Source organism: Tasmannia lanceolata, unplaced genomic scaffold (assembly GCF_043159265.1).
Source record: "Tasmannia lanceolata isolate RefF3 unplaced genomic scaffold, GAP_Taslan_0.1 ptg000016l, whole genome shotgun sequence".
Lineage (NCBI taxonomy): Eukaryota > Viridiplantae > Streptophyta > Magnoliopsida > Canellales > Winteraceae > Tasmannia > Tasmannia lanceolata.
Window position 1 is genome coordinate 573,235 of NW_027518693.1, and position 288,358 is coordinate 861,592.

General features: G+C 37.7%; 12 protein-coding genes, 2 long non-coding RNA genes, 2 other non-coding genes and 4 pseudogenes across 23 annotated transcripts in view; 12 read left to right on the forward strand and 8 right to left on the reverse strand.

Annotated features, from left to right (window-relative positions):
• Positions 1-512: 512 nt before the first annotated feature.
• Positions 513-995, forward strand: LOC143848134 (uncharacterized). The gene is made up of 3 exons (XM_077356968.1): positions 513-555; positions 640-734; positions 833-995. The coding sequence occupies exons 1-3, from the start codon at positions 517-519 to the stop codon at positions 981-983; spliced, it is 285 nt and encodes a 94-aa protein (XP_077213083.1). The 5' UTR covers positions 513-516; the 3' UTR covers positions 984-995.
• Positions 996-3,515: 2,520 nt separating this feature from the next.
• On the forward strand, positions 3,516-29,023 carry CHR24 (chromatin remodeling 24). 2 transcript variants are annotated; one of them, XM_077357359.1, is made up of 22 exons: positions 3,516-3,674; positions 3,906-4,759; positions 7,336-7,466; positions 7,571-7,625; positions 7,838-7,966; positions 9,622-9,729; positions 9,869-9,924; positions 10,003-10,093; positions 10,309-10,446; positions 10,554-10,631; positions 14,260-14,469; positions 14,561-14,632; positions 15,681-15,761; positions 15,845-15,963; positions 20,910-21,021; positions 21,367-21,435; positions 21,593-21,687; positions 23,950-24,078; positions 27,506-27,571; positions 27,861-27,993; positions 28,101-28,287; positions 28,801-29,023. In XM_077357359.1, the coding sequence occupies exons 1-21, from the start codon at positions 3,563-3,565 to the stop codon at positions 28,251-28,253; spliced, it is 2,991 nt and encodes a 996-aa protein (XP_077213474.1). In that variant the 5' UTR covers positions 3,516-3,562; the 3' UTR covers positions 28,254-28,287; positions 28,801-29,023. The 2 variants fall into 2 exon arrangements, with proteins under 2 accessions (XP_077213474.1, XP_077213472.1); XM_077357357.1 differs by having other exon boundaries at positions 28,101-28,264.
• On the reverse strand, positions 11,301-28,181 carry LOC143848415 (uncharacterized). The gene is made up of 5 exons (XR_013235388.1): positions 27,775-28,181; positions 26,355-26,494; positions 12,172-12,461; positions 11,937-12,045; positions 11,301-11,809 (listed from the first exon to the last, which is right to left on the reverse strand). It is a non-coding gene; the product is annotated as an uncharacterized LOC143848415 (long non-coding RNA).
• A 3,704-nt stretch (positions 29,024-32,727) lies between the features above and the next one.
• Positions 32,728-66,400, forward strand: LOC143848178 (bifunctional aspartokinase/homoserine dehydrogenase 1, chloroplastic-like). 2 transcript variants are annotated; one of them, XM_077357052.1, is made up of 20 exons: positions 32,728-32,877; positions 32,979-33,098; positions 33,955-34,022; positions 34,211-34,585; positions 39,354-39,442; positions 39,614-39,917; positions 40,472-40,524; positions 40,612-40,814; positions 40,907-40,994; positions 41,360-41,473; positions 45,766-45,864; positions 46,995-47,189; positions 53,186-53,268; positions 55,360-55,585; positions 64,110-64,255; positions 64,542-64,677; positions 64,950-65,033; positions 65,122-65,214; positions 65,932-66,186; positions 66,268-66,400. In XM_077357052.1, the coding sequence occupies exons 1-19, from the start codon at positions 32,819-32,821 to the stop codon at positions 66,175-66,177; spliced, it is 2,781 nt and encodes a 926-aa protein (XP_077213167.1). In that variant the 5' UTR covers positions 32,728-32,818; the 3' UTR covers positions 66,178-66,186; positions 66,268-66,400. The 2 variants fall into 2 exon arrangements, with proteins under 2 accessions (XP_077213167.1, XP_077213166.1); XM_077357051.1 differs by having other exon boundaries at positions 65,932-66,176.
• LOC143849212 (U6 spliceosomal RNA) lies at positions 53,590-53,694 on the forward strand. The gene has a single exon (XR_013235591.1). It is a non-coding gene; the product is annotated as a U6 spliceosomal RNA (small nuclear RNA).
• Positions 66,401-67,531: 1,131 nt separating the features above from the next.
• On the reverse strand, positions 67,532-79,493 carry LOC143849088 (uncharacterized). The gene is made up of 4 exons (XM_077358142.1): positions 76,897-79,493; positions 76,091-76,308; positions 72,200-72,423; positions 67,532-68,910 (listed from the first exon to the last, which is right to left on the reverse strand). The coding sequence occupies exons 1-4, from the start codon at positions 78,365-78,367 to the stop codon at positions 68,139-68,141; spliced, it is 2,685 nt and encodes an 894-aa protein (XP_077214257.1). The 5' UTR covers positions 78,368-79,493; the 3' UTR covers positions 67,532-68,138.
• Positions 74,863-74,954, forward strand: LOC143849224 (small nucleolar RNA Z157/R69/R10). The gene has a single exon (XR_013235597.1). It is a non-coding gene; the product is annotated as a small nucleolar RNA Z157/R69/R10 (small nucleolar RNA).
• Positions 79,494-83,680: 4,187 nt separating the features above from the next.
• On the forward strand, positions 83,681-83,804 carry LOC143849211 (U5 spliceosomal RNA; annotated as a pseudogene).
• A 102-nt stretch (positions 83,805-83,906) lies between these two features.
• TAPX (thylakoidal ascorbate peroxidase) lies at positions 83,907-93,933 on the reverse strand. Of its 2 annotated transcripts, none has more exons than XM_077357213.1 (11): positions 93,483-93,933; positions 88,774-88,894; positions 88,445-88,545; positions 88,256-88,343; positions 86,333-86,400; positions 86,158-86,244; positions 85,209-85,283; positions 85,058-85,135; positions 84,855-84,959; positions 84,395-84,472; positions 83,907-84,125 (listed from the first exon to the last, which is right to left on the reverse strand). In XM_077357213.1, the coding sequence occupies exons 1-11, from the start codon at positions 93,801-93,803 to the stop codon at positions 83,973-83,975; spliced, it is 1,275 nt and encodes a 424-aa protein (XP_077213328.1). In that variant the 5' UTR covers positions 93,804-93,933; the 3' UTR covers positions 83,907-83,972. The 2 variants fall into 2 exon arrangements, with proteins under 2 accessions (XP_077213328.1, XP_077213330.1); XM_077357215.1 differs by lacking the exon at positions 83,907-84,125 and adding an exon at positions 84,128-84,282 and having other exon boundaries at positions 93,483-93,931.
• A 1,192-nt stretch (positions 93,934-95,125) lies between these two features.
• LOC143848576 (PHD finger protein EHD3-like) lies at positions 95,126-115,103 on the forward strand. Its single transcript, XM_077357541.1, has 6 exons — positions 95,126-95,834; positions 109,983-110,222; positions 110,608-110,961; positions 113,427-113,516; positions 113,666-113,710; positions 113,887-115,103. The coding sequence occupies exons 1-6, from the start codon at positions 95,661-95,663 to the stop codon at positions 114,919-114,921; spliced, it is 1,938 nt and encodes a 645-aa protein (XP_077213656.1). The 5' UTR covers positions 95,126-95,660; the 3' UTR covers positions 114,922-115,103.
• A 4,797-nt stretch (positions 115,104-119,900) lies between these two features.
• LOC143848577 (ran-binding protein M homolog) lies at positions 119,901-127,746 on the reverse strand (annotated as a pseudogene). The gene is made up of 5 exons (XR_013235420.1): positions 127,239-127,746; positions 123,569-123,704; positions 123,190-123,276; positions 122,681-122,729; positions 119,901-120,499 (listed from the first exon to the last, which is right to left on the reverse strand). The product of XR_013235420.1 is annotated as a ran-binding protein M homolog (transcript).
• Positions 127,747-128,121: 375 nt separating this feature from the next.
• Positions 128,122-137,194, forward strand: LOC143848579 (BTB/POZ domain-containing protein). Its single transcript, XM_077357543.1, has 2 exons — positions 128,122-128,499; positions 136,522-137,194. The coding sequence occupies exons 1-2, from the start codon at positions 128,200-128,202 to the stop codon at positions 136,969-136,971; spliced, it is 750 nt and encodes a 249-aa protein (XP_077213658.1). The 5' UTR covers positions 128,122-128,199; the 3' UTR covers positions 136,972-137,194.
• Positions 137,195-139,701: 2,507 nt separating this feature from the next.
• RGLG3 (Copine (Calcium-dependent phospholipid-binding protein) family) lies at positions 139,702-158,808 on the forward strand. Of its 3 annotated transcripts, none has more exons than XM_077356650.1 (12): positions 139,702-139,879; positions 148,031-148,192; positions 151,306-151,390; positions 151,517-151,657; positions 151,744-151,857; positions 153,246-153,343; positions 153,430-153,509; positions 153,587-153,692; positions 156,132-156,259; positions 156,346-156,481; positions 156,561-156,617; positions 158,560-158,808. In XM_077356650.1, exons 2-12 carry the CDS (start codon positions 148,046-148,048, stop codon positions 158,644-158,646), a joined length of 1,179 nt encoding a protein of 392 aa, XP_077212765.1. In that variant the 5' UTR covers positions 139,702-139,879; positions 148,031-148,045; the 3' UTR covers positions 158,647-158,808. The 3 variants fall into 3 exon arrangements, with proteins under 3 accessions (XP_077212765.1, XP_077212764.1, XP_077212762.1); XM_077356649.1 differs by having other exon boundaries at positions 139,706-139,879; positions 148,011-148,192; XM_077356647.1 differs by having other exon boundaries at positions 139,707-139,879; positions 148,002-148,192.
• Positions 158,809-161,282: 2,474 nt separating this feature from the next.
• Positions 161,283-171,306, forward strand: LOC143848840 (DNA polymerase delta catalytic subunit-like; annotated as a pseudogene).
• Positions 171,307-181,348: 10,042 nt separating this feature from the next.
• On the reverse strand, positions 181,349-181,873 carry LOC143848770 (uncharacterized). The gene is made up of 2 exons (XR_013235468.1): positions 181,791-181,873; positions 181,349-181,699 (listed from the first exon to the last, which is right to left on the reverse strand). It is a non-coding gene; the product is annotated as an uncharacterized LOC143848770 (long non-coding RNA).
• Positions 181,874-181,967: 94 nt separating this feature from the next.
• Positions 181,968-186,492, reverse strand: LOC143848842 (scarecrow-like protein 1). Its single transcript, XM_077357903.1, is given in 5 exon segments — positions 181,968-182,170; positions 185,242-185,855; positions 185,858-185,941; positions 185,944-186,048; positions 186,294-186,492. Coding segments are annotated over 4 exon segments (990 nt in total). The 3' UTR covers positions 181,968-182,170; positions 185,242-185,253.
• Positions 186,493-190,643: 4,151 nt separating this feature from the next.
• On the forward strand, positions 190,644-218,317 carry LOC143848440 (DNA polymerase delta catalytic subunit-like). The gene is made up of 31 exons (XM_077357384.1): positions 190,644-190,984; positions 191,068-191,178; positions 192,089-192,195; positions 192,273-192,432; positions 193,607-193,802; positions 193,919-194,054; positions 194,166-194,303; positions 195,808-195,885; positions 196,082-196,173; positions 201,956-202,022; positions 202,142-202,213; positions 205,320-205,406; positions 205,676-205,795; positions 206,007-206,105; positions 207,901-208,008; positions 208,459-208,554; positions 208,707-208,772; positions 209,228-209,284; positions 209,423-209,510; positions 209,633-209,712; positions 212,304-212,417; positions 213,216-213,330; positions 213,418-213,590; positions 213,853-213,924; positions 214,665-214,739; positions 214,834-214,923; positions 215,031-215,191; positions 215,952-216,025; positions 216,566-216,653; positions 216,778-216,887; positions 217,631-218,317. Exons 1-30 carry the CDS (start codon positions 190,714-190,716, stop codon positions 216,863-216,865), a joined length of 3,279 nt encoding a protein of 1,092 aa, XP_077213499.1. The 5' UTR covers positions 190,644-190,713; the 3' UTR covers positions 216,866-216,887; positions 217,631-218,317.
• Positions 218,318-220,638: 2,321 nt separating this feature from the next.
• LOC143848769 (pescadillo homolog) lies at positions 220,639-230,920 on the reverse strand (annotated as a pseudogene). The gene is made up of 9 exons (XR_013235467.1): positions 230,788-230,920; positions 230,588-230,673; positions 226,730-226,857; positions 224,678-224,795; positions 224,453-224,578; positions 222,268-222,352; positions 222,053-222,163; positions 221,177-221,270; positions 220,639-220,972 (listed from the first exon to the last, which is right to left on the reverse strand). The product of XR_013235467.1 is annotated as a pescadillo homolog (transcript).
• A 6,789-nt stretch (positions 230,921-237,709) lies between these two features.
• On the reverse strand, positions 237,710-261,520 carry LOC143848756 (Polynucleotidyl transferase, ribonuclease H-like superfamily protein). Its single transcript, XM_077357795.1, has 14 exons — positions 261,277-261,520; positions 258,536-258,592; positions 258,386-258,451; positions 255,772-255,905; positions 254,865-254,977; positions 249,665-249,775; positions 249,498-249,568; positions 246,289-246,348; positions 243,794-243,849; positions 241,785-241,845; positions 241,396-241,663; positions 239,486-239,667; positions 239,105-239,397; positions 237,710-238,124 (listed from the first exon to the last, which is right to left on the reverse strand). The coding sequence occupies exons 1-14, from the start codon at positions 261,469-261,471 to the stop codon at positions 238,001-238,003; spliced, it is 1,791 nt and encodes a 596-aa protein (XP_077213910.1). The 5' UTR covers positions 261,472-261,520; the 3' UTR covers positions 237,710-238,000.
• Positions 261,521-267,368: 5,848 nt separating this feature from the next.
• LOC143848697 (putative gamma-secretase subunit PEN-2) overlaps positions 267,369-288,358 on the forward strand; it is a 24,692-nt gene continuing 3,702 nt past the window's right edge. The window contains exon 1 of the mRNA XM_077357692.1: positions 267,369-267,784. Coding sequence (XP_077213807.1) covers positions 267,523-267,784 — 262 coding nt within the window. The 5' untranslated portion in view covers positions 267,369-267,522. The remainder of the gene's footprint in view (positions 267,785-288,358) is intronic.

Genomic DNA, 288,358 nt, shown 5'->3' on the forward strand with positions numbered 1-288,358 from the left:
GGGTAAAAGTCTTGGCCGAGGATCTCGAAACGTTGTGGAACCTTAAAGGAGTCCTCAGTGGCCAAGTAAGTGTCATTTTTTAAATTAAGTGTTGTCTTCAGTACCCATTGTTGAGGTAATTAAGAAATTTTTTTGAGTTGTAGGTGTTGGATGTATATGGGAAGTATTTGTGCGCCTCCAGCAATGCCTTGACTGGACGGATTGTATATATTCCTTCGTCAGTACATGTAAGAGGCTTTTTTGTAGCTATACATGTTACTTTACAACTTATCCATGATTTAGTGTTCCCACAAAATTCATTTCATTGTACAGGGATATAAGACTTCAGGGCGTGATTTAATGGATGACAAACATAAGTTGGAGTCCGATCGGTTGGCGAACGAGCTATTGCATCGTACAGTTGACCATATCCCGTCAGAAGATATTGGGATGATTTTAATCCCGTGCTGTCAAGACTTTCATTGGGCTCTTGTGCTTGTTGATATGGTGAATAAAAAGATGGTCAAGTTCAACTCAATGGAAGGGGACTCATTTCAGGAGCGAGCATCTCCCACTGTAAGTAAATTAACATCTTCCGTAACATTTAAAGTTACTTCCATATGTATGACACTCAATATTCCTTCGTTGTCTTAAATTCAGGTAGCATTAATGAAGGAATATTTGAAGGGCCGGGGTTGCAACATCGATGACTTTCCATATTCACAGATGGATGGCTTCCGAAAGCAGAACAATGGGTGGGTTCAAACTTAAAACTTTTGAATTTTTGTTAGTATTCCTATCTCATTCGTAGTTAGCTTAAAAGTAACTCTATTCAATGCATGCTTTTATACAGGGTTGATTGCGGCGCTTTTGTCCTAAAAGCGATTGAGCATCTCTACCATGGTCAACCACTGAACTTTGGGCCGACAGACATTCCTGAATTTCGGCTACAACTCTGTGAGAGATTTTTACGAGGAGAGTTTGGGGACTGCACACTTATATAGGAACACCTTCTAATGTTGATGGATATTTATTTTTTCTGATGATCAAACTTTATTTTTTAATGGAGATTGGCAGGGGATTTGTTAAATGGCAAGGGAAGTTGGCAGGGGGTCTGTGTTTTTCTTTGTGAATGAGTGGAGAGGTTGTAAATTGAAATAGGTTTAATGGAAGTGTGTTTGTGTTTGTGAATAGGTGGAGAACTTGGTTGGTGAAACAGGGAATTGTGAACTTGTTTATGAATGTGGATAAGTTGTAAATGTAAGCAGGTTTTATGGAAGTGTATTTGTGTTTGTGTTTCAATTTCAATGTTGGAACTTGTAAATTTAAACAGGTTTTAGACATGTGTGTTTCTGTTTCTGAATGAGTAGGGAAGTTATAAATTAAAACATAATATGATGTGTGTTTGTGTTTGTGAACAGAATATTAAGTGTGTTTGTGTTTGTGTTTATACAGGTTTTAGACATTTTCAATTCCAACAGCTTTACTCGGCTGGAAAAATGGTTGCTGACCCATTTTCTGGGTTGGTAACCCACATTCCAAGGTTAATAACCCAAATTTTTCTGGGTTGGTAACCTTAAGTTCCAAGTCCAGCAGCTTCACTCGGCTGGAAAAAGGTTAATAACCCACATTCCAAGGTTGATAACCCACATTCCAAGGTTGATAACCCAAAAAAGAGAGGTTGGTAACCTTAAGTTCCAAGTCCAGCAGCTTTACTCGGCTGGAAAAATGGTTGGTGACCCTCTTTCTGGGTTGATAACCCACATTCGAAGGTTGATAACCCAGAAAAGGGAGGTTGGTAACCCTAAGTTCCAAGTCCAGCAGCTTGACTCGGCTGGAATAAGGTTGGTGACCCATTTTCTGGGTTGATAACCCACATTCGAAGGTTGATAACCCAAAAAAAGGGAGGTTGGTAACCTTCAGTTCCAAGTCCAGCAGCTTCAGTCTGCTGGAAAAAAGGTTGGTCACCCTCTTTCTGGGTTGATAACCCACATTCGAAGGTTGATAACCCAAAAATAGGGAGGTTGGTAACCTTCAGTTCCAAGTCCAGCAGCTTCAGTCTGCTGGAAAAAAGGTTGGTCACCCTCTTTCTGGGTTGATAACCCACATTCGAAGGGTTGATAACCCAAAAAAAGGGAGGTTGGTAACCTTAAGTTCCAAGTCCAGCAGCTTCACTCGGCTGGAAAAAGGTTAATAACCCACATTCCAAGGTTGATAACCCAAAAAAGAGAGGTTGGTAACCTTAAGTTCCAAGTCCAGCAGCTTTACTCGGCTGAAAAAATGGTTGGTGACCCTCTTTCTGGGTTGATAACCCACATTCGAAGGTTGATAACCCAAAAAAAGGGAGGTTGGTAACCCTAAGTTCCAAGTCCAGCAGCTTCACTCGGCTGGAAAAATGGTTGGTGACCCTTTTTCTGGGTTGGTAACCCACATTCGGGTTATCAACCTTCGAATGTGGGTTATCAACCCAGAAAAAGGGTCACCAACCTTATTCCAGCCGAGTCAAGCTGCTGGACTTGGAACTTAGGGTTACCAACCTCCCTTTTCTGGGTTATCAACCTTCGAATGTGGGTTATCAACCCAGAAAGAGGGTCACCAACCATTTTTCCAGCCGAGTAAAGCTGCTGGACTTGGAACTTAAGGTTACCAACCTCTCTTTTTTGGGTTATCAACCTTGGAATGTGGGTTATCAACCTTGGAATGTGGGTTATTAACCTTTTTCCAGCCGAGTGAAGCTGCTGGACTTGGAACTTAAGGTTACCAACCTTCGAATGTGGGTTATCAACCCAGAAAGAGGGTCGCCAACCCAGAAAAATGAAGCCCTCGTCGGAATACACTTGATAACGGAGGAAAGAGGTTCGGAATAATGCAGGAAACCGACCAACTCCAGAGAAAAATGAGAGATCTTCACGCCGGTCACACCTCACGCCGGAGAAGATGGGTTTTAGGTGGTTCAAATGAAAATGGAGTAAAAGTAAAAAAAAAAAACCCTCTGTACAGTTAAAAACGAAGCGAAAAAAAGCCTCTCTACAGTTAAAAAAAAAAGCCTCTGTACATTTTCGTTCTCAAGGGTATTTACGTAAAAGGCCATGTCTAAGCTACTAACCTTCACTTACACTTCGTGGGTTTCAGGCGTTAATGGAGAAATTTGCAAGAGGTAGGCGGTAAACTTTGGTAGGTGAAAAGTAACAGAGAGAAAAATCTAGTATAACGTGTTCTTTTTGCCATGAGGGGTATTTGGGTAAAAGGCGATGTCAGAAAAAGGTGTTTCGACCTCCGTTCACCAACTTTCAAAAGGGTGTCACCCATTCACTATTTTCCTATTTTTCTGTCACCAGTTGACAATTTTTCCAAAAGAAATTACCCGGACATTGATGGATGGTCCATTTCAAATGATCCGAAGAAAATTCAATCGGATCCAACCATAAGAATCCGAAATGGATCGGGACCCACAAATGAATCCGAAGTTTCGAAACAGTCGAGGCGGGAAAATAAACCCCATTTCTCATAAATAAATACACAAACTCACCTCACTTTCCTCATTTCTTCTTTTCTCTCTAGCTTCTCTCTGCTCCTTTACGCCATGAAACCCTCAAAACCTCTGAGTCTCAATGAGCGAAACGATCGTCTAATCGAAGACTTATCGTCCCTTACTAGCTGCCCTAAATCCCCTCCTCCTCTTCCACAACAATCAGGTACCTAATAATCGATTGTTCTAATCACTTATTTTATGCCTAAAAAACCAAAAAACAGTAACCTAGGGTTTTCATAATCCCAAACGAAAAGGGCATTAGGGTTTTGCTTCTTAATTTGTCTTTAATTGACAATTGGTTTTTCGTCATAGATTTTAGGGTTTGGGATTTTTGCTTTCTCAAATCTTTTGTTATTGTTTATATAAAAACCTTTTTATATTTTGATCTTCTCAGAAGAAAAGCTTGTCAAGGTTAAACTCCAAGGTAGACGCCGCCTCTGCAAATTGTCTTCTCAACCGTCTGACGATGTTGTGGATGACGATGATGTTCCCCAAATTAGAGACATTCTCAACAATTTAACCTCTAAATTGGACTCTCTCTCAGTTGAAAAGAAAAAACCCACAAAACCCTCTCATTTGTCCTCATTCTCTCTACTCTCCGATTCGGAGTCCTCCGATTCTTCTCCCCTAAATTTAAATCCCACCCTCAGTGTTGGGTCTGGATTGGAATCATCTAAATGGAATTCCATGTCTATTGGGTATGAATTGGAATCATCTATAGGGAAACCCATTTCTATTGGGTCTAAGTTCGAATCATGTAAAGGGACATCCATGTCTACTGGGTCCGAATTGGAATCATGTAAAGGGAAACCCATTTCTATTGGGTCTGAGTTGGAATCATGTAAAGGGACATCCATGTCTATTGGGTCCGAACTGGAATCAACTAAAGGGAAACCCATGTCTATTGGGTCTGAATTGGAATCATGGAAAGGGACATCCATGTATATTTCTGAGGATGAAGATTGTGTAATTTTAAGCAGTGGAGAGCGATTGCCATGCCCTAGAAAGAAAGACAGTAAGACCACTATCTCGGTTGATTTTGGGGAAGATTCTATTGGCGATTTGGCTAATGAGGATGAGGGTTCTATCACACTTAGTGGGTCAGCATTGACATACACGCTAACGGGTAAAATTGCAAAGATATTGTATCCGCACCAGTGTGATGGTCTGAGATGGTTGTGGAATCTTCACTGTAGGCATGCGGGAGGAATTCTCGGTGACGACATGGGTTTGGGGAAGACAATGCAGGTAGTGTATTAACCATTTCATTATCATTGATGTTAATTTAAGATGTTTCGGTTTTGTTTTAATCATGCTACTTGTTAAGTCTTTTGTTTAATTTGTATTTAAAAGATCATAGCTTATCCCGTTTCTTATCGTAGAGATATGACTATTAATCTTGTAGCTTGTTATTGCAAGTGTAATTTAGGATGCTCGATTCACCTCTGATACACATGTTTGGAGTTCTCATTTGTCCTGTTGGATTCACACAGCTGTATCTGATGCTTCCTTCAGTTATTTTTTCTGGTAATTCTTTAATGGCCTAGTTGGATTGCAGGAAAAAAAAATTCTGACTGAAATTTTTTCCCTCGGATTTTTTTCTTATTTTCCACGATTTAGAAGGAAATGATAGGGATATCATCATAAATTGAAGGTCACTCTAAATCAGAGTTTCAAAATGCGGATGCGGGTCAAAACTTGGTCAAGGAAGTTCCTAGTCGACTCGGCACGATGCGTTCGAGTACTCGGTTGACGTGAGAGTCAAAGGAGTTTTTATTGACTATGCAAGGAAAAACCTGGAATGTGGCAGCAAAATGCGGAATGCGGCCAAGGGAAAAGGGAATCGACTCAGGAGAGTCCACGATGGCGTGGGGGAGTTTTAAACAAGGAAGCGGGATTCTTCCCTGGGAGCCTTCGATTCCCGCTCTGGCAACCTTGAGCAGGATTCTTCCCTGGGAGTCTTCGATTCCCGCTCTGGCAACCTTGGTTTTAAAACTATGCCCCAAGTAAAGCATGAGCATCAATGATTCAAGTTGTTTTCTTTCACGTGTAATCAAACAATAAAAAATCGGGAAATTTTGGGAATGATTTTCTTTTCAAAGATTTCCTAACGATTTTTGCAATCCAAACAGTTCCTAGAGAAAGACAGAATTATTCTTCACATCCCTATGGGCACAGCCTTAGCTCCGAGATTCCCTTAAGTTTGTAGGTGTGCAGAAATTTAGTATGCACCGCGCTAGCTTGGAAAAACGGACTAGACCAAGTCCTTCGACACGGTGAATGGGATCATCTCTTAGACAATCCCTCTCTCAAGGATGCAAAAGCGATCTTTTCAGAAGCCTTAACTGCCCCATGTAAAGATAACACAAGCCAAGTACCGATGGTAGCTTTTCAACTAAAAGTTCATGGGGTGTAATTTGAAAAATGCACCAACCAGTCCCTTAGGCCAAAACAATTTGGTATGCAGGTCATATACCCAAGCATGCGCTAGTTACATGGCGGGCAGTCAAAGGTAAATTGAGCACATGCGATTGAATGATATTCATGAGAGACAAGATAGATGACACATGCCCTCTATGCAAAGCTGAAAGGGAGGGGGTTGACCACCTATTTTTTTATTGTGCATACTCGTCATGGATTTGGCGATTGGTTATGTGGAGGTTTTCCCATCGCCGAAAACCATATAATGAGACCTTCCATCGCTGAAAACCGTATAAAGAGCTCAAGGAGGAAGGCTGGATTAGGCACACCTTGACCAGAAAGGGTCTGTCAACGGTAGTCATATAGCTATCCTTTGCAGCAACAATCTATCGCATTTGTTGAGAAAGAAACTTAAGAACCATTGAGAAAAAAGAAAGGCACAAATGCGTTGTCCTGCAACAAATCCTCGTGGATGTTAGAGAGAGACTGCGATACTTAAAATTGACGGGCAGAAACAATGAAAAAAGTAAAAACCAAAAGAATAGCAGCCAATCTTGGCTGCCCTTTCACCCCAAAGCAGTTAGATCAAAAGGAGTGCAGTTGGATAAAAGCATAAGTGGGGGAATTGAAGCTAAACACAAATCGTCGCTGGAAAAGTAATCTGGATGGACTAGGGGAAAAGTATTCTCGATTGTAATTCACTTTCTTTTAATAAACCGGTAGGGGTTCTGCCAAACCCCAACTTGCCTACCAAAAAAAAGAATGATTTTCTAATAGTGCGTCAAATCTTTCCACATACCTTGTAACACATAACACTTCAGCCAAAGACTTTCCCCTCTGTTAAAGATTTTTCACGTCCCAGTGTAAGTCCTGGTTTAGTTTATAAACCCTACCATGGTGCTTCCTCTACGGATAAGTTCAAGCTTCAGTATTCCAAAGTTCCTTGGAACTCTTTAGAAGCAAAAACCGTCTGCTAAAATTTTGCTTCATCGACTAAAACAACCACTGCATCACTAGTAAAATCCTCGAATTGTCAGCTATCATAACTGGGATTTAAACTTCTTGATTTCTTAAAATTATCTAGTTTATGAATTGTGCATCTCGACTATGGTGGATCTATTTGTCTCTTCTAATGATTGCATGTTTATCACCCATGTGCATTGATAGGTGTTAGCAATTGGTGGTCTATAAGATAATTCTTGATGTTGAGAAGATATACACCCGAGTTCTGTTTATTTATAGAATCATATCTGACCTATGCACAGTTTACGAGAACTGGTTTTTGTTTGATATCAGATGACTAGATTTTGTATTATTGTATATGCATTGTCTTTTTGTTGGTTTCTTGTATACGAAAAATGGGAATTTTTTCCGTCTGATAATTAGTTAGAACTTCTTTTCAGGTAGCTGCCTTTTTGGCAGGGCTTTTTGATTCTTGTTTAATTAAAAGGGTGCTGATTGTAGCCCCAAAAACACTACTTGCTCATTGGATCAAAGAGTTGTCAGTTGTGGGGCTTTCTGAGAAGACTAGAGAGTGAGGGTTTCTAATTTTCTCATTGTTTAGTCATGACTTTTCTGAATGTCTTGGCATTTGAATTATGATCTATAAGTAGTAACTACTTGTTTCTTTGTATTCAGGTACTTTGGAGCTTGCATAAAAACACGTCAATATGAGCTTCAGTATATACTTCAGGTTTTACTGTTTTCTTTGCCTATTACACGCAAAAGCTTTTAAAAGTAATTTCGAAAATGATTATTCTCAGTCACGCAGTATTTTTTTGTTCGACGGGTACCCCCCCCAGGAATTGTTATATGTGGGCATGTAAGCCTATGAATCCCTTTCTCCATCCTTGTTTAGGACGACATTGTGATCTTCTATTTATATATTCTCTGTCTTTTCTATAGGACAAAGGTCTTCTTCTCACCACATATGATATCGTACGGAACAATTCAAAATCGTTGAAAGGTGAATGTTACTTTAATGAAGATACCGGTGAAGAAAGCATCACATGGGATTACGTCATACTTGATGAGGTTGGTTTGTCTATATTAGTTTTGGTGCTAATTCACATGCATCAAATTACCTTATTGGAACTTTTGCACAAGTTAGCAATTCGTTGCTCTATCTAATAAACTCAAATTACATTTCTTTTTTTTCTATTTAATTTTTCCTGTGGATGCTTTACTTGAGTGACTTTTGTTTCTTTGTGCATGGAAGATCTAGGAATATCCTATTGTGTCTTTGTTTTCTTTTGTTCATGCTTCATTGCTTTTAGTTAGTTCTATCCATTAGTGTCTCCCAGTTCGTACATTGCCGTCATTTCTCTTTCACTTGATGAGAGAAAATAAAATAACGGTAACCTTATTTATTATTCTTATTATGCATTGCCATGTTTTACATTCTGTGTTATAGGGGTTACTTTTGGTAATGTTTATATAATATGCTGTATCTCTACATTATAGGCGCAAGACAATTTAATCCGTATTCCCTTGCGGCTGTACTTAACCCAACTTTTTACACTCAATGAATCATTCAAAATTTCAAACCCAATTCGTTACGCTCACTGCTGTATTCAACATCATAGATATACTTACTTTAATCAATACTCCTTTACCATTCAAAAAAAAAAAAAAACCAATACTCCTTTGCGATTGTACTTAACCCGATTGGTTAACTCAATGTGTCACCCATATCCACACCCTTTTCTTGTGTATTTTCGTGGTGTGAAAGACAAATGCTTTGATGTTGTGAAGTTATTGTTTTGTGCATCTTCAAGAGGCTGGTTCAACCTTAATCCAACCATTTACAGGTGTTCCCTAGGTCACTTGCAGCCAACTCATTGAAAACTAAACTTGTGCTGTACCTCTCTGTGTTCCCACTCGTAGTCCCTAATCTTAGCCCCTTCTTTGGTTTCCAACGATTCAACTTCGATGGAGGTTCAAGAATTGGATCTTTTTCTTCGGTCATCACCCAGCCCATTTGTTTACGTTCTTGGGTTGGTATGTGGGATTGTGTGTTCTCTGTCATTTTGAGCATGTAGATGTTGTCAGATCTGTTTGAGTTAAACTGTTTCTGAATGTTTCTGAATTGCAGAGATTTCGGGTGGTCTTTTTCCTAAATTTTGAAATTTTCATGGACGTATTTTGAGATATCCATGTCTGTTCTTCATTTCTCTTACATTGATATGCTGCTCGGAACCTACTTTCCCTTCTGTCCCTAATTAAGGGTGTCAATCACGGTTGTTCTTGAGAATATTTTCTTATAGTAACAATTCTGACAAGACTCACCATGCATCTCGTACTAAGTAGGGATACTAACACATTTGAGGGTGTTGATAGGTTCACAACATTGTATCATTTTTAGGTGTCATGACAATGCTGTACTTTGAAATTGGAAGTGATTTCTGTTGGGCAATTTCATAGTAGTAACCTTTTTTGTAGGATTTTGGTATCATATACTTTGGAGGAAGAAAGGGGAAAAACTGGTTATATTTGGACATGAAGTGATTTTCAACATCGTGAATATCATATCAATTCGTCAAGCACAAACTTTTAAAAGATTTGTACTTTCTTTTTATCAACTATCAGTTCGGCCTGTGTATGTTACTTTATCGTTGACATAATTGAGTTATGGTTATTATTTTTCTTGAGAATGGGGTGTTTTTTTAATGATTTCTTTATTATTTCAGGGGCATATCATAAAGAATCCCAATACACAAAGAGCCAAAAGTTTGCTTGAGATACCAAGTTCTCATCGAATTATAATAAGTGGGACACCAATTCAAAATAATTTAAAGGTGATCGGTTGCGATTTTGTTTATTGTGTTCTTACTGGTTCATTGTCTTTCAACTTATGTTTTACTTCAGAATGGCAATCACTACACTTGTACAAGCAGTTTTGCAAGGTTATTGATGAATTCTATTTCCTTCTATTAGGAACTATGGGCCTTGTTCAACTTCTGTTGCCCTGAAATTTTGGGTGATAAGAAAGAGTAATGATCCTTTATCATGCATGAGAGTCTTTCTGTGGAGAATGTAGCTTTCTTGGCATAACTTTGAAAACGTTTCAGGTTTAAGGAAAGATATGAAAATCCAATTCTTCGTGGAAATGACAAAAATGCTTCTGATAGGGAAAAGCGTATTGGTTCTATGGTTGCAAAGGTATCAATATGTTTGTATAGTGACTTATTTTTTGTTGGACTTGCCATTTTGATTCTGCTTTTAGTTTGAAATATGTCTTACATTATTTCGATTCTGGACTGACACATCTGTATTGTTTTAATTTGTTTAGGTCTTTAATCTTTATTAATGTAAGTTAATAATCTACAGTTCCAAACCAGTATGATGTATACTAATTGATTTTCTTTTTTTTGTAGGAGCTAAGAGAACGCATTAAACCATTTTTTCTGCGCCGCTTAAAAAGTGAAGTATTCCTTAACGGTGGAGAAACAGATGGTGCCAAGCTTTCTAAAAAGCATGAGCTTATTGTATGGCTAAGATTGACACATTGCCAGGTATGGCATAATATTTATGTACATAAGAACTAACATATTCACATAACCTTTTTTTCTTGAGTACATCAGAATTACTATTATCAAATTAGATATTTTTTCTGTTGTAGAGGCAATTGTACGAAGCGTTTTTGAAGAGTGAGCTGGTTCATTCATCATTCAATGGATCCCCATTGGCTGCATTGACGGTAGTGATTCTCTTCAACCATTTGTACTTTTTAGGATGGCAATTGGTCTGCTGATTAGCCTGCAATTGTTATTTTGAAGTTTGAACTGCAATGAATTGCTTTATTGAACTGTGATTTGATGTTTCTCACACAACTGATTACTTCGATATTTTGTGCTAAAAACTTTGTTTGATAAAATGGATGTAATCCTCCGAGAATACTTTTATGGCAGTTCTGGTTACCGAATATGTGACTACTTTTTTCGGAATTTAGAACATAAAGATTTCATTAACGTGTAATGGAAACCTTAGGGATACTGTTCAGGAACCATTTATTTTTCATGGAAGCCTGTGTTTTTTTCATGTTCGTAGTCGCTGTGTATCTTTGATCGGGGATTGGTCGTAGGTTGTAAACCCATCACAAAAGAGATGAAAAGGTCGAATGCATCAATGTCGGATTTGGGACACTCAACCTTGATTCCTTTGGGCTCTGTTCACTTGTTTTCCCGGGAAAGGAAAGGAAAAGAAAGGAAAGGAATCTGACATGGCAAAATGGAAAGGAAAGGAAAAGAAACTGTGATTTTCTCTTGCTTTCTCGCTGTTCAGTTGCCCAGAAAGCGAGGGAAAATATGCAGGAAAGTTATTTTCTCGTTGTTCACTTGCCCAGAAAGCGAGGGAAAATATGCAGGAAAGTTTTTTTGCATTAAATGCTACCACATAAACAACATGTACATAGTATGATCCACCAACAGAAATTAAACATAAGTTATAACATTTCTACAAAAAATAAAATTTTTGTACCTCTTCCACCAGGGCCAAGAAAAACTGACCATATAAATGACTCATTACAAGAAAAAAATGCATCGATTAAAAACAGCTCAAACAATCAAGGCCCTTGAAAGTACAAAACCATAAGATTTTGATAACACCCATTTGATATATGTGTGTGTGACTGGAAGTATCAACTAACTACACAAGGAAAAACAAGTAGATGAGAATTAGGAGGTAAACAGAAGCCAGTTGTATAGATGCAACTAACTTATATAAATTGGTCCAAGAAAATTAAATAAATTGGTTCAAGAAAATAACCGCGAAAACCATAAATGTGCAGGTGAAGGGAGTAAAGGAGACAGATAGCTGGAAAGTACCCATTCCAAGAGCAGAAAGCTCCACTTCATTATATTGCTGCATATACCTCCGCTAGAAAAGCATATTTAATCAAAATAATTAAAAAGGGATCAAATATTCAGTAAATTAATAGGTATGTGTCACAAATAAGTAGCTGATACATAAAAATGGGGTTGTTGAAGGCAAAGAATATTATTACCTAGAAATGTTCTGTGCTGATTTTCATTGGTGGCGACTAAGCTAGACAACTCAGGTTCTGAAGGCATTCTAACCTGCAGCTCCTCTCCATCAGTGCCCGATGCTTCAAGCTTCAAGGTAAGCCAGAGTTTAGAAACAGAAAGGCATAAAAAGGAGAACCTCCTAATTCAGAGCAATTTATTAGCTTAAACAGGCTAACATTTCCACATTTATTGGACTTTACTGAAAAGATATACCTTGGCACCTCCACCCAGTAATAAATGTACATGGAGACCACGTTTTGGCCTCTTCCATGATCCTTCAGTTTTGAGAACTTTTACTGTAACAACTGATGATTGAAGCTCAGCCACATAATAGGTTAAGAGGTAACCCCCATGAATGAATTCATAGCCATCACCATCATCCTCAAAGAGAACACCTTCTACTTTACCTGTAGAAGAGCTGAAGTTACACTTGGGAAAGGAAAAGCCAATGTATGTTTCATAGCCATCACCATCATCCTCAAAGAGAACACCTTCTACTTTACCTGTAGAAGAGCTGAAGTTACACTTGGGAAAGGAAAAGCCAATGTATGTGCCGCAAGAAAACCAAATAATCTTTCAAATTTATTTTATAAAGACCATGAAACAATGTTATCAGATAATAATGATCTGGAGTCTGGAATGCTAAAACAGAGGATGAATAATGATGAAGAGTTCATTCAGTGGCAAGTGTTCCTCAGTTGAAAATCAGTTAGCTAGTTTTAGTTAAACATCCCTGAAAGTGTGAAGAAATGAGAAACTAAGGACCCAGTAAAATGATCATCTAGACAATGTGCTGACAGAGTGGAGATTGCCTCAACATATCAATGTCAAAAAATTTTGAGTAAATGTTATCAAAAAGTGTGAAATACTTCTTTGTAAGCAATACAATCCCAATAATTACCATGTTCATCCAAAGCCATAATGAGCAACAACTCATCTGTCAGGCTTGTTTCACCAACATGTTGAAGAGGAGGGCCCACAGGAATTACTGACCCACCTTGCAGATATAGTGCTGGTAAGTCCTGATTTATTGATAGATGAACAAACCCTACTCGAAATTATTCACAGATGAACAAACCATACTCGCTATGCATCACAGATGAACAAACCCTACTCAAATATACTAACAGATGAACAACCCTTACATGAAAATATTTAAAACATCTATTGTCTGCAAAAAATTGTCAAACCCTATTTGCACAAAATTAATAGACCATCAAAATATGAGCAGATGAATAGAACACACAAACCTGAAGAAACCCTACTCGAAAAAATTAGAAGATGAACATCTATACAAGATAAGCTAAAACAAGAAACCCTAAATTAGAACCCACAAAAAATAAGAACACAAAAAAAATCAGAACCCAAATAACCCAAAAAAGAACCCAAAATAGTGAGAGATAGAAGGGTTTGCAGATTTTCAGGGAAAAGAACCCAAATCAGAACCCTAATAACCCAAAAAAGCTCCAAAAAATGAGGGGTCGAAGAAACAACGGCAAAAAGAGGTTGTAGATCGGTGAAAAGGGTTTGTATAAAACCAGATTTCAGGTGGAAAAAATGGCAAAAAGAGGTTGATTGGTGAGAGAAGGTTGTAGAGAAAAAAAAAGAAAAGAGCAACACACTTACCGAGAGTTAACGGAGCCTTGGATGTGCTTCGCAGGAATTTTGAAGGTGCCTTGGATCTCGCCCGTGTGAAACACGTCGTAGAGGAAGGTGCGGCTAGGGTTCTTGTCGAAGAAGGAGACACGCGATATATTTTCCAGCGAGAAAAGGAAAATCGTTTTCCTATCTAATATGTGGGAAAATAAGTCGAGATTTGGCGAGAAAATATGGATTTCCACGTATTTGTTTTTTTTACACGTCTGTTAAACAATTTTCCCAAGAAAAACAAGCGAACAACGAGAAATGTTGTTTCCCGAGAAAATAAACTGTGTTTTCCTTTCTCGCGATTTCTCAGGAACGCAAGTGAACAAAGCCTTGGTGAACCTTTGCAACCAAATTGTTTTTGTTTCTAGTTTTTTTACCCACTGGTGAATAACTTATAGAGAAAATAGCACTACTTTCATGTAAGTCAATTCACATAGCACTACTTTCATGTAAGTCAATTCACATAGCACTACTTTCATGTAAATCAATTCACTCTGCGTTAATAAACTATATTCCTTCGTATTGTTGTAGTTATTTACTTGTTTTTTACCATGTGCACTTTTTATAGTAAGATGTTGCTTTGAGAGAGTTCGGTGAGTGATTTGTATTTTTTACATTACATGAACCTCATGAATCATAGCTACTCTGCAACAGGTTTTAAAAAAGATATGTGACCATCCATTTCTTTTAACAAAAAAAGCTGCTGAAGGTGTACTAGAGGGTATGGACTCAATGCTAGACCGCACAGAGCTTGGTATGGTGGAAGAAATGGCCCTGAAATTGGCAAATATGACCTATCCAGAAGATTCTCAGCAAGAACATGCCAATGTGTCCTGCAAGATAACTTTTATAATTTCTTTATTGGTTAGGAATGCTACACTTAATCTGGCACATAACATCCTTTGAATGTTTCCTGGAATGTTTTTTTAATAATGTGACTGATAATATGTGATAGGAAAACTTGGTATCGAAGGGGCACAATGTATTGATCTTTTCTCAAACTCGCAAAATGTTAAATCTTATTCAGGTTCGTACTAAATCTCTGCCTGCCTTTTTCAACTATTTAAATTATAGTACATACTGTCGAATTATTACAAATATAATCGTGACTAGCACATGATTGGCCTTAGACTTTGCCTAATGGTCTTACAAATGGTGACAGACAGACAATTTTAATTTTTAAGGGGGTTTCTTGGCCCATATTCATGACATCTAGTGATGGCATGATGTCAACTGTGGGGCCATCCCACATTTTCGATAAAAAAAAAAAACTCATCAAGAGAGTCTGTTCTATCCTTGTATCATTTACTGTGATTTTTGTTGGTTTCTTAATGGTTGACTGGGTGAGTATTTTTAGAACTCTTTTTTTTTTTTGAAAAAGGCGTACAAATATACAATCCTTTTTTCAGGATGTCTTTCTTTTTCCATTTGTAGTTTGATTTGGATATTGATTTGATCGTAGCAAATGGGTCTACATCAATGGTGGCAATCAACTGCTGAATTTTTTCTTCAATTGGATGAAAGCAATAAGAACATTAAAATAAGAAGAAAAAACACAAGATAGAAGTTGGTTCAACTTGCCCCGGCCCCCACCCACCACCACCACACACACACCACCCACCACCACCCAAAAAAATGCATAAAAATAGAAAAAATGGTGCCATTTAAAAAATGGAAAAAATGGCAATAAAAAGTAAAGACATAGGAGCAGATTAATTCATCCCCATGCTATGGAGGTGCAGCTCTCCGATGATAAGCACATCCATTTTATACTCTTGCCAATTTATTAACCATATCATTAAATTTTTTTGGTTTGTGTTTGAAAAATAAGAAATCTTCCTCGGCCCATATGAAACACTTTTAGAATACAATTCCATGGTTTCTGTAGCTGCTGATGGATATATGAAGACTAGATGAGACAAACTTCCTATTTTTTTTAACTAAGTTGATATTGATGTTTCAAATTCCTGAGTTGATAAGGTGGTTTATATGTCGGGACATTGCCAAATTACTGCTTTTTGTTTGCTTCTAACTTGTTACATTATATGATTTTATTCTTTTATTTTTATATTCAGGAAGCAATTATATCAAAGGGTTACACGTTCTTACGCATCGACGGTACCACAAAAGCTTCTGAGAGAGAGAAGATTGTGAATGTTAGTTCCTTCATTATGTGACACTATAATTTATTTCTTCTTCTATTAATTTTTTAATGCAAGCATCATGTTTTCATTTTCAGGATTTCCAAGAGGGCAAAGGTGCTCCTATTTTTCTTTTGACATCTCAAGTCGGTGGTCTTGGTCTTACACTTACAAAAGCAGATCGTGTGATTGTGGTTGATCCAGCATGGAACCCAAGGTGATTTCTATATCACAATCTAGTAACTTGTATGAAGATCAATGTTTAAAAAGTGGAATTTAGGTTGACATTTTAGGAACTGAAGACGGAGTATTAACGTAGGAATTGTTAGCTTGAGGACTTTATGGAAATAATTCCACAAAAACGAAAGAGTAACGACCATGTACAGTCATATTGATCTTTGAGAGTCTGGCAAGAGCCTTTTGTGAATATGAATGGAAAAACATGTTGAGCTTTGCAGGAATGATTTCTGATGTATTAGCCATGCATTGAATTTCCCAAGCTTCCAATTTTTCAACTTAAGAATTTTTGTTCACTATGTTTGGCGACCATGGAAAAAAATCATGGAATATTGGTTTGACAAGGCATGACATAGGGGCAGAGAGGGCGGGGGACAGATTTCAGAGGGTGGGAGTGAGGTGTTGGGGCTGGAAAATAGTGAAAAAAACCTGGTTTTTGTCATTTCTTTTTCTTGATTTCTAGCCCCCTCTTACCCTCTTCTCACTCTTGAGGTCTTGCCCTCTGAAATCTCTCTCTTCTCTCCCTAATGCTTGGCAAACCCAAAATTCCATGAATTTTTTTCATGGTGGCCAAAGATGCCCTGAGAGTTCATTCCTTGCGGTAAAATGTTCATATGAAAGACAAGAAAACTAAAAATCAGTAGTATTACTGCCTTTCGTATGTTCTCTTAGAATTTTTTATTTCCAAACCTCTAAGTCCTCGATTTATCTTCTTAATCTTAATCAATTTATCTCCAACTGACCACATCGATCTGCTTGACTCTAATGGGCTGAATGAAACTTTTTGGAAAATTATTCTCTTTGGTGAGTTGCTTGCCGTGATGAATCCTCCATCAAAGTACAACACATCTTTTGTATAGTTGTCATAGTTTTGATAGAGCCTATTGTTGTTAGCAATGAGATTAGGGTTAGAAGAGAGGAAGAAGAAGAGAAGTGAAGGATAGAGAGTCTCCACTAGGGAGCTCCTCATGAATATGATGTAAATATAGGCCCAAACTAGGGCAACAACATACAATGACTACAATACCCCTAACTAATACAAGTAATGTCTAAACTAACCTAATACATTATTCAACACTCCCCCTCAAGCTGGAGTGTATATACTATGAAGCTCCAGCTTGCTACAAAGAACTACGTCAACAACTAAAAAAGTACAAGAAGCTCATGCACATCCAGCTTGGTGTAGCACTCATCCTCAAGCTGGTGTGGTACATGCATAATGAAAAACATGAACAAAAACACAAAGGCCACCATGACCAGCATCGAGATCAATGTCCATCAAAAGATTAGCTCTCTTGAAGTAGCACAACAACGAGAGCGATCAAATAACGCCTCCGCCTTAATGAGAGCATGGCGAACATATCCGCATATTGAGGGCAATGGAGGCCCCATGGCAAGAACAACTACAATCCAGCAAGCAAAAGGGGCACACCAAAGGTGCGCACAACGCCAAGTGAAGAGGATAGCTACTGATGGGGAAACCATCGAAGACAAGGTCGACGGAGAAACTGTTGCGTGGAGAGAAGCGATAGAGAGAAAGAGGATAACCAACCAACGATAGGGAAACCATCATTTGGTGACTAGGTCGACGGCATGAACATCGTCACATGAAAAGAGAAGAAGATAGGAAGAGGATAACCAACCAGCGATAGGGAAACCATTGTCTGGTGACAACGTCGACGACATGAACATCGTCACCTGAAGATAAAAAGAGGAAGATAACCAACCAACGATGGGGACATCATCACCTGGAGACAAGGTCGACGGCATGAATATCGTTGCCTGAAAAGAGCCAACCAACGATGGGGAAACCATCGCCCGGAAATGAGAGGTCGACGGGAAAAGACATTCGCCTGTAAGAGAGCCGACCAACGATGGATATGGAAACCATCGCCCGGAAAAAGAGGAAGAAGATAACATGAAGGGATAAGGCATAAAGCCGAACAACACGAAGAGACATGAAAAACAAGACATGAAAACAAGACAACACTCCCTCAAGAAGACAAAGACAACACTAACAACACTCCCCCTCAAGAAAAGACAACAAAGTGGACAACACTCCTAAGAAAAGACACAAAGAACTACATGAAAACACTCCCCCTCAAGTTGCAACGAAAAGAATACAAACAAGGCATTACACCGCTTTCAGACATTTGATCAAACACTTGGTGTGCGTCGTAGAGAAGAAGACAAAGGAAAGATGAAAAACAAGGCACCACACCTCTCTTAGACATTTTATCAAATACTTGGTGCGCGCCTTGAAGAACTACATAAAAGGCATAGAAGGTAATAGAAAGAAAGAGATGATAAGAAGATGACAACAAGACAAGCACAAGAGAACAACAAGAAACAATACAAGACAACACTCCCCTTGAAGTTGAGGCCAAAGGCCTTCAACTTGAAACAAAAAGAACACTTTCAAGGCACAAAACCCCTTTGAGACATTTCATCAAACACTTGGGGTGCACCTTGAAGATAAGATGAGAATGACAAAAGCCATAGGCCAAAAAAGCTATAGAGAAGAGAAAATAAAGAGAGCTTTGGAGTGGAGGAGAACCCAAAATGGGTTTATACAAGTAATGCAAACTTGATTTTTGTTTTGTTTTGAGATATACGATAGAGGGACAATGGGTTAAAAACGAAATGTGTTTGACGAAATGAAAGAGAGTGAGATTTCTAGGGTATAGAATTGATTTTTTATTTTATTTTTGGGTATTGTAGCGGGCTACTGTAGCGATTTACTGTAGCGGGTTACTGTAGCAGAGAATGGAGGGGTTAGGGGGAAGGGAAGAGAGGCAGTGGGAGGAGGAGGAGAAAGGAAGGACACGAGCGAGGAGAAGAAGTGACTTTTTTTTTTTTTTTTGGAGATTTTGTGGTCTTGGCAAAAAGGACACAAGCAAGAGAGATTTTCTTCAAAAAAAAAAGGATTTTAAAGACAAGGAAAGAAAGACACTACGAGAGAGATATTTGAGGGATTTGAGATTTGAGGGAGAAACTATAGAGAGATAAAGAGAGGAAAACGAGATACGAGAGAGATACTCTTCTTCTTTCCTTCTTGAAGGATCAGCCCATTGGCTTTGATACCATGTTAGAAATGAGATTAGGGTTAGAAGAGAGGAAGAACAGGAGGAGTGAAGGATGGAGAGTCTCCACTAGGGAGCTCCTCATGGATATGATGTATATATAGGCCCAAACTAGGGCAACAACATACAATGATTACAATACCCTAATTAATACAATTAATGTCTAAACTAACCTAATACATTATTCAACAGTTCTCAACTCAACTCAACTATGCCTTTGTCCCAAACTAATTAGAGTCGGCTAATGAATCCTTTAGAAAATTCTCATGAAGAAGGTGAAAATCTACCCGGCTCAAATTGACTAAGTCTAATCCCGACACTAGTTGGGTTCATCTACATGGATCATTTTCTTCCATTCTCTCCTATCCAAGGTCATGTTCTTTGTTATGTTCCCAGCCATCAAGTCTTTCCTCATTGTTTCTACCCAAGTTGTTTTCGTTCTACCCCTACCTCTTTTTACTCCATCAACTTGGCACGAGTCACTTCTTCTCACTAGAGCATCCAAAGGCCTACGTTGGATGTGCCCAAACCATCTTAAGCGGTGCTCTCTCATCTTCTCCTCAATTGGTGCCACCCCCACCTTTTTACGGATGTCTTCATTTTTAATTCTATCTAACCTTGTGTGGCCACACATCCATCGAAGCATTCGCATCTTCGCTACAATCATTTTATGCACATGCTGCTTCTTGGTGGCCCAACCTTTTGAGTTGTACAGCATGGCTGGCCTCACAGCTGTCTTATAAAACTTTCCCTTCAACTTGGTAGGCATTTTACGGTCGCACATGATAGAGCCTATTGTTCTTTCTTCTAAATCTTAGATTAGCTCCCACAGCATTGTCTTCCCATGGATGATTTTCATGAAGATTCTGCTTTAACATATCATCAGCAAAACTATCTTCTAATTAGGTTTCAACATTTTCATAATAAAGGAATTTCTTGTTGATTTTTTCTTGGCAATTTGTGTACTTTTTACTATGATGTATAGCCTACTCTAAGCAGTAAACACAGTCCATGAAGATTTTCCATCGTCCGATTTGCTTCACACATTTGCCCTTGTATAACCTCATCAACTTCACCTGATTGACTCTGCCATCTTTTCCATGATCTTCTCATCGACATGCTAATCGATTCTTTGAATTCTATCTTCAGACGAACTTGTTTCAATCACAACTTGAGAAGATCTCAATAAGTTGCAAAGATTGAAGCAATTCCCTGGGAGAAAGATATCAAGGAAAGAGAATTATGAACGACTAAAATTTGCTAATCAAAACAGACATTGAAATAAGAAAGTCTTGTATGCTTCATTATGTAGAATTCGTATGTTCGGGGGAGACACCTATTTATTATCTAAATTCCATTTTGTCATTGGCTATTGCAGTCCTGAAAGTATCAACGACCATTTAAAGAAGTTAAAAACAAAGAGGAGAGTAGCGCTATCATTATAATGAGTGTGGATGTCATCCCCATATATATTGCACGCACACACATGCGCACGTGCACACATATATCAGAAATTCCTAAAGTACAATCCTTGATAAATAGGTGGTACGATAAAAGTACAACCCTTGATATTTGATCCAACAGCAGACTCTTAAAATGTGGTCTGCTGTTGGATCAAATATCAAGGGTAGTACCGCCCACACTTGACTTCACGGCCAGGCACCATATAAAATCTTGTATATATTTATGCATATAGACTGGTAAAATCGAGAGAGATAGAGGAAAGCCTTGAATAGTAGTTATGTCAAAATTCCTTTTGTCCTATTAGTGTTTTAGTTTGTCTTTAATGTGAGTGTTTTATGTGAGAAACAACATTCTGATATGTTGTTAGCATTATATGCAGTACGGACAACCAGAGTGTAGATCGTGCATACCGCATTGGGCAAAACAAAGATGTCATAGTCTACCGTTTAATGACATGTGGCACCATTGAAGAAAAGATATACAAAATGCAGGTCAAAATTTTGAATAAAGCACTGTTTCAGTTGGTCTAGTAATATTTTTTTTTTAGCATTAGTCTAGTAATAATTTTTTGTTGCTTAATATGATCTTTTATTTAACTATTCAAAAAAATATGATCTTTTATTTAAGTTTCCATATTTATGCTGATGATTGCTTGTTTTCTGTGTTTGTACATGTCTTGTCCCATATTATTGGAAGTGCTAATGTGCATTTCCTAGGCTATGACTGCTGTTCGAACAAAGCCTAATTTTCCTCCCTAAAATGATGGGAACTTTTGCCTTTTTTTTCTGAAGTTAATATGTAAGGCATGATGCCAACTAATTGTGGCTTGCTTCCAGATTTTCAAAGGGGCCTTGTTTAAATCTGCAACTGAACACAGAGAACAGACCCGGTACTTCAGCCAGAAAGTATGTTTACTGGAACAATATTTTCTGTGATTTCTAGTGTGGGGTGAAGGTTTCTCCCATTCTCGGTCATCTTTTTTTCTTGGTCAATTTTGACCTTTGATAATTACTTTCCAAGCTATGAGTGTCCTCTTCTTACTTAATATAGTCCATTTTCCAGGATCTTCAGGAGTTATTCACTCTCCCAGTACAGGGATTTGATGTTTCGCTTACTCAACAGCAGTTGCATGAAGAGCATGACTACCAACACAAGATGTATTGACATTTACCAACTGCTAGACTTATTTTTGCATTAATGATTCTTTTATGTATTTAGTTCTCTTCATTTGCCCAGTACTTTTAATGCAGCATTAGAGTGTGCAAACCATGCACTTCACTTGTTTATATCTTCTGTAAATTTTCAACCAAACTTTATTCAGGAGACCTTAAATAAGCTTAGTCTTCTATTAACATCTTGTGTGTAAGCCATGGTTTTAAATTTCGGTCGAAATATCAAAATTTTGACCTACTTTTCGGATTTGGTCCGGGACCAAAATTTAAAACTGAAACCGAAATTCAAAAAATTTAGGCCGAAATTAAAAGATTTTCACCGAAATTTCCACGGAAGAATTTGTCAGTTGATAGTTGATACGATGATGAAACATAAGACAGGGTGATTAGTCCGCCGGATAAATATTGACAAATGAAATGACTGTCCACCTTAATGTGTTTGGTCTGCTCATGGCAAAGTGAATTTGTAGCAATTTTTAGGCATAGAGAGTTGTGGGGTCAATAAGATGTACACCCAGATTTGCAAGAAGGATGCATAGCCATATAATTTCATTTGATGTAGAAAATATTGACAGATACTAGGATTCTATAGACGATTTTGACACTCTATCCTGTTTCACAAATTTTCATGAGATCAAAGAACCACCCAAATGCATAAATCACCCAACGGTTAAGCAATGAGTATCTGGGCAGCCATCAATCCATATCGGCATAAGCTGTCAGGTCTAAATCAAAAGAGTATGGGAAGAAAATATCACAATCCAAAATTTCTTGTACCATATGATGCAATGGACCGGAGTAAGGCGAGATGTTTGAGGATTTGCAACAAACTGCCTCACCATATGAACAACATATGACATGGTTGGACCAGTTGTTGTCAAATAGATGAGGCTCCCAACATGCCTGTGATACAACATAGGATTTAAAAGAGTGGAAGAATCAACCTGACAATGCTTAACATTAAGCTCAAGGAGAGGGGATTGTTCAGCACATAAAGGGACTTCTTAAGGCTACATACCATAAGAATGGAAGAAGATATCTCAGTACCTAGAGGAGGACTAATTTAGACTGTCTTTAGGAGGTCCCCATGTAAGAAGGCATTCCTGAATCCATTTGATCTATAGGCCAATGATGAGTAGATCCGATTGCAATTAGAGTTCACATCGTAGTGACCTTCCCCACATGAGTAAATGACCCTCAAACATATCGCATAATCCTTTGTGTTGCCTGTAAGTGCTCCTCTCTGGGACTGTGGAGACAATGACAAACCCAATTTACTGTGTACGTGATGTTAGGTCTAGTGAAGGTAAATTACCGATGAGCTTCCACTGTACTTCAGTGCATAAGAGGATCCTTATCCCTCTTTCTCTATCCTTTCCACTCATCTTTTTGAGTCACCATCACTCTTTTCGTTGTCCGTTCAATTTCAACACCAATGAAGTAGTGTGATTCCCTTATGTCTTTCATATTGAAATCTTTCTTCATAATGCCGTTCATATTTTTATTTCTTATACATCACTTCCATTAATTAAAGTGCCATCTACATGTACTATACCTGAGTGGGTGTGTCTTACAAACAAGTCTATGAAGCTTCCTACACTAGCCTGTAAAATTGGCACAAGTCCATCTGTTCTGTTCTCTTTAACTACACTTCGACTGTCTGTTGTTCTTCCACTTTTTCCCCTAAAAATAGTGATATTTGATGGTTACCTTAGGAGCTGCTTATTTATAGGCAGAGTTTTCTCTCTAGAGTTATTGTGTCATAGAAAATCATAATATGCTTATTTATGTTGGGTATATTATTTTATTTCTTAAGAAAAATCCTTTTCTCTTAGAACTGAAGAAGGGTGAAAGAAAACCAATGCATCCCTCCTTTATACAATGTCTTGTGATTGATTAAAAAGTTTAGGCCAATATAAATTAATAAGTAATTAATTCAATTTGAAAAACTAAATGTAAGCACACGCAATTGTTAAAATTAGAATGGGTTTCTCAACTAACATGCTTAGCCTAGCCAAGCATAGTCACTTACTGGTCAATGTATTGAGCCATATGATGCAAATTTATGCTAATTTGTGCTTATGTGTCGTTTTAAATCTTTTCTATTTCCCTCTTTTACTTCACACTTAAATTGCACAATTGAGATGGTCATTCTAATCAAAGGATTTCTTTAAAAAAAAATTCTAATCAAAGGATTTTATTTCATAACGTCTCTGAAACTCCTGACTTATCATTCTTTTCTTATAGGGATGACTTTTTGAAAGACCATATAAATTTTCTTGAGAGTCAAGGTATAGCTGGAGTTAGCCACCACAGTTTACTCTTCTCTAAGACTTTACCTGTACCACTGGTGCAAGAAGCTCCAAAAGTGTTCAGGTGAGACAGTTCTCAGGTTTACTTGCACTTATACGCAAATATTCATAAGCATTATTGTATGTTTTTAATGGAGATATTCGTGATATTTTTCTGCACCAGAAGATATGCAATGTGCGTCTCTCCTCTCTTCTTCCCTTCGGTATAGGGTCCCTAACATGTCTTGTGACATTCCTATTTTTGTCGTTACTAATTGTGTATCTTCTTTTTTTTTCTTTTATGATTTCTTATGTTTCGTTTAATTCTAATCACAGCTGTTGCTCTTTTATTTAATGAGGCCTCAACTATTCATCCATATCCTTTCTGTTGGCTTTAATGAAACCAACACTTCCATCATGATCACGGGCATGTGCACTTTCATGCCATGATGTAACCATGATTGTGTAATAGGTACTCATACAATGTTGGACACTTTAATTTTCCGTGTTATTAGTTTTTTATTTCATAGAAGGATATTTCTTAGTTCAAGCAGGAATCTTTATGCCACTTAATATTAACTTGTATCATGGATTTTGGCTCAACTGAGAGAAATTGTTGTAGATCTCAACATGCCAACCACTTCGATAAGTGCCAAAAAAATGTCAAGCCTCCACTCCGTTCAATGCGAAACTCGTCAAGTGGACTAATACAACACTAATGATCCTTCTTTTATGTGGCTATAGTGGCTCTTATAAGGCACTCCTCACTCCATTTGCACAAAGCTCAAGAAGAAACAAACCCCATGTACATGCATTCCTATGCTTGCAAAGCCCTTATGAATCTAAAGCATTTTTGAAACCAGTCGGACCTAAATTCCCCACATAAATGACCTGGAAGTTCTTTGCCCTTTCTCAATAATTTTTCTAGATCCTTCGCTCCTTGTGGGCCTCAATTGGGATCCACATCCCTCATTAAGCATAAGCTTTTAATTAGGGGTGCAACTCTGGTTGATATCTGGGAATTTTGGTTAAGCTTTTACCATAAAATTTAGTCAGATTGATTTCAATTCATTTTTTAGCAAAAGTTCACCCCGATCCCCACCCAAAATTTACCGCTAGTGGCCCTTATGAAGTGCTCCTCACTCCATTTGCACAAAGCCCGAGAAGAAACAAACCCATGTACTTACATTCCTATGCTCGCAAAGCCCCTATGAATCTAAAGCTTTTTTGAAACCAGCCGGACCTAAATTTTCCACATAGAAGACCTAGAAGTTCTTTGCCCGTTCTCAATAATTTTTCTAGATCCTTCACTCCTTGTGGGCCTCAATTGAGCTCAACCCAACCCGACCCAAATTTCACTCCTACTTATAACGTGGATGTAGAGTAGGTTCAGTACAACTGACAATTTTGTGGTGTTTGTGTGATAGGAGATCCGATCGGCTTATTCTTTTGTGTTGCTGAAATCGGATGGTGAAAAACATGCTTCTTATGTCTTAGAAGCAAGATTCGTCTGCTTGAACTGATCCATACTTGTTCCTCAACACTGTTGAATATCTATATTTAAGATTCTTATAATAAATCTGGTCATCTATATTGAATTATTCATGAATTCTTGCATAAACATATCAATATTAAATACATATTATGATAGACCGTCTGCCTTTCCAGTCCCTGGTTCTTTTGGATGCTTTGACTTTATAATGAATGGAAGATCATTTAGGGTGATGGTGAATTAATGCTAAAGTTACAAGAACTGTGTTAATTGTTACTTGTCCAAAGTTCCATTCAACTGTATGAAACATCATATACATTTTCCGAAAGCCTGTAACATGTATTTAACTTAGCCAATTCGTAGACTTTCATTTAAAAAAAACTCTCTTTGATGTCCTAAAACATGCTAAACAAGGACTTTATAAACATTTCAAATGAATCATTCTAATTCCAATCTTAAAACTTCTCTTTCATGTAAGAAGAAACCCCATATCACAAACTTCCAACTTGATGCAAAAGGCACCTATTTGAATTTTGTAGTAACTCCTAATCACAATGGAAAGTGATATATCTGCCCCTTTTGATTACTTGGGACACCCAGCAGCAGTGTACGTGGCAATCAGCCCCATTGAATCCTTCTTATGTGAAGTACATCAACCCCTCTGCAGTTATTGATACACTGCTTCTGGGTGTCCCAAGTAATCAAAAGGGGCGGATATATCACTTCCCTTAAATTCTCAGATAAAAAATAGTGAGAATTCCTGAAACCCATGCATGGTGATCTCAAACATGGAGTTCTCAAAACCCAACTAAAATAATTCTAAAGATAAAATTAAAAGAACCAAATTGCTAATAATTAAAAACAATCACCTTTTCTTCCTCTTGCAAAAAAACGATGACGTCTAGGCCCTCACTTCTGATTACACATGATGCTGTGATGAAGTCACCAATACAATCCCCTTTGGGCCCCTTCTTCAGCCTGTTCAACTGGTTCTGGGGCTTTTGCAAAACTAATTTTCAAAAAGGCTATTGTCAAATAGTTAATAGTCTATGTCAAAGACAGATTTCGCAACATTGGAATATCAGCTTCTCAAATAGTGAAACCAAAGTTTACACTTGCCCACGAGATTCACATCCGAAATAGAATAACAATCACGAAAAAGATGTTCTTCAATATGTATGATAGAAGAACAAGGCTGCAGGTACAACCATAGAAAAAGAAACCTTTAAAACATAGAGAAAATTGGGCAAGTTGGCTCTTTGCTTCAAATCGCAAGCTTGCATACAATGGAGCTACAACGGAGGTCTCTCTAGCTGAAAATCTCAACAAAAATCCCAGCAAGAATTAGTAAATGAAAATTTGGTTGGTCAATGGAAGGTGGAGAATTAATGGCTTAGGTAAGTGGTGGTGGGTATGTAAAAATAGACATAATGGCTTAGGGAAGTGGTAGTGAGTTTAGAGTTCCAAGGAAGGGTTTGAATTTGAAATAGGAGAGAAGTAGGAATATTGGGAAAATGATGGGGCAAACATGTGTGACTCACATGTGCACACTAGGCTAACATGACCAAAATGCCCTTAGACACAAAATTACATTTTTGTCCTCACTACGTCTCGCAAAAATTAAAAGTAAACTAAACAAAATGAGTTCCAAAAATACACTTCAAATTTGACTGTCTATCATATATATTGAATAAAATGGATATATAAAAGATGCCATCAATTATCCTGTGTATTAAAATAAAAGGTAGGGTTGCCGTACCTTTTAGTACCGCAATTTGTGAGGTAATTAAATTTAAAAGCAACAAGGAAGGAAAAGAAAATTTAAATGAAGGAAATTATCTAAAAAGAAACTGGTGGTAGTACACTATTGCACATGAGATGGTCTCCTTGTGTTGCATTTACGATGGTTAGTGAGCATGTGGTGAATGAATGCTATGAATATCCTTTAAAGTCCATCTTTGTTATCATTTTGATTGTTTTTCTAAGGGATAACTTATTCATGCCGTGCTTGAGACTGCAGTGAGAGAAGAACCGTGCCCATGGGCAGCTCATCGTCAAGGTCTTCACTCGAACGCGATGTTGATGGGTATGACTTTGGAATCCTACATCTTTTCTTTAAGGGAATACAAAGTCCCACTTCTTTACTTTCTCTTTTCTCTTTATTTGAGAGGAAAGTCGAGTTGTGCAAAATAGCTTGCATTTGGAAAATTTATGGTCAACAGGGACTGCCATGCGAATAGTAAATGTCAGCCAAACAAAGCTAGAAAATGTAAAATTTGTCCTACTTACCAGTCTTTGATGCATCAAAATGGATCCTAAATGATTTTTTGCAAAAAGAAGCGTGCAGGATGGATAACTGATTTCTTTGTTTACAGGGCTGTGTTTGCGTTCGATCCAAAAGATGAGAAACATTGGAGAAATAATACAGTTGTGGGTGCTACGAATGAATCGAAAGAGTCGGACATTAAGAAGAGAATTGAAAGGCTGTGTCAAACGTTGGAGGACAAGGTATTATTATGCATAGCAAACATATGATCCCCTGATCTTCTGGCAATCTCTAGTTCTTTCGTGTACTGCCATTGACACTTTTTTTAAAACAAAAAATTATGATTCAGGTTATGATCTCAAAGCTACCTGACAAGGGAGAGAAAATAGAAAGGCAGATTCATGAATTGAATTTAGAGCTTAGAAAGATCGGCCAGTTGGAGAATCGGGAGAAAGAGATCATTGACTTGGATGATCTCACTTTGAAGCTTCAAAGACTGTGATCTGATTGGAGGTCAGTGTGTGGTCGTTACTAAGGTACATGCTAGGACCACCAGTATTCTAGGCCCTTGCTCTGCATGAGTGTACAATAATGGGCCCCATCCCATCAAAACATGAGATTTAAAATGGTGCGCCCCACCATATGCGTGGTTTTGGGTGGAGATCTTGGAACCCACCCCATCAAAACATGAGGTAAAGTGGAGTTGGTGGGCTCACCCTATAAAAACATGGTGTAAAATGTTGTGTCCCACGCCACCCTTTGCATAGATTTGGGTGGAGATTGTGCACGCCCACTCATGGGTGTAAAATGGTGGGCCCTCATCACATGCATGGGTTTGGACAGAGACGATGGGTCCTACCATATCAAAACATGAGTAAAATGGTGGGCCCCACACATGCATAGCATGCGTGTGAAATGATGGGCCCATGTTATGCACCTGGTGGAAAAAAATCCAACACAGAAAATCCAGTAAAAATTTTCCATGCAAAGCAAATAGACATTTTTGTTCACCACATGCCTCTGATCTGTCCTTCCTGTTCTTTTCGCAGGAAATTATATTTTTTACAATGACTGCAATGGATAGAGGAAGGCCTTACTCTGGTTTAAGGTGAAGAGTATATACTGCGTGCTGCTGGTTTTGCTTGGGGCATTGTAAGTATGAAGTCAATTTTATGTAAAAATTTTGAAGAAGTTCGGCATGGTTTTTCAAACATTGACTCTTGTTCAAAGGCAATTTGTTCATTTAAGTTTTCTCTCAGCTTCCTTTCTTCTTTCCTTCTCCACACCCCTAATTGCAACTTGGACCGGGTTGGGTTGGGGCCGGGCCCACCCTAGCCCAACCTAAGATAGCATTCCCTTAACCTTAACGACCTAACCTGAGCCTCGGGTCGAGGATGATCAACCCTAACCCAACTCGCCTCAAAATCTCTCAACCCTAACCCAATATGTCTAACCCATTTTTTCCAAATTGGTTGACCCAGGTTGGGTTTGGGTTAGCTTAGGGCAAAAAATAACAGTAAAAATAGGGAAGTGAGATATCCGCCCCTTTGGATTACTTTGGACACCTAGTGTATCAATGACTGCAGAGTTGCTGATGTACTTTACACAAGAAGGATTCAATGGGGCTGCTTGCCATATACACTGCTGCTGGGTGTCCCAAGTAATCAAAAGGGGCGGATATTTCACTTCCCAAAAAATAATAACCCAAAGATTTTGAAAGTTGGCTTTTCCTAACTCGAGGCGAAATTGGGTTGAACACATTGGGTTCGAGTTGAGCCCGACCCAAGTTGGTCTGAAAGTGAGAGTAGCACCTATCTGGAATCCTAGAAATTCTGATGTTTGGTACACCAAAAAAATGGAATGGGAATACAGAGTGAGTTTTTGTTACTGGTACAAGGTGTATGTTGCAAGAGTTGCGAACAAAATCTATGCAAAAGGATCGAAGGATTTTGTCCCTTCCTAAAGGCATAAGAGATTTGATTGACATGAGGAGCTGGTGGGACACCATATTCTCCTTCTGTCCCTTTAATTAGATTCCCTTTTGATTTTGAAAAGTCCCATCGACGAGCAATTGAGCTTGAGCGAGGATGGGCTCAGACTGTGAATCCACCACTGATGAATCAACTATCATTCTCATTCTTCCTCTGAAGAGGGGACAGAAGAGGTGGAAACTGGCGAATGAGAATTGCCTGAATCAAATTTGCATGGCTTTAAAAAATGCACAAAAACTTAATTCTCTGGCACTTTGTTTCTTGTATATTTTATTTGGAGGGGATCTAGAGAAAAAAGAGGAAATAGGTCTGCTTGCCAAAAGGTGATCTTTCTGATTTTTCATCATTTTTAATTCTCTGCATGGCAAACATGAGAGAAGCCCTGTGGAGAATGGTTGCCGAAGTGCAGAAATACCCTTTAAATGACATAAATTTAGTGCCTTAGAATTTTCCATGGGAGATTATTTTGGTGAAATGTTCCCTTCATAGCAAGGCTAATTAGAGTATTGGTTTGGACAGTTAAAAACGAGTCGCCCTTTATATTTGCACTAGTACTTTCCCACATTTGCTCATATTCTTTCAAGGATAAGAATGTGCATGCACCTTATAAAAACTCAAAGACGATGCGTGGCCATATTTTCCCTTGCAAAATTATGAGTAGGGAAGTAAAAGCGGTGGCCACTTATTCAAGATCCATACAATTTTCTATGCTAGACTTCACTCTAGATAAAATATGTGCCTATGCTTCCATTTCCTCAACTATAGCCTCTTTCCACTCAGGTTGAAGCAAAGCATCTACAGCCGTAGTGGGAATTAGAATAGAAGAAGTAAAACATGAAGCAAAGTAGCAGTTGATTGATAAGAAAAAATTGCTAATTAGTTGACGAGCACAAGAGTTCCCCCCCCCCCCGCAAAGCATTGGGTCGGATGATGCCTGATGGAACTTGAGAAGAAGCCCCTGTGGAATCCTATGATGGAGGATAGTCAGTGACTTAGGTTGCCTCATGGGCTGAGGAGCTCTTACGGACTAAACCTATAGTGGCTTCTCAGTAGGTTCAAATATATCCAAGTAGCCCGAGAATAATAATCTATAAATGAAATGAAATACTAAAACCCGAGAGCAAAAGTAATAAGGGCCAGGCCCCCACACGTCGAAATGAACTAAGGCCACGTTTGGATACCAACAAGAATTAGATTTGGATTTAGTTGATATTTTGAACTGGATCGTATCCTTAGATTTTCGAATCAGCTACAACAATGCAAAAAATTCCGATTTTCAAATCTGTTCTGCGAGACATTATTTAGAAATCAATATTTGTGGCAACTTCCTTCACCATCGCTGCTCCTCGACGTTGCTTTGGCAACAACAAGACCTCCCTCCGTCCCTCTCTCTCTTAAAACATGATCATGAAGATGATTGATGTGTTTTGTATCCAAAACTCAAATCCAAATCAAAATACAAATGTATGAGGTATCCAAGCGGGATCTAATTGAAAAGATGAGCTTTCATTTAAATTGCGAGAATAAGTGGTTCTACAATGTTAGCAATATGACAAGTCTCACAACTAAACTTGGACTCTTTAATTTATTAGAACAAAATAAGTGAAGAGGCATTAACGGTAGGTGCCCAAGATGATAATGCCATAGGTACACTTTATTAGAACTATCCATAGATTCATCAAGAACAGATAAAAGAGCAACACGGATATCTAGTAAGAGAAATTATATGATGCCCGACCGTGAGAATTAAAGGGCGGGTAGAGACAAAACCTGCAGCCTTGGTTTTTTAACCAAAGAAAAGTAAAAAAAAGGGCTTTCTCTTGGATTAAAAATCAAGGGAGAGATGGTTTTCTCTCTCCGCCCTTTATAATCTCACGGTCGAGCATCATATAAGTTCTCATCTAGTAAATACAACCCATTATTCTCAAGATCACCACCAATCATTTTCTTGGTTTTTAGGTCGCAAAAGATAAAATAAGAATGATATTATACTCAATTTAGTTGTTTTATGAGAATACTAATATACAATAAATTAGAGGGAAATGAAGGAGCTTGAATGATAGATAGTAAGAAATTTGACAAATATCCTTTCTAGAGTATTAGAAACTGATCCATCTACACATTTTACCCCGCCATAAGTATGAACAATTGATAAAAACTCCTCTTGCTTACCACTCATAGTCTTAAGCTGCCAAATCAAAAAATCCAACTAGTGAGAAGTGTGATGAGCATAATAAGCATATGCTGTTGTGCTTGCAATCTCATCCTTGGATTGAACGCTAATGGAAGCCTGAGGGCAACGGCATGTTGATTTAGTTCTTGAATTAATAATTGTGACGAGCTTGAGAATTGACTAAAAATCAGGAAAAAGTATATTTGATTTTGAGTAGAGTTTTTTGTTTCCTGATTTTTAGCCACTTCAGCTCTCCACCACGAGACACTAATTTATCATGAAAAAAAAAATTCCCAAATGTGCCCAAACACTGTTTGTTGCTCTGTGCAACTTGGGTTGAGCTCAACCCAACCCGAGTCGGGTTAGGGTTGAGGTGTGGAGCAACCCGACCCAAACCTAACAGATTCCATTATTATTATTTTGGATTTGCTAGCGTCCATCCCAGAAGGCATGCAGCAGATGGGCTGTTGCCTATAAAATCCCTAATTTTTTGAACAATGATAAATTCATCACCCTTTTTTCAAGGGGTGCGAACTATCCTAGAATGGGTGCGAATTTAACATCACCCTTTTTAAAAGTTTTTAGAAGGAGACAGAGGCCGACTGAAAAGAGGACAAGTGGGTTTTTGCAACAACATCAGTATTCAGTAACGTAAGCTAAAAGCCAACTGGAATGACAAAATCTGAAAAAGTAAATTTTTTTGCTGCTCCTCTTATTTCCAATAGCGTTAAAGTCTGCTACAATTCACGTTATAAGTGGTGCGAATTATTCTACCAGGGGGTGCGAGTTTATCATCTCCCTAAGTTTATTACATGTTTCTTTTAAGTTGAAAAACCCTAAGCCCCTTCTAACATCAGGCCTCTCTCTCTCTCTCTCTCTCTCTCTCTCCTTCCCAAACAAATAATGCTTCAGAAAGCTTACTATTCAGACTCCAGAATGATTGTATCACCCTGCAACAGCGCGTACGATTCTTCATCTTCATACTTCTTTTTAAAAACTTCTACCCTTTAATAACCGCGCGTACAACAATTCATCTTCTAATCATCTTTCCCTCTTTTTTTAGGCAACAAGGCAACAATGTTCTGTTCGTGTACGAGATCAGAAACCCTAGAGATTTTCACAGCCCCAGTTCTGCGTACCTCTGTTTAAAATCCATCAATGCCCGTGTCCCAATAACCAACAGGTAAGAAACCCACAATTATTTCCTACATTTTTTTTTTCAATCTATCTACTATGGAAAACTTGAAATTATTGAAAATTCAAACATTCAATAATTTTTGGAAAGTTCAATTTTTCTACCTTCTCTAATGAATAGAGCTTATTTATTATTCCCCAAAACCCAAATCAGCAATTACTAAATCCTGCAAATTAGGTAAAAACAATTTCAAAAGCAATTTCCTACAAAATAGCAAATACTAGAGATAGGGGGAGTGTTAAAGTATACAAGATTAAATAATTCCATTCTCCATATGGTTAGGATAATCCTATGGAGAAGATTTTATGGGAACGCCCTAGGGCCCAACATATGAATGGTTTGGATCACCCAAACAATGTGGGCCCACTCTATTTCTGGTCGACAGACCAGATAAGTTATATGGTCGGTTTATCATAATTCTCATAATTGATCCCAATCCTGTTTATTGTTTATGCTTATGATTCTTTTGAGACTTAAGTCATATGCTATGACCATGGTTTGAAATTTCTGTTTCGGCATAAATTTCGGACTTAGCCAAAATCCCGAAATTTCGGTCGAAATTCGGTAAAGACACTCGAAATGTCGATTTTTTGGGCTGAAATTTCGGTAATTTCGGCCAAAGTTTGGGAAAGGAATAAAAAAATAATTATTTTTTCCAAATTTCGCCGAAATTGATGAAATTTCCGAAATTCCGACCTAAATTTGGTACGTTTTGCCAATTTCGGTTTTGGTCTTGACCGAAATCCGAAATTGACGAAATTTAAAACCATGGCTATGACTCTTTGGTAGAGTTTGTTTGTTTTAAAGCGTCTAGAGATCTCTGTGATACTATCTTCTGTTTCAGAATAAGTTGTGTTTCCAAGAAGGGACGGAGGCAGACATTCTCCACCAACATCTTTGCTTCTATTGCAGGTACTTACTTATTCTTTTTATTGTTAATACAATCTCTTTCAACTGGTTTTTATGATCTTATGAAGTAGGAAGCTTTGCATTTAGTTTTGTAGTGTCAATATCTTGGTATTCCTTAAAATAATATCTGGGTATTCCTTTCAAAATGGTGATTTCACTTAGACTTTTGTTGAACTCCCAATTATTGGCAGATGTTTCCATAGGCAAATCCATCGAAAAAGCGCATCTTCCCAAAGGCGACATGTGGTCTGTTCATAAATTTGGTGGGACATGTGTTGGCACTTCCAAAAGAATTCAGAATGTCGCAGATATAATTCTGAATGATCCTTCGGAAAGGAAGTTGGTAGTTGTTTCCGCAATGTCACAGGTGACAGATATGTTGTATGACCTCATTCAAAAGGCACAATCACGGGACGATTCTTATGTATCTGCATTGGATAATATTTATGAAAAGCACAGACTAACGGCAAATGAGCTACTTGATGGAGACAATCTTTCTAGATTCTTATTTCATTTGCATCATGACATCAGCGACCTCAAAGCAATGCTTCATGCAATATCCATAGGTTTAAAAAACAATCTCTGTTTTTGTGTCTTTTTTGTTTCTATTTTCTTTCTTCAAATTCTATAATATAAAAGTGATATTCCTTAGCTATAATGTATTGTATATGTTCTTTGTTCTTTTTAATGTTAGTCGCGGTCATGGTTTTAAATTTCAGCCGAAATCCGAAATTTCGGGTTTCCCAAATTTTGGAATTTCGGAAATTTCGGCCGAAATTGACAAATTAAATTTTTTTTTTCAAAAATATATTATTTTCCTAAATTTACGAAATAATAAATCAATACTTTTTTTTACCGGATTTCGGCTGAAATTTCGGTTTCGGCCAAGGCCAAAACCGAAACCAAAACCGTAATTCAAATCCTTGGTCGTGGTGAGGGGTACTAAGTCTCCCATTTTGAAGACTACTGATTAATCAGTTTGTTATCTGCCATGTTAATGTCTATGTTTTCACCATCACTATAACTGCAATGTTTTTCTTGTATTTTCTTGCACGCGCGCATATATATACATATACATATATATATATATATATATATATATATATATATATATATATATATATATATATATGTTGTTTGACTTATTTTATGCTCTTGCTCTCAATCTTTGTCAAATCTCATTGTCCCTCCCGGCATGATTGTTTCCAAAAAATTGGCTACTTGTAGCTGCATAGTATTTTTTTTCTTGTAGTTTAGTGTCATATTATTGATTGCATTTTTGCAGGATGCAGCTTCCGGTTTGATGAATATGAATAGTTCTTCCTTATTGAGCTGAATGCAATCTCTTTTTCTCTCAAGGCTCTGTTTGGATGCAGATAGTTACCTTGTAGAGAGTAATGGGAGGGGGTGTCATTACCAATATATATATATATATAAGAGAGAGAGAGAGAGAGAGAGAGAGAGAGAGAGAGAGAGAGAGAGAGAGAGAGAGAGAGAGAGAGAGAGAGAGAGAGAGAGAGCAAAATTCTACTTGCCAAATTCCTCTTTTTTGGAGAAATTTGGCATGGAAGCTTGGAAGGTATAAGTAAGGAACATAGGTGCCACGTCACCAGGCAAGCAATAAGTACCTTCGAATCATGTCTAGTAGTCTCTAGGGATTGTTATGCTAAATTGGCAACCAAACACCATAAAGTTACCAAAAAAGCATTTTTTCTTGCTTGAGACATCCTTGAGGATGCCAAGCATGTGGCAACCAAACTGTCCCTTAGATATTCTATAGTCAATAGGAGGCTCCTCCCTCTGCCGGTTTGTTTAATATGTTCTTATTATCCCAAATTGCTTCCTGCAACTAATAATTCATCCAACTGTGGGGTATATATGTTGGATGGGTACACAGGAAGTGGTTTTTTTAATTGTAAGGTGTGTTGCTTGTATGCTATTTTTATTATCATTTATATTCTGCATGTAGCACGGAAATGTTCATCTGTCATGATGTGTAGACTGGGGGAATTCTTTGTCATCAAACACATATTCATCAGTGAGCCATGGGTGGGTTTATTTGTCTTCATCAGTTTGTTTATCTTCATCGGTTTAGGAATGGTGGGTTTCGTGCTTCCATCCTGCATGTAAATTTCTACTTTGTTTGTCTTCATCGGTCTCAATCATTTCCATGCAAAGACATTAGTTGCAGCTTTATTTCTTATTTTCTGAATGGATGAATCTATGGAATTTGCCATGTTGATCCTCCCATAGTTTATTCTTTCAGGTATTTGAGTTATCTCAAACACCTCATACGTCTTGGTGATATGTCTGAGACACCTCCAAAATGCTTAAAAAGCAATCCAAAAAGTCATAAAAGTTAATATAAAACATTATAGATCAGTTCAAAAAAGATTTATGACATACACCTAGTAAAGTGTTAATTGGCTGATTCATACGTGACTACTAGTTGAACGCCATAAATTATCATCTTTTTGAAAAAAATACTATATTTTTTTTTCACTTTTTTTAATAGCTTGAAACATTTCAAGATTTGCACCTATGAGTTCAGACAGTTCTATGATATTATGATGTAAGAATTAGATTGATTAGAACTTGAAGTTCTGTAAAAAGTTCATGTAGCGCAAATACCAATATAAAATGATATTGGTAAAAACTAGAAGTTTTGTTAAAACTTATTTACTTATTAGTTCATGTAAAAATATTGTTAAACTTGAAGTTTTGTAAAAACTTATTAGTTCATGTAGCACAATTACCACTATAAAATTTCTAATAAGTTTCTCTGTAAAATGTTTCTCAAGAAGTGTATATCTTGGGGAATTTTATTTTTTTTTGGGTTAATTTTTGAGTTTATGTCAAGAAAAAACTACAAAAAATGAAATATTTATAATTTTATAATTGAAGGAAAAATATAAAATATCATAAAGTTATCACGAGAAGTTAAATAAAAATGAAAATATCGCGACATTTTTAATTTTTAATTTTTATGAAATGGAAAGGGAAACGCTTCTGTAGACAACATTTTTTAAATTCTCAGGCTTATCTCGGTATTTTATAATTTTATCAAAATATTGTGATAAAATAACTCATGAATTTTTTTCTAATGGATTCATTTAGCCGACCCCAACCTATGAAGCACGGGTGCTTCAAAATGGCCCGCGTACCCGTATCGGGTGCGTATCCGACACGGGTGCGCTCGGGTGCGTCCCGGGTGCGTGTCGGGTGCGCACCCGATTCAAAAACCCTTTTTTAAAAAAATTTGACGGTCGGGTGCGCTTGGGGTGCGCACCCCGACGCACCCGACACGTTTTTAAGTGTTTTAAAACAAAAAACAAAAAAAAAGAGGAGGGCTGGCAATAACATTTTATTTTTTTTGGGGCGGGGGGGGGGGGGGGTGTTTAAATTATAAAAGCCCTTTTTCCATTTTGGTGAATGGTGATGTTATGGTTATTCGATTGCTTTCCTATTTTTAAAATTTTTTTTTAATAAAAAATATTATTATATTCAACGCACCCGCACCCAAGTTTTTTGGAAAATCACGTACCCACGTACCCGTGTCGTGTCGCACCCGCACCCCGCACCCGCACCAGTGCTTCATAGACCCCAACTTGTTTGGGACAGAGGCTTTGTTGAGTTGAGTATTGTGATAAAATAACAATATTTTGAAGAAGCCAAAGATATTCGTGACTATACTTAAAAGGACCAATTTACCTAAGTCTGATAATCAGATAAGGGATGTGCTTGGGATAAGGCTAGTCACATACTTTTCCTTTTAACAATCTTTTCCTCTCCCATCTTTACCCGAGACTTGAACTCAAGATATGTACTCCTAGACCTACTATTTGACTATTTGTGCTTTGCAGTGAACTAGCTGTTCTACAATCTGGCTTATGAATTTAACTACACACATTGATAATATTATGTTTTGGGGAGTATTTTAACATGACTTTAAATTAAAATCAATCCTTGTTGCATTTCCATATCCATATCCTTATAATTTGGGATTTAGAGTATCACGTGTATCAGACCTTGACATACTTGATATTCATATAATCATACCTGTACATGTGTAAAATAAGGCCATTATACAACTCTGAGGAAGAATAGACATTATAGCTTTCTATTGTCTTGATTGGTCCCACAACCAAGATTTATGTGTTCTCATGGAGAAGTCTGGTTTCTTGGAGCCGCAAGAAGTCCTTGTGTTTTTTGCAAAGTCTAGCATAGAACCCAGGTATCACAGAAGGCCATCTGGTGAAATGTATAGTTTGTTTAAAAGGGCTTGCAGTAGTCACCAATGGATATGGTACCCCTAGTTTCTTAATGTTTTACCTCAAATCTATTGTGGCATGCCAGTAAAAAGTATATTAAGACAACTGCCATTTTACTATAAAAATGGTTCAAGCTCTGGAGGTACAAGCATGACATATGGACATGATAAATCAAGTGGCTGATGTTTTCACTAAAGTACTAGCAAATAATAAGTTCTATGATATTCAAAACAAACATCTGTTGCAATGAACTTATAGCACAAGTTGAAGTGGTAAAATAGCTTTTTTTTTTCAAGTGCTTTATATTTGTTTCCATTATTTATTTAGAAATAGGAGTATATTTTTTTTCCTCTTTATAAAACCCTTAATCCCTTATAAGTTTCTATATAATTCGTATAAGTGATAGTCAATACAACTATTCTAGTCTCCCAACTCTCTCTCTCTCTCTCTCTCTCTCTCTCTCTCTCTCTGATTGGAAGTATTGCTTTTATTTTGGGCGATGATATCCCCGCGGTACGCATTCGCCTCCCTTACAGTGTGAACAGTGGGCAACTTTAATGCTTTTTGACGTGAAATCACGTCAAAAGGGGGGCGAACGCATACTGCAGTGGGGGTGAAAATATCATCGCCCTTTATTTTTAATCCATCTTCGAAAATTTCCAATTCTTTTTTTCTCACTTAAGCGTCCATAAATTCTGCATTTATAAAGCAGTTCAAAAATAAATAAATTCTGCATTTATAAATTAGGAATGTTCTGCAAGGATTTTTATTTTCTTATGTGCTTGATTCTGTTTGCGTGACTCATCCTACGACGTGATTCTTCCTGTTAAAATTTGGTTAGATTTGTGTGACTTTTTGCAACTTATTGAAGACCCAGTTGTGGCAGTAGCTCACACAGTAATTATTGTCATTTTATATAAACTACTAATTTCATTATCGTTTTTCATTCTAGGTTTGAAGTGTTTCATATTAACTTTTGTCCTTACCATTTGGCTTTTCTTTGCTACTAAACTGCCAGATTTTATTCCCTATATAACTGTCTGACATGCTTAATTTATTGCAGCTGGTCATGCCAACGAATCTTTTTCGGACTTCGTTGTAGGTCATGGAGAGTTATGGTCTGCCCAGTTGTTGTCAGCTGTTGTGAAAAAGGTTCAGTTATGGTCTCCTCTTGTAATTATTATTTTCTTATTAATAAAATTTAAGGTGCTGCCCCTGGTTCCCGGGTTTAAAAAAGGTTCAGTGGTTGCACGATGGTTCTTGAAAACTTGTAATGGCCGTTAAAATTTATAATTTTACTGAGATTTTCTTTTTCTTTTGCAGTATGGAATGGATTGCAATTGGATGGATACAAGGGATGTTCTCATTGTAAATCCTACTAGCTCCAACCAAGTGGATCCTGACTTTTTGGAATCTGAGAAGAGACTTGAAAAATGGTTCTCTGAGCATCCTTCTGAGACGATCATTGCTACTGGTTTCATTGCCAGCACACCCCAAAATATTCCCACAACCTTGAAGAGGGATGGCAGCGACTTCTCTGCAGCTATAATGGGTGCTCTCTTTAGGGCTCGCCAAGTCACAATTTGGACTGATGTGGATGGTGTTTACAGCGCAGACCCTAGAAAAGGTTTGAATGGGCCCTCATTTGTGTTGTTCATCAACCCTAATTAGAATAACTGAATAATTTCGCCCTATGTCAAAAATATCTCCGATATTTTCAAAATATTGCGTTTTTATCATGACATTTTGATAAAACGACATAATCCCTCAATAATCCCGAGATATTAAAAATATAGCGATATTTTCATTTATATTATAAAATATCGTGATCCTGATATTTTTATTTTATATTTTTCTTAAATTTTATATGTTTATATATATTTTAAATAATTTTATTTTTATTGTTTTTTCCCCGCCATAAACCCCAAAAATAAAAAAAATTAATGTATCCCAAGATTTTCCCTTGCCGAGAAATTCCCGATAACGATATTTGTGACATAGATTTCACCATTAAGTAGTACTGTGCTTGGTTCGCTACGATTTTCTGTTTGGCGATTAATTTTAGTACCATGTAAATGAGGAATGTACATCTTTTCATGTGTTGTTTGAAAGAACAATTTGATAAACTGCGACATGATTTTAGTTGCTTATGAAACAAAATTAACCATTTCTAATCTGCAGTTGGAGAGGCTGTGATACTGAAGACATTGTCTTATCAGGAGGCCTGGGAAATGGTAAATTTTATTACTTTTCATATGTTCCAAATTTATCAGCACTTGTTAAATTGGAAATATGTTTAAGCGTTTAATTTGTCTTCACAGTCGTATTTTGGTGCAAACGTTTTGCATCCCCGTACCATCATTCCAGTGATGAAGTATAACATTCCTATTGTAATAAGAAATATCTTCAACCTCTCTGCTCCGGGCACAAAGATATGTCAGCTGACTGCGGATGAAAATGCAGATGTGTCTGTTGTCAAAGGATTTGCAACAATAGACAATTTGGCTCTTGTAAATGTTGAAGGGTGAGCGACATTCCATAAATGTTGGATTTTCGCTTTTGTGCATTTTTCATGAATATTTCTATTAATTTACACTACAACTTATTATCATGCAGAACTGGAATGGCTGGTGTTCCTGGTACCGCTAGTGCCATTTTTGATGCAGTGAAGGATGTCGGAGCTAATGTTATCATGATATCCCAGGCACTTACATCCTATAAGCTTGCATTTTAGGTTGTTATAAACTATGTCACAAATATCTCCGATATTTTCAAAATATCACGTATTTATCACGACATTTTGATAAAATGGCAAAATCCTGAAAATTTGAAAATATAGCAATATTTTCATTTTTATCCTAAAATATCGCGATAAAATCACGATATTTCCCCAATATTTTTAAAATATTTTTATCTTAATCGTTTTTCCCGATAAAAACCCCCCAAAAAATAATTTTTTTTAATATATCCCGAGATTTTCCCTTGCCGAGAGATTCCCGAGAACGATATTGTGACATAGGTTATAAACTATTACTCCTGTCCATACTGATTCCTTTGGGTTTGATGTAGGCTAGTAGTGAGCACTCTGTATGTTTTGCTGTGCCTGAAAAGGAGGTAAATCTGGTTGCTGTGGCTTTGCAGTCTAAGTTTCGTCAAGCTTTGGATGCTGGGCGTCTTTCTCGGGTACATCTTATTTCAATTGCTTTAATGGCTTTTGGTTATTTGGCAACTTCACATAAGATTTGATATCTATCGAATGCAACTTTTATTGTGCTTTTCTGTTCCTAGTACGGTCTGTTCATGGTTTTCTTTCCCCTTTACCCAGGTATATTAACAACACTAGATTATCCTTACGACATTCACATATATTATGTGGAAGTGCTTTATAGTACATAAATATTAGGAATTCTTTGATCATGAACATCTCTAGTATAGACAAATTAATTGTTAAAAGATCTAATGACACACACTGTCGCCAAACTATAAGCAATTGCAATTATGTAGATTACAGGGTATGTAATTGACACAATCTTCCAAGAACTACCTTAAAAATAATCTTTTTTAAGGACATACACTGGAAAATAAATTGCCAACTGTGGTATTCCCTGTCAACATTCTCCAAATGAGTATGCGATAACCAACGACAACAGGCATCACATGCTGCCGTACATAAGTTCAAATGCTTTTCAACAACACGCTTCTCATCAAGAAGTAATTTGAAGTGCGTAAGGGCTATATAAAAATTGTGTCAATTATATATATATATATATATATATATATATATATATATATATATAGAGAGAGAGAGAGAGAGAGAGAGAGAGAGAGAGAGAGAGAGAGAGAGAGGAAACTGTTTCTAGTCGGCCGACTAGAGATCATTCTCTAGTCCGCCGACCAAAAACACATGGGTCCCACATTTTTTGTGGTGATCTAAAGCATTCATTTGATAGGCCTCATCATAGATAGGGTGCCCACAAAAAATCAGCTTCATAGGATCATCATAACCCTTCTATTTGTGGAGTTAAAAAATGGACAGATTTGTGCCGGTTTATAGCCGTCCATTTTAAGCTCCGCAAATCATAAGGTTGGGATGATCCTATGGTTCTAATTTCTTGTGGACACCGTCTCTATGTCAGGGTCCATCAAATGAATGCTTTGCATCACCCAAATAAGGTGGGACCCATGTGTTTTTGGTCAACGGACTAGAGAATGATCTCTAGTCTCTCCCCTAGATAAGCTCATCTACTCCTCCCTTTAAAAAAACACAGTGGGCCCACGCTGTTTGGATGATCCAAAGCATTCATTTGATAGGTCCTAACATAGATAGGGTGTGCCCAAAAAATCACCACCAAAGGGTCATCCTAGAACTTCGTTTTGTGGGGCCTTGTGGTACCCAGAATGGACACATATAAAACGTCCACGTTTATATGCGTCCATTTTGGACACGGTGTGCCCCACAAAACGAAGTTCTAGGATGACCCTTTGGTGCTGATTTTTTGGGCACACCCTATCTATGTTAGGACCTATCAAATGAATGCTTTGGATCATCCAAACAGCGTGGGCCCACTGTGTTTTTTTAAAGGGAGGAGTAGATAAGCTTATCTAGGGGAGAGACTAGAGACACTTTCCTCTCTCTCTCTCTCTCTCTCTCTCTCTCTATATATATATATATATATATATATATATATATATATATATGCTAAAGCATGTTTCTTTCCGTTGTCATTCGCTTTTTTTCAGGGAAATTTTTTTATTGAAAAATATTTTCTTTATACCTCATGTTTTGTTTTGATAGGGTGGGGTCCAACATTTTATACCCAAGCATAGCATGGGTGGGGGCTATCATTTACGCTTGATCAGTTGAGCGCACCATCTCTATTCAAACCCATGCATATGGCGGGGCCCACTATTTTTCACCCCATGCCATGATTGGGTGGGGCCCAACATTTTATAACCATGACTAGCATGCAGGGGTAGCGTCCACCATTTCACACCTCATGCTTTGATGTGGTGGGCCCATCATCTCCACCCAAACTCATGCATAGCCGCATAGGGTGGCGTCCACCATTTTACACCTCATATTTTGATGTGTTGGGCTCTACCTAAACTCATGCATGGGGTGGGACCCACCATTTTACACATCATGTTTTTGAAGTGCCCCACCCCCCGGGGCCCCCAACAAACACACCCACCCACCCTTCTACCCAAACCTATGCATAGGATGGGACCCACCATTTTACACCCATGCATAGCATGGGTCCGGAACACACACACACACACACACACACACACACAGTTGTTATATGGTGCCCGACTGTCAAGTCCCGTGACAGCCCCGTGTGGGCTGTACCACCCTTGATATTTGATCCAACAGCATCCCACCTTTTAAAAGGCCGCTGTTGGATCAAATATCAAGGGTGGTACTTTTGACGTACGGCCCACATGGGACTTGACGGTCGGGCACCATATAATTTCCCATATAATTTCTCTCTTCTGTTTTTGTTGTGATAACATGTGTTTACTACGGTGACTGCATCATTTAATCCTTATCAGTTATCCATTTCCGAGCCACCTCTATTCGACCCATACCACTTCGCTTGGTCCCCCTATCATCTATGACCTCTCAGTGTGGTTGAGTTACCTGGCATCCCCTACCCTCTCTCCTGATTTCATCAGTTGCCTCTTCTACACAATGATTGCACGGCTCAAAGGCAGTCCCCTTTCATTTTAATTGAAGATTTTCCAGAATGATCTGTGCTGTTTATTACCTCCTGTCACGGTAGGTACCAAAGTTCTCTCGCTCTTGGCCTAACAGAGGCATGGAGAAATCTCCAACCATTAGTAAATGTTAAAAGTATAATAGAATAAATAACGCCTTCTCCAACGGCTTAAGCTTTTGGAGTAACTGGTTATTTCACATGGTATCAGAGCAAAGGTCCTGAGTTCAAACCTCATTGATGTCAAAAATCCACATGCAATGGTTAACCCAAAAGTGGGGCCTTATGTGCCACGTGTAGGCCAGCCCAAAGAAAAAGGGGCCACACGTGAGGGGGATTGTTAGAATTATAAAAGAATAAATAATGCCTTCTCCAACTGCTTAAGCTTTTGGATTAACTGGTTCTTTCACAGTAAATAAAGCAGCTTTGACATACTTCCACGACGAAGTCGTGTCAAGTTCGAAGTGGTAGTTCGTAAATGTGGATCACGGATCCAACTCCACACTTTATGAACCTAACCACTTTCCACATAGGTAGCAAGTAAAGCTTTTATCCCAATGATGTGTACCTAGCGGCTCAAATTTTATAAGAGGCCCTTTTCGGATTTATATTCTTCCCTCTTAAGCTCAACATGAACAGTGTTTCCTTCTCATTGAGCTCTTAAACACAAACAGGGAATCCTAGATCCCACATTCTAGTTGCACATTTCTGAAGTTCAGAGGGAGTAAAGGAGAGACTTGGTAGCTTGTGTTTGGGAAGAAGACGATTCAGAGTGAGGGAGAGGGAACCGGAACGAGCCAAAAAAATGGGAGAGTAGGTTAGAACAGCGAATTTTCTAGCCGATGTAGGAGATCAGATTAGAATCGATTGACCCATAGTGTTATGGAGATTTTTCTATAGCCTATGATTGTTGATGAGCTCTAAGTTAAAGATGAGAGAATAGGCTTGAATAGGAAATTTTCTAATCAACCTGTAGAAGATAGGATTGATAGTGTTCTGGAGATTTTCCATTCTCCTAATGTCCAGTTCAGCGCAACTAGGCAGATTATTTAATTATTTTCCATTTATAGATCAATCTTTTATTTAATTGTTAATGGAAGTTTCGCCCTTTTATGCGTAAGTTGCTGAGAGACTCTTACAATGAAAATTCCCTTCTAGGGCGCTTTCTTCCTAGTAACGAATTGGTGTCGAACCAATGCTTCGGTTCAAGTGACTTTCCCCGCACTTCCCTTTTCATAATCGCATAGGTGGTAAACTACTTTGTAAAGAAAGAGAGAACTTCATTCTTTTCAGCAAGGGAAGAAAACATTTTTTGACATGGGAAGGTGTTTTAATTGGAAATGAAGGAGCTCTGGATGCCCCAAGAGCTACCACATTCATTCACTTAACTGAACTACTTTTAGCTTGAAAGAGCTTGACTGACTGCATTGAAGAAGGAGTTTCAGTTTGACGATTCGCTTTGTTCAAGCCCTACTTACTCAAAGTCAAAGATACTTTTGTTAATTGGTTCGTAAATGTTTCACTGTTTAAGCTATGTTTAACTCTGGTTTTGAATGCATCACCTCTTCATATCAGCTTTTCTGAAGCCTTTGGCTTGTTTAGAGGACCCAATGGTCCTTCTATTTCTTTAGAGATTCCTCATTTGCTTCTATGTTTGAAGGACATCAATATTATGTGGAGTCCTAATATTTTATTTAATAATTATTGGCGTTTGGATTCTTCTGTTAATCCCCTATTTATTAACTTAGTTCTCTCCAGGTCGAGGTTATTCCAAATTGCTGCATTTTGGCTACAGTTGGCCAGAAAATGGCAAGTACTCCTGGAGTTAGTGCCACCCTTTTCAATGCACTGGCAAAGGTATGCATTCTTCATTTATAATTGATGTGGAGTGGGGACTGAGCCTCTAGCTCAATGGTCTTTGTTCTTTGACCTAGAGGTCGGGGGTTCAATCCCAACTTACCTACCAAAAAAAATTGATGTGGAGTGGATCGGCGCGAAAGTTCGCTTGCGAAAGAAAAGACCCAAATCAATCCAGGCACCTCATTTATGGCTTATGTTAAAGCATAAAAGATTAGATAACACCATCTCCAACAGCTTAAGCTTTTGGAGTAACTCTTACGCTCCAAGGAGTACGATCTTGTCCGCTCATATCCATAGAAAAGAGAGAGAGGGGGGGAGGGAGGAACTCTTACGCTCCAAAGGAGCTAAACACGACTAGCTTTTATTCCATCTACCAAAATGAACTCAAAATGGCAGCCTCTCCTTTATTTATAGAGGAAAGGAGGCCTTCAAGAACCCTCCCTTTTGCTGCCAATTGTGCTTGCTTGTTGGCTGATGTAGCTCGTCTCATGGCAGCATGGGAAGCAGCATGGGAGGTGCCCATGGATGTGGTCCCCCTTTGACTCAAATGATCCCATGCCAGGTGTCAAAGATATAAGGTTGGTAGTTGTAAAAAGTGGTCCCAAGCTCCCATTTGCTGCCACATGTCCTCTTGATAGTAGTTGATGTGGTCCCCAAATCTCGTCCTTGCATACTTGTTTGCCACTTGGGATGAGTGGTCTCCAACCGAATCTCCACAAGCAGTCGCATTCCACCATTTCAATCGATCCACCCCTCCTTTGCATTATATCCTCACTACCTTGTCCCCCTAGCCTCATCTCTCTTATTACAATACTAACCTCTCACTCTAATCACACTATTACCCTATAAAAACCCTTACTAATGAAAAGAAATGACAACTAACTAAACTATGGGTGGTGCCCGAACTCCAAGGCCATTTTAGTCCATATCAATAATCCACTTATAGCATTCTTGGTTATTGAGTTCTCTGTTTGGACATCCTTTGTGTTTGGAAATTTCATCCCATGCCCTGGATGTTGAAGACAGATTTTTTAGTAGTTATAATGTTATATATTTAAAGAGAGTTTCTTTGTTATGTGAACAGTCTAATTTTATTTTGAATACATGAACATGATAATCATTTTCAGGCAAACATAAATATACGAGCAATAGCTCAAGGTTGCTCAGAGTACAATATTACTGTGGTGCTGAAGCGAGAAGATTGCATTAGAGCTTTAAGAGCTGCCCACTCAAGGTTTTATCTCTCAAAAACCACACTAGCTGTGGGCATTATTGGGCCTGGATTGATTGGTGGTACATTACTCGACCAGCTTAGGGATCAGGTACCTTATTGAATGGATAATGTCTTTTCTTTGTTTCTTTTCTTTCTTCCATAATCTTGTTTTACATTTAGTTCGTGAATATCTTCTGCTAAACCAAAACTTGGCTTATCTATTAGTAGTTTCACTAATTTGCAAGCTCATAAAGATTTCTCGAGTGGGACTACGTTGCAAGTACTGTTATTCATAGTTGGATCTTTAAAATCAAAATCTTCTCTGGAACTTGTAGGGGAGGAGCTCTTTTAGGAAGGTGAAGATCATGACTATCAGGGACGTTTTTAGAAGTCGCGGGAATATTCCTCCGGGAGTTCCTGAGTTTAAGAAATCAATGGAATTTTTCTGTGTGTGTGGGCTTAACCTTGAGCGGCTATTAGAGCCTTTTCTTTCATGTCTTGATGGTGGTTATTATGTTATGGAAGTGTTTGAATCTCTTGGGGTGTTTAACCCATGCTGCCGAAGATTCTTGTTGTCGCTCGGGCAAGAACCTAATTTGGCGAGGCCCCAATGGCCCCCACCTAGATCGCATGCGGGTTCTTTGGGAAGTATGGAAGACTGGGATGCCAGAGGGAGGAGGTTGGATTTTGGGGCTAGGAAGGCACCTGACCGCAGAGCAGTGGAGTCTAATCGCAGACCATTCCCGAGTGGTAGCTACTGCTTGTGCTTAAAATGTAACTACAAAAACTTTGGCTCGCGCACCATATGCAGAAAGTGCTCGGAATCTAAAAACAGAGTGAATCCCAACTTTGTGTGGAGGCCCAAAAATGTCCAAGTCGCCACCCACGATGAGGTTCAATGTTTGGACATTCCAGCTTCCGTGGTTGAGGAAAGAAAAAGGAATCTTAAGAGCTGTCTCATTAGGAGTTTGAAATCTGGCTCCTGGCTCTTAGAAGATATTTGGGATTGGGCCAAAAGGTTTCGGGGTCTCCCAGATTTGCAAAAACTTTTCTCTATTAGCACATCGGACATCCTATTTCGCTTTGACTCTGAGGCCCAGGCCACCTCTATTCTCCGACGGGGAGGTGAGGCTTTTGGGTGATATCTCTCTTCCCTTCAGTCCTGGTTCCCGACATATAATACGGGGCTAGAACTGTTCGGTTGCGATTCTATGATATTCCTCTTCATGCATGGTCTTCTGCCACGGTGGAGATCCTGGGCCTCCATTTGGGTCAGGTCCTTGAGACCCAGCTTTTTGGGAATCACACTCATTGTTTGGCTTTTGCCTCTGTCGTGGTCATTTCCCCCTTCTGGAAATCAATCCCTCCATCCATTAAATTCCACCATTTATTTAGTGGGAGTTAAGGTGGTGTCCGAGGATAGTATAAATTCCCTGGCATTGTCGGTGGTGGAAGAATCCAGTAGTAAAGACAATTTGGCACTTTTTGAGGAATCCGGTCAGATTTCCTCTGGTAAAGACCCACTGGCGGCGGTCTTTTCACCGGAAAAGGTCACAGTGGCCTCTGAGCGAGGAAAGGAGCCGATAGTGGACCCCGCTTTAAATTTTGAATTACCCACCGACCCGCCTGTCCCCTCTGAGATCCCCCCTGGCTCGTCAGAAAGTAGGGAGGGTATGCCGAGGGGAGCTGAGAGTCAGCTCAAGGCATGGATTGCACCAAAGACATTAATTTTCGTCCCACGTTGCACAAAAGGAAAAGCTGGCAGAAAAGATATTGTGGATTCTTTTAGGTTAAAGTCGGTGAAGGAGTTAAGGGCTTTAAAATTAAAAAATAGGTTCCTCAAGGCAAGCAAGAGTTTCGATGAAAAGCGCACACGTTCGGGTAAAGGTAAATTCAGTAGAGGTCTTGGGCAGGACGCTTGTATCTTGGCTACCCGTGGTGCCTATCTGTACTTAACAGAAGGATTAAGTGCTAATGAGTGTAGCGAGCTAGGTAACCAGACTGGGAAAAGGGGGCATGGTAGTTAAATGGTTGGGAAGTTCTTCCAGTTAAGAGTTTTGTCATGGGAGCTTTTTCTTTTCTTTTCTTTTTCTCTGCATTTTTGCATATTTGTTTCATTTCTAACCACCTCTATCACCTGCACTGTATTGCTTGTTTTCATAAATAAATTACTATTACCATCCCAAACAAATGGCAAGCCTATCATCCTAAGAATATGCATCTTCGTTAATATGAGATCTTCTCTGAACCTCAAGAAGATGGGAGGAACTCTGTTTCTCTAAATTTGGAGATAGGTCTTGAAGGTTGATAAAAACAGTTGTAGACTGACAAACTAAGGGAAGCGGGGCCCCTTCAATCCATATCTTAGAGGAAAACTGTCTGAAAGGAACAATAATACCAACACTTAAACAACGGTATGTGAGGCGTCATAAAAGAAATCTCTGATGCTGTGGTTTGAGTTGGCATTCAATGAGTTTTGATTTCACAATAGGCTGCCTAAACCCCGTCACAGCCACAGTTACAAGGCCAAGTTAGCCTTTAAATTAATTAGGTAGTCGGATTGCAGGCACAAAATACAGCTTTTCAATTTTCTATTATTTTATACCCAAGAGACCAATGCCACCAATTGAAATTAGGAGCAAAGTGTCCAGATGGTTCTAAGGCTTAATAATACTTGTCCCGTTGTCGTTGTGTGACAAATGACAAATTACAATTGTAAATTTTTAACTGTTACAACATTGTGGACCATTGTATGAGCCCTTATGGTTCGAGTTTTCCTCTCAGCTATGGGATGCCTATTGCACGATAATTATATTATACACTTGGATTGGACTGTCCGCTGGCTATTATTGGCAACATCATTTGTTGGTCATGTAGTCGTCATGTTATTTTTTTGAGATTTTTGTCTCTTTTTTTATTGACCTCCTCCTTAATCTGCAGGAGGTCAAATTCAGGTTGCAGTTCAAGTTAGTAAAGTTATTTTATTGTGATTCGACATTACAAACTTTAGACTTTTCTTGGAGAAGGCAGATTATAGTTCCATGGTCTAGCTACCATATTTAGACCCTAGTATCATTTTGACATCTGTCCTAAGGCTATAGGCTAATTTATGGGCTTTGTTTGGATTTTAGAAGCTTGATGTGACTCAAATGAACCATTCAAAAATAAAAAATAAAAAAATGTGACTCAATGAATCCATGGCAGTGTCGTTCCACTGGGCAGCAAAAGATTTGTCTTTGATTTGCTAGTTGCAGAAAGTGATTTTTTTTTAGTAAATACTAGATGCAGAAATTTATTAGAAATGTAAGTGATACAAGATAAAAGGGAGAGAGAGAGAGAGAGGAGCAGATTGGTGAAAAACTTGTAAAATCATGGAAACTTATGGGAAAATACGCAAATGTTAAAATTTTAAGTTCAAACTTCAGAAAAATGGTAGACGACACACAAATAAACACTTAGGAACCATCACATAAGCAAGTCAACCATCCATAATAGTTTAGCATCATCGAACACCTAGTGACATGCATTGTGTGCATGTTTGATAATTCATTACATACCATATTTCACATGTAATTTATATAAATATTTATATATAATACATACACCACATTTCACATGCAATTAATATAAATATAATTTTGTAATACATTGATATAATTTACCTCTAATACACTTATGGTTTTCATTTTAGTATGCATTTCAGTTTCGGTATGCGTTTCAGTGAGGATGTAAACAGAAACATTTCAGTTATTTTGTGTCAGTTTCGGTGGAAATTTAAAACTATGGTAAGAAGATTCCACACTTCTGTCGTTAGGATCCTTTATATTAAGGTACAGTGTAAACCTTAGATAGATATATATATATATATATATATATATATATATATATATATATATTTTTTTTTTTTTTTTTTTGGTTGAATGGTTGCAGATTTCATTAAACAAAAACAGGGCGCATGAGGTAGTGCACCCCAAAATACAAAGCTCAAAAAATACATAGAAAGACAAATACAAGAGAGAATTACAAAGAAAAATACAAAGCCCAGATCCAATTATAGAGGAAGTCAAACAACTCCAAACTTTGTTTGTCTACTCCTTCCCTAGCTAATCTATCTGCTATTCCATTAGCAAACCTTAGATGATATCCCCTAACGTCATTTGATACTTTGATTTCCTCCAATACTACCCACGTGCCCTAGATTACCACGAGGAACTTCTATAAAACAATTTAGCTTGATGGAATTAAGAGGAGGATTCCACGTAGCCACAATCCTACACGAATGATTATGAGTCATATAAACCGTCTTCCAATCATAAAACAGGTCTCCAACCTAAAACCCCAAAACTCTTTTTATGCATAGCATGTCAAGCTGCTACCACACTTGCCTCTTGCTTTGGTTCATTGATTTCCGTCACTCAATTAAACTTCTTGTTGGCTTAGCCAATCCTGGCAAGGATTCCCTTTTCCAGATTAAAGTTTCCTGACAAGTTCTTTAGGGCAATTAGAAGGCATGTCACCTGAGCTAAAATTTAGTTTTTAGTCAGTCATCTCTAATTCATCTGAGGAGTGCTTACTTTTTACCTGGTTACTTTATAGAGGATTAGATAGGGAATGGATGTACTTGAGCTATCAAGTCCAAAGACCATATCTTGTAGAATACTTGAAGTACGCGTTGAACCATGAGCCATAGAAAGTAGAAACAAACAAGCAATTTGATGTGGTCTTGTAGTGGTTAATGGCATATTTTACTTGTCACATAATATATGAATTAGTAAATTGTATGTTGTGTCTTATTCTATGTTGCACTGATTCTTCTCCTTACAGTGCCGAATCGCGTGTCGACACATCTCGACGCGGATTCGGACTCGGATACGCGTTGGATTCGGCAAGATGCGTGTCGAAACGTCTCTCCACGGTCAACTTTGAATTTAATGCGAATCCGACATGTCTGCCAGCTTTTATGAATACGAATCTTGCTAGCTTTTATAAAAGACTAGTCTGCCAGCTTTTATAAAGACTAATCTGCCAGCTTTTATGAATACGAATCTTTTATAAAAATGGATGGATATCGTCTATCTTTCTTTAAGATAAAAAATCCACTTTTCAATTTGAAGAGTCTTTCCCTGTTTTGTCATAATAGCTAGAGGAGAAATTTAAGAGTTGTAACACCTTTTAAACGATAAAGTTCAACATGGTGGGGGCGGCTTTACCAAAAAAGGGGGGACAGGTGTAAATATCAACATAATACTATTTATCTTGATAGACACATCTGTCAGCTTTTATAAAACACTAGTCTTAAATTCACGAGAGGGGGCTGTCCGAAGTAAAAAAACTGGGACAAATACAATTTATATGGTGTGTGGCTGTAAAGTCCAGTATTTATCAAAAAGTATTGGGGCCCACTTCATAAGATGATCCAAACGGTTCATTTGTTGGGTCACTACATAAAGAGGTTGTAGCCTGGAAATCATTTTCATGTGATGATCCTATCCCTCCGGTCTGTAGATGATCCTATAAATTGTGGAAACCTCAATAGATCGAAGTTATGTTCTGGCCCAACAAAGGAGCAGTTTGGATCATCCTATTCAGTGGGCCCACTGTACTTCTTGACAGACATGGGCTTTACGGCCACAAATTCTACAGAATATTCTCATTTACTAGTTGGTAGGATTTTGGTAATTCCACGATGAGAGAGGTAGTTTTTCATATTCTTCATATTCTGGTGGAATTACCAAAATCTGGTACTTTTTTCATATGTTTCATTTCTGAATATTTATTTTTATTTTTTAATCAATTTAATAAAAATGCCAAATCCGAATCCTTGATTTTCAGGTTAGCCGAATCCGACAACTCGAATCCGTGTCGGATTCCGACACCCGAATCCGAATCCATGCAACATAGGTCTTATTGAATCCTTTCTTTTGCTTCATTTTTCAATTGGTTTATGTGCATTCTTATTGAACATTTGTCATATCTTACTATCCATCAATTGCTATTAGTTTCAATAAGTTGATGAAACTGAAAATTTTAACTCCTGATCTAATTTCCCAAGTATGAAGCAACCATTCACTTGAAAGTAATTCTATATAAAAATCCTTCTCGCAGGCAGCTGTTCTTAAGGAAGAATTTAACATTGATTTACGCATTATGGGAATCATCAGCTCAAGGACAATGACGTTGAGTAACTTGTAAGTTAGTAAGATTTCAATTAAATGGTTTGACATTCCACTGCTTTCTGTTGTCAAAATGGGGTGTACGTGCTAGAAGTTTATTGCTTAAACTTTGGTTTTTGTTGTAATTTTATGGGCTAAGAGTTTCTGATATTTTTACATCCTATGATACTCTGATACTTGCGGATGCCCAACATCTCATGTCCGAGACAATACTCTGATACTTGTCCGATATACTTCATGTATACTTATATTGGTAAAAATGATTATCATGTTTCAAACATTGAATTACCTATCATGTGTTTTGCTTGCTCGTATCATGTATTTCCAATTATGGATGTCTCTCTTCGGTGACATCCGATAAAATTGGAACGATACAGAGAAGATAAGCATGGCTCATGTGCAAGGATGACACATACAAATTGATAAATGGTTTTGAGTATGAACCTTATACTCTCTTCTAAGTTTAATCTAGTTAACTTCTCATGGCATGGTATACATATTGTATCCATGTCTTTCATTTTGGGAAGACACCGAGTCTTTATCTTGGCCCCCATGTCCGTATTGATATCCATAATAATATCAGTATCTAGGCATCGTATTCTCGAGCCTCTTTGGATACCTCAAAATATTATTGGCGTATAATCTTATGTGCAAATGGTTTTGAAATTAAATAGGATTATTTGCATATAATGATTATAATAGTTTTAGAAGTGATATAGTTAATGGCTTCCAAAGAGACAAATAATCATATTTAACTTCAAAACCATTTGCATATAAGATTACACCCAAATATAATGATTATAATAGTTTAAGAAATAGTTAATGGCTTCCAAAGTAGCCTTAATGCCCCATTTGCAAATAAGACTAAATTAAAATGATCTTATTTGTAAACAAGAGTCTAGAACAAATTTTGTTGGCATCCGAAGAGGCCCTATATCTCCTTTAAATAAGGGTGAAAAAAAATTTTCAGTTGAAAGTTCGGGAAATCCTATATATTTTTCAGATTCTATGTACTTTCCGAAACTGAAACATTTCGGCCGAAATTTCGGATTTCGACTGAGATTTAAAACTATGGTCCTTGTGAAACAACCAATTACTCCGAAAGCTTAAGCTATTGGAGAAGGTGTTATTTAATCTTTTATACTTTAACACTCCCCCTCACGTGTGGCCCCTTTTTGTATGGTTGGCCTACACGTGGCACATGTGGCCCCTCTTTTGGGTTTGGCCATTGCATGTGGATATTTGCTATCATGGAGGTTTGAACTCAAGACCTTTGGCTCTGATACCATGTGAAACAACCAATTACTCCAAAAGCTTAAGCTATTGGAGAAGGTGTTATTTAATCTTTTATACTTTAACAGTCCTAATACGCAGCCACTATAAAAATGAGGGTGTATTTGTAAGTCAAAATGTGAAATACGGTTTATGGCCTGTTACTTTTGTGGAAATGCTTTTTCTATTGTTTCCAAGAAGTCTATTTCCTTACAAACAGCTTCCGTACTTATATCTGATTGTTATTTTAGGGAAGCAAGTATTAAACCTGAAAAAGAATTTATGGGTGACTATAATCATTATCATCACATAATGTATTTCTTGATCGTCAATCAGAACAATGCTATACAGCTAAGTATTAGATTATCAGTTACGAGATTTTTAACACGGGAAATGATAAACATGCCCCTTTTCATCACTTGGGACACCCAGCTGCATTGTACGTGGCAATCAGGTGCGTTCACTTCTTCAAACGTACATCAGCCCCTTTGCATAGATACACTGTCGCTGGGGTGTCCCAAGTAGTGAAAAGGGGCACATTTATCATTTCCCTTTTAACACTGCTTATGCTTTCAGAAACCCTTTGAAATAATCAAATAACCATAGATTGTATTGTTCTTTTTTCTGATGTTATTTAAGAGCTGCAACGTCCTTGTTTATCTATCTTTTTTATGAGATGGAAAATTCTGCCCTGCTGTGTTTTCTGTCAGATAGCCACATGTTTCATTTGAGGCCTTAATATTATCACATAAACAGGATGTATCTGAAATTACTCAAAGGCCATTGAATTTTTCCTATCTCTTTCGTATAAATATTTTTAATGGTTTCTTCCAGGGGAATTGACTTGTCTAGATGGAGAGAACTCCTGAAAGAGAAGGCAGAAGTTGCAGACTTGGAGAAATTTGTTCACCACATGCATGGAAACCATTTCATTCCAAATTTTGTGTTGGTAGATTGTACGGCGGATTCAAATGTTGCAAACCATTACCACAACTGGTTGTGTAAAGGAATTCATGTAATCACCCCAAACAAAAAGGCGAATTCAGGACCGCTTGACCGGGTAAACTTATAATTTGATATAACTCAACCATCTGTTATACTATTGGTGGTATATATTATTCTGTAAAATAAATCTTTAGAGCCTCTGCTTATTTGTTTTTACATCAATATCTTTGTAATCAGTGATTTATTTCATTTTCCTCGTGAATCAGTCCCTCTCCTTTTTTTCACTTTGATAAAACAGTTGCATAAACCATTAGGTTAAAATGCTTCATAGATAACATAAGACTATGAAAGAAATTCATCAAAATGGAACCCCCAAACAGATTGAAATTCACCTTTTCTAACAGTAACATTCATTAACTGTTTCTCTGTTTTTTGCGTTTTCATGTGAGACCTCCTCAGCCTTGCTGTATTTTTTTGTTTAATGATATTTCATTATATAAAAACAACAATTACAGTCATAATAGGACAAAAGCGTGAACCATATTATATTTACCACATCAGCCTTTTTAATTTTCAATGGATCTGTGAGTTTATTGGAATTAACTGCAAACATAATCATTGAGAGCTTTACCTAGTCTCACTCGTACGGCAACCTTAAAGCTCTTTAAAATGCATTATATATTTACACACACACACACACAAACACTAGTAAAAAACCCCGTGTGATGCACGGGCCGACAAAGAACTGTACAAACCACATCATAGGTTGATCCAAACCGTCCATGTGATGGAACACAACATCAATAGGTTGTGCCCGTAAAATCATTTCCATAGGCTAATCCTAGCCCTCCAATATATAGAGGTTTCCATAATATGTTTTTCCTCTTAAGGTGCCAGGAATTCGTAAATATTTTTAAAGTGAGCGGAATTCGCAATATCCTCAAAAAAGTAATAAGGAAAAGTACTTTTTTTGTAATTGTCATATTTCAATACCTCTTCTTTGTAGTTTTGTCCGTAATTGTCATATACAGGTACCCATTGTCCGTAATTTCCCTCCAAAACTTTAGTAAGTAATGATTATTATTGTTAGCTTCTTTCTATACTTATTATTGCTAGCCACCTTTCAAGAAATAGTATTTCCGTGCAGTTTTTCACCACGTCTAATAAGACAAATCTCTGAACACATACCATTGCAAAGGATGGGTGAGGCGTAGCCTTTGGAGAAGGTGGCTAGCAAATCATGAAACCTTTTCTCTTCTTTACAGGGGTAGGACTGAAATTAAATAGTTTACAGTGGTGTATTTTGTGAGAAAAGCAAAGAAAGCTAATGTGTTAAATCCACAGATTTTTCAGGAAATTGGAAAAAAATCTTCATTTTCTCTTCTGCTATATATATAGAGAGAAAAGTGTTTCTAGTCCGGCCGACTAGAGATCATTCTCTAGTCCGCCACCAAAAAACACATGGGTCCCACATATTTGGGTGATGCAAAGCATTCATTTGATGGGCCCTGACATAGAGACGGTGTCCACAAGAAATACACCACTGTAAAGAAGCTAATTTCTTGTGGACACCGTCTCTATGTCAGGGCCCATCAAATGAATGCTTTGCATCACCCAAATATGTGGGACCCATGTGTTTTTTGGTGTCGGACTAGAGAATGATCTCTAGTCGGCCGGACTAGAAACACTTTCCTCATATATATATATATATATATATATATATATATATATATATATATATATAATTCTTATTTCTTTGGGTATCCTCATTGAGCGTATTCAATTATTTTTGTGCTTGTATACAGGCTCTTGGGCTTTTGTGCGAAACTGTGAAGAATTCTAACCCGGTTCAGAAGAAGCACAAGGAGAGAAGAAAATTGAATGATAACTCACCCATTCTAGGATTTCATATGGGTGAAAATGATTGGGAATCATCAGTTTTGGATTTTGGTGATTTTAAAATGGAGAATGAGCGGATTCAGTAGTTTTAGTAGGATTGGCAATGCCTACTTTGTCGCTACCATAACTTTGGCTGGAGGATTAGCTGTAGAAGATGCCCGCAAGCTAGATTGAATCCTTCTCCCTCGCCCCGCACACCTTGGGGAGGGGGGGAGGGGAGGAGAGACTTTTAGGGAGATCTAAGCTTGATCGAGATAATAGATCTGGAGTATGGTTCTACCCTCCCTGCCAATACCTTAACTTTAAATGGCGGGATGATTGTCGATGGTGTTATAGGACCAGAACTCACTCAAAATGGGTTCCTTGCGTCAGCTCACCATCTAGGGCTGATCTTAAGGGTGGCGAAGATGTTTTTTGGCCTGATTCGAGTAAAATTTACCGCCACCAGAATTCGGAGGGTCCGCTTTTATCTATCTCGGGCAGAGAAGTGAATGTGCGACTGGGTTCCCTAAGAGGTTGCTTGATAGGGAAAAAGAAAAACCATAATGAAACCCTGCATGAGCTCTGGAAATAGGCACAAATCTCCTGGGAAATCCCATCTTTAACCTGTCCTTTGTTGACGAAAAATGAAATTCTTTTTATGTTTGATTCAGAATTACAGCAGTACAAACCTTTGCTAAGGGACTTGCGGCCTTGGATAACCATTGACTTTTCCTCTCACCATGGAAAAAGGAATTTATTCAAGGAAAGGAAGCTCTCTGGGTTCATTTTTATGGTATTCCATTGCATGCTTAAGCTGTTTCAACGGTGGAAGCGCTAGGGGGTCTCTTTGGCAAGGTGGTAGAAACCAAGATGGAGGGCAACCACTAAAATTGTATGAGTTATGTCTCGGCCAAAATTTTAGCCCCCCGTTGGCTCTTCCCTAATTCTTGTGTTTTCAAAATTCTAGACGAGACCTATACCATTGGGGTCAATCTTTCGAAGGAAAATGTTAATTCCGTCATCCCTGGACCGGGTCCTCCTTTGCCGGCAATTCGGCCCCCGGCGTGTATAAGGCCTTTGCCTGAGGAGCCAGTGAGTCCCGTAGGGAATTCAAATTCAAATCCTCATATTGGGATGCCTTTGAAGGTGCCATTGGCTTGTCTTGAGAATGATGTGATGGGACTTGAAGAGAAGCTTTCATACCACTCTGATCTGGTGGTGAGTCTCGAGAAATCTAAGCCCAAATTCCTTGCCATTAGGCGGAAATTTTCTTCGCTGACTTCACCTTTCACCAAGTCCATCACGTTTTGTCCTCGCACTAGAGCCAAGAAGGGCTTTGGTTATCGTGCCCCTGGCAGCTCTTACAATGGCTTGAATCCTATTGCCAGAGGGGGGGTCAACATCACAAGAAAGTTTCCTTTTGAATATTCTTTGGAATATCTTGGCTCCTAAACCAAGATCAAGGAAGACATTCAGCAGATTGTTGAAGCTCTTAAAACCTTATTCGAAGATTGGTAGGATATAGGATAGGTCCCGTCTATAGGTAACCCTGTAGTCATGGGTCCTGGTTTTATTCCAGAGCGCCTAATTGGTTCCCGTTAGGGGTGAGATATAAAATTGTAGCCTTTTCTGAGTAGGTCCTGGTTTTGGTATGGTTTGCCCCATTTACTCTTGAGGTGGGCCACATTAACCGTACTGCGAAAATGAATAATTATTTTCGTTTACGAGGAAAGGAAAGCTGTAAGGTCACAGATTTGTTGTTTGGCACTATAAGTTTTGCATCTTGAAGAATAGTGAGTAGCTTAAGGAGTCTCTTTGGATTTATTAGGTTTTCTGGGTGCTTCCAGCTTTGTTCGACCAAGATATCATTTAGAAATGGAGAATCAAGGTAACTCTAATAATCCTTCCGCTTTCTCCGACGGAAGGAGGCGTTTATTCACGGAGACCCTGATTTTAGAAAATATCCTCAGGAGGATAAATTCGATGGAGTATGATGAAGAAAGGGCCCTGATCATGGATCTAACACCCAAAGAGGTTGTTGAAGACCTCCTTCGCAAGCAGTGGAAAATCTTTAAATTAGATGCTCAGGATTGCCCTTTTACCTTTTACAGCCTCACTGGGTCAGGCGAGGTTAAAGACACCCACTCGTCACTTTTTAAACACCCTTTCTTCAAATTTCTGCTTGCCAAAGAAAGGGCTGGGAGGAGGCTTAATTGGGAAGCTAATAAGGTGGTAGGCATCCGTCAAGTGGAAGAAAGGATTGCCGAGAGAAGACTCCCTAGTCGTTTGGAACGGGTTCCGGAGGAATTACTCATCGAAATGCCGGACTTCCTCATCCAGCACATCCTGGAGGAACTGGAGAAGGGTGCGGCATAGTCTGGTTGTCGGAAGGTGGTGCTAAAGCTTTGGTTTGGGTGGCCTGGTGGTCCTGTGAAGATTTCTAGTTTTTTATGTGGTTTGGGTGGCTTGGTTTCTGTGACGATGGTACAGATGATAGATGCAAATGCTGGTAAGAAAGATCTAACGGATGCAATCCACATAATAGAGAATAGGAGTGTTTACAATCCATGGTAAATGTTTTTGTTTATCTCTGAATTGGATCGGGGAATGCCCGCCCCAATTCACTGTAATATTTTGTATGGCAGGCTGGGACTACTGGTCCCGAATGCTATCTCAGTATTAATGAAATATGTCATCTTTCAATATATATATTAGGAAATGTATAGAGAGAGAGAGAGAGAGAGAGAGAGTTTGTTTACACAGATTATAACATGTTTTATTGAAATTTAAAAAACAGTAACAGCAGCAAAAGACAATGGGACTACATGTTAATGGTTAGAAAATGTATGTGGTTACACTCCTTTTACTAACCAGTCATCTTCTGATTTTTTCCCCCAAAGATAGTCATCCTCTGATTTTGCTTCACTTGCATATTATGATGGATCAATAGGAAGAACCATGTTGTGAGGGTGACTAAGTCAGCCTTGTTTGAATCCGTCGCCATGATGAGCGAGCCCTGAGAAAGCCTATATGACCACTCTGAGAATCTCCCCGTTTGTGTTTGTCCTAGATTCCTTAAGTTGGAGCCTCAAAAATTAAGCCTAAAGAATCCAAGAGGGATGACAACCCTCCTAGAGGAAGGCGTTCTAGTTATCACATTCATGCGAATCACATCCCAATAGAAGCGGAGAGACAACTCAACGACATGGTTGGACGCACACCAGCCTCACACCTAGTGGTGTAATAGAAAATCATCTGTTGAACTGAGAGCGCTTTTTTCGACGTTCCCTTGAAGATGCTATGGTTCCTCTCCTTCCAGTCCGTCTAAAAAATTGTTATGAAATTTAGATTCCAAAGATTCTTACATCTAATCACCCATGGAGCAAAAGCTTATGTCTCAAATGAATCAACAATATGATCTAACACCACTTACCTATGCCCAAATATGCCAAAAATGATGCTACATATTACCTTTACAAAGCTACAATGGATACATAGTTGTTTGATTGTCTCCTCTGTAGCACCACACGTAAGGCATCTACTGATAACAACTAGATTCTGACTGTTTAGATGGTCCACCATAAGGATTTTTTCTAGACCGGGTGTTCATAAAAAACCAATCATTTGAAGTGAAAATCAAGTTCTTCCACATCCTCTTAGAGGGTATACAAGAACGACCAATCAGAACTCCATATAAACACACACTTAGCCATGCCCCCACCTCCAAATGAACACAATGTCTAGCCTCTGTGAAAAGGAAGCAAAGAATCAACATCAGGTTCCAAAAAAAAAAATCATGCAAAATTAATTATCCTACACTACCTTTTCATCTAGACCATAAAAAAGACTCTTCGATGGTTGCCTTGAAAAAGCAAGCCACTCTGACTAGGTTAGGGAAAGGCTTCTTCAGGATGACCTTTGCACACAAGTCAAGCCAAAGACGGACACGCTCACCAAATCAAACTCTGTATTTGACCTCTCCTGGAACGCTTCTGTGGATCTCATGATTTCTCTCCATGCAATTAGCCCTGAGAAGTAAAAGTTGTCTATGGAGAACCACCCACACAACTCAAGCCCGAATGTCTCTGCCTTCTCGGCTCGCTAAAGTTGTGACCCTTGCTAAAATTCCAGATCCATTTGTAGGGCTCAATCCATCTCCCTTAAGCCTATATTCGTAAGGCCCCCCTCAGCCTTTGGTCTATAGCATTGGTCCCAATTAACCGTATGGTACTTCCTTTGCTATTCCCAAGGTTCGCAATTTTGGTTTTGGCAATTTTGGTGGAAATTTCGGTTTCGGTGGAAATTTCGGCCGAAATTTAAAACCATGGCTAATCCTTATCGTTTGAATGGAAATTATCCTCGAGGTCGTCTGACTTCTCAATGATGCTAGTCGGGAAAACAGACATGTTGGCGGGCGAAGACATGATAGGTGTGATCTTTCCCTCAAAGAAGGCTTAGCCTAACTATAAGCTCAACATACCCTATGTGGGCATGGTATACAACTACGTGAATATGCTGGGCTTCTGCATTGTGATGAAGGCTTGAAAAGGTCCCTCTTGCCGAAATGCATGAACAGGTTGCCTGCCTACCCCAAAGAGGTTGGGATCAGGTCCGCGTAGTTTGAGGCTTTTAAAGTGGACTTTTGTTTAGGTGAGACATTTTGGGCTCGAGTTCTCAGAAAATTCAGCAGAACAACCTAGTTTCTTTACTCGAGAGAGAGAAAGTAGAGAAATACTCAGGGAGCTCACACTGGGCATCGGCATTCTGCCAAATTTCTGAGGACTCGTGTGCGTGCATGCGCGCTATATATTTTTTATCCCCAAATATGAATGGGATAGAAGCTTATGTACATCCCCAAATCCAAACAGTGTTGTCCACCTCCCTACTATTAAATCTTACCCTTGATCGATGACTTGGAGAAATTGATCCTCTGACTTGAAACTTCATAACATCTTAGCATCATCTTGAGATTTCTCACTCTCTCCTTAAAAGAACTACTAAAGAGACTAATGTCATCTGCATGTTGCAAATGAGTAATATACATGAACTATACACTCAACCCAAAGCCCCTGATAAGGCTGATTCTTGAGCTTTATCAATCATGCGACTCAAAGCCTTAGCAATAATAGTAAATAAAAAGGAGAGGAAATCTCCACGCCAAAGCCCCTTTTAGCTTTTGAAAAAACCTTTGGGAATTCCGTCAACCAAAAACAAAGTATGTTAGGAGCAAAGCCTGTTGATACTCCCATGGATCTTACTATCAGCTTTTTATAGGAACATTTAGATATTGCATTTGTTGTAAATGTACAATTCACGCATGCTGATACTATTAATCAATGGGCTGTAGTTTGTCATATTCTAAGATATCTAAAGCTAGGCAAAAGAATTGTCTTTAGGACGAACAATCACTTCCGAGTAGACAGTTTCTCTTATTCAGATTGGGCAGAATCTCCTTCTAGCAAAAATTCGGCTACTGGATATTGTGCGTTTTTTCGGAGGGTATCCAATTTCTGGGGTTGCACGTTCTAGTGAAGAGGAAGTGTATCTATGGCTCACTGCATGTGAGTTGATGTGGTTGGAGACTCTTATGGGAGAAAAGAGTTGTATGGTTTACGAGCTAATGAATATGTTCTACAATAACCATGCAAACTATTTACATAGCTAGTAATCAGTATTCCATGACAGAATGAAGTGCATAGATTATCATTTTGTGCGCAAAAATATAAATAGCAAATTGATATATATTCCATGTGTGAGATTTAAAATTTTAAATATCAGCTGACAGCCTGACAGATATTTTTGCGAAGGATCTTGGTCGCAATCAATTTGGTATTATTTGCTCCAAGCTGGGCATAGATGATATCTTAAAAGTTGGATAAAATAATTAGTTTATTTATGTTAGCAATATGTAATGATATGGGATATGATAGGCCCATTTTTTGTAATGACAGGTTAGACTTCCACCCCAACGACTTCTCCTTTTCTATACTTTTAACACACACACACACACACACACACACACACACACACACACACACACACACACACAGTTGGAACTTATCTCTTCCATTAGGTTTGGTCAACACATCTGCTCCTACGTGAATGTATTAGGAAATTACTCTTGGTAAAATGATCATAGCAAAGTGATTTCCGTTCCTACTTTGGCAAGGGTATCATATCTTTGACCTCTTGACATATGGCTGAAGGAGATTTCCATGTAATTTGGGTAAAAACCAAAAGGCGAAAGGGGGTATTTTCTGTGAGCTGATGACGAATATCTTTTACATCTTTCTCGACATACCTATGGAATTAAGGGTTCTAAAACTATATAGGCGATATAATTTATATAATTTATAACAGTGCTACATTTTGAGGGAATAATAGATTCATGTTAACTACAGTGACAGTTGCATGAAAAAAATTGTGCATTAAATAATGAAAAATGGCAATGACGCTCCTTTGAATACAAATGCTTGGTTTCTCAGAAGCTGCCTTTGCTTTGAAATTGCTAAAAATTTCCTCTGTTGAGTCATTTTTAGGCTTTAATGATAAGTTTGTCATTTTTCTTTTTATTCATAAATGATGTTGCTTTCCAATTCATTGAATATTTCAATTTTCATCAAGCTAGAAAAAAGGAGGTTTCTCGCATTTTTGGTAGTATGTATTTTACGCTTTAAAAAATGCAATTTGCTTTTTCCTTGAATTTACTTTAATTGGGATGCCTTGTGGCTCATTTGATGGATGTTCACCAATTTCAGTATTTAAAGTTGAGAGCGCTCCAGCGTCGATCCTATACCCACTACTTCTACGAAGCAACTGTTGGAGCTGGTCTCCCTATTATCAGCACTCTGCGTGGTCTCCTTGAAACCGGTGACAAGATTTTGCGTATTGAAGGCATTTTCAGGTTTGTTGTCTAGCAAAATATGCTTGTGTAAATGTATATCAGTTGATCTTTCGATATAGTAAATAAAAGGTTGTTTAACATGAAGAGTTATGCTTTGACAAACATCCATTAGATGAAGAGAAAATCTGAATACAACAAATAACAGGGTTTTAATCTAGCCGATGAAATGACAGTAATTAATGGAGGATATGATTGCCCATTATTTTTATGCATTAAGTTCATGTATCTCTCAAAGTATACTACTTTTTTCTGATGAATCTTTCACTTGGTGTTATTGCTATCACAGTGGGACTTTGAGCTACATTTTCAACAATTTTATAGGAAATCGAGCTTTCAGTGAAGTGGTAGCAGAAGCAAAACAAGCTGGGTATACCGAGCCCGATCCAAGAGATGATCTATCAGGAACTGATGTTGCCAGAAAGGTGAATATATGCTTAGTTTCTCATAAGGAACATTGTATTTGTTCATTGTAATGTAATGGATGATTATGAGAGGGATATTGCTTCTCCCAATGCCCTCAATTGGATACACTCAAGCGCCTATTCGTTTGGAATGCATGGGTCCCTCTCAGGACCCTAAACATTTGATGCAGACAGGTGCCCACATGTTTCTATGTGGGTTACGATCTGCCGATGCAAATTTGTACTGGCAAATCCTTTTTTTAGTCAAAAGCTGATAGCCATTTGAATTGCAGGTTATAATCCTTGCGAGGGAGTCCGGTTTAAGGCTTGAGCTTTCCGATATCCCAGTCCAAAGCCTTGTGCCTGAACCACTAAGAGTAAGAAACGATCTGAAAGTATCACGTACTATCGAGTCTTGAAACTCAAGACCATTGTGGATGTGACTGGGTTCTAATGAATTTGTAGGTCTGTGCATCGGCTGAGGAATTCATGCAACAAATTCCAAACTTTGATGACGACATGACAAAGAAACGACAGGATGCAGAGGCTTCTGGTGAAGTGAGTGTTTCTTTTTCCCCCATCTATTTCATTTTGGGTGCGTTTGGATTACGGGAATCCGTATTGAAATCAAATTCCATTCCTATTCCAATTCCCCTGGTGAAGGGTATATCAATTCCAATTCTATTTTTAGAGAGAGAGAGGGGGGGGGGGGGGGGGGGGTGGGGGTGGGGATCGTAATTGGAAATACCTCTTCGGGCGGTATCAAAATCCGCCTGATATTTACTCAAATATTCCACGCCATATTTCATTTTTTGCTATGATTTGGCCGACACATTGAATTTATTGCTGACACCTGTGCCCACCACACTCTTTTAGACACTTTTAAGTGTACTGCTAGAAGTGACAATATTTATGTATGTGTGTGTTTGAGTGTGACACTATTTTTAGATTTTTAGGGGTTGCCATGTTAGATACCTCATATCCTTGTCGAAACTTGGCACACGAATCCGTGCCCACAAATCATGATTATATGTACTTTCTATTTTAGGCGTGTCCCCGTTTCTAAATTTTGGGAGTTCACCGTGTCCGTGTCCGTGTCCACAAATCATAGATTTTTTGCCTTCCATACATATCCAAACGCTGGAATTTGGGGCTATGGAATCAAACGCCGATTCACATTCCCTATTCTGGTAATCCAAACACACCCTTTATGCTGTGGAGTTGAGGTTGGCCATGATAGGATTTATGAGCTTATGAATTGTTGTGTTTCTAAAGGTGTTGAGATATGTTGGAGTGGTGGATGCTGTTAAGGCAGAGGGGCTTGTGGAGTTGAGAAGATACAAGAAGGATCATCCTTTTGCACAGCTATCTGGATCTGATAACATAATCGCTTTCACGACGACTAGATACAAGGAACAGCCACTCATCGTTCGTGGACCAGGGGCTGGGGCACAAGTTACCGCTGGTGGAATATTCAGTGACATATTGCGGCTAGCCTCTTATCTCGGCGCTCCATCCTAGTAAGACCGGGTGAATAGTCTTTTGATTTATTTTTTTCTTCTTTTTTTCTCTGGGTCTTGACTAATCCAATTCCTTTTTGTACCTTTTCAGATGTCTTGCAAAATGCCTTGCAATTGTACACTCCTGTTATTGAGCCTCAAGTTTATGTTATTCTTTAGTTAATGTTATGAATCTCCATTGAAACGTGTATAAGTATTTAATAGCTCAATGGAAGTTTACATTTTCTCATTATCTATAAAAATATATACTGAGCATGTTTCTTTTCATGAGAAATTATATGGTGGCTGCCCTTTACATATATAAAGGGCGGAGAGAGAAAATATCAACCCCCTTGATTTTTTATCAAGGGGAAAGTCAAAACAATCTATACCATATTGACAATTGAGAATGTTTCATTTTATTTTTTTTTAACTAAAGATACATTTTATACTTCGATAATTCAATCCATTGTTTCCCTTTAGAAAATGATTATAATATTTTCTTCTCTTTTGGTAATTATATTTTTCTCTTATTTCTTAAGCATCAGTGGTTCTCCAATTATACGTTTTACCATTTAAATATGAAAGTTGTTGAAATTACCAATCAGGTTTCCTCTTCATTTTTTCTACAAATTATTGATGGGGATGCTTGTTGCACTATAAAATTGACACTAATACCCCTCTATTGAAGCATGACCACCTCCATTGTAATGTCCAACATTTTTAGAAACTAGTAGAGGGGTATTGATGTCTTTTTTCCTGTAGTCTATAATTTGAAGAGCTAACCTGACCGATAATTTCAGCAACCTTTCGAATTTAAGGGGTAAAAATTTCTCTCAATTACTAAGTAGAATTTTAGAAATCATCGAGTTCGACTCCTTGGGGTAAAAAATGTCAGTGAATCTGAATCAAGTTTGTTAAATGCTATGAGTGATTCATCGCCTGACTGCCAGAGAATTCTACTTTCAAGGAAAAAAAATTCAGCACAGCCAAACATGCCTTGTAAAATTAGGAAAAATAGCTTGAAAATTGCTGGTTTCCAAATGCAATCCAACTGTAAAGTTAGCATGATGCACAGATGGCTTACATTTACTAATCATCTTACATCAATAGTACCCATAAAATACAAGAATCTACCAAGAAAACAAAATCATAGTTTATCGACAAAAGCCCACTAATCATATTGTTAGTTTAGTTGATTCTCGGTGTGTTGCGGCTATACATTTCCTGTTTTATCTGTCAGTTAAGAAATAGTTGCAGCTTTTTCACCATTGAAGCATGATCTGTTAAATTATGATCTAACACTGAAAAAGAAAAAAGAATGAATTCAACCCCATCAAAACTACTCTTTAATCCTAATTATTAGCCAAACAGTAAGAGGTTAGCTTCTTCATGCATTTCCAAAATTAAGAAACAAATAAATAATGGAATTCGAAGTAAAATCCGGACGAGAAAAGGAAAAGAGGATCAGCGTATCATCTCTGTAAGTCTGTACCTGATGGTACAATACTAGTTTAAGCATTCTCTCTCTGTTCAAAATTTGTATGAATAGATGAGCTCTGTCAAAATTTGATGTATTCCTACTTTTCTTAATCCCTGCCTCACCACTCTTGCCACGCCTGCTGCCAGAATGACTAACCAATAGACCCACTGATCAAATAACCCAACCATCCAGCCAACCAACCAATCAATCAATGAATAATTCTGTACATATTCTGTCATGTAATTTTCAACTATATTTTTTCTTCTTCTAAGTTGTAGATTTTGCTCGACTCCCGGAGATTGGTACCAATCTCCTATTTTTCTTGTTAAATGTTCTCTCAGCTCTTGTTCACTTGTGTAGCATTGCGTCCGACAACACGGACTAATTGCGATCTTTATCTTCACAGGTGGTTTGTGTGAACTCTATGATAATGTATCTTTTCACACCAACCACCTAGTCAAACCACATAAAGTTCAGCTGAATCAGTGAGTTATTATCCTTTAAGTTCCTTCAACACTTTGGATTCTAACTTCCTCATAAGCTTTCAATGTCTGGGACGTAAAATTCTCCATGGCTTCAAATATTGGAATCAAACCCATTTCTAAACTGCCAGAAACTGCCTCATGCACTTGTTTTATGGTTTCCTTGTGCTTCGCTCTCTCTTCATCTAGCCTGTTCTTCATGGAATCGAAAGCCGCTCTTTGTTCATCATCCGGGGAGAGTGACACTGCTGACTTATCTGATCCATCTAGATTCCCTCGTATCTTTCTACCCTCCTCTCGCAAAGATTTAAGCCTTTTCTCAAGATCTTTTGATAAATACTCTGCCTTAAGTTTCTGGCGTTGCTCTTCATCTTGCCTTTCCCATAGTTTGTGCACACTTTTGGCAAAATTATGCATTGCATTTGTCACTTCCAATTCTGAAATCCTCTCCATTGCATTGTACCAATCATTGCATATGATAAAAACAGGGGGAGCTCCAATTCTGCTTGGGGAGAAAGGTACAATTCCATCCGGCGTTTCTTCGGGTTCATTAAGTAGGCACTTAAGAAGCCATCCATTAAGGGCTTCGACGTAAGCTTTCTGGGAACTGATCCACTTGTTAAAACAGTTACTCCAACTCAGCAGCTCCATTTCTAATTCCATTGTAGCCCTCATGCTTGAATCTCTCCGGATCCCAGTTTTTCCTATGACATTGCGAAGTTTTCCTTCTACTATAGCCTGGAACTGCTTTTGATGACACTTCACCAGGTTCCTCCACATTCTAATCAATCTGCACATAATCCAACATTCCCAATTACTGACTGTATACTTGTGATATATAACATCTAATAAGAAGGAAAATGTTCACAAAGCAGAATGTGATTCAAATTTACTCTTAAGGGTGGAGTAAACAAGTTGAAAATTGCACAACCAGGGACAACAATGTAGAGACATGTTGGATGCATAATTAGCAGGGACAAGTATGGAAAATGATTGAATAAGTAAAATGCATAACCAGGATTTGCTCTAACTAAGCTTGATCTAAGAGAACCACATTTCCTACCTGCAAAAGCTAATATAGATAAAAAGACAAGAATTATTTGTTTAATATTTCTGGAGGATTTTTGTTCATCATAGATGTTCTTTTTTCCTTCTAATAAGTTTGCCTTTAAAGAGCATTATGAGAAGATAATCAAATACCACATGTCATAGATGTCTGGTAAAGGGCATTATGAGAAGACCATCAAATACCACATTTCATAATTTCATAGATGTCCTTTAAAGGGCATGATGAGAAGACCATCAAATACCAGAAAGAGGTTGAGTATGTTGTTCCATGGTACAAGAAAGTGTTCTCTTGGAACAACAGTACTTTGATTCCTGCTCCATCATATTAAACCCACTGCAGTTAGAAAATTATGCAGAACTTGCCACTTTAACATAAAGGGTGACCTAATTTTGAATGGGGAGCTCTACCTAGCAGTCAAATACAGCCATTTTAAAATTCAGAGATGTGCACCTTGTCATCTGATCATGCTATTGTCACATGCTGTTTTTACTAAAGTCCAAACCGAAGGGCAACAAAATTGTCACATTATCTTTCTTTTTTTTGAATAATGAATAGTATTAATATAACCGTTCAAAGACCGAGGAAGTCTGAACATATGATACAAGAAGAACCACAAGAAAAACAAAAACGAAAAAATCAAGGTGGAAGATAATCAAACTGCTCCAGACTTTCCTTGAATACCCCATCTTTAGCTAGCTTATCCGCCACGCCATTTGCAGACCGTTTCACATGATAAGCATTTAAATGTCCCCCTTCTACTATACCATGGATTTCATCAAAGAAAGCCGCAAATCTCCAAGGTATTGTGTGTGTCCCATTAAGCCAACTTATCACATTCTTTGAATCTCCTTCTATCTCAACCTTTTCCAACCCAAAATTGGTTAGGAGCTTAATAACATGGTGGATGGCCCGCACTTCTGCCTCATTTGCATCAGAAACTCCTATAGGACCCGAGTAGGCCCAAATGACATTCCTAAGATTTTTATGGGAGGATCTGACGATCAAAGTGGTTATTGATTCTTTAAATGATTACGTGTATGAGCCATATCTTATTACTTTGCGCTTTTTATTACCTGAGTAGGCCCAAATGACATTTCTTATTACCCGAGTAGGCCCAAATGACATTTCATATTACTTTGCACTTTCTTTGTAATATTAGGAATCGAGTGGTTATTGATTCTTTAAATGATTACGTGTCTGAGCCATATCAAAGCACAACAACAAATCAAATAAGGGTTCTCTTTTGAGCCACAGAGAGTTGTCACTGTTGAGCCAAACTAGAGAAAGCACCCCTAACGAAGTCACATAAAATACGGCATGGTGAAGCAATTTTCATATATTAGAAAGTTCCATGCTAGCACCCACCCCCCCCCCCCCCCCCCCCCACCCAAAAGGCCTCTCTCCCGCCCCTCCCTCTGTCCCCAGCCCCTTCCCCTCTCACCCGCGGCCCCTACCAGACCCCCCCTTCCCTTCCCTTCCCTCCTCGCAACCCCACCAAAGACCCTCCCCCCCCCCCCCCTCCCTCTCGCCCCTTCTCTCCCCCCACGCCCCATCCCAGCCAGCCCCTTGCCCCTTATCCTTCCTTGATCCCGAGAATCTCCCACCCCCATCACCATTTAAAAACCTTAAAAAAAAACCCTAATCTCCTTTTGTTTATCCCTTGGTTCTCTCTCTCTCATCACACCTTAAGCATTAATGTTTTAAATCCCCTCCTGCCCTTTCTTTTTCTTGTTCGCGGTTCCAATTTCTTATCCTATGTCTCTCTCCTTTGCCTCTCTCGATCTCAGAGCCGCAATATGATGGTTGGCGCCATCTAGTTGTCCCCCTTCTCGTATTGCTTCTTTGCCGACATTCGTGGTTGTTGTCTTCTCTCTATCTTTGTCTTCATGGAGCCTCCCATCATTGAGGATCCCTCCATCGGCACGACCAATGGGGTCCGTGCAACACAACCACATTCGGCTCTTCCATTTTCTAGTTACTCTTCTCCTGTGGAGGGTTCATTCCCACGCATTTCTTCCATATATGCCTATATTGACTTTGTTTATGGCCTTTAAGGCAAGAAAAACATCTCTCACTTAGCACTTGAGAGAGAGAGAGAGAGAGAGAGAGAGAGAGAGAGAGAGAGAGATTTTTTAGTTGAGGACCAATTTAGTGTTTCACACATAGTTGCTGAGTAGGAAGAGAGTGTGATAAGTCAAGTTGGAAGCATAAGTGGGAAGCGGTGGGTTTAGTAACGAGAAAATGCAGGAAACAAAAAACCTCTAAAGAAATGAAGAAGAAATGCCTGGGAAAGCTTCATTGAAAGTCAACATGAAACATGTATTTGGAAGCGAACAAGAAGAGTATAGAAAGATTATGGTTATAGTAGGTTAGGGAGGAAGGGTTAAAGTAGGTAGGGATTCCTAGAAAAGAATACTTTGCAAATGATTAGAATTTCAAGTTTTAAAACTGAACAAGATTGCCTCTATTGAGTAAATGACCTTGGATTTTAACACAGGGAAAAGAACACTCATAGACGCCCTTTACTAAATGGATGAAACAACCATGTACATACTCTATATTCTGGCTCCATCCTTTTAACTTTTGGAACCAACGGGATACCCTTTGGTTTCCCCAAAAGTAACCAATAAGCACTTAATCTTCTCCCAAAAAAAGAAAGATTGAGCAGAATATGTTGAATCTCTGAAAGGCAATCTTTGAAAGAAACAGGAATAAGAATAATTTTTGGAACAATGGCAATAACCTTACTAAAAACAAAATGATAAATTATCACTTTTGGTTGCAATTTTATGTGTATAGGGCAAAAGCCACTTTCATCATATTTAATGAGGTAAAATAAATTTCTAAGTAATTGAAAATTCAAACACAAATAAATATTAAAATAAGCTGAAATCTACAGATGAGGAAAGTGTGTACTGGAAAAACCCAACAAAGACATTAGGATTTCTCCTCAAAAGCACTCAATTAAGTTGTGAAGATCCGATTAATAAAGTGGAACAAAGTTTCATACCCTTGAATTAATTCAGTTAGTTGGGGTTGCAACTCTTCATCTCTTAACTTGTGTATCCTGCTTGATATGGCAGCAACAGCTTTAATAGTTATGCTCATTTTTGTGAGCAACTTTCTTATTGACGCCTCAGTAGCATCGATCTTAGTAGTTTCCGCTCCTCTGTCATCCAAATTTTTGAGTCGCTTGCACTGCTTTTCATAGATAATACGCAGTTTTTCTTCATCCTAAAATGAACACCAGCATCTAAATGAATTAGACAAGAAACAAGAATTGAGCAAATTTTGTAGTGTTAACACATCCAAGTAACCTTTAATTCAGTGTTTCAAAGTGCGGATGTGGGTCAAAATGCGGCCGAATAAAATCCTATTTGACTCGGCACAACGCCGTCGAGTACTCGGTTGAGAGGCAGAATGCTCGGTCGACACGGTCATAACTCGGGGGAATGCGTCCAAGGGAAAAGAGTGTCGACTCCGGGGAGTCCACGATGAGGCGGGCGAGTTTTAAAACTATGCTTTAATATGTTAACATCAGGGTTGAGAACAAGGCTAAGCCAATTCCCTAACTTTTGTAGAAAAGACATGGCCTGATTTGTAATACAATGGTTCTACTAGAATTTGCGTCTAAGTTCATATTAACAATATAAGTTATACAACTAAAAGGGATATAAAATCTGTACTCCCTTGTTTTGACATTGGAACTCCTCTTTCCGTTTTAGAATTCTGTGGTTGGCTGCAGGTAGCTTTTCGTGAATAGAAACAGCCAGTGAAATGTGTAAACTAGAGGAGTTCAAAAACAAGGGAGTGTTGATATCATCTACCAACTAAAATCAAACAATGGTGAAATTCTAATATTCCTCTCTAAAAGGAAAAAAAACTAATATCATGTAACAGACATTATAAAACAAAATGTAACCCATTATGTAATATATAAGCAATCATGTTCATAAAAACAACAAACATATTGCATCAAGATAATAAATATGAATGGAACCAAAATTCAACAAAAACAATGCCAATTGCCAATAGATTAAAAGGAATAGAATGTCCAGTAGTCATAGCGGTTTTAGAGACAGTTTCCCCCACAAAGTCAGCATCCACGTTTATTTCACAAAGAATGTGGAGGTAATCCAGTTGAGAAAACCTGCATATCTCTACGCCACTTGCAGGACCAACCTAGTAACACATGTTGCTGCCAAAATAAACTCATTGCTTCGCACAACTCATTGGTAATTGTAATGGTAAATGGAAGAGTTTGGAATAGCGGGGTAAAAAAGGGCGGCCCAGTGCAAGAGGCTCCCGCCATTGCGGGTTCTGAGGAGGGCTAGGTGTACGCAGCCTTACCCCTGCTTTGCAGAGAGGCTGTTTGTGACTCGAACCCGTGACCACCAGGTCACAATGGAGCAACCTTACCATTGTGCCAAGGCTCGCCCTCTTGGAATAGCGGGGTAAAGATTAAAAAAAACAAGGGAGTTGAAATATGAGCTACCTATAATCCATCATGTGTTGCCTAAGGGTGTGTTTGTAGTATGAACCTTACAAGTAATAAGACTCTTCTAAATAATTGTCAAGATCGTCAACACTGACTCACAAGTCGAACTAAGTGGGTCTCTCTAACAGGCTCGAGTGTGCGGTCCAAACCTTGATTACAAGGGACAAAGTAAATATACACGAATACAGCTTTGTATTAACAAAGATAAATCACCAAGTGGAAGACAGAATAAAGAGAGAATGATTCTGCACAAAATATATTGAATAAATAGCAGATAAGTAGATGGTACGATATGTTTGATGAGCAGTAGATGGTTCCAAATATAACAGAAACCTTTGTTGCAGCAAGTTCTTTTTACTAGAATTGGCAAATTGGAATTCAATCAAACAAAGATAATCAGATATTATTCTAATGATATAAAAGCCTAGAGAAATGGAAAAAATACCAAAAAAAAAAACATTTAACAAACCATACAAATAGACAAATAACCTAAATATTAACCTATGAATCCGCAACGAAAATTCGGACCAATTTAAATAAAACAACAAGATCACATCATCTAGATATTGTAGGCCTTTTTACTTTCTTTGAATTTTAAAAAATATATGTTCAGAAAATAAGCAGCAAGATCAAAATCCGGTATCAGCGTATGTTAGAGGAAGTATGTTACTGCACAGAAAATCGAAAATTAGAAGCAAAGTCTATTGATACTGTCGTGGATCCTAATATCAAAACGTTAAAGGATTAGGGAGATGTATTGGATGACCCTGGTAGATACCTTATCTATTTAACTATTATAAATCTCGATATTGCATTTACCTTGCATGTACTGAGCAAGTTTATGCATTGTCATATTCTTGATCATTGTGTAGTAACGTATCATTTTCTGAGATATCTAAAGGGTTCACTAAGGAAAGAAACTATCATTAAGAAGAATAAACCCTTGAGAGTGGTAAGCTAATTTTAAGCATATTGGGAGGATCACCTTCTGATAGACATTCGACTAGTATATATTGTACCTTGTTTCTACTGCTTGTCTTCCCACACGCATCTCCTCCTCGCTCCTACTTTCCCCAGGTTGCTTGTATTTTCTAAGGTTTGATTTCTACTATTTTCTTTACCTTCACCCTATAGTATCTTTTTTCTTTTCTAATACTATTTTCTTTGTTGACATATTTGTGCCATGATAAATCTGTTGTGGACTAGAGTTTCCGATCTGGTCTCAACCAGTAGTTGAAGACAAACCATTGGTTGTCTGAGACTCCGAGCACTTTATAATCAACCAAAAATAAAAGCAAGGAAAACCCATCCTCTTTATTCTTTGTAACTAAGTTTTCTTTATCATTACGCTAGGGTGAAATTATTTCACCTTGTTATTTGTAATTTTTGGGTTTTCATTTCTTAATCAGAGATGACCCACTTCTAATTGTTTGGTTTGTTGTTTTCCTTTGTCCATTGGTGCATATTTTGCATTGTGAAAACCCATCCTCTTTATTGGTGCATATTTAGCATCTTTTGCATTATTAATCACATTGAACACCTAGTGACATGTGTTTGCGCACGTGTCTAAGAAAAGTAATGAAGTATTAAAAAGTACGATGATCAGTCTCCCCTCGCAGGACCCCCCAACTCTAAATCAATACCACAGAGTTATTGGGTACTATTGGTCACATGCCGATCTGGCATCCCGTGCATAAGTACGATTACTTTGTACTGCAATTCAATGATGTTGCCTACCAAATATCATTCTCTACATTAATGCTCTAGTTTATGTTGATTGAAACTCAGTCATTCAATTTTTGGTGGGGCAAATTCAAACTCCTGTCAATGAGAAGACATTACCCTTGAAATGAAAATAACTAGTTCTTGTGGGGTTTTAATATAATCACTAGAAAAGAGAAGTAAGCATGTGTTGCATTGGTATTATATGTCATCCTCAAAAGGGATGTATGACAGCCCAAGCAAATGCAATAGTGGTGGATTATGATAAAATTTGCCAGCATGCTCTCCGTAGTAAGTGTACTAGTCACTAATTCTACAACACATAATTTCACATGATATTTTATTTCATGACTGCTAACCACGCTCCAAGTTACCATCTATCTTATCATTTTTTTTATCGTTAACCATCAATGTTATCATCAAAATTCAAGATGAATAGTTCACGGTTTTATTCATCATATGTAAATGGTATACAGCCAAATGTACATGGTGTTTCTTTCTTTCTTTCTTTTTTTTCTTTTTTGAAATGTTATGTACATGGTGTTTCTTTGCATAAGAAGCATTCAAAACTGATAGCTCAGGGCAAAAAAAAAAATCATCATTTCAGACAACCCACACACATTTCAGATGTGTTATGTGAAATTATTTGAGCCAACCAATCATGTGTATTACACACTATACCTTAACTTCCTTATAAAGTTTCTTCTCCCATGCATACAGCTTTTCCAAAGTTGATGAAAGGTTGCCAGACTTCATACCCATGCTTTTTTCGAAATGTCCATGGCCGGCCCCACCCATTTTCCGAGCATTTGATGATGTACGCTGTGGCCGCTTAGATAAAGACCGTGTAGATATCAAAGTGGAAGGAGATACAGCATCCAGCATCCTACAAGAGATTGCTGTAGCAAGGTGTGTAAGGTTCAAAATCCAGCAACCAAAAGGCTTCAATAAAGAGATAATTTGTCCATCCAATTAGCCATTGAGGAACTAGCAGGAATCTCAAAGGTAGCAGCTTTAACATCTATGCATCATGAGGGGAAAAAATGCAGGTAAGGGCATGTTTGGCTACCATGAATTTATTTTCATGATAAACTAGCTTCTCCAAGTGGTGAGGGAGAGTGGGAGACGGATAGATACAAGAGGCACTGAGGGGAGGGAAAGAAAAGCCTGGAAAACCAGGAAACGGAAATCTCACCCCAAAATATGATTTACTTTTTCCTTGTTTTTTAGCGACTTCTCACTCTCAACTCAGTAGTGCCCTCTCAAGTCTCTCTTTCTCCCACCCACACTTCCCCTCTCTCACCACTTGGAGAAGCTAATTTATCATGGATAAAAAAAAATAGTCAAGGCTGCCAGACATGCCCTAAGTGTAAAGAAAATATTGATAAGCATTCCAAATGGATGAAAAACTTCAGCTGCAACATAAATATAGAAAGGGAGATCATATATGGCAAAAAGACTCGAAGAATAATAATGACACATCCTACCTTTAAGTATGGGATTCCTTGGCTGATAACGGAGTTTGTTCGACTCAAGCATCACTGACATCTCATTTCCTAATTCAGATGCAATCTCAAATTGATCCCTGATTTCATTCACAACTTCCCGAATGTTCCGCGAGCGATGCGTAGATAATGTAGCATGGCTACTTGGCTGAGAGGATTCTATGCTGTCTCCCAAAGCTGTTCCTGCCCCAAAACTCACCCCTTTTTTCCTTGCAGAATCCTCCTCCTCCTCCTCTTCTTGAACATCTACTACAGTGTGTTTTGATCCGCTGTCCTGCGAACTACTATCACTTTTCTTCCCCTGTGGCAACTGTGTCCCATTGCCCTGCGAACTACTATCACTTTTCTTCTCCCGTGGCAACCGAGTGCCATCACCATCACCACTCTGTGTTGGTGCCGCCCTAGAAGTGCCTTCGCCATCTAAATCTTCCTCCAACTTCTTATCCTTCTTATTCAAATGTGACTCTTTCAGAGGCTCTTGCTCGGTTTCGTCTTCCAAATCAGGAATCCCTTCTCTCTCCCTCACCTGGTCTGAATCAGGACTACTCGCATTTGAACCAACCCCATAAATTCCATTTCCATATCCATAGCTTGGATACACACTTTCAAATGAATTGAAAGGATTCAAAAAATCCCAAGCTGATACCTCAGGCGGGGGCGGAGGAGGAACCGCAGCCGGAGGGGGAGTCCTCCCCGGAATATCATAATAAGGATCGTGATTCGGACCCCCGAAATAACCACCCCCAATCCCAAATTGTGGATAATTCTGAGGAGATTGTGGGTGTTCCTCATAAAGAATGTTGGGTATTCCAGTCGATGATCTCATATAGGCCGAGTAATTGGAGACATGGGGAGGAGTAGAATGCAATGAAGAAGGCGAGGGCAAGTTTGTGACATAAGGATCGCGATTCGGAACCCCGAAATAACCCTCCCTAGTACCAAATTGTGGGTGTTCTTCATGAACAATGTTGGGGATTCCTGTTGATGATCTCATATAGGACGAGTAATGGGATGCGGTGGGAGGACTAGAAGGACCAGAATGCAATGAAAATGGAGAGGGCAAATTCATGGCCTCGTCGGATTCTTCATCAGATTCGTCTGAGGGGAAATGCAAGTGAGATGAATTGTGATCTTGTGGAGGGGAATTAGAAGAATTGTGATCTTGGGGAGGGGAATTAGCAGAGAGGGAATGAGAGAGAGATGTAGAAGATGTAGAAGAATTATTGGTTTTTTTTGAATTTGGTAAAGAGAGAATAGGAGAAGGATTAAAAGAGAGTTCTTCCTCTACAAAATGATGAAGAGAGTGACCAATTTGTTTAAGAGATTTGAAATATAAAACATGAGAAGAAGCAAAAGAATACCTCTGATTAATAGCCTCTCTAATCAACTCTTTTCTCTCTCTGCATAAACTGACCAAAGGCAAATCGTCTACTTTGGATCCACCACAGCCCATAAGTCTCTCAAAAATCCTCCAAAACAAAAAACCCAGAACTCAAATCCTTTTTCTTCTTAAACCCACCAAACAAAACCCAAAAAAAGGGAAAAAAAATCCAACAACATTCACCCACCTTAGGGCCCAACTACTCCATTTCTAATAATAATCCCTCTTTTCCTTTATCTTTTTCTTTCTCTGTATAATAATACATACCATTTTTCAAAAAATAAAAATAAAAACATTCCTTTCTAACATCTGGGTTCCTTTCAAAATCCAATTTTCTTGCCGGGTTTCGAACTTTATATCAGGAAAGTAGATTTTTCTTTCTAGTATGAAATTTAGGGACAAACCCTAAAAACCCTAAAATTAGAAAATCAGAGAAGCAGAAGAAGTAATGACTGGGATTCGCTTTTTATTATTTTTGGTAAACTGATTCTGATTTGTATATATTTTTCTGGGTTTGAGGGGGTGTTGGAATGCGTGTGTGTCGTTATTAAAATAGGGGAGGTTTGATTTTGGTGTTCTTCTTCTGGAAATTTGGACAGTGTCAGAATGGCCGGAATAATCAACGGCCAGAACGACGTGGGTTTTTTTCCGTTCCATTCTCTCTCTCTCTCTATTTGTTTCGTTGAGCCGCGTGAAAGGCCACATGCACGCATATTTGACACGCATAAAACGCAAGAAATTTCAAGGGGGAATGATATATTCCCCCCTTTTTTACTTGGGACAGCCCTCTCTACCGTTAAAGAGTAATCCTAAGATTCATAAATACACTAGTGGGGCTGTCCCAAGTGAAAGAGGGGCGGATATATTATCCCAATTTCAAACGAAGGACTGCAGGGCGCAACGCGGTTCGCCTAATATAGACAGGCTTACATGTCAGCATGACTAATTACGAGCCCCCAACTTTAATACCTTTTACACTGGAGAGGGTGGGCCAATGAAGAAAAATTGCAGATATGTCATGGCTACTGGATATTAGCTCTACCATGTTTTGATAATTGCACGAACTCAGCTTGTCTATTCTTTTATAATTGGTTTCTGAGAGCTTTTTGGATATATAATAAAGGACAAAATGAGTTAGTGCAATCATCAAAATGTGGTAGTGCTAATATATCAGTAGCCAATATCATTTCCTTTTTCTTTTTTTTTACTTCGGACAGCTCCACTAGTGTAAAAGAGTAGGGGTGTCGAGGGATCTCCTTCGAATCAGATCCACTTTAGTCACATTCCATTCAATCTCTTATCAGTGTGATCGGATTCAGAGTGCTCTTCGGATCATACTTCCTGTGTCTTAGTCATGATCCATATCAGATTAATTTCAAATCTGACCATCCATTGGAGTGTCCTAGTAGGTCATCCTTACATTTTACATAGTTAGAAATTTTCTCAGAACACGACTGGCAAAAGGCTAGGGACTTATGCTCTGTTTGGATGCTGGTAGATGTTGGGGGATTTAGAGAAGAAGAAGTCAAAGGGAAATCAAAAAGAAATCAGTCAACGGAGAGATTGTGAGCAAATCTCTCCGACGTTGTTTGATTGGGGGTAGGAGATGTGCAGGAGTTTTTTTACCATATTTTTTAAGATTTTTTTGGAGAATGTTATCAGCACTACTGTTTTTTGATGAGGGCACTCCTCACTATATAAAAAGTACGGTATGGCCCGCACCATAGGATTATCCAAACAGTCCATTAGATGGGCCATAGTCTAAATAGGTTATGCTCCAAAATTATTTCCATTGGTTGATTCTAACCCTCCGATCTATAGAGGGTTAGGATCAACCCTCTAACATTCAGATTGGAGGGTTAGGATCATCCTATGGAAATGATTTTTGGAGCATAACCTATTTAGGCTATGGCCCATCTAATGGACGGTTTGGATCATCCTATGGTGTGGGCCATACCGTACTTTTAATAAAGTGAGAGTGCCATCATAAGAAAACAGTAGTGTTGATAACATTTCCTTCTCTTTTTTTTTATAGGAATTTGCTAGCAAACTTCTCCTATGCCACTTCTCGGCATGTGGCCATCCTTGGTGCAAAGATGCACACATGGGCAAGGGTAGCAAAAATAAGTAAAAAAATTAATCATTACAAAAAAAAAAGTAACAAAATGTAGTAACATATGACAATTACGGAAAAAACTACAAGCAAAAGTATAAAGTTATGACAATTACGGCAAAAAAGAATTTCCCTCATAAATTCTCCCATTTTTCCTTCGATTTGGATAAATTCATCCGGCGAATTTCTAGGGTTCCACGTCACCCGACAAGCGCCCGACATAACTGGCGGTCAAAATTCCAATTTTCACTAAATCCCTACCAAACACCCCTCGGATAATTAGGAGAATTACATTCCCTGCGTAACCAAACAGAGCATTAGGGTCAATGGTAAGAATGAAAGAAAGCAAAATAAAGGAAGCTGAAAATAAAACTTCAACTGTGGTGGTTCAAGTCACTTTTTTCATACATAATCAAACAATGGAAAAAACATGAAATATTGGACAATTTTATTTTTATTCAAACTACTCTAGAAAATTCTTGCAATCCAAACAGGGCTTAAAGGGACCTTCAATTTATAATGATATCACTATAAATAAAGCAAAAACCACATCATTTCAGTCTAAATCGTGGAGACAAAAAAAATTCCTAGGAAAAAGTTTTCTGCAAAAGATGTTTTTCTTGCAATCCAAACGGGGCCACAAGGAAAATCTCTGAGCCAACTCAAAGAGATGATGTGGACCATTTAACTCAAAAGTGCTTGGCCTTTATATCTTTCTCTTTTAAAAGCAATCTTTTCATGACTTCCGGTTGTTAGGGAACATAATAAAATCACCCAAACAACACCTTTTCTCTTGTCTCTCAGTACAAACAAAACTACCCTTTTTAACACATTAACATACAAAACAGAAAGAGAGTGACATTAGGAAGCTTGTTGAGAAAGAAATATTTTATGAGAAGAGCTAGGCAGGTAAAAGCCACTTTTTGGGTTGATAGGGAGATATGTGTGTGAAATCATGACCGTTGATAATGTCGAACATCGTTAGGGGGGCTCTCACGGTCTTGGTCCCATCCCGAACAAAAATCTCATGCGTAAGATAAAGGACTGCAAAAAATCAACGGCTTAGATTTTTGTCGATGGAGCTCTAGGCAAGGCTTCATGGATCAAGGGCTTAGGATCATCGGATCAATGTGTTCTCAATGGCATTTGGGTGGACTTATGATTGTAGTTTGGATCCACGGATCTGATCATGTAAATGAGACAAAAGTAAGGCTTAAGACAATAAATACGTGTCTTTTAGGAATGAATGTAAAAGTGACTTGGGATTGAGCCTCTAGTGCAATGGTCAAGGCTTTGTTTCCTTTTTTGAACTGGTCAAGGCTTCGTTCTTTAAACCTGGAGGTTGTTCTTTAAACCTGGAGGTTGGAGGTTGGATGTTCAATCCCAGCTTACCTACCAAAAAAAGAATGTAAAAGTGACTTTCTTTTTCACATTTTCTGTTATAGATTGTCTTCAAATGCGACAAAAATGGATAATACGAACTGTGACTGACGTATAAATGTTACATATTGAATTATGGGGAATGATATTTCCCCCCTTTGACGGATAAAATTCCACCCTTTAACGTTTTCTTTTAACTTTCAAGGGTAAGGAAAAACGTTGAAGGGGGTGAATTTATCCTCAAGTAGTGAACCCATCTCACGGAAAAGGGTTTGGCGCGGGGGGGGGGGGGGGGGAGAAGGGGGAGGAGAGAGGGGGAATATCATTTCCCTAAATTTTGGGTCCAATGTTTATATGTAGAGTTTTTATATGAAGTCAGCATATAAATGCCATTGCTAGTTTCAGGGCCACTGCCCTTGATATTTGATCCAAGGATCAAGAGGATTCTAGCCTTTTATTCTCTTGTTTCTTGGATCAAATATTAAGGGTGGCTGCCCATGATATGGGCGTGTACGCCCGGGACCCCATATACTTTTCTCGCATGTATGTATCTACGAGAAATGATATGAATGATCAGTAACTTCAATATGGTAAATAACTAGAAGAGATGCATGGTTATTGTGTTAGGTACCTAACTAATACGCCAAAAGCTCTACAACTGATGGAATGCGTTAGGTTAGGCCTTTTAAACCTGTCCTATACCAGGCTGGGTCCCACCCAATCTAAGGACAGTAACATTCTACCACGCTTCCACATCCTCCGATCTCGGCAGCCAACTATGTGATGGTTTTCGTTTGCTCTTTTTTCTCTAGGTAGCCTTTCCCATAGGTCGCCCCTTTCGCAAAAACCCACTCTATGATAAATTCACTTTGGTATTTTACTAGGTAGCCCTTTGTCGTCTCCGCAGGTCGCCCCTTGTGTGAGTCGTGTGACTCAAACACAGGACATGGTGGCTGCTCTGGTACCAAGTGTTACGTACCTAACCAATATATCAAAAGCCCAAGAGCTGATGGAACACATTAGGCTAGACCCTTTAAACCAGTCCCTTACCTAGGCAAGCCCCCACTCAGGACTATAACATATTGGATGTTTCGCTGGCTGGCGAATAGCCATGCAATGACAACCATAGGATTTAATTACAAGAAATCTTAGCCTTAGTTAAAGTCTTGTGCATGCTGCTAGTTTTGAAGTAAAACGTCCCAACTAGCGGGTCACGCAAGCAGCCTGGAGAGGATAATGAAACCTCGGCGAGGTGCCGAGATTTCGTTATCCCTTCGCTTCACCGACAATTGCACTAAATTTGAGTCCAATAATCAGTTAGGGGGATTCCACAATACGTTGTCATAAATTCATAATCTAAAACAAACAGGCCGTACCTCTGGCCTAGCCTGAAAAGTCGGGGATAGAGGTAGATTGCCTCTAAATGGCTTTTGTTTCCCACCAAACAACTTGAAAAAAGGTGTTTTTTCCTCTCTTTTTGAATGATGAAAAATAAAAGTTTTGGGATCTCTCTCTCTCTCTCTCTCTCTCTCTCTCTCTCTCTCTCTCGTAATGACACCCCCTGTCCCTTTATTTTGGTTACGGCACTCCGCACCAGAAATTTACTTTAGTTGACAATCAAACACTGCTTACCACTACGTTAAGAGGAGACTACTTCACTATTATTACACTTTGTTCAGTACTTAAGATCTAATTCAGCACTACTCTACAAGGCATCTAGGTGCAACCAAACAGAGCCGAGATTTGATTGGTAATAGAATGAATGCTTCATTAGTAATCAAAGCACATTCAAGCCACTCAATGGAAAGAGTGCATCAGCACTCTTTTTTTTATTTTTATAATGGCACTCCGTTCTTTATTTTACACTAAGTAGCTACTACAACCTGTTACAATTTCCTCGTGGTGAGCACAGAGCGAACTATTCTTTCGTCTTTTACTAAAGAATACCGTGTGCTCGCCATGTCAATATTAAAAAAAAAAAAAAAACTGTTGCAATTTCCTGAATCAATAGCTAATCAGTAAGTGTTTAATGAAGTGAGATGTGCCATTATCAAACAAAGGAGTGTCAATATCATTTACTTTCCTAAAACCCAAAAGGCCTAAGAAAATTTGCCAAAATGAAACCAATTGAAAGAGTATTTCATTGGTAATCAAAGTACATTCAAACCACTCAAAACTCAGACTTCAGTTTCCAAGAAGAGATGTCAAAAATGCCAAAACACCAATCAAAATCATAATATTGAGGAAGTAATTTGACTTGAGAGGTTTATCTGGGCTGCCCCCAATCGCTTCGTACTCCGCCCTGATCTTTTCCTTCATAGCCGCTGACAGCTCTTTCTGCATTCAAATATAACATTGATTTACATTTTCCTATTCCATTGTCCGTGGAGTTTGACTTGCAAGTTTTACATGTTCAGGGTGTTCTAACGGCTTCATCTTTTGTTATTAAAAGAAATGGCAGAACAAAATATGATTTCGGGTTTTGTTAAGCAGCCTGCAAATCATGAAAGTAAAATACAATTCATTAAGTGCGCGTAAATCTCTTTCACGAGATTAAATTTACTGTGTAAAGAAGAGGAGGATGAAAAGGGTGTGAGGCTTAGTACCTTGGATTCTCCAGATGAGTACTTTGATGCCACAAATTTCTCTGGTGTGACATTTGGGTTGTCGTCTATGGCAAAACCCTGATAAAAAAAGTTCCACAAAATGGATATAATTTGAAGTAACTGAACTGTTGAAGTAAAAATGATTCAATAACACCAACTCTAATAGCTTAATCCTTTGGAGTAACTGGTTGTTTCACATGGTATCAGAGCTATTGCCTCGCGGCAGGTCCTGGGTTCAAAACCCAATGACTCACTCCTATGGCCATCCCAAAAAAGAGGCTACATGTGCCACGTGTACGGCCAACCCAAAAAAAAAGGGGTCACACGTGAGGAGTGTTGGAAGTATAAATGATTCCATAACACCAACTCTAAGTCTATAACAGCTTAAGCTTTTGGATTTATTGGTTGTTTCATGAACAAAGAACAATCCCTACATAAGTAACTTGGCTAACCAACCAACCTCAGGTGGGTCAAATTTAGCACCCAGATTACTGAGTCTGGCATGAGCTTCAGCATAGTCTGCGAAAAATGCATCCTGATCTTCTGCATATTTCTCAGCATACACCTGCAAGATTTTATATCATGAAAGAAAAAGATATCACATTTGACTTGGGTTTTTTTTTTCATGTGCTGGAAAATATGGGCCTCCCCATTTTCTTTTACCTTGAAAGATGGATCCTCGAATAGAACAGCGTCCGTTGGCAGAACCAATAGGTCTTCATCCTTCCTCTCTTTGATGTCCTGATCATATCAGAAAATTAGAAACACCATACATTTCACATTTCACTGAAGGGGAATGACAGGGGTTTCTTACTTTGAAATAGGAGTTATCAAACTTCAACCATTGAACGGTCCATGACTGTCCTCCTGGTGCTCCAGGTCCATCTTTCTGTTTAGCAGCAGATAGTACACTTTAGTACCATCTATAATATATTAAATATCCATACATTAGTTGTGGACCTCTAATCAAATCTGTTTCATAAGACAAAAGGGAATGCCAACCCCTTGAGCTGCAACTGTTTCTGAAATAGCTATAACTATACGATAATAATAGATTCTAGAATATTCACACCCAGTAAGGCCCTGTTTGTTTTGGATTCTGAGAACCGATTGTGAGTCCAAAACTGATTATTGGGCCCAAAATATACAAAAATCATAAATAACTTGGCTATCACACAATAATTACTTAAAATTTTCAAGAAATTTATTTAATTGTAATTATATCTATCAGTTAGATTTAAAATTTTCAAGAAATTTATTTAATTGTAATTGTAATTTAAACTCTCAGCTAACAGTTGACACTGATTCTATGCATCATATCGCAGCACACGAAACATGTCTAGGTTGTTCAATTAGTCAACCAAATTCCAGATGAAGCTCAAACTCGAACTCCTCTCTGCTCATAAGACTTAACTAACCGGTCCTCATAAATCATTCCTTTAACTAATTGTTATCATTCTGTCCATGATTGTTTCTATTCAACCATCAACAGATATGGTGGATGACTGCTCTGGAGTCTGGATCATGGTTTCTACCATGGATATAGAGCTCTTTTCATTCTTTACGGATGGGTCATTCAAAGAATGTGATATGCATATGCATATGCATATAATCGATCCCTCATAAGCCACTACAAGTACAATTTTTACCAAGAACTCATAAATCATGCTAGTAGGAGATACATGAATTTTATAAAACAAGGGCTCCTCCAAAAGAAATAGTTCCTTGAAGAATTTCAGCTTGAAATGTCGGGGTATACATACCGTATACTTAGTAACGGGCTTGCCCCAACCACTACGCTCTGGTCTAGACCTTCCCAACGTGTGTGCACCAGATAATGCAACTATTTCCTGAAAAACAAACAAGATGCATTCAGTCACCAGATGCTACCCAAGATGAATGGTGAAATCAAAGATTTTAGTGTATGGGGAGTGAAACCTTGTCATTAAGTCCCATTCTATAGAAGACATCACGTAGATGTCCAGCAGGTGAAGGGGGTCCAGCATCTAAACAAGGAAAGAGAAGTTCATAACTTCGTTACTGTTAAAGTATAAAAAGATAAATAACGCCTTTCTCCAACAGCTTAAGCTTTTGGAGTAACTGGTTGTTTCACATGGTATCAGAGCCAAAGGTCTCAAGTTCAAACCTCCCAGATACAAAATCCACATGCAATGGTCGGCCCAAAGTGTGACCACATGTGCCACGTGTTTGCCAAGTGGGCCACATGTGCGGGGGAGTGTTAAAGTATAAAAAGATAAAAAACGCCTTTCTCCAACAGCTTAAGCTTTTGGAGTAACTGGTTGTTTCACAGTTGCCATATACATCCAACAGCTCAATCAAAAGTACGTCCGGATACGGAAGCAGATATGAAAGTCAAAGTTTCATTTTATGGTCTGTAAAATCTATTCCAGAGCAGAAATAACTATAGTTCAGAATATGCAGTTTGAAATCAAGGCTTAAGAATATCTCCAACTACATTTCTTTATATGATCATAATAGACGCAAGAAAAATATATTACAGTGTAACATTCTAGATTAAATGTATATAGAAAAACAGTTTGTGATGGGCATTGAAATACATGATATAGCAACCTATCAAAATAACCACACCTCATCATTATGAAATACATAATTTATAGCAAACATCAAAAGACAAGCTCAAGTGCTCAACTCAAGATTAATATGCCTCACCAGTTTGAACTAATTTGGCAGACCCAACATATACTCTTAAGAGATGGCGAACAAGATCAAAGAGGTGCTGGATACTTGTAGAGGCTTTAAGTGTTCGTAGAGATGTTAATGATGGAACTTTCTTGGTAGGAAAAGCAATTAGAGACAGTAATGTAGTAGGGTAAATTCTTCCTCGATTGTAATTTGTTGCATATTTTTGCTTTCCTAATCAAAACTAGTTATCGTTTCAAAAAGGAAAAATAAAAGTCAAAAAGTTATAAATGGCTATAAAATTAAATTACAAAGATACCCGTTCAACTGCCATCATTGTTCTTGACCAAAAATAAGTCAGAATAAAATCACACCTGTGTTAGGTGAGTCTCATAGGGGACTTTACTCCTTGTGAACCAGACATTATAGTCATCAAGAGTTATGTCAGGCAGGATAAGTGCAAAGTGGGCTGGCAATAATTATGAACATTACCATTGAAAAAAAAATTATGAACATTGATACTTGAATACATTTATAGTAATGATTAGGTTTCCAGCATGGACTAGAAACTCAGTTCTGTGACATGGGGGTGGAGAAAGTTTCATTTCGCAGTACGACTAGTTTTAATGAAAACTTTCAGGAGTTGTTTCCCAAGCTGAAAACCCCAGAGAAAAATTAATAAAAATAGAGAAAATAGAAAACAAGAAGTATAAAATGTAAGATGAAATGGAAAACCATTCTATTTAACATACTTTATTAGGTTGTCATTGCTTTGTTGTACATAGTAAATTTGACCTTAGTGTAGTTTATAAGCACACTCACAACATAGGTTGTGAAGCCAAGTGTCAACATTACTTTTAAATTTTAATCAAGTAAACTAAGTACAGTAGCCAACATTCACGAAGAAGTCAGTGCATAGAGTGCGTGATATCAAATGGGGTAGGGACTTTTATACCACATTGCTCTCTTCCAGTTCTAGATATGTGGTGTATAGATGACAGCCATTAAAGAACAAAAGCCAGGAATCTTATTATAAAGATGCATGATATCAAATGCATATATGGTTTATGGGTGATTGCGTGCATCCATAGGGATTACTCCCGCCCTAAAATGGGGTGCGGATACCCTATGTCATCAATATATATATATATATATATATATATAATGCATATATCATCCAATTAGGCATGCTTATCTAACCAGGAAGCCTCCCCTCTTCTGGACACTGCTCAGGTGCAGAAACATCTACTCTCCCATACTTCATCGGGATTTTGGGGCCTCCAGCCTCCTGAAATTTTTCAAAGATATGAATAACCATTTTCAAATAAATCGAGTCCATTCTTGAAAATTTCAGAACAGAGTACATATCATTAGATCCAAGAAACAAACCTCCACAGCTGTTGCACTTGCCAACTGGAACAGGTCGGCATATGACACACCTGAATACCTATCCTTGATAGGCTGAATAAGCTTTAATGCATTTACAAGACCTGAAACCAGATTATGAGGCATAAATATTTTCAACCAAGTAAAATCGTGCACAATAAGGTTGCTCCATTGTGACCTCATGGTCACGGGTTCGAGTCACGGAAACAGCTTCTCTTCAAAGCAGGGGTAAGGCTGCATACATCTGGCCCTCCCCAGAACCCTCAATGGCGGGAGCCTCGTGCACTGGGCACCCTTTTAAAAAAAAATGTGCACAATAGTGAATTATTTACCGGCATTGGCTGCATGTTTGAGTTCTGCTTCAAATCTCAGACTTCCATCAGCTCCACCTCTCTTTGGCCATTCCTCAATGTTCTTGTCATAAGTACCAGCATCATGCCATCCCAGCCGAATCTGTGGTTACACGCAAATCAGAATAAAAGAATGAGATGATTTTTCTACAAAGTATTGCCACTCTTTGTATATTTCCACTAATTAAAAAAATCTTGAAGACAGATCAATTTTAATGCATCCATATGCATGTTTGGGTGTGTATGGGATGTGTGTATGCAATTTGCTAGACAATTTTGCAGCTCACATTTTCAGGAGAGAACAGCCACCCCAGATAAATTAAATGAACAAGACAAAATCTGCTATGACCTGGCCATTCTACACACATATCAATTCCAAATCTATCATATGATTTTTATCTATGCTATGCAATTATATATTACAGAAGTTGTGGTTTTCGTAGTCGGTGGTTTCTAACTACGTTTTTACAATTTTAGGGTTTCTCTTCGTGGGAGATCGGCCATGACGGCCATTGAAACCACTACATTATTACGATTTTAGGGTTTCTCGTCATGTGAGATCGGCCATGACGGCCATTGGAGAGCCCCCTTCTGGAGGCAAGGCTCCTTCTCATCGTGATTGCAATCACGATCTGGGTGGCAAGTTGGAGTAACTATGCTGCAGCATTGTCTAAAAGCCTATTTTTACCTAAAGTGGAAATCAGCATCAAGCCTCGCTCAAAACTTCGACAGGTGAACCAGCAGGTTATTTCAGTAAGGAGGATATTAAAAAGGCTGTGGAACTGTTTTGGTTATCCATCATAGTCAAGTGTTCTTATGGAAGGCCAAGCATCTTTGAAATCTACAAACCAGATCGAGAAGCATTTATTCCTGCAAGATGATTTTGTTATAACTTATAACCATTATTGATCAGCACTCTTTCAATTTTTGTTTCATTAACGAAAAAGATTTCCGTACTGTATGGTTGAAGGTTTTTGTTATATTAATTAACAACTTATTATTTAGATTTATCAGGTGGATGCCTTCGTTCAAAGCAGGAGTGGAATCTTCAGTGTGCCCTTTTTGGATCAACTTACCAGCGTCATGGTTTGAAATTTTGGTTTCGGCATAAATTTCGGACCTAGCCGAAACCGAAATTTCCGCCGAAATCCCGAAATTTAGGCCAAAATTCAGTACAGACGCACGAAATTTTGATTTTTGGGACCGAAATTTGGTACAGGAATAAAAAAATAATATTTTTTTTCAAAATTTCGGCCAAAATTTGGTAAGTTTCCACCATTTCAGTTTCGGTACGTTTCAGTGTCGGTCTCGACAAATTTAAAACCATGACCAGCGTTGCCATTTTTCTTGTATAATGAGGGAATGATGAGATCCATTGGTCGATTGATAGGTCGCGTGTTCAAGGAGGATACTCCAAATATTCAAGGGACTAGAACCGATGCAGTAAGACTATGAGTTGATATCAATTTGCTTAAGAACCCTCCTATTTCTAAAGAACAACGTAAGTGGCAGAAGGTTTTCTATGAAAATCTTCCTCTTTACTGCAGTTTTTGGTATAAGATTGGCCACAATAAAGATCAATGCAAATTTTGGACAAAGAAACAAAAAGTCTTAGGTGTTGCATGACGTTTCATTTTTCAGGCAGTAGCAGCCATTAACTGACTAACTGCCGCCAGTCGATCTGAAAAGCGGTCAAAAAGCTGGACGTAGGCACCTTCAGCGATAAAGAAGGAATTAACTCCCTCACTAGGATAGATGCCAATTCCCAGAGGCACCCAAGGAGATGACAGAATACTCAAAGAAGAAGTATGACCAGTAGTCTAACCCTTTGGCTCATTCAACTCAAGAAGAAGTAGATAAGAAAGACCTACGGCGTTGGCCTATTGAGGAGTGCAAACTCAAGAGCCAACCATCAACATCTGTTATGCAATCCTAGGCTCCAATGATGATCAATATGAGAGGTTGATGACATATTGACCGGCACCAATATGATTTTTAGCGTTGGTGCGTGGAACTCCCCCTATTTTCCATCTAATAAGCAACCAAAACAGCAAAAGCAGTCAACTTCTAAAACTTGTTTTTCAAATACCAAGAAAAATACATTTTTCAAAAATTAGTTCTTGCTAGCACACACCTTACCTTCAAACATTCATAACTTTGTCCACACTCAACCCGTACAGGTGTGGAGAGTTGCCAAGTGTCATGGGTATGCTCCCCATAGACCCATGTTCGACTCCCTCCGGGCTAACCTGATGCGCGCGGTTTACGGGTGATTGTGCGCATCCATAGGGAATAGTCCCACCCTAAAAAATGGGGGGTATACCCTAAAAAAAAAAAAAAAATTTGTCCACGCTCATCGGAATCACTAATAATGCATAACGTTGGAAAGAAAAATCTTATCAAGTTATCCTCAAGGGCAGCATTACTCGCGCAGTGCTGACTAAACCTTCTCATTTATTACATGTCGCTTTCTTATTGCCCCTCTACAGTGATAAAGAGAATTGAGAAGCTCCAAAGAAACTTCCTTTGGAACAACTGAGAAAATAATAGAAATTATCATTTAGTTAGATGGGAGGAGGCTGCAATCCAGAAAAGGATGGTGGTCTTGGTATTAGATGCTTGAAGTTGATGAACAGAGTTCTTCTTGGGAAATGGTTATGGAAATTTGGGGACGATAGAGATAGGCTTTGGAGATCGGTAATTCAGTATAAGTACGAAGCTAGTTTTGGAGGTTGGTATTCAGTGCCTGTTTATAGATCTCTTGGATTATAGGTCTGGCATGATAGTAAGACGTACAAAGTTCTTTTCCAAGCTAGCATTCGCTTTAGAGTTGATAGTGGGGAGAAGATTAGATTGTGGACAGATGAGTAGTACACTAGCAACTCTTTTAAGTATGATTTTCGACGTTGTTTAACCTAGATACTGATAAAGAGATAAGTGTTGCTGATTCGTTCTGCAGAAAAAACGGGAAAGTAGTTTAGAATATTAGTTTTAGAAGGAATTAATTCAACTAGGAGATTGATATGGCAGCTACTTTCTTGGATGGTACAGAAAGTTTGGAGTTTTCATGCCCCTTCTAGAGTTAAGGCCTTTTATTACACTACGTGTTTGGATAATAAATTAAAAGTCGATCGTCTCCGTCAAAGATAAATTACTACTATTAATCATTGTGGGTTATGTCTTGTTGATACCAAGCCTGTTGTGAGATCTGGAACTTTGTTTTTAGTTTGTATGAAGTTAATTGGGTTCTTCCTAGATATATTATAGCTTTCTTCGAGGCGTGGGTTGTCACTCTTTGGCACTTGACATGCAGAGTTCTTTAGATCCTTTTCTTTGCTGATTTGCTTTGGTTAGTCTAAAATAAAAGGAATAGGATAATCTTTAAAGACATATTGAGGAATGTGCATAGCATCCATAGGCAATTCTTCTCTATGGTTGTCTAACGGGCAATAAACCTTCCTACTGGGCACCTATGTGATTCTTTTCTACGGGTCCTAGGAGGAAACTTAGTTTAGTAGTTGTTCCGAGGATCAACCTCGCCCCTCCTGGGTTACTAAAGCTGAACTTAAATGGGTTGAGCCTTGGGAATCCAAGCCTAGCTAGCATTGGGGGTTCTTCTTAAAAGCTCTGTGAGGAAGGTTAGGTGCTCTTTCTCGAGACCTATTGGTGAGAAGGATTCTAATGAGGCAAAGGTGCAGGCATTATTTTTTGTATTCAGCAGGTAGAGTAGGATCTCCTAGATTATCTTATAATTGAGAGTGATTCTTTCAATGTGAGCAGATGAGGGTGGGATAGGGAGTTAACTTTTGAGGTTTGCGGACGCTATTGAAGATATCTAGGATGTGATTGAGGATCATAATATGGAGCTTCAGCATGCATGGTGCTCTGCCTGATGATCGGCTTGCTCACGCAAGAATTAAAAGAGAGGAGATCTTATCGTTTGGTTACCGCTTTCCCTGAGTCTTTATGCTTTCTTCTTCTTCTTATTTCTCCGTAGTTTTGTTGCTTTTTTGTCTTTTGGGTATGGTGCTTTGTTGTGCCTCTTCTTTGAGACCTCCTTGGTCTTGGTGTTCCTTTTGTTCTTCCTTCTTTAACGATATCTTGCTACCATTAAAAAAATAGATTAACATGCTCTGACAAACATTGTGCTCCATTAGATGACACAATTAGGACAGAAATGAATTAGCATGCTCTAACAAATATTGTGCTCCATTAGATGACAGAATCAGGAGATAAATGAATTGTTGTACATGGTGCAACCCCTTTTTTGGGCCACTCCAACCCCTCTCTTTATCTTAAACTTTTCTCACCCATTGTCACCATATCCAATGAGTTTTCATCAACTAGGAGAAGAGCTTAAAATAAATAAAGGGATGGTTTCTTCTTCAAAGAGATGAATGAACTACATGATCTAGTTTGATTGTAATGAATGAACTAGCCAAGTTCCACCCCTTATATTTATATTAACCTTTTTCCCATTGTCAATTTTGCCAGTGATACGCGTGAAACAATGAAAGGACTTAAAATCAATAATGAAGCAAAAGTTATTAAAAACAAGATTTAAGAATACCAATTTCCCTTATCAAGAGTTATCAAAAACCCACAATAACATCACCCTACAGCAAAAATAAAATAAAAAAAATCAGAGAAAATACGTAATGTAAAGAGCATAGTAAAATGAATGAGATTACGAGAATGGGATGGCAGGAAGTGGTGCGGAGTAGGTCTTTGACGTCTTCTTTGGCGTTTTTCAACTGAGTTGGATCGGAAGCAAAGCAAGTAGTGGAGATTGCACCAACTCTTTCATTTCGCCTTTTGGGTCTGATTATAGGGTGAGATAGGAATGAAGGAGAGAGAGATGAGGATTTGAGAGAGAAATTAGAAGGGAAAACGAGGGATTTGGGAAAAGGTGAAGAAGAAAAAAGAGGGAGGAGAGGGGGAATTGAAGGGTTTCTGGGCGATGATGGGATGAGGCGGCAGGATGTGGTGTATAAGGAGAGGCGATCGGCCATTTTTTGGAAGTGAAAAATAAACAAAATCCCACGTTTGTACTCCTCTTTTCTTTCTTCTTTGCTCGGTGTGTAGTGCGGTAAGCAGTATCTATCAACCTCAGATCTCTATTGTGGAGTGGGTAAGGGTTGGTGTGGATGGGTTAGTCCCAAGTCCCAACCCCCAAGCATGCTTTTAACTTTTAAATTTCGGTTTCGGCATCCATTTCGGCCTTTGCCGAAATCCGGTAATAGTATATAATTATTATTTAATTATTTACCAAATTTCGGCTGAAATTACCAAAATCTTGGAATCTTTCTATATTTAAAAGAAACAATATTTTTCGAAATTTCGGCCGAAATGTCTGGTGTGGATTGACCAATAGCTGAGAAGGCGGCTAAGTTGTAGGAATTTAGAGATCGTGCCATTAGATTACTCGTTAGTGAGCTAAGAGCCCGGAGAAGAGGGTGGATTCTTTTACTTGCCTTATTTTAGGAACTCGAACCGAGAGGGGAGTCAAGTCTAGGAAAAGCAGGTGATGGAAAAATGCTTTACATGAGAAATTTTGCCAACATTCCTACACAAATTGGCCGCAAGGGCACCCCATTGGATCCACATCATCAAAGTGCGTTTAAATTAATCCATTACTTATACATTTTTAGTGCTAATATAAATGCACACCGAGGACGACAATCAACTGTCGGATCCACGTCACCAAAGTGCATTCACAGTAGCATTGAACAAATGTGAGAGTAAATAAATAATTAATGCACCTCGGTGGCTTGATCCACGGAGCATCTTGGGCCCATGTAATGCCTAATCCCACCCGGAGTTGATGATGTAAGTAACTTTAGTCAATATTGGCCATAGATTACCTGATCGATAGATCTAATAACTTTGTTCTCTTCAATTCGGAGACTAATGATCTAGACCTATGATATGATGACTTTTTAAACCTCGGACCAATCGACTAGCCCAAGCTAGTGGCCAATCCTCTCAAATTTATTGGGGGTTGACATTGAATCCTCTTTATTAACGGCTACATAAGGCTTGTTTAGATCTGAAGGCTACATGAGAGACGTGTACAACTGATTGTGCACAACGTCACCGTCTTCGTCTGATCATCATGGTCGGCCGTAACGATCTATTTCTGCTTAAGGTTGATTAAATATCCAAAGACGGCAGCCCCCTAATATGTCTTTACAGCAGCACCCAATTAGGCACTAATTGGATTGCTTGGAATTTTCTAAAGAAGCTCATATTATATAGGCTGTGAAGAAGCTCTCTAACACGGGTGGGTCTTCCTAGAAGCTCTTAATTTCATATCCTAGTAACAGTGACAGGCAGCTGGCGGTTCCCCGAAAGGAGCTGCCGCAGAATCGGCCATCAACTTCAACGGGAAGCAGCCGGTATCCGGTCACCGAGTTTCAAAGATATTGGGTCTGCTTTTTATAGATGGATAACCAAAAAACCAAAACCAAGCGTCAAACACCCGTCTTCAAAAATTCAAATCTTTCCGAGAGAGAGAGGGAGGTTTTTCTTTTGCTTTCTTTCACCTTGCACTTAGTTCATGAAACGAAACCCTAATTTCTGGCCAAACCATTCTTTCTCGGGATAGGGTTACGATTAGGGTTCGAGATTTGGATAGAGGAGAGAGAAAATGTATGCTGAAGAGAGACCTCTTGAAAACCCTAATTGCTGGCTAAATCCTTCCTTTTCGGTCTAGGGTTAGGGTTCGAGATTGGATAGAAGAGAGAAAATGTGTGTTGACGAGAGAGAGACCCCTTGAAAACCCTAATTTCTGCTGAACCATAGGGTTAGAGTTAGGGTTAGGGTTAGGGTTAGGGTTAGGGTTCGAGATTGGATAGAATAGAGAGAAAATGTATGTTGAAGAGAGACCCTGCAATGGCACGAACCATTCCCCTATATATTCCTCTGCTGAAAGAAGTCTCTCCAATGGTGAGGGGTTTATTACTTACAAGCGAAAGAAGACTAATCTTCTGCAAGCAGATGCTGGTACTTCTTCCACCGCACCCCATCCATTAACAGACCAGGTTTGTTTTATCTTCTTTTTTGTTTTTTAACCTCTTCATTTGGTTGCATGGTTTTAAATTTCAGTTGAAATATTTGGTTTTGGGTGAAATATTTCGATTTCTTCTGCCACCGAAATGAAATCCACTTGATTTCTGAAAAGTACATGATTTCAGTATTTTGGCCGAAATTTCAGGATATCGTTAATGTTTCGGTCAAAATATGCGAAGCATGCAGCTTTTCAGATAAAAAAGCAAAATTTTGTCCCCTAGAAACCCTAATAAAAATTAACTCTAGTCGTTGAAAAGAGAGGGATAATGAGATTCCTTTAAGATATTTCTGAAAAAAAGACAAAATAAAAAGAAAAACTAGTGGCAAAAAATCTTTACTAGATCTTAGCAGTGATTTTGTACCAAAGTGTTTTCGTGCTTTTGCAAGATTTCGGCCGAAATTTCGCTGCTGACCAAAACCAAAATTTAAAACCTTGTTTGATTGATAAATAGTAGTTAAATTGTCTCCTTGCTAGTTGTTTTTCAATTTGTAGGTTTTGTTCTTTTCTGGATGTAGTGAGATATGTACACATTATGATATGGCACGAAATAACAAGGTTGGAGTTCTTCTTCTTTTATTTTTATCTTTATATTTGTATTATGCTTTTGCTACCTTTGTTTTTCGATTTATAGGTGTTGTTCTCTGTGAATGTAGTGAGATATGCACACGATGTGCTTTTGCTATCTTGGTTTTTTCTTGATTAATAAACTCTTTGTTGTTAAAAAAAGAAGAAAGATATTAATGCAATGATACATCTAGAATCAGGGTTTTGGGATTTTTCCCTTTCCCATTTTATGTCATTTTTTTTCTTTAATGAATGGGGTAGCCATCCAAGTATACATTTTTTCATGGATTTAGATGTTTTTTGTCCAGAATGTCTTACCAGAGGGGCACATTTGCTAGTAACAGTTTGATGTTAATGCCTTTCCCAAAAAAAGAAGAAACAAGACATTAGGAATCATTTGAGCCTTGTCAAACTTCTCCCCCAAAGTCCCACACTCCAGATGGAAATAGTTGAAGAAGTCTTAAGTTTTAGTTGCTGGACAATTCCTTTTTCCCAAGTGTTGTTTGGCACAAGGCATTAGGAATCATTAGACCCTTGTCACAACTTCTGCTCCAAAGTCCCACACTCCTACTGGAAATAGTTGAAGAAGTCTTAAGTTTGAGGTGCTGGACAAGTCCTTTTTCCGGGTGTTGTTTGGCACAAGCATCAGGAATCATTAGACCCTTGTCAAAATTCTCCCCCAAAGTACCACTCTCGTATTCATCATCCCATTCGTGATCATGAAAAGGATCTTCTGTTGCCTCCATTTTCTTCTGGTCTAATTATAGCTTCATTATGACCATTTTCTGCTTCCCAATGATGCAAATCATCAGCAATCTGCAGTAGTTTGTCTATCTGCATAGCCCTCCGCCTCAGATTTGGTTTCGATATACCAAAATCAACATCCCACTGTTTCTGTTGCCACATCTCACCATGCATATGGATTAAGTTCCAGGTATCAAAACTTGCTCCAATATCAAAACTGGTGTAGGGAATGTAGAGGATAAAAGGAAACACAGAACTACGAGGAAAGGGAGGGAAATACGAGGAGAATAGTGCAACGAAAGGTTGCTCTAAACGTGACTTAAAATGCAGCTTCTAAAATGTCACCTGCGTCTAGGGCTGGCAATTTCACCCCGGAAAGCGGGGATCCGCCCCGTCCCGCCCCGCTTGGGGAGGGGATTTAAAAAAATTCCCCGGTGCGGGGAAGGGGATGGAGTTGGCCCCGCCCCGCTCCGCCCCGTATTAATGCCATTTTTTTCTTGTATTTTGTAAGTGTTTTTTTTTTTTGGAAAACTACTAGAAACCCCTTGGATCAAAACATATCTACAAGATTCTCCCAAAATTTTCATAATTTCCATTAGTACAGTTTTGTCCCTGAAATAGCTTTTTATGTTTTCTTTTACCCATAATCCATTGGGCATTGTCCCTCATTATATTAGTATATTACCCTTAGAAATCCCTAAAATCTCTCCATCGAACCATCACTGTAAGGCAACATTAAATTCTTTGAAAATCTCCCTCCCCCAAATAAAGGCAACATCTCTCTGATGAGTGATGAGATTTTATATGGTGTGCGCTCGTATAGTTCATTATTTTTCAAAAAGTAATGTATGGGCTACGCCATTGGATGATCCAAACCGTCCATTTGATAGGCTACAATTTAAAAGTACTTTACAGGCCACACCATAGATCATCCAAACCGTCCATTTGATGGGCCACAACATAAATAGATTGCGGCCCAAAAATCATTTCCATAGGATGATTGCAACCCTCCGATCTATAGAAGGTATCATAATATGCAATTCCTCTATAGATTAGAGGGTTGGGATTATCCTATGGAAATGATTTTTGGGCCACAACCTATTTACGTTGCGGCCCATCAAATGGACAGTTTGGATCATCCTACAATGTGCCCATCAAGTGGAAGGTTTGGATCCTCCTATGCCTATGGTAGTATGGTGTGCCCATCAAATGGACGGTTTGGATCTTCCTATGGTGTGGCACGTACAATACTTTTTGGCAAGTGGGATTGGGAATTAGGGATCTGCTAGGGACTATTGATCAATTAAATGAATCTGAGAGCAACCACCTTTGTCCCCAGGTTAATAAAATGAATAAGACAAAATCTTAGCCTATGTGTGGGTTGTGTGGCTACTCTCACATGCAATAGCCAAGCCGCAACATACCCGAAGTGATTGTCCCTAGCAAATCTTTAGTTTTAAACCTAACATTTAACAAAGTAAAGTGATTGTCCCCGAAGGATGTGGGGCGGGGAAGGGGAGGGGATGGGGATTAAATATTCCCCGTGGGGAGGGGAGGGGGATTCCCCACCATCGCCGCAGTGGGGAGGGGAAGGGGAGGGGGAAAATTCCCCGCAGAGGGGAAGGAGTAGGGGACCCCAACATCCGACCCCGACCCGCCCCGTTGCCAGCCCAGCGTACTCTAAGAATTTCAGGTTTCTAACCATATAAAACAAAACTATTCACGTTTTACATTGATGAGGCTCACAAACATCACTTAACTCATTCTCTAACACACTAGAAAATCTAAGAAAAAGATCCCTCAAATCCAACTTTCGAAAATCCTTAATTATGATACAAATAACTAAAAGATACTAAAATAAAAACATTCAACTTCCAATTTTCAAGTAAACAAAATCTCTCTAGATGGCTTGCTGATTCCACCCAAAATCTAAAATCCATCTGTCCAAATTCTTCGTTTCCCACCCCAAAATCCCAAATCCACATGTGCAATGTCTTCGTTTCTAATTTCGCTTGCCTTTGTTTTCTTCATTTGGCTATTGTAGGATCACTTTGGGTGAGATGGGCCGCCCGGTCTTCGGTCTCCTTCTGAAGAACCACTTTCATTATGATTTTGAATTACCTTGGTATTTGTATCAAACTGCTTCTTTATCATTCTACAAGGGATTTGCTAGCGTCCATCGCAGAAGGCATTTCGTGGATGGTCTGTTGCATCTGACTCCAGCCACATAGGCTCACTTTTCAGCAGATTTTGTCTTCATTAATGAGGTGGTTGCTGTCAGATGCAACAGACCATCCGCGAAATGCCTTCTGCGATGGACGCTAGCAAATCCCTTCTATTATAACCTTGAAGACGGACACTCTACCCTTCCATTTTATCACATATATCGGGTATCTAGAGAAAAAAGTCATCAACAAATGTAAAAACAATGAAATCCAAAGAAATAACTGGGGCAGCCCCCCCTCCCCCCACACACACACAAGAATGGATAAGAACAAATGCGAAAGTACTCTTAGAGATATGCGGAAGGATGGAGCGACAATGGTCATTGGGTTTACAAGCTTTCACATGTGTTTTTTAAAACAAATTAGGACACAGACACGGGTAACACAAGGTGATATTGCGTGGGGAGGATTTGTGAGTTTTCTTGGCCGAGACGAAAGGAGAGTTTTGTAACCCGAAACCGAAACAGTGAGACTCTTCTCCTATGGACATAAGCACACTGCCGAACCGCGTAAATATTGTGTTCTTGCTTTGTGTGATTATGTTTATTGCATTTCTTCTTGTTGCTTGTTGCACATCATGTTTGATTCTATCTTGATAGATTATAGATCTCTCTCTTTTTTCTACACTAAATCATTTTTGTATCGGAGCCACATGTATAGTCAGTCATCTTTCCATCTCCAACCTGCATGAAAAATCTGTCCTTTAACTTTTTGTTTATTTACAATAGTAGGATGAGGTCTATCAATAATTGACTCCTTAATGACATTTTATCTAACCAATGAACTTTACATCTATATAGAAGCTTAGAAGCAGGAACCTCCTCTCGGGGTGCCGCTCCCACCTCGGAACCTCGATTCCGCGCTCCTTAGGAAGGAGCTTCCAGGGAGCGCGACCCCAGAGAGACAGGAACTGCTCTAATGACGCTCACAGCTTGCTTCTATTACTCTATAAGTCCCACGATCACCAACTTCCTTATATCAAACTCCTCCAACTCTTCAAAGTAATTCGTTGGAGAAAGCACAAAGGCTTGTGCATCTTCAGAAGGCACGAGGAACGAGTGCACACAAATGAAGATGGTGAAGATGGTTAGAAATTAGCTTTTAGATGTACTTAAATTTTGAAAGATACATATGAAAATGGTTAGAAACTATTATTTTTTTATGTGCTTGAATTTTGAAAGATATATAAAGAAAATATTACATACACGCTCCCATGTGTAGACACCCCATTTTGATCGAACCTTAATTAGGTGCGCTTGAACAAAATTCTTACAAATCAAAGACTTAGTGTCTTAAATTTCATCCTAAGGTAGGATAAGAATCCAAGTAGGTCCCTCTAAAATTTCGTTGAAATCCGTCGACGTTTGCCCAGTGAGATGAGAGTAGTTCGTAGGACAGTGCAAAATAGTATAGCAGAAAGGGGGTATTTTATCCGGTTTGGGGGTAAGCCAGGTTAATATATCTTGCTGTAAAGGGTTGTCCCTGGGTAACTAAAGGAGCGAATTTATCCCCTTATTTTCCATTAGAGCTTTTCTTGCAGACTACCCAGTTTCGTGAAAGCTTAGTGTTAAATATTCAGAGGGGCTGTCCAGAGAATATTTGGAGGTTGAAAAATTATCGAAAAAAAATCTATAAATAGATGTGAAGGCTTTCATTTAGAAGAGAGATATATAATTTTGCATTTTCGTAAGAAAAATTAGAGAGAGAAAGAGCGAGAGTTTTAGAGAGAGATAAAGGGGATCTCATCTTCTCCGTCAATCTCCGGTGACAATTCCGGCCCAAAGCTCCGGCTAGAATCATTTCCTTTTCTTCCTCTTCTTCTTCTTCTTCTTCTTCTTCTTCTTCTTCTTCAATTTGAATTCCTTAGTTTTTTCGATCATCCTTGCTCAAAATCCGATTTTCTTCTTCTCCGATTGACTCCTCCGGCAGGATTATTGAAGCTCCGATCAACACTTTCTTCACTCTATTTTTGATTTTTTAAGTTTAAGCTTTTCAGATCTGTGGTAGAGAAGAGAGATTCATTTTCATCTGAGGTGAGAAAATCAAGAGAGAGAAAATAGACCTATGCTTCAAACCCTAACTTTTCTTCATTTTCCCTTCCAATCGTCTTCTCTGTTAGTCTCGCCGGAGCTCCGGCGAAAGTTATTGCCGCTCACGTGTCACCTCTGATTCATCCTCAAGTTTAAATCCGAGCTATTGAAGCTTAAAATTTCATATTCTTCACATTCTTAAACTCAGAGTCAGGCAATCAGCAGATACGATAGTTTCTGGAGTGTTAATCATCTCTTCTAGCAATTTTCTCTGAAAATTATCAAATTCTCTGCAATCTATAAGCTTCGAGTGGGATCATCAGGCTGATTTCAGAGGAATTCAAGCTGAGATTTCAAGCCGCAGGTATTAACCTAGTGAAAGGTATTTCTCTATGATTCTGTACTCTTTTTTATCCCTTGCTTGATTTTTTTTTTTAGTATGAATCAAATGCTATAAATTCCCCAAATCTCATCGTTCAGATCTGAATGTCTTATTTTTTTTTTTTTTTTTTGAAATTTCTTGAAGTTCTGAATATATTTAGAATGCTCGATGTTGATTGTAGTCATAATTCTTATCTTGATAACATGAAACTGTGAATTAATGTAGTATTGATCTATTCCTAGGAAATTGTTTGGATGATGTTTCAAGCAACAAGATGATTTTGGAATTTTTTTCTAATCTTTGAATGTAAAGCTAGTTAGAAAGTACCTTATGTTTATAAAAGTGATTTCAATAATTTATCATCATTATCCAAATCTCTCTTTTATCTCTTCCTCCTGCACTCAGATCTGATTTTATTTCACCTATAGCTAACCTGTTTTTATAAAATCAGGTCCTAACTCCTTTGATTCCGGCGATCTTGCCGGAATCCGATCATTTTATTACATGATCTATCTCTCTTAATTTCACCCTGATTTGAAACAAAAAAAATTGTCCTCATTTTCAAGAAGAAATTTGCAGAGAAAGGAGAGAATTCTGATGATTTTTGCCATGGAAATCTGCTATTGTTGATTATCTTCTTCATCAAGATCTCTTTCATTTTTTTTCGGCTCTAGCAAGATCTAGCGGATCCATACTCTCTTATCTCTTCCATTAAATCAGCTGTCATCTTCAATAATTCATTATCATCATTTTTGTAGCCCATTTTCATTTCATTTTTTTTAGACCTCATTTCCTCACCCTTATACATCCATAGAATCCCATTCGGCCCTTTCTTCTTCACCTTTTCATAGTCTTTGAACAGAAAGAATTGAGGAAAAGTTACTGGACTGTATTTGGGCTCAATAAAGAGGAATCACATGAGAATGCCATTTGGGAAGAGAAGAAGGGTGAGCTTGTTATACTTCTTCGGCCATAGAAGCTCCATTGGAAGCGAATTTGAAAACTTTCGTTAAAATCAGTTTGGCGAGAAGAGGAATACATCTTTCAGGTAGGATTTTGCTCATAATATCTCCATTATTGTCTTAATTTTCTGAATTTGGGTAGTAAGTCACTCTTTCATAGTGTGGGATGGAACAGAGAGGAAGTCTTTTGTTAGGTTTCAGCAAGCCTTACTTGTTGTGAGATTTATTCATAGTCCCTTCACAAATCGTTGATTTGAGATCACGAAGCCCAAAGTATAGAAAATCTGCATTATTCAGATGACTCTAACACATCAGTTTGGTAGCCCATGAGTAATACCAAACAAATTAATTACCTTTTATAGAGGAGATGTCTGGAAGTGGATGATTAGAAGGGGTAGTGAATGACTATTTTATATGCAGACCCACTTCAATGAGTCACCAAATAATATAGCTTTCCATCTCCAACCATCTTATCTGATCCTCATTGTTGCTGGCCATTGATTCTTATCACCTTCTTTTCTTCAATTAAACCATCATTATCAGCAAGTCAATTATTATCCATGATAATATAGGACTTTAAAACTGTTTCAGTCAATTCCTTGTTCTATGGAATTTAGAGGGTCAGATCATACCCTTGATCTTAGTCCTAAAATTCCAGACATGAATAACTTAAGAGAACCCTGCTCCTTCGCTATTTGTTGTGAAAAACGGCATTCGTATATTCAGATTATAATAATTGCATATCTCGTCTTGTCTCTTGATTTATGAGATTTTTTTGGGCAGTTCTAACCACATTTTAAAGAGTCCATAAATGCTAGATATGTGATGCATGAGTTAAGTTGTTGAAGCATGGGAGTGTTGATATTGTATATATATATATACATATATATATATATATATTTTTTTTAATATCTTTACTAATAGTTACGTTAATATTGAAAGACAAGGTGAGTTCAAACAAGTGTCAAAACATGACAGTACTTAGGCTTTTTGATATTAGCACAAGCATGTTTTAATAAGCACAAAATTAGTTTGTCTTTCCCATTTTAATTAGTTCATTATAATATTTTTTGGGGGTTATAGGGATAATCTGGCGTGACTATGTTAGTGAATAAAAGGGTAAGATGAGTTACAACACGTGGGGATATGGTTGTGGTAATATCATTTTTTATCATAAGAAAATGATATTTGCAGCTTTATACACTTGATAATGGCAGCCCTCTTTTCATATGGGCAGCCCCACATCTTTTTGATATACACAGCCACACCTCTTTGGAAATGGCAGCCAAACCCCCATTTGATATGGACAGCTACATCCCATTTTGATATGTATGACCCTCATTTCACTTTGACATGAGCAGCCCCTTTTTCACTTTGATTGTTGGAAGCCATCATTTCATTTTGGTATTTGCACAGTTTTTTTTTTTTTTTTTTTTGTACAGATTTAATTCTCAAAACTGCCCAGTCTTGGCACAAGTGTTACACATTTTCTGCACAATAATTTCGTCTCTGTTTTGGGTACAGTTTTCACTCACCTTAGCCCCAATTTCTATACATTTCAGCCCCACAATTTCAACACAGAATCTGTTTACATTTGAGCACAATTTCAACACAGAATCTGTTTACATTTGAGGCACAATTTCAACACAGAATCTGTCCACATTTGAGTACATTTTTTTTACACAAAATCTGTCTACCTGTCAACCCAGTTTTAGCATAAAATTTATCCACATTTCAGCCCAGTTTTTTGCACTAAAATCTGTTCACAAGTCACCCCCAGTTTTGCACAATTCAGTCCTTATTCAAATCCTGTTTTGCACAATTCAGTTCATTAGTTTAATCCATACTCTATGTCATAAAATCAGTTCATTCCCTTCCTTTATAGTCTAGTCCAATGGTATATCTGAATTATAATTCATTCTTGTAATAGGTCAAGTAGTTATTGGTCTCTGCATTTTTGGAGCTTGATTTGCTCATATATATCTGAATTATCATATCCTTTTGCATGTTGTTCATAAGATACATGTGTTAAAATCTGCTAACCTATAACCTGAAGATTTAGTTGTCATACCATCTGAAATCAGCTACTTCATAACCTGAAACAAATTAGCCACTAACCTGGAACCAGTTAGTACAGAACTTGAAAATAGCCAGCCTAAAACCTGAAATTAACTAGTATATAACATGAACCAGTGGCTATAACTTGGAACAGTATACACATAACCTGAAAACAATGCACATATATTTCATAAGTAATGTTTATTTTAGTGGAAAATTAGTTTCTTTCGGCAGGGTACCACTGTTTAAAAAATCATCAGGAGGTTTGGTTTCTTTTCTTTTCCATGGATTCATTGTCAATTGTTCATATAGAATGATATTTGTCTTGCTCATAGTATAAAAATGGTAGGCTTGTTCTAAGGAAGTAACTTTGCATATACCATTGAAAGGGCATTTGTTTAAGAGAATTTTACTCATAGAGTTAAGATGATATGCTTGTTTTAAGAAAATGGCTTTGCATGTAAATTTTTGTTCTTATGTGGTTAAAACACATTGTTTGCCTAAATTGTCTATGATGATAACTTTAAGAAATCGAGCATAATGTCATTACTTTTGGTTTATTGATTGATAGTGTGTATATCACAAAACATAAATCACTAGTCAATATTTTGGATATGGTATTCATGGACTGATACATGCATGTAGGTTCAAGAGGTATCTAAAATGTTTATTCTGTTAGATAAGTGATAAGAAATCAGTTTCAAGTCATTTAGTGTCTTAGTTTTTGTTAAAAACCAAAGAGAATTAACAGTTGTTCTAATAGGTTTCGGTTATCCCTTTTCCTGTTTTATCTTTGGGAATGTCGGTTCTAGTTACCCCATGATAATTAAGTAATTTTTTTTTACTCATGATTCAGTAGATACATGAATCAAATTAATTTTCTTTGCTTATCTGTTTGGATAACTCATTCATAAGATGCTACTTTTCATCCTCTGTTCTAGTTATTTGCTACGAATAAGGTGATTAAAGTTTTATTCATTTGACTCTAAAATTTTGGTTTTTAATAATTGGAGCTGAGGATTTTTAGTCTCAATCTGTTTCGGTAATTGTAATTCAATTTGTGGACTGGATATAGGTTATATTATCTGTTTGCATGTGTTTTCGCCAATTGGATTTTTTTTTATGTTGGGCTATACGAATGGCTGTGTTAATTTCATCATTACCTTCACAATTTTAAAAATGAAGTTATATTCTGTATGAATTTGTTTGGGTATTAAAAATTGGATTTTTTATTTGGACTTAATAAATGTTTCATTATGACTGTCATTTTCCTTATTTGGTTATTCTCGCCAGAATAAATTCTATTGATTAGGTTCATTTTGAATTAGTGATGTTATTTGTATTTCTCTTCCAACATTTTCTTTTTGAGAGAGGCGATGAAGGCGCTAGCCCAAGCCCATCTTTAGGGGACTCGCTCAATCTAAGTAGCGCTCTCCTCTTTTGTTTAGTAGGCCTACTCAACCTTTCAGATACGCCCCCCTGTTATGCACTAAAATTTGTATAAATTAGAATTATCATAATCTTTTGATCTTTTTAATACTCTTCTCTTATATTAAGCATTTGAGTTAGGTTTGAAAATGGTTATGAATGGATTATTCAGGTGAGACTATCTTGAAAGCTTATTTTACTTAGGCTACCCAGCGGCTGGTCTGGGCTAATTAATTTTATTTCAATAAATTGTTTAATTGAAGGAGGAAATCAGATGACTACTCTATTCGATATTATCGACATGAGTACTGTCTGATTTCAAGGCGGTTTGTAGGAATATTATCCTGTGTATTTGTGATATCAGATGATTACTTTAGCATCATCTGATTTCACCCCCATATCGGGGCAGTGGTACTTGTGGTTGGGCATAGAAGTGTTTAATGTTGTTTCTTGTTTTATTAGGCTATCCAGCGGCTGGTCTGGACTAATTAATGTTGTTTATCATTGTATGATTACTATTATTACAGATTGTGCACTATTTAGTTGTAGATCATATTTTGCTGATATTTGATTTGTTTTTATAATAATTGATTGGAATTTGCGATTATCTGATAGTATTTTCCTCTCTCTTTGATTAGACTAGCACAGTCTTTTATATTTCTGTTAGATTTCTTTAGATACTATAATCTGTGCTAGGAGACATACTCTGTCTCGTTAGGCAATCCTCCTTTGGAGGCAAGCCTCAGTTGTAGAATCCTCTCTGAGATTGCACCTCAGTTTGTTCTTTTGTTAATTAGAGACCAATTTGGTCAATTAGTTGTCTTAGCCTCGCTTCCCCCTTTGCAAGGGCAATGATAAGGTTGCTTAGAGCCCATCTTTGTGTGTGTTTGGGAGACCCGCCCGGTCTCATTCTCTCGTTAGTCCTCCTCTCTGTGCATCGTCTGGTTTTGGGAGAACACCTTACTCGGCTTGGCAACATACCCCTATCCTTATGGGTATTGGGTTGCACATTTGTTGCAACCTATGGCTAGGTAGCTGTCCGGCCCGGTGGGGTGTTTTACCTCTGCCAAATGTGCAAATTCGTGTTTCCTCTTCTCTTTTAGAGAGTCTTTGACTCATCTACCCTTTAGTTGTTGTCAGTGGAGTCTTTGACTCGTGTGTTCTTCTCTCTTAGAGAGTCTTCGAATCGTGTTTCCATTTCTTTTAGAGAGTCTTTGACTCATTTATCCTCTAGTTGCTTTTATTAGAGAGTCTTTGAATCGGTTGCTCCCTTTGTGCTCTTATTAGAGAGTCTTTGACTCATTTGCTCTTATAACGGTGTTATTAGAGCATAGTTTCCTTTATTCGCCCTAGGGTTTGTCCCTAAGGTGTTATTTTGTATATTCCCTCCGGTCTTTGGCCAAAAGGGTGAAAGCATCAGAAATTTTAAAATCCATAAACATTGAAATCATTAAAAATCTCAAAAAAAAAAACATTAGAAACTTAAAACATAAAAATGGTTGATTTGCTGTAAGTGTTTGATAGATAAAGAGTTCGTTTCGAACTACGTTGGCTTGATCCTCTTCCACGAGGTACGTAGTGCAGCTTGAGATCCATATCCCAAGTCCAGCCAAACTTTGTAAATAAATGTTTTACCCATTTTTTCTTCAAAACATTGTTTTCAACAAGATCTTCCTCTAGAGTTAGGAGTTTGTCTTAGATAGAGAGTTTTAGAGTCAGGAGTTTGTCTTTGATGTGTTGTGTGGTTTGTTTGTGTTTGTGTTAGAGTTAGGGGTTTGTCCTAGAGTTATAGGAGCGCCTCCGTCCGGTCAGTTGGCGATTCACATCACCGACTGATGACTAGGTCTTGGATACGTTAGCGAACCTATTGTTTTCCTTAGGAAATACAGCCTAGTTACACATAGGTTGTAGGAACCACCTGCATTAGCCTAGGGCTAATCTGCATTTAGTTAGGGCATATAGGGTGTCCTAAAATCCATAATTCACTGGAAGTTAAATAATCGTACAAGAAACTTTAATAACTAGTCCGGTCTTTTAGATCGAGTCTAGGATAGAGGTCTAGGTGTCTTAGGCATCCTAGCTTAGAATAGGCGCGAAGAACTACGTTGCCTTGATTCTCGTGGAGGCGGGGATACGTAGGCTTCTTTGGATGAATACCAGACCATCCGAGGACTCAGGCTAATAATTTAGAGTCTTAGGATTTGTTGTGTAATTATTGTATGATTTGATATGTTTTCTTACTTTTTAGTACTGATCCTATACCTTTAGCTATAGGTTGCATGTGTTTGCACATCAGAATTTAGACACCCATTAGACATGTCACTCATAACCTAGCTTTGCTTATGTGACACATTTTTCATTTCATTTTGTATGCTTATTTCTTTATCCTCAGGAAATGCATGCTTAGGTAGACGATTCTTGAGAATTGTTCCTATTTCATATGATTTTCGCCCGAAACTCTTTGAGGTTAATAATAAATGGCATAAGAGACCAAGTGCTTGCACTCGGACGAATTGGGGGTGCTCTCAGACCTTCTCCATTCGTAATCAGGCACGGACCCATATATATTTCTGGTTATCCATGGTATACAGAGCATATTTTTGTTTAAAGGATCCATGGCCGTATACCGTGGATGGCGACTCTGAGTTTGTTTAGGTACGTTTCGAATCCGGATTTGTTCCCGAATCGAAAGGTATCTCTTTTATATCGCCACTCGTGCTATGCTATGAGGGTGGCATCCGTTTCGAGAGTTCCTTGGTAGAGCTCTCCTTCACACGTGGATGATCCGGATGGTGTTAGGGACCCGTTCCCTCGCCGCCTATCTCGGATCGGGGTCCACACCATGGCGCTCCCAAACTTAGACTTTTCTAGAACCCACGCTTCCCCGCCCCCGCTCCCGCCTCCGCTCCCGCCCCCGCCCCCGCTTCGTGCTGGGTTGGAGTCAGATTCTCCACAACTACCTTAAAATCTCTCTCGTCTTCTTTTTTTTCTTCTTTCTTTTCTCCTCTCTTCTTCTTCCTTCATCCTTTTCCCTACTAAGTGCTTGTGGATGAAAAGTCTAGTAATAATAAAGGAGAGGAGACAGGTTATGAGGCTCACTTGAACTCCTATCTCAATTTCATGACTTATGTTTAAGGATTTCTTGTGGTTTCTATTCTACATCTTCTCCACTTTATTTTCAACATTCTTCAATTCAGCATAGTTTGACAGAAGGAACTTGGAGTTGTCTCTACTTTAAAAGTATGTCTCACATTTATGTGTCATGCTTCATAGTTTCTTTAACATATTTGGGATTTCTAGATGTGGGGAAAAGTACCCAATCTAAAAAATGTGTGACACATCTTGGTCATCCCAGGTGCCCTGATTATCAACAATGCCAACATCCTATCCTGCATGTGTTCCTTGAACATTGGCTCTTTGGTTTATAATCTGTACTAGTTCATTTACATGTGTATCTTCCTTTTCAACTTATTCACATGCCTCTGGTTACCTGCGATATCTAGATTTTCAAACTTAAACAAGTATTTTTTTTTGTTCATATCCTCAATTTGTTTATCAACAGTTTTCAATTTGCTTATCAGCAGCGAGAGTTAACGTTGTTAATTACTTATGTCTGTGCCAATAAAATTTGGGATTGTTTTGCTTTCCTAATACTACTTTTCACACATTGCTTGCACGTTTTCTGTTTCCTGTTAACTGACATCTGTGTAACTTGTCATGGTTCAGACCACAAAGGAACTGCATGACACAGTCTTATGTCATAACACTGATAAGGATGATGGTATTGCTAGAATAGACCACCCAATTCTCTTGGAAGATTCAAATGATTTTCAGTGTGGACACTGGCTGAATGTACTGGAACACATATTACAATCCCGGGATTTGAGTGAAAATGGTATTCAGAGTTGCATACGAGATGCACTTCCATCGATACATGTTGCACCAAAACAAACTGCACAGGCCAAGGTATAGTCAGACATTTTCTTCTCCCATTCTTCTCCCTTTTTCATTATGGGGCCATTTGGATACGCGGATTGTAGAATCTTGGATTTCTTCAAAATCCTGGGTGGGAGACGAGAGAAGAAGGAGACTGTCCGTCGTTTTCTGATTTCTTGCCATTCTTTCTGTTGAGCGAGAGAGTAGGAGATTGTCTCATGTTTCCAGGTTTTAGAAATCTCAGGATGGGGGAGAGATTTCTAAAACCTGGATTTCTTATTTAAAATCCAGGATAATGGATTGTAAAATCCAGAATTTTACACCGCTTTCAAACTAAAACCTGGATTCTAAATTCCACGTATCCAAACAGCCCCTAATTATTCAGGACATTTTTCATTTCCATCATTATTTGCAGGAACCTATACACTGTCGTGAGAATAGGCAAAGGTGCCTGTGGCCGTTAACAAGGGACTCTAAAAAATCTGAAAGCTCTTGGAATGCTTCCAAGAAGCGTAAAGGGATTAGTTCGAATGGATCTCAAAAAGGTCCAGATGATCAAACAAATGTTCAGACCGTCTCTGAGAAGTGTCGAAGTGTTTTCCTCGATGTTATTGCTTCGGACAAGTTTGTTTCTTTGTGCAGTTTGCTCTGTGTAAACTTTCATGGCATCAAGGCTGACAAAATTTTTGACTTTAGCCTCATCGACTTAAGGATGAAAAATGGGGAATATGAACAGTCTCCTGGTCTTTTTGCTTCAGATATTCAACAGGTAATCTCTTATAAGCTCTTTACACTTCCCTCAAAAGTTAAATTATTATTTATGCTCTTTAAATTGCTATTCCTCAAATCAAATATTGATTGTATACTATGGACTCCTCCGGTCCTTGCTCATTATTAAACTTTGCAACCATTCTCAACTTATTCAATAATATGCGCGTTTCTGAGGTTTACTTTCAACAGGCAAGTTGCAGTCAGTGAGAAACTTAGCTATTGAAGTGTGCATGATTTGTTCATACGTTCGCCCACGTTACTCATGAATTCATGTGCTTCAGATATGTCAATTATTAGTTAGGGGTCATCTGGAGGCACTGATTTTGCTTCTGCTAAATTACATGTCAATTATTAGTAAGGGGTCATTTGGAGGCACTGATTTTGCTTCTGCTAAAAATTTCAAACTCTGATTTTTAAAATAGTGAATTTGAAACCCATGGATCATGCAATCTGCTGTTTGGATGTCATCCTGTATTTTCCATGGGTGCAATTTTATGCTGTTTGGATGAAAGCATATATTTTCGTGGAAATTGTATCTGCGTATGAATATTCAAGATCAATTTCATGAGGTCCAGGCATTTGAACAAAATGCGTTGGCAAAATAAGGTGCATGCATTTTAACAAATTGAGTTTTTTTCTTTTTTGAACAAAGTGAGTTGACAATTATACTTTAATTTCCTGGAACATTTCTCAGTAAACCCATTGGGTGCGCTTGGATTGTTGGAATCAGGAATCGGAATTGTGATCACATGCCATTCCAATTCCTATTCCTCTGTCAAAGGGAATCATAAGTCTGATTCTAATGTTTGGTAAATATTAAGAATTGGAATCCTGAAACAAGAATAGCGATTAGGGTTCCAAACCCAGCCAATGGAAGAAAAAGCTCTGCAATTTTTTTAGGGATACGTTAGCAGAAATGGATGAAAAAAAGCTTCCCCATATCTTCTTGTTAATGTGCAATTGTTTCTGCAACCCAGCATTCTCAACCCCATAGCTATTGATCTCAGAAATGGATGAAAAAGCTGGAGCAAGTCTCCTCTAAAATGAACCCAACCAAGCATTCTCAACCCCATAGCCATTAACCCCAAAAATCTCTCTAAAATGAGTAGCCAATCAAACCCCAAAAATCGCTGTAAAATCCATAGCCATTAACATCTAAAAGAACCCAAACAAACATTCACAACCCTTCTTTTAGTAGATACAACTCATTCTCAACCCCTTTCCCAACCCAAACCATCTAAAACAATCATAGGCAAACCCAAATGCAGAGCCGTTAAGAAGAAAAAACCCTAAAATTGGTACCCATTAACCAGGTGAAAGAAAACCTAACCATGGTTGGGGGGAAATGGGCACAAGCCTTCTCGTTAAATGCTGGTGAAGGATTTGTGTGTGTGTGTGTGTGTGTGTGTGTGAGAGAGAGAGAGAGAGAGAGAGAGAGAGAGAGAGAGAGAGAGAGAGAGGGACCTAATTGGGCGGGTAACGGAAGACCCCCAAAATTCCCAGATTTTTTCCGCCAGGTATCCCCTTCCCGTTACCAAGTCTAGAACCAAACGTATGAAATGGGGAAACAGTATCAGATTCCGATTCTTTGTTTCCCATACCAGCAATACAAATGCTCCCATTGATGTCTTAACTCAATGCGATTCAACATTACAATTAGTCAATTACAAAGAAATCGATATTGCAGTAGTTCCACTCAAGCCGTCCTCCATTAATAGGTTGAAAAAGGTGATGAGTTCTCCCATAACTTTTGGAATTGTATACATCAGTCCATGGTCACTCACATCTTTTTTTTTTATTCATTGGCTTGCTTCTTTGCATGTTGAAACACATCTAGATATGTGAAAAGCTGAAACCATGGTGGCCGCGTATGGATGGCATTTTCATTAATTCTTAAGTCAAATTCACCATCACTGAATAAGTATTGCAAGGGAAATGAGCTACACAAATGGCATAAAATACGTTTTCTGAGGATGATTATTCATAAAACTAAAATTCTCTTATCCAAACGCCCCCCTGGACTCAGCCTCCCATGTTGTACCATGTATCTTGTTAGGCAAGTTTGTGATTGATCTCAAATAAGTCTGAACAAGTTGTAAAAACTGCATCAGATTGGTGAAAGTTGCTGACTCATTTCCAGTGAATCTAAATGGTAGATTTGAAATCAGAAGTATAAACTTTGATGTCCCTGATCTTTACCTATAAATTGCTAACAGATTGTTACATGAATATTGGTCTTAGAATATTCAATTTAATAACTAGTTATTAAATACTCCCGCTCTCATTGCTGCTCCCACATGCGCTCCTGGCTTTTTGAGGATTAAAAATCCTATTTGATGGCTGAGAATATTTTTGTGCGATAATTTTTTTACTTTTAGCCGGCAGATCTTTGGGCTTTGGTGGCCTTCCCTTTCAATTTCTGTTTCTTTGGTATAGATACCTTATGTGTGATTTGTTCCTCAGGTGTGGAAGAAGTTCAAAAGGATTGGGAATGAAATGTCCCGTCTTGCAAATAGCCTTTCGAACATATCACAGACGTCCTACCGTAAACAGGTAAGCATGCTGGTTTTTCTATACTTTTTTTTTGAATGATAGGTTTTTCTACACAACTTTTTTTTGAATGGTTGGTTTTTCCTATACAATTTTTTGTCTTTGTTATTTTTACTCACCTCAGGGAAGTCTTTTTACACGTATTTTCTCAGGTAGGAGAATTGGTACATGAGTCTAATGGAGAACAGAAAAATGAGGTGAGTGATGTTCCTTGGCTGGAGAACTAGTTCTTTTCATGTGAACCATCACCATGTCAATTACTCTAAAGCTGAAGAGCAAGATGGTTCTATTCTTAAGCAACCTCTACAAGACAAGACCTTAAAATAATTTTCACTTTAATTCCCACTCTGATTAATTTGGATTTTGTTTGCAGGAGATTAACCAAGTTGGTACAGAACAAAGGGATTCTGTTGATTTGGATGCCGCAACACGATTGCTTTCGTACGAATCAGACTGTTACACTAAACCGGACCAGATGGAGGCCGGTGGCTTGTACAAAATATCCACTTGTGGGTGTTGTGGAGAAAAAGCGAATGGAAAACACAGCCTAATTTGTGATGGGTGCGAAGCAATGTTTCACATCTCCTGCGTCAAGCCTTCTATTGAAGGGATTCCCACCAAAACCTGGTATTGTGTAAACTGCTCTGCAAACAGAAAGGAATCGCCGGAAACTGACTCTACCCAAAACCAGTTGGAGATGCTACATGATAATTGTGAGGTATGCAAGAGGCGCAAGGACCTCGTGGCAAAAAAATATGGGCCCAAAACTGCGATGAAAACGGTGGATGCAAGGACATGTAATGCCTTGGAGGAAACCTTAGATTCTAGAGTAGGGACTTGTGGGGTACAATCCTCGAGGAGTGAAAACCCACGCTTGTGCAAACTGTGTAAAACAGAGGACGATAAAGAATTTTGCGTATGTGCTTTCCCACAATGCCCTTACAAGTATTACCACAAGAGTTGCCTGCGAATTATGGATAGACCAACCGACAAGGACCCTTGGTACTGCCCTTCTTGTCTCTGTAGAGCCTGTCTTACTAATAAAGACGACGATAAGATTGCCTTGTGTGATGGCTGTGATGAGGCATACCACATTTACTGCATGGTACCACCCTATACATCCTTTCCGAAGGGAAACTGGTATTGTAGATTCTGTAATCTTAATTACAGGCTAAATGCTCGAATGATGCACACACAAGACATGTTTTCCGTAGAGAAACACAGGAACAATGGAAAGGAAGTGGCCACAGGACAAGTGGATATGCTTAAGAGTGCGGCATTGAAAAAGCAAGGGATGCACACTAAAGGCAAGGTCGGCTTAAAGAAACACAGACACAATGCAAATGGAGTGGCCACAGGATCGGTGGATTTGCTTTTGAGCGCAGCGTTAAAGCTAGAAGAGAAGTAAGCTGCAGGGAGGAAGAACAGATAGAAGGAAATTCCCGACTTTTTTGTTCAGTTAATATGTTATGACAAGTCTGAGATAAGGATTTCTTTTGTGTTTTTTGATTGTGTACATTTGGCTGTAGCCCCAAGTTTGCCAAAATGTGCATCTTGAAATGGACAATCGCTCTCTAGTTCTGTCCCTTCCATATTTGAGTACAGTAAAACCGAAGGCTTAAAGATCTACAAGCAAGGTTGCAAATCGTAGGGATTCAAGATGAAATTATCCAGGTAAGGTAGCCCTCTTTTCCAAGGATTTATATGATCAAGTCGTACTCATTCACTCATTCCTAGATTTTGCTGCCCTGAGGATTGAGATGCAGCAAGAGATCATATTGATGAATCTCAAGGCTTTGACCTTGCAGCTTCTGTTCCTTGAAGACTGATATTTACAAAATAAAATAAAAAATAAAAAAATACAAGAAGCAAACAGCTCGAAAAGGAGTTTTATTTAGAAGTGACTCCAATTATGTAGAAAACAGACAAACACCTTCTCAACAAGGATCCACCACGATGTGCAGCAAAACATCAAGAAACGATGCAAGTAAACACAACCACACAAGAAAACACAAGATTTACGTGATTCGACAGTGTGCCTGTCCATGGGAGAAGAGCTTCACAATTTTGGTTTTAGGGTTACAAAACTCTCCTTGGTCAAGAAACTCACAGGAAACCTCACTTCTTGAAAGCTTAACATGTGACCTATATATCAATGCCACTAAATAAAGAAAATGACCAAAATACCCCTTGGCGCAAAACTAGAGGGTCTTGTAAGGTTCCTGTAAAATGCTCGGATTGTGTGTACATCGCGGACATTAGTCTGTCAAGGTCCTGTAACATGTCAGAATGAAAGTCATCTGCACACCAAATTTTCATTACAAATTCACTGATATAAATAGAGCTAAGCCCTATGCGCTTGGAGTAGTGTTTCGTCTCTTGTATTTGGATTCAATTAACCTTGTGACTTGTGAGGGTTTCCCTTTTATATGTGGAGGTTCCGTAAGTCATGGGCCAAGGATGGCATGGTTGCCAGGGCAACTGCGGGCATTGGTGCTTGTATTGGTGCTGCAAGGTCGCTCAGGCCTCGCATGTAGAGGGCATGAATGTCGTTGCATGTGCTACACTATCCCTGGAGCTTTCGAGCGATGGCCGACTGGGAGTTTATGGCCGATGGGGCAACTGGGTGGTGCATGGCTTCTAGATGCTGTGTGGGCTGGGGGTACTGTGTTGGCTGAAGGCTTGGGTGCTATGCTGAGGATCCTCCTTTGCTATGCCAAGCGGCGGGAGGTTATTCGACCGGGGGATTTTGCAGAATCCAGGTTACATGCTGATGCCTGATTTTACCCCTAACAATTCTACAATTTGCAAAACTTGATTTACTTCTAATGGCTGAAGAATAATCTTCTATTGTGACCAAAGGGTCTCTAGTTACAGGGTTTTTTAGATCCAATCTTATGGATAGTCCCAGTTTACAGATCACTAACAGTCAGTTAACCGGAATGAATCTTTTTACTGTGGTCAAGGACTGTAAAAAATATTTATTAGAGGCAAACAAAACCTGCTATATATCAATGGTTCCCTAAATATGAAGTTTCAAAGTATAATAACAGGAAGTCGAATAAACTATTGGTAATGTCTTGGTTCTTTGAAGATATTCGCTTCCATTGTATTGCTGTTGTTGAACAACTCAGGAAGCATCAAGAGAACAAGAGGATATTTGAGATACTTCCAAGCTTGAATGTGAAATTTGAGCCTATTAAAACCTACTTGTTTATTAGACTCTTCCATCCCTCAATAATGTATATACCTTGCTTCAGTGCGATACCCATAGAAAAACAATTGTAAATAATTAGAATTTCAAGGCGGATTCTCATTGTCCCATTTCAAAGTGGTATAACTCGATCATTTTATAACCAACCCTTGCAAAACCTAGTTCTATTTTGATGCTCCAGATGTCTAGTTTTTAATGGAACAAACCTCACCCAGAAATACAATAGAATGAGAGAGATATAGACAGTTCTATGAGACCTACTCGGGTAGAAAATTCTGCAGAAAACAATTCTATGAAAGGTTTGTTTAAAATCCTTTATCTGAAGACTTACCCATTCGGTCAAGTACTTCGATTTACTCCTGTGCTTCATTTGATATGCTTTGTATATGAGTACCTGCAATGTGATTTTAATAATGAGAACTATGTCTGTCTCCGTCGTGAGGACTCACGACGCTGGAGATCGTAGCTTGCGCAAGTCCTCTGTTATTGCTTTATGGATCCATCCGGATGCGGTTGTGTTTATATATGCATTCGATGTGTTCCATGTGAATTCTTAGTAGCAAATCAGCAAGAAGCCAATTGGTATATGGGATACATGACTTATGAATTGAGTTTAGTTTGATTCTTGCTTATTATGTTCATGAATCTTGCCACATAATCTTCCTCTTGCATGGGCTTATAATACATGTTTAGTTACTTAGTAAACTATGAGCTGACTCATCTTATTATGACTATAGATTAATTGAGTCCCAGGGAAGAGGAGAAGAGTTTTGGAGGAGAGCACTAGTGACTTTGTCAGTCGAGGTAGTGCCATGTTGGCAACTTCTTTAGTACCTTGTTTATTTGTAGTTTGGTTTGTCCTTTGTATAAGATGTGCCACTAGGGGAAAACAAACATGGGATTTGGTTTTACATCCAAGTCTCGAGGCATTATCTTCCATATAGACTCCTTAGAGGGATGAAATTGGGGTTATCAACTCTTTAAAAGGAGGTTATCAACCCTCTAAATGGGCTTATCAAACTCTCAAAAGGGGGTTATCAACCCTCTTCAACAATTTTTCAAAATTGTGTCCCCCGTTCACAATTCTTGTATCTTGGTCTCCCCCATTGACAATTTTTCCTAAAAAATAACCGAATATCTTAGTTGAGTCTGGTGTGTGGAATTGGGTAGAGTTGGTGCCTCAACCCAATAACTAGATTGCATACCTATCCCATTGTTACAGATCGAAGTTGAAACAATACATACACATTAATGAAATGTCTGGTCTAAGACAAAACCTTCTTATGACCCAAACTTTAGGGATGGAAAATCTTGTAGGGGGTTGCAGGAGGAATTTGAGTTTCAATTTAGATTTGGAGGTCTAATATTTACACAATTCTCTAAATAATTGAAAAACTCTTAAAAAAATTCTAAAATTTTGTTTTCTCTTATAAACTTCAACAAAAAATACATACTAGTTAAAAGTTCTACTATTTTTCAAATTATATGCAATTTTTTTGGAATTAAACCTGATCTTTTTGAATTAAACACAAATTTGATGGATAATTCATCAATTTGTTCTATATGTTTATAAACCTCGAGAAATTCAAGATTGATGAAAAAGTGATTGCAGTAAAAAATAAACACATACATTAAAGAAATAAGTATATATATAGTAGAAAAACACATTGTGCTTTTCACAAATAAGATTAACTTAAAATAATTTCATTTGCAACTAAGGACCAATTTTGGTGGTACCCAAAGAAGCCCTTGATCCTGTGGTCAGAGTGCAACGGTCTTCAATGCCAAATCACCAATCATACGTGCCACATGTACGGTGGGGATTCATGCTCCTTCAAATTAAATTTGATTGTGTGCCTTCTTCCCACTGATTGCACAACCACGTCAGCACATTGAAGTGCAAGAAAAGTTGGAAAACAACTTTTCTAGATTCCTATTTTCCATTGTTTGATAACACTTGGAACACTTGGAAAGGAAAAATTCTGTTACAAAAGTTGTTACTAACTAAAAAAGAGAAGGCCCATTTTACTGAAAAAGCCCACTTCTTTCTCAAATTCCTCTATTCATCTCCATTCTCATTGTATTTGATTTATTTGCAATCTTTTTTGTGTTTCTTCCACTTTTAAAGGTTCATTATATAAGGATATTAGGACGTGATGAAAGTATGCAGGCATCATCACTGTTCGTTCAGAATACTTCAATATAGCGATAGCAATACGCAACCGAAGGGAGTTGGGACCAGGCAAAGTGCCTTGTTTCTTAAACTAAGTTAATTTTATTTCAATTTTAGGAGTAAATGATGCTCTGCTAACAACGAAACTCATTATTTTTTACTATTACAGTTGCACGGCAGACACAGTTTGTAATGATGTCCCAAAATTGCAAATCTTTGCAATTAGAATTCTTAGTCAAACCTGTAGTACAACGGGATGTGAAAGAAACTAGAGTACTTTCAAACGCATTCACCCCGCAAAGAGGAATAGGTTAGAGCACTATAACCTGGAGTTTGTCCATTATAATTTGACCATTTGAGAAAGGTATAGTATTTTTAATTAATGTTAACACTTCTCAAAAATTAATCACACTAAGTTTAAAGTTAAACTCATTAGAAATTACTAAATTTTGTACCAGAGGCTTATGGAGGAAAACATTAACAACTAGCGACGCCATTTGTCTCGATAACCTTGATGTCTTGATAGGTTAGATAGCAGGTGATGATCATGCTATTTCCATCACAGAGGATTTGGGTCGGTAATAAATGGAAGAACCATTCAATCGATTGCAGGGTGCCATGATCTAGCCTAGGACAACCCGTAGGAGATGACTTTATGTTTGAGAGCTTAGATGCAAACTGTGAGAAATTTGAATATTTCACTCTTTATTTCAATTTGTAATATTTATAGTTAGCAATTATCATTTTGTATAATTATTTTTTCTTTCATTGATGCATTACAATAAATTTTATGTTTTAAGTAATAACATAGTTTTTTTTTTTGTTAAAGTTGGTTGTATTAATGGCTTCTTATAAACACTTTCCTCTTTTCTTTAACAATTTTCATATTTTTTGAATTTTTAAATTTTTAACTGTTTAAAGAAAAATCTCCTGTTGTAGCATCTTTTCTAAAACGAAACACCGGAACATACATAACACCAAAACGTTCCATCCACCAAAATGAAATAACGAACGAAATGGTATTGATAACTAGGATACAAGAGAGGCCCCATCTCACAATGTTGAGTTTATCAAATTACATCGGAGAAGATAGCATAAGATGATACTACATGTTGGTGGCCAATTTCACTTTTAAGAGAGATTTCACTCATGAGTCTAAAGTTACAGGAGAACCACATTTCAAGATTTCTAGAACAGAAATTTTTTTTGTTGTGAAAGAGCTTAACTGTCGGGGCTCTATTTAGAGTTAAAGTAAATCCACTATTCAGAACTAAAGTAAATCCAAAAGGAAACATTAGAAGAGGAGAGAAATACAAATTACCACCTTCCCTGCTTGTTGCTATGTAGAAAACTGCATAGATTGAATGCCTCGCCTTGATCCTCATTCAAGGCCCTTCTTTCCAACCAGCAAGCTGTTAGCTGCTGCAAAAGCCTATCGAGGTATGAACGCAAGCAACTCTCTTGATCTTTCAAGTGGGGGTTTGTTGATAAGACCACGATGTTTACTGCATCTGCTACAACCTCTCGGTGCGCCATGCCAAGGACATATCCGACGGGTGACTTCTGAGGCTCTTCATATGCCAGCAAGGCAATGCAGTCCTAGTGAAAAAAGTGGATTCCAGTGTTGGGCATTCCATTATGCAGGAGAGAAACGTATAGTATGCCATATTTCTCTAGGAATCAAACTGACATATATCCAAGGTTTTATATTTCGGTTGGGACCGAAACCGAAATCGCAAGAACTTGAAATTTCTGAAATATCCCAAATTTTGGCCGAAATTTCAGTAAAATGATTTTTTTGCACAAATTTACTATTTTTCCGAAATTTCGGCATAATAATGTAATGCCATTTTCCCCCCCGACTTTCGGCCGAAATTTCAGAAACTGAAATTTAAAACCTTGCATAGTTGCATATATCACAATGGAGCAACCTTACTGTTGTGGCAAGGCTTGCTGCAAAGCATTTGAAAACTAAACATAGGAATAAATTCTTAAAGAATAAACTAAACATAAGTAAAACAAAGAATAAATTCTTAAAAAAAAAAACTAAACATTTGAAAACAACATAGAAAGTGGCCCAAATAAATATTCATAATGCCATTTTTTTATAAAAAAAAAAGTAAATGAACAAAATAAAAATTGAAATAGAATAGAAATAACAAGTAAAATTAATAATAAATATTTATAAAAATAAAATATTGATGTTACCAACTTACCCTAAAACTTATGTTTTACACTTATGCTGCCCATTTATGTTACCCATTTACCCTAAAGATTAATTTACCAATATGGCAATAATCTTTGTAACCCACTCGGGACCTATTAGTATTTAATGACTTGTACAGTTACTTCGGTGCTTTATATATGCTATTGTTTGCTTTAGCATTTCTTTAGTTAAAAATAATTGATTTTACACCTTTTCCTTGAGATAATAACTAAAATATTTGACAGACAAGTGAAACAGACGACAAGCTAAAGTAAATACACAAAATAATCATTAAATATAAAAGTAAACAGAAATGCATGGCTGAAATATTGTGTATCTCTCTATTTCTAAGGTGATGAGAATCCGTATCATCTAATTTAGAATACATATCTGATACAACCATATATATACATATATGTGTGTTTGTGTGTGTGTGTGTGTGTGTGTGTGTGTGTGTATATATATATATTTATGATTGTTTTGTTGATACAGTTGATACAGCCGACATGCATTGTTGGAGCTTCGGCCGATATGCTAATTGATACTAATATTTCAAACTTGGATAGCTGTACCTTATTGGATGGTTCTAAGGCCATGAGAATCCATATCATCGGGTCTAGTTGGGTATAATGATTCAAATCAAGTTGAAGCTTCCACATTATTGGATGGTTTGTGATTTAATGGGAATTTAGATGGCAACAAGAATTTCTTGTGCTTGAGGGAAACTGTCAAAACGTGTGGCGAAGGCATCAAAGCAAACTCCAGGTCTATGGAGATTGGCAAACATAATTGAGAAGTTCATATCAAACTGGGAGGAAAAAGCAGTTGCAAGCAGTTGCAACCTTGCTAAAGGGGTGTCTTCGTCATCTTACCAGTCAGGGAAAGCCACTAATGTGAAGCTTACATTTCATTTCAGTAAAGTTGTAATTTATAATACATAAAGAAATAAATTATCTCCAAGAATCCTCTTATAAAGGATCAAAGCCAAATCATGGTATTAAATTTCGGCCGAAATTGGGACTGAAACCAAAATCCCCAAAACGCAGAAATTTCGGGTTTAATTTTAGAAAAATAATTTTTTTCCACAATTTTCTAATTTTCCGAAATTTCAATCTATATTTCAAATTCAAAATGTAATTCATTTTTTCCCGAATTTCTGCCGAAATTTCAGGAATTTGGCGGAAACCAAAATTTAAAACCTTGAGCCCAATAACCAAAAGGCACAAGTCCTTTAAGCTAAGAAACAGATCGAAATTACCCATGAACAACTGATTTTAACAATTCAACAAAAAAGGTGATCGAATAATATTTAATAATGAAAGTAAGTGAGGTATTTTTCTCGGAAATAAGTCCATAGTAACAAGAGTAGCTAGTGCAGCCAAGATGAAAACCATTTGTACCAAGTTCCATTACAAAACTATTCATTGTCATACAATTTGAAATTTGAATATATCAATCTAAATAGATTCTCAAGTACTGAATTTAGAGAATATAGTGTGCACAAAATCTTAAACAGCCCATAAGACAATGCTACATTTGAAAAGCTGCATGAAAAGAAGAAAGTTATAACATACCTCAACATAAAAAACAAATGGTTGCTGCTGCCCAAAGTTTACATTCACCCTGAAGAATTGACATCAACCACCCCACCTGCAAATATCAGATTCTCTAATACTTCGATTGTACAAAAAAACTAGGCCCCTTTAGCATTAAAATAGTGTGTGACAGTGTTTGGAAATTTAACACGTGCAAGGCAGCGCATGAAGAAAAGTACATCCTTTCTGGATTAAGGTATTGATTAATCTTTTCAACAACAAGCCGTGCGGATAAACATGTATGTCTGAAAAGTTCGCTTAATTCAACATGGTTTTTTTAACATGTTGAAAAGTTTCATTACAAATATTTAATAAAATGAATCTCACTTACCAATGAACAACGCTTACTGAATATTTAATAAAATGGATCTACATTTGAAAATCCAACTTACTGAATAAAATGAACTTTTCTTCCTAACTCTGATGAATAAATTTGAATACAGATGCTTAAAGAAAGATGATGATATACAGAGGAGAGGTGAGCATACTCCTCATTTTGGCTATGAACGGCGATGGTTGGAAACAAGGGGCCCTTGACATCCTTGTAGACTGTTCCAACTAGCTTTCCATTTTTTCTACACAGAACAAGCCGAGTGCAATTATCAATAAGGAACCTTTCAAAGCAATCAACAAATAGTAGGATGTATTATAGAAAAAGATCTGGAAAATCAATTATAAGAATCTAAGAACCAATTTGAATGGCTAAGTACTCATTCAACAGACATATCCGCAATAAACTAAGATGTGTTACAAAAAAAAAGATTTTGAAAATCAAATATAGAAACCTAAGAACCAATTTGAATGGTAAAGATTGAGTTTACTCAATCAACAAACATATCTGCAAACAAAAAGGGGAAAAAGTCATACGTGAAAAACAACTCTTGTGAAGCATAGTTAATACCACCACCAATTGTATCTCCAGAAGTAAACTTTGGGCCAAAGGTTTCTCCCTTTCTAAAGCAGCCCATCATCCCCATGATATCCATAGCTATTTGCTTCCCAACTGTAAAAAAAAAAGGATCATTACAGATCTAACAATATGATGACACCAAATAAATGATATATGGTGAGTTGGCCTAACATTAATGTCAGTCACTATGCCATGAATAAATTAGAAATCATAAGCCTATAATTGCAAAAATAAAACAAACAAAAAAAATAGTATAGGAGTGTATCTTACATTCACATACTATCAACCATTATTATCAGAAATAATTTTCAAACAGAGGCAAAAAATAATCATAGAGCAACTCAGGAATGGGCATTTTCCATTCATCCCTAGAATCTACTAAAGATGTTCAGCTCCCCAAAGGAGTTAGAAATCCAGATGCTGAAGAAGACAGTAGCCTAGTGTCTCCACCTTGGATTTGTCACCAATGGAGAAGAGTTGGTCATGAAAGGCTGAGATGAGCTTTGCTTTGAGGATCAAGCGGGGATCTATTTTTAGGACGGGATGAGAAGCTTGTGAAAACCTCCCAGCAGTCCAAAGGTCATCCATCTACATTCACGACAACTATAGTCAACTCAGGAAGATTGTGCTTTTTTTTTAAAGAGGTCATCTCTAGGGTTCCTAATTCCGGAGCCTCTGAACACATGACAAATGAGACGTCTATATTTTCCTTGTTTCATAAGTTTTTTTTTTTTTGGAATGGCTAGAAATTAAAAACCATGCTTGATGGTGCTTCTCAGTAGTTGACTTCCTCTCCACATGTCAAGCATTGTTGACTTGATCATCCGTCTTTGAGTAATTTGAATTGTTTAGTAGTCTACCACCTCGTTAGCTATTAGAGAACTATCCATAATTTGTCAGTCTTGAACAAACATAGATTGAATGATTTATTACTATAAATTATCTTAGGAAGCACCTTCGTTTGGTTATACATATAATTCTATACATTGATGTATTAGCACGAATTCCGATAACGAATTTGGTTCCATAGGGTTTTGCTATTATCTTTCCTAACACTACCTTCTCTTGCAGCTTGGGTCTTGGATTTGCAGACATTTGTGGTTCCTTAGGATGCTCTTCATTCAACGGGTGAGGAGTTGTCGGGTTAGGTTCATCATGTACTTGGTTCAGTCCGCTAATGTAGAAGTTTCTTGAAGATATATTCTCCATAACTTCTCATCCGTTTATTTTCTTCAAGCGGTATTCTCTGTAACCTTTACTGACTTCTAAGTTTTTGTATTCAAATCATATCTGCTTTCAATGTTCTGAGTACGTAACTTATTTGATTATAACTTATACCTCGGGCCTTCTGTCCTCCTAGAAGTTCCTAAATCACAATTTCTTAACATTTTAAACTAAAATTTCCAAATCATTTAGGGTTGGAGATAAACTTTTCTAGTCTCGTTTAGCATGTCAGATTGTATATGTGGTTACATGATTTGTAACTGAAATTGTCTCTGGGACGCTTTCCTGAAATCCTTTGGTAATTCCTTTTTTTTTTTGAAATGGTCCTTTGGTAATTCCTTTAGGTCATCTATTTGATATTGCTTCTCTCTCATCTATAAATAATGATAGAGAGTATGGGATCAAATCCATATCCAAGAAAATAAAAAAGAGCTCCCAGCGTAGAATCATGGAAGTGAATGGGTACTTCCTTCTTGATTTTACTTTTCTTTCTTAAATTTGTGGTTGTCATTTTTCGTTAAATATCTCCGTTTTGCAAGAGGGATTATTTGCTTTGAGCGAAGGTGCATTGTTGATATCTAATGAAATGTTATGGAGTCTGGATATTGAAATGATAGTTTTTGTTGCAGGTTCAAGCGGGTTACACTTACAGTTCTTTTCACAATTTTGTCCTCTTGGGCAGTAGGGAGGGGATTTTGCAGATAAGGAACTCTTTCTCTCATTTCTAGGGTTTAGAGAAAACAATTGATGCAACACCCCCCATCCTACCCCCCACCCACGCACCACCACCACCACCAATAGATTGGAGGGCTAGGGGCATCCTATGGAAATGATTTTTGGGGCACAATAGGGTCATCCTATGGAAATGATTTTTGGGGCACAACCTATTGACAGTGTGGCACATCAAATGGATGGTTGGGACGTCCTATGGTGTGGCCTGTACAGTACTTTTTGAATACTGAACAATCACCATATAAAAACTCGAAAGTAGGATGAGGAAAAGATACTCATGCAAGACCATTCCTCAAATATTTAAATTTCAGGTATCAATCTCTAGTTCCTAAGATAAAACCAACACGAATAACGAATCCTAATACAGCAAATTATAACAGCCAAACTACATTCCATAAAAGAACACAATAATGACCATTTATCCAACAAACCCCATGAAAAGAAAGTAGGATGAGGAAAATAAACTCATGCAAGACTATTCCCCAGATATTTAAATTTCAGCAATCAATCTCAAGTTCCTAAGATAAAAGAAGCACAGAGAATGAATCCCAACACAGCAGGTAATAAGAATTAAACTGCATTCTATAAAAGCACAATAATGACCATTTTTTTTTTGAAATAGCAATAATGACCATTAATACAATAAAACTCATAAAAATGAAAGAAGGATGAGGAATAAAAAAGAACATAATAATGGCTATTTGTACAACAAAACCCATAAAACAGAAAGTAAGCTGAGGAAAAGATACTCATGCAAGACTATTCCTTAAATATTTAAATTTCAGCCATCAATCTCAATTTTGTAAGATAAAGAAACACAGAGAATGAAACCTAACACAGCAAGTCATAACAATCAAACCACGTCCCATAAAAGAACACAATAATATCTATTAATTCAACAAAACCCCATGAAAAGAAACAACAAGATGAGTAAAATTAACAACCAAATTCCCTCACCCAGTTTGCATTCGTAAAATAAGAGAAACCCATAGAATGAATCCTAATACAACAAGCCATAATAATCAAACTAAATTCAATAAAAGAACACAATAATGTATATTCATGCAACAAAACCCATAAAAAGAAAGAGAGATGATGAAAATATATGCAAGACTATTCCTCAAATATTTAAGTATTTAAAAGATATTCCTCAAAACTATGTTCTATAAAAGAACTGTTCATTCAACAAAACCCATAAAAAAGAAAGAAAAAATGAGTAAAAGAAACAACCAAATTTCCGTAAAATAAAAGAAACGTATAGAATCAATCGTAACGCAGCAAGTCCTAACAATCAAACTACATTCAATAAAAGAACACATATCTATTCATTCAACAAAACCCATAAAAAGAAAGAAATGTGAGGAAAAGATATGCAAGACTATTCCTCGAATATTTGAAAATTTAAAAGATATTCCTCAAAACTATGTTCTATAAAAGAACACAATAATGTCAATTCATTCAACAAAACCCATAAAAAAGAAAGAAAAAATGAGTAAAAGAAACAACCAAATTTCCGTAAAATAAAAGAAACGCATACAATCGATCCTAACACAGCAAGTCCTAACAATCAAACTACATTCTATAAAAGAACACAGTAATGTTTATTCATTCAACAAAAACCCATAAAAAGAAACAAAAAATGAGTAAAAAAAACAACCAAATTTTCCTCACCCAGGATGTCTTCTCATGTTAAAATTCTCCTGAGTAAACCCAATTGAAATCTGACCCTTTAATCCAGCATTCTTTACAAATATCTCAAAATAATAGACAAACGTCCTCATCGGAGCAGGGCAATTCGCCTGTACGACTCCAACATCATGCCCATGGAGTTGATTGTCTCTGTAATGAACAGAGAGCTTATCAATGGATATCAAATGAAACCCTCCTGAACTGTTGATTGGATTCAGATGGGTTGGAATCTCTTCTTGATTATGCCCCATTTGTTATACCAAAATCAGAAACCCTAATCTTTAAAAACAGGGATTTCACTTCAATTCAATTCAAAATCAAGCCGATTTCTCTGCAAAAGCTCTCCGAGATCGAATTTCAATCCAAGAAAGAAAATTCCGTGTTGGATGAATTAAGTATTCGTTCCCTCTAATGTTTCAAATAGAGAGAGAGAGAGAGAGAGAGGGAGGGAGATTGCTTGTGCTTATGAAGCTATGAGTTATGAGTCTTATGACCAGGATGGAGCTAAAAGGACCTGTATGGATTCCAAGAAAAACATTTCCGACGGAAAATCTTTTCTTTCCATGATCTGGAGGGAAATGATATAATTATGATGGGATTTGCTAGGGACCATTGGGGAAGGCATTTTGCGGATGGTCTGCTGCATGAGAGAGCAGCCACATCAAGGATAAAGACAAAATCTGTTGAAAAGTGAGCACCTCTGGCTGCTCACTGTTGAAGGTTATCTTTTCCATCTGTCAAAAAAAAAAAAAGTAGAAAACGGGACCCAAAACTGCCTTTTACCATTAATCGGGAAAGTGACTTCCTGCCTAGTAATTATCCCGTTAAATAGATACTGGTTTGAAAAAACGACAAAAGAGGAGGGTGCAATATTAAAACATAATGGCTCTAAAATTTTAGGGTATAGTAAGGAAGAAGAAGAAAGGAGGTGAGAGAGAACGATATGCAGAGGGCGGAAGGAGGAAGAAGGCCAGGAAAGGCCCGATACGCTGTTGGAATGCGGTGCATATCGTGCCGTGATGAGTACGAGCCGGTAGATGCCGGCACGTGCAAGGAGTGCTACGAAGAAGCAAGCGAAACAGAGGAAGAACTCAAACGAGAGATCGAAGACCTAAAATCGAAGGTCACTTTTCTCAAGCTCTCCTCTCCCTCTGATAATTATTCCTCTTTCTTCACAGATATCGTTCTCGAAGCCACCGATGAAGAAGCCACACGTGCTATCCATGCCCACAAGGCTGTTCTAGTAAGTTTTTTTTTTTTTTACCTTCTCTTAATTCTATTTAGAGTAGGCTGTGTTAGTAAGTTTTTTTTTCGTATGATTGTGTAATTAAGGTTGTTGAAAAGACGAGAAATACCCTTCTTGAGTGTGGATCGAACACGATGTGCAGCGATAATGTAAATAAACATAGGATTTATGTTGTTAGGCAATGCCTACATCTAGGGTTTCGGTCTAGGGTTACAAACTCTATTCTTATTGGCCAAGAAACACAAAGAAAAACTCCAAAACCGTAATCCTAATATGTGGCTAATATATTAATCCCACCACATGGAGAAATTTACCGAAATACTCTTAAGAGGGAATCCGAAAATAGTCCGTCAGGGTCCTGTATAATGCCAGAATACAAGACATCTGCACAAGAAAGATGTTTGATGTTTGATCTCTATGAATTTATTTTTTATTCTTTGTGGTCCTCTTTTCCTGTTCCTATGATAGCTTCTGTGCGGAAAAACCCCTAGGGCAAAAATCTGATCAAAGAAAACAATCAAGGGCAAATTAAAAGCAAACACAAAAATCACAAGAGAGCAACACCCAAATTTACATGGTTCGGCACAATGGTCTACATACTTTCACGGGTGAGATCACTTTCTTCCACTATTTGAGAAAAGATAATAAGATTACAAAGAGATTAGCACAATTCCTTACACCTGCAACCTTTCTTTTTCTCTTCCATGGATATCCTTAGCTCTCAAATCACTTTCGAAGGAAAACCCTTTTTCCAACAAAAGGAAACCACAAGAGAGAAAAACAATCTCACATTGTTCTTCTATACAAGAGGAAAACCCGAACGAACACTCTGTTTTTCAATAGATGAAGAGATGCTAAGATGGAGAAACACAAGAAGGAATCTTGGAAAATGGGAAAAACTAGCACTATTGAAAACGAGGTTAGTTTTGGGTGTGAAAGGTGGGTTCGGTTGACTTCGTGAGATGTTGAATGATCAAAGTATATGGTTGATGAATGTAATCAAGGTCGTGGGTGCCCTTACACCTACTTGCATGGGTGTGTGAGTACATGTGTATGAATGCAATGTGATGCCTTGAATGGTTTTCTCTTTCATGGCTAGAAGCAAATTCGAAATGTGAAGAACACAATATACTAAAATCTATAATCAAGCAACAAGTTTCTATGTTCTCAAATTTTAGGACTGAATTTTGCCAACAGTTAGGTTTTCAATGAAAACTAAAATTTCTATTCACTAAAGTTTGAAAGGCATAACTTAACACGTGAACACCTAGTTCATATTTTCCTATTTTGGATATTATGAGACTATCCTAAATAAATGAGGGAGAGGTGATATTACTGTTTACAATGATGGCGTTGGTGACGAAGAAGTGGGTGGAGGTATAATCACTCCTAGAATCAAGCATAAAGACCATTTATTGAGGAGCAAAATCTTATGAATTAGTTGTAAATTTGGTGGCATGACTTGTATTATTTTACTTGAAGCTGAGAAAACATGATGTCTGGAGAAATTGCATATAAGCTCAAGTTAACGAATGAAAGTGCCCACGCCATACACACACAAGATTTACTGGTTCAAGAATGCCAATGAGGTTAGAATCATATTTTCTTGTTTCATTCTCCATTGGTAGGGCATTCAAGGACTCTATTTGGCTTCATGCAGTGCCTAATGGATTCTTGCTATCTATTGATTGGATGCTTGTGGCATTATGATTGCAAAATTCATTCTTCTCACCACCTCCCATAAGAGACCTTACAAAGGAATTAACCGAGAAGATCCCATTAGACTACGCATGCCAGACTTTGCGACCGTAGTCAACTAGAGAAGAATCGACCTGAAGCCCAAGGAGTCTACGCAAACTATTGGACTCCTAATATTTTAAATTCTCATGAAATAACATCTCCAAACAACCTTTCCCCCATCCTGTCAAAACATTCGCAGCATAAAGGATGACCACATAACCACAAATCTACTCAAAATCTTGTCGCATTCCCCTTCTCATCCTAAACCTAACCCCGTATTAAGAACTCACTGCTAACTTGAGTGTGATAGGTTTTGGAGAAGAACAAATAGGAAGAACGGAAAAGAAGTTGTAGGAGAGAAAGGGAAAAAACATGATGTCAATCTCACTATCTTCCTTCATATATTTAGTCACTTATGTTTTTCGACATAATACCCAAACTACCCTTCTAAGTATAACTTCCTTAACAGCCCCATCAAGCTGGAACATAAACATCCTCAATGCCCAACTTGGAACAAATAAAATCTAATCTATTAAAACTTTTAGCCTTAGTAAAAATATTTCCCAACTGATTTTGGGAACAAACTAAGGGAGTTATTACTTGTTCATCACTTTATCTTGCAAAGAATTCTAGTCAATTTCAATGTGCTTGGTCCTTATATGAAAAACTAGATTATTTGCAATATGTGTAGCTGCTTGATTGTCATAGTATAGCTTCACGAGAGACTTAACCATAAAACCTAACTCTTTAATCAAGGAATATTGCAAAACCAACTCACAAGCAATATGTTCCATAGCTCCATACTCAAGTTTTGCACCTGACCATGCCATTATATGCTTCTTAATTTTCCACGTAACAAGATTTCCTCCAACAAATGTCTGATATCTAATAACCTATAGTAGATCTCCTGTCTGAAGGTGAACCTACTTAGTCAACATTCGTGTATCCTTCCACTTCTAGATCACCATTTGACATGTACAAAATTCCTTGGCGAAGATTTTGTTCTAGATGTCTCAAAATATGAATAACCACATTCCAATGTGGTATTCGAGGAGATGTTATAAATTGACTAGCTACATGCAACAAGGCTAATATCTAGTCATGTAATAGTCAAGTTAATTAACTTACCCACCAATCTACAATATCTTCTTGGATCTTCATATAACTCTCCAATTTCAGTCACCAATTTTCCACTTATGTGCATAAGTGTAACAACTAGTTTTGAGCTACGCTACTCTCTTTCCTTCAGTAAATCTGTGATAAATTAATGCCCTGTTTTTATCTTGCTACTTCAATGCCCAAGAAGTAATCTAGAGGTCCTAAATCTTTTCTTTTAGAATGTTAACACAAATGTTGCTTCAAATTCTGAATTCCCACGGTTTCATGTCCTCTTAATACAATGCCATCAACATATACCACTAACACAATACTTTCGGGATCACTCTTTCAACAAAAAGCAGAGCGATCAACTTCACTTCTTTTCATCCCATACGCACCTATAACTTTACTGAACTTTACTTGTTATTATATTTAAATATAATTATGTAACACATTGAATTGGTAAACCACTCATACACTTATGATTTTGATTTCAGTATGCATTTTCGTTTCGGTATGCATTTCAGTGGAGATGAAAATGAAAACATTTTTACTATTTTGTTTTTACTTTTCCAAAAAAAAAAAAAAACGAAAACATTTGGTGTCAGTGTTGATGGAAATTTAAAAGCATGGTTACCAGTCCACTGCAAGAGTGCACAATGACCCACAGAAAGTAGCAACACAGCAATAATGTACCACACTCCACAATAGTTCACTCAAAGAGCGCACAACAATCCACAAGAACACTGCACAACAGTCCACACGAAGGTTGTACTGTAAGCCAGATAAAGGCTCCACAACCACCTACACAAAAATTTGCACAGTAGTCCAAGGCTCCATCGTCTACACTTCACTCAGCCACATGAACAAAGACCTGGGAAACAACTCTTACAACATTTGCAACAAATACAACCAATTACGACAACATTCACCCACATGGAGGGCACAGCATACAAATCATCATACAACACTGCAAAAAATTGCCCACACTCAGGGTCAACAACTCACTAACAGAATAACGACAAAACCTTCTATTGAAATCATATCTGTGATGTTGAAAGGGAAAATTTGTGATAGCACAAATGTTTTGTGATCATAAAATGCCTTGCGAACGCCAAAACCTTCTATTGAAATCATATTTGTGATCGCAAAAGTGAAAATTTGCGATTGCACAAATGTTTTGCAATCATAAAATGCCTTGCTATCGCAAAACGCTGCCAGAAGCAACATCTTCCTATAGCCCTATCACATGACATGAACACCCCTTCTATGCGTATATGATTGATTAAACACTCACATGATACTTCCAAACTCACACAACATCATTATAGCCATGCAAGAGGGGACAAACGTCTCACACACGTTCAATAGTCTACTCAGCAGTCCACTGAAAAGAACACATGAATCCACACAAGAACAGTCCGCACTTCGAGAATAGCTTCATGAAAGATTGAGGACATACCTTTTCTGATTACGTTCCTCTAATTCTTGAACAGGGTCTAGAATGGTGCCTCTGATATCATGTTGAACTACATGTGAAGTACATGGTGGATCAACCACACTCCAAGGCCATATGGAGAAAGTAGGTGGGACAAGCCTAGGGTTCACAGATTAAAACTTTGGGAGCATATTAATGTTTGTAGTTCAATTTGATAGCAACATGTATTCCCAAAAACTAAATCACAACACATAATAGTCAATAAACAACCAAGATTTTCAATAAAGATTCATGACCTGTTAAAATTCCATCATCAAATAACCAATCAGGTAAGTGAGTTCCAAACAATAGATCCTAAGTCAAGGAAATTAGCTCACTAATCAATAATAATCAATTCTTTAAACATGTATGTTAAACAAATCAAATCTATGGACGAAACAAACTACTAACTATGTGTAACGACCCGATTTCCAGAACCAAGCCGTTACACCTATTTGACAAATTCACCTGATGTTCTTTATGAGCAGCGGAAGTATTCTCAATAATGAAATCCATTTAAAATTTTAAACTCACTCTGCTCCAAATTAAGGACCTAGCATCCCAAATAAAATTTATTACAGTCCGAAATTAAATACTTAAACTGAGTCTAAATACGACAGGTGACCCATCTGTCACTCCACCCTCTCTATTTATTTCCCATTCCCGCTTTATTTATAAGTCTTCGTTTGCGAAGGCTCCCTCTTCTACTAATCCTGTGGAGGGAAATGTAGCAACGTAAGAGCAAGGAAAAAGGCTTACGACATAAAAGAAACAGTACAATAACCATAAAAATTTTCAATGATCAATATTAGAATCCATTTTAAACTATACAGTTTTTCTTCTCAAATTTTCTTAAATATAAGTGGAAATAAATCAACTTTGAAAATAAATCAAGCAATATGTACTCTCATCCTCACTGTGATTCCCAATATGTTCTCTCCCCAATAGTCATACGGTCATTATGGCCATTATGGCAATTCCCAATTACCCTGACTCTGGCCGTCAACTATTGACCATCAAGGAACCTCCGTCCCCTAATGAGACGTGCTCCTTTCTAGAATTTTCTTTGGGTCACCTTCCACCCGAGGATTTTCTTTGGGTCACCTTCCACCCGAAAATCTCCCCAATAGTCATACGGTCATTATGGCCATTATGGCAATTCTCAATTACCCTGACTCTGGCCGTCAACTATTCTCTCACCCTTCATTTCAACCTAGAATGGCATGCAGAGTTTATGCTAATTTTGCTTTCTGAATGAATATGAAACTTTGCTTTCTGAAATGAAATTCTAAAGAAATATGGTTCTGAATGAATATGAAACTTTGCTTTCTGAAATGAAATTCTGAAATGAAATTCTAAAGAAATATGGTATTGAAGATACTTTTACCTTCTAACACAGTCACATATCAAATAATCATAGGAATTACACTGAATTACCGTTATGAAGCGAGTCCATATTCACTTGCCTGAATGTACGTGGAAAGGAGTGAGATAGTGCAGATGAGAATTTCACGAAAGCAACGTGAGAAGTATCCTTTTCAAATTCTGATGTTCCCTGTGTTCAGTGTTCTTTCTATCAAATTCCTTTCTGTCTATGTCCAAAATAATATTCCCTGTGTTCTTTCTATCCAATTTAAGATCATGAGGGCCCAGTATGCACTATTCATGTAGGCCCCGCATGTTACTATTCATGTGGCCCCGCATGTTACTATTCATGTGGGCCCTGTATGTTACTATTCATGTGGACCCGCATGTTACTATTCATGTGGGCCCTGTATGTTACTATTCATGTGGGCCCCGCATGTACTATTCATGTGGACCCCACATGCCACACTATTCATATAGACCCCCACATGTTACTATGCATGTAGACCCCACATGTTACTATTTCAAATAAGATGATAAAGTTTACTTTACGGTTACTATGCTAGCATTTCACCGTATAAGTAATATAGGTGGTAGAACCAACCATTGCTTTATCTTAATTAGGTGGTAGAACCAACCATATCTATATGAAAGACTTAAGGTGATAAAACTTGCATAATCTATAGCGAGTTATCGCCTCTTATGCATGCTTTATCCTATCCTAAATAAATAATTTATCCTAAATAAATAAGATTGGTATTTCCAATCATAAATGACTTACCTTTGTAGTGGACTTCCTTCTCCTTTTTTTTTGAAATGGAAGACTTCCTTCTCTTTCTCTCTCTTTCTCTCTCTTTCTTCTCCTTCCTCACTTTCTATTTTTCTTCTTCTCTCTTCCTCTATTTATAGGCATTTCTTTTGCATAGTAAATACTGTTTTTCGTCAACTACGTAACAGTATAATTAATATTAAATTTTCGAGAATAGTTCGTCAACTAAGTAACAGTATAATTAATATTTAAATTTTCGAGAATAGTAACGGAATAGTATTAGGACCGTAGTAGGTGTAATAGTAGTCGGTGTGCGTGACTAGTAATAGTAGGCGGTGTGCTGACTAGTGATGGGTCCCGCTGTTGGTGGGACCCGCTTATGTGGGACCTACTGATGTGGGACCCGCTTGTGTGGGACCTACTGGTGTGGGACCCGCTTGTGTGGGACCTACTGGTGGTGGGACCCGCTGATGAATAGTATTCGGTGGGTCCTACTGTGAATAGTAATTTTGAATAGTTATCTCAATAGTGAACTTGCATAGTAAAGTAATCTTGCATAGTGACTATTGTGAATAGTAGACATCGATCCAAGATGGATTGATAATCTAGGCCATTGGTTGGAACAGTAAGGATTAAAAATTATCATGAGGGAGATTAAAATGGTGGTCTTTACACTATGGCCCAAAAGAAGTTTAGAAGGGGTACCAGGATCAGGGTGAGGGTTATGTATATAGTGTAAGTTTAAGGAGGTAACAAGGGGATCGATTGGTCAAGGCAAACAAGGGGCTGTAAAGTAATTGAAGAGGCTCAAAGAGTAAAATACAATAAGCTGTAATTGAATAAGAAAGTAGGGGAAACCCATACCTGGGTAGTGCGTAGGGCCTTAGACGTGGTTGTCCAGACGTAGGTAACCTAAGAGAAGAAAGAGAAATAGCTAGAGAAGAATAAAATGACTGATCTCAGCCAAAACAAGGAGAGATGAAGGAAAGATGGATCAAGATCATGAAGTGAAAGGAAGATCGAGATCAAGAAAAGAAAGGAGATCAAAGGATCAAGAAAAGGGGGGATGAAGATCGGAGGGAGCGCGGGGGGGAAGATAAGGGGAAAATGAGAATGATTTATAAATCTGGCCGGGAAGAGTGGATTGGAAAGAGGAGAAAATAAATGTAGAAAGTAAGAAAAAAGTGAGTGAATGAATGAAGGATGTAAGAATGGAGAGAATGGATGAAGTAGTATTCAAAGAATATAGTTAATTGTCTTTGAGAATTGGTTTTCATATCCTGATTTATTGTCAACTGTAATTCTCATACAAGAATTGGCCCCCATATACAAAGAATGTAGTTAATTGTGGTAGAGAATTGGCTTTCATGTCCTGATTTATTGTATTGTCAACTGTAAGTCTCATGCGAGATGGGTTTTTTTTTTTTTTTTTTTTTTAAATGGAAGTCTCGCGAGAATTGGTTCTTGTAGTCAAAGAATGTAGTTGTGGTAGAGAATTGGTTTTCATATCCTGATTTATTGTAATGTCAACTGTAATTCTCATACGAGAAGTGGTTCTCTTATTCATCAGGTTAGCAAATCTCCAGTGTTTAAAGCGATGCTTGAGAATGAGATGGAAGAGAGCAGGAGTGGCACCATTAAAATTAGTGATGTATCCTATGATGTTCTTCGCTCATTTGTCCATTACTTGTACACTGCCGAAGTCCTCCTCGATGAGCTATTGGCCTATGAACTCTTGGTCTTAGCGGAGAAGTATGAAGTGAAGCATCTCAAGGCCATTTGCGAGAAGTTTATAACGTCAAAAGTAAACAATGACAATGCAGTGATGAGTTTCGCCTTTGCTCATCGGCACAATGCCAAGCAACTTTTAGAGGCAGCTCTGTCATTTATAACTGACAATATGAACACACTAACGGAGCGAGAAGAATATAAGGAGCTCGTGGACAAGGACCCACGTCTTGTGGTTGAAATCTATGAAGCATGTCTTGCCAAGCAGATCAACACTGCGGCAAAGGAATAGTTTGTGGTTTGGTGCAGTCATGGGCAATGCAGCTGTAGGTGCTACTCTCTTTTGCATTGAAGAAAGCAATCAGGTGAATTTTTTTTATTGTACTAATCACAAATATTTGTCTCGAGAATTTCTCGGGAAGGGTGTATATTGGGATTTTTTTTTATTTTTCGGGTTTATGTCAGGAGAAATGAACTACGTAAATAAAATATTTAAAATATATATAAATATAAAATCTGCGAATTAAATTAGAACAACATATCAAGTCATGAATTTAGCGGGATATTTTTGTGATTAAAAATAAAATATGAAGATATATCGGCGAGTTTTCATTATCTCGGCAAAATTTCAGGATTTTGTCAGTTGATCAAAAAATCACAAATTGTCGTGATATTTTTTTAAATATCAGAGATATTTCTGACTGCTTTTCATTGCACTGATAATGTCGGGAAGGGTCTACTCTCAAGATATTTTAATTTTTTGTTATTTTTCGTGTTCATATCAGGAAAAATAAACTTGGAAACTAAAATGTTTAAAATACATACTAATATAAAATGTAAGAACAAAATTAGAAGAACAAATAAAATTTGTGAATTTATTGGAGTATCTTTGTGATAAAAATAAAATATGAAGATATCTCGATGATTTTTCAGAATTTTGGCAAATTTTCAGGATTTTGTCAATTGATCAAAAAATCGTAAAATGTCGCAATATTTTATAAAATATCATAGATATTTGTGACTATGCTTTTCATTACACTGATAATATCTTCACCAGTCATGTGAATCATGTCTTTTACAATGAGCTGCTGCTTGTAAGTCGACAACTTTTTCACGGATACAATTCTCATCTGATGTGTTTAAAAGTTTTAAATCTGCAACCGTTGTTCTGAGAATTTCAAGCAATGTGTAATTTATTTGTTGAGGTCTTGCCAAACCCCAGCTTATTGACTAAGATTTGTAAGAAGCGAACCCAAACTAGTTTGGGACAAAGGCTTTGTTGAGTTGAGTTGAGTTGAGATTTGTAAGAAGCGATGACATGTTCTTCCTATGATAGTAGTCTCCTCTTATTTTCCAAAATTTTCCAGTAAAAGCTATTGTTAAATTACAATTATTTAAATTTAAATTTAATGCATAATTATTTTAAAATGTAAATGAACATGAATAATCCATCTGAACTCTTAGTCCTGGAGTATTATTTGCCTTAAATTATTAGACTGAGAAATACTAATAAGAGATGAGAAGAGGTGTTTAGAAATGCTAATAGAGAATTGATAAAGAGATTATTATTATTTTTTCTATTTCTCTTCGCCCTTAGAGACCCAAGATTCGGGACTTGGTTAGTCACTACAAGAGAAATAGGGTGCGAGGCGAGCACTGAATTCGACTGAGGAATGATCATAACAGCTCAAGCTATAAACCGAGAACTGAGCTTGGCTCAATCTTAAAACCTCATGGGGTTGAGCGATCCTTGGGCGAGGGCAACCCACGCGAGGGGTGCAACTCGGTTTGGGTGGGGTCGAGCTTTAGCTAAAATTTTGAATTAGAAACAACCCGAGCCGGCCCAATTTTATGGTAAAAGCTCAAGCCGAATTCCCAACAATGAGTACTTCTGCCTCGTAAGAATCTTCTTTTGGAAATTGGTCATGCAAATGATTTTATATTGGAACATTTTCAAAAATAAAAATATATAAATCATTAATCTCAACACTATCCTTACTAGTTAAGAATATAAGATAAGGATTAGAACTGAAACAAGTACTTCCATTAATGAATTGAATTAAAGCCTGAAAAGTAGCAGTCAAATTAGGACTTTTGTGAGTCATCCCGTGGGCCAGCAAAAACCCATTGAGTCAATCCAGCCTTGTGTTACTTCATCAACCAATAAGAAATTGGTTTAAGTTGATTCAAGCGAGTTATGAGTAGGATCAAGCTCATGGGCCTTTTAAGTGGTGAGAAGTGGCTAAAAAAAACAAGGGAAAAAGTAGATCGTATTTTGATCCATGACATTTGAGTCCAAAACTCATTTTTAAACTCAAAGATTTAGTCCCTCTGTAGAGGGTTAGGATCAACCCTCTGAGATTTAGTCCCTCTATAGATTGGACGGTTAAGATCAACATATGAAAATGATTTTTGGAGCACAACCTATTTAGGCTTCGAGTCTGTGACCCATCTAATGGACGGTTTGGATCATCCTATGGTGCGGGCCAAACCTTACTTTTTAATAAGGTGAGGAGTGCGATCATCAAAATATGGTAGGGCTTATAACATTTCCCCTCAATATATTGAAAAATAATTTGCTATGTTATTCAAGAGATACTTAATAAAGTCATAGTACACCTATATAAGTTGAGTCAGGTGTTGCGGTTCGGGTTTTTTCTTTAAACCCTACCCTACCCTAGATTGAGCCAGGTTTTTGAAACTAAAACCCGACCCTACCCAGGACCCATGATTTCTAAATCCGACCCATGTTATTCTCGGGTCGACCCAAGTTACACGTATTCATGAACAAAAATGAACCGTGTCAGAGATCTGGGCCAGAGAAGGGATAACAAAGACTTAAAGGTAGACTTCAGTGTTTTGGGGGTACAGTGGGGCGGATGGAGACCATTAGGAGCGAAAAAAAAGCTAACTTTTTCATTAAAATACATCATCTTATAAGAAAAGGGCGCCGCCAAGAGACCCGCTCCTTTGTTAAAATGATCTCAGCCATTGATTGGGATAAAAAAAAAGCATCTTCAAAGATTTAATACACAAATCTAGGGTAGACGTGCAAGTTAGTGTTCAATTTCACGTGGGCTTACCTCGTAAAGCAAGCAACATTCTATACAGAGGGCTAAAACTCACTCTCTCTGTCTCTCTCGGAAGAATCGCGTTGAACTAATCGGACCGGGGTACTTTTGATCCGATTAACCAGCCAGGTCGGGAGTGATATTTGTTTTAGATTGAGATATCTATTTCATTTCTGTTTTCATGGCTTTCCTTTGATTTTTCTTCATCTCTTTGCTTTTTTGTTATCTCCAATTTTATGTCTGGTTGGTAGGTTTTAGACCCACATGGGATCTTTTTCTGTATTTTGTGTGTAATCTTGCCATCTAAAAAAAAACCCAGATTCTTGTTTGTCTGGTAAATGGATGCATTCAGCTACATTAAATTTCTTACGTGCCTAGATGGGTACCACTAGAATGAAATTTATCAGATCTTATATGATCATTGGATTACTTGGATGGTAGATTTGGCAGGTAGCGTAGATTAGTCAATTAGGTACCTCTAAGAAGATCAATCACGCTATGAACCGATTTGGGTTCGTAACAAAATTGGACTTATAATTCGTCTAGAATTGTTGTTGTTACTCTGCAATTAAGATTTTATCCATTTTACTTATCTTATATATAATTGAAAAGAGAAGGAAAAAATCTTCTTGCTCTGACGTGATATTTTAAATTTTGATTGGTGCATGGGTTTGTATGATTCAGGTGAATTTTTATGATGGTGGTTCTATAGATGTAGGTATGGTGATGTAGTGACGGACATCTGATTTTCATCGCCAAGTCGTCCAAGTAAATTGAGGACTTCATATTTCTCTTGAGAAGGATGATAAATAACTGCCAGCGGATCAAAATGCTATGTCATTTGATTCAAATAATCTTTAATAATTCATAATCTTCTTTTGTAATATTGAATTCCTAGCTGAAGCTTTCATGTGACGGGTTTCAGGATTTTGACAAAATGAATGGTTATCTTGGTTATAGGCATATCCAGGATTTTGGGTGAAAGAGAGAGAGATGGAGGAGGGAGGGAGAAATGATCCAAGAGACAGATGTCAGATAGTTATTCATCCACGTTAGCTTGATTCAATTTTGACCCTATGATGTCATTCACAAACTCCTTTGACTCAGGTCAATGAAATACTCATCCCGCCAATCATTGCTTCGCTCAAGTAGACCTTGCTTTTCCTTAGGTGAGGTTTTTTCCGAATATGAGTTTTGAAGATTTCGTTTAGATGTTAAATGGCAGTTAATAAAGTAAAAGATAGAAAATACAAACAAAAATGAGGGACAGTGAACATGGTTTAATGGATTTGCTTCAAATGAGATGAAAGGATGATCAACAAAGCATGAAATGTGAGAAAGATAATGAAAGAGAAGAAAAAAGATAAGTGGGGTGGGAAACATAAAGGATAAAGGCTGATTTAAAGATTTAAGTAATAGGAGTTCGAAAGAAATACCTCAATCTGCTGTAACATATGTAAGATCATGATCTTGTTGTTGCAATCTTGCTTGGTACCATATGAATACGTTTAATGCGATGGAGCAAGGAAGTGGGAAGATGAAGAAAATATGCTGTTAGCTAGAATGAAAGGGATTTGGTCACTCAAAGGATCCTTTGGAAATTTTCATCCCTAATCGAGGATATATAAGTTGCCAACATTAAATATATCAATGACTCTTAAGAAGATCAAGATGCCCCTATCCATTGGATAAACAATGGAATACAGAATCCTCTAAATAAGCAATCTGTTTTAAGATGTGTAAGATCACGATCTTGTTGTTGCAATGCCTTGGTTGTTATGGCAAGTGGCCACAAGCCTCGCCGTAACTGTGACTCTTGGGGAGGGCAGATGTTATGGGTTTCCATAACGTCTGCGCATTTAAGGAGGGCATAATCGAACTGCAATAAAACCATCTATGTATATGGTGATTTTGTGGATGGCAAGTATATCCAAGAAAATAAACTTCCAGGTAGCAGTTCCTATGTAGCCCCCTTCCTGAACTTCATTCTGTTCTTCTCCCTTAACAGATTCCTATATTGGTATCAGAGCCTTTACATTCTCAGATCTGGTTTCTTTTTTCCGACGATCCTCTGAAGTATAGAGGACCACATTTGTTTATTTTTCAGCAGCACGTGAATTCTCTGGGTTGCCCATATCGAAGGATGCCATTTGTAGGTTTCCTCCCATGATTCCGGGGACAACCTGAAGCTACCGATCACTTCGATCCCGAAGCTTCTATCTTAGAGACTGAGAGCATCTGGGTTGTGAATGTTCACCGCAATTGAACTGGAAAGTGTCAGAATCCGGCATGGGCCGGCAAAAGGTCACACTCCCTTTTTTTTGCAGAATCGTTTTTTTCTGGGCACACAAACCAGTTGCAGTGTCAACTTGAGCATGACGCACTCCCTTAACGACTACGGTGGCAGTTGTCGTTTGCCCATGGGATGGCATTGATCTTGGCCCGATCGGAGATAGCTTGGACAATTTCCATGGTCGATTGTGTGTGGATCGGTGGCCTCTGTTTCCGGTGAGTGCGACTTCCTGGTAGCTGAGAAAGGAATGGCGAGGGTCTCAGACGTCGAGTTCGCGGTGGATATATGTCTTGTGTGTGGGTCGCGAAACGACATCATCTCCCATCAGGTAAACATAGTCAGTTAGATGAGGACTGGTTTCAACTATGAGTTGGTATAGGACGACATCCATTAGCTTAGAAATGCATTTCATTCACATGGTATAGAAGAGAGAGGAAAGAGAAATTAAAAAAATAAGAGAAAAGAAAAGGGTGTGAGAAAAGTAGTGTCATCCATTGTTTTGTCACCACATGGAGGAGACAACTCTAACTTCCCAAACTCAACTCCCTCTTCAGCATTCGAATGATGTGGCCCTCCGACAAGTAAAGATGCTCGTAAAAGGATCCTATCTCCGAAGATACGGATTCTTGATCTTCCACCTTAACTCACCGAAGATTGGATCCTGTTATTACTGATTAGCTGTTTGCAAACAACATATTATTTGTTGCATATTTAGGAATTGATCAAAAGGCTTTTCAATAACTTAGATCCTTGATTGGTATGAGGTTTCTACTATATGTGTATGTGTGTATGGAGAGCATGATTTTAACTTTCCACCGAAACCGACATGAAACGACCGCAATGTTTCCATTTCCATCCCCACCAAAATGAAACCCATACCGAAACCAAAACCGTAAGTGCATTAGTGGTATATATTTCAATACTCGTTGTATATTCATATTTATATAGATTGCATGTGAAATGTGGTATATTTACTATTTATACATATTTTTTTGGATGGTTGCAATTTGTATTCAAAACAAACGGGAAGACCAAGGAGGTCAACCCAGAACAGCAAGAGAAAAAAAACAAGAAAAGAAATAACAAGAAGAAGAAGAAATCAATGTGGCAGAAAATTAAAAAAAACTCCAATCCTTGCTTATGAACCCCTTCCCTAGCTAGCCGATCTGCAACGCCATTGGCTGCTCTTCTAATCTGCACGAATAAGGGAGACGAGCCGGCCGACTACTCGATCATGCGTCTCATAAAAAAAGCGAGCAAATCTCCAGAGGCGCGGGGGGGTCTAAGCCAGCGAATGACATCGAGGGAATTGCCCTCCCAATACAATAATCCCCTGATGCTCGGCTTGAACCTCTGCCTCGAGAGCATCTGCAATCCCTATAGGCCCTGAAAAAGGCCCAAATGATATTGCTCCTTAAGTCTCTAAGGATGCCTCCAATGCCAGCCAGTCCGGGATGACCCATACTAGAGCCATCAAAGTGCCTTGGTTGTTATGACAAGTGGCCACAAGCCTCGCCGTAACTGTGACCCTTGGGGAGGGCATATGTTATGGGTTTCCATAACGTTTACGCATTTAAGGAGGGCATGACCGAACTGCAATAAAACCATCTATGTATATGGTGATCATGTGGATGGCAAGTATATCCAAGAAAATAAACTTCCCGGTAGCAGTTCCTATGTAGCCCCCTTCCTGATCTTCATTCTGTTTTTCTCCCTTAACAGATTCCTATACTGGTATCAGAGCCTTTACATTCTCAGATCTGGTTTCTTTTTTCCGACGATCTTTGAAGTATAGAGGACCACATTTGTTTATTTTTCAGCAGCACGTGAATTCTCTGGTTTGCCCATATCGAAGGATGCCATTTGTAAGTTTCCTCCCATGATTCCGAGGACGACCTGAAGCAACCAATCACTTCGATTCCGAATCTTCTATCTTCAAAACTGAGAGGATCTGGGTTGTGGATGTTCACCGCAATTGAACTGGAAAGTGTCACACTCCCGAATCCGGCATGGGCCGGCAAAAGGTCGCACTCCCTTTTATTTGCAGAATCGTTTTTTCTGGGCACACAAACCAGTCGTCGTGTCAACCTGAGCATGACCCACTCCCTTAACGACTACGGTGGCAGTTGTCGTTTGCCCATGGGATGGCGTTGATCTTGGCCCGATTGGAGATAGCTTGGACAATTTCCATGGTCGATTGTGTGTGGATCGGTGGCCTCTGTTTCCGGTGAGTGCGACTTCCTGGTAGTTGAGAAAGGAATGGTGAGGGTCTCAGATGTCGAGTTTGCGGTGGATATATGTCTCGTGTGTGGGTCGCGAAACGACATCATCTCCCATCAAGTAAACATAGTCAGGTAGATGGGGACTGGTTTCAGCTATGAGTTGGTATAGGACGACACCCATTACCTTATGCATTTCATTCGCATGGTATAGAAGCGAGAGGAAAGAGAAATTAAAAAAAGAAAAGAAAAGAAAAGAGAAGGGTGTAAGAAAAGTAGTGTCATCCATTGTTTTGTCACCAGATGGAGGAGACAACTCTAACTTCCCAAACTCAACTCTCTCTCCAACATTCGAATGATGTGGCCTCCGACAAGTAAAGATGCTCATAAAAGGATCCTATCTCCGAAGATACAGATTCTTGATCTTCCACCTTAACCCCACCAATCACCGAAGGTTGGATCCTATTATTATTGATTAGCTGTTTGAAAACAACATATTATTTGTTGCATATTTAGGAATTGATCAAAAGCCTTTTCAATAACTTAGATCCTTGATTGGTATGAGGTTTCTACTATATGTGTATGTGTGTATGGAGAGCATGGTTTTAACTTTCCACCGAAACCGACATGAAACGACCGCAATGTTTCCATTTCCATCCCCACCAAAATGAAACCCATACCGAAACCAAAACCGTAAGTGCATTAGTGGTATATGTTTCAATACTCGTTGTATATTCATATGTATATAGATTGCATGTGAAATGTGGTATATTTACTATTTATACATATTTTTTTGGATGGTTGCAATTTGTATTCAAAACAAACGGGAAGACCAAGGAGGTCAACCTAAACAGTACAACGAGAGAAAAAAAAAACGAGAAAAGAAATAACAAGAAGAAGAAATCAATGTGGCAGAAAATAAAAAACTCCAATCCTTGCTTATGAACCTCTTCCCTAGCTAGCCGATCTGCAACGCCATTGGCTGCTCTTCTAATATGCATGAACAAGGGAGACGAGTCGACTACTCGATCATGCATCTCATAAAAAAGGGAGCAAATCTCCAGGAAGAGAAAGAGAGGGGGGGGGGGGGGGGGGGATTTGAGATCCTCTAAGCCAGCGAACGACATCGAGGGAATCGCCCTCCGAATATAATAATCCCCTGATGTAGAACCTCTGCCTCGCGAGCATATGCAATCCCTATAGGCCCTGAAAAAGGCCCAATTGATATCGCTCCTTAAGTCTCTAAGGACGCCTCCAATGCCAGCCAGTCCAGGATGACCCATACTAGAGCCATCAAAGTTTAATTTTAACACAGCGGAAGATGGAGGTAGCCACTTTTGGACAATAGAGGACCAACGCTCAGCACTGAAGCAAATCTCCTTCCAACCTTCCCATAAGTCTAAGGCCGATATGAACCTAAATAGGGGGAGGCTTCTCACCCATGAAATAGTCAGGCAATAACTTTGATGAATAAAAAACAAGTTGACTTGGTAACACCTTCAAACACTCTTGTATTCCTTTCTTCCCAAAGGACGCACAAAGTTGCTAGAAGAATCATATCCCGTAGAACTTTACCTTTTTTTCCTCCAAGGGACTGCCGACCAACCTTCTAATAGGTTAGAAAGCTTGGTAGGAAAAACCCAAGAGATTCTTAACCTGGATAATATGCAACTCCACACCTCTCTAGCTACTCTCCAATGACTAAAGATGTGATCGACTGATTCCCCTACTGCTATGCACTTGGCACGGTGGTCAACTATCAACATCTCACGCCGTCTAAGAAAATCCACGGTCTAAATCCGCTCTCGGATGGCGGCCCATCCGAAAGTGCAAACTCTCGGAGGAGCTTGGATCTTCCAAACTTTAGCTTCAATGGGGAGCACAGGGCAAGGCACAAGGTTTTTGTAGAAGGATATTTATATGAAATGTAGTGTGTACATAGTTATATGAATTACATGTGAAATGTGGTATGTACTAAATTATCAAATGCGCGACCGCTATGTCACTAAGTGTTCAAAGTTTTTTTTTTTTTAATGTAAGTGTTCAAAGTAATTAAACCATTATGGATGGCTATCGTGCTCATGTGATGGTTTGTAAGTGTGTCTTTGTGTTTATTCTAGTAATTCTGGGATACTTGGGTGTTTTGGACTGAATTTATGTGGGTTAAACAAGGGCGGAGAGGAAGGTGATAGGCTGAATGTGGAGGCGGAAAAGAGGGCTGCAAAAGAAGGAGCAAAGGGCCGATAGGTGTACTGATTCTAAGATGGACCAAGGATGGGTTCGTAGATGGGTGTCAGACAACAGAAACAAGGGGCTAAAACAAGGGATTATTGAGTAAGATTAATGGCTACAAATAAGGGAAACCAGCACCTAAAATTAGGGAGTGAAATATGTAGGGATTTAGCATGCAACAGGTGGCTGTTTCTTATTTGGAAACACCGGAGTGAACCCACGGCAAACTTGCAACTGAATGGAGGCAGAGAAAGGATGCTTCGTGGCAATAAATCTTGCCTAGAACAAGCAATGTTGAGGCACCGAAGCAGGTAGATGGCTGCTGGCTACGAGTGAACAAGGCTTGAGGATAAATCAAGCTTGCACTGCGACAAGCTATAGAGGAGAAAGAGCAGCCACAGGACCAACCCAAGATGGCCTCTGTTACCGCACTCACAAGAGGAAGAAGGAAGCGCACGGTCTTGAGCAACACAACACAAAATTAAAGCAAAAAATTTATTCCAAAAGTAAGGTGCTCTCGTATTCAATTGTTCCCCTATTTATAGAAAAACAAAGCAGTCTTCTCATTACAGTAACAAATAAAAAAAGAAAGTCTTTTTTCTCTCTTGGTTGTCCAAAACCACATTCTCTAAAGAAAGGAAATCCAGTTCAAAACTCTTGCCACCAAGACTCCTATAGTCTTCTTTCTCTCTTGGTCGTCCAAGCCCACATTCTCTAAATAAAGAAAGTCCAATTCCTTATTTATGTAAAACTTGCCTCCAAGACTCCTATGCTAACATTTCTTTATATGATCAATCTCCTAAAAAAACTTATCATTCCTAAAAAGACTACTCAACTCCTACTTCTTAAAGGAAAGCAAATATCTGCCGTCTAAACTCAATGAGTTTGTATCCTCTCCGTTCTCCTAACAACCTTAGAATGATCGGTCTTTTGAAGATACTCTTCGGCAATCTCGTTACTTCGATCTTCACTCTCAACCGTCGCATTGTCGATCCAAGCATCCTGTGGCAACTCAATGGATTCACAGAACTCTATTGGAGCCATTGTTGTCCATTACTGCTTACAAGGATTGGTTCCAACGGGTGCAATTAGAGAATTATATGTGGATTTATATCTATGTATTTGGACATGCATCTTTTAACTAACTTATTTCTCCATTGCTTTCTATTTTATGCTCTCAAATTCCGTAAACTGTTTTTTTCTTTTGAACATTTGCATAAACAATCAAGTTTTTTGAGAATTTAAAGAAAACATTTATAATTAGGATATTGTTTTCTCTTCAATGTAATCTATGAAAACATATATAATTGATTAATCCATGGAAGCACAGTTAGGATATTGTCTTCTATCGTGCTTTCTATTGCTGCATAGGTATCTCACGTGAAGCATCGTTTTGCCAAAAATTGTTACCATGCACATTTGAGTAAATAATTGCATTTAAATACTTCAAAATGACCAGTTTGGATAGGGTATATGCAGCCTGTAAAACTAACTTATTTTCGTGTAGTTTTGACAGGGTTGTTTTGTTGATTTTAGTGGACAACTCTAGGTATGGGAAATAAGGAATCTGTGGAAGATTCCACTCCCGTCGAGTATGTGCAACAACGCTCTTTTGAAGTTGGGAGTTCCATGGTTCCTAGCCATCAGAATATTCAACAATCAATGTCTATTGCTGATAATTTTAGCTCCCTTGATGAGGTATGTGGAATAATTTGTAGATGATGTTTACCATTCAAATTTTTTTTTGTAGATGATGTTTATTCTAATAGAAGCTCTTCAACTATTGAAAGCATGTAATTGTTGCTATTAGCTATTGTTGGAGTCTTCCTTCTTCTTTTAACTCATTGATCGCGCACTTTGGAGTCATGTAGCATATTTTAAAAGGTAATCCAAGAAAAAAGGGAAATACCACAATTTACACCAACAGTAAACAATTCCATATTGTCACACTTTGAAGACTAAACTATTCAGCTCACCTTTTTAACGCGGAGGTGGATAGCAGAATCGGAAGATTAAGGTTAAAGATAAGATTCTTGGGTGATTAAAGGGAATCAAGAAGTGTAGTTCAAGATTTAAGAGGGCTGTTGGGTGATGTATTCAAGAATCAATAATTAATAAGAAATCAATTGATTAAGAGGTGAAGGGGCAGTGGGCTCTTGAGTTGGTTGGGAAGTCAAGGGGTGAGGGAATCAAGAATCAATATGGGAAAGATAAGGGCTTCTGTTCTGCAGGTTTAAGGCTGCTGTTAGGAAGGAGTTTTGGGTTGAATTGGTTGATGTGTGGGTAGTAGCCTTGTAGGTTTAGGTGGCTGAAATAGTTGCTGTTTTGGTGGGTTTTGGAAAGGCTAATTTATAGGAAAAGATGGCAGGGATAAAGGTTGGTTTTGGGTGAAATTGGATAAAGGAGAATTCGGCTAAACAAGAGTGAATGCGTAGCTAGAATTTAGGGAGTTAGGTGCCTAAATATTTGGGGCTGTTTGGATCGGTAAGAAGGCTACTTTGGGAGACGGCATTTAGCTCATAAAATGTAGGAGAAAAGGGAGATTTCGGGTATGCTGTTATGGAAGGCTTCTGGGGACTGATTTTTATCACCAAAAGGATGTTTGGGCATGTAGTGTTTTTCAGCAAAGCAAGGCTAGTTTGGGTGGTGGTTTAAGAGAATAAGGTGGAGAAAGATGGAAAATGGAAGATGGAATATAGGGACTGGATTGAGAGAAACTAACCTGAAGATGGATTGATCTTGGTTCTTTAATGGTTGAAGATAAAAGCAGCAGATGGCTTTTTTGGCAACGATTCCGGTAACCAGTTTTCCGAAGGCAACGACTGAAATTTATTTCCAAAAAAAACGATATCAAATTGATTACAAGAAAAGTCTATTTATAGACTTGCAAAGATCAATCCTAAATCAACTAAAGCAATGAGAAAATCTACTCCTATTAAAACTCCTAAAAATTCTAAAAGATCTCACAAATCGTTCAATGCTATGTTTCCTACCGAACTCAAAAAAAAATCCTAAAAATTCTCTCTTCAAATTCGTCCAACTAAGAAAACAAAAATAAAGAAACAAGAAATTCCTTTTAAATGTAAATTCTTGAAGGTAGTAATTAATGTGGGCCGTTAATCTCGTAATCGTGCGAGATGCACCTGCATCACTTTTTTCACCTTATGTGCATGGGATATATTTGCATTGTGGATAAATGGTAACAGGCCCTGCATTTCACAAATGATGCCCCCATGTGTGTGTTTGATGGATTGGGTTTCATGGACAAGACCCTACCCTGGGTTTCCTTGTATTCACACAGTATTTGATTTTAAAAAAATTTCCTTTGTCGCTAAAGCATGTCCCTTGTCAATTGTGCATTATTCCTCTAGCGATTGCAAGGAGTCAAAAGATGGTTCCAAGTATTTAATCAATAAAATGTCTATGAATTTAAGTCATTTTTTATTTTTCATTTTTTTTTGGAAGATAAAGGAAGCTGTGAAATGGGTTTCTAATTTTTTATTTTTCATTTTTGTCCCTTCTACCATGTTAATGATGTCTAGAGAAGGGTTTTACACACTAAATCCGACCAATATGACTGTCAGGGCAAATTTATACAGCCGTAGATTTAAAACTCTAATGGCATGACTAATAAAGTATCTTTTGTCTTCTGTTCTTTACCCGCAAGCTGTTCCCATCCACTGCTGGTGATGGAACCATCTAGTTTTGACATTAAGTGGAGTAGGAAAATGGAAGCTAATGGCATGACTAATAAAGTATCTTTTGTCTTCTGTTCTTTACCCGCAAGCTGTTCCCATCCACTGCTGGTGATGGAACCATAGCCTAGTTTTGACATTAAGTGGAGAACTCCGGAAAATGGAAGTTAATCTGGTCAGCTCGCATATGCCAGAAAGTTACTTTTGCTATTGAAAAGGCCTATAACATAGGTTGAGCAAAAAAGAAAAAGCTTGATGTACCCTTCTAAGAATTGCATTTCCTGTTTTTTCGTTCACAAAAATAAAAGAAAAATATTGTACAAAATATTGTAGAAAAAAGGTAATGGGATGCTAGGTTCAGTTTGTTAGATTTTTTTTAATGGTAAAGATATTCCATTAACGAGGTTCAGTTTGTTAGATACTTAGATTAAGCACTTAAACAATCCCAAAATAGTCTAAAGGACAGATCTATGGCTGAAATTATGAGATTAAACAAGAAATGATTAACATGAACGACCGTAAATAAACCATCATCAAGAGAAGATAGGATAGTAAATAGAAAATATGAAATTCAAGTACTTGAAAGAAAATAGGTAAAATCCAGCCTAGCTCCATTCCAATTCCACGTTTTGGAGGAAACAACCAAGAGGAGAGCTGTTTCTTTCTTCTAAACAAAATTAAGTCAACAATGAAATTCGTGAGGTTTGATTCCTCTTAAAACCATCTTTACATAATTTATGGTAAAAATTCTATAATACCTTGTAAAGCCACCTTTGCATAATTTAAGGTAAATATTCACATACTACCCCGCACTTAAACTCCTATCTTGTCCAACTACAATAGCATATTAAATAAAAGAAAGGCTACATAGATTAAATAAAAATATGTCTCTTATAATGCTACTTTAGGTTAATGTGGGCTATGGCCCCCACCCAAGACAATATTTGGTCAGCCATGGCCTGTGCATGTGTCGTATACTCATGTAGGAATACCATTTATATGATTGTTGATATTCAGATTTTTTGTTACTTTCTCTATTGACGTAGGCTCAATTGCCGTTGCTCATGTTCAGGTCTGTCGCAGAATAAAAAATTGTTACTTGTTTCCCATTTACAGGTTATTTCTTCCCTAAGAGATTCAGGCCTTGAGTCATCAAATTTGATTCTTGGTATTGACTTCACAAAAAGCAATGAATGGACAGGTGATATGATCGGTTTCAATATTCCTTACCTGTAGCTGTCGCTCCCTTTGTAAATCAATGTTTAAAGATTGAAGACATTCTTCTCTTGTTAGTTGAGGAAACAACGTTAACCTTTAATGATTGTAGGTAAGTATTCGTTTAACAGGAAAAGTCTTCATGCAATTGGTGGAACACCTAACCCATATGAGCAAGCAATTTCTATAATTGGGCGTACACTATCTCCTTTTGACGAGGACAATTTGATACCGTGCTTTGGATTTGGTGATGGTTAGTGATTTTCTACATTTATATCTGTAAGACTGATTATGTTATTGATTTTTTTTCAAGCTATTAACTCATTCTTTTTTCGGTAGCATCCACACATGATCAATATGTATTCAGTTTTTTTCCGGATCAGCAATCCTGTAATGGTTTTGAGGAGGCTCTTGCGCGATATAGAGAGATTGTTCCACATTTAAAGTTATCAGGTTTGTGGAGATAATCGCCGCTCCCTTTTTCTCTTGTTCCATTTTATTGACCATTTAATCTGAACTTTACAAGTGTTTCCAGCTTAACATAAATTGTCTGATTTATAATTTATATGTCTCATTTAACTTGTTGCATGATTTCTCAATGTGTCTGTTATTGTGCATTAAGCATAACGATTATTAGTATTTGATTTTTCGTTGAAACAACAAAGGAAATTGTTATATTCACTCATCTTTTATCCCATACTTAAATAGTTACCATCAAAACGAAATGGAGAAGTGTGAAAAACACTAAGTAGAAATACTAGGATCCAAGTCTAGAGCCTACTCTTTGTATAATGATTAGACTAAAAAAGCTTGATTTCCACCTTGTATGCTAGGAATTTCTTCAATGGTGCTTGGAAGGCCTAAGCTCCATGAAATGATTCCCGGTTTCTAGTCTTGTGTTCAACAAGCTCTATTTTAAGATTCTATGCTATTTATTTGAAGGGTAAATCGTACGATTCGTGCGATTTATCCAAACTAAGTTTTCTGTAAAAGAAACTAGGACCTTCTTTTGAAAGACCCTTTCTACATTACAAGAAGCCTGTGGAAGCTCTCTCACTAGAAGGAAGAAGACGGGGGAAGAGTAGGAGTTCGAACAAATCAAACCAGTCAAGCACAATGCATTTGCTTGAGGGCATTACTTACATGGAGGTGGGGAACGATTATAATGAGGACAACACCGACGACTCTAGTCTTTTATGATTTATATTTTTCATTTGATGTTTGAGACTTTGAGAATTGATATGATCTTGTTTATTTTTTTATTTTTAAGATTATTATCCAATATGTATGGGTTTGGATGAGAAATAGATGATTAGTATGTGTAAGTTTTTTAGGAATCGTATTATGTTTTTAAGTGGCTAATCACAGTAGTTTCTACTTGAATTGATGAATTTGCATGAAAAGAAATGAATAATTGAATATTTTTTATTCTTTAATTTGTTTGTATTTTTATTATATATTTATATATTTTTGAATGAATATTATGATTTACGATACAATTTACGATCTGACACGATTCGACCCCTATTGAGATTTACAATTCGATTCCGATTTTCAACACATTGAGTACCCATATGTATATGTTTCAGTGTGTGAGTGTGTGTGTGTGTGTGCAGCAGACATTGTAAATTTTTTGGGGGCAGTGGTGAGCTAGAGAATATTCATTTTCTTTTTAACTTCTCATCTGTTCTTGTGATAACTTCTCGTCTGTTCTTGTGAAGAGCCTATTTGGTTCTCATCAAGCATAATTGTATGCATAGATGAGTCTGTGCATATCCGCAAAGGCTTAATATTTATTTCACCTCCATCCTCACATTCATTTCATGAATCTGATTGTCCAGGTCCCACGTCATTTGCTCCAATCATTAATGCATCAATTGACATTGTGGAGAAAAGCAATGGGCAATATCATGTCCTTGTAATTATTGCTGATGGGCAGGTTAAGAATTTTTTTTTTTTGCGTGATAAATTTTCCACTCTCTCATACTTCTATTGACACTCTTTTGCTTCAATGACTAATTATAGGTTACAAGGAATCCTAATATGCAGCCTGGGCATTTTAGTGCCCAAGAACAAGCAACTATTGATGCTATAGTCACAGCTAGGTACAACATTGAATTTTGTTCAGATTTTCTAAGACTCTTTTCTTTGCTGACTTATTCTGATGCATTGTCTTATTCAGTTACTTTCCTCTCTCGATTGTTTTGGTTGGTGTGGGTGATGGACCATGGGATTCAATGAAACAGTTTGATGATAATATTCCTCAAAGATCATTTGATAACTTCCAGGTAATTACTTTTCAAGATATATAGTATTCGCCTCTCTTTATGTTTACATAAAGTGAAGGTCTTATCTCACTACTATCTTGCATGTGGCCACGTGCGTCATCTACACCATTCTAGGCCATATTTTCCTTTTTTGGGAAATTAATATTATTTATAGACCTCATGGATTAATTTTTGGGGTTGGTTAATAATTAACAATTTACCATACTAAGAACCAAGGATTTAAATTTCGGTTCCGGTTTCGGACATAGCCAAAACTGAAATTTCCAAGAACCAAATGAGTTGGCTTTTCCTATAGAGAAGGAAAATTCTAATGGGTCATCTGGATCTAGGGAATAATATTATGTAAAAAATAATCCAGCGAAAAAAAATTCCAGGCACTAATAGGATTGAAATTTTCCTAGATAATGGAGAGAGCATTCATTCTTGGAAAAATAATTCCATGGAAAATGAGTGGCAATGATCCAAACACTTGAAAACAAACTTCCCTGCATCCAGACAGCCCCTAAAATTTCAAAACTGAGAACGAGTTTAAGAGAAAAATTGTAACATTCTGAAACTGCTCACTCATCTTCACACTTGCTCCTCCCCTTCCCAACCCAAAACCCGAATCCTCACTTCTACAAGTCTTCTTGTCATGACGACCTCGCAAGCACCAACAATTGACGATTGAGAAAAACTACTTGGCACACGTGCAAGAAGGGAGAACGAGAGTAATCTTCTCCAACAACCGTGAGAGAGAGAGAGAGAGAGAGAGAGAGAGAGAGAGAGAGAGTGACTCTTCTTCTCTTTTGTTGGAGGTGGAGGCTATTCTTCTCTCTTCCTATCCTACTTTTACCTATGGGGGAGGACTCTAGCTGCCCGCCGACCCCCCAGCCCAAAAAAAAAAACACACAATTTTAAATCTTCTCATCAAAAATTTGTCCTCGATAGTATTTACCGCGTTTTAAAACGAGAAGGTCAAAACACGGGCAAAGCAAATCCTAGTCGACTCGGCACGACGCGGCTATAAATTGGGAGAGACAAACGAGTTTTGAATGACTTTGTAGAACAAAATGCGGGCTCGGACAAGAACGCAGCCAATGCAAAAGGGAGTCGACTCGGGGGGTCAACGATGATGCGGGGGAGTTTTGAAACTATGGGTATTTTAGGTCCCTTCATATTTAAAAATAAAAATAAAAAAGCCACGTTTTGTGCAGAAAGGGGAAAATGTCAAGCTGTGCAAAACCAAAAAGGATAGAAAAGGGATGAAGCAACTAGGGGTGGACATGGTTTGGTTCGAACCGGCCTATTTGGTTCGGTTTGGTTCTGAAAATATGTGGTTCGGTTCTGGGTCCAAAATGTTGGAACCGTTGGTTTTCGGTTCGGTTCTAGGTTTGGGGTCCTGGGACCCATAACTGAACCGAAGATATATATATATATATATATATATATATATATATATATATATATATATATATATATATATATATATATATATATATATATATAATGGGATTTGCTAGCCTCCTTCGCAGAAGCACCTTCACACTCCATCCTTTGCAAGCGATGACAACATATGCGGTTGTCATCGCTTGCAAAGGACGGAGCGCGAAGGAGGCTAGCAAATCCCATATCAAATTTTAGATTTTCAAACTTAAGCAAATATGAGCCATTAGATTGAGTGAGGCTAGAAGGGAGTGTTAGAACTAATTGTTTTTTTTTATTATTATTATTATTTTCATTAAAAATAAGTGAAGGGGGGGGGTTGAATTTGGAAGAAAGGCGAGGCTGAAAAAATAAATAAATAAGTTGGGTAAACCCAGAACCGAACCGAACCAACCCGATTAAGATCGGTTATGGTTTGGTTCGGTTCCAGATTTCCATGGTTCGGTTCTGGTTCCCGATATTGGGAACCATAGGGATTGGTTCGGTTCTGGAACCCGAACCATGTCCACGCCTAGGAGCAACCATGGAAAACCCAAACACATGAAAATGGGGAATAAAGAGTTCAACTCACACCTCATGTCTTATCTCTTCGCCTTACATAATCCACTTAAAGCCAAATTACAAAAAACGCCCTTATGTATTGTACATAAGCCAATGGGCATAAAAGACTATTCCTATCAACTTATATACATACTTAAACTAATGTAAATACAAAAAAAAATGCATAATTCCTCCCATACGGCTTATATACATCATGTCCTTTTTCCGACACTTCCCCTCAAATTGATGTATTGGGTCATTAAGCATCAATTTGCAAATCAGAAATTCATGATGGGCTTGTGTCATGGCCTTCCCGAAGATGTTCGTTAACTGATAAGCTGATTGGACATATGACCTTTGGATATTCGCAACTTCTGATTAATAACTTCTAATTCAGTCTTAGATTAGTCTTGTTATGCTAAATTGCTACTTAGTATTGTGCTTTCCTCTGATTAACAACTTTTGCGTGTGCAGTTTGTCGACTTCACAAAAATCATGTCCGAGAACAGGGATACAGCAACGAAAGAAGCAGAATTTGCTCTTGCTGCACTCATGGAAATTCCATTTCAGTATAGGGCCACCCAAGACCCCAAGTTTCAGGGGTATGTCTATGAATTACTATTTATTTACTCTTACGAGTTTCATGATTTGAAGAATACTTACACATGAAGTACTCATATCCACACAGGAAGCGCATAAAAAGAATACCAGGCCCAAAGCCCTTTCCTCCTCCACGTGAAGTAATTGACCATGATAATGCAGTCAGCACATACCCACACATGACAAGCTTCCAACAAAGTGACCCTAATACTTCCATGGAAGAGGTATGTATCTTGTTAATCACACTGCAACTTGATTTCCAATTTGGTACATAGCATTGAGAAATTGGCTGTTAATTTCAAGGTCTGCCCGATTTGCTTGACAAATCCAAAGGACATGGCATTCGGATGCGGTCATCTGGTAAGCATCTATTTCAATTTATACCACTTGTGCATACAAGAGAATTTCTATAGTGCCATTTAGAAAACCATAAATCCACATGGCATATATCGTATGAAGCTATGCATATACGTGTGTTTGTGTGCATGTGACATCCTAATAGGTTCTAAATATAATATACCTAGAAGTTCATAACTTTGTGTAGTCATGTAGGAACCTTCCTGTTTACTATATACAGAGAGAACAGACAATTTAAGGAGTGGCATTCTCGCCTTTTAATTTGATGTCCTCATTAATCTATACTATATACAATATGTAATTAAAGGAGAAAGAGAGACGAAGGAAGTTAGTGCGAAGCTTTTTAATTTGATGTCCTCATTAATCTATACTATATACAATATGTAATTAAAGAAGAAAGAGAGACAGAGAAAATTAAAGCAAACAAGAAAAGTCATTTGAGACTCGACGGCTTTTTCATGTAACACAGTTAAATCCCACATTTAGATCAACCTCTATGCATATTCTAGCTTCATCCATCCTCATTTCTTATCTGGTAGGAGAAGAAAGCTTGAGAACGCGTCCTATAATCCGTACTAAATATTTCAGAAGATACTAATTGTAAAAGAGCAACAGTATTCCAGGATAACTGATCCAGCATGGGGCAAAAGGAGTTTCTTCACCTGGTTTGAGTGGTGGATTCCGCTTGATGAACCAGAACAAGTATTCCTTGATATATAGGTGGTCCTTCATCCATACGCAAGAAAGCCTCTTTCATTACCAAACCTGGTAATCAAATGATATTGATCCATCTCACTGATGACAAAATCGCTTTGCAAATTCAAGATCTTCTTGATATGTTCTTTGATAACAAAGACACGAGGTCTTCCACAAGCCCATTTGGCAACAATCGTGAACCTGAAAGGCTCCACAGCCTTCTGTAGGTCTTCCTCACTAAGATGTAAGTATATAACACTGGATCACTCGATAGAGTTTTAGATATAGGTTTAACACCAAGATCCACCTCCAAAAGCGCATGGACTCTAGACAATTAATTTGAAAGTGAAATTGCAGAACTGTGATCACATGGAATGGAACTTATGTGATGAGTAGGATGGGTTTTAGTAAAACTTGGATAATATCTCAAGATTCTCAACATAAAGTTTCTCCATTGTTGTCAATTGTGGTCTGGCGTCCAGGGGCGGAGGCACATATAGCATGAGGGGGGGCCATGCCCCCCCCCCCCCCAATGACCAATGCGGGCGACTGTAAGTTAGTCCGGCCACTGCAAGGGTAAATTCCTGGCTCCGCCCCTGCTGGCGTCACTGAAGCTCAAGGAGGGATCAGGTAAGAGGAATCCCTAAAGCCTCTTTCTTTCCTCATTGGCTGTGAAACTCTATTTTATTGTTTGGGATTTTTTTTATTCTGCAAAGGAGATTCACATTTGCCCCTAGTCCCTAGTATAAGGTTCCATTGCATTTATACCATATATGATCACTATTGTTCTTGCACAATTCGGCTTCGATACTACAAGAAAGATATGCTATACTGCTTGTTCTCCTCAATGTGGAATATTGCTCCTTGCAGTTAGCAATTCGCAAGAACATTACAACGACTCCATTTAATAGGATATTTATGTCCTAAATTATACGAGACTCTGAATAACCAATTAACTGGTGGGCTTATTTTTGTTAGATTTCCATGATTGATTATGTGTTGGTTACAAATTTCATGTTTTATAGGGAACTGGGTAGGCTTATTTTTGTTAAGACTTCCGTGTTTGATAATGAACTGGGTAGGCTTATTTTTGTTAGATTTCCATGTTTGATTATGTACAAGTTATCGATTTCCATGTATGATTGTTTAAGGTAACCTTCATGCATTCTCACTGCCATCAATACTGGAATTTGATTAACAAAGTGTAACGACTACTAATTACTATATCAATTGTCTTTTTTGTGCTAAGACTTGCCAGGACTGTGGTGCAACATTATCAGCATGCCCGTTGTGCCGGACACAGATCAAAACACGCTTGAGACTCTATACCTCTTAGAATAAATGGCATCTTTGTTGATGGAATTTAGTTGGGATTCCCATAATTATGCTTGAAATAAGCTTTTTCAAAGCATGTACATATATGTGATGTTGTTCATTTGTAAATCTAACAGTTAATTTTTATTTTGACTAAAACAGTAGCAAGGTGTGTTTAGAAACAGATTGAGCTTCTGTTTGAGGTTTGTACTTTTAACAAAAATAGAGTGTGTCTGCATTCAATCAAAAGAAATTTACACTCATGCATTCTCTTCTGCTCCTTTGATCAAAATACTGTGGTGGCTAGAAATAGGTTAATGATATCTGCACTCCCTTGCTTCAATAATGTCACTCTTTATTTTAAACTTCCTGTTTGGATTGCAAGAAAAAAAATTCTGATGGAATTTTTTTTTCCGGGCCCTGTTTGGATTGCAAGAAAAACATTTCTGATGGAAATTTATTTCTCTGGAAAATTTATTCCTTTCAAAATTTAGAGGGGAATAATACGATTATGTTAATTTAGAGGGATATTATCATAAATTGAATGTCCTTTCAAAGAGAAGTTGAATAAGGTTGGTTCATGCAATCTTTTGTAGTGTGTCAAAAATTTATGGTGTAACTGTGCAAGTCCTTATAGCCTATAGTCTAGTATTTTTTCAAAAGGTACTGTAGGGCCCACTTTGGATGAACCAAACCGTTGTACACAGCATAAGCAAGTTGTCCCCAAAAACTCATTTCCATAGGATGATCCAACCCTCCAATATGGAGGGTTCCTTTATAGATTGGAGGCTTGGGATCATCCTATGGAAATGATTTTAGGGACACAGCCTATTTATGTTGTGGCCCATCAAATGGACGGCTTAGATCATCCTATAATGTAAGCCGTATTGTTTTTTTTCCAAAAAAACTGCACTGTTACGACTGTATATACTTGCACCACATAAAATCTCCGCACAAAAAGTCATCATGTTTAAAGAAATTTCCAAATCAGGTCATGCTATCAATTTGTGAAAAAAATACCCATGGTAAATTTTTTTTGACTCACTAAAGACTAAAATGTACTTACATGTGAAAAGATGAAAATTACCTTCTTAAAAGACTAAAATACCTTCATGCTCAATGATATGTTTTTGATAGGGTGGGTCCCACCAACTCAATTCAACCATGCGGGGGCTCCATTTTGCCTGTTTTGATTGGATGCGTCTCACAATCTCCCTCGGAGCAGATATGTATGGTGGGGCCCACAACTTTACACTTGTTTGATGGGTTTGCTCGTTTTTTTACACTCACGCATAAGAAAGCTAGTATATATATAGAAATGATACTCACACCCTTGATTCAAAACTTGTATATATATAGAAATGATACTCACACCCTTGATTCAAAACTTATCATTGATTGTCATGGGTATTTTGGTCTTTTTACAAGGTAACTTTTAGTCATTTCACATATAAGGGCATTTTGGTCTTTTCAAATTAAGTAAGAAAATTCACCGTGGGTATATTTGGTCACAAATTGATGGGATGACCGGATTTGCAGAATTAACTCGAACGTGATGGTATTTGCAAATTTCTGTTTGGTTGCCAGGTTTTTTTTTTTTTATTCTTGGGACTTTTGTGGGATTTCCTCCGGAAACCCACGTTTGGTTGGTGGGCCCAAAATAATCCCAGGAACCAAAATAACCGGGATACTTCTAGGACTTTTTTTTCCCCACCAATCTCCTTGGATTTTTTTTTCTCCCACATAAATCCCAGGAAAAATAAAAACCCAGCAACCAAAACTCCTGTGGTTTCTGACACATTTAACTTAACCCCCTAATGTTTAAAAAGTTACAAGAAGACCCCATGTGGTTTCAATTTGTGGAAGGTAAACCCCCTCAGTTGACGGTTCATCCACAGATTGAAGAGTTAGGATGATCTGATGGAGCTGATTTTTTAGGCACACCCTATCTATGTCAGGGCCAATCAAATTAACGCTTTGGATCATCCAAAGAATGTGGGCCCACTGTGTAGTAGTGTTTGGATTCGGGTATGGGCCCACATTTTTTGGATGATCCAAAACGTTCATTTGATGGGCCCTGACAAAGATAGGGTGTGCCCAAAAAATCAGCTCCAACAGATCATCCTAACCCTTCAATCTGTGGACGAACGGTCAACTACGGGGCCTACCTTATACAAATTGAAACCAGAGGGGGTCTACTTGTAACCTTTCTTAGCACTAGGGGTTAAGTTGAATGTGTCAAAAACCACAGGGGGTCTAAGCGTATTTTTTTCCCTTTCTTTAAACTATAAGAATTTTTTTTGCAAATAAAGCAGAGTAGAAGAATTCTTCTGCAAAATCCTCCATATAGAATCCGAGTAGGCAGAGATGATGATCGTTAGTAGTGATTTCTGATGATCAAAATTGGGTCCCAGTTAGTGGATCTGTATGTAATTAGGACCGTTGATCGGGTGGGCCATCCATCCCTGGTACTGATCTCATGCTGATTGGACATCTCATCTGTATGCATCATAGATCAATGGCTAGCATTATTTGATCGAGATGGGACCAATGGCTAGCATCATGGATCACTTGCTCTCCCTGATGCGTGCAAAGGGCTATAAAAACCCTCCTCTCTCTCTCTCTCTCTCTGCCTTTGGCGGGAAACTCTCTCTCTCTCTCTCTCTCTACCCTTTTTTCTTCTCAAGTTTATTCCAGTGTGATTTTTCTAATTCATCTTCAACAATGAAGAACAACCGCAAGAGGCGCCCCCCCCACCTCCATCTTCAACCCTAGAAAACCCTCCAAAGCGTCAGCAACAAACTCCCATGGAAGAAGAAGAAGAAGAAATGGATGAAGACGTTTTCTTAGAAGAAACCCTAATTCGCCAAGAAGAAGAAGAAGCATTACTAATTCTCCGAGACCAAGAAGCTCTACAAGCCCTCTCTTCTCGTCTCTCCAAATGGAATCGCCCTCCTCTCTCTCCTTCTTATCTCTTCCATTCCCAAAACATCAGTAACTAAAACCCTCCTCTCTATCTCTCTCTATTATTATTTTTTATTTCTTTCCTCATCTCATTATTCTTTGCTTAATTTCAGTTTTCCAGCAATTAGAGATTGATTACATAGTTGGTGACAGCCATAGGGAATTAATGCCTAATTCCTCTGGTCCTGCTGCCATTCTCAGAATTTTCGGCGTAACAAGGGAAGGTCAGTAGTACTTCCTGTCCTCCACTTTCACCTCTTCTCTTCCTCTTCTTCTGCCTAGGTATAGGACTAGGTGGGACCCTTATGGGACATGTTTAAAGGGCCTACCCTAATGCATTCCATCAGCTCTAGAGCTTTTGGCATGTTGGTTACGTACCTAACATTTGGCATCGGAGCATCCATCACGTCACGTGTTTGAGTCAAGGAAGGGGCGAGCTGTGGAAAGTGATGGTGGAATGTTACGGTCCTGAGGGGGGGCTTGCGTAGGTCTAGGATTGGGTGGAACCCAGCCTGGTATAGGGCAGGTTTAAAGGGCCCAGCCTAACACGTTCCATCAGCCATGGAGCTTTTGGTGACATTTCCTTCTTTTTAATAATGAAGGTTCTTTTCAGTCTGCAGCCCAATTGATTCCAAGTTATTAACAAAAATTTTGGGTCGCAAGAAAAACATTTTTTTTATTTTCGTAATTTAGACGAAAATGTTATGATTATTTTTTCACAATCTTCTGTTTTCACCATCTCTTCTTGTTCTCCACTTTCTCTTCTTTACTTTTATGATGAAGTTTATTTGTGTAACAAACAATTACTCTAAAAGCTCAAGCTATTAGAGATGGTGATGGCCGTAGTGCCGTATAGTGCCACATGTGGCCTCTCTTTTGGTTGGCCGTACACGTGGATTTTTAATATCAAGGAGTTGTTGGGTTTTGAACCCAGGACATGCTGTGAGGCAATTTCTCTGATACTATGTGAAACAACCAATTACTCCGAAAGCTTAAGCTGTCAGAGTTGGTGTTATTTAATCTTTTATGCTTCAACTGGTACTTCTTTTTCTCTACTTTCGTTTGTTCTTTTCTTTCCTTTTTATAATAAAGGTTCTTTTCAGTCTGCAGCCCAATTGCAGAAACAATCTAGATTGCAAGTTAGGAACATAATTTTCACCTAAAATGCAATTGGGTTGCTCAGCCAAACAGACTTATGTTGATTCGAGAGTGTCATATTTGTATTTTTCAGGTCACAGTGTCTGCTGCCATGTTCACGGCTTCGAGCCCTATTTCTACATTAGCTGTCCGCCAGGAATGGGTCCTGATGATATCTCCCGTTTCCACCAAATCCTTGAGGTTACCTTTATTTCATCTCGTTTTCTTAATTTCTTGGTTCTTGTGTTGTGATAATTTACAATCTAGCTTGTGTCCAGGCGAGAATGAGGGAAGTGAATAGGAACAGTAAGGTGCCGAAATTCATCGTACGGATTCAGATGGTGCAGAAGAGGAGCATTATGTATTACCAACAGCAGCATTCTCATCCTTTTCTTAAGATCGTTGTTGCATTGCCTACAATGGTTGCCAGTTGTCGAGGTAAAACCACCTACTTGCCTGAATTTGGGGAGGTTCTTATTTTTTCTTTGAGCCTAGAGAAGAATTATTATATTCTCTGTTCATAGTTTGAATTAAATGAATATGTATGCGACTTCGATCTTTTTCCTGGCATGCCTTGTTGGTTATTTGTCATGATTAATCCCATGGTCCTCCAATATGATACTAGTGCCACAGATAATTTGTTGAGTAAATATTGATCTAGGATTTGAAAGCAAAGCAAATAAACAGCGAAATGAAATGAAAAACACCAATCATGAACACAAGGTATTTTGTGGTTCATCATGTTCTATGACACTATGAATGCATCCATGGGCCATTGCAATCCAAGAGCTTCCACTGTATGCCAAGATAACAAAGTATAAGATGCGGTATACAATCAATACATTACATAAAAATCCCAACTCTAATCCCGGTACAAGAGGGAGGGAGTTTCTATTTGTTTTATGAAAGAATTCAAGCTTCTTTAGGACTATTTTAGAAGTGTTTTAAAGTTAGAAACTGTATCTAGAATATTTGTGTTGGAAGGAAAGTTTTTTGGAGGTAAAAAGAGTTTATTTATATGATGTAAGTGACTCTTTTTGGATTCTTAGATTGATTACAAAAATTGAAATTTATGCAAGTAGTTGTCTTTTCTCTACTGCTTTCCTTTTGAGATTGTACCACATCTTACTTCCGTCTTGCCATTTATTGTGGTACATGCTTAGTATTGTCTTCGGTCGAATTTAAGTTTAAAACTGGTAGAATTTGGATCGAAGAATATTCTTCTTCGGTGATCAACTAGTTAAAGAAGATTTATCACTCTCCTGCATTTCTCTAGTTCAGGGGAAAGAAGTTTGCTCCCTTTAGATTAATACAAATATATGATATTAATAGATGCTAAAAAAGATCTCTTTTTCTTTAGCTCTTATGTTCATCAACCGGTCAGGTAACAATAGGATACCGAGAGATCCATTGCCTTGTGAAACTTTTTAATCCTTTTCACGATCTAATTTATTTAAGATATTTTTTCTTCATGTTTCATGGTATAGTGTTGCTATCTATTACACCTTTTGACCTAATTAATAATTTACATTGCTGTTTATAACTATTAATCCTCCAAATCATTTGCAGGTATTCTAGAGAGGGGCATTCAAATTGATGGTCTTGGCTCTAAGAGCTTCATGACATATGAAAGCAATGTTCTTTTTGCACTTCGTTTCATGATTGATTGTAACATTGTTGGTGGTAATTAGATTGAAGTTCCAGCTGGGCAATATAAGCCTACAAAAAAGAGTATATCACACTGCCAACTTGAGTTTGATTGTCTGTATCCTGATGCATATGTGGGCATTATATTTTTTGCGACAGTGGATATTCTACATAACTTGGTTTTGTTAAAATATTCCTTTTGCGCAAATTTCTTTCCTTAAAATATGCTCTTAGTCACTCTGAATTAATCAGCCATGTTCCAGAGGGAGAGTTCTCTAAAATGGCTCCGTTTCGGATATTAAGTTTTGATATTGAGTGTGCTGGTCGTAAGGGCCTTTTTCCGGAGCCGAGTCATGATCCTGTCATTCAGGTTTAGTTCTCGTTGCATTAAAATGATTGGAGGATCAGAATTTTTTTTCTAGTCTTATTGTTATAAGTTTCTTTCATACACTCTTTTTGATAATAGATTGCTTTTGACCAGGTAGCTAACCTGGTCACTCTGCAAGGCGAGGATCGCCCTTTCATACGCAATGTCGTGACTCTTAAGTCATGCGCTCCAATAGTTGGTGATGATGTGATGTCATTTGACAGTGAAAGAGATGTCTTGTTAGCTTGGAGGGTATGTTGTTTTGCACTTTTTCTACAATTTAATAACAATTTTGTGTACTTTGCTAATGTGCTTTTGTTACTCCTTCAACCCCTCCTCAATTTTTATCCATTCTTGTCTTCGTATATGTTGAGTGAAGATTGATTTTTTTTTTTTAATTTGGATTTATTTGGACAATCATTATCATCAGTGGGAAGACATGTGGACAATGTGCATGATTCCTGTTGATCAGGCCCAAGGAAAAATTTTCAGCAATACAGAAATGAATTTATGTGGAATGATACTTATAAATATGTGTTGTTTTTATTGAAAAGAAAGAGAAAAACAATCTACAAGGAAAAAAGAAAACAGAAAGAAAACAAAAGAAAAAGAAAGCAAAAACAACAACACCGACTTTCACAACCAGTGCTTGTAGGTAGAAATGAAAAAGAAAGCAAACGCCAAAAAGGTAAAACCACAGAAAAATTACCATGTGGGTGCTGCAAACTTTAATTTCATCACAAAGGACCCCAAAATTGGCTAATTTTTTCGGTCTTAAAGTTTCCTTCTCTGTCAATGTGGGAGAAGGAATACTCCTCAAAGAGAGCATATGGTCTCCATCTCTCTTACAAAAGGCTTTTAAATAAATCTCCCCCCCCCCCCCCCCCCCCCCACACACACACACACACACACAACACCACCACCACCACCAGCCCACGGACACAATCTCCTTTAACCCAAGAAGTAGTGATAAAAGAGTCACATCCTCCCACGCTCTTGAGCAGTCCGAAACCTTAAGGCATTTTATATTGAACAAAGCAACTTTGAGTCTTTGACTTCAACGTAGATTGCTTCTTCATCTCCGCTTTGGTCCTGCATAAGTCAATGTGACTCTACTGTTAGCATCCAAGATAGTCCCCTCGTAACCGGTCTTTCAGTCAGTGACATTATATTCCTTCGATACTCTACTACTACTATTGAAATTAGAAATAAAGCTTAAATCAGCCATCCAGGAGGCCTCCTAGACATACTGTGGTCCGCTAGGAGGAATGTATGATGATCAGGCACTATTCCAGTGAGCGGTTAGAGAATTAAGACTAGGCTCCCTCAAAAGATTAATTTTAGAGTCCCACTTTTAGAGTCCCACAAAATGAGGGTTCTCTTCTCTATCAGCTTATAATCAGAAAATAAAAAATGGATCTGATGTACCTTTATTTGGATCCCCGTGTCTGATCTTTATCCTTTGATTTACTTTTTTTTTTTTTTGAAGAAAATCCTTCAATATACTTTGATACCATGTACAGTAACAGAAAAAAAAGACAGACAGAAAGAAAGAATAAAAATAGGATACATAATGAAAATGAAAAATAAAAGAGTACAGACTATATCAATGTGATGCGTATTCTTTCTTGGATAGATTATAAAGTATGGCTGAGTGACCAATGTTAATCTCATATGAGTTGGACTTGAATTGAATTTTAACATCGCCCAATTATGGGTTTCTGTTTGGATACTTTCTTTCCCTGTTGCTTATGTGTGGAGAAAGGATTTGGTTAATTCTATACATTTCTCCTAGGTGGCTAGTGTGGAAATTTTATTTTGGGGGTTATTTGTTGTTGTTTTTGTTTTTTTTTCTAGGCGGGGCGGCCCAGTGTACGAGGCTCCCGCCATTGCTGGGTCTGGGGAGGGCTAGATGACGCAGCCTTACCCCTGCTTTGCAGTGAGGCTGTTTCCGTGACTCGAACCCGTGACCACCATGTCACAATGAAGCAACCTTACCGTTGCGCCAAGGCTCGCCCTCTGTTTCTTTTCTTGGCCTATGTGATTATTGACTCATCACATATACCCGCTAAGCATGTGTTTTCATTCACCAATTAAAATGATTTATTATGGTTCATATTTTTGCTTCTGACATTATGTTTTTTGGTGAGCAGAAAGAGGATGTTCATCATTCAATAATTTCTGATCTTCAAAATGGGAATTCAGAAACTAGGAGGCGCCTTGCTGTCTATTGCTTGAAGGTGTGTCAATGTTTGTAAACTGTTTGGATTTTGTGAACTAAAGTTATTTCTTTTCTAGTTAACTTTTGGAAGTAAATGAAGACATCTTTTGGTTTCAGGACATCGAATCTGTTCAGTAAACTGTGTCATTTCTCTTATCTGTTAATCTTGTTTTTTAGAAATTGGCCTGTTACTTAGTCAATATTTGCTACACGTTATAAAGAAAGTCTGTTGTTTCTTCGATGCACATTTCTTCACATATTATCCTTCCTTTCCAATCTTTGTCACAGGATGCTTATCTGCCACAGCGGCTTTTAGACAAAATTGATGTTCATTTACAATTATGTGGAGATGGCTCCGGTCACAGGTGTTCCTATCTCTTTCCTGCTTGCAAGAGGGCAAAGCATCAAGGTTGAGATTATTACCGAATTGTCTTGCTAATATCAAGGATTGAAATTACTGTTTCGGTTTCGCCTCAACCGAAACCGAAATTTGAATCCGAAATTTGAAATTTCAAAATTTCGGTCCCTACCGAAATCTTGGATTTCGGCCGCAATTTAAAAGCTTGGCTATTATATGTGCTGGAGTGTTTGACTTTCTGGAAAATTGACTGCTGCTACAGGTTCTTTCTCAACTTCTTAGGAAAGCAAAGCAGACGAATCTTGTTATTCCAAATGCTAAAGGACAAGGAAGTAGACAACAAACTTTTGAGGGTGCAACAGTAAGTTTATGCTGACCATAGCTTAGAGTTTTTCTTTCTTGATAATATATTTATAATGACAAGCTGTTTACAGATTATGTGTAGGGCAGAGATTCAGACTGCAAGTTTAATGGTTACTTAGATTTGAGACACTTAATCAAGATGATAGTTGGGAAAAATGTAAGACAAATAATAAAAGTATCGGACCTATATTCTACCTTGAGTTATAATGTCCGTTCCTTGCTTAACTACCAAAAGAAAAATATTATTTAGTCAATGCAATTTAAATCTCTAAGAGCATCACATGTTCATGGACCAATGATGTAGCTAGAAGCATAGTCTTGGTGGGTTATTTCTTTTTAATAGTTGTTTACTTTTTTTGGCTGTCTGTTCTATTTCTTTTTTGTAATTCATGAGTCCATTAGATTCCATGTATTTCGCACCAAAGTCATATTTGTGATGCTGGTAAGTGTCTGATCAGAAATATTTTTGTATTTTTTTCTGTTTTTATATTTTTCCTCTCCTAACATGAGAATAGTATAGGTATTATTAGGAACAGTTCCATGGGTTTATGATTTGCCAATAATTCTAGACGAAGAAGGATGCAAAATCATGTGGGCCAATAATGTGGAATGTACAGAACAGTCAACTCTCCACCTCATAAACACATTGAATGAAATGTTCAATTACAATCATCACCCTCTTGAAACATGTGATTATACAATTGAAAGAAAGAGATAAATATGTCCCTACTTGACTGAGTTAGCCACTTCATATAACTGTCACATCTTTGGGATAGGGTACAAAATCTTCATTTTTAGTTAGAGGTCTCAACTCTTTACCCAAAAGTTCTTTCCAACATTCTGTATGAGAGGTAGAAGGGACAAACACAGAATCTAGAACGGTAAAAAGAGCTTTAGTTCTCATCAGGAGGATGAGACACATGGGATGATTGATGCAATTTAACACGAGGTGGAACTGGTAATATAGAATTACATATCATGTCAGGGTTGCATGATCTCTTTTCCTATTTCCTATGATAATCAAACTAGTTCTGTTAGTGAAATAGCTTGGAGAGATGCCTGCTTTTGATCTTTTCAATGATCATAGCAACAAAACCCAATTATCACCATAACCAAGACAGACAGCCTTGGTCGGATATTTTATCAGGAAGATGAGCAAAACCAATTGATTGTAAAAACATAAGAGAACAGTTAGGAGTTTCATCAAAGAGACATGGATAAGGAGATCTATTTTTGAAAGCGGCGAATCGAGAAGATTTTTAAATAAATGGTCTTTATTGATTCTTAACTTCCAAAGGCACAAGTCACATGAGACGCAATCAACTTTATATGGATTATTTATAAAAGAGGAGATTCTTTTCCTCTGTCACCATTTTCTTGAAGCATATTCTCCCGTTGAATCTCAATGAAATTTTTTTATGCATTTGTTAAATTAGTTCTCAGCCATAGTATTAAAGTATTAGTAACAAAGGAGAATCTGTTAGTTTTTTGTGCATGAAAACTTTCCACACAATGGAATAAATCATCAATAAATGCACACAAAATTATGTGAACCCATCGGAGAGATTGTTGGTTCAGGCCCCTTCACTATCCTATCCCTGCCTATGTAAACAAATAACAATAGCCAATAAATAGTATGTTAACATTATTTTCCTGACTAGTTGCTCACATCGAAGCTTATGTGGCAATTTTCCAATCTTGTTTTAAGTAGCTTACTGTGTGCAGTTTGTTGAATTTTTAATAAAATTTAACTGCGGTGCTTGGACATTTTGGATTTCACATGTTGCAGGTTTTAGAGGACAAGGCAGGGTTCTATGAAAAACCCATTGCAACATTGGATTTCGCATCTTTGTACCCGTCCATCATGATGGCATATAATCTTTGTTACTGCACTCTGGTGAGACACTCCTACAATTTTCAAATGCTTAGGGGCCGTTTGGATACGTGGATTTTAGAATCCAGGTTTTAGTTGAAAACGGTGTAAAATTCTGGATTTTACAATCCATTATCCTGGATTTTAAGTAAGAAATCCAGGTTTTAGAAATCTCTCCCCCGTCCTGAGATTTATAAAACCTGGAAACACGGGAAATGATCTCCTACTCTCTCGCTTGACAAAAAGAAGGGTGAGAAAAAACGACCAACAGTCTCCTTCTTCTCTTGTCTCCCATTCAGGATTTTGAGGAAATCCAAGATTCTAAAATCCGCGTATCCAAACGGCCCCTTATTGTCAATTGGAGTTTTATACCCTACAAACCTAAAAAATGTACAATTTAAGATTGACAGTCAGATGGCAAGTTGCTGAAGCTTATGAGTAATGCTGTGCTTCTTACTTTTGTTCTATGTGAAGGTAACACCAGAGGATGTTCGTAAATTCAACTTGCCACCAGAATGTGTCACTTAAACTCCATCCGGTGAAACTTTTGTTAAACCGAATTTACAAAAGGTATTTCTATTTTAAATGTACTATCTAATGCCTGATTTGTTTCTCTGAAACCATGATCCATCTGGTAGATGAAGGCTTTTACTTTTTCTACTTTTCATTGATATCCAAATATATATTCTATCAACAAGGAAGTTTGTCTCCTTTCCTATCAGGGCATACTTCCCGAAATTCTTGAAGAATTATTGGCTGCTCGTAAAAGAGCCAAGGCAGATCTGAAGGTGATGTTACTTTTCTTTATTTGCCTGGCATTTGTAATGAAGACTTCTAATTGTAATTGATTTGAGTTCTGCATGCGTTATGTAAAGACCAACTCTACAAGGGTCTATGATGTGTGTGATTTAAGTAAACATTGTTTGTAGATCTCATTTGATCGACGGCCTACTAGCCCGAATTAAAATTGGAGCCTTTAGGTCTGTCGGATCAACCATAGTTCATGCTTACTATAAATAGTAAGGCCGAACTTACTATAAATAGTAAGTCCCCGCTTACTATAAATAGTAAGTCCTTAAAATCCGGGTCGTCACACGTTAACACTTATTTATTGGTTTATTTTCTCACATCTATTTTACTGTTTCTAGCATGCTTGTCTTCAGTTTGAAGACTTTCTGGTTGCTGTAACATGTGCTCTTATGTTGCTTAATGACAATTGCTATTCTATTGCAGGAGGCCAAGGATCCATTTGAGAAGGCTGTATTGGATGGTCGCCAGTTGGCTCTGAAGGTCAAACCCTCCACTACCATTTTATCATCTTTTTGCACTTTCTACATTTCATGCTAACGAACTCCTAGATGTAATGAAAAACAAACCCTGCTTTTCTTCCATTGTTTTATTCTGAGTTAAATATGTATTTATTTTTCAGATAAGTGCTAATTCTGTATATGGATTCACTGGGGCTACTGTGGCTCAACTACCTTGCTTAGAGATATCTTCTAGTGTGACAAGCTATGGTAATTAAAGTTTTCTTGATTATGTATTTTGTTTTCCCATTTATTTAAAAAGTTTCTTGGGTTCAACTGAAAAACTTATATATTCTTCTTCCTTCATTGTATTGTAAATTTGGTCTTCCCAGGTAGGCAAATGATTGAGCACACGAAGAAGCTTGTGGAGGAGAGATTCACGACACTTGGCGGCTATGATCAGAATGCTGAGGTAGATTCTCTTAATTCCTTTTTGAGTTTTTAGGCTTTTCATTTATCTATCAATACGGTTTTGCTTATCAGCATGTTACGAATCAAAAAATGGATGTTATAGTATGGAACAAATATATGTGGCATGGTGAAGCAACCTTGAAATTGAATATATTGGTATGTCATTGCATCACTTAGCTGGAAAAATCCAGGTGTGTTTTCCTCATGGCTGGGTAATGCAATCATTTTAACAGGAAATCCACTAACAGACCCACAAAAATCCTAATCAAATGGCATTTATTGTCCACAACATGCAAGTATATCTGTTATCCTATTGATATGAATATACACATGAGAATCGAGGAATGATACCTTGTTCTTTCAAATTTAACTTCCGCGGGTACTTTTTCTGATTAATCAATGCCGGGCCCTTTGGCAGATGTTGTTGGAGCAGCAATTGGAGTCATGGTGTTCACCGTGCTGCTCTCTTCATGGGCTCTGCCATTTGCAATTGGAGGGGAGCGTCTCTTCGGCCCAGTTTGGGGGAATCTTGTCATGTACAATGTCGCCGACAGATTCTGCCTCACTGGTTGGAACTAATAATAACTTTCTCCCACATTAATTCATCACAACATCATCAACATAACTCCTTTGTGTAATCTCTTTACATCTTTACAAGAGTCTTTAGAACAGTCTGTATATCATAAGGCGTGCTTGTTCAAAATCTGGCTAAAACTCACGACATATTACATGTCCTCTAGGGTGAGCTATCTCACAGCTCCACTGTAAGTTCATAAAAGTTAGGTCACCATGAGGCTATATGGATACTGTGAATCTTGGTAGGTGAGATTGTGCTCAGTTGTTGTAACCGTGAGGTTTGTGGCAGTATATCATTTCATTTCATTTTTTTTTGGGGGGGGGGGGGGGGGGGCAATGGCATTTCACTTGTATGGAACAAAAGTAATTTTAGAAATATCTTTCATTTCCATTCCAGAAAATGCCTGCAATCCAGGGCCTGGGGGCTATTTGGATGTCTAAAAATTAATTTTCCAGGATTTGCTGTTGGATGTGGGTGGTACGATCCTTGATCTTTGATCCAAAGCAGCCTCTTAAAGAGTTGCTGTTGGATCAAACATCAAGGGTGGTAGCACCCTGTCCTTCTCTTTGGTCTTATTTAGAGAAGACCTTATGCCAAAGTCCAAAGAGTTTTTCCTTCTCTTTGGTCTTATTTCTAAAGAGAAGGAAAAACTCTTTGGACTTTGGCATAAGGTCTTATTTAGACTTTGGCATAAGAGATATACGAAGCTTCTTCTGCTCAATTGCTCCCAAGAGAAGGAAAAACAACGGGAATCCGTTTTGTAGAAAAACACCAAAAATAGCAATTGAGATATCACCTCTTTAAAAAGACTTTATGTCCAAATGCGCAAGTAGAACAAAACCATAAGTAGAACAAAATCATAAGTAGAACAAAATACTATGATAAGTACTATCATAAGTAGTATCTCAAACAACCTCAAATTCCTGAGATCCTTCTCCATCTCCATTCTACACGGCTTCATTGTCCTTGTTCCCCGAAGCCTCGTCCTTGTCACCCACACGAATCAAGCACTTGCCTCCATATTTGAAAAATATGGTGAGGACAACACCGACGAGGCCAATAGCTGAGCCAATAAATAAAAATTTCTCTATCTTCTCCCAAGAGACAGAAACCTCTACGTTCACATGTCCACTGTTACCCATCCTCCTCTCTTCTCTCTAACTATCTTCCTTTTTTTTAAGAACAGGTAAGTGAATTCAAAGGATGGATGGTTTAAGAAATGAAAGAACAAGGTTGGTATTTATAGAGAAATCTAAAAGTTCCACTTTAAAAGTAGGACCTGATAGTTTTTCAGGGCAGCCCTGAAAAAGTGGCAATGCCTGATAGTTGCCATACATCTATATGCTTTTCTAGTCCATTACGCTTCCAAAAAGTGGCAATGCCAGATAGTTGTCGACTAGGAAAATAAATTTTGTATCCAATGGGGAAATATGTTGTACTGAAAAAGGCCGTGATTATTCTCTGGCACTCCAATACCCTATGTTATGTTATACGGATTCTTATGAGTGGATGAATGATCAAACTGACAAGGTACGGATTAACGTCCCCAATGATGTCACCAAAAATCATGTTTTTGGTAGTTAGAGAGAAATTTCTTGTCCTTTTCTGGGACAAGGACAAGAGAAGGCTCAGCTATTGTCCTCGTCCTAGCTGAGCCTTCATAGAGCTATTGTCCTCATCCAAGAGTGAAATTTGGATGGGTCATTTGAAGTGAGACTATTAATGGGTCATTTGAAGTGAGTGGTTTAAAATCATTTAATCACTGCCATCCTCGTATATGGTTGCCTAAGTCATTGATTAGCAGTTTGTTAAGCTTGATTGTTAAGCACTAACCAAGATAACTTCGTGTTTTAGTTGTAAGCTTTAACAATAATCAATTACATAAATTAACTGATAAAATATTAACGCTCAGAAAGTTTTACTCTAGTAATCTGGATAGCTGGATTTCCAAATTCTACTCTTGGATGACGTGGCATCACTCTCACTTCCCTCACCAGGCCAAATGCCTTTTGAGCCACTTGATCATCAAGCCTCTTTCCGCCCATAAAAGCTAAACCGTTGATCTTACACTTGTGATGTTTAAAGGGAAGTGATATATTCTCCCCCTTTTCATTCCCAGGCCACCCCTCCACTGTATTTCAGCACTTGTGATTGTGACTTGTCGTTTCACACAAGCCCACAACCAAAGGAAAGCAAGGTGGGAATTTACTCTCTCTCTCTCTCCCCCTTTTTAGTACAAGGGGGTGCCCGAGGGAAAAAAGAGGGGACAGATACATCATTTCCGGTGTTTAAAATATGCAGAGTTTAGGAGAAGATGATTGGAACCTCTGCTCTTTGAGGAGAGAGAGAGAGAGAGAGAGAGAGAGATGTCTGAAATAAAAAGCCCATTAAGTACCTGGTCTAGACCTGATGGGCTTTGGCTAAAAATTGTCCTAATAGAAAAGTTACATTTTCTAATGTGTACCTATTAGGAGTTTCTCAATCTATATGCATTTTTATCTTTCAATTTTAGGAAAATTCATTCCCGTTAGACCCTGGAATTTCTCTTTCATGGAATATGGGAAGTGATATATTCGCCCCTTTTTTATTGCCTGGGACAGCCCCCTCTAGTGTAAAAGTCTAAAAGAGTAGTCATAAATACGCTAGAGAAGGCTGTCCCAAGTTAAAAAAGGGGAGCGTATGTCACTTAGATTTTGAGCAAGAAAAAAACAGGGATAAAGAAGGAAGCTAAAGCAAAATCCATTGATTGGCTAACATCTATTTTTTCCGTGGTGGTCCACCCATTTAGACAGAGGTCATGGTGAAAGAAAAAAGAAGTCCAATAATCCCGGTCCATCTGACCCAGTCCGAACCGGCTGACCCAATAAGCTGTTCTTAAAAATTTTAAAAACAAGAGGAAAGAAAACAAAGAGAAAGAAAGAAAAAAGAACAGAGAGGGCAATTGGGTAATTTGGCCAACAACAACAGATGGATTAGTGAAAGGCAAGAAAAAAACTCACGAAATTTATTTAAGATAACCCAAACAACAAAAGCATAAGTAGAACAAAATCATAAGTAGAACAAAATACTATCATAAGTAGTATCTCAAACAACCTAAAATTCCTGAGATCCTTCTCCATCTCCATTCTGCACGGCTTCATTGTCGTTGTCACCCACACGAATCAAGCACTTGCCTCCGTATTTGAAGAATACGGTGAGGACAACACCGACGAGGACAATAGCTGAGCCAATAAATAAAAATTTCTCTATCTTCTCCCAAGAGGCAGAAACCTCTACGTTCACATGTCCACTGTTACCCATCCTCCTCTCTTCTCTCTAACTACCTTCCTTTTTTTTAAGAACAGGTAAGTGAATTCAAAGGATGGATGGTTTAAGAAATGAAAGAAGCGGGGGTATTTATAGAGAAATCTAAAAGTGCCAATATCAAAAAAAGCAACCATCCACATCAAGATGTTTGAATTGATTATATATTATATTATTTCCCAATTGGTTAGACACATTATTTAGGGTGAAAATATCTTGATGTGGACGGACCTTTTTTGCTATATATTATTTTGTTGTTTGGGTTATCTTAAATGGCTCAGCTATTGTCCTATGTGTGGAAAAAATATAGCAAAAAAGGTCCGAACCGGCTATTTTTCGTTCACAAGCAGCTATTTTTCCTTTTTTTATAAAAAAAGGAAAAATATACTATTTTCGTTCACAAACATCCTGGGAGTCACGCTTTGAAATGATATTGGCACTCCCCCTCAGGACACTAAAAATGAAAATAACATTGAAATTTCTCTCTAACTATCTTCCTTTTTTAGCTCTCACTGCAATTCTCTGTTTTACGATGCTACATATTTTTCCACACATAGGTATAGACCTACTTGGCTACTTATAGTGTCCTGAGGGGGAGTGCCAATATCATTTGACCCCCTCAAATGATATTGGCACTCCCCCTCATGTATACAAGAGGGGGTCAAAATCACACATAGGTATACATGAGGGGGTCAAATGATATTGGCACTCCCCCTCATGAATACATGAGGGGGTCAAAATCACACATAGGTATACATAAGGGGGTCAAAATGTCAAATGATGTTGGAGGATAAATTCCTAATGTGTGATCTAGAGACCATCTGCTCCCGGTTAGATTTAATCTAACCGTGACAAATGTGCTAATAACCTTTCCCTATTTTGGATGATTTTATAGTTGCTTCCAAAGGTCCTTTTATGAAATACATGTGGATTATCCGGATCCCCACATTCCAAATTCCAGACCGAAATTCCGAAATTTTGTAACACCTTTCTTTTTTAATACATGGAGAAGGATTATTAAATTGATGTTTTGACTATGAAATACATGTGGATTATCCGGATCCCCACATTCCAAATTCCGGAACGAAATTCCGAAATTTTGGAATGTGCCGTGCTTTTCTCATTCCAACAGCAACTCTTTAAGAGGCTGCTTTGGATCAAAGATCAAGGATCGTACCACCCACATCCAACAGCAAATCCTGGAATCTGTTAAACCACCTAACCCCCCCCCCTTCTCTCTCTCTCTCACGCGCGCACACACACACACACACACAAATTCTAATTCTGCATCAGTCGGAATGAGATTAAAAAAAAAAACACAAACACAAACACTCTAATACCCCTTGGATTTGGATTTGGATTTGGATTTGGAGGTGAATTTGGAATTTTAAATTCAAATTCGGCATTTGGCAAGCCTTTATGACATCTGGATTTGGATTTGAGTGAAATCCACAAGATTTACAAATTCCTCATGTTAACATAATTTTTTGGATTTATAAATCCTTTTTGCGAGAGGTTATTTATAAATCTAAATCTGACCCATAAGGGGTTAAAATGACAAAAATATACCAAAAAATGTTAAATGAGTTAAGTACCTACATGGCATTAAAAACTGATCAAAATACATCGTATTAGGTAAAATGAATAGAAAACCCTGAGTCAGGCAAAATGACCGAAATACCCCTATACCAGGTAAAAATGACAAAATATCCCCGAGTCGTGCAAAATGAATAAAATACCCTTATGACATAAAAATGATCAAAATAACCTCATACAGGGTAAAATGATTAGAATACCCCAATATCATGGAAGAATACTAAAATACCCCTAGATCAAGTAAAAATGACCCATGGCTCATAAAAATGACTAAAATGCCTAAAAATACCATCATGAGATTAAAATGATAAAAATACTCCATATTAGGTAAAATGACTAGAAATACCCCTATACTAGGTAAAAATGACAAAATACCCCTGAGTCATGCAAAATGACTAAAATACCCTTATGACATAAAAATGATCCAAATAACCTCATATAGGGTAAAATAACTAAAATACCCCAAGATCATAGAAAATTATCGGTGGCTCATGAAAAATGACTAAAAATACCCTCATGAGATAAAAATGATAACAATATGCCATATTAGGTAAAATGACTAGAAATACCCCTATACTAGGTAAAAATGACAAAATACCCCTGAGTCATGCAAAATGACTAAAATACCCTTATGACATAAAAATGATCCAAATAACCTCATATAGGGTAAAATAACTAAAATACCCCAAGATCATAGAAAATTATCGGTGGCTCATGAAAAATGACTAAAAATACCCTCATGAGATAAAAATGATAACAATATGCCATATTAGGTAAAATGACTAGACTTACCCCGGGGCATGCAAATGACCGGAATACACCTATACAGGGTGAAAATGACAAAATACCCTGAGTCATGGAAAATGACTAAAACACCCTTATGACATAAAAATGATCAAAATACCCCCATATAGGGTAAAATGACTGGAATACCCCTGGATCATGGAAAATGGCTGAAATGCCCCTATATCAAGTATTTTAGGGCTTTTGGGTTTTGTTAGATTTCAAATTCAAATCCAGAGAGCATCCAAACAAAAAAAAATTAATTTAGATTTGAAATCCAAATCTATACATGGTCATCGAAACGACATTATTTATAAATTTGTGAATTTTAAAATTCTTGATTTCAAATCCATGGATTTTGGAAATTCAAATTCACCTCCAAATCCAAATCCAAGGGGTATCCAAACGGGCCCATGGAATTTTTATTTTAATTTTACTTTCATTCTGTTTTCTGAGGAATCGGGATCCAAGTGATTCTGATTCCAAACGGGCCCACAGATTCACCATCCTTCAAGCAAAGGGGGCGATGGTCAACAAGCATCATATCACGCTTCCAGAGGAAATTAATCGTTTGAATCCGATCGCGACATACCGCCCCACCCGAAGATACCAACTCTAGGCGGGCAATGAAATTTTCATACCTCGGCTGAAATAGAGGATACACTGCAAGGCAATAAGCTAAAATAGAAAGATTTGACAGAGAAAAAACCTGAAGGTTCTGCAGTCCATACTCTTTTGTCCAAACCGCTTCTCTTATTATAACACCCATCTAAAAGCTTAAGAAATTGGACAACCGAATCTAACTCTCGATCAAAGAAGTTCCTTCTAAACTTAGGGGACCAGACTATACTACCCCCCTCTCTGGCAAAACACTCAGAAACAAAAAATCTTTCTCAATGGCAACACTAAATAACTCCGGGAATAAAATCATAAGGGGCTCATTTTCACACCACACATCCCTTCAAAATTTAATTCGCTCCCCCGAATACACCTTAAACCTAACCCTCAAATTAAAATCTTTTGACATTTTCAAAATGTCACGCCAAACAATCAATCCTTGTTTTTTGTATTGGTTATCAGATTCCCACTTACCCGGCTTGCACCCATATTTACTCCCAATAACTCTAACCTACAACTGAGATTTTTCCTCCCCAAACCTCCATAACCATTTTCCCAACAAAGCATGGTTAAACTCTTTCACTCTCCTAATCACCAAACCCCCATTCTTAACATGAAGGCACACTTTCTGCCAACCCACCAAAAAAATGCCCTTTCTCTCCTCGTTGCCTCCCCATAAAAATCTGCGCTGGATTTGTTCAATATGAAAAACTACACTAGCCGGGCATTTGAACAAAGACAAAAAATAAATGGGAATATTGGCCAACATTGCCTTAGCCAACACAAGCCTTTCGCCTCTAGAGACAAGATTCCTCTTCCACGCCTCCAACCTCCTCTCAATTCTCTCAACAACAGGCTCCCACAAAGATTTTTTTTGGTCTCCCGACCCCCAAAGGGAGACCCAAGTATGTGGAAGGCAATTGCTCAAACAGACAACCTAAAGTCTTTGCCAATTCAAGCGTCTCATCCTGCGGGATGTTTAGGGCATACAGCATGGACTTATGAAAATTAGATCTCTGCCCAGTAATCAACTCATAGCATCGAAGGGAAGATTTTAAGTTCATCACTTAGGTCCTCTCCGGTTCGTAAAACAGGAGAGTATCGTTTGCAAATTGAAGATGTGACACCTCCACCTGCTCACCTCCAATCTTAAAACCATTGAATAACACCAACCTGCTCCCTTTAGTCATCAATCTACTAAGAGTCTCAGCCACTATGACAAAAAGAAATGGGGATAAGGGATCACCCTGTCTAAGTCGTCGCAATGACTTAAATAAACCTTTAGGAGACCCATTAATCAGGATGGAGAACCAAGCTGAAGAGACACAAGCCCTCATCCAAACTCTCCATTTATTACCAAACCCCATTCTACCCAGCAAGTAATCTAAACAATCCCAATCCACTCTATCATATGCCTTCTCCATATCCAATTTGCACATAATACCTCTCATGCCGTTCTTAAGATAAAAGTCAATGGCCTCATTCGCAACTAAAGAGCAATCAAGAATCTGCCTATTAGCCACAAAAGCACTTTGGCAATCAGAGATAATGGCTGGGAGCACTATCTTCAAACGATCCACTAGCACTTTTGCCAATACTTTGTGTAGACATCCCACCAAGCTAATTGGACGATACTCAGATATTTGAGAGGCACCAACAACCTTTGGGATCAAGGCAATGAAGGTAGCTCCAGTGCCTTTATCCAAAACCAACCCATTATTGAACTCATCGAAAAATTTCATGATATCCCCCTTTACATACGACCAACGAGATTGAAAGAAAGCTAAACAAAAACCATCAGGACCGGGTGCCTTATCCTTACCAATAGAAAAACACCTTTTTCAACCTCTTCCTCCTCAAAGGGACTCTCCAACGCACCCCTCTGGGCCATGCTCAGCTCACTAAACTCCAATTCCTCTGGAATTGGTCTTAGTACAAGGAAGAATAAAAATCCAAGACCACTCTAGTAACCTCGTCTTTCCCCGCCACCCTGATTCCATTATCAACCAAAGACTCGATCCTGTTTCTCCGTCTTCTGGCACTGGCCATAGCATGAAAATAGGCTATGTTTTTGTCCCCCTCCTTTAACCATCTCACTCTTGACGTTTGTCTCCACGTTATCTCCTCTTGAAGCAGCAAACCTTTATGCTCTTCTTTAACCCTACCCAATTCCTCCCTTGATATTATTGATCCTAATCCAGATACTTCCAATACATTTAATTCACCTATTCTATTTTCCAACCAAACTTTTCTACTCGAATCAGCTTGTCTTCTTTCAGCTACCCAATCCTTTAACATTTTCTTTACATGCCTAAGCTTTTGCCCAATAACCACATCCGCAGGACCCTCAACCTTATGTGCTTCCCAACATCCACCCAATCTTATTCTAATTCCTACAATCCAAAAGCAGCCATGTTGAATGCTCACCATGAGCATTCCACATTGATGTTCTGCAGATTTAAGTTGCCACTTCAGTCAGAACATCCTAACTTAGAACTTCATGCCGCGATCAATGGGGCCTATGGCAATTCGGTGGTCCCCCATATCATGTTGGATGGGGTCCATCACTCCCACTAATGGGGTGCGAAGATTAGTACTGATCCTTTTAGCAATGTAAAATATCAATGGGCAAAAGTACCAAGTGGGGGCCACTTCTTCAATAATCTGAACCATTTACCTGCTTAGGCCATGCCATGGATGGGCCATTCTAATGGAGGTAGATTCTGACATGTGCCTCACCAGTAGCAGGCCCTAGCAAATTAATTACTCTAACAGATAGGATTATTGAACAAGTAGGCCCCACTTGCACGTTTTTCTACACATCTTCTTCCTTTGAAAAATACCCACATGCATCATGTGACTCTCTAACAAATTTCATTATCACCGTTGCTTACAATCCCATAATAAGATAAAACAGAAACAGGGTATCCTTCAACATTGTAGCCTCTTGAAGATCTCAAAGAAATGGTTGTTCTGATCGCTCTTTAGAATCCCTTAAACAGCTATAAATTTTCAAATAATCTTGCTATATCAGTCCTGAAGTCGATCAACCCATGAATCACCATAATTCAGTCCATATTGGATCTTGAAACCCACAAGAGTGACTGGGTTTGTACTTTATACCAAATATTGCAACCATGGCTTCTGCAGTTAGGATATCCGAGTTCTTATTTGGGATTATCGAGAAAACATAATTAACTGAAAGGCATATAATCTCTGAAACTATTTCCACTGCCTACTGTTTTTGAGCTGCACGTAAACAGATGCACAACAATACATGAAGACCCACATGAACACGTGCTCAAAATTTTCCCTACTCAAAAGCTCTGATACAAGAAGATAATGGGCTTTGAAGTTTTAATTTACCATTGAAGATTTCCAACATTGGACATGATAAACAGAAACTTAAATAAGCTTCTTCTTTTGAAAGAATCTCTTCAAGTGCCACAATTGCAAAGCCGAAACCCCTATGCAAACACCCAAAGACATGATGCTGAACCATGCCTCTCTAGCATTTGTTAGTTCACTTACTTCCCTCATCTCTGCTTCCCTGTATTCAAATATTAGTAGTTATCAAAACCAACAATAGCATAAATGGGAAGTGTGCTAAGTACTTTGAACTACAATAAAAGATATATTACCTGCTCTTGAGATATAATAAATTCTCATGGATGGCCTCTACAGCCCCTTCTAGTTTCCTTAGCTCAAGCTCAATACCCTAAATTACCAGCCAACAATCAAATATAAATTCAGATAAAATCGTGTTGAACACATAAACTTACAGTAAAATAAGCAAGGTGTTAGTGTTTTACCTCAATCTTTCTTTTCTTGCAACAGAGTCCCAGTCCCTTGCCGCGATTCCAATTTTCCAGTCAATGTTGACACTAACTCCCTCGGCTTGATGGTGGCTATCAATCCAAAAACAAGCAAGGTAGTTGCCAGCCTCACTAGTCGTAAATGCAAACTGGCCTACTGTCACGTTTTCTTTGTGATGAACTGTGTTTCCATAGGGGGAGGTTACCTGAAAAAGAACATATGCCTCTTGCTATTTTTAAGTACACAGAAAGGATTGCTCACCTCAAATTACCAACTTCAGAAGCTAAATAAACAACTCCTGCTATTTTTTAAGAATTAATAAGGTACTAATCATGGACTAGTATAAATTGATACGCACTAACTGACAAGGATTGCCGACAGATTCAGCCTCACAGGTTGGAACTAATAATAACTTTCTCCCACATTAATTCATCACAACATCATCAACATAACTCCTTTGCGCAATCTCTTTACATCTTTACAAGAGTCTTGAGAACAGTCTGTATGGATACTGTGAATCTTGATAGGTGAGATTGTGCTGGAACAGTTGTTGTAACCTTGAGGTTTGTGGGTTTCAATCCCAGTTCGGCTATACAAACCACTGTTTTAAACTGTTTTCATCGTATGTTACACCATAAATGGTTATTGGGGGCCGAGCTCGTAACTTGGTTGGAAAGTCATCTGTATGTCAACTTCGAAGAAATGGTTTTCTTAGAATGGGTAGGAGATGAAATTCTCGTATCCAGTTCTTAAAGAGGAGTTCCTTTGCTGGGGACATGACCAGTTGATTTATATTAGTGGTGTTTGGACTTAGAGAAATAAATTATGGACATTTTTTCATGGAAAATATAAAAAAATGCTATGGTATGCAATTTTCCTTGGAAACAGGGAAAATTATCTATATTGGACAAAATTTAAATTACCAAATGCTGGAAAATTAATTTTTAGACTTCCATATAGCCCACTAGGCCCTGGATTGCAGGCATTTTCTTGAAAAATTTGGAAAGGAAAGATATTTCCAGAATTACTTTCCTACTCAATCTTTCCTAGAGGGAGCTTCAATTTATGATAATGTCCCTCCAAATTAACAAATAATCATGTACTTCTGAATCGCGGTAAGGAAAAAAAAAATTTCAAGAAAATTTTTTCCATCAGAAATGTTTTTCTTGCAATCCAAACATGGCCTAAGGGTTCACCAACAAAGCATTTGGCCCGCCAGAACTCATGGTTGTTCAACAATACTCACGGTTATTATCCCCTTTTCTCTGTCAAGAAAACTATAATAAAGGGGGTGTGAACCTAAGCCAAGTGAATATGACCGTATCATTGAATGCCATTAACTTACTTGATTTCGATAAAACAATTTTAAACCAAAAAATTTTATTTGAAATTTATTGGAATCCACTGCAATAGACTCTAAATTTTAGCAAGTTATTGAGAGAATATCAAATTTACGTACACAATTCAAGTTCATATTCTAATTTGGAGATTCGGTACGGCTCTATTTCTTTCTACGTATATTAAGCAGCTAAATCTTCTTATTAGAGGTTTATTCTAAACGATTATTAGTTAAAAATTTAACTGAGAAACTTAAAATATTGAAGAGTTTTTATATGGTCTGCATGTACATGCACGTAATTTAAAAAAAAACCATTCCTTTGCCAGGTCCCAACAAAAATATGCCGTGTCCCAAAATTCATCTCCATAGGATAATCCTAACCCTCCGATCTGTAGTGGCCAACACCTTATAGAAAATTAGAAACCTACAGATAGGAGGGTTAGGATAATCCTATGAGATGATTTTTGGGCTATGACATATTTATTTGGGGTCCAACAAATGAATGGTTTGGACCATCCTTTAGAGCGAACCCTACTGTATTTAAAAATAAAATAAAAGCATGTACCTTAAAAAAACTCAAATATTGAAAGGGCATGCCTCGATGTTCCAATATGTCAGATGATATTGCTCAATATTTTTACAATATTTTTGAAATATTGTGATATATCCGACGATATATCACGACAATTTAAAGTTACAGTTCTCTCGCATGATATACAATTAAAATGAAGAAAAACTGAGAGGAATGGTCTGGTTTCACTGGAGGAATGATCTATTTATTTTTTGGGATTATGAACTTTGATAATGTTTTGACCCTGTTTCAGTTTTTATTTCATTCTAATCATATTTTGATTAAACCTATAATGTTTGATCTCCCTCCCATTCTTTCTGATGGTTTAAGATTATTTATGTGGTGGGTCAATTTTCTAGTAAATTATTTTTTACATTTTGGTTGTCACTGATAAAGAGAGTGAGCCTTGGCGCAACAGTAAGGTTGTTCCATTGTGACTTGGTGGTCACGGGTTCGAGTCACGGAAACAGCCTCTTTGAAAAGCAGGGGTAAGACTGTGTACATCTAACCATCCCCAGACCCCGTAATGGCCGGAGCCTCGTGCATTGGGCCGCCCTTTTTTTTCGGTTGTTAGTAACCGTGAATCAAAATGATATCAAAGGAAGTCTGATTCGGGAAATCAAACGGGGAGAGAGATCATCGTTCCCAAGAAATCAAAGCAAAAAACTACTTTACGAGATTGACAACCAAACGCTACTACCACTATTCTACAATGTAAGTTCCATGTAAATCCAAGGCAGTCTCCCCCCTGCCTATGGTTATACCACTACTCTATGAGGTAAATTACCCACAACCGAAGTACGGAAATAAATTAGAATGCTTTGAACAATGAAAGAAGCGCAAATCAAGATTCAATGATACAACTTTAAGATGAAGATGTATATATTTCCTATCAATTGATCAGATATGGTGTTAGGCATCCAATGGTTACCGCGACAGTATACTCAATCATAAAATTGAAGTACAAAGTGGGGTCATTTCTGCCAATGTGCATTCCGACCTAAACCCATATTTGAGGCAGATTTGTGAAGGTTTATGCCTGTCCATTTTAACCTCCACAAATCGAAGGGTTGGGATAATCCTATGGAGCTGATTTTTTGGGCACGCCTTATCTATGTGAGGGCCCATCAAGTGAATGGTTTGCATCACCCAAACAATGTGGGCCCCCCACTGTATTTTAAGCCGACGGAGCAGATAAGTTAACCACTTGATCGAGTAGATACACTGTAGAGCTTGCTAGGGTTATACATAGTGAAATGACCAGCCCGACATACAAACTACATAACTCATCTAACACTCATATAAGGTTTCTCTGACATTGTTACATAGTGCTGTAAAGCAAAAAATAAATAAAAATGCACTGTACCTGCAATAAAACTCATCTCCAGGCCGAAGCAACAACCAAGATCTTGTCTTCCCACCCAAAATATAGTGCTCCACTTTCTTCTTTCACCATGTACCTGTCACAATATGTTGTTTTCAGCACTGATCGAATTGCCCCATTTACGTACGTACTCAATGGGCATGCGAAAAACCCTGCCATTGTCATCCTCGCTCTCCATTTTCCTGCCACCTCATATCGCTCGATCCTCTCCGCTCCCTCACATGCCACAATGTTGACTATGTCGCGCGCGAGGCACTGCCTCTCAACATTTACCCTGTCGGGACTCTCTCTAGGGAGGGTTGCATCAAGTGACTCAAACACAGCTGAATAGTAATTGTAGGCCTCCACAAACCTAGGAAAGAATGGGGCAGTGTTTGTGTTAATGTCCTGCTCCACAACTGTCACTAGCTTTGGCTCCAAACTTTTAACCATGCGTAGGAGACGGTCCCTCTGGTTGACTGTTGAGACACTCTCATCGGGCATGTGATGTAGCTGGAAAGCAAAGTTGACAAGAAGGGCCTCATTGGCCCGGCAATCTAGCATAAATGGGGTCACGTCCACAGTCTTGGAAGCTAATGCTCGGAACTTGAATGGGACCCAAGTGATTCTGCGAGATTCTCAAGACGCTGCCCTATGATTTTTAGACCACCGTTTGTACGCTGCACCGACTCTGGATCATCCACCCAGTTATCCTTACAAAGGGCGGCTTATCGGGCCGTGTTGAAAGAGCTTGTATGAGTGTAAAGTACTGGCTTCCTTGGTTTATGTCAAAATCTATGATGTGAACATCTCATCATCATTATCATCCAAAAGCACTCTCTCGAGTTCTCGAAGCTTTAACGCGATTTCATCATAGTCGAATCCAATATCCAGGCTTCCACTATCTAAGCATTCAGATACAGAGTGAGTCTCATGAGTGATGTCGTCAAATATTTGGGAATTCGGATGTCTGATTGTGGCGAAAAAGGAGTCATATGGGTTTTGTACAGTGGTAGATGATCCTGAACTAGTCATCATCTGATAAGAGTGGGGACCTTGATCAAGAAATTCTTCGGAGGAGGAATTGGAATTCTGTTGGTTATAGATCTCATTGTAGTAAGACCGAGATCCATACTTAAACTTCTTTTTATCAGACATAAATATTTGACTAGATATACTGGTGCTGCCGCCATTTCCTTTAAGTGCGTAGAGGTTGGACTCAGTGTATGGGGTGGCAGGTGAATCTACAGACATGATGCCCTCTTAAAGTAACTGAATAGTTGCAGAAAGACCGATTTACGTATAATACGATGCAGTACTGGTTCAAGTTCACTAGCACTAAAGGTCATCTAGTTTCCATCCATAATAACTGAATGTGACCACTACCCTGACAGAGCTCTTGCTCTATTAATTATGAAAACACTCCTTGGAAGCATGCAAATCAGCAGTGCTCAATGGAAATCTAAAATCCTTGGATGCCTCCTGAGTACCTGAATGAAGGGTAAGGGATGAAAGATAAGAAAGTGTTAACCAGAGTAATTCATTAAAAGTAATATGGCAAATGGTATAATCTGTGTCATACATGTATAATGTGGGAGCATGGTGTGTGATAAATATGTTACCGTATCAGCAATACACAGTTGGAAGATTTAGGACAAAAGTGGAATATAGTGGCATGGATTTTCCTACTGCCGAGATGACAATTAGTTCAGGAAATGCGTATGCTTTCAAAGGGACATGTAGAGCTATATAGTGATAATCAAAGTGCAATTAAGTTATCACAAAATTAGTGTTTCAGGCGAAATGAAACACAAAGATTGATTTCCAGTTTTTCAGAGGAGAGTGGTGAAATGACCCCTTTTTGTCTCAAGCAAAAGACCTTACTAAAGGCCTCACAAACGATCATCATTTGCATTTTTCTGACGAGCTATACATGTTCAGATACCAAGGTCAGCTTGAGGGGAGTGACGGAAAAAACCATGTCACATTTCATTACGGTGCATGCATAATTGCTGTTATGGTGTATTCATTATTAGTAGCAATTCCGTAATTACTTTACTCTTGTCAGTAAATAAGTGAGTGATTAGGATTGTAACCACTTAATGAATGCAATACAAATCCTATGATCAATTGGACTCTCTCTCTCTCTCTCTCTCTCTCTCTCTCTCTCTCTCTCTCTCTCTCTCTCTCTCTCTCTCTCTCTCTCTCTCTCTCTCTCTCTCTCTCTCTCTCTCTCTCTCTCTCTCTCTCGTGCGCGCACTTCGCTTTATGATAGTTTTCAGTGTGGGTAGCAACAACCTCTAATGGGAAGGATAAGGTAGTGATTGAAGGGGACTCTTTGAACATCATCAAATGTCTTAGGGGCCCCAAAGGAATCCCTGGAGATTTGATAGATACTTTGATGAGATTTCAGATTGTATTTTTTGATCTATCCTTCAAGAATGCCTGTCGTTCGGCAAACGAGGTGGCCACTGGCTTGGCTAAATTGGGGGTGTCGAAAGAATCTTTGGCACATTTGACTCTCTTCCGTCGCGACTTCTTCTGGTTCCTCATGTATTTTTATCTTATGGTTCTTTAATTTCTTGTATCTTGACCATCTCGGACTTCTTTTAATAAAATTGGCGACTATTCAAAAAAAAAAAAAAAAACCCTCTAAATACCTCCTTGCCCTGGACGAGAGGGGTAAGTGTTGGACGTGGAAACTCTTGCTGATGATAATGTTGATCGCCATTGCCCCTACGCTAGCAGGAGCCACGCCCTTATCCTCTTGCATGGTCACGGCAATTAGATGATCAGGCAGAATAAAAGAACCTTAAAGTTGTCCAGTGACGAGGACTGTGAAGAAGATGGCTTCATAGGTATAGAAGAAGAGGCATCAAGTCCAACATCATGTAATAAAAGAATCTACAACTCTGTGAAATCCTTGAATGTTTGAATAGAGGTTGTGAACATCTTACATTCAACCCCTAAGCCATTCATAGTATAACAAACCTTATTCCTTTAGTCTAAAGGCTGCTTGATGCCACATATTGATCAAAATATATTCTCTATCTTCAATAATTACTAATGGGTAGAGAAGCTACTTTTTTAATAGTTTTGGATTTTCGCCCGAAGTTATATAATATGGGTTTCAAAATGTTGAGAATAAGAGTATTCAAGAGCCTTCCACAGTTCTCTTATGCATGGTTTTAAATTTCCACCAAAACCGGCAAGAAAAAACCAAAATGTTTCAATTTTCATCCCCACCAAAACACATACCGAAACCAAAACCGTCGGTTTTTTTTTAATGGCAAACCAAAACCGTCAGTTATTCTGTATAAATATTTATATTATTTTCCCACATCAACATATTTGATGTAGGGTAATCAAATCAAACCACCACACGATTGCAATCACCAGAACGACAAAAGCAAAGGCGCAAAGGAGAGGAACAATAAAGTTAATTAGGGTTATTACAGTGAAATAATTAGAAACCCAAGGCTGAAATTCATATGCACTCCAAAAGCTGCAGAAGATGGTTATATAAAATCAATATAAGGTCTAGCACATTCTAAACATTCCTAGAAACTTTCTAAACTATTTCTCTCTTCAAATATTCTAAAAGTAACCCCATACCTTTCTATTAACTATCCTTTATAGATTGGAGGCTTGGGATCATCCTATGGAAATGATATTGGGGACACAACCTATTTATGTTGTGGCCCATCAAATGGACGGCTTAGATCACCCTATAATGTAAGCCGCATTGTTTTTTTCCAAAAAAACTGGACTGTTACGACTGTATATGCTTACACTATATAAAATCTCCTCACAAAGAGTCATCATGTTTAAAGAAATTTCCAAATCAGGTCATGCCATCAATTTGTGAAAAGATGAAAATTACCTTATTAAAAGACTAAAATACCTTCACGCTCAATGATATGTTTTTGATAGGGTGGGTCCCACCAACTCACTTCAACCATGCGGGGGCACCATTTTGCCTGATGTTTTGATTGGATGCGTCTCACAATCTCCCTCGGAGCAGATATGTATGGTGGGGCCCACAACTTTACACTTGTTTGATGGGTTTGCTCGTTTTTTTTACACTCACGCATAAGAAAGCTAGTATATATATAGAAATGATACTCACACCCTTGATTCAAAACTTATCATTGATTGTCATGGGTATTTTGGTCTTTTTATAAGGTAACTTTTAGTCATTTCACATATAAGGGCATTTTGGTCTTTTGAAATAAAGTAAGAAAATTCACCATGGGTAGTTTGGTCACAAATTGATGGGATGACCGGATTTGCAGAATTAACTCGAACATGATGATGGTATTTGCAAATTTCTTCTGTTTGGTTGCCAGGTGTTTTTTTTTTTATTCTTGGGACTTTCGTGGGATTTCCTCCGGAAACCCATGTTTAGTTGGTGGGCCCAAAATAATCCCAGGAACCAAAATAACCGGGATACTTCTAAGACTTTTTCCCCCCCACCAATCTCCTTGGATTTTTTTTTCTCCCACATAAATCCCAGGAACAATAAAAAACCAGCAACCAGAACTCCTGTGGTTTCTGACACATTCAACTTAACCCCTAATGTTTAAAAAGTTACAAGAAGACCCCCGGTGGTTTCAATTTGTGGAAGGTAAACCCCCTCAGTTGACGGTTCATCCACAGATTGAAGGGTTATGATGATCTGATGGAGCTGATTTTTTAGGCACACCCTATCTATGTCAGGGCCAATCAAATGAACGCTTTGGATCATCCAAAGAATGTGGGCCCACTGTGTGGTAGTGTTTGGATTCGGGTATGGGCCCACACTTTTTAGATGATCCAAAGCGTTCATTTGATGGGCCTGACATAGATAGGGTGTGCCCAAAAAATCAGCTCCATCGGATCATCTAACCCTTCAAACTGTGGACGAACGGTCAACTAAGGGGCCCACCTTATACAAATTGAAACAAGAGGGGGTCTACTTGTAACCTTTCTTAACATTAGGGGTTAAGTTGAATGTGTGAGAAACCACGGGGGGTCTAAGTGTATTTTTCCCTTTCTTTAAACTATAAGAATTTTTTTTGCAAATAAAGCAGAGTAGAAGACTTCTTCTGCAAAATCCTCCATATAGAATCCGAGTAGGCAGAGATGATGATCGTTAGTATTGATTTATGATGATCAAAATTGGGTCCCAGATAGTGGATCTGTATGTAATTAGGACCGTTGATCGGGTGGGCCATCCATCCCTGGTACTGATCTCATGCTGATTGGACATCTCATCTGTATGCATCATGGATCAATGGCTACCATTATTTGATCGAGATGGGACCAATGGCTAGCATCATGGATCACTTGCTCTCCCTGATGCGTGCAAAGGGCTATAAAAACCCTCCTCTCTCTCTCTGCCTTTGGCGGGAAACTCTCTCTCTCTCTCTCTCTCTCTACCCTTTTTTCTTCTCAAGTTTTTTCCAGTGTGATTTTTCTAATTCATCTTCAACCATGAAGAACAACAGCAAGAGGCGCCCCCCACTTCCATCTTCAACCCTAGAAAACCCTCCAAAGCGTCAGCAACAAACTCCCATGGAAGAAGAAGAAGAAGAAGAAATGGATGAAGACGTTTTCTTAGAAGAAACCCTAATTCGCCAAGAAGAAGAAGAAGCATTACTAATTCTCCGAGACCAAGAAGCTCTACAAGCCCTCTCTTCTCGTCTCTCCAAATGGAATCGCCCTCCTCTCTCTCCTTCTTATCTCTTCCATTCCCAAAACATCAGTAACTAAAACCCTCCTCTCTATCTCTCTCTATTATTATTTTTTATTTCTTTCCTCATCTCATTATTCTTTGCTTAATTTCAGTTTTCCAGCAATTAGAGATTGATTACATAGTTGGTGACAGCCATAGGGAATTAATGCCTAATTCCTCTGGTCCTGCTGCCATTCTCAGAATTTTCGGCGTAACAAGGGAAGGTCAGTAGTACTTCCTGTCCTCCACTTTCACCTCTTCTCTTCCTCTTCTTCTGCCTAGGTATAGGACTAGGTGGGACCCTTATGGGACATGTTTAAAGGGCCTACCCTAATGCATTCCATCAGCTCTAGAGCTTTTGGCATGTTGGTTACGTACCTAACATTTGGCATCGGAGCATCCATCACGTCACGTGTTTGAGTCAAGGAAGGGGCGAGCTGTGGAAAGTGATGGTGGAATGTTACGGTCCTGAGGGGGGGCTTGCGTAGGTCTAGGATTGGGTGGAACCCAGCCTGGTATAGGGCAGGTTTAAAGGGCCCAGCCTAACACGTTCCATCAGCCATGGAGCTTTTGGTGACATTTCCTTCTTTTTAATAATGAAGGTTCTTTTCAGTCTGCAGCCCAATTGATTCCAAGTTATTAACAAAAATTTTGGGTCGCAAGAAAAACATTTTTTTTATTTTCGTAATTTAGACGAAAATGTTATGATTATTTTTTCACAATCTTCTGTTTTCACCATCTCTTCTTGTTCTCCACTTTCTCTTCTTTACTTTTATGATGAAGTTTATTTGTGTAACAAACAATCACTCTAAAAGCTCAAGCTGTTAGAGATGGTGATGGCCGTAGTGAGGCAATTTCTCTGATACTATGTGAAACAAACAATTACTCCGAAAGCTTAAGCTGTCAGAGTTGGTGTTATTTAATCATTTATGCTTCAACTAGTACTTCTCTTTCTCTACTTTCGTTTGTTCTTTTCTTTCCTTTTTATAATAAAGGTTCTTTTCAGTCTGCAGCCCAATTGCAGAAACAATCTAGATTGCAAGTTAGGAACATAATTTTCACCTAAAATGCAATTGGGTTGCTCAGCCAAACAGACTTATGTTGATTCGAGAGTGTCATATTTGTATTTTTCAGGTCACAGCGTCTGCTGCCATGTTCACGGCTTCGAGCCCTATTTCTACATTAGCTGTCCGCCAGGAATGGGTCCTGATGATATCTCCCGTTTCCACCAAATCCTTGAGGTAACCTTTATTTCATCTCGTTTTCTTAATTTCTTGGTTCTTGTGTTGTGATAATTTACAATCTAGCTTGTGTCCAGGCGAGAATGAGGGAAGTGAATAGGAACAGTAAGGTGCCGAAATTCATCATACGGATTCAGATGGTGCAGAAGAGGAGCATTATGTATTACCAACAGCAGCATTCTCATCCTTTTCTTAAGATCGTTGTTGCATTGCCTACAATGGTTGCCAGCTGTCGAGGTAAAACCACCGACTTGCTTGAATTTGGGGAGGTTCTTATTTTTTCTTTGAGCCTAGAGAAGAATTATTATATTCTCTGTTCATAGTTTGAATTAAATGAATATGTATGCGACTTTGATCTTTTTCCTGGCATGCCTTGTTGGTTATTTGTCATGATTAATCCCATGGTCCTCCAATATGAAACTAGTGCCACAGATGATTTGTTGAGTAAATATTGATCTAGGATTTGAAAGCAAAGCAAATAAACAGCGAAATGAAATGAAAAACACCAATCATGAACACAAGGTATTTTGTGGTTCATCATGTTCTATGACACTATGAATGCATCCATGGGCCATTGCAATCCAAGAGCTTCCACTGTATGCGAAGATAACAAAGTATAAGATGCGGTATACAATCAATACATTACATAAAAATCCCAACTCTAATCCCGGTACAAGAGGGAGGGAGTTTCTATTTGTTTTATGAAAGAATTCAAGCTTCTTTAGGAATATTTTAGAAGTGTTTTAAAGTTAGAAACTGTATCTAGAATATTTGTGTTCGAAGGAAAGTTTTTTGGAGGTAAAAAGAGTTTATTTATATGATGTAAGTGACTCTTTTTGGATTCTTAGATTGATTACAAAAATTGAAATTTATGCAAGCAGTTGTCTTTTCTCTACTGCTTTCCTTTTGAGATTGTATCACATCTTACTAACGTCTTGCCATTTATTGTGGTACATGCTTAGTATTGTCTTCGGTCGAATTTAAGTTTAAAACTGGTAGAATTTGGATCGAAGAATATTCTTCTTCGGTGATCAACTAGTTAAAGAAGATTTATCACTCTCCTGCATTTCTCTAGTTCAGGGGAAAGAAGTTTGCTCCCTTTAGATTAATACAAATATATGATATTAATAGATGCTAAAAAAGATCTCTTTTTCTTTAGCTCTTATGTTCATCAACCGGTCAGGTAACATAATTTATTTAAGATATTTTTTCTTAAATAAATATCTTAAAATAAATTATGCCGTGAGATCCATTGCCTTGTGAAACTTTTTAATCCTTTTCACGATCTAATTTATTTAAGATATTTTTTCTTCATGTTTCATGGTATAATGTTGCTATCTATTACACCTTTTGACCTAATTAATAATTTACATTGCTGTTTATAACTATTAATCCTCCAAATCATTTGCAGGTATTCTAGAGAAGGGCATTCAAATTGATGGTCTTGGCTCTAAGAGCTTCATGACATATGAAAGCAATGTTCTTTTTGCACTTCGTTTCATGATTGATAGTAACATTGTTGGTGGTAATTGGATTGAAGTTCCAGCTGGTCAATATAAGCCTACAAAAAAGAGTATATCACACTGCCAACTTGAGTTTGATTGTCTGTATCCTGATGCATATGTGGGCATTATATTTTTTGCGACAGTGGATATTCTACATAACTTGGTTTTGTTAAAATAGTCCTTTTGCGCAAATTTCTTTCCTTAAAATATGCTCTTAGTTACTCTGAATTAATCAGCCATGTTCCAGAGGGAGAGTTCTCTAAAATGGCTCCGTTTCGGATATTAAGTTTTGATATTGAGTGTGCTGGTCGTAAGGGCCTTTTTCCGGAGCCGAGTCATGATCCTGTCATTCAGGTTTAGTTCTCGTTGCATTAGAATGATTGGAGGAGCAGAATTTTTTTTTAAGTCTTATTGTTATAAGTTGCGTTCATACACTCTTTTTGATAATAGATTGCTTTTGACCAGGTAGCTAACCTGGTCACTCTGCAAGGCGAGGATCGCCCTTTCATACGCAATGTCATGACTCTTAAGTCATGCGCTCCAATAGTTGGTGTTGATGTGATGTCATTTGACAGTGAAAGAGATGTCTTGTTAGCTTGGAGGGTATGTTGTTTTGCACTTTTTCTACAATTTAATAACAATTTTGTGTACTTTGCTAATGTGCTTTTGTTACTCCTTCAACCCCTCCTCAATTTTTATCCATTCTTGTCTTCGTATATGTTGAGTGAAGATTGAATTTTTTTTTTTAATTTGGATTTATTTGGACAATCATTATCATCAGTGGGAAGACATGTGGACAATGTGAAATGATTCCTGTTGATCAGGCCCAAGGAAAAATTTTCAGCAATACAGAAATGAATTATGTGGAATGATACTTATAAATATGTGTTGTTTTTATTGAAAAGAAAGAGAAAAACAATCTACAAGGAAAAAAGAAAACAGAAAGAAAAACAAAAGAAAAAGAAAGCAAAAACAACAACACCGACTTTCACAACCAGTGCTTGTACGTAGAAATGAAAAAGAAAGCAAACGCCAAAAAGGTAAAACCACAGAAAAATTACCATGTGGGTGCTGCAAACTTTAATTTCATCACAAAGGACCCCAAAATTGGCTAATTTTTTCGGTCTTAAAGTTTCCTTCTCTGTCAATGTGGGAGAAGGAACACTCCTCAAAGAGAGCATATAGTCTCCATCTCTCTTACAAAAGGCTTGGAAATAAATCCACCACACCCCCCCCCCCCCCCCCCCCCCACACACACACACACACACACACACACACCACCACCACCACCAGCCCACGGACACAATCTCCTTTAACCCAAGAAGTAGTGATAAAAGAGTCCCACCCTCCCATGCTCTTGAGCAGTCCGAAACCTTAAGGCATTTTATATTGAACAAAGCAACTTTGAGTCTTTGACTTCAACGTAGATTGCTTCTTCATGTCCGCTTTGGACCTGCGTATAAGCCAATGTGACTCTACTGTTAGCATCCAAGATAGTCCCCTCGTAACTGGTCTTTCAGTCAGTGACATTATATTCCTTCGATACTCTACTACTACTATTGAAATTAGAAATTAAGCTTAAATCAGCCATCCAGGGAGGCCTCCTAGACATACTGTGGTCCACTAGGAGGAATGTATGATGATCAGGCACTATTCTAGTGAGCGGTTAGAGAATTAAGACTAGGCTCCCTCAAAAGATTAATTTTAGAGTCTCACTTTTAGAGTCCCACAAAATGAGGGTTCTCTTCTCCATCAGCTTATAATCAGAAAATAAAAAATGGATCTGATGTACCTTTATTTGGATCCCCGTGTCTGATCTTTATCCTTTGATTTACTTTTTTTTTTGAAGAAAATCCTTCAATATACTTTGATACCATGTAAAGTAACAGAATAAAAAAGACAGACAGAAAGAAAGAATAAAAATAGGATACATAATGAAAATGAAAACTAAAAGAGTACAGACTATATCAATGTGATGCGTATTCTTTCTTGGATAGGGTATGAAGTATGGCTGAGTGACCAATGTTAATCTCATATGAAAATGAAGTTATTTGCTTTTTATCTCCTATGCATGATTTTAGTATCAATAAATATTATGACTTTGCAGGATTTCATCCGCGAAGTAGACCCGGATATTATTATTGGATACAATATTTGCAAGTTTGATCTGCCATATCTCATTGAGGTATTTTACCTCCACCTTTTGTTTGAATAATTTCTTTTGTCATATTTCCTCACTGATGTTTTGTCCTGCTTTCTTCTTAGGACTTTTGGTTTATATGACAGTTGCAACTTGCAAATGCACAAGGCTTTTATATCTGCAGATCTATGTTTTCATATGAAAAGTGGGAGTTGATTATATGTTTTTTGGCTGGTTGCAGAGAGCTGAGGCTTTAAAAATAGCAGAATTTCCAATCCTTGGGCGCATCAGAAATAGTAGGGTCCGCATGAAGGATGCGACATTTTCCTCAAGGTTAGTTTTTGCATATCCTACTCTTTATTTCTGCAGGAATGGTCACTAAATAGAAAATCAAAGAAACAATTGTACATTTGCAAAGAATAGCAATTAGAATTGATCAACTAAAAGAACAGAATTCGAAAGCACTCCAATAGTAATATTAAGCAGAAGTTCTGGTAATAAGCCTAAAAATCATAAGAAACCCTGATTCCGATTCCTATCAGAGGAATATTTTGTTCCCTACTACTACTTTGCAAAAACAACTGACTCCTTTCTCCATGGTGTATAATTAGAATTAAAATAGCATGATCTGTTTCAATCAGTGTTATCTACATTTAGAAACTTGGAACTCTTTCAAGATGTGAAAACCACCTCCTGAAATATAAAATTCACCTCAAATATTTTAAAAACTGATCAGTCTTCCAATCTTTTGCCGCTAAGGGATGACTTAAATCTTACATCAGCATAATGTCAGGGTTTCATCCCCCCTCCCCCCAATATTTTCCCATAATGAATTTTGATCTTTATTGCGACGGTTCCCTCTCGTTTGCGAGGGCTCATCCTTGAGTTAAAACCTTTGAAATCCACTGTCTTTTCACCATTGATTCTGCACAATTTCAGCTCTTTGGCCAACACACTTTTGGTTGATGACTTCTTTTTATACTGTTGGATTTCTACATGATGGAGTAGATGGTGGAAGAGAAGGTGAGTGAAGAGAAGAGGGAGATAGAGAATGGCGTGAAAGAGAGGAGAGAGAAAAGGCATGTTCTCTCCCCCCTCAGGATTTCATATATTAGTGAAAACTAATACAATGACCAAACTGCCCTTACTGGGGCGTGAATACATTTAACATATACAAAACAAAATATTGGAGACAAGAACCGCGAGTGTAATAGTGATAATCTTTTCCAAAATTTGATCTTTATCGTTCATCTTCTTCGGAATCTCGATGAGTCATCATTGACCTTTTTCAAGGATTTTTAAGGCGTCCTTACAAAGATAAACCATGAAATGTAGAACAAAGCCTAAGAATCAGAGTACCTGACTGAAGAGGAAAGGTCGGGTGTCATGTTCCTCAATGTGATTGTTCGCAGTTTAGTGGGCCTCATGGTTGTGGCTATGGCCATGGGTTTTCTTCTCGAGTTCTTGGGAGCCAGAGGTTCTGAGAGGTTGGGAACCTGATGTTAAGCTTTCTTGGTGTTGCCACCACGTTGGTCCCTAATGGGTTGCAGAGGGAATAGCAACCCTTTTTGCAGTTGTGACATTTCATCCCCCTCTGAGGCTCCGACAGAGTTTGTCGGAAGTACATTGCATGACTAGTAGATGGTGAAGGTGAGAGGGCACAAGAGAATAGATATGGCAATGATGTGGAAATATAGGGTAAATTTGAGTGGCTGGATATGCTCATGTTGTCGATTTAGTAATTTATGTTCCATTTCATTTGTAGAGCTTCTGGAAAATGTTAGACTTAGGGATATCTTGCAATGGATTCCAGTCATTCACCGCCGAAGGGCTCCATGAAGACCATGGTGGCAGAGCAACTAGGTAATAGGTCGATTCTAGTAATCAGATAAAGGCATGGAGAAGTTACTAAACAAAAAAGGTGTTCTATGAGGGGCATTTTTGCTCGATTTCATATTTATAATGGAAACAAAGGTGAAGTGCTGGTGTTTGGTGGTTCGTTGCACATTTTGCCAATGCATTGATGCAACAAAGATTTGGGTTAGGCTAACAATAATCTTCCCCATATGGCCTTTATTTGGCTTGATGTTGAGGTCCATCGATATAGGATTGCAATTGGAAGTCTGAGGTGAGAAGGGCCAACTACTAGTGAGTAATGACTTCCAACGGTGGAGAGAGCGAAGGGTGGAAGAGCCACGTTGGTTAGGGTGGAGGGCGAGGTTAAGAATGATTATGTGCACCCCAAACCTTCTTGAAAGGCTGTGTGCATGACTACGTGGAGATTGGTATGTCTCATGGACGTGTAATTTGCGCCGAGTGATGTGATGAAATGGTTCCCAATCTTTTTTCATTCAGAATCATTGAGGACCGTCAGATGAAGATCCCATATCCTACAGAAACGGCCCATTGTCCGATAACAAAAGTTTAATGGCATGTGCGCCTCAACTTGTGCAACCAACTTACGCACCTTGTGTGAACATTAGCTGCGTAGGACATCCTCTACTTATAATAGTAATTGTCCCTCTACTTTTAATTGTAATTGTCCATTGGTTGGTTGGATGTGTTGGTGGGGGTGATGGGTTGTTCTTCTTAGGGGAGTGCGGTTCATTCATATTTCGCTATGCCAAGGAAGTTTGTTCCTCTCCAACGTAGAAATCGATGCCTCTTGCCTGTTTTTGAAAGATGTGTCAAAAGGCTTGTCCAATGCCTTCTTGTCTCAATCATACAGACGCTACAAATAAGAGACTAAAGATGCATTTGGCAAGTTGAAGGTGGCAATGTAGGTTCAAGCGAATGATGTTTATGTTAGATCAAAGGAAGACAATTAGAAATATGGGCGTCCTTGCTATCCAGATGGTTTGAGAGTGTGTTCCAACCATGCTAGCTCAAATCTAAAAGGGAAGGTCCCCATTTCCCTTCCATGGAGCCTAGAATGATATGATTATGATCAGAAATGTGTTTGGGCAATGCCAACTGAATAGTATTGTGAAAGGCCTCATAGCTCTTTTGACCAAGGAGAAATCTATCCAAACGATCATTGCTAAGTCCTCTCTCCCACATGAAAGAGCTCCAGTAAGTAGAATATCTACTAGAGAGTTTCTACTCAAACTCTGAGAAGGCCGGCATATTATAAGTGATCCTAGATGTTGTCACTCCTTTCTCCAACAAACCTGACCACATTAAAATCACCCCTGATGTATCAGGGGCTGGGATGTATTGTCTCGAACCTCACAAAGCTCATCCCACATATCACCCCTCCTAGACGACCCTTACATTGCCAAGAATGCCCAGAAGCTGTTGTCATCCAACCTCGGAAGTCTGAGTGACACAGAATAAACTCAAACCATGACTTCTAGAATGAATTTGACTCTATCTCAGGCCACTAAGATCCCTCCAGACTCACCTATCGAATCCAAATATAAAGAATCGAAATGTGCATTGTAGTCTAATTCTCTAAGATCCACTTCCAAAATACCAACCCTCTTGCTCTTTTGGAGGGGAAAAATAGAGGGCCTATTTTTCTGAGAGTTTCCATACCATGCACTTTCTTATATTCGTCCCCCAAGCCTCTTATATTCCAAGATAAGATCTTAATGATAAAACATATTCAAATGAGCATTTGCCTTCTCCAAACTTACACAACTTCTCTATGTCTTGTTAGATCCAGACCTATTTGTCTCTTACATCGTAATTGACATTGAACTCCAATTTGGCTAATTCCCTGCTAAGCTCAACCTATTGGTCCACATCTTGGTTTTTTGATTATTTCGTTTCTTTTCTGGTCTCCATTCCATGGATCTAAAATATGCTCACTTGCTTCTCCAACCCAACAAAAGGAAAGACCAAGAGCCCTAGACATGATCAACATATGTTCCTCTACTGAAGTCTTAATATACTCAAACTTGTATTTATCTTAAGGGCTTAAAGGCAAACCTGCGGGTTCCAACTCAACAGGCCAATCCTCAACTTCCATCAAAGCTAAAGCTGACCCACTAACACCATCCTGCATCGACTTCCATTCCGTCTTCTTTACACTACTTCCTACTGTCTACCCTCACTCTGAATATCTGACCAACCGACCCAACTGAAGTAACCGCCATACCTCTCAGCCCTCTTCTCTGGAATGACCTTCACCCAGAAGGTCGTGGTATCCACGACTGGGGGGAGAGGGATATGGTCAGACCCGTCACCTGCAACCCTCGTATACAACCTTCCTAGGCTTCCATCCATCTAACAATATCTATACAAAGATGGAGAACCCCTATCTTTTCGTTAACTTCAGAAAAAAATGTCCACCTCCGGGAATGGGGAGACACTCTTCTATCTCCCTCCACAACCTCCTGAGCGACTCCACAAAACGTTTTTTTTTTTTTTTTTGAAATGGCAGCAATATATTAAGAAAGAGAACCGAGAGGGTCCTCAAAGATTACAGCAGCGACTCCACAAAACTCTTCCCAAATTGGGACCTTTGTGAAAGGATTCCACGGTTTGTTCAGCCAAGAACCAACCTCTTCAGCCCTATTGACATCCGACGTTGACACCAACTGAACCTCCTTTCCTTTGCCATGCAGTTTGACCTTGCCCCAAATGTCACTCGTTCTCCAAAACCGTTTCTCAAACACCGGGTTGTAGAGGCCAACCGGGCTTATAAAATACCCCAATGGTTATTCTTAAATAACCCAGAAGAAACTCCTTTTAACTCCCCAAACTCCTTTCAAAACAGGAGTGTCCACGATTCTCTCTTAACCCCCCAACTACGACACAACAAGTTGGGCTTGCTTAAGTTAACATCCATGCACTACCTTGGGGGGAGTCTTGTCATGAATTATTGGTATTGCTACGGTCGTTTTGTCCTTAACAGTTTCTTTTTATCCTTTTTCTTTTTTTTATCCTTGTTAATCTCATGTATATTTCCCTCTTTTACTCATAAGTAGTATGCTAATCATGGGTATTATTTAAGGGAAATGTTATCAGCACTACTGTATTTTGATGAGGGCACTCCTCACTTTATTAGAAGTACGGGATGGCCCGCACCATAGGATGATCCAAACCGTCCATTAGATGGGCCACAGCCTAAATAGGTTGTGCCCCAAAAATCATTACCATAGGTTGATCCTAACCCTCCGATCTGAATGTTATAGGGTTGATCCTAACCCTCTAAAGATCGGAGGGTTAGGATCAACCTATGGTAATGATTTTTGGGGCACAACCTATTTAGGGTGTGGCCCATCTAATGGACGGTTTGGATCATCCTATGGTGCGGGCCATATCGTACTTTTAATAACCAATAACCAATCGTGGCTCAAGGACCCAGAATGTAACATCGGGGAAACCCATCGGGGGGTTAAGGTCCTTTCATTTTTTTGAAGGACAAAAAATCCTTTATTAGAAAAATGTCAATTTACTATCTACATATAATCGTCCATTCTGGTCTCATCTTTTAAATCAAGATAATCACTTACGTTCACCTTTGTTTTCAGTCGCTATAGACCAACGCCATATGTCAATCTAATATGGAACCCACTTGATGTTATAACATACTAAATTTTGAAAAGATGAGAAAATATAACTAATCCAACATACTTAAAGTTCAGGCATGGAAGTGACAAATATAAGCTCAAGATGAGACTATTTGAGCTATATGGTTCACTCTTGATCTTATCTTATTGTATCTTGAAATGAATGCCTGATAAAAACATTCGATGTGACATAAGATTCATGTTTTTGAAATCCTATAACTAGGTACCTTTAATCAAAAACCTAAAAGCTTTATTTTAAACTCAATTGTCATTAGTTCACCTCTGTTTTGGCCAAGGTTTTAAATTTCGTCCGAAACACCGAAGTTTCAGATTTCGGTTGGGACCAAAACCAAAATCCAAAAAAGCTGAAATGCTGAAATTTCGGGGAACTGATTTTTTTTTCACAATATTTCGGACCTCGGTTATGGCTTGGTGCAACTTGAGTGGCCATCAACTGTGAGCTTTGAGATTTATGCTTAATGGCTCACCTGTTAGGTGTGCCATAGGCACTCCCAACCATAGTGTATTTTTTTATTGGCATCTATATGTAGGATGGAGTTTGGCTTGTTTATATTTCTATTTGGTGATCTGTTCAGACAATATGGAGTGCGGGAAAGTAAAGAAGTTACAATTGAAGGACGAGTTCAATTTGATTTACTTCAGGTTGTTCCAGAGGATCTCTCTTGCTTCTTTATGTTGCCACAGACTTAGGTTAAAACATGCAATTGCATCTAGTTTTAACCATGATTAGCTTGGTTTATTATTTCCATCATTTATCACAGGTTATGCAGAGGGACTATAAACTAAGTTCATATTCATTGAATTCTGTTTCAGCCCACTTTCTTTCAGAGCAGGTGAGGGTTGTTCTCTAGTTCTTGTGTGTAGTTTTTACTTCATTCTGTTCTTATATGTATTTGTTACCAATTAGTACTTAGAATCTCTTATGCTCTGTTTGGTTGCCGGGTTTTTTTTGTTCCTGGGAGTTATGTGGGAGAGTTAGTTAAATTTTGGTCCCATCCCATGTTTGGTTGCCTTTTAGCACTAGGTTTATTTTAATCCCACTCTTGTAATGATTACTTGTGGGGTGAATTTTTTAATCCCACTTTTGTAATGATTGCCTTTTCATCCCATCCCAAGATAACCCCAGGAACAAAAATAAACTCAGGAACCAAAAATAAGCTTGAGAAGAATTTTTTTCTACCCAACAGTTCAAGCAACCAAACAAAGGTTTTTTTTTCCCACCATAATCCGGTCAACCAAACATGGGATTTTTATTTTACCAGGATACTTCTAGGACTTTTTTTTCCCACCTATCTCCCAGGGTATTTTTTTCTCCCACATAACTCCCAGGAACAAAAAAAACCCGGCATCCATACAGAGCATTAGAGTTCAACTGAATGTTTTACAATGAAAAGTTTTTTTTTTTTTACTCATCATTAACTGCCTCAATTTAGGATACAATTTTGTACTTGACTTGTTTTCAAAGTAAATTCTCAGCAGTCATTCTAGGTCTAACAGTAAGCAGGGCCATTTCAGAATGTTTATCATGGCACCTGTTATCTATTCATTTTCTTCTTCTTTTTTTGTTTCTTATTCCATATTTTGAATGAAGTTCATCATGCCATTTCAGAATGTTTATCATGCCATTTCAGAATAGTCATTCTAGCCCTCCCCTGACACCACTATGGTGGGAGCCTCGTGCACTGGGCAGCCCTTTTTTCTTATTCGATATTTTAGATGACTTGTTTTTCTTCTCAACAAACTAAGGCTATCAAGAATTCTTCATGCGAACAAAAAGTTCTGCCCTTTGCAGCACTTTGGTTGACGTCTTCCATTCTTAATATAACATAATTCAGTTCTTTATGCTTATATTCACACTCCATGCAATGTCTCCCTTAATGTGTTTGTTGTCTGCTATGTTACTTAAGCTGTGTTTTGGTGGGTTCTTGAAAATTGTGGTACACATTCAAATACCCAAGTTGGTTACCAAAGAATTGGCCTTAAGTGAGTTTGAGTTTGTTTTGTGTGTTTCCTCATAGTACCAGAGAAAAGAAAAACAATGACTGCTGGTTGTGTGTGAATCTGGCATTGAGTAATACTACATAATTGTACGTCAGGTCAACAGCTCTTTCATCAGCTACGGGTGGTTATCTTAATAGTCCTCAAAATATTAGCAATTTAGAATAACAAACAAAAAACTTTTTTAGAAAAAAATGTTTTCTCAAAATCCAAAACTATGATGTAACATTTTTTTTAGTGAGACTAATCTCAGCACTTCACAGATTTAAAAACTAATTAAACCCAATTGCAAGCCTAAGGAAGAGCAAGGAAAATATGATCAAGAGATGCAACTGGATGTGACTTTTGGAAACTACAATATGCAACCCAATATGGAAATCACAATCTTTCTCCAATAAGAAATGTTAGAAGTTTTAAAGAAACTTCGTTGAATCTCAGATGTGAAGATAGTCATTAATCAGTGCAACAAAAAATGTTATTTTTTTAAGGGATTTGCTAGCCACCTTCGCGGAAATCCGTTTCGCGCCCCTCCTTTGCATGTGATGACAACTACCTATGTTGACTTTTTGGCATATTTTGTCTTCTTCATTGTTGTGGCTGTCATCGCATGCAAGGAGGGCGCGAAATAGCTCTCTGCGATGGTGGCAAGCAAATCCCTTTTTTAAAATGGTAGCTCAAAACAGTGTTCAAAAACTCCTTGACTCGACAAGGAACTCCCCCGAGTCAACTCCTTTTTGCCTTGGCCGCGTTCCGCATTGCACCACATCCGCATTCTGCGTTTTGCCCTACATAGTCATTAAACTCTTTCGACTCTCCCAAGTTATGACCGCGTCAACCTCGTCAACCGCATTCTTGGCCGCGTCCGCGTTGAGTCGACAAGGATTTTTCCTGGCCGCGTTCCGCGTCAAATCCGCGTTTTTAAACACTGGCTCAAAATGTGATTTACAACATGAAAATAAGTCACACTAAGCTATTGATGGAGTGCCATGCAAGAAATCTTCTTCTGTTCTGTTAGTATTCGCTCTTGCTATTCAAGCCTGGTAATCAACCCTGATTTCCTTTTGCCTTTCTATTTGGCCAAGTGCAAACAACTCCTTAAGAGTGCATATTGCAAGAAAACTCGAATTAAATTTTTTTCACTTCTCCACTTTCTTAACGCCATTGCTTAAATATGTGTGCAGTTAAATTTTTAGGGAAAGTATCCATGACTCCTCTATCTTAAGGGTGCTTTGGTTATGCCGTTTTCTGAATTTTTGTCGATGTTGCTTCCTGTTATCAATTATTATTAAATAACTGGGCCTTTCCTGTCTCTAGATTCTTTTGTGTACTTCTCCTCTAATTTTTCACTGATCAATCCACAAAAGACACCCTCAACCAGAAAGGAATTTGTTAACTTATCAGATTTCCTCTCATAGAATTTGCACTGTAAATGAGTTGTAGTATTCTCCCTCAATTTTTCTTTGAGTTGGACTTGAATTGAATTTTAACATCGCCCAATTATGGGTTTCTGTTTGGATACTTTCTTTCCCTGTTGCTTATGTTTTGAGAAAGGATTTGGTTAATTCTATACATTTCTCCTAGGTGGCTAGTGTGGAAATTTTATTTTGGGGGTTATTTGTCGTTGTTTTTGTTTTTTTTTTCTAGGCGGGGCGGCCCGGTGTATGAGGCTCCCGCCATTGCTGGGTCTGGGGAGGGCTAGATGTACGCAGCCTTACCCCTGCTTTGCAGAGAGGCTGTTTCCGTGACTCGAACCCGTGACCACCAGGTCACAATGGAGCAACCTTACCGTTGCGCCAAGGCTCGCCCTCTGTTTCTTTTCTAGGCCTATGTGATTATTGACTCATCACGTATACCCGTTAAGCATGTGTTTTCATTCACCAATTAAAATGATTTATTATGGTTCATATTTTTGCTTCTGACATTATGTTTTTTGGTGAGCAGAAAGAGGATGTTCATCATTCAATAATTTCTGATCTTCAAAATGGGAATTCAGAAACTAGGAGGCGCCTTGCTGTCTATTGCTTGAAGGTGTGTCAATGTTTGTAAACTGTTTTGATTTTGTAAACTAAAGTTATTTCTTTTCTGGTTAACTTTTGGAAGTAAATGAAGACATCTTTTGGTTTCAGGGCATCGAATCTGTTCAGTAAACTGTGTCATTTCTCTTATCTGTTAATCTTGTTTTTTAGAAATTGGCCTGTTACTTAGTCAATATTTGCTGCACGTTATAAAGAAAGTCTGTTGTTTCTTCAATGCACATTTCTTCACATATTATCCTTCCTTTCCAATCTTTGTCACAGGATGCTTATCTGCCACAGCGGCTTTTAGACAAATTGATGTTCATTTACAATTATGTGGAGATGGCTCGGGTCACAGGTGTTCCTATCTCTTTCCTGCTTGCAAGAGGGCAAAGCATCAAGGTTGAGATTATTACCGAATTGTCTTGCTAATATCAAGGATTGAAATTACTGTTTCGGTTTTGCCTCAACCGAAACCGAAATTTGAATCCGAAATTTGAAATTTCAAAATTTCGGTCCCTACCGAAATCTTCGATTTCGGCCGCAATTTAAAAGCTTGGCTATTATATGTGCTGGAGTGTTTGACTTTCTGGAAAATTGACTGCTGCTACAGGTTCTTTCTCAACTTCTTAGGAAAGCAAAGCAGACGAATCTTGTTATTCCAAATGCTAAAGGACAAGGAAGTGGACAAGAAACTTTTGAGGGTGCAACAGTAAGTTTATGATGACCATAGCTTAGAGTTTTTCTGTCTTGATAATATATTTATAATGACAAGCTATTTACAGATTATGTGTAGGGCAGTGATTCAGACTGCAAGTTTAATGGTTACTTAGATTTGAGACACTTAATCAAGATGATAGTTGGGAAAAATGTAAGACAAATAATAAAAGTATCGGACCTATATTCTACCTTGAGTTATAATGTCCGTTCCTTGCTTAACTACCAAAAGAAAAATATTATTTAGTCAATGCAATTTAAATCTGTAAGAGCATCACATGTTCATGGACCAATGATGTAGTTAGAAGCATAGTCTTGGTGGGTTATTTCTTTTTAATAGTTGTTTACTTTTTTTGGCTGTCTGTTCTATTTCTTTTTTGTAATTCATGAGTCCATTAGATTCCATGTATTTCGCACCAAAGTCATATTTGTGATGCTGGTAAGTGTCTGATCAGAAATATTTTTGTATTTTTTTCTGTTTTTATATTTTTCCTCTCCTAACATGAGAATAGTATAGGTATTACTAGGAACAGTTCCATGGGTTTATGATTTGCCAATAATTCTAGACGAAGAAGGATGCAAAATTATGTGGGCCAATAATGTGGAATGTACAGAACAGTCAACTCTCCACCTCATAAACACATTGAATGAAATGTTCAATTACAATCATCACCCTCTTGAAACATGTGATTATACAATTGAAAGAAAGAGATAAATATGTCCCTACTTGACTGAGTTAGCCACTTCATATAACTGTCACATCTTTGGGATAGGGTACAAAATCTTCATTTTTAGTTAGAGGTCTCAACTCTTTACCCAAAAGTTCTTTCCAACATTCTGTATGAGAGGTAGAAGGGACAAACACAGAATCTAGAACGGTAAAAAGAGCTTTAGTTCTCATCAGGAGGATGAGACACATGGGATGATTGATGCAATTTAACACGAGGTGGAACTGGTAATATAGAATTACATATCATGTCAGGGTGGCATGATCTCTTTTCCTATTTCCTATGATAATCAAACTAGTTCGGTTAGTGAGATAGCATGGAGTGATGCCTGCTTTTGATCTTTTCAATGATCATAGCAACAAACCCAATTATCACCATAACCAAGACAGACAAGTGTAGTCTTGGTCGGATATTTTATCAGGAAGATGAGCAAAACCAATTGATTGTAAAAACATAAGAGAACAGTTAGGAGTTTCATCAAAGAGACATGGATAAGGAGATCTATTTTTGAAAGCGGCGAATCGAGAAGATTTTTAAATAAATGGTATTTATTGATTCTTAACTTCCAAAGGCACAAGTCACATGAGACGCAATCAACTTTATATGGATTATTTGTAAAAGAGGAGATTCTTTTCCTCTGTCACCATTTTCTTGAAGTATATTCTCCCATTGAATCTCAATGAAATTTTTTTATGCATTTGTTAAATTAGTTCTCAGCCATAGTATTAAAGTATTAGTAACAAAGGAGAATCTGTTAGTTTTTGTGCATGAAAACTTTCCACACAATGGAATAAATCATCAATAAATGCACACAAAATTATGTGAACCCATCGGAGAGATTGTTGGTTCAGGCCCCTTCACTATCCTATCCCTGCCTATGTAAACAAATAACAATAGCCAATAAATAGTATGTTAACATTATTTTCCTGACTAGTTGCTCACATCGAAGCTTATGTGGCAATTTTCCAATCTTGTTTTATGTAGCTTACTGTGTGCAGTTTGTTGAATTTTTAATAAAATTTAACTGCGGTGCTTGGACATTTTGGATTTCACATGTTGCAGGTTTTAGAGGCCAAGGCAGGGTTCTATGAAAAACCCATTGCAACATTGGATTTCGCATCTTTGTACCCGTCCATCATGATGGCATATAATCTTTGTTACTGCACTCTGGTGAGACACTCCTACAATTTTCAAATGCTTAGGGGCTGTTTGGATACGTGGATTTTAGAATCCAGGTTTTAGTTGAAAACGGTGTAAATTTCTGGATTTTACAATCCATTATCCTGGATTTTAAGTAAGAAATCCAGGTTTTAGAAATCTCTCCCCCGTCCTGAGATTTATAAAACCTGGAAACACGGGAAATGATCTCCTACTCTCTCGCTTGACAAAAAGAAGGGTGAGAAAAAACGACGGACGGTCTCCTTCTTCTCTTGTCTCCCATTCTGGATTTTGAGGAAATCCAAGATTCTAAAATCCGCGTATCCAAACGGCCCCTTATTGTCAATTGGAGTTTTATACCCTACAAACCTAAAAAATGTACAATTTAAGATTGACACTCAGATGGCAAGTTGCTGAAGCTTATGAGTAATGCTGTGCTTCTTACTTTTGTTCTATGTGAAGGTAACACCAGAGGATGTTCGTAAATTCAACTTGCCACCAGAATGTGTCACTAAAACTCCATCCGGTGAAACTTTTGTTAAACCAAATTTACAGAAGGTATTTCTATTTTAAATGTACTATCTAATGCCCGATTTGTTTCTCTGAAACCATGATCCATCTGGTAGATGAAGGCTTTTACTTTTTCTACTTTTCATTGATATCCAAATATATATGCTATCAACAAGGAAGTTTGTCTCCTTTCCTATCAGGGAATACTTCCCGAAATTCTTGAAGAATTATTGGCTGCTCGTAAAAGAGCCAAGGCAGATCTGAAGGTGATGTTACTTTTCTTTATTTGCCTGGCATTTGTAATGAAGACTTCTAATTGTAATTGATTTGAGTTCTGCATGCGTTATGTAAAGACCAACTCTACGAGGGTCTATGATGTGTGTAATTTAAGTAAACATTGTTTGTAGATCTCATTTGATCGACGGCCTACTAGCCCGAATTAAAATTGGAGCCTTTAGGTCTGTCGGATCAACCATAGTTCACGCTTACTATAAATAGTAAGGCCGAACTTACTATAAATAGTAAGTCCCCGCTTACTATAAATAGTAAGTCCTTAAAATCCGGGTCGTTACACGTTAACACTTATTTATTAGTTTATTTTCTCACATCTATTTTACTATTTCTTGCATGCTTGTCTTCAGTTTGAAGCAGTTTGAAGACTTTCTGGTTGCTGTAACATGTGCTCTTAAGTTGCTTAATGACAATTGCTATTCTATTGCAGGAGGCCAAGGATCCATTTGAGAAGGCTGTATTGGATGGTCGCCAGTTGGCTCTGAAGGTCAAACCCTCCACTACCATTTTATCATCTTTTTGCACTTTCTACATTTCATGCTAAAGACTCCTAGATGTAATGAAAAACAAACCCTGCTTTTCTTCCATTGTTTTATTCTGAGTTAAATATGTATTTATTTTTCAGATAAGTGCTAATTCTGTATATGGATTCACTGGGGCTACTGTGGCTCAACTACCTTGCTTAGAGATATCTTCTAGTGTGACAAGCTATGGTAATTAAAGTTTTCTTGATTATGTATTTTGTTTTCCCATTTATTTAAAAAGTTTCTTGGGTTCAACTGAAAAACTTATATATTCTTCTTCCTTCATTGTATTGTAAATTTGGTCTTCCCAGGTAGGCAAATGATTGAGCACACGAAGAAGCTTGTGGAGGAGAGATTCACGACACTTGGCGGCTATGATCAGAATGCTGAGGTAGATTCTCTTAATTCCTTTTTGAGTTTTTAGGCTTTTCATTTATCTATCAATACGGTTTTGCTTATCAGCATATTACGAATAAAAAAATGGATGTTATAGTATGGAACAAATATATGTGGCATGGTGAGGCAACCTTGAAATTGAATATATTGGTATGTCATTGCATCACTTAGCTGGACAAAACCAGGTGTGTTTTCCTCATGGCTGGGTAATGCAATCATTTTAACAGGAAATCCACCAACAGACCCACAAAAATCCTAATCAAATGGCATTTATTGTCCACAACATGCAAGTATATCTGTTATCCTATTGATATGAATATACACATGAGAATCGAGGAATGTAGAGCAACCTAGTTTTTTCCTATGTCACAAATATCTCTGATATTTTAAAAAAGGGCGATTCACCCCCCTAAGATTATGTGCCCCCCTTTTCACGTGATTTGACGTCAAAAAGCGTTAAAAGTCTGCCACAATTCACGTGAAAAGGGGGGCGCGCCGCCTAATCCTACAGGGGGTGTGTGTGAAAAAATCATCCCCCCTTAAAAAAATATAGTGATTTTAACGCCATATTTTGATAAAACGGCAAAATCCTGAAATAATCCCGATATTTAAAAAATATAGCGATATTTTCATTTACCACTGTTAAAAGTGTTTATGTGCCCAAGGGAAAGATGATCTTTGTACTATGTACAGGATCTTGGACGAAATAATCCTACACCCAATATCATTCGAAAACCACTTCAGGATCTCTGCATGTGGGCTGTCGATGGGTCTTTGCCATCAACTTTTTGCCAGATGGATCAGTTGAGCGCCTTAAGGCGCGGTTCATTGCCAAAGAATATACAGAGACCTTCGGGGTTGATTACACAGAGATCTCTCCAGTTGCCAAAATCCCCTCTTTCAGAGTATTGATCTCCCCAGCCATCAACAGAGGGTGGCCATTATATTAGCTAGATACCAAGAATGCCTTTCTACATGTGACTTGACTGAGGAGGTGTATATGGAGCAACCTCCTGGGTATGTTGCTCGGGGGAGATGTCCTCCTCGGTATGCCGCCTTCTCAAATCATTATATGAGCTCAATCAATCTCCTAGGGCATGGTTTGGGAGATTCAGTGATGTTGGCATACGCTTTGGCATAAAGCAATGTGCAGTTGACCACTCTGTTTTTAGTCGTCGTTCTGGTGCTGGGCATGTCCTTCTCATAGTCCGTGGATGACATTATCATTACAGGAAGTGACACAATTGGCATACATAGGTTGAAGGCCTTTCTACAGAGAGAATTTTCCACAATAGGCTTGGGGTGTTTGAGATATTTTCCGGGGATCGAGGTAGCTTATTCTTGTAGTAGTCTCTCCCCCTCGCAGACGAAGTATGTTTTAGGTTTATCAGAGGAGACATGATTTATGGGTATGAAACCAGCTGTTGTTCTCATGGAACCAAATACAAAATTGCTTGTAGATGATGGAGACTTGATGGATGACCCTGACAGGTACAAGAACTTTTTTTGAAGCTTATTTATCTCACAATTACTTGGCCAGACATCTCATATGTAGTGGGGGCAGTTAGACAGTTTATGAGCGCGCCACGCACCTCCCACTGGGCAACTGTTATTTAGATTCTTCGCTATTTGAAAAGCGCGCCAGAAAAAGGCCTGCTATTCAAGAAGCATGGGCATGAAAAGTTAGAATGTTTTTGTGATGCGGATTGGGCAGGATTTCCAGCAGATAGGAGATCCACCACTGGATATTGTACCTTTGTTAGGGGTAACCTAGTGTCACGGAGAAGCAAGAAACAAGACATTGTTTCCAAATCTAGCGCAGAAGCAGAATATCGAGCCATGTCACATACGAGTGGAGAGCTTATCTGGTTTTCGATATCTCCTATCTGATATTGGTTTCCCTTTATCACTTTCAGCTCAGCTTTATTGTGACAATAAGGCTACTATTCGCATTGCTACCAATCCTGTCTTTCATGAGTGAACCAATCACATTGAGGTAAACTGTCATTTTATACGCTAGAGAATACAAAAAGGGTGAGATATGCATTTCCTTCACTCGATCTGTGGACCAGCTAGCTGATGTTTTTACCAAATCTTTGAGTAAAGCTAAGCTAAATGATATTTGTAACAAGCTAGGAATGTGATATCTACGAGCTTGAGGGGGAGTGTTAGAAATGTCTATATGCCTAAGGGCAAGATGGTCTTTGTACTACGTTCTCTTTTATATAAATACATAAGTGAGGGGGAGCTGTCTCTAACTCACTCTTTCTTCTCTCAACAACCAGGATAATATCACTATATTTTTACCATATTTTCATTAAAAAAAATTTTATTTTTATTTTTTCTTAATTTATATGTTTTTATATATTTTTAAATAATTAATTTTATCATTTTTCCTGATATAAACCTGAAAAAAAAAAGATTAATATATCCCGAGATATTCCCTTGCCCAGAAATTCCCGAGAAAGATATTTGTGATAGGTTTTTTCATGGTGCTTGCTTGATAGTTTTGGTTATTATGGAGTTTCCAGTCAGCAGTGTGTGCTAGCCATTCTTCAACAAGAAGTAATCACTGTATTGTAACAGGTTGTTTATGGAGACACTGATTCCGTTATGGTACAATTCGGTGTGCCAACTGTAGAAGCAGCAATGGGCTTGGGAAGAGAAGCAGCGGAATATATTAGCGGTACTTTCACGAAGGTATGCTACAGATCTTGAGATAATCAAGGATTGAAATTTCAGTTTCCGTATCGGTTTCGGCCACAACTGAAACCGAAATTTTTTTGTTTCGGCTGAAATTTGGTAAAAAAAAATATTCAGCGTTTTACGAATTTTTTTCCGAAATTTCGGCAAAACAGTGGAAATTTTGTAAAAAAATAATAAAATTTTAATTTGCCCAAAATTTCGGCTGAAATCTGGGCCGACACCGAATCTCTGTACTTTTGGTGTCGGGCGAAAGTTTGGTGTTTCGGCCCAAACTAAAAACCACGCAGGTAATCATGATTGATTCAAATTTAACTCAGCTGTTTAGCTCTTCCTTTCAGTTGACTGCAAAATTATGATATGTTCCAGAATTGAATCTAATAAACATAGAAATCTAATCGTGGTGGACTTCTGCACCAGAGGTGCCTGTACTTCTAGGTTTGCTGCTTTATGTTTGGGAGCAGACAGGCATTTTGTCATCTTTTTTCAGATCCATCCATTGTGACCAGATTGGAATAACGTTGAAAATTTTGGAGGAAGTGAACTTGGAACCTTCTTGAATTTTGATCAAATGGGTCCTGTTACCTTCCATTCAAACTTCTAATATTTGATGCAAGCACAGATGTTGTGAATATGTTATCTTTTGGGGCTGTCTGTTTGTTATAGTGCTTCTGAAGTCACCTAGTTTCATCTCCAAAATAACTATACACAACTTTCTTAAGTTTTTTTTTTCTCCCTTTAGGGTTTATCTTGTTCATTGACTCTAGAAGAATTGCTTGTGTCTGTCCTGTGAAGCCCATCAAACTAGAGTTCGAGAAGGTTTATTATCCTTACCTATTAATTAGCAAGAAAAGATATGCTGGACTGCTGTGGACAAATCCAGAAAAATTTGACAAAATGGATACAAAAGGTGAACATAAGAGCCTCCCTACATTTTTAGATTGCCCACTTTTTCATTTCTGAACCTCCTTTTTATCTCTTTTATTTTGATGGACAGGAATTGAGACAGTTAGAAGGGACAACTGTTTGCTGGTAAAAAACCTGGTAACGGAGTGCCTTCATAAATTACTTATAGATCGAGACATTCCGGGTGCAGTTCAGTATGTCAAGAATACCATTTCAGATCTTTTGATGAACCGCATGGATTTGTCACTTTTGGTCATAACTAAGGTGTGATAATTGCCTGATTTTTCTTGTGTAATCGTTGATTTGCTGTATGCAAATCTATATCATCATAAATGTTACAGGAGGGATGATAGAATGAAGGGCGTCCTTGCAAAAACCAGCTTCAAGGGCGCCCTCATTGGTCAATTTCAGTAATTGACCAATGAGGGCGCCCTTGAAGCTGGTTTTTGCAAGGGCATCCTTCATTCTATCATTGCTCATGCAACAGTAGATTTTGTTGACTTGGAGTAACTTTTTCAATTGGCAGGGTCTAACAAAAACAGGCGATGACTATGCAGTGAAGGCAGCCCATGTTGAACTTGCTGAACGCATGCGCAAGGTATGATTTGGCATTCTTAACTTTTCTATAATTTGGCCTTTGGATGTGAGCACTTAATTTATGGGGATATGTGGGTAGTTTTGGCATGGATACTAGGCGTTTGGGTTGATCGCTTTTAAAAGTCTAATATTGTGATATTTTATCACATATATCTTACTGCACTTTAAGATCTATTAGGCAAAGCTCATAGTGAGGAGGTTTATCTAGACATGTGATTGATTGCTAGGTAACATTTTCTCTTTTAGCCAAAACTCAATTTTTTCATAATGATTGTTTCACTTGCTAACTTAGATCATGGTTGTTTCTTCAATTGGGTATACAGAACAAATTTTTTCATGTGACGACCAAGAAAAAATGTATATGGTTCTTCCTCCTAGTTTTAGGGGGCAATTTGGGTTGGGTCTGGTTGAGCTGTTGCTAAAAATTGAATTTGAATCAACCTGAACCGGAACCAATGTTATGGTACAAGCTCAACCCAAATTCCCCAAAACCGACCCGAAGGCCTCATCCAACATGCATCCAAAATTATGTCCAGACTCCGTGAGACTTATCTGAAAAGGATTCAAAATTATGTCCCAACACTCCTTGAGAATTTATAACTTTTGCTGATCATGATTGCATGCAAGTATTTATTTAAGGAGTTGGAATATTATCTCACTCATTTCTCTATGCATGTTAATATGTCCAGACACTATTTGACCCCTATTCTTTATTTTGTTTGTGCCGGTCGTGATGAATAGAGGGATGCTGCCACTGCTCCAAATGTCGGAGATCGTGTTCCGTATGTCATTATTAAAGCTGCAAAAGGTGCAAAGGTAGTTGGTTATATGATTTTTATTATTAATAAAGTGCTTTGTGTTTTTCTATTTTTGTTTGCCGCTTTGAAAATTCACTAATTGATTAAAACAGGCTTATGAGAGGTCAGAAGATCCTATCTATGTGCTGGAGAATAACATTCCAATAGACCCGCAATACTATCTTGAAAATCAAATTAGCAAGGTCAGTTCAGTATTGTCTTCAAAATTTATTTCACAGCTTTCTTCACTTGGCTGTTAAGTATTTTCGTTGTTTTTTTTTTGAATGGTTAAATATTTTCAATGTTGCAGCCGCTTTTAAGAATATTTGAGCCTATTCTGAAGAATGCAAGCAGGGAGCTTCTTCATGGAAGTCATACTAGAGCTGTTTCCATTTTAACTCCTTCAAATAGTGGCATAATGAAATTTGCTAAGAAACAACTTACTTGTATTGGATGCAAAGCCCTAATAAGGTAAGTTTCTCAATATGTTCTTTTATTTTTTCTATACAAGACTTGAAGAGTCAAGACCATCAAATTATATGATAATCAATACACTCAGAGAATTTATATGGTGGCCGGCCATGCATGCATGTGCCGCCCAAATGAAACAGGGGGGCCCTTATTTTTGGGGTGATCTAAACCATTCATTTGTGCCTTGATGTAGATAGGGTGTTCTCAGAGAAAGTTCTCCATCGAATGATCCTATCCCTCTGATCTGTGGAGGTTTTTATCCTGTACCGTCCATTTTAAACCTCAACAGGTCGAAGGGTTAGGAACATCCTATGGAGAAGATTTTCTGGGCGCACCCTATCTACATCAGGGCCCAACAAATGAACGGTTTAGATCATTCAAAAAAATTGGGCCCCACTGTTTTTGGACTTGCACATTCATGCATGGCCTTCCACCCTATAATTTCTCAGAGAGCTGCTCAGTTTAGTCCGTGACTGGTCACCACGGAAAATCATGAATCAATCTATTTTTCCTGGAACTGTAATGTTAGGCAGATTTAATTTTCCTTTGTTGGTGAAAATTCCGGATTTATGAATCCACATTTCTCAACTTTATTTGAACAAAGCATTTTCACAGTTCAAATCTGCATTGTGATGCAAAACTCTGGCTTTCTCTGACTGCACTCTAGACATATTATCCATTGTCTGCAAGTGTATAGGCGGTGGATATTCTTTCATTATTTTGAAAATTCTGGATGAGATATATTTTGTTTTGGTGCCAGTAATGCAGATCAAACACTCTGCTCACACTGCAAGGGAAGAGAAGCTGAACTATACTGCAAAACAGTGGCTAATGGTACACACCACTTTCATTTTTTATCATTATTACTGTCGAGTAGAAATTCATCTAAGGGCACATTACCTTGGAAGTTGGAAAGGTGGTTTAAAATTTCGGCCAAAATATATCAGTGTTGGTTGAAGCCGAAACGAAATGCACTTTGAATCGGAGATTTACTTACAAGATTTTGCCGAAATTTCACCAAAATTTCAACCGAAATTTCGTTTTGACGAGGGATACAGCCTATTTACAAGATTTCAACCAATATTTTAATGATTTTCACCGAAATTTTAGTCATTTGCATTGAAATTTTAGAAATACCGATTTTTTTTACCATTTTTTTTAATGATAATTTTTTATGGAATTTTACTTGATTTCGGCCAAAATTTCCACTGAAACCGAAATTTAAAACCTTGGTTGGAAACTGTATGCCAACCGAACTTTGCCCTTGACTGTACCGTCCCTCAATATTCTTGCAACATCGCTCCAGGGATTGGCATTGATAAGGACATGCAAATAATTCTAATAGCTTTTGCGGAATTGGGCATTATTTTGTAGTGTCGGAGTTGGAGATGATGTTTGGAAGACTCTGGACACAGTGCCAGGAGTGCCAAGGCTCTCTTCACCAAGATGTTCTCTGTACAAGGTTTAGATTTGTTCCATCTCCTCATCATATAGGTTTTGTATCTGAATTTAATAATATTACGCTATATGGTTTTATTCCGAAACTTACACAACTGAAGGAATACTATCTATTGTTTTGTTCACAGTCGTGATTGCCCAATATTTTATCGGAGGAAGAAGGCACAGAAGGACATGGGTGAAGCTAAGCTGCTGTTGGAACGGTGGAAATTTTGAGACCTTTCCGAGTTGGTGTTTGGTATTACTTCTCTCTAGTGTTTGGTATTAAATGGCACTTAAAACATTTAAACTGTCTAGCATTGAGGTCACAGTTTATTATTTCAGCTTACCATAAATTATAAGAAACGAATAGTGTCAACTTATCCCTTTCAGCAACTGTTATTATTTCATTTGTTTTGTTTGATTCGTTCTTCATTTCCTTGGAGGTTCTGTTAGATTGTTACATCTAACCGTAGTAACGAAATTCTCCAAAATACTTGAAAGTTCTTGAAAAAAAAATCCTGAATTGTTTATTCCCTGTTTTAAACTTTAAAAGATTGCTAATAATCCAAACATTCTAGAAATTTCTGAATTAAACCTGAATTTCCCAAATTAAACATGAATTTAATGAACAATTCATCAATTCCTATATATTATTTATAGAACTCTTGAAAAAAAAATCAAAATTATTAATTAGACACCTTAGTGAAAACTGAAAGCATACTCTCTTTTTTAATGGAAACTGAATTCATAACCTAGTCTAGCAAACACATGCACTTCTCCATCCTCACATACTTTTTACTATCTTATTTGTGGAACTAAGTAAATATAGTAAATACATCTATTGTTAATATAAAAACTCATAAATTTATTCCTAATTCTTCCTGAAGTCTTTCCAACCATTTCCCAAAATGATTCACTCACTTGAACTTTGTAATTATGAATCTAACAAGATAGTATCTGCCTTGAGAAGGTGTTAATTCTAACTTCATCTTTGGTTAGGTTGCGTGTGTGTATGCATATAAAGCTTCTGAATCATTCCAGAAAGTAAGATGGATAGATCTTCTAAGTCTCAGCCTAGGGGTCAATCCTTTTCATTGCGAACTCGCCTTTTGATTGCCATCCAATCATCAGATAGCTCATGTACCTACACAATGGAGTGAACATGATTTTCACCAGATGGGATGCACATATCATTTTAAGGATGCTATCTCAAATTCAACTGATGAGCCTTCTCCATCACTCTTAGACCACCATCTGTTTGAAGCTATAGCCGTGTATCGATTGTAGCCGTCGATCGAGTTGAAAACGTTGCGGATTTAGATTGCTTCGGGCAGAGAAAAAATTATCTGGGAATTTGTCAAGGGAAGGTATCTTGTCGTGTAGTATTTAAAGGGTTGTCGGTAGAATATTACGGTTCTGAAAAAGCTCTTTTAAGCCCTTAAAGTACTACACTACAAGATGCACGATGCCTCGTGCAACTTTATCAAAACGTTGGAGTGCTGAAATCATTTCCCTTTATCAATTTTCATTTTGTTTGCTAAATGTTAACATCTAATTTGTATATGGAGATTGATCAGTTACTATTGTATTGTTGTTAAAACTGATGATACAACACCAGTTTTGTTTATTTGTATTGTGACTGAATATCTTTAAATGATGTTGTAAATTATAATAGGGATTGACATTTCCCTAGCAAGCATGCATACACATGCACTAGCTAATCTGTGTTCACCCACATGACCTTCTCATAATCTAGTCCGTACATTTTCGATCAGATGATTCTGACTATCTTGATCAACGAGTGTCACATGGAGAGAGAAAAAAAATTGAACAATTCTCCGTGTTCCAAGTTAAACGATGGATCGAATAGTTCGGAAATTTGATTAGAGGGCTCTGATGCTGATGTCACATAAACTACAAGTTGGGAGCCGTTCGATAAAGCATTCAGATCATGTGGGTGGGCCCACATCAAGCTTCTCATTAAGGTCTTCAACTAATACCATTTTGATGGGGAAGTGATAAATGCGCCCCTATTCACTACTTGGGACACCCAGCTGCAGTGGACCAATGACTGCAGAGGCGCATATATATATATATATATATATATATATATATATGAGGAAAGTGTTGGTGAGGTTAAGCTCACCAAACTTATGGTGAGCTAGTTTGCCCGATCACATGGGGGCCCACTTTGTTAGGATGATCCAAACCATTCATTTGAAAGTCCCTTACATAGATGGGGGTGTACCAAAAATCAGCTCCATAGGATCATCCTAACCCCTCCATTTGTGGAGGACAAAAATGGACAGACACAAATTTGCCCTATTTTTGTCCTCCACAAATGGAGGGGTTAGGATGATCCTATGGAGCTGATTTTTGGTACACCCCCTATCTATGATAAGGCCTTGCAAATGAATGGTTTGGATCACTCCCCAAAATGTGGGACCCATGTGATTGGGCAAGCTAGCTCACCATAAGTTTGGTGAGCTTAAGCGCACCAAACTTATGGTGCGCTTAAGCTCCCCAATCACATGGGTCCCACATTTTCTGTGGTTATCCAAAGCATTCGTTTGCAAGGCCTTATCATAGATAGGGGGTGTACCAAAAATCTGTCCATTTTTGTCCTCCACAAATGGAGGGGTTAGGATGATCCTATGGAGTTGATTTTTGGTACACCCCCCATCTATGTAAGGGACTTTCAAATGAATGCTTTGGATCATCCTAACAAAGTGGGCCCCCATGTGATTGGGAGCTTAAGCTCACCATAAGTTTGGTGAGCTTAAGCGCACCAACAGTTTCCTCATATATATATATATGGGGGAAACGTTTTCTGAGGTATACCTCAGATAAGTTATTTGAGCAAGAGCTCAAAAAATCATGTGTGCCCACATTGTTTGGATGATCCAAAGCATTCATTTGGATAGTCCAAAGATAGATTGAGTGTGCACAAAAAATCTGCTCCACAGGATTATCCTAACCATTTGATTTGTGGAAGTTAAAGTGGATGGGTATAAACCTCCACAAATCTGTTCATTTTTAACCTCCAAAAATCGAAGGGTAAGGATGATCCTATGGAGCTGATTTTTTGGGCACACCCTATCTATGTAAAGGCCTATCAAATGAATGCTTTGGATCATCCAAACAATGTGGGCACACATTCCAAGCATAGGATACAATTACTTTGTTCAATGATGTTGCCTGCCAAATATCATTCTCTAGATTAATGAAATTAAATGCAAATAACATCTTTCCATTTTTATTTTTATTTTGTAGTTCCGACCAGTTTTGCTCGAATTTCGGGTATTTTAGTCGAATTTTGGGAATATCAGTCAAATTTCGGGAATTTAGGTCGAATTTTAAGAATTTTGGAGAAATAATGACGTGAAAGGAAATCATGCAGATGTTTTTCGGCGTGGAAGGAAATGGAAACATTTCAGTCGTTTCGAGAAAATTTAAAACCATGGGATTGGGAGGTCACTTAATTGCAGAAGGGAGCCCTTTAGCAGCATTTCCCAATTTCTCAAGATGTCGTCTCAGGAATAGGCCCTCAAAGCCTCATGTTGAAGAGCCCACGAAGCAATTGAGAACTTAATTTGCCAACCCAACCATCTAGGATAGGAAGCTCTATCTTTGAAGATCCAGTCGTTTTTTAAGGTTTGTCAAATCTGAGACTGGGCACCCGTGTCAGATTATGACATGCGTACTTGTACCCATGCAACATAGGTCAAGGACTATTGCCTACTCATGGTCCCTACAAAGTGATGATTGTTTAACAAATTATTATGATGGCAAGGCAATAGAATAGACCATTCCGGATCCGGATATGGGAACGCAGTAGAATAGACTTATTTCCATAAGAAAAATATATGACACGACAAAAAAGTTCTTCAGGCATTAAAAAAAACAAAATTTTTCTCTATGCTTAGAAAATGCCTAAAACACTATCAAATTGAGAAAAGGCCCTGTACAATTTGGTACACTCATGTATTATCATATTCAGCATGTACATAAACATCATGATACAGTAATGATCCATAATAATTGAATGGATATGCTAACCTCACGACTTAAGAAAAACCTCATATTCTTAAAGAGAGCCTTGCACTCTCTCGTATCCTCGTTTTCTTCGTCGCCACTGGCAGCATCCTCAACAAGGTGCATCAATGCACCCGGTTCATTCGCAGGAAGCTGATGTTAAAGTTAGTCGCAGTTCAGACTCATCAGTTTGTGGTCCCATTTTCCCCACGTCAGATTGCTCTCCGCCGGAAGGACCGGTGGCTTGAGGGTCCAGCAATGCAGCTCTTGAATTAGCAGCGAAATACCTAGACAACGCATAAAGCTTTGCAGAAAAATTCAGGAAACAATAAAATCTAAAGGAAAATAGAATAAAGTAAATGAAATAAAATATAAAACATTTAGAACTAAGAGTGTGAGCAAGAACTTGAGTGAAACAATCAACAAAAAAAAGTACCAAGCTAATTCTGATAAAACATCAGAACAACAAATGCTATACAAACAAAATCAGGCAAGTTAATAAGCACATACCTGCTGCTAAAGCTTCCAATCGATGATCAAGAATGGGCGGATACTTCACATTTATGGAATGATAAAGCTTGAAATTGACAAAAGCAAGGAGTGTCTGCAAAAAACGTCGACAATAATATGAGAAGGCGTGCTCAATATATGATCCAAGCTTCTAAACAAGTATCCAACATCAGAACAGGCAACTGCATATTTCATCACATGAATTTAAATATGGGCTTAAGAATTTAAACACCAAATCATGAGAAAGGTTAAATTGGAGGTTCCGCTGTGCAGACCAAATAACATGTACAAGAATTTCTTATTCAGTTAAATCTGCACTGAAAACTTGGAGACTGAAGCACCCTTAAATATCATGGTCCCACACTACAAATTGATTCCATTAGCTCTAGAACAATGCACAATCATTGCACATAGTACTCTAAGCAACTATCTATTAATAGCAGCCAACAAACTTCCTATAATAGTTTTAAACTTTTCTGAAGAGTTTTTCCACTCTATTTGCCTTGATTTTCCTACGTACTTGCCCATCGCCTCGAGGCATGCACCACAACTTCGTAAAGGTATGATATGGTACATTGTTTCTTTGCATGTTAGAGCATTTTGTCCTAACAAAACTTCCACCTGGTCAGATTACATTGAAGGATGAATCTAACTTGCAGAAAAAAATGTCAATGAACATGTTAACAAAAATACACATGTCATATTGAAGAGAAAGCATGCAGCAATATCCATCAAAGCCTAACCTCATAAAATTCCCAGATGCTTAATTTTTATTTCACAGTAAAGCAAACAGCGCCAAGAAAAGCCACAAATGGTAATCATATGTCCGGAATCCAATGAAGAGAATGGGTATAACCATAACTATTCAAGTCTAACCTCATAGAACTCCAAAAAGGTTAGCATGAAATTGAAGTCCACATCATCAGTTAGGACTTGCTGCAACACATGTGGTGTTAACCATGTGATTTTTTGACCCTCAACCTCGGCCTGGATAAATGAATAAAGTGAACATAGCCATTAAAAATAAATAAAAGCATAAAGCTTTGAAGCCTTCTGCGCTGACTTCTAAGAGCATCGCTAAACAGTATTACCTGGTAATATATGCCTTTCAAAGATATGAAGGTCTTCCGTAGGCTATGAGTTCGAGAAATGTATGCTTGCCATTCATGGCTCAACCTAATTAAAAACCCATAAGCAATTTTCAAAGTGAAATTCAAAATATTATTTCTTAAAAGGCAAAAAAACATGTTGAAGGGAGAATAAATACTTAAGGCTTAGTTTCTTTCGACGAAAAATTTGTTTTATGTTCATTTTTACAACATAAAACAAATTTTTAAGTCCATTTTTACATCGAAAGAAACGGAGCCTAAGTGATCATAAAAGAATTAAAGGCATGTGAGCCTGTTTTATTTTCCCAAAAAAATGCTAGCAGAATTGTAGACATGTATAAATGGATGCAAATGCACCCATGTTTCTTCAAGTCTGTCTTTAAACATAACAGTATTACATTTTATGAACATGTAAGTTGTTGCAATTATTAAATATATATTCATGATGCAATTTATTACTGAAAAACATGGGAATTGTGTTCTAAAAAGAATAGAAGCAAAAATTCTCTGTTTGTTCTTCAATAAATTTTTTGCTCAGCCAAGCATAGGAAGAAGCTACGACACACAAAAATGAGTGATGTGCTTCAGTTAACGTTTTTCTTTTTAAATCATAATGCTTCAGTTAACTTTCCTCTAATATAATATATAAAGATTTTATTCCAACCAGGACACCAACTATGCAAACTAGGATGACATCCAATGTCACGATAAAACAATAATTCAATTTTTAAAAAAATATTGTAATCACTTATAGCATCCATTGCAACGGGCAACTAAATCTCCACAAAAAAATCCATTTCATAAAAATAACAAAAAATAATTTATTTTATAAAAAAAAAGAATCAATTATATTTATTAAATATATGTTTACATACTAATATGTTTACAAAACAATTCATTATGGATGAGATTTCAGTCGGTATAGCTGGATCATCAATTTCATTTCAGCATGTTAAAATATCGGCAAATAGGGAGGCTGATCGGCTTGCCAGAGATGGTGTGGATAGGGCTTCTCTGGAGTTTTTTTATTTCCTCCCACCTTGAGGACTTTGTTTCTATTCTTGTATATTCTTTTCTTCCTTTCTGTATTGACCATCTTGGTCGCTGGGTTCCCCCCTATTTCTGATTGATTTCATCCATTACCATTCAAAAAAATTCTTTAATTAAAAACATGGAATCTGGTTCTCATAAGAATAGAATCAAACAAAATTTGTTCACTCCTCAATAAATTTTGGGATGTAGGATGGGCTAGTTGGAAGGGATTTTCAGAAAAAACAATAGGGACTTATTTTGGGAAAAGGAGAATGGTAGAGAAATTTGAAAACAGCAATGATTTAGGATTATTAGGGGTGTGAATTTCAATCTTTATGACAGTTCTAAATGCCCAGGAAATTCGAACAAGATCCAATGGTCTGGTCAGTTCTTTTACTTCAAAAGCTTCTTTAGACTTGCGTAGGGGACTTCCTTCCATATTTGGAAGCCAATCCTGCCCCCATTTTGAGTTGCCAACCTCAACATTAAGGACTATATAACAGTTGAAAAGAAAATTACCTAAGGACTCCACAATTAATTAAAAACAGTAAAAAACTGAAATAGAAAGTAGAAACTAATCTTAACTGGACTTACCCAACTCAATTAGGAAACTAGAACTTCTATTTCCAAAAGTAACTAACATGGACTCTTACAGAAAATAAGATAAAACCCAACTCGCGACAAGTAAAGTGGGCCCCCTGAGCTACGAAAACTCAAAGACAGGAAAAACCCCCCTTTCAACCGTTTGGTCAAAGTCAAACTTGCCAAAAAAGCAAATTTACCCCTTCCCTCTCTTGTGGCTTCACATTGAAGTCTAGCAGAGGGTGGTGTCATGATGGCCCCACTTGACTATGAATCGACACGGCCTCACATGGCTGTCTTTGACATTTCATGGATGGTCCCTATCATCTTGTATCATTCAAAGAAAAGAAAAAATGCAAACATGGAAAAGCTCATAGAATATGAAATGAACAAGATAAAACATCATAGTCCCTAGCTTGAAGAAAACAAACAAGAGCATGTAACATATGGTACATATCAATGAGGCCCACAATTTGAAGTTCCCTGCCATGGCACATTGAGAAGATGAAAGCAACATAAAACGAAGTTAACTTCTAACTTCACAAAAACAAACCTTCAACAGTTCTGGATGCGCTTTACCCGAACGTGTTCACTTTCAACGGCAGGAAGTGCTGCAAATAGGTGTACCATAGTGAGACAATCATCCAAATCCCTGAGTGCGCCGATGAATTTTGGGTACCTACGTCAGCAAGCATAATTAAAGTCAAAAAAAATATTTGAGATTAGAACAAGTTGTGAGCAGATTTGTCATATCAGAGCAACTAGAGAAGGTGCACACCTTTCTCTAATAAGCATATCAAGGGTATAAGAAGGCTTTCGGCTCAATAGACGATCAGCAAGTTCCCTGTTCTTCTTCCCCAAAGCTTTCTTCACCTTCTTGTCATATGCCTTAATATCTGTGGAGCATGATAAAAAACAAATAAGAAAATAAATAATTGGTATCTTGAACTATTATTCATTAACTACAAATGAAATACAAGATCCCATCATATCCCCCACTGAATATAAATAAATGGAATACCTTGTCTCCATGTTTCTGCTGTATCTTCCTTTCTCAGTTTTAATAAAATGTTTTCTTTTAAATAAATAAATGGAATATTGCATATCATGGTTCACCATCTTAAAGCATCAACAAAAAATAATGATGCCTGTCCTTAGCAAAAGAATATTCATCCACATTCACACTTCCCAAAATAGTAGCCAAATTTTGGCATCCTTCGAAGTCGCATTCAATTTAATTACAACCAAGGTTTTAAATTTCGACCGAAATCCAAAATTTCGGTCCGATTTCGGTCCAGACCGAAACCAAAAGGGCCTTTACCTGAAATAGTACTTTATTTCAGTGAAATACACTGAAATTTCGGTATTTCGACCGAAATTAACGAAATGAATACTTAATTTTCGTCAAAATTTTCAGAAAATTTAGATTTTATTTTATTGGAGCGAGATTTATACGGTGTAATCCCATAGAATCTGGTATTTTTCAAAAAGTTCAATACGGCTTACAAAATAGGATGATCCATTTGATGGGCAGAAACGGTTGTTCCCCATAGATTCAGATTCAAAAGAGGTTTATTCAGTGGAAAAAGCTGGTTTGATATTCACAACCCCCACGGCACTATTTTAGACTTTATCTCTGACGGAATCGTAGAGCCAATGAGAGAAATTTTGCCCGAGATTACCGGAATATGGTAAAAATATTGTTTATTTAATGGTGTGCCGAATTTCGCCCGAAATTACCAAAATTTTTGCCGAAATTTCAGCAATTTCACCTGAAATTTGGTATCAAAAAAATATTGTTTTCTAATTGTGTACTTGATTTCGGCGGAAATTTCGGTTTCGCTTAGGGGCGAAACACATACCGAAACCGAAATTTAAAACCATGATTACAACCACACACACATATGAGACTAATGGCTAACAACCTTCGACAAAAGAGCATGCTTCAGCAAGGAGCAAAGGAATAAATGAAGAGAGTCACCAAATTGCATATACAGCAAACCAGCGCTGTAGCAATGTGTAATAAGGTGATCATTAAGAATGCATAGCACTTGAATCAATCACTTCTTGTTTTCCTTAAGTATAGTCATGTTGGAAATACACCAAGCACAACATGGATGCAAATTTTAGACATACTTCAAATCAAAATGGATTTTTTGAAAAGCAAAAAAAATGTCAAATAATTTATAATAAGGATTTCAGAGCATCCTTCATCCATGCACAAGAAATAACAATTAAAGAAGATGATTAGATGGAAAGGAGAAAAAAGGAAAGAGCGGGACAAGAAAAGAGGGCAAGTTTGGGGTTTCTAATGAACCCTCAAGTGACTTAGGAGGACCCTATCTATCAGCCAGAACTCTGTATTTTTGTCTTCTGTCTCTCCAATATCTCAATTTTTCATGCCCTAACAACTTAACTAAGGTAAGTGCAATACTTGGTAAAAAAAGTAAATAACCAAAAATAAAACAAAGCCAATTATTCATGAGCTCCAGACTAAAGCAGTCACGATTAAAGCCAACATCATGGATATGAAAATCAGGTTGTACTTTCAGGAACCAATTGAGAACATGTGACCATTTTCACGAATGCAACATTCAATGGTACCTTCTGATAAGATGAAAGCTTATTCAAAGCCAGCTTTTCTTTCAATTTTATGATGTACAAAAATGAATAAATAACCATTCAAAAATGAATAAATTACAATTCAAAAAATGAATAAATAAATACATGCAGACATGCATAGATACATGTGACGGTGTTCTGCGTGTGAATTTGTGCTCATATCAATTTCATGAAATACTACAATCACCAGCAAAACACTGTTAGATACCTGAACTTTTCAAGTAGTGGTTCATGAGCAAGGAACATGATATCCTTCATGTGATATATGTCTTGTGGTTTCCTTCGAACTTTTTCTTCGGCTCCCGGGGAAAAACACCCTTGAGAATGCATCGTCGCCTACAATTATTAAAAAAAAAAAGGAGAAACATAAGACAACGAAATTTATGCAATTCAATACAAAAAATCCCCTGAATTTCACAAGTTATTTAAAATAATTTAGTAACACTATAATCAAAGTTCCAGCAAAATGAAAATAAATTATGTCGCCGAGTATTATTGCAATTACTAAGGGCATCTTCTCCCTTAGTATCTTTTTTTATTATTTTTCTTTATTCGTTATTCCCTTGTATTCTCCGTGTATATTGCCCTCTTTTACCTTGATTAGTTACTTAATAAAGAATACTTTGTAAGTATCAAACAGCATAAATAAAGGCTATGAGAATGGGGATGCATCACATGATTCCCTTCTTTATGTTTCTTTTCATAGGCCCAATTTTATTTTATTTTAATTTTTAAATGGCAAGATGATTTCATTAAAGAGGGAAGCGTACCAAGATGGACCAACCCCAAAATACAAAGGACAGAATAACAAAACAAAAACAAGAAAACATTCAAGCCAGAAGGAAATCGAACCGCTCCAACTCCACTCGACTAACCCCAACCCTAGCCAAAGAATCTGCCTCCCTATTTGCCGATCTCCGCACATGGTTGAAGACAATAATAGAAGACCCCGCAATAAGTCATCTCTTTCATCGAAAAAATGAGAAAATCTCCAAGAAGGCTATCCCAAACCTTTCAACCAACGAATCACGTTTAGAGAATCACCCTCCACAATAGTATGATTCATTTTTTCTCTATCAATCCTTTTTATGCCTAAGAAAATCTCTTGGTTGCCCTTTTTTCCTCCCTTCTCCTTCCCAACAACAACAAGAAGATTGCAAAAGGTCTAAAGAAATCCTACAAAAAAAACTGCTCATAGATTTAGGTGACGTGATGCCATCTGTACGAAAAGCCACATGCATTCAACAACAAAAAGAGAATCCCCACTCATTTTTTAAATATGGCCACATCTACATGTTGATAGGTCTTCTTTAGCAAGCAATCAAATGGTTGTGGCTCCATTTCAAACTAAGGATAGAATGCATGATGAATTGATGATTAATATCATAAAGGATTTTGACTTGTCTTTGACATTTTTTTGGTATATAGTAATTTTTGGTATTTTTTTTATCAAAGAAGTGGATGAGAAGGATGTTTGCGGAGGATTTCCAATTTCCCATGAAAATTGTGTTCTTTTCATCCACCGAATGTTGAACACATGGAAATCATGTGTCAATAATGTCAGAAAGCTCATTCTTATTTTCTGTGCTTGTGCAGATTTTGTGAAGGGCTGCACAGTATGGTATGATCTTCTTGTTGGTGGTCCAAAATTGTTTGTCTTTAAGTATACTAGTGCCTTTGGGGGTCAGTGGATGATTAGTAGCTTGTTCAAGAGGGGTTGTTTCCATTTTTACCCTTCATAAAAGTAAAAAAAAAAAAAAAAAACTCATGCGGATCTGAAAATTACTAGTGACAGTTCATGACTGTCCTCTAAATAATGAGAGAGAGAGAATGAGTGAAGAATCAGCATAATCTGAAAAAGCAAGTATCTGAATCACTTATTTAAAGATTCAAATGAGTTTGTGATTGACTTGGTAGGAAAAAACTCAGACACAAAGAATCGACGCAGATGATTCAAAAATTGATTCAAGGAGGTTATAGTAGTGGACAAACTAGTAATGAGGACAGTAAAAAAAGAAGCAATGTTTGATTAATACATAGGGTTGAAGCTGGGTAGTTATCCAAGGGGGCATGCGTTTAAAGAAATGGTATGGTTTAAGAAGTTGTTATCATAAACAGGAGTATCAGTACAGACTAGTGATGACACATTGCCACAACTAAACAGCAATGCGTATTGCTTCCAGCCCAGAGTCCCATGAGAAGACCAATACATGGAGGTATATTGACAAAATACAAGGGATATAGGTGACAAGGGAGAGATATCCACTCCATATATCGGAACAGAGTTTCACTTAGGACATGTGTTCAAAAGGATGGAGTTTGATTGACTATTCTAGGCACGAAGTTAGGCTTGCTGAGATCCATGCACTAGCACGAGAGGGGAGTGTTCTTGAGGATTATCGGTAATAAAGGGCATCTTTGTATGTATTTTTTCCTCTGTTTCTTTTTAACTTATCTTTTCCTTTCATACCTTATGTACAGTCCTTCCTTTCACCCTTGATTAGTGCACTAATGAATTAGGGTAAATGAAGCTGCACAAATAAATCATGTGGGAATGGAAATGAATCGGACGATTCCCTTTTCTATTCTTCTTTGGGAGTTTTACTTTAGCAAAACTATCTATCTTTAGAAAATGTAACGATACATAAGTGTCGAAAATTGGTGCATTTTTAAAGGAAAATTGTTCAAATAAAAAATAATCATACATCGAACCCTACTTCAATGGATCATATGTTTCATTGCAAGTTGGCTGGAGACAGGTTCTCTGGAAATTCGGCTTGGCTTGGGACATCATATCTGTCTATCTCGGCAATCTAACCTCTTAGAGTGATAGTTCTTCGTCCCTCGGCAAAAGAAAGAGAAGATTCTTTGGAGTGTGATCTTGTCGACTACTATCTGGATTCTATTGAAGGAACGGAACACGCAGGTCCTCTAAGGTTCGGTTAAGATCCTGCATTGTATCTATATGATGGAGATTACCTTAACCATTTCCTGTGTGAAGATTCTTCCCAGCTTTAGGTTTGTTTCTTCCTATGACTCCTGGTGTGGTTGTAGAGGGATATGTGCTAGTCGTAAGTAGGTCGTAAGTAGGCTGGGACACATTCTCCCAGGTGATATCCTCCTGAGCCAAGTCAGTTAAAGCCTATGATTTGTGGACACGGACACGAGTGTCACGTGTCGACACAGACACGATACATCGGACAAGGCAAACCCCCAAAATTTAGAAACGGGAACACGGCTAAAATAGAAAGTATACATAATTTGTCGATGTGGATTCATGTGTTGAGTTTCGACACGGATATGAGTCGTTTGACATGGCAACATCTAAAAATCTAGAAATGAGGACACACATGTACATACACATAAAAATATTGATTATTACATGTTATTCATGTCCACACGCTTACATTAACTCTAACACTCCTGGCAATGCATTTAAAAGTGTCCAAAAGAGTGTCAATATGTGGGGACACACGTGTCGTGTCGGACACGGCAGGACAGCAATAAATTCATAGTGTCAGCTAAATCATAGGTTAAAGCTCAACTTTGATGGGTCTAGTTTGGGAAACTTAGGTCTACTAGGAATGGGTGACGTTCTGAGAGAAGAGAAGGGTTCTTCAAAGTGGGTCTTCTCGGGTCCAATTAAGACGGGCTTTTCTACTCTTAGCACATTAGAAAATCAGCCGACAATGAGACTAGCAGATTAGATAGGATGAGCGAAGGCAGAGATAGATTAGAGATCTTTGATCACTTCCCCACTTAAGGTTGTATAACTTTTTATCATTTTCCCCTTTGCCTTTTTTCCTTATTATTAATAAAAGATTTCACCATTCAAAAAAAATAAAAAATAGATCGAACCCAACCCATAAGAAACACTGAAATTTCCAAACTCTATTACATAATCAACTACAATAAACTAAAAAAAGTAGACATATAAGGAAAACCCTAGCTAACACGAAACAAACAAAAGGGTAATGAAAATTGAGACCCAAACACTGTAAAGAAATAAGAAACAAACACTTTTTCAAGAAACTCGGAACTATTTGATATCCGAAGAAATAAATACCTGAAAGTCGAAAGATTAAGCTGCAGAAAGTGAATTGCTTTCGTTCTCGTGATGTATTTCGCTGCATTTCCCTCCTTCTTCTTCCCCTAAACAATACAAAATCAGGAAACTGATTTTCAATTGAATACATGAAAAAAAAAAAACAAAAGTGCGAGATTTTCCATGAAATCTAATAATCTGGAGTATAATCGATGGATTACAGGAGGCCTATAATGTTTCGGCATAGTTGGAAAATGGGTGAAAGAAAGATCGAGAGGAAGAGAGAAAACTGTCGGTTCGTCCGGATCAAGACGAATTAGAAGAGAAAAGAGAGCTTAAAGAAGGTGATGTTTTGCAGCGCCATTTACCTCCTTAAATACCTCCTTAAATCACGTATCTCATTCCAATCACCGTTTCAGCCGTTTTGTTTCCACATTAAACTCCTTTAAAATCTCTAAAAATAAAAAATACACCACGCTGTTGTCTATATCACCCGCCTATATACCATTTTTTATAGGGAAATGTTATCAGCACTACTGTATTTTGATGAGGGCACTCCTCACTTTATTCAAAGTACGGTATGGCCCACACCATAGGATGATCCAAACCGTCCATTAGATGGCCCACAGTCTAAATAGGTTGTGCCTCAAAAATTATTTCCATAGGTTGATCCTACCCTCTGATCTATAGAGGGGTTAGGATCAACCCTCTAACATTCGGATCGAAGCCTTAGGATCAACACCATTTATCTTAATTGGCCTGCCCATAAAAATGGCAAAGCCCAAAAGACACTTGGATCGAACAATCATAACCATCTAATTTGAGGGTATTTGGCAGCTGCTCCATTGCTTTAGCCATCAATTCACAAGCCTCTTTGTCTACATTTGATGGGCCACAGTGTAAATAGACAAATAGTCTGTGCCCCAAAAATCATTTCCATAGGATGATCTCAACCTTCTGATCTATAAGATTTCCATAGTATGCCCGTCGTTTCTCTTTAGATTGGAGGGCAAGGATCATCCTATGGAAATGAGATTATAGGGTGCAACCTATTTACATTGTGGCTCATGAATGGACGGTTTGGATCATCCTATAGTGTGGGCCGTATAGTACTTCATTTTGAAAAAAATGGGTGGGATCTACACTGTTCAAAGATCTCAACAGAATAATTGTTGGGCCCACCAACAGTTTCTCATAGAGAGACCGGTTTGGAGTGTTTTACCGTCTATAGAGGGGATTTTATCCTAGAAGGGATGATTGGCGTTCTGTTTTTAATTGCAATTAAATCTCTCTCAAACAATATATAAACTATTTTGGTCTCTTATCTCCTCCCTTAATATGGAAATATTTCTAAACGGTAAAAACCACGCAAATCGATAATAAAAAAATCAATTTTGAGTATTTTGTTTTTTGCAGTATTTCATGTGGGTATTATTTCGAGTATCTATAAATAAAATAATCAAGCACTACATTATGTATTCTTATACTACTTTCACATTGTACTGATACTTGCTTTTGCTATTTTAACACAGCTTCTCTTTCCAAAAGTCTTAGCAAACTCTTTCTTCTTTACTTTTTGGGAAAAATACAGATACACCTCCTCTAGTTTCTGACATATTCAACTCTGACCTGACTTTACACCCCCTGAAGTTTTTTTAACGTGACGGAGTAGACAGCGAGGCAGAGATGACCAAAATTGTAATAACCGGTAAAATATATATATATATATATATATATATATATATATATATATGTACACAAATAAATAAAAATGGCCTCATAGGTGGGTAATCATCTGCCATTACTCATTTTTTCCCGAGTTAATCGGGCATGAGGACATCTGGCATAATGGGGCGTACGCGATTCGAACCCAACGCTGAGCGAGAATTGAACGGCTTCCTACCACTAAACCACCGCCCCAGATGTCAACTAAAAATGAGTAGATACTTACACATATTAAAAATTACCAATAGTCACTATTCATAATTACTATTCACAATAGTCACTATGCAAGATTACTATGCAGAAATACTACATAAGATTACTATGCAAGTTCACTATTGAGATAAAATATTCAAAATTACTATTCACAGTAGGACCCACCGAGTACTATTCACAAGCGGGTCCCACCAACAGTGGGTCCCACATCAGCGGGCCCCACACAAGCGGGTCCTACCACCAGTGGGACCCACAACAAGCAGGACCCACAAATAGCGGGACCCAACGCCAGCGGGACCCATCACTAGTGGGAACCACTACCAGAAGGACACACCGCAACCACTTTCATTAACTCATTGGTTAAGCGGGTCACTCCACAACCACTATCATTAATGAGTAGTTGCGCTTCACCGACGAAAATAATAATTAAATAATATTAATCATCATGTTACTATTCAAGCAGCCTTTACTATTCATTTATTTATACCTTTACTATTCCTATATTTTTGTAAAAGCATTTAAGAGAGTAGTTGTGAATTTAAGACTGTAGTTGAAAAAAAAAACCTATAAATAGAGGAAGAGAAGAAGAAGAAAAATAAATAAAAGAGAACGAGAGAGAAGGAAAAAGAGAGAGAGAGGAGAAGGAAAAGAAAATTCACTTCATCACTACCAAGGTAAGTCTTTCATATAGATAGTTAAAGTATTTATTATGGGTAATATGGTTGGTTCTACCACATATGTAAATATTAGGATAAAGCATGCATAAGAGGCGATAACTCGCTATAGATTATGCAAGTTTTATCATCTTATTTGAACGGTGAAATACTAGCATAGTAACCATAAAGTAAACTTTAATCAAAGAAAGGCAAACTGTTGAGCATAGTAGCCAAGAAATAAACTAAATCAAAGAATGGTGAACTGCTGAGCATAGTAACCTGTGGGGTCCACATGAATAGTAACATGTGGGGTCCATATGAATAGTGCATGCTGGGCCCCATGATCTTAAAAATTTAATAGAAAGAACACTGAACACAGGGAATATTATTTTGGACATAGATGGACATTACCTGGACAGAAATGACACTGCCTTAAAACATGAATTTGATAAAATTAGAATATATTTACAGGTTATCCACTCCAAGGTGTAAGCTCAAACAAACCTGTGACCGGAAAATTATATGTAAGGGTTTTCTTTCATTGATTCTCTTTTGCTATATGTAAGGGTTTTCTTCCATTGATTCTCTTTTGCTATACTGGATGTGAATATTTCATATTCTTTGATTCTCTTTATACGCAATTGCTATAAGAGTTTCTATCCTTCTAAGATCCACAATTGATGAGAATCCAAGGGGGATCCTTTCTTTCAGACCCCATTCCTTTCAGATAAATGATTTTACTGATAAAGCTATAATTCTATTTTGTATCCTCGAAACTTGTTTCGGTGAGATATGTTTATGTTTAGAGTTTATCTTGTGATACCCTAATTCTGAATATGGACTGAATTATGATATGATGACGGGTGGACGCGTTATAGTCCTCCATGTGCACGTGGGTAAAGACGACTCTAGAGAGTGTAAATCTAGAGGACTATGAGCCGAGGTATGGCTATGAATGGGCCGAGATATGGCTATGAATGAAAGCATCTATGCTTAATGAAGTCTATATATATAATTCTATATATAATTCTTGATATCAAGTTCTGTAAGTTTTCTCTATATGTTTGGAAAGTATGTTGTGCTTATTCTTTCTTTCCATGTTTATAATGTGAGATGTCCTATCTACAAAATATCATGTTCTTATGAGCTTGACAATTCTACATCACTTGTTGTTTATACCCTACTGGGCTATTTTAGCTCACCCCTTTTTTCCTTGTTTTATTGTTCCAACCCCCAGGTAAAATATAGATGAAAGATGAGGAATGCTAGAGTTGAATCCAGAACTGTTCTAAAGGACAAATATGTTTTAAATATGTATCAATTATGTCTTGAATTAAGATGTAATAAGTTAGACCTAATTTTTGTAAACCCTCTAAACGTAGTTGTTGTATTTGAGATCTTGGGAATAATGAAAGTTTTTGAGAAAGATGATGTAATATTCTTCTACGCACCGAGTTGGTATTTCCAAAAATTCGGGGCGTTACAAAAATGCCCTCATCTTCCCCAACTGAAAATTAGGGTTTTCAGACTTGAAAACTGAAAATTAGGGTTTGATTCAAACCCTTGTTTATTTATCAACATAAACCCTTGATTTAGGAGTTTTATCTGTCTTCATTCACACCATTATCATGATTTGCACATAAACTCTATTATTATTTTTTTGTTTTTATCGATGTTTTTTTCTTGAAATGTGGGTTTGATGTAGCCATGGGTGGGGTTTCATTGTCTGTGGTGGCGATGGCGGCGGGGGCCGGAGGTGCAACGGCGGCAATGGGAAATGGTGTAACCCGAATCCCTCTGCAAATGAGGGTATTTCCGTCCTCAAAATATTAACTATGGTTAGTTTCAATCTTTCCGTCAGGTTAAACTGACGGACAGTTGACGGAGGGAGTGTACTTGTCACGTTTTGAAACCTCAGGGGGTGTACTTGTCATGTTTTGAAAGTCGGGTTAGAGTTGAATGTGCCAGAAGCTAGAGGGGGCATAAATGTAATTTTCCCTTAACTTTTTGTGCTTCCAGGTTCGTTCTTATTCTCCGTGCTGCCCTCAAGCTTGGTTCATCTTTTTTTATGGCCAGTGATCAAGTAGAGAAAGCTTCAGATGCAAAGGTTTTCTCCTCTTCTTTCTTTTTTTTTAATATTTTATTTTCTTCCCGTTTACTTTATTTTATTCTTGTTCTTCTTTTTTGTTCCAATGCAAGGGGCTGCAACTAGCCTCATCAATAACATGAGGTGTAAAGTGATGGTCCCCACCCAAGCTAGGCATAAGGCATGGTTGTAACTTGTAACTTGTAAAATGTTAAGCCCCACCCCACCATAGGTCTACAATTGTGGGCCCCACTATAATGCATAGTGGGTTCTGACCAAGGTTTTAAATTTCGGTTTCGTGGTTAATTTCGGTCCCCACCGAAACTGAAATTTCGGCAGAAACCCGAAATTTCATAATGGGACTCAATTTTGAGTTTTTGGGCTGAAATTTAGGCCAAATTACTGCCGAAATTCTGTAATTTCGGCTGAAATTTGATAAAGGATTAAAAAATTAATATTGTTTTTATAATTTCGCCGAAATTGACGAAATTTTTGAAATTATTCGACCGAAATTTTGTACATTTGGCCGATTTTGGTTTCGGTCTTGGCCGAAATCCGAAATTTCGGTCGAAATTTTGGACTTCGGCTGAAATCTAAAACCTTGGTACTTCTAACTTCTAACTTGTAAAATGTTAGGCCCCACCCCATCATTACAATAGTGGGCCCCACTATATGCATGGTGGTTTTGAATCCACAGCAGTCAAAATTCCCGCCACCTTAAACTCTGTGTACTGACTACGCGCCAATAAATTAAACAAAATAAATAAAACTCCAAAACCCTCTCTCCCTCTCTCCATCACCATTTTCCGAAAATGCAAAGCTCGAATCGGCCATCTTTCTTTCAAGACCTCAATACTAGAGAGCTCAATGCATTAAGAGGGAAAAGGTTTCTGAGCTATCGCGCAGGATGAGCAGCCCTCTAAATACCCTATCTCCTATAGTTGGTTGACTCATCCACCCCATTAGTTTTGTAGGTTATAGGTAGGATTATGGTTAGGGTTAAGGTTCGGGTTAGGGTTAGGGTTATGTGTTATGGTTATGATTAGTGGAGGTTTTCAAATGGATGGCTAGAAATTATTTGGGTTCTGGACCTTATGATTATGGTTAGGGTTAGAGTTATGGGTTGTTAGAAACACATAATCTATGTGAGATTCTATAGAATGAATGGGTTGGATGAGTGAAGCTACATGGAGATGGTGTTTTATAGAAGGTTGCTCACCCTGCGCGATACCTCAGAAACCACGCCCCCTATGTAGCGTAGTAAAGGAAAGGAAAGCAACAGCAATGTTTCCTAAATTTTTTTGATAAAACTCTATCTAAGACCCAACACCTATCCTGACTACAGAATCTCAATGATGGATAGGAAAGAATCCTTTTCCAAATAAAATTGAGAAAACTTCTAAAACCTCTTATATCAAAAACATATTTACAAGATTCCCAATAAAGTTTTCTTAATTACCAATACTGTTCGTCCAATCCCTTAAATAACGTATAAATTTTTCATTGCCAAATTTACCCTTAGAGATAAAGTTTGAAAAGTTTCCCCATATCCCTACCACCGTTTCTAATCTCCCCAATTTTTGGTACATGAGTCTCTCTCTCTCTCTCTCTCTCTCTCTCTCTCTCTCTATTATAAAGAGGGAAGGGGTAAGTACTGTTCATGCTTATGTGTCGAGGGATTTAAAGGCTGTAAAATTATGTAAAAAATTACATTGAAAATAATATTCCCTGGAAAAAAAAATCATTAGGGTCCAGATGGTTTACAATTTTCGTTGAAATAGGCAAAAATTTTCAATGTTGGAAAATTCATTCCATAGAAAGTCACTTTTATTGTGCCTCATTTCTATGATCGGATCAGTCGATTGGAACACCTTGATCAGATGATCTTATGCCTTTTATCCATACCCGAATCCAAACACTACCAAAAAATCATCCAAATAATGTGGGTCCACATTGTTTGGATGATCTAAAGCGTTCATTTGATGGGTCCTGACATAGATAGGGTGTGCCCAAAAAATCAGCTCCATCGGATCATCCTAACCCTTCAATCTATGGACGAACCTTCAACTGAGGGGGCAAACCTTAAACAAATTGAAACTACAGGGGTGTATTTGTCACGTTTTAAACTATAGGGGTGGAAGTGGATATGTCAGAAACTAGAGGGGGTGTAAATGTAATTTTCCCTTTTTTGTATCTATAAAATATTAGTTTATAATGTGGAGAGAGATGCGTTAGGAGGGTGGGAGGAGACACTTGAGGACACGAGCGAGTACAGGGTGAAAATTTTCTAAAAAACAGGGAGAAAATAAATCATATTTTCAATAGTTTTTTTTTTTCCTTGTTTTTAGCCCAACATTTCTTGGGCAAAAAAAAAAATCAACCATGAAAAATTATTTCAAGGAATATTTGTGGACCCAATAGTGTAAGGGTGGAGGGGAGAGACTTCAGTTGGCAGCAGTGGAGAGCATCAAAAGGCCCTAAACAACAGTGAAAAGAAAATAAAACTTTAAATACAGTGGTTCATGTAACTTTTTTCATATGTAATCAAACAATGGAAAAGCATGAAATTTTGAAAAGGTAATGTACTAGCAATTGCCGAATCTTTTTTACCCTATCTGTTATACATTACACAAAGGAAAGAATTGTATAGTACCAAAGTGTCTTACCTGGTCAGCATGGAATGAACTGATCTGCCACAAGAGGAGCACTGAAAGGTTGAAAAGCGAAGAATTTGAACTCGCTCACAATGTATAATCAATTCTTAACACGAACAAAACACAGAGCTACTTCAGCTTGCGCTTGGAGCTCTTCCAAGACCTTTATAAATTTCTCACGACAGATTATGCTGCTGCGCTCCTCAGAAAGCATTTTCCTCAATCTTCATTAAAACATAATATCAACTTTTGAAGTAGCAAGTATTGCATCTAATACCATGGGTGTGAAACAGATGAACAGTGATATATTACTGCTAGGCAGTTCATTCAGATCAGTAGTAATTCTTATCTTTGATGGGCAATCCTACCCATCAGGAAATTCAATTCAATTCATGTTTTGCAGCCAATCTCAGTTAGAAAATATCAGTTGATAAGACCAAGTTAGGGATTTCTGAACTCAAAATTATGACAAACAGATAAAACCAATTCTTAGTCAGGGATATCCATTGAATTAAGTTTTCCAGGTAAGATAAATAGATATTTGATGATGCATTTTAATACATATCAGGTTAAAAAATGAAAGGTCTATCACTTAAAAGTGACAAATAACATGACTTTCCATAGAATCATTGCAATTGATGTTGAGTTCTCTTTGGTTTTCTGACACTAATTTCGGACGTTGAAGATACTTGCTCTCATTTTCTCGTGCCTAGCACAATTCTTCAATGATTTCAGAAAAAAAAAAATCATAATAGATTTCTGAGATGATGACAGTTTTTCCTATGAGTTGTACAGATAGCCATGAGTAGACCAAAAAACTAAAATATTACTTCCTCAATTATTTTGTTACACTTTGAGAGACAAAAATGTCCTCAACAAATTGGTGACTCACATTTATTTACTTTCTCTGCTGCAATTTCTAGTAAAAGAGAGTTTATAAGGTTATTTACTATAAAAGAAAGATCAAAATGTTTCATGATTCAATAATCCAGTAGTTACAAAACTGCTCAAAATTGCATATGCAGGTCCAAATTTTCGAGCCGAAGAAAAGGAAAAGGTACTTAGTTGTTGGACCCAAAAAAGGAGAAGATTTTAAGGACTCCTGTTAAGAAAAACTCCCAACAATAACTTAAGAATCAGATTTCGAAAACCATATAGACAAAACATGAATTCAACAACTAAGACAGTAGGCATAAAGATGTACCTTTGAACAATAGCTGTATCTCCATGACCAGTGCAAAGAATAAGCATGGCATTAGTGGGTAATTCGGAATAGAGGTTTCGGATTCTAGCATCCATGCGATGTAATATGTTCTTTAATTCAGAAGTTATAGCATATCTGATGTCTTTTTTTCCTGAAGATTTCTTACATGTAAGCAAAGAAATCATCTCTGCAACTTGACTGTTCAACTTCTCTTTGTCCTCCGCTTGCATCTTGAAATAAGAACTCAACTCGGAGAATTGGGTCCAAGTGAAGTTTATTTTTTCATTTTTTACCTACAATGACCAAAAACAAAAATACACTCAAAGTGATTGCTATCTAATAATATGAAGAACAGTATGTAAATAGATAATGTATAGCAACCTCCTTTTTGGCCTTCGATAGGGCTTCATCATCAGAGAAAACTGGGATTGAATGGCATGAACCAGTGGCATATCGCTTCACTATGGAAATATCATCAATAAAAGAGCAGGTTTTGCCACTCTCACTTAAAACTGAAACAAGTTTCTTCCGCATGAAAGATGGAGGTGCACCAAAATCAGGGCCTAATGCAAGCAAAAAAGTTCATTATATCAGAATCAACATGTGCGTGTATACTAATCATCTTCTATATTTTCTAATTCAAATAAAAAGCCAAAACAACAGTATAGATTATGCTTACAGTTACAGCGATTCTTGAACAAGATACAAAAGTCTCAAAGTTGTTCCCATTTGAGAAGAATGACTAACAGAAACTCAAATTGTAAGGCGACTGATATCTGCATGACCATGTTTCGGTAATGGGAAGACCCACCATGTTTTTCACTTATTGAATTGGCTGCCGAGGCTTTTTTTGAGAATTGTAATAGCTTTTGACAGCTGGTTTAAAAATGCAAAAAAAGGTGATTTGTCCCATTATCAAAACATGGTCATGCGGATATCAGTCCCCAATATAAGCTCAACAATAAAAAAATGTGGTCCTTCCAAGTTCCAACTTTCTTCACAGCGATTTCTCAAAAGTGAGAAATAAGAGCCTCACACCTTGAGGTGAGTTAGCAGCTCCATACATGCGCACATACATACTACATATACATGTCTTAACGTTTTGACAGCTTGTATTTTCAGTTTCAAATATTTTGGTAACAGATGAAGAAACAACAATATTTAGTGTTAAGAGACATGTTTAAGTAGGAGAGATGCTATTTTGACTATTGTATTTCCCTCAACATACATTTGCTCCAAATGTATGTTAGGAAGATGCTGTTTTGACTATTGTACTTGATTGACCACATGTCGTCTTCAGACTTTGAATGTAAAACTTTTCATCTCATTCTCTCTCCTAAAACTACATTGTTTTCTATGACTCGTGCATTGGGTTGTGTGTTATTTGTTCACTCTTTGGGCCCAAATGTCGACAAGTTGGACTCTCAAGGGATTAAATGTTTTTGGGAAAATTTATTTATATATATATATATATATATATATATATATATATATATATAAACCATTACGTCTACTGAATTTAACAATAGACATGCATTTTATGATGGGGGACCATCCAAGATGACATGAAGAATCAAGGAGTTAAGAAGATGGGTCCTATATATATAAACCATTACGTCTACTGAATTTAACAATAGACATGCATTTTATGATGGGGGACCATCCAAGATGACATGAAGAATCAAGGAGTTAAGAAGATGGGTCCAATCATTAGTGTTAAAAGAGTTTTATTTAGTTTTTAGAGTATTATTTGAGTCTTTTTAAGTCATAGGGGGTATTAGAGTCTTTTTACATCAAAATAGCTTGAGTTCTTTTGAGTTATGGCTGTTTTAAATAGGCCTTAAATAGGCCCCACAACATTATCCTTTGCATGTGAAATAGGTATTAGATGTTACATGAATACATAATTGTCAGTGGCGGGATTCCAGTGCCTGCTCATAACAAAAATATCCTTTCCATGCGAAATAGAAAACAGGTAACTCCTGCAAAAAGATTTCAAATGTCCTGAAGCTTAATTTAAGTAAACTTGTTACATGCTTCTAAAATAAATGATCCTAAAAATAGACAACTATATCATACTTTCTTGTTCATGCAAGGACAGAAACCAGATAAAATAAAATAAAATAGGCCACTCAAAAAAAAAAAAAAAAACAGATAAAATAAATATGTGCTTCCATAAAAAAAGGAGACTGAAAAACAATAAATAAGTGTTGCTGAATACTCTCAACTTGCTTTTAGAAGAAAAGTTGGGGAACGGTATCGTGCGAATTTGATAGGAACTGGATTTTTACCATGTCTGAACTTCAATAATGCCAGCTCCATGGCAGCTCTCGCATCTTCAATACTATCATGTCCACTTCCTGATGTCTGAATTTCTCGAGAAAGGTATCGCTTAGCAAGGACCCGCAAAGCTGGCTTAAAGTGTCCACCACGAATGTGTTTGTACAAGACAGCAGTATCAATCACCAAATTGTGAGAGATTTTCAATGCAAAAAGGTCATTCTCCAGTGAGTGGCCAATTAGGATGGTCTCCTTGTGAACAATCTTTACAAACTCTTCCTGAATAAAATTTAACACCATAGACCATCAATGAAATGATATTATCAATCATAAAACGTGAGAGAAAACAGTTTATAATGCTCTGTATGCAGAGAATAGAATTGAGAACCAATTAATGAACCTGAATGTCTTCAAGTGTTGTGGTCACACCACTTAACATCTCACAAGTGATTCCACTGTACCTGAATAAATCAAAAGATCATTAACTTCCAAAGCTGCAGGGCCATAAATTTTTTTCCAAATAGTAATAATAAAAGCTCAGGTGCAAAATAAACTTCATTTGGCGAGCTCCTACATTTGGTGTCTTTATATAAAATGGCTAGTATTCAGAAAAATAAAATAAAATAAAGCAATGGACACAGTTGACAAAGGCCACAAAACTAAAAAGGACAAAAACGAAAGAGTGGAAAGAAGCCCTAGTGTAAAGACCACAAAAAATGGAGCTTGGTTCCCTATCGGTTACAGATGGTAAGAAATAAGCATGTCCAATCAGTCTGAGAGTTCTACCCAGATACAAGCTCAAAAAGCAATAAAACCTACTCAATAATCTCATTGTTTGCACAAACTGCCTGGTGACTCTTATATTCGTAGCATGTGATAACAAGGCCACCATGCTCAGCATAAAACACCTGATAAATCTAGCAAACAAAATTTTCTTGATACAAAAGCTAAAGTTAAGTTCCATCTCCAACAGCTAAAGTTAAGTTTGATGATACCCACGCGACTACTATATGCCAGATGGAACACAAATAGACATGCTCCCACTTGGACATTAATCTCAGTAAATGAGTAATAGATAACGAAAGATGAAAAAGGAATTAGGAAATATGGAGGAGTCGAGTCGTCCAAGACTCACACTGGAGGAAGAAGAGTGGTCCAACGCTCACAGAGGAGCAGCATCCAAGCATGGGGGCAATTTAATCAAGGCTATCCGTTCACGATCCTCAACTTCCTCCAAAGAAGCTTCAACAAGATCCAGAGCATCATTAGCATGGTTTTAGGTGTCGGTTTCGGTGTCGGTTTCGACCACAACCGAAACCGAAATTTTGTAGAATTTTCAGTAATTTCAGTGTTAATATTAAAATTTCGGTATAAATTTTGGTGTCAGTCCCTGCCGAAATCCGAAATTTCGGTATTTCGGCCGAAATTTAAAACGATGATCATTAGAAGGGGAATCACAACGAACAGAAGAAGCATGTGTCCTAATGAAGACACTTCAGCTATTGGAACACCAGAGAAGTCCTCAACACCATAAGCAAGGATTAAATCAGAGATTTGTTCCCTCCACGAACACAAGACTTCAGCAGGCTGTCTGCCAGATGACGGCCTAAAACACACAGGAGCACCAATAGAAGATGAGAAACTGACCCCTGATGTCTCAACCAACTTAGAGACCAAAAAGCCTTTGTCAATTGTTGAAATGTCATTGTGCTCCCAAATTTCCTTTTCATGAATGCCTGTGGATAATTTGTAACACTTCCATCCTGATCCTTCCATAATACGATTTCCACTCTGCCCCTCCACAAGTTGTTTAGCCAGATACCTCCATTCGAAAATTAAAACTGAACCTTGGATTGTCCTCTATTCACCATCATGTAAGCATATAAATATGCAATCTGAGGACTACAAATACTTTACTATTCTTCACAGACTGTCGATACTAACCTAAGAACTACCTCTATTCTTCACAAATCACAAGGACTACAAAAGTACAAATACTTCACTTATAATTTTCCGTTCCGGTCCGGCCGGAATGGACCGGAATTCCGGTTCCAGTCTGGAATCCGGAACGACCATAAATTTCATTCCGGCCGGAATTCTGGTCCATTCCGGTCGGAATTCCGGTACAGTTTCAAACAAAATCGGGACAAAATGACATTAATGACTGAAACATTTCGTCCCGGTGACCAAAACGAAATGGCCACCGGAACGATATTTATAACTAAGCTTTGGATACACAAATGTTCTCATGGAAATTTGTAGAGCAAGTGAAATTGCTAGTGCAATCTAACATTATTATAACAAGTAACAAGATTCTAACATTTCAGAATAACTTGCATTAATTATAAACCAGAGTAAAGTAATTTTTGAAAAAAAAAAGAGTATTTAATCCAAACTTAAAATTAGTACCTAGTATTGTAATCAAGAATATTGTTGGAAGGTTTAACCAGTTTGTCCAGTACCACCTATAGAAAAATGGGCATGCACATTAGATTCACCTGTGAAGATAAAACCAAAAGGAAATGAAAATGCCCTTATGATCAATCATGACCAACTTAAAGAGTAGAAATCCAATTTCCAAGAATATATGTACCCCCAAAAGAAAGTAACATATATAGAACGTAAACAATCAAAAGCAAATAAAGAAAGCAACGCATCAAGACTTAGATTAGGAAATAAAAAAGTGTTTGTTCCAAAAAACGAAAAATGCAATACAAGGTGCATAATGGCTAGGTATGAGCACGTTTTCACTAAAAACTGAAGGAATTACACTAGTAAACGCCAGCACCACCTAACACAAGTCAATTTCATAACTCAGAAAAATATTGTGGTTGTAGAAAAAACAAGTTAAGAGTTGGTACAGCGGCCAAATTCAAATTTCTAAATGTTAAAAACATGAAGATTGTTATTACTCCAACCAGAAATGAATAAATATCAAGACAATTCAAGTCATGTTTTAAATATAAAGCATTATTTCCAAAACATAACAAAAAGTCATGCAACTACTTGCAAAAAAACCCACTTCTCATAAACACAAAAGATTTTTATTGTTATCTTTCAAACAGACTCGGCTAGAACTTGAAAATGAGATTTTCTATTTTACTTGAGTTCGTGTTGTGGGTTTAGACACGGGATCAACCTCACTCAAAACCCAATTTTCCTGTTTGCCCTCTCAAAACCATTGTTGATATTAAGTTTTACTGGTTTTGCATTTCAAGAAAAGAAATCTAAATTAGAACGACCTAAAATTGAAGAACACTCAAGTACAACAAGGGAAAAAAAGATATTATACTTCACTTGAGTTTGTTTGACTTTAAATGATTGGGGGTGTGTAGGACTTGAGTTCAACTCCACTCAAAGCCCTATTTCCACCTACACTTAACGGAGTCGGTGCGCGTGATAAAGTTTGCTTCTGAGATGATATGTGGTGTACTAGTTGTTCCTTGCAAGTATCTTTCTTGTCTTTATCTAGGATAGCCAAAGTAAAAAAAGGTGTTGGTCCAGGTGTATATTGAGTGGGGGTGAGGTGTGAGTTAAGGTGGTTTTGCCTCTAGCTTTTCATCATAATCTCAAGACGTTGAAACTAACTCTTTCAAAGGTTAATGTCTTTGTTAGTTGTTTCAAAGACGACATCTATGTTCATAGGGTTGGCAGGGATAGTCATGTCTAGAAGGTTAAGCCTGATAGTGTTTTTACAAATAAGTCCTTCAATAAGGAACTGTGATTAAGGATGTGTACGATGGAGCAGTGACTAGTGTGAGAACTATGGATGGCACGTCGAGTGAATTCCCAATTACAATAGGACTGCACCAAGGATTAGCTCCAAGCCTTTATCTTTTTACGCTAGTAATGGATGAGCTTATGGAGGGTATTTAGGATGAGGTGTCGTGGTGTATGTTATTTGCAAGTAATGCTAAGTTAGAGTTATGGAGAAGTACCTTGGAATCCAAAGGTTTTAGACTACGTAGGACTAGCGTGGGACAACTTGTCCCCGGTTTCTGTATTTCAGTTGCTTGCTTTAATAAAAATTAGTTATCATTCAAAAAATAGAAGCATAGACATCTCGCCTCAACACTTGCTTGGCCTCATCCCCCAAAACCTTAAATTTTAGTATCATGTGAGATTATGAGCGGTTTCACGCCCGAAGCCTTTCTACAAGGACTCCCATGACAAGGTTGTCCGTTGTCCTAATGCCATGCCGAAACTAGGAAAGGATGAGAGATTAAGATAATCACCCACTGATCAAAAGGTTTTAGCAACTTATCCCTAGGAAGAAAAATTGAAGCTCACAGGATAACAACACTCACAGGAAGATTCACTTGTTCCACCATTAAGATTCACTTGTTCTATATGGACTCCCGATGAGCCTACGCCCCAATTATTACCACTTGGGCACAAAGTAGCAGTTGCACACAATTTGCAGCTCTTATTCAAGGGTGACTAGGTTTCTCTTACACTATGAGATAATTATTGTAGTAATCAATTGTTCAATTTTTTTAGTTGGATAGCACAATGAGATTCCAATTATTACTTTCTTTTAACATCTAACACAGTTTAAACCATAATTCACCATTAATCCACCATAACATAAGCATCAACATGTCATTCAAAAAGAATATGCATCAACATGGTAGATGAATAACTATTCTAGTAATCAATTGTTAAAAATGTGCGTCGACAAACCTCCCTGATCTTCCTTTTTCTTATCAAATGAAATTTCAACCGTTCAAAAAACATATGCATCAACAAGTCTCAACTTTTAAAAAGTACTTGCAGTGGAACTATTTACTATTAAAAAAGCAACATTAAGTATGTTCTTAGGGAATGAATTTGACAATAATTAATCTTAAGGATAATTATTTTCCCTACAAAGTAAATCAAGATCCAAAGGAGAGTGAATATACCTTTCCATCAATGTCTACCAATGTCACTCTTGTAAGTTCCAACCCTTCAACTGTGACACACTGGAAAGATAAAAGAGTAAAAAATATATCAATGACATAGTTGTCCAGCAAAATAGCCAAGTAGAAAACTCCAAAACCAATTTCCACTAAGATGGGATGCATTTGAACTTCAAGAAATGATTTTAACAAAAAATTATGTATTTATTTTCGAAGAGATTTACTATAGTTTTGTTGGAGATATCCTAGAGTGTTATTATTCTACATTTTATTTTCCAAAAGATATGATACTATGAGTCTATGACATATGTCAGTGATTTGTAGCTCCTGATAGATGTATTTATGTAAAATCCTAATACATTTATAGAGTTTCAAATTCATGAAATAGATATTTAGCCTTCAAATTAATATCAAAGCTAACAAAGGAGATAAGGTTCCAGAGAATCCAACAGAAAGGAAAATCTTAATACATCCCTGGGCAAATTAGAAATCCTAATTTCCATGGATTAAATCATTTAGCATTGTGGTTTGCCACATTAAATAGTTTCCAAGACAAGTATAGTTTCTCCATCAAAGTCTGTATGGAACGAGCACGTTCCCCCTTACGTCTTTTGAAACCTTTTGTTAGGTACACATCATTAATGATAGTTATAAAAAGTTACCAACCTAAAAATTGGTTGATTTTGATCTTGGTGTCCTCAATCAACACAACACCCACCCCCCCCCCCCCACCCCCCCCCCCCCCCAAAACCACCACCAACACCACCCCTTTTGAGTTCCTTTCAGCTCCCATACTTTCTTCACCATTATCCACTATTATATGCTAAAAGGAGGCCAGAAAAGCAGGTCCTCCCCAAGCATAGAAGGAAAAATAGACCATTGGGAGGCATTCTTAGCGTTATTCACCTCACTCTTGTTTCAAGTTGGCCTACAATAGCCCCTTCACTAACATTTGAACTATCAGGCAGTTGCACTACTTGATAGCCAAGAATGTCTCCATTTCCCATAAATGAAGCACTCTCGGCGCAAATATCATTGAAGCCCACCCCATACAAAGGTGAACACCTTTCTGACACGAAAAAAAACTCCAGACAAGACTACTTGATTTCCATCCACATGATTGACCTCACCCTTTGATGGCAAAACTAGGATCATGTCGGAGTCTCCAAAAGGTATAAATATTTATATGAATTTCCAATTAAAAAAATATTTATATGAAGTTTTTTTTTGAATAAATATTTATACGAATTACAAATGTAGAAAGTACTGAATCATTAGATATGCGTGATTGCACCTGTCACTAGGTGTTTGATGTTTTTTTTCGAACGGTAGGTGTTTGATGTTATTAAACCATTATGGATGGTTTTCTTAAATATCTGATAGTTTCTAAGTGGTTATTTGTGTTTCTAAGTGGGTATTTGTGCTTATTCTAGCATTTCTTGAAGTTTCATCTCAAAATTCTATCATTTACATTTGAAGTAGGTGTTTGATCTATTAAACCATTATGAATGGTTTTCTTACTTATGTGATTGTTTCTAAGTGTGTATTTGAGCTTATTCTAGCAATTCCTGAAGTTTCGTCTTAAAATTCTATCATTTACATTTGTTTCGATACGTTTCAGTGATTTTACAGGATTTCCAACGAAACCTTTCCGTTTCCGTGGGCACCAAAACCTGAAGCAAAACCGAAATTTAAAACCTTGGTTCCACCATCTTGCAACCAATCAAGCCTCCTCCATAATCCCTTGTAGGTGATATCTTAAACATTCAGCTTTGATGTGTGCCCTACCAATGACATCTTGAAAAAAGTCTTTCCATCGGGATGGCTCCTTTTACTTTCTGAGTTTGACAACACATAATCCATCAAGGGCAGAGCCAATGTTGAACATTTAGCTGCTAACCCATTGATTGATATGCGGCCAATAAGAAATGCATTCCCCGATGGGAGAATGGTCTCCATAGGAATTTTCAAAGAGGCAGATTCAGATTATTACCTATCAAAATTATACTTTGATGGAGCAGAAATAAAAAAAGGTTACGGTCTAGATGGATTGCTAGTGTTGCCCAATGCTTCATCTCTCCTCGTGGGTGTCAAGATACTATTTGAATGTACCAATAATACTGCGGGATACAAGGCTTGCATCGACGGTCTGAAAGCAGCCTTAGCCATTGGGGCATGTGAAATTGAAGTGTACAGGGATTTAGCTCTTCTTGCATGCCAAATCCAAGGCAAATGGAAAACAAAAGATGAAAAGCTCTAGTTGTACCCTGTTTAGACTGCCTTATAAACCTATTTTTAGAAGATCACATTTCATCATCGGAGCCCGAAAACCATCCAGACCTTGGTCGGCCAAAACATCGATAGGGGGTGCAGTAGAAAGCTCCACCAAATCTCTACAATTGTTGGCTGACCGCTCCATCACCATCAGAACAAGAATCTTAGCTCGGAGCACCTAGGCTTTGAACCATTTTTGGAACTCTCATGGTCACCTCCCAGCACGTGCCACACCCTTGGCACACTCTAGTCAGAACAACATATTGCAAATTCGACATGGACTTGAATTCAAAATTTACGAAATTTGAACTAATGCAAATCCGATCTCCCAACTGTTGACGATAGTGTTCTTTTGCTACCTTCTGAAACCTCATATTCCCCAAGGAACCAACCTCAAACCAGTTCTTGCCCCTGGATAAAACCTTCTTCGGCTACCTCAAAGATCCTCTCCTATGGCCACGGCTCTGCCTCATTTTAATCTTTTGCCAAGTGCTAAGGATGGAGAATTTACACTTCAGCAAGTCTTGGTTCCACCAAATAAAAAGAAGACAACCATATAATTCACTGAATTTCCTTCTCTCGTCAATTCTCGATCCGACATTCTAATTATCCCTTTGACGTTCCATGTCTCCGACCCTTGCTCCTTTATTCTTTTACATTCTCTATATAAAAAAGGTTGATTCTTCTCGAACCCTAGACCTTCCATTCCTTCCCTCAAATATATCCCTTGGAAAATTCCCCACTCCAAAGCTTCAGATTTTCTCAACATGGTCCCATCTTTCACTTGTTTTTTGTTTTGTTTTGCCTCGTTTGTTTCCTGCTTTTGTGAAAAACAATGTGATTTGTTTTGCGCTTTCCCTTGATAAAACTTTGACCGAAACAAATAGCATGCAATCCACATGTTAAGAATAAAAAAAGTTGACTTATTGCATCCATACCATCTCACAGTCAAGCGCCAATATTTCATAAGGTGAAGATCCAAGAGGTGCCGGAACAGTCGAGACAACACCTGCATCGATATTATATGTAAGGACTACTTAAAAGTCATACAAAAGAATGAAATAGAAAATACACTTTGAAAACACCAAGTTCTTGGATTTCTTGCCACTAAGCTGAGAGAAATCATATCCATTATCTTCAAGCTCCTTCACCGTAAGTGTGTAATATGAAATTGGAAATGGTGGATCTGCCACACTTTTCACAGAGGACGGCTTATCTGAACAAGAATTACAAAACACAAACTAATATTAGTTCTGAATGGAACGCTAAACAAGTTACATAATTGTGAAAATCAGAGACCTCTCACAAACAAGATAATCATCATTCCACATTACATAATACAACTTCCATCAAATTCATATTCATGAAAGGGCTGAAATCATGAGATTTCACTCAATGTATCATTAACAAAGAGATGGCCTCACATTGTTTTGGTATTGGCATTTTGCTCTTTATTATACACTTCCGTCAATCCGTCTTTGAAAGTTATGATTACCGAAGAGCTATCAACAGCCAATCCAATTAGTTGATATGCATCTCTTTTTTTTTGACAAATAGGAAAGCTCAGCTCCTCTGAGATTTCAGGCCGGAAGAAGGATCTCGACCAAGTTGATATGCATCTTAAAACATAAAAAAGTAGCAGTCCTCCAAATAGCATCACTATTTTAACAATTAACAGTTTTCGTTCATGTTAAACATTAATCTCTAACCTAACATTTCCTTTTGCGATAACTGACAACATATGTGGGAAAGAATTTTTTTCTAACTGGCAGTAAATTTATTCATCAAAAGGAGGCAAAGATTCTCACAGACCAAGCTGGTCTGATGAGCAAAGGAAACAGCCAATTGAGGCCTAAACTCAATAGAGAGAGAGAGAGAGAGAGAGAGAGAGAAGACACTACACCGGGTCTAGACACCCACTCCCTAGCAAACTAGGCAGCATCCACATTATTGGACGGGCGAGCATGCTGGAAAACAACTTGATGCACGGCGTATTTAAGATCATAACAGATCATGAAATAGTTTTCTTCCATGGGGAAGATTTCCGCTATGATGGCCGCAAACATCCATAATTAATTAAATAAGTTTGCAACAGTCCATTAACGGTGGTTTCCGTTACGGTCTCAACTACGGAGATGATTTCCACTACAAGATCTTCTAAGGGGCCGATTTTCGTACAAGACTCCCAACGAGGCTGATTTTTGCTACAAGATCCACTTTGGAGCAGTTTTGAGTAACGGGATCTACTGCGGCCAAAAAATTGGGCTGTTTTAGCATTATCGATCACCCCTTAGATTGTTCACAGCTGAAGCACAGACCTCGCTCTTCGCTAACTTAAGAGTTAGCATTTGAGAATCCTCCCAAAGACCAGTCAAAGAGAAAAGGAGATGGTAAACCTAGGTTTCCTTCCAAATCTTCTGTTTTTTTGTTTTTAATGGTATTCCAAATCTTCTTCATAATATTTTATTTTCTGAAGTCCACTAGTTGGGCACTCTCCTCTAGTATGCAAGGTCCTGGGTTGGCTTTGGGGCTGTTAGACGAAAGTTTAGACGGAGAAAATAAAATGAGTTAGGGTTATCTCCTCCTGACTCATATCTTTATACTAAAACATAAAGGAATGTACAAAGTCCTAAATGCCCTTAGGCAGGTTACATATTCCAACACTCTCCCTCAAGCTGGAATGTAGATATCATACATTCCTAGCTTGTTACATATATCATTCAATTTTGACTTATTTAAGGACTTTGTAAACATATCAGCTAATTGGTCCCCTGACCGAGAAAACACAGTGCAAATCTCTCTTTTCTGGATTCTTTGACGGATAAAATGACAATCCACTTCAATATGCTTGGTGCGCTCATGGAAGACTGGATTGTTGGCAATATATATTGCAGCTTTGTTGTCGCAATAAAGCTGCGAAGGAGAAGATGAAATGAAGCCAATTTCAGAAAGAAGTGAACGTAGCCGAATAAGTTTCGTGCTTGTCTGTGCCATTGCCCTGTATTCAGCCTCTGCACTGGACTTAGCTATAACATCCTGCTTCTTACTCTTCCATGAAACAAGATTGCCACCTACAAATGTACAATACCAAGTGGTGGACCGTCTATCTGCTGGGGATCCAGCCCAATCTGAATCAGAGAAGCCTTCAACTTTCATATGGCCATGTCTTTTGAACATCAATCCCTTCCCTGGAGCCCCTTTCAAATACTTAAGAATCTGTGTCACCGCAGCCCAGTGAGAAGTACGTGGAGAGCTCATATACTGACTGACAACTCCAACAGCATATGAAATATCTGGCCGAGTAACCGTGAGATATATAAGGTTACCGACAAGCCTGCAATACCTGCCAGGATCCTCCAACAACTCTCATTCTTCTGGAACGAGTTTCACATTAAGATCCATGGGTGCAGAAGCTGGTTTAACTCCAAGATTGCCTGTTTCTTTTAGCAAGTCCAAGACATACTTTCTCTGTGATATGAACAAGCCTCTAGAGGAACGAGCAACCTCTATCCCCAAGAAATACCTGAGCTGACCCAAATCCTTAGTAGAGAATTCCTTTTGCAAGAAGGTTTTCAAACGTTGTATACCTTGTGCCTTCGGCTCGGAGAGAACGACTCCTCCTCAGGAAGAAAAAGATGGCGTGCCGGTCTGCCTCCGATGAAACTTGGCCCGGAGTTGGGTTTCGCGACGGGGGGGGAGTGCGGGGGCGGAGAAGATGAAGGCTGCTAGAGAACCCTGGGGATCAGAAAACCCTATAGCTCTGATACCATGTTGGACGAAAGTTTAGACAGAGAAAATAAAATGAGTTAGGGTTATCTCCCCCTGACTCATATTTTTATACTAAAACATAAAGGAATGTACAAAGTCCTAAATGTCCTTAGGCAAGTTACATATTCCAACAGGGGCTAGCCCCTTCTTCATGACCATTGACAGGCTTCTGGGCTATCTCATTCATCCAAGGGTCTAAAGGTCGTGACTGCAGGCGACGAAGGAAGATGGACAGCAAAGGGATGGGATGAGGATCGCGCGCACAGCTGTGTTTGTTGGTTGAAGACTTTTAGGCTTCTCAGTTGATTGACAGTTAGGTAGGTTCATGCAAATCTGTTCACCGACAAGGGAACAAAAATACTGGATGGTTGGCGAATTTTGGAAATCGAAATGCTTCAATTTATGTCTTGGCATAGCATGCCGAGTGTCTGATTTTCCTTTTTTGTGATGTTGAGTCTTTCTTTTGGTTGATAGGTAGTGTGAAGAGTCATCATTAGTGTTCTGCTTCTCATGTATCTATACAATGATTGTTAAACCGGTGAGGGATAACCTAGATCTTTCAAGTGATAGGGTAGTGTGGAGTCTTATTATTTGTGGCGGTTCTTCAGACAGTAGACCAATGCAAGATCACTTGAGCGAAGTGAAAAGTTGTCAACATCCTTTTGTTGCAAGATCACTTGAGCGAAGTGAAAAGTTGTCAACATCCTTTTGTTACAAATGTCGACATGCTAGTAGCCTGTCCCCTTTCCATTGTATTTAGAATGTCAGAATTCTCACCTGTGGTGATTGCCTTTTTAACGCGCTTGAAGGCAAGATTTTGATCAGGATTAAGTCAAAATGGCAATCTCTATGAAAAGATGTAAATTAAGAACAAACCTCCAGCCGCAATTTTTTTTTTTGAACCAGCAAAGAATAACTCCCCTTCGCATTCTTCTCCAATGCCAAAGGACTACATTGGTTAGAAGGATGTTTTATGTATTCTCAATACTTCTGCTAATTTGACTACTATGGATTAACTAACTAATTTTTGGAATTGGTCGTCATCTGGCATGCAATACAAAAATGGCATCCTTTGGAGGATTTTATTCCGTTCAGAGATAACGAACCTATTGAAGGAACTTGTTAGCATTTAATATTGCTTGTCATCTTGTAGTAAGCACAAGAATGGCATAAGAATGGCATCATTCTTGAGGATTTTGTTCCTTTCAGAGAATAATAAACATACAACGCAAAGAGTGAAAACTAATGCCTTCCCCAATCTATCCAGCAACATAAAGAATCAATCAAAGGAATTATTATAAAAGGGGCCCAAAAGGAACCACTAGCAATCTAGCTATGTGGTATTTCTGCAAGCATGCAGCTAAAGACAGGATTGGGTATTGGCATTATGTGCCGACTAGAAGGCACATGGCCTTTTGGAAGGCTCAATTTTGATGGGAGCAGTTAGTTGACTTGGGGAAACAGGCGAGAGGATCACCAAGCTGGTGTTTGCAGGTGATATTGAATGACACTGGTATTATCATCTTCACATGAGCATGCCCAGCTCACCCGATTTAAGCGATTGATTCCAATTTTCAAAGGGTTCCTATCAAAAAGAGTGCATTTGAAAGTCTGAATCAAAGGGGGCCCTCTTCTAACAAATCGATATGTCAAAGAGTTTAAGGCAATAATCATGCAATAATCTTGATGAACAAATATCAACAATTGGTTAATGTATTCACGAAAAGAATTTGATCAGCTTGGAAAAGTAAAAGTCTGTAGTGTATGGCTTAATACAGGGCAATCGTGTTGATTACAAATGCAATGGTTCCAATTAAATATCACCTGACTAACTCACTTAGTCTTTATTCTTTTTATTTTGTACCTGCATTGTATGACAAGTATGTCTGCAATTGTTTGACAAGTATTTCCATACCCTTGTCTTTTCTGTGATGTATAATTGTATATAATTCAACAGTAGAGGAATGAAATGTATCTATGATATTCCAATAGATTTGTTCTCTCATTTAGCAATCTGCATTACTGTACCCACTCCAGGAAAAAAAAAAAAAACAACAACAACAATCTGCACCACTGGAGCCACCCAAGAAAACAAGTAACAATCTGCACCATTGATGTAACAGAGAAAGTGGGAAATACAGTGCCCTTAAGGTGGCTATTCCACACACACATAATAAAAAAACAGTGCCCTTAAGGTGCTGGTGACACCTTTTTAAGTCAACCTATTTCAAGCATTGACTACGCTGCTACTGTTACTATTGTCATCCTAAGATAGCTTGACCTTTTCGCGTGCAGTTCCCATCCATATATATATAATTTCACTCTTGCATGTTTACTCCCAAATGAGTTAGTAGGAGCAAGTACAGAGGGCAGATTCTACAACAACCATTCAAACGCTTATGTGCAGCTACAATGCAAATGACTGCTATCAAACCAATAAATTTAAGAAACAACATATGCAAGTGCCTATATTTTAATTGTGCATAATCAACTATATCTTTAGCTAAGCAATTAAATTTGTAAGGCATGTCACATACCTTGTTCCAATGCTTGATCGGGCTTTCCAAAAACTGAATAGGTCTCCTCCTGTTTTCTTTTCAGCTTGCATGTTAAGAGTGCATCTATTGTTTGCATTCCATCTGATACACAGCTGATATAGGATGCATATCAATAATATATAAAACATATTGGAATTGGGGACCATTTCAAAAAAGAAAGAAAAAAAAAGTGGGGTGCATCAAGGAGGGGAACTAGATTGCTCAATCTATTAATGCATCAGGATTGGGTGTTGGCATTAGAGAACATGACCTTGGATAGGATAGAATGGAAAAAAATGATCCACGTAGAAGACCCCAGTTAGAACCAGGATTAGAGCCGGGTAGATTCCTTTTACCTTCTTCATGAATTTTTTCTAAAGGATTCATTTAGCCGACCCCAACTAGTTTGGGACAAAGGCTTTGTTGAGTTGAGTTGAGTTGAGATTGGGTGTTGGCATTAATGTAACTAATAACATTTTATATGGAGTAAGCCCTTATAGTCCCGTATTTTTCAAAAAAAATATTGGACGGACCACATCATAGGATGATCCAAACCATCCATGTGAAGGGCCACGAGGTAAATAGGTTGTGCCCCAAAAATCATTTCCATAGGATGATCCTAGCCCTCCGATCTATAGAGGTTCCCATAATATGCAGTTCCTCTATAGATCAGAGGGTTGGGATCATCCTATAGAAATGATTTTGGGCACAACCTATATATGTTGTGGCCCATCACATGGACAGTTTGGATCATCCTATGGTGTGGTCCGTACAGTACTTTTTGAAAAATATGGGACCATAAGGGCTTACACCATTTAAAAACTCGCATATAAGATATCATGAAATTCGATATAGTATACTACTTGAAACATATCTGCAAAAACTACTTAAATATTTTGTTACTGACCTAAGAGCTAAAACTGGCATTGGATTCCCACAACTTTCTTTAAGACCAGTAAGTAGCTTGGACTGTGACATGTACAACGCTGCATCAAGCCCTGGAACATAAAGAAGAACCACTTTCTGTATAAGTGGCTTGTTCTGCAGGTCAAAAAAAAATAGTTTAGCATTAATAATATCAAGAACAGTGTGTTTTCCGTTATAAATCAGCATAAAATCATGAAAATAGAATGCAAGGAGATACAAGAACCGATAAAAAACTAAGGCCAGATTATGAATTCTAATTTATGATAATTAAGCAAAATCACACATTATATTTTTTTTTTTGAATGGCACATTATGTTTGACTCATCAAATAACTTATCCCACTTTTTTATGAGAAACAAGGTGGAAACCTTGGTTTTGTTATTTAGGGCAGCTTAAGCAATGAGAGTAATGAATGTCGATTTCAGATATTATCTCTCACGATAGGGGAAGTTTTTGCCCGTTGGTAATTCTTCTGTTCTCTCGTTGTATATAGGTGTTTCTCTGCCAAAAAATATCACCATTAAAATTAAAATAAAATAAAACTGTTGAGACAAGGAAAAGTTGGGAATGAACGTGTGATTGAGTTCACGTTTATTGATTCATTAATTTTAATAATCTAAGGCTATTACAACTTATGTCGTGAATGAATAATCAAGGGTAATAATCTATGATTTGGCCGACACTTTGAATTTATTGCAGACACACTTGTCGTGTCGTGTCGTGTCCGAAGTCCGAACGACACCCAGGTCCACACGTGTCAACACTCCTTTAGACACTTTTAACTGTACTGCTAGAAGTGTCAGTAACTTTATATGCATTTGTGTGTATGAGTGTGTCACTATTCTAGATTTTTTAGGGTTTTCCATGTCAGATACCTCGTATCCGTGTCGAAACTCGGCACACGAATCCATGTCCACAAATCATGATTATATGTACATTCTATTTTAGCCGTGTCCCCGTTTCTAAATTTTGGGAGTTTGATATTTCTAACACTTTGTGTCCGTGTCGACACACGACACTCGTGTCCGTGTCCACAAATCACGGGTAATAATAGGAAAAGAAGTTAATGCATGAGAAATCATAAAAACATCATCTACTCTCGAAACGCTCAATCAAGCAATAGCATAGAAATCCATCGTGTCTATCTTGTCTACGAAAAGTGATATTCTTCTCTACCCAACTGCCTTAGCAAACATAACTGCTAACTAGAACTGAGACTTAACAATGGATATTTTTAGGCAATGTGAATCAGAGACTAATTGTTGCAGAACATCTGCATTAGAAATGAGACCAATACAGTGATACACCAATCTCAACCAACAATTTTCTAAAAAACACCATTCCTCCAGCTATGTGTGGCATGCCTCTGTGTTCAACTTCATCACTAGAACTGACAATAAAACTTTGATTTTTACCATATTCAAAAAGGCTTACCAAACAAATGTATGAGGCCAGTAGTTGACAGTTCTTAACTAAATTGAAGGTGTTAAAGTAAAAAAGATTAAATACTGCCTTTCTCCAACAGCTTAAGCTTTTGAAGACAATGGTAGGTTTCCACATGGTATCAGATCCAAAGGTCTCAAGTTCAAACCTCCTTGTTATCAAAAATCCACATGCAATGGTCTACGCAAGAAGTGGGGCCAGCCACATGTGCCACGTGTTAGCCAAGAGAGCCACACGTGAGGGGGAGTGTTAAAGTATAAAAGATTAAATACTGCCTCTCTCCAACAGCTTAAGCTTTTGGAGACATTGGTATGTTTCCACAGAAGGCACCACCATTTCACATGAGAACTGAAATCCTACTGAAGGTCCATTTCGATGCACCTGATCCAAGATATAACTAAGTATGCAATACAGTTCAGGAACTATCTTTTTTCTCCACCATGTGCTCAACTATCTGCATATATCATGTGTTGCTACAAAAGAGTCAACAGGAGAAAGGTTTAAAGTTTTGGTTTCGGACATAGCCGAAACCGAAATTTGGTAAAAAAACATATTTCATTATTGTGCCAAAATTTCGGCTGAAATTTTGGGCCGAAATTTTGGGGAAAAAATTAAAAAATTACATGAAATTTTTGGCCTAAATTTCGAATTTAGGTGGTTTCGGTGTCGGTCCCAACAGAAATCTGAAATTTTGCCATTTCAGCAGAAATTTAAAACCATGAACAGGAGCCAGAAGTAAGAAGTTTCATGTGATAACGTGGCTACGATAGGCAGTATCTAATGTAATGAAAGCATGGAGATACTAACCACTAACAACCAGCAAGCATAGGCAACCATAAAATTATGTAAAACATCATATGAAAATAAGCAAAGATTTCATATATCCTGGGGTGGTGTAGAGAAAATAATCAAAAACCTGCACATCAGTACAAATCAGACAGAGATGATGAAGTGCCATGATCTGACCTTACCAACAGACATAGGAACAATAGTATCAAAACCGGCAGACCGATGTTTCCAAAAACCTAATGCATCAATCAGATCATAATGGCTTTGACAGTTCTAAAACCACTCAAAACTTATATCAGCTAACTAAGGAATCATAGGCACCAGACAATGAATGAGAAAGGAAAAGGATAAGGCTTCTTTACTTTTATAAAAACCCAAGATGGCATGAACCCTTCACCAAGGATCCAGGTAACAAGTCCTTGAATGTCCTGTTCCAAAACAGAAACTTCCCTTAGATATTTAACTATATGGGGACTGCAGAGAATTTTCCTCGAATAGACTCAAAAACCTACCTCCAGATTCAACGTTGAATTAGATGCTGGAGCCTTGAAAACGGCATCTGCCTTCCCCTGCAGAAAACATATCAGAAATGAAAAAAACCAAAATTTTGTAAGAATACTAACACATGATTAACATTCCTGCATAAATTCAAAACAAAAAAAAAGGGTTTTCGGCAATAAAGTGTTAAGATTAAAGAAAACATATTGAAATCTTCTATCCGCCAATCTTCACAACCTCTCATTTAGCATGACCTTCATCTCCTCCCACACCTAATTGCTCCCAGTTCATATCTAAAATGAACCTCCTTGTGCTGATTCCACTAAATGTGGGCAGCTCCCTTCAATCTGACTTTAAGGGTTGCTCCTTTCTCACCTATCGTATCTCCTTGCAATCAAGAAATGTATCCAAAAGTGCAATCTAATCAAAAAAAAGTTTGTGGATCATCTTACCTTAGTAATCTTGGGTTTCGATATTTACTCCCAATCTTTCTCATCACACATAAGATATAAGAAAAATGATATTCGTGATCTGGACATTCGTTTCATCTTGCTTGCGTGAAGAATGATTTAATTTTTGTCCAAAGGCAGGTTTCTGATCAAACCATGGTGCACCTCCACGTGTCTGATCAACCCTTTCCTGATTTGCACGATGATTGGACTAGCCCACCCTGACCTCCACTATATTATTCATGCTACTTTGGACCTCTAAAAAAATGAGATTTACAATCATTTCTCCTCCTCGAGCCCAATTAATATCCCTGTTTGGTCTATAATGAACTAAGAAACGACTAACATCGGCTAAGCCCTACACTTTCCATGGCCTAATTCAATCAATATAAGTGAACCGACAGCTGCTCTTGATTATCCAAATTATGCATCAGATTATCTCCATCAACCTGATTGTAGATTGTTTCATCATGTTGGGCATCATTCATCCTCCCTCTAAATTCAGCCTCACCTCTACTTGTCATTATAATCAACAGAAGTTTTTTTTTTCCACATAATTAGAGCTTTCTTTGGGACAAGAACTAGTAACGAAAATTCTAGCAAAAACTAGAAAAAAAACTTAGAAACAGCGTCAAAAAGACGGTTTGATAGCACAGTCCTATTCTAACTGTAGAAACCAAATAATTTGAAATTTCAACATAGAAAAAGAGAACGTACTGACATGGTACCATCACAGCACCAAAAAATGTAGCACAGCGTCATATAGGGTTGAGGCATCATTCCCAAAGAAAAATAACTCCATATTCCATCAAAAACTTCAAAATAACACAGAAAAATACTTTGTAATCCCCTAATTACCCAAAATCCTAGGGTAGCACCTCGATTCAAGAGCCTTTCTCTGCCACCACTCATCTAAAAGTAGCAAAAGAAGTCCCCAAAACCATTTAAATTTGTAAAGGAAGAAACTTTTCAAAATGTGTTCAAAAAAATTCTTTTGAGCTTGGGTTATCAACAACTTAACTTTGTAAATTTTTCCATGATATTTTATTAAAAAAAGGTTGAAATGCCAAAAATCCCTGAACATTAATTGCAAAATGTGGGGCCCATCAAACTTAAGTGACTTACTTAAAATCCACAAACTGTACTTTTCTAAATACTTAAAATCCAGACATGACCCATACAAACCAAGCGAAAACTAAACATTACTTTTGCCCAACTATCAAAGTTAACTTCATCTAACTTTTTCTAATAAGTTTCTTAGAAGTCTCCTATGTGCAACATACTCCAATCTCTCAACAGGTCTCCACCCACTCCGTGACGTGTTTTCTCCTCAAATTTCAAGATTGTTCATAACAGGATGTTGGGTTCCCATCCAGACATGGAATTCAGACGATGTCCATTGAATGTGGAACTGTTTCCTAGTACCCGTTTTATGGGCATTATATTTTTTTTCATCGTTTAGCATCTCATCCAGTTCTAGGAACTGAATTGATTATATTTTCATTAGTTTCCAAAATAAATTCGAATCCACATTATTACAATCCAGTATTCGCTATATATTTAGAATCTATACTGAACTTTGACAAGAGAGAAAATCACAAGACATTCATTCAACACTAAGGGGCTGTTTGGATACATGGATTTCATAATGTAGGATTGTAAATCCTGTATTTTACAAGCTAAAACCTAGAATTTGTAAGCTAAAATCCTATTTTAGCTTTAAAAATCTAGGTTTTAGCTAATAAAATTCAGGATTTTACAATGCTGGATTATAAAATCCTTGGAAAAAAAAACATGAAACAAAAACAGAACTTTCCAATGTAATAAAATAAAACAAAAAGGGTTCTAACCAAATTCCAATCCAACAAGAGATCAACACAGCCAAAACCACAATTTCATCATAATTCCCTGTTTGGATTGCAGGAATTTTCTAGAAAAGTTTAAGCAATAAATTTTTTTTATAAAATTTACTACTTCTTTTACAAAAGGAAAAAAATAAGTTGAATCAACCCTATTCATTTTTTACCCACAGACACCTTCAAGTAATATTAATATCCCTCTAAATCAACCATAATCATATCATTTTCCTCTAAATAGTGGGAAAAGAAATTTCCCAGCAAAACATTTTATGTTAGAAATGTTTTTTTCTTGCAATCCAAACAGGCACATGAAAGGTGTAAATCAAAAGGAAAGAAAACCCAGAAAGTAGAAATCAAAAAGAAAGAAAACCCAGAAAGTAGAAATCAAAAAGAAAGAAAACCCAGAAAGTAGAACAAAATATAATGAGAGAGAGAGAGAGAGAGTACATGGGGTCCGTAGACATTGAAGTAAGAGGTATTGGTAGCATTGTCTTTGTCTTCTTTATAGTTAGGGTTTTGGGTTTGGCGTTTTTGGAAAGGAGAGCCCATCTTCGACCTCCGACCTGAAGGAAATCTGTCGTTGAAGGTGGAGGGAAAGGGGGCGAAAGAAGAATGCAAGGGGTTAACTAGAGGACAAGGCATATATGTGAAACCCCACACACTCTTCCTATTTCTTTAGAAAGGGGCTCTGTGCAGAGTGCAGACAATGATAATAGTGTACATTTTTACATGGGAAATGATATTGGCACACCGTATTTTAATAATTGTGCTAACTCAGCTTGTCTTATCGTTTTTTAATTGGCTTTTGAGAGCTTTTTGGGGATTATAATCGTTAATAATAAAAGACAAGAAGAGTCAGTGCAATTATTAAAACATGGTTGCATTATTTCCAAAAAAACAAAAAAGGTTACGTTCAGTTGTGTTCCTACGGTCGGAAACCTAAGAAAATGATGTGGCAGGAAGAAAAGAAATAAGAGAGAGAGGGTGCAACTCGAGTCGATTTTTTAGAATTTGGGTTGAGCTTTTACCCTAAAATCAGGTCGGATTCAGGTTGATTCCTGTTCATTTTTTTAGTGAAAGCTCAGCCTGACCCGACCCATGTTGCCCAGAGAGAGGAGTTCCCTGGCTGGGAAAAAAATAAAGCAAACAAGGGCGGGGCGGGGAGAGAGAGAGAGATTTCATTCGCCCTTTTTTTTGCTAGAAGAAGATGTAAAAGAAATTGAAGAAAATAACTGCCATATCAACCAATGGAGGAAAGTTGGCGGATTCCACTGTGGCACTGTGACAGCAACCTAGCACGCCGTCAACTGAAGTTTGACAAAATTCAAACCCCCTTTCCCAACCTTTTAGGCAGCAAGTTCCGCAACCAAAGGGGCCTAAAGAGAACTTGCACTGTGACCCATAAATGTGGCCCTTGTGCAGTTCTTAGTTTTTCCTACTTTATACTAGGAAAACACCCACTTCAGTTCAGGCCCTTCTGCACCTCTTAATTAGAGTTTCTTATTTGATGCTAAGGCCTGTTTGGATTGCACGGGAACATTTATTATGGAAAAAAATTAGAGGAAAAAATGATATAATTGTGGCTAATTTAGAGGGATGACAACATAGATTGACAGTCCCTCGAAAGAAAAAATTGAATAGGCTAGGTTCAAGTTATTATTTTAAGTGGGCAAAGGGGTAGGAAATTTCAGAAATATTTTTCCTTTCCAAACTTTTATAGAAAATTCTCGCAATCCAAATGTGGCCTTACAAAAACAATTCATTTTGAAAGTTTAAAAGGCGTGATGTAAATGACCAAAATACCCTTATTTTGGGGTTCAATTTTCAAATTAAGGACACCATATAAAAGATGTCACCCACAATCATCAGCGGCCAGAGTCACTCTGCGGCGGACGGTACTCCGTTAAGAGTTAGAGAGTCATGTTGGTGAAAGATAACTATAACGATAAGAAGTATCTATTATATTTTGGATCAATTTTTCATTGGCTAGTGGACCAGCTTTCACTAGTCAGACTCTCCTCTAACAACATAATAGCCGGCAGAGAGACTCTAGTAGTCATTGGTTGCATCCTACCACTAGAAACTTGCAGGCATTGTGAATATCTATACCAAAAATAAGGGTATTTTGGTCATCTAGCTGCTCTCCTAGCAACTCTATGACTACTATGATACACTAGTGTGGCCTCTCTTGTGGTCGTCTAGTTGATCTCCTAGCAACTCCATGACTACTATGATACACTAGTGTGGCCTCTCTTGGGCAATCTAGGTTGGAAATATTTTGATGGAGCTTTGGGTGAATGGGACTAAGTTGAGCGATATCTGCATGGGTGTTCGATGCTCTTCCATAATAGACCACCTCAAACAAATAAATATTATCGTGCTGAGAGGAGAAAGAGAATTTATAGAATGCATAAGGATACATTGGGAATTATATATACAAATATTTGCCACATCTCTTATTTCATCTTCTGTTATGTTTTATATGAAAAAAGGCACAAGATCAATGATTTCCCATGTGTTCATCATTGACTCGTTGGATTTGGGAAGTGGGAAACATGCCTGGTCATTTAAAAAGGGTGGCCTATTTGAGACCCAACACATGAGCGGTGTGCAGTGGAATTGTATGTGCACTCCCTTGTTTTAATGATGACACTCGGGTCTTTGTTTACATGATTTGCAGTGGCTGACATTATCAATACAAGGAGTTTGGGTATCATTTTCGAATTCTTTGTATGTGCATACACCATATGAGTTTTCATACGGTGTACACACTCACACACACTTACACGCACGTACAAAAAAAACCTAATGGCCCTACTTTAACTTTTGATATGAAGAGATTAAAAAAATGTCATAATATAAAATCCACTGTAGATTGGAAGATTTCTTATGGAGATGACTTCCGGGGCACGACCTATTTAAATCGGGTCTCGGAAATTGAGCGGTTTGGATCATTCATAGTGGTTTTCATAAGTTTTTGTGAAAAATTATAAGTTCGACAACTGAATACAAAAATTGGAGGTTTTTTTTGTTAGAGATTTTGCAAAATGATGTTGAGGAAAATAAAAGAATTTTCTTAAGTTTTATTTAAATTATAAAAAAAGTTTTAAGACAGGGCCGGTCGACCGGGGTATCCCTGGTGACCGCATATTGGTTACTGGAAATTGAAACAAATGCTAGTACAGTGTGGGCGGACGATCGCGGGAGGGCGGGCGACAGCGGATAGATTACTGGAATTTTAATTAATTTTCAGGGAGGTGTCGGAGGTCGACCGCGGTTCTTTGGATCATGAAAAAATAAAATAAACAGCAGCATGCCGGCAGGCGATCATGGTAGCCCTGTCAACCACGACGGTTTGAAAAACTATCTGTTGGGAAGAAGTGTACATGGCTTTTCACTTCCGTTTTTTAACCTTCTGTGTCTTTTGCTTCCCAACAGTCATGGATAATTTCAAACATAAGGGACACCTTGTACATGATCCAAACTACTTAAATCATGAAGGGATGTAATCAAATGGTCATAATTCAAGCCACTCTAAGGGATGTTTTGAATGGATGTTTCTCATAATGAATAGATATCTAATGCTCAATAAAAATAGCAGAAATCTGTCTTTTTCAAAGACTGGAATTCAGTTATTACTGGACTTTTCTTTCTCTCTAGCAATCTCCTACTCTCTTGTGTTTATCAAGTTATTTTGTTCTTTAAATAGTGCACAAAAGACTATTTTCTGTAGAAACAGTGTTGTGTTTTTCTCAAATGCTTGAAGTTCTTGAAAAACATTTTGGGTTTGATTCCAAAGTGTCATCAAACATTTGTAGGACATTCCTACAAGGCTTCATTGTATCTTGAAGGCAATTCGTTGATCCCCTTTGCACACAACTGGTGGGGGCGAAATTTGTCTTAAGGAAAGCGATTACGCGATTTGAAGCAACTCTACAGATTCATTATAATTTCTATATTTTAGGAAATCCCGCCAACAATCTTAAGACAAATTTTTCTGTTGTTTCTGAGTGCTTCAATGTCGTTATTTTCTGTTTGTCGAATGACCCAGGACTTTGTTAAACTTGAACGCTTCGATAAAGGGAACTTCAAACGATGGCATAAGAAGTTGCATTTCATTCTCACTTCGCTCAAGGTGGTTCGTGTTCTTACAACTCCAAGGCCAGTGGCGGTTGAAAATGAAACTCTAGCGCAGGCTCGTGCAATGATGAAATGGGAACAAGATGATTACATATATCCATTGTGATAGTCAGGCCATACTATCAGGGGCATATAATCATGTTTATAATGGTAAGTCCAGACATATAGGACATAGACATAGTACTATAAGAGAGTTACTTACTAATGGAATAGTAACTATTGATTTTGTGAGATCGAGCCAGAATTTGGCTGATCCATTCACTAAAGCTCTTGCAAGAGATCTGGTGTGTAAAACATCATTAGGGATGGGGTTAAAGCCATTAACCAATAGTCACCAATGATGGAACCTCAACTCAACACTTGAATAAACATCAAGTCTTGAGTTCAATGAGTCCAAGTACATCATATGGAGTGACTGCAAGCACTATAATATTCATTATTTTCATCCCAAGGTAAAGTGCTTGGTACATGTAATGTTTAAAAGGGTAAGGATGAGCAAATTTGCTCTTAATAGGCTTATAACAGGGTGTTTGAGGTTTTAGTTACAGGGACACTCTTGATAAGTCTACCTATGTGAGTGTGAGAGTGGTGCCGCTTCCAATGAGACTTGGCTAGTCTCTAGAGCGCTTGTGAAACCGAGATATAGACACAAGGCCAATGCATGTGCCGGCTCTTAAAAAATTGCCTACAGAGACGAAATCTTGTGTGTGTAGATTTGTCCGATTAATCAAATAGAATAGCTAGTTCAAAGATACGTCTACTATGCAATTCTTATTAACTTTGATGTGTTTACACTAAGTGAGGGTTCAAATCGAGAGATACCTTTATTTATGCATAAGGTTTCTAAGCCTAATGAGAAAATTATCTTCATTTTGAAAATGGTGGGGGATTGTTAGAGATTTTGCAAAATGATGTTGAGGAAAATAAAAGAATTTTCTTAAGTTTTATTTAAATTATAAAAACAGTTTTAAGACAGGGCCGGTCGATCGGGGTATCTCGAGCGACCGCAGATTGGTTACTGGAAAATGAAACAAATTATAGTACGGTGTGGGCGGACGACTGCGGATAGATTACTGGAATTTTAATTAATTTTCAGGGAGGTGTCGGAGGTCGACCACGGAAGGCCCGGTCGACTGCCGTTCTTTGGATCATGAAAAAATAAAATGAACAGCAACATGCCGGCGGGTGACCGCGGTAGCCCGGTCAACCGCGACGGTTTGAAAAACTATCCGTTGGGAATAAATGTACATGGCTTTTCACTTCCGTTTTTTAACCTTTCTTCATGTCTTTTGCTTCCCAACAGTCATGCATAATTTCAAGCATAAGGGACACCTTGTACATGATCCAAACTACTTAAATCATGAAGGGATGTGATCAAATGGTCATAATTCAAACCAATCTAAGGGATGTTTTGAAGTGATGTTTCCCTTAATGAATAGACATCTAATGCTCAATAAAAAGAGCAAAAATCTGTCTTTTTCAAAGACAGGAATTCAGTTATTACTGGACTTTTCTTTCTCTCTAGCAATCTCTTACTCTCTTGTGTTTATCAAGTTATTTTGTTCTTTAAATAGTGCACAAAAGATTGTTTTCTGCAGAAACAGTATTGTGTTTTTCTCAAAGGCTTGAAGTTCTTGAAAAATATTTTAGGTTTGATTCCACTTGTGCAAAATATCATCAAACATTTGTAGGACATCCCTACAAGACTTCATTGTATCTTGGAGGCAATTCGTGGATCCCCTTTGCACACAACTGGTGGGGGCGAAATTTGTCTTAAGGGAAGCAATTACGCGACTTAAAACAACTCTACAAATTCATTATAATTTCTATATTTTAGGAAATCCCACAAACAATTTTTTGGGAAATGATTTCATGGCTCCAATATTTTGATAAACATGCACTCCACATGTTTGTTGTGTAGTACTTTAAGAGCTTTAAGAGCTTTTGAGAGCCGTAGTATTCATCTAACAGCCCCTTAAATACTACACGACAAAAACTGGAGCGCATGTTTATCAAAACAGTGGAGCGCATAAATCATTTCCTTTTTTATAAGTGAAAATATTTACTCATCCTTTAAAGCTTAAAAACTTGGGTTGGGTCAGGTTAGGGTTTAGTAAATGGTTCCTTGGGTTGGATTTGGGTTTGGGTTTGGGTTGGTCTCAGCCCAACCCGACCCGGAGGCTCTACCAAGTAAAAAAAAGGGGCATATATCTATCACTTCCCCTCATATTTTTAAGAGTGGTTTACAACCAAATAACCAAGCGCCGGAATACTTTACTCTCTCAAAATGAAGGGAGATGATAAATTCGCACCCTCCCTAGCCTTATTCGCGCCCCTGTAGTGTGAATTGACGTTAAAGAGCCTAAAAAGGTGGGTAACGTGGGTAGACATTAACGCTTTCTGACCTCAATTCAAGTTGACAGGGTGCGAATAATCCTAAAGGGGATGTGAATTTATCGTCTCCCAAAACGAAACCCTAGTTTCGTCTAAAAGCCCCACATTCTATTCCTTTTTCTTCGTTTTCATTCACAGTGAGAAGGCAGAGATAGAGAGATGGAGGGGGCGCAGGATGGCGAATTAGTAGAAGAGAGGAGGCATTTGGGAGGGTCAGGTTTTGTTACGCGCACTCCCAACAATACTCGACTCTGGCCCACCATAGACTGCCCTCTCGGTCTTTCTGAAGAAGAATCTCTCACCTACGCTCGAAGGTTCTTCAAATTCGGTTTCTGCCTCCTTCCTTGGCTTTGGGCTCTCAATTGCTTCTACTTTTGGCCTGTTCTTCGTTCTTCCTCTTCTTTCCCTCATATTCGCCGTTGTAAGTATTCAAATCTTCCTTTATTATAGTTCAATAGTCCCTCCTCCAAATCACATTTATCTTTTTCTTCTTCTTCTTTATTGGTTAGGGTTTGAAGGAATCGAAGATCGAATTTAGAGTAGGCAAATCAGACATAGATTTCTCTTTTTTTGCTTCTGCTGAGTGTAGGGCTTTTCTTACGGGCCGTTTGGATACATGGATTTTATAATCATTGTAAAATACTGGATTTTACAAGCTAAAACCTAGATTTTTTAAGCTAAAACCTGGATTGTAGCAGAATGAGTGGTAACACACGTCTTTTACTGAGTCTAGGGTTTTCTGGGTTTTCTTAGAGCATCGAATCGAAGAAAGACATTTAGTGTAGGCAAATTAGGCGTAGATTTCACTCCTCTTGCTTCTACTGAATCTAGCATTTTTCTTGGGCGTTTGTGTATGTGGCTTTTATAATCCATCATTGTAAAATTCTGGATTTTTTACAAACTATAGCCTAGAGTTTTTAAGCTAAAACCTGGATTGTAGCAGAATGAGTGGTAACGAACGTCTTTTACTGAGTCTAGGGTTTTCTTAGAGCTTCTACTGAGTCTAGGGTTTTTCTTGGCCATTCGGGTACATGGATTTTATAATCCATGATTTTACAACCTAAAACCTAGATGTTAAATCCTAAAGCCCGGATCTTAAATGCTTAAATAAGGTGTGTAACCACTCAATCTTTAAATTCTAAAACACTGATTTTAAATGCGTAAATCAGGTTTGTTACTACTCAATCTTTAAATTCTAAAACACTGATTTTAAATGCGTAAATCAGGTTTATTCCACTCAATCTTTAAATTCTAAAACCCTGATTATAAATCTGTAAATAAGATATGTTACCACCCAATCTGGTAAAATCCAGATTTTAGCTTAAAACATCTAGGGTTTAAGCTTGTAAATTCACAATCTTGGATTATATAATCCATGTATCCAAACGGCCGTTTAGAGATTTTAATCAAAGAAGACATTTAGCGAAGGCAAATCAGACCTAGATTTCTTTTCTTTTGCTTCTACTAAATCTGGGGTTTTCTTAGATAGCTTTAGTGGGAGAGATCTGCTTCATATACTCTTATTGGGAATTCTGATAATTTAGATCATTGCCTACAATTGTGCTTGAATCATCACCATGATATTCAAAGAAGTTCAAACATTGTATTTATGAAAAATTTCGTATCTGTTGAGAAGCTTGATTGCATAAGTGCTAGGAGAAGCTTGACTGCATAATTGTCATTATTGATCTTGTTAAGAGTTATGCTTCATGGATCAATCTATTTTTGCTTCAACTTGTTGTAACTTCTTACTGGAAAGTATAATTTTTTTTTTTTTGCAAGTGCCTACTCTGTTGCTTTGGAGATATTTTATATTCGATGTAAATTCACCAAATCTCAGTACTTTGCATTATTATCATTGATTTTCTTCGTACCTGAGCTCGAATCTATTTGATATATATTGAAAAAGCATTGGCGTTGTTGCTTTGCTCCTCATGTAATGATAATGGAACCAACTCTAAAATTGGTTATGAGCTTTTCCAAAAACTACATTGAATGAGGATTTTCCACAGTCCAAATTATCAGGTTGTTGTAGGCATATTCCGCCTAGTACAAAGAAAGATTACACTGGGAAAAAGGTGATCTTCTGCACTTCTACTCAATAAATTACCAAGTCTATGCTTAATTACCTCAGTTTCGTGGTCCATATTGAAGTGGTGCGCTTGAAAAATATAACTATTTCATGTGATTCCATAATGTCGCCAAAAGTGGCTCATGAGCTTTGTCCCTCAGGTGGGTTTGAGCATCATAGGAACACCTTGTAGACACACTTCTCTCTAAAGAAAAGATTCATGACATGTGCTGCACTCAAACATTTAAAGGCCGTTTGGATGCACGGATTTTAGAATCCGGGATTTCTTCAAAATTGTAGCTAAGAGACAAACCAGCCGTTGTTTTTGACTTCTCGCCCTTCTTCCTGTCAGCAAGAGAGTAGCAGATCCTCCCATATTTTCAGGTTTTAGAAATTTTAGGATGGAGGAGAGATTTTTAAAACCTGAATTTCTCGCTTAAAATCCAAGAAACGCTGCCAGGACAGCATGCAGCAGCTTGATCATGAACCATCTTTTACACTGTTTTCAGACTAAAAACCTGGATTCTAAAATCCGCGTATCCCAACGGCCGCTTATTTTTTTTCTCAAATGATAAATATACTTTATTAAAGCCAAAAAAAAGAAGAAGAAGAAGAAAAAGGAACAAAGGAATGACAGAATAACACAAACTAGAATGGGATGAGCTGGATATGCTATTCCACTACAAGTGACTCCTACAAAACCCCTTAGGAAGCACACTCGTGACATAGTTGGTCTTTCTCATACTGTTGAAAAGAAATCTCAGATGCATCACTTATGTGAAGGATATCCACAATTTAATCAGTTGACCTCCACGGGAACTTCAAGGCGTGGGGCTCCCAACTAGTTACATTTCTGAATGATTTGTAGTTGTTTAGGTCCTTTAAAAATGTTTTAAAGTTAGAAAGTGTGTAGGAAATGTCCAAACTGATTGTGTCTAGTAAGGAAAGTGTACACCACTCTTTTTGGGAAGTCCTTTTTTAATAACAAATTTGAAGTTTATACAAAGAGTCTTACTCTTTCTTTTTTCTTTTTACTCTTTCCTTCACTGTTTTACTCTTTCCTTTGTTGTTTTACTCATTGTCTTACTCTCATTTATTGTGGTATGTGCTTTTGAGTTGAATTTAAGTTCAAAATTCATGATTGTTGTTTCATTTTTGCTCCAATGATCAATAGAAATGATCTGTGGCTCAATGCCTGATGTAGAACCATTAGAGAAAAACACTTTAATCTTCAACTACGCAAAAATCTCGCCTCGAAATATTAGCTCTAGATTAATTTTAACAATCCAACTTGAGATCGGTCAAATACAGCCGTTAGATATTGAGTCAACCCAATCTATAAATCTGATGGTTGATATTAACTCAATCTGACTATCAGATTTATGATCAGATCCGATCGGATTGATCCTCTTAATTTTTTTGAAAGATGACAACTTATCAATTAAGGATGGCCAGGAGCATACTCCTAGACCAGTTAATACCAACGAAGAAAATCTACTAATTCCTCCACTTCAGTGAGGACCATCCCAAACACTGCCATCCTGCCGATAAAAGTAATATACCTCCCTACTATCTAGAATCACAGCCTAGAGAGTCTTCACCACTCCCCCAAAAACTCCAAAGCACAACCCCAAGGCCTCCAACAGATCGTATCCAACGAGAAGTGCCATATTTGAGGGCCTCTTAATAATAATAGTAAAACCTAGGTATTCACGAGAAGTATGAAATTTGAAATCAACAATTACAGAAGGCCTCTTTAATTTAAAGAAGTAGAAAGTTGATGGTGATGATATTCCTTGGAAGATGGAGAAGAGAAGGAAAGATAAAACCCTAGGGCCTTACACCTCTGGAACCGAAGAAGTTCTCGCACCAAAGGGATGATCGAGTACTCGTTTCAAAATAAAAAATAGAAGAGGACTCTTCAAGGTTGCAAAAAAGTCTTCATTCACAAGTGAAAATTTCGTTGGCTCTAGGCCTAAAATATATACTCTTAAAGACTTCCAGACTCTTTCTAGATGACTTAGACTCAAGACACTTGTGGGCCCTCAAAACTAAAAACCCTAACTTCTAAGAGGTTGATGCACAAAACGTATGAAAATAACAAAACCGAGGGATGTCAATGGACACAAATGGTCTGATGGATCCTTCGAATCCGAACTTCAAGTGTTACGTGATGGACACAAATGGTCTGATAGATTCTTCGAATCCGAACGTCAAGTGTTACGTGATGTGTATTTTGGTAAAAATGAACCCATGTATCGTCTCACCTTCCCTCCCTTTTCGAACGACATCTCTTCCTCTTCCTTAATATATTTCTTCCCATAACCGTAACCCGCCTCACTTGACTGAGCATAAGCGAAGTCAAGGGATTTCCTTCTAACTAGCTGCGAACCTACCATGGGTTTATCAAAATTGTTAAGATTCTTCAACCGTTATTTAGGATGGCACCTAGGGATGTGATAAAGTCTAATTGCTTAGTAGTTTATAGGAAAGAGAAGGAAAAATTCTGAAAGTATTTGAATCCATTCTTGGTTGTATCAGACTTAAAATAGACATGTATATTTCTAACAAAACGCTTGAATATATTTGTCTTAAGGCTCATTTTGTTGATCGTGAGTGGGTGTTAAATAAGAGGATAATAAATTTTGCAGTGAAATCTTCTCTTCACATTGCGATAAATCTATGTGATACAATATATCAACAGTTGTTGGAGTGGAAAATTGATGGAAAGATATGTACTATGACCGTAGATAATTTGATAACTAATGATAGTGTTTGTGTTAAGGTAAAAGAAAAGTTGTATGACATAGTTTCACTCGATGAAATATTTTTTTATGTTCGTTGTTGTACGCACATACTAAACTTGGCAGTAGGGGTGGACATGGTTCCGGTTCGAACCGAGGAACCGAACCGAACCGGCACATATGGTTCGGTTCGGTTCGGTTCCATAGTTCTATGGTTCAGTTTTGATTCTAATAACCTGGAACCGATGGAAATTCGGTTCGGTTCTGGGTTTGGGATCCCGGAACCGAGAACCGAACCGAGAACCGACCCACCTTAAAACCCTTAAATATGCATGTTTTTACTTGGATTTGGTGAAGGACTGAGATTAATCAGACTGAAAAACAAGTTTTTTAATCTCAGCACTTCCCCAAAAATAAAATGAATGGACTAATTCCACTCACTCGATTTTATAAAGCTACGCGGATTTCGTTTGAGCAAGTTTCATTCTACCGTTCGTGGCTTGCGGGGAATGGGAATGTTTGGCAAACAAGCCCTAATATTTTAATGGCAGGAAAGAAGATGTGGGAAGGGAAAGTGAAATCTCCTTTTTCTTTTTAATATTAACTTGAAAGTTTTTGGAAGTGTAAGAAGAAAGTGAAAGGCTTTCAAAAATAGCAAAATATTATGAGAGTCGTCGTCCCCTTTCGATCAAGAGTCAAATATCATGTAATCCATGTCTTGATGACAAATGAGAAAAAAGTGAAAGATAGCATTCTACCAATCAAAAGCGCGTTTTAAAAATCTCATGTATAACGCCCCCACAAAGTCATATTCATCAGCTCATTACAGACTTTTGTGCTCTGCTTTTCCCATCAATGATAGGCTGGAAACAGAAAGTTATTCTATCTCAAGAAAAAAAAACCTAACATTCAAACACAAGGAGGGAAACTGTTGTGAATAAATTCCGTTGATTTGGTGAAGGTCGGGTAAACCCAGAACCGAACCAAACCGAACCGATTATATATGGTTCTGGTTCGGTTCGGTTCCAAACATATATGGTTCTGGTTCGGTTCCAATTTCAGGGAACCGATTATATATGGTTCGGTTCTGGGTATACCCCAAAACCGAACCGAACCATGTCCACCCCTACTTGGCAGTGCAAAGTGGTTTGACAGTGATAAACAGTGTGATCCATAAGGTTCGTGAGAGCCAATTATGTTAAGGCTTAAAATATCACGCTAACAAATATTTCAGGAGTTGGCTAGAGTGTCAAAAATGAATAGTGAAAAGGGTATTTGTCTTGATGTTCCAACTAGGTGGAACTTGACATGCCTTATGTTACGATTTATACTAGAACATACGATTGCATTTGTTTATATGACATAATGTGATTTGTACTACAAAATTGCACCAATAGAAGATGAATGCAAAACTGCTGAAGTTATCTGCAAGTTTTTGAAAGTTTTTATTATGATATTACTAATGTTTTTTCTACTGCAAGTCTCCTACCATAAATATATTTATTCTCAAATTGGTCTTAATTCTGTGTATAGTGCCTTAGGTATACGTGTGAAAAGCATTTTATGAGATCTATTTTTGAGAAAATAAAAGATAAGTTTGATAAGTATTGGGTGGCCGGAACTTGATCTTTTCAATTGTGGTAATTTTGGATCCTAGGTACAGGATGAAAGTATTAGAGTTATATTTCTCATAAATTTACTATTTTGTAAGAATTGAGATATAACTTCAAAAAGTCAAAGGACGCTATTAGAGATCTATATTGAGAGTATAAAAAATATATCAATTTTATCTACCGTGAGATCATCTTTCTCAAATTTCAATTTTGAAAGTGGAAAATGGTAGGGATGAGCATTACTGTAACTCTACAAGATAAGATGAATTGATTTCATTAATTTGCAATTAAAAGTTCTTTAATGGTGGAAAGAAAGACGGATTTAGATTATTATTTGGATGAATTCATCATCACAGTCCCTCTTGTTGATGAATTTGATGTGTTAAATTGGTGAAAAAATAATGCACTTAACTACCCGCACTCTATGATGACTTGGGACATTTTGGGGATTTTGATATCGACTAGAGCTTTAAAGTATTCATTCAATACTTGAAGACTAGATCAGTATTATAATATAAATACATGAGCTTGCAAAATTTGACAAGATTCTCACAACCACATGGTCATAAATAAAGATATTAAAACTTACAAGAACATAGTTGGTTTAGCAATTAGCACCATTAAATCAATGAAATCTTCAACCCATTGTCGATATACCCTACACCAACCTACAAAGGAACAAAATAAGTAAAGTAATTTGAAAATGTACGCACCATGAATGCAACAATATAAAGTCAATAACAAAGGAAGTTAAGCAACATCCAATACTTAACCAATTGTGATAGCATTTGCGGAACTAGCCACGTGGTCCATGCTTAGCACACATGTAAAATGCAAATGATTAAATTTAAGAAGCACTTGTCAAATTGTGATAGTATAAAATGCAATTTAGGTTACCATCAATTGAAGTCCGCAACCAATCTTGCCTAAAAATGAGAGCCTTTATGATCTTTAAAAAAAAAGAAAAAAAAGAGGCAAGATAATTTCATTAAAAAGGGAGAAGCCCTTGATGGACCACTCCAAAGAATACAAGGAACAACCAAGCCATCATAGAGAGTATGTGATAGTTAAGTGCATCGTTATTCCACCAATTCAATACATCAAATTTTCATCAATAAGAGGGACAACAATGACTTCATCCAAATAATATTCTAAATCTACCTCCCTTTTCCACCCTTGAAGAACTTTCTATTTCAAATTTGTGAGTTCAATTCATCTTGTCTTGTGGAATTGAAATAATGCTCTGCCCTACTTTTTGCCCACCCTCAAAATTAAAACTTGAGAAAGATGATCTCATGGTAGATAAAGTTTGCTTTTTTCATACTCTCTATATAGATATTTAATTGCGCTCTTAACTTTTTAGAGTTCCATCTCATTTCTTTTAAAATAGTTAATTTGAGGGAAATAAAATTGTATACCTTCAACTTGTGCCTGATTAAATTATCGCAAACAATAAGAGCAAGTTTGAGTCACTTCAGTATCTATCAAAATTTTCTTCATTTTCTCAATAATAGACCTCGTAAAAGGCTTTTCATACGTATATGTCTCATGTAATACACACCGAATTGAGACTAATTCAGGAAAGAATATATTTGCAGTAGGGAACTTGTAGCAGAAAAATATTAGTAGCATATAAATAACTTCCATAAACTTGCCAATACTTTATTTTCACGTTTATTTTATGTTGGTACAACTTGGTAATTTAGATCATGCTGTTTCATATGAACAGATAGAGGGCGAGCCTTGGCGCAATGATAAGGTTGCTCCATTGTGACTTGGTGGTCATGGGTTCGAGTCACGGAAATAGCTTCTCTGCAATGTAGGAGTAAGGTTGCATACATCTAGCCCTCCCCAGACCCTGCAATGGCGGGAGCCTCGTCCACTGGGCCGCCCTTTTGTTTCATATGAACAAATGAACAAATGCAACCTTATGTTCTAATGCAACTTATAATATAAGGTATCCCGAGTTCTCCCTAGTTGAAACATCAAGGCAAACACTCTTTTCGCCACTCATCATTGCCAACTTCTGAAATATTTGTTGGCGTGATTGCGATTCCTAAATATGACACTTTCATAGACCTTATGGATCACACTATTTATCACTTCCAAACTACTTTGTAATTCGAAGTTTAGCAAGCGCGTATAACAACGAACATGAAAAACTTTCCACCAAGTGGAATTCTGTCATGCAATATTTTTTTTTGAATTAGCACATGCTATCATTAGTTGTTAAATTATTTACCGTCATTATAGATATCTTTTTATCATTTTTTCATTCTAATAATTGTCGATAAATTGTATCTCATAGATTTATCGCAATGTGATAAGATGGTTCTACTGCAAAATTTATTTTTCTCTTATTTAACATTTACTCACGATTTAACAAAATGAGCCGTGAGACAAATATATCCAAGCGTTTAGTTAGATGTTCAAATGTTTGTAGTAAGGCTGATACGACTAGAAATGATTTCAAATACTTTTAAAGTTTTTCCTCTTTCCTATAAAATTATTAAGCAATCAGACTTTATCTTGTTCCCAGACACCATCTTGAATAACAATTGAAGATCCTTAGCAAATTTAGTGAACCCAGGGTGTTCTACCATTTTAAATAGGTATCCAAGAATGATCATCATGTAACCAAGATCTTCTCAATTTTGATTTTGATCAAACTTAAAATTAATAAGACAAGTTCTCCCATTTGTTTTTTACCTATAGACAAAAGTTTTGCCTTATTTCATATTTTTTTTTCTTCTTTTGGTACAATGTAGAAGGTGTCGTTTTAACTTTTAAGTGTACAGTTCAAGCAGCTTGAACTGGTTAAATTCTTCTTACAATATTTGCATACAATCCATACAATCCTATTTGAATCTCTATTTTACAAAATTATTCCAAATAAAATTATTCCAAATAATCGGTGGTGAGTTGTTTCCATAATTAATATTCTCACCCTCACCATCCTCAAACATCATTGCTATAATTTCCTGCATAAAATGTAAAAGTATCCATATATATTATTTAGCTAATCTAGCATTATTCATTAATTATCCATCCATACAAACAATTATTTATGAAATATGACTACAAATATTCAAGGAACATAATCAAAATCAAAACAATGGACCACTGCACCGCACAACACCCCATAATTAAATATTACATCAAATAATACACAGGCAAAATAATCATATTAGACAAATATGATGATGCAAATCCTATGTGGACTATCATAAATTGGGAAATCTCATGAGAAAAACATGGTACAAATCTACATGGAACACTGCACAAGACAAAACGTAAGGATGCAAAGCTTATGTGATATGAGACGTACATAAAGATGTAACTGGAATAAAAAAGAAAATAGAAACAAAAAATAGAAAGCATGAGGATTCCTAATGGATCTAAGTCCTTACTTTTTATTGGAAGAAAAATATTTCTTGGGGTTGGTCGTGTAGCTCAATGGTTGAGGCTTTGTATCTCAACCAGCTTACCTACCGAAAAAATATTTCTTAAGGAAAATTTGTTCCTAGGTTTTTTTTTGTTTCCACAATTTAGAGGGAAATGATACCTTTTAGGGATATCATTATAAATTAAAGGACCCCGTAAGAATTGCGGTGGTCCAAGTCACTTGTTTTCATTTTTTCAAGTCACTTTTTTTCTTGAATAGTAAGTCACTTTTTTTCATATGTAATCAGCAATGGAAAAGCATGATCATCACGATGATAGACAAGTGAAGGAGAACAACAACACGACAATGATAGACAACAACACGCTACAAAAACACACTACAGAGGTGATGATATCAACCCCCATGCCCTCATATCCTATGGCAACATCACCACAGTGTAGTCGTGTTCTTTTCAAGACCTAAAAGAGAAAAGAAATGAAATAAAACAGTGAAAGCAAGGCGAACATCTCTTCAGTTCATTACATCCAATTTACCAAAGAAAACCCATCAAAGATCAGCAAATGAAAAGATCTATCACCTTCTATATTAGAGATACTGCTCTTTTCCTGAAAGCACTATGCTACCTATGAACAATAATCATCTACATTGTTGTTGGCGACATTTATGGGATCGACCAATGTTTAAAAAGGCGGATGCGGTGCGGATCATGGCCGAAGAAAATCTTAGTCGAAGTGGTCGAATACTCGGTTGACGGAGTCATAATTCGGGAAAGTCAAAGGAGTTTTTATTGGCTCTGTAGGGTAAAACACGTGTTGGACGTATTTACCACACTAAGGGTATTTTTTTCATTTGTAATATATATATATATATATATATATATATATATATATATATATATATATATATATATATATAATGGTTTGTGTGCACTGTGCATGGCTGCACAAACTATGAGGGGGGGGGGGGGGACATTTTTTGGGGGATCCAAAGCATTCTTTTGGAAGGCCCTTCCATGGATAGGGTGTGTCCCAAAAATCAGCCCTTTAGGATCATCCTAACCCTTGCATTTGTGGAAGGAAAAAATGGGCAAAAACAGTGTCTGTCCATTTTCCCCTCCAACTTTGATTGGGTTAGGATGATCTTATAAGGCTGGTTTTTGGTACGTACCCTATCCATGGAAGGGCCTTCCAAATGAATGCTTTGAATCCCCAAAAAATGTGGCCCCCACTATGGTTTGTTCAACCATGCACAAATAGCTTATCTGTGCAGCCATGCACAAATAGCTTATCTGTGCAGCTGCACACAAACCATTTCCTCTCTCTCTCTCTCTCTCACTCTCTCTCTCTCTCTATATATATATATATATATATATATATATATATATATATATATAATCGTGTGGGAGAGAACACTGACTCCCTTGCACACACTTCTCCATCCGTTCTCTTCTCTCATCTTCTCCTCTCTCTCTCTCTCATTATCAACATATGTGAATCTAACATGGTGTCAGAGCGAAGAGAAGAGAAGTGCGTGTCCTAAATTTCATGAGAAATTTTGGACATTGCCTCCAAGATTTATCAATATCTTTCTTGGTCATCAAGTTGCAAAAAATTTACTGTTATTATCAATGTCCTAAATTTCATGAGATTCACAATGTTCATTTTGTATTTAATCTTGACCATGTTATTATGAAGGATCTTAGGACGTGTAGAATGATAACCGAGAGATATTATTTTGGGACTTTTTTTTTTTTTGAAAATTGACATATTTCATTAATATTAAGATAACAGTCGGGACCAGTCACCAGTAGTCCCATCCTGTGTTAAAAAATATTAAGGTGGACTGGGCCGACATGCCGGCACAAGCCCATGATGAACTAATCAGCACTTTAATATCTATACAATATTCTGTCACCTTCTATATCTTCCCAGCTTTCACTTCTACCCAACTAAAATTCAACTAAAAGTAACATATAGAGGATAAATTCAGGGTTTCACACACACACACACACACACACACACACACACACACACACACACACACATATATATATATAGAGGAAAGTGTTGGTGAGCTTAAGCTCACCAAACTTATGGTGAGCTTAAGCGCCCCAATCACATGGGTCCCACATTTTCTGTGGTGATCCAAACCATTCATTTGCAAGGCCCTATCATAGATAGGGTGTGTACCAAAAATCAGTTCCATCGGATCATCCTAACCCCTCCATTTGTGGAGGACAAAAATGGGCAGATTTGTGGACAAATAATGTCTGTCCATTTTGACCTCCACAAATGGATGGGTTAGGATGATCCTATGGAGCTGTTTTTTGGTACACACCCCATCTATGTAAGGGCCTTTCAAATGAATGCTTTGGATCATCCTAACACAGTAGGCCCTCATGTGATTGGGCGCTTAAGCTCACCATAGGTTTGGTGAGCTTAAGCTCACCAACACTTTCCTCATATATATATATATATATAATCGTGTGGGAGAGAACACTAACTCCCTTACACACACTTCTCCATCCGTTCTCTTCTCTCATCTTCTCCTCTCTCTCTCTCTCATTATCAACATATGTGAATTTAACATGGTGTCAGAGCAAGAGAAGAGAAGTGATGAAATTTAGGACATTGCCTCCGAGATTTATCAATATCTTTCTTGGTCATCAAGTTGCAAAAAATTTACTGTTATTATCAATGTCCTAAATTTCATGAGATTCGCAATGTTCATTTTGTATTTAATCTTGACCATGTTATTATGAAGGATCTTAGGACGTGTAGAATGATAACCGAGGGACATTATTTTGGGATTTTTTTTTTTTTTGAAAATTGACATATTTCATTAATATTAAGATAACAGTCGGGACCAGTAGTCCCATCCTGTGTTAAAAAATATTAAGGTGGACTGGGCCGACATGCCGGCACCAGCCCATGATGAACTAATCAGCACTTTAATATCTATACAATATTCTGTCACCTTCTATATCTTCCCAGCTTTCACTTCTACCCAACCAAAATTCAACTAAAAGTAACAGATAGTGAGGATAAATTCAGGGTTTCACTTTGTATTGGTCAGTGTCTTGCCAAGCCGCCTGCCCTTGTTAGTGATCTATACAATTGTCGGATTCTATCAAAAGTTCCCGTACCAATAAGGAGCCAACAACCTTTTAGCAAAACAAAAAATGAGGCCTACCAGCCAACCCCAGAACTGAATTTTCTCTGTTCCACCTTTTCCAAAAACTAGACTACCATTCTGCATCAAAAAATGAGCGAAGCTATATAGAGGATTTCTTGAGTTCTAAGGTTCACAACCTCAGAGGCATACACCTCCTCGTCAAGAACCAACAACGAAATCTCCTCATCAGAAGGGGCTTTATCTTCTAATGCTTTCTTTCTGGAGATCATTGCCTCCAGTTTTTGAATCCCAATAATCTTTTGCTCCTCCCACCGAAGACACCTTAAATTCTGCTCTTCCCTCAAAAGTTTGATGAAAAGAGGATGTTTATACAGCGGAGAGTGAGACTTTTTAATACTCCAAAAGCCAGACAGCCTAAATAACAATTCCGGTGACCTACCCGCCTCCTCCTTAAAGGACTTCTAGAGCCTCTTTGAAGAATCCCTTGCAACTTCTTTTTGGGTAGGCAAATATCTGGATGCTTGTTCCTCCAGATAGGCCAAGCTTCTCAGAGACCTTAAAGCCGTTTCCAAGAGACACCTTGCTCTAGGAATAAGTAATGGACATTTGATCCGCATTTTGAAGAGTTCCTGCTATTATGAGGCAGCAATAAAGCACCGGAGAGGCGGTTTCCAAGAAAATTAATTATTTAAAAAGAGGATATCCCCACTTCACTTAAGACTATCTCCCAAGTCTAAATCAGTTGTCCTCCCCGCTTTTAGATCAACAATCATCATTACCCTTAGTGAGTTGTCAGTAGCACAATCGCCAAAAAAACGAAAGGTCACTAAGACCTTCAAACTACCCTCCCAGTAGAAGGCAACAATAGTACGACTGCTAAGGCAGGTCAATGTTTAGAATCTTCGTAGCAACCAAAATATAAGCAAAAACGTCATTGTTAAGGCAATTACAAGGACAGACCCCAGCAGACCTAAGGCTTGCCTGAGTCCTATCAGGAGAAACGTAGCCCAGAGCTCCTGCACCAATTACATCATGCTGTTCCCTGCTGTAACGACCCGATTCCGTCAAGTCGCTACGAGCAAAAGAACAACGCAAAAATCATGGATCTTTTTTTTTTTTTTTTATATAATCAACAACCACGACAAAAATCTTATTCCAAATTAAACAAGTCTACCATAACAAGAGGTCCTTTCAATACTCATACACCAAATGAAAAGTAAAGTTTTAATCACTAAAGTTCAAACTAAAGAAAGTCCCGACAAAATAAAAATAGAAAATGACGCAAGACGTCATAGCGCAATAATTCATGAAGCGAACTCTCCGATCACACGATCCCTTATCCCATGGTTTCTTCGTTTGCAAACGCTCCGCCATCTAACGCCTCAACCCCTGTGGTGGAGGAAACAATGTTAGAGCAGGGTCCTCCAGAGACCGAGCGGAGTAAAAGGAACAATATAAAAGGGCATGCAATAATAATTCAGATCCTTAGCAATCATCTAGAAACAATAATAAATAACTGGAGAATAAAACTACGCCATCTATATCAGTATAAACAGGAATGAATGACAATAATGAATGATATGTTATGTGTGCATCGAATATGTAAAATGAGACGGCACTTTCCCCAGGTACATCCGGCTTTTCCCCAGTTTACTTTTCTGTCAGTTCTTTTCTGACTTTCTCCTTTTTACCGGTGTCCTTGCCGCACGACTACCCACTACCCCTATCCAAAGGTAGTGACGTTATGGACTCAGATTTCGGTCTCGCATTTAATGCCGAGCCGTTTCGGGGATACTATCCCTTTGGATGGTTTGCCAACGAAAGGCTGTACACGCTTCTCGCGTTGGCCTTTGGACCTTAGGTCCCAGGATGATACCACCACACCCTTAATTTCCCCTTCTCTCCCCCATGTAGGATATGCAATTAGGGATTTTAAGGTACGTTACCTCTGCCTTCTTTTCCTGCATCCTTTCACATAAAGGTTAGAAACAGTTTATTATTTATTTCATTTCAAGTAAACAAGTATAATGAGCTATACAGTTATCACAAAGAAAATAGTATACGTAAGATAACTTTGCATGAAACAAGTTATATTGAAACCATTACAACACAAGGTCTAGCTGTCACCTGCCTTGTAAAACCTCGAATGTAAATATCGAGACGGCCTCTAAGTGAGAGTGTGAGGGAAATAATCCTGAAGATAAGAATCATACCAACCATTTACGTTTGATATAAGATTAAGAGAATAGCAAGGGGATTGTAAATTACCTGACTCGTACAAGGACATTGGATCGAAGAAATGATCTAACTTATATGAAAATTGACTTGTTTGGCTTCGTACATAAGATTTGAGATCTGCCTATATATATATCTAATATATAAAAGAGGCTTTCAAAATACTTCTTTATAAGATCTGTTTAGATAAAAAGAATCATTTTTTTAGAGCTATTACATGTATAGCCTTGATGCGATCGAAGTAGTCACATAAATAATTTCAGGGAACTCTTTGTGCATACACTGCTAGTTTAGAAATGTGTCCCCAAAAATTTGTCTTATACTCTTATGAGCATGCACTGATAAGATAGGACCTACTCAAAATTAGTTTAAAACCCTATGCGTTTATATACAGTTATGATGGAAAACACTCAAAGCTCATAAATTTGATCTGATTTGGACAACAAAACACACACACACACACACACCTATAACTCATACATCTGGTCTATTTTGGGCTTGAGAATACAAGTACATACTACCCAAAAATCTGGTCCATTGTGGACTAGAAAATACATGCTTACATATTATAAATCTGCCATGTTTTCGGGGACATAAGATACTCTCATTTTCAAATACAACCTGGTCCATTTTTGGTCATAAAAATCTTAGACCATCAGGGTGTAAATCTGGTCCAATTTGGACCTAAATACCCATATATATATAGGACATAAATCTGGACAGATTTGGTGTTCTCGATTAAGGTACAAAAACAGTACTAAAATTTGGGCCTGTGTACTTTAAAAACCACATACTATTGGCCCAAAAATCTGGACTGATTGTGTTCCCAGGTGGGGCACACAATAAGATAAATATTTGGACTGTTTCATGCCCCCAAAATGGGCACAAAACCAAAAATAAAAATAAATCATTTCGCAAGGTGGTAATGCTCATAGAATCGCTGAGATAAAAATACATGCAAAATTTCATTTTTCTCAACTTATACCCACACGACAGTTGGAGTCGAAAACCATAGTAAGGTTTCATTATTTTGTAACCTAATACACATACAACTGTTGGATTTCATATATATATATATATATATATATATATATATATTGATTGATTGAGAAAACGGTTCCTACACATATGTGTAGATAAGTTATCTACACACTAGCTTAAAATACAGTGGGGGCCACATTATTTGGGTGATCCAAACCATTCATTTTTAAGGCCCTCACATAGATAGGGTGTCCACAAAAAATCAGATCCATAGGATCATCCTAATCATTTGAACTGTGGAGACAAAAAATGGACTAATTTGTGAAGGTTTAAAGACATCCATTTTGCCTCCACAAATCGTAGGGTTGGGATGATCCTATGGATCTGATTTTTTGTAGACACCCTATCTATGTGAGGGCCTTTAAAATGGATGGCTTGGATCACCCAAACAATGTGGGCCCCCACCGTATTTTAAGCTAGTGTGTAGAGAACTCTCTACACATATGTGTAGGAACCGTTTTCTCATATATATATATATATATATATATATGTATATATATATATAGATTCACAAGATTTTAGAATGTAAGAATTAAACCAACATCTATTCATCCATTGAACATTTACACGCATACATATACATGTATGTACATATGTGTTTTTATGAATAAAATGATGGTTTAAGATCTCTGTATTTATGATGTTTGAGTCACGTGAAATGGAAATATTACACAATCATGAAACTCTTATTTCATTCGTAAAATCTACTACAAAGAGGGTTTATCAAGAACGCTTGATATCTTCTCTATTTAAATCACACATATATTTATTTGTTTTCTCTTTTCCTTGTTTTATAATACTTAACTGTTTAGGTTTTTGCTTAGAGAATGAATAAGATTAATTAGAACCAAGAAAATCACAAAACTTACTTGGATGGAGTTAGGGTTTGATAAGAGCTTCAATCTTCTTCTCTTCTTTTCTTTCTTTCTTTCTTTCTTCCTATCTCTCTCTTTCTCTAAAAATTTTGGGCGAGAACGGGAGAGGTGTACGTCACTATATATATATTATTCTATTTTCCTTGTTTTATGATTTGGTAAATTAAGATGAGTCATAAGAGGGCTATAGTAAGTTACCAAAAACCCAACACCTTGGTCTTATTTATAAGGCATGATAGCCACTTTTTATGGGTTTTAAATTTTAAAGAAAAGGAAAACAACCAAAAGAGGGGATTACATATATTCCCTAATTTTTGTTTTGATTTGCTATTTTGGATAATCTACTATTAATGATAATAGTATATCCCTAAAGTTTCTCACTTTACATCATCCATAAGTTTACTTAATCTCCAAGTAATCCCACTACTTCTATTAAGGTAAAGTTCCCACTATTGTTAAGAGTTTTTGTATTTTTAATTAAAGAAACTAAGATATCCAAAATCTAGGAATTTCCTTTTAAGATTACTTATAATTAGTAAATCTAAAAAGGCATCTTTAAATTTACTATCATCACACCATATCATTGATTGCTAAATAAAAGTAATCACATATATTTCCCTAAATAATTACTTATAATTAGTAATCCTACAAAGGCATCTTTAAATTAACTATCATCATACTATATATATATATATGAGGAAAGTGAAGCTACACTGCCGGCTTAAAATACAATGGGCCCACATTGTTTTGGTGATCCAAAGAATTCATTTGATTGGCCCTCACATAGATAGGGTGTCCACCAAAAATCAGCTCCATAGGATCATCCCAACCCTACGATTTGTGGAGGCAAAAATGAACGTGTAAAAACCTTCACAAATTTGTCCATTTTTGCCTCCACAGTTTGCAGGGTTGGGATGATCCTATGGAGCTGATTTTTGGTGGACACCCTATCTATGTGAGGGCCAATCAAATGAATGGTTTGGATCACCAAAACAATGTGGGCCCATTGTATTTTAAGCCGGCGGTGTAGCTTCACTTTTCTCTCTCTCTCTCTCTCTCTCTATATATATATATATATATATATATATATATATATATATATATAATTTATTGAGGGTGGGCCCACACCATATGCACGTTTTCCCATACAAGGGAAAATGTGGGTTTCTTCCCATAACTTTTTATCTTTTTTTTTTTTTTGACTCCACGTTTTAAGTGATATTTTCCGTGGAAATTATTTTTACAACAAGACTTATTTTCTTCTCTCATTTAGGGAATTTAGTTATAACCTTCAATACCCCTAGATTCTAAGATCTATGGATCAAAACAAATTAAAGGGAAAAGAGTGATTAAAACTAAGATCTAGGGTTGATCATTGATAGATCGTTGATCCCCACCCTTGAAAATAGATTCACTGATCCAATGGCCTAAGTTTTGAAAGAAGAAGAATCACAGTCATTACACCTGCAGAGACCAACCTAGACAGCACGGTATCTCATCCACAGGACATCCCAGTCCTGCAATGAAAGGAAGCCCCACCCAAAGTGGCGACTTTAGTCAAAAATGTTTCTGGACTTTCCAATATTGGTTTCAGGGCAGGTCCTACTCCTTCACTTGGTCTGAGGAAAGACCACCTCTAGTAATCCTTGTCCAACCTCTGGATCTGAACTTACCTGGAAGCCCAGAACTTGATACACACCTTTCATGGAAAGATTTGGGGGCTTCAGATCTCACAAATCCCCAGAATTTCTTCCCAAAAAATCTTCCCTTCCTAGACCAGGAACGAAAGGGGCTGGCACTGCCAGAGCGGCGCTTATGATGGGACCCCTTCACCTTTTGCCTTTGCACCTTACCCAAAGTAAGGGAAGCGAAACCTGTATTACTGGCAAGTCCTGACACCCCTGTCAAGGACTGCGATTTAAAATTCAAACTTGAGGGGATAGATCCCAATCAACGGATACTCTGGCCAAGCTTTCCAACGGGATGGAGGAAGGTGATTCCGGCACCGACGCAATATTTTCCGAGGAACAATGATCAGATATCTTCAGGTGCCTCTGGAATTCAATACTGATAGGGAAACATTGACCGGAGACTTGAACTTGGATATAGGGGGGTGAAGGCTTCCACCAGGGGACAAGAACTTTAGCAGACACAAATGTCATGCACTTGTTATTATTCCCCTCCATTTTAACTTCTAATACTCGACCATAGAGATTGTGGGAATCGTTATGCATTGAAGTCACCCATTATTTTGCATCTTCTTAAAGTTACATTTTCATTTACTCGACAAGTGCTGCTGATTTTATGGCACCATTGGTTTTACCTTGTGGGTTTGTCACCTGAATGAAATTATTTCTCAATACAAGCTTTTTGTTAAGAGTTAGACATGTGTCCCTAGGTTATGGTTGCACCTAGCAAAACATACTTGTTTACCTTTTGAATCTTCAATAAAGTCCATGTTTTTTACTTTCACACCTTATGAACTATTCATTCTTTATTTGGATTGAGTTATTATTTTTATGATGCTTTCAGTCTATATGTGGATTTATTTTCTAAAGCCTAAGTCTCAAGTATTTACTACATTAAGGTTCTTTTTAGTGACGGATTTGATATGTACCTACAGACTTGGCTTCTGACTTACACAGTCATGGTATTCAACATCTGATGTCTCGTCTTCCTAGTCATCAGTAGGGCGTGGTTGTGTAGAGCCATCGCCTTATTGAGGAGTTATCCCAAGTTATTCATGAGTAAAGTACCATTTTACATCTGGATTGAAGCAGTTCAATTTGCAATGTATATTATTAACCTTCCTCCAATCTGAGTTCTTAATGCTATTCCTCATCAAAATTCCTTATCAGCACAACTATAGGGTTTATTTAAAATTTAAAACTCATCTTATATTTCAAATGAACCTTATATGGGTCTTTTTTCAAAAAACTTGACATTAAATCTACATGAATAACACATGCAAAACTATAAATCCCTAAAACTTGTAATTCTAATGGGTCACAAAGTCTTCTCTTCTAATTGTAATCCTTACCTACATTAACCCTTCCTCCCTAACCTATTATAATCCTACTATTCCTATACACTTGTTTGCTTCCAATGAGGCTTACTACATGTTTCATGTTGCCTTTCAATGAAACTTCTCACGCGTTTCCTCTTTACTTTCTTTAAAACTTTTCGCTTTTTCTCTTTTCCAAACCCCTCACTTCCAGCTTTCGCTTCCCGCATCAGTTCTCGCAATCGCTTCCCACTCTGGCAACTATGGTTTTGTTACCCATTTCAAAATAATCACTCACTATCTTCTTCGGCCTCTACAACTACTGCTTTCTCTAACAAGCATGGTTTACCAAACCAAATCATATGCTATACCTAATGTTCATTAGCGACATTCATAGACTGATCATTGATACATATAAATCTGCCTCTTCTGGTTCTTTCTCTAGTATTATTTCTCTTTTTTTGGCTGCTGAACATATAGCCAACAAGAGGCTACCATTACATTTTTTTTGCGTTTTGATACTTTTCTTATTGGGCCCACCATGGCTTTCTACCACAATCTTCTAAAGATTTTTAGTGGCGTGAGATGATGGAAATTAGATTTTCATGCAATATAGAAGAATTATATTAGGGACCTTGTTCTGCCACCTCTTGATAAAGATGTTACTTCTCAATGGATCTATTCTATTGTATATGGTTGTGATGGATCTATTCAAACATATAGATAGATCTATTCTATTGTATATGGTTGTGATGAATCTATTCGAAGGTATAGATAACTCAACTAGTCGCTAGAGTTCCTCATTGATCTTTTTTTTTTTTTTTGAATGGTAACAAAATTGATTCCATAAAATAGATCCAAAGATTACTTT

Excerpts from the sequence above, each read along its gene's own strand:
- LOC143848178 (XM_077357052.1), top strand. The coding sequence starts at position 32,819 with ATGCTTCAGAAAGCTTACTATTCAGACTCCAGAATGATTGTATCACCC. Across the intron at positions 40,815-40,906 it reads GCTCTTGTAAATGTTGAAGG|AACTGGAATGGCTGGTGTTC; the intron begins GTGAGCGACATT and ends ATTATCATGCAG. Across the intron at positions 47,190-53,185 it reads TCGACCAGCTTAGGGATCAG|GCAGCTGTTCTTAAGGAAGA; the intron begins GTACCTTATTGA and ends TCCTTCTCGCAG.
- LOC143848576 (XM_077357541.1), top strand. The coding sequence starts at position 95,661 with ATGTATGTTGAAGAGAGACCCTGCAATGGCACGAACCATTCCCCTATA. Across the intron at positions 110,223-110,607 it reads AACAAACTGCACAGGCCAAG|GAACCTATACACTGTCGTGA; the intron begins GTATAGTCAGAC and ends CATTATTTGCAG. Across the intron at positions 110,962-113,426 it reads TTGCTTCAGATATTCAACAG|GTGTGGAAGAAGTTCAAAAG; the intron begins GTAATCTCTTAT and ends TTTGTTCCTCAG.
- CHR24 (XM_077357359.1), top strand. The coding sequence starts at position 3,563 with ATGAAACCCTCAAAACCTCTGAGTCTCAATGAGCGAAACGATCGTCTA. Across the intron at positions 7,967-9,621 it reads ATTACGTCATACTTGATGAG|GGGCATATCATAAAGAATCC; the intron begins GTTGGTTTGTCT and ends TTATTATTTCAG. Across the intron at positions 9,925-10,002 it reads ATTTTGGGTGATAAGAAAGA|GTTTAAGGAAAGATATGAAA; the intron begins GTAATGATCCTT and ends AAAACGTTTCAG.
- LOC143849088 (XM_077358142.1), bottom strand. The coding sequence starts at position 78,367 with ATGGGCTGTGGTGGATCCAAAGTAGACGATTTGCCTTTGGTCAGTTTA. Across the intron at positions 72,424-76,090 it reads AACTTTATAAGGAAGTTAAG|GATGAAGAAAAACTGCGTAT; the intron begins GTATAGTGTGTA and ends TGTTCATTTTAG. Across the intron at positions 68,911-72,199 it reads CTAACTGAATTAATTCAAGG|ATTGATTAGAATGTGGAGGA; the intron begins GTATGAAACTTT and ends GATTATGTGCAG.
- LOC143848440 (XM_077357384.1), top strand. The coding sequence starts at position 190,714 with ATGAAGAACAACAGCAAGAGGCGCCCCCCACTTCCATCTTCAACCCTA. Across the intron at positions 194,304-195,807 it reads ATGTCTTGTTAGCTTGGAGG|GATTTCATCCGCGAAGTAGA; the intron begins GTATGTTGTTTT and ends ATGACTTTGCAG. Across the intron at positions 214,740-214,833 it reads AAGCTGCAAAAGGTGCAAAG|GCTTATGAGAGGTCAGAAGA; the intron begins GTAGTTGGTTAT and ends TGATTAAAACAG.
- TAPX (XM_077357213.1), bottom strand. The coding sequence starts at position 93,803 with ATGGCCGATCGCCTCTCCTTATACACCACATCCTGCCGCCTCATCCCA. Across the intron at positions 85,284-86,157 it reads AGCCCGTTACTAAGTATACG|AAAGATGGACCTGGAGCACC; the intron begins GTATGTATACCC and ends GCTGCTAAACAG. Across the intron at positions 84,960-85,057 it reads TCGAGGATCCATCTTTCAAG|GTGTATGCTGAGAAATATGC; the intron begins GTAAAAGAAAAT and ends AAAATCTTGCAG.
- RGLG3 (XM_077356650.1), top strand. The coding sequence starts at position 148,046 with ATGGGAAATAAGGAATCTGTGGAAGATTCCACTCCCGTCGAGTATGTG. Across the intron at positions 153,510-153,586 it reads GATGCTATAGTCACAGCTAG|TTACTTTCCTCTCTCGATTG; the intron begins GTACAACATTGA and ends TGTCTTATTCAG. Across the intron at positions 156,482-156,560 it reads CTAATACTTCCATGGAAGAG|GTCTGCCCGATTTGCTTGAC; the intron begins GTATGTATCTTG and ends GTTAATTTCAAG.
- LOC143848579 (XM_077357543.1), top strand. The coding sequence starts at position 128,200 with ATGCAGAGGGCGGAAGGAGGAAGAAGGCCAGGAAAGGCCCGATACGCT. Across the intron at positions 128,500-136,521 it reads ATGCCCACAAGGCTGTTCTA|GTTAGCAAATCTCCAGTGTT; the intron begins GTAAGTTTTTTT and ends CTTATTCATCAG.
- LOC143848134 (XM_077356968.1), top strand. The coding sequence starts at position 517 with ATGGAAGGGGACTCATTTCAGGAGCGAGCATCTCCCACT. Across the intron at positions 556-639 it reads AGGAGCGAGCATCTCCCACT|GTAGCATTAATGAAGGAATA; the intron begins GTAAGTAAATTA and ends TCTTAAATTCAG. Across the intron at positions 735-832 it reads TTCCGAAAGCAGAACAATGG|GGTTGATTGCGGCGCTTTTG; the intron begins GTGGGTTCAAAC and ends GCTTTTATACAG.
- LOC143848756 (XM_077357795.1), bottom strand. The coding sequence starts at position 261,471 with ATGCCTTGTCCTCTAGTTAACCCCTTGCATTCTTCTTTCGCCCCCTTT. Across the intron at positions 241,846-243,793 it reads ATTCTTGATTACAATACTAG|GTACAGTGGAATCACTTGTG; the intron begins GTACTAATTTTA and ends TGATTTATTCAG. Across the intron at positions 239,398-239,485 it reads TATCGAAGGCCAAAAAGGAG|GTAAAAAATGAAAAAATAAA; the intron begins GTTGCTATACAT and ends TGGTCATTGTAG.